Source organism: Tachypleus tridentatus, chromosome 11 (assembly GCF_004210375.1).
Source record: "Tachypleus tridentatus isolate NWPU-2018 chromosome 11, ASM421037v1, whole genome shotgun sequence".
In the NCBI taxonomy this organism is placed as follows: Eukaryota; Metazoa; Arthropoda; class Merostomata; order Xiphosura; family Limulidae; genus Tachypleus; species Tachypleus tridentatus.
This window is the reverse complement of record NC_134835.1, coordinates 41,048,376-41,336,733: the sequence shown is the minus strand read 5'-3', so window position 1 is coordinate 41,336,733 and position 288,358 is coordinate 41,048,376. Positions and strand designations below refer to the sequence as shown.

Below are 288,358 nucleotides of genomic sequence, written 5' to 3'. Positions count from 1 at the left end.
ACTGCTAAATTAGGGACGGCTAGCACAGATAGCCCTCGAGTAGCTTTGTGCGAAATTTCAAAACAAGCTTTCTCGAGGACTATCTGTGCTAGCCGTCCCTAATTTAGCAGTGTAAGACTAGAGGGAAGGCAGCTAGTCATCACCACCCACCGCCAACTCTTGGGCTACTCTTTACCAACGAATAGTGGGATTGACCGTCACATTATAACGCTCCCACGGCTGGGAGGGCGAGCATGTTTAGCGCGAACCTGCGACCCTCGGATTACGAGTCGCACGCCTTACGCGCTTGGTCATGCCAGGCCTCAACAATAAAAACAATTCGACCTAGGTTGAATAAGGCCTTTCGTTTTCCAAAGATTCGTGGAAGAAACTCCACACTTAAGTGGTATAAAACATATCCTTGGCTTGAATATTCCGAATCTACTGGTAACCTTTACTGTTTTATCAGGGCCCGGCATGGCCTAGCGCGTAAGGCGTGCGACTCGTAATTCGAGGGTCGCGGGTTCGCGCCCGCGTCGCGCTAAACATGCTCGCCCTCCCAGCCGTGGGGGCGTATAATGTGACGGTCAATCCCACTATTCGTTGGTAAAGAGTAGCCCAAGAGTTGGCGGTGGGTGGTGATGACTAGCTGCCTTCCCTCTAGTCTTACACCGCTAAATTAGGGACGGCTAGCACAGATAGCCCTCGAGTAGCTTTGTGCGAAATTTCCAAACAAACAAATAAACAAATACTGTTTTATCTGTTGCCATTTTACTACAGACGACACATATGAAGCTCGGAAGGGCTCGATATATGAAAAAAAGCACACGAGTGGATTTCAAAAAAAAAAAAAAAAAAAAAAGGCTTCTCAAACACAAGCAGTCTACTGCACATTTGAACAATGCATGTAAATATAATACTTGTTTGTAATCAAAGTTTTCTGAAAACAGTAGCGTACTACATTAATTAAGCTTACCAGCTGATTGTGAAAAGAAAATAGGGAATACATCAAAATACTTGTAGATACATTAAAACTTACAGCTGCACAAAACATAGTTTGGAGAGGACATCGTGAAGGAGACACAGCTGAAAATAAAGAAGAGTTTAGAAGATATTAAACTTCTGAGAGACGTATTCTCAGATATTGAATGAGCAACCGTGTGAAGGGCCTAAAATGTCAAATATACTCACCATAGTGTACAAGATACCATTTTGGATATCTTCGGTGGGATAATTTTGGACGAAATAAAAAATATTTTCAAAAAACTTTGAAGATTAGCACTTTGCAAGATTAATCAATGAAACTAAAAACCTATTCAAAAAAGAGCAGATGAGTTTGGTACTTTAATGACTCGGAAGTCCCTGAAGAATTTCTTGATGAACTCGACACGGAATCGTTAGCAGGAGTTAAAAAACAACAGACATGATCTCACAAACCAAAATGGTCATGAATGTAAAGATATCCCCGTAAGGAGCGGCAAGTACTTTGGAGTTCAACATAAAGTAAGACAAATCATGCCCCCTCTCCCTCTGGCTTACTTTCTCTCAATGCTTCAGACTTGCTAAAATTTCTTAAGTAGTGCTTATGTTCACACACAATGGTTTGCTCTTTACAGAAGAAACGGCACGCACCCAAATGAAAATTGTATAGAATTTAAAACAATGTCGGAAACACGATGAACTTGCCAGGTGCGTGCTGTAAATGCAATTGTAGCAAAGTATGGGTGTTTTATTAAATTTCTGTGATATATTGACAATAATTATTTCGAGACCGTCTATTAAACGCTCAATACATTTTAGCGCAACTTGATTAGACATTCATATACTGTATCCTGTTTCTGAATTACATCTTACCTGAAGCAACAGGATATTCAGATATGATGCAAAATTCTAGGTTAGACTGCTTGAAAGCAGCAGTTATCATTGAGAGCCTTCTAACAGAGTTGTAAACCTACAGATGTGACAAGAAAGTTACACATTATTTTCAACGTTCTTGTGACATCGCTACCAGAAATGACCCAAAATATTGCCGTTGGCACTAGTTACAAAGCACCACGCCCTTATACATGGGGGATTTTGTAATTCGAACTACAGTCAGGAAACAGGACGCCCTAAGGGACTCATCTTATATGAAACGAGACATCTTGTTTCCAACCACTGAAAGTTTTATTGGGAAACTGAACAAATGGCTCATTAGGGAAATTTCCAAATGTCCCGCTCTCTGTCGGCAATTGTCTCGAAATCTGAAAAAAAATTCGATTTTGAGACCATTAAATCTCTTGCAGCCCATTATTGGCTTAAGTTTTAAGACGTGCAAATGGAAATGGGTTCCTCGCTGGGGTAGCGGTAAGTCTACGGATTTTAAATGCTAAAATCAGGGGTTCGATTACCCTTGGTGGACGCAGCAAATAGCCTAATATATCTTTGCTGTAAAAAACACAAACACAAAAGCAATATTTGGAGCAGTCAAGGGGTTTGCAGAATATTTCAAACCAGTAACTGTGGTTTCTACTGACCTTTATAAGGTTATAAAGACAATAATAACTCTTCCAGTTGAAACAGCCGGTTGTGAAAGGAGATTTCATAAGCTAAAACTGATCAAATCACCTTATAGCCAATATGACAGATGAGAGTCTAACAGTAATTAGCGGGCCTGGCATGGCCAAGCGCGTAAGGCACTAGACTCAAAATCCGAGGGTCGCGGTTCGAATTCCCGTCACACAAAACATGCTCGCCCTCCCAGCCGTAGGGGCGTATAATGTGACGGTCAATCCCACTATTCGTTGGTAAAAGAGTAACCCAACAGTTGGCGGTGGGTGGTGATGACTAGCTGCCTTCCCTCTAGTCTTACACTGCTAAATTAGGGACGGCTAGCACAGATAGCCCTCGAGTAGCTTTGTGCGAAATTCCAAAAAACAAACAAACAGTAATTAGCGTGAACAAAGAACATGCTATTTCCATTTATCTTGATGATATCGTTGGCAGATTTGTTACTAAGTTTCCAAATACAAGGTTGGTTTAAAGTCGGATAAGAGGGTCGCTCAGATTGATGTCTTGGTAAGTTTACACTTGACCATTATTCATCAAGTCACTTTTAGAGAGACTTTTAACCCCCCCCCCTCCCCAATAAGGATATGTTAGAATTGTTAAAAACCTTCTGATCCTTTCCAAGGTCTGTGAGTACTTTGGGGCTTCAACACTCAATACAATTCTTTTTTTTTAAACCCAACATTGGCTCAATGTAATTTAGCACACCAAAATTTAAGGGTGAATGACGAGTCCCTTTAATATTACACGTAGGCATAAAATGCCTATAAATAACAGCAGATTCGATCAAGAAATAAGTAGCGTATTGTGTAATAGATAACTTGAAAGTTACCTTAAGTGTGAAGCAACGAAATCATAAAGTGAATACTTACGCATATGAAATGAAGGTCCTTTTTACTGGGCTATGTTTAGCTTTACAGCTTTCTTTTTTTCAGAATTACTCCCTGCAAAACTAAAACATGGATATCGAAGTCAATTTTCTAGTAGAAATTAATTAAAGAAAGCGCGTCTAAATTCAAGAGGTAAACTTGCTTTCTTTGTCCAATTGATGATGTCAACTCGTGACCTATGCTGGACAAGTGTTACATTTGGTCAACGTCATAATTGGTTATCAAAGGCTGTTAGAATACTAGTCCTTTTAATGTGGATGCTTTATATAAATGGGATGTCTTCTCTGGCTGAAGAGACATCACATGATTCAGAGAACAAAGAAAGGAAGTTACTAGAACAAGACAATCTTAATAACTTTCGGACCATGTGTTGCCGCCATTACATCACGAAAGTCAAACAATGAATAAATGTAAAAAGAATATCTATATTACCAAAACATATAGAAAACATCATATGTTATTTGCATAGCACACAAGTAACGTAATATATCACAGTGAGCCTTACATAATATAACCTGTGAGATCACTATCATTTGTGGGCTGTACCAATCGAGTGTTATTTTATCAGAGATACAAGTGCTAGAAGAAAGGCATATAATTGTTATGTATTTAATTAACCGTTTCTTAAAATGGAGATTCATCTGTTTCCTTTCATGGGTATGTAAGTATTGACGATTTTGCATTGAAAATTACAATAAATCGAAAGTTGTGAATACGTTAGCAACTTACCGGTAGCTAAAGTGTTGCTACAAATTAATAACTGCAGGAATGTTGAAGGCCTAACTAGTTAGTTCAGAAACTGCAGAACTGGTGATATTAAAAAATACTACTTTGTTAACATGTTAATCTTCGAAATATTTACAATAATAAACAGTAATGTTACCACTAATGTCATATTTAGAAGTAACAAATATATTTGAAAGTAATAAGAACTTAAAAGCATCCTATTCCTTACAAAGTTTTCATTACAAGATAAAACTTTATTTATTAAAGATCTAAGAAGTGAATAATTGTTATTCCTTGAAAGAACGTGACTACAATAAAATATTCACGCTACTACAACGAATATTTCACTGGATCAAGTTATCAGGTATGTAGTTTATATTAAATTCAATACTGTTTGTCATCTAAATTATCATGGCCTGGCATGGCCATGTGATTAAGGTAATCGGTTCGTAATCCCCGTCATACCAAACATGCTCGACCTTTCAGCCGTAAGGACGTGACAATGTTATGGTCAATGCCACTATTTGTTGGTAAAAGAGTAGCCCAAGAGTTGGCGGTGAGTGGTGATGGCTATCTGCCTGTCTTACACTGTTAATTTAGAGATGGCTAATGCAGTTAGCCCTTCGTGTAACTTTGCGCGAAATTCAAAACAAATCAAATCTAAATTATCATAAAACTTAACATATCATCCTTTTCCACGTATTTGTAACAATTTTTTTTTCCCATGTGTCAGTGTTAGGCAACTCACCATGGTTAAAATGGCAATGATGCATGTATTAATTTCTCTCAACATCTCATAGTGAAATAACGGAAAAACATTATACAACAAATGGAATAATAAATCAGTACAAATATATTAAGTAATACATTGTTTCATGCTTTTTATGTAATGTCAATTAAATTGTAAAAAAAAAAAAACTAATTTAATTCGTCCGTCCAAATGCAGGCTTCACTATACTTCAAGAATGATATTATATAATCAATATTTATATCATTTCCTCTTCCTTTGAAAAGTCTGAAATCAAGGTTTCTGTATAATTAAAATTGAATTTCAGACTGAAGTGGGATATTGTGTTTGATTTTAGTGAAACTGTAATGTTTACTGGGGAAATTTGGCTCATTGACCAATTTAAATGTAATGTGTACTGTGGACACTTGACTGATTTACCACTTTAAATGTAATGTTTACTAGAGAAATTTAACTGACTGACCACTTTGAATGTAAGATTCATCACTGCCAAACTTTTAAATTTTAACTGCTATTGAAATAAAAAATACTACTTGATTTCCAGTCCTCTGCTTGTAGACGAGAGTTCCATTTAAGTGTTTTGATCTTGGATCAAAATGTTCGTTTCAATAATTTTCTGTGAAGCAAACTTCATATGTAATTACAGGTAACCAACATTTGGATATATACCAATTCTAAGATGTGTTTTTTTTTTTTTTTTGTTTCTGCTGAGGAACTATGCTTTAATATAAACAGTTTAGAAGGTGATACTCAAAAATACCATTTTAATTTTCCAGTAACTCGTCCCTCTACAAAATGACTGCCACGAAAGAATACTTAACTAATGAGAAAATATTTGAGAAAAATTAGTGAGAACATATCCAACATAGAGGAACGCACCAAAAATATGAAATGAACAAGGTTTAGACGAATGTATATAGGATACTTTGAGAAGTAGGGGTTGTGAAGTAACATGGTAGACGGTGTTCACGACAGGTGAAATAATTGTCTATGCTTGCAATTTTTTTACGTCACATATTTGGATTACCTCATCCTCATCTTGTTTGTAATACTTCTTAAAATGTGAACCAGGTTTTCTGACAGGAGTGTTTTACAGCTGAAGGAGATTATGTGTGCTATCTGCGCTAACAGTCCCTAATTTAGCAGTGTAAAAGACTAGAAGGAAGGTAGCTAGTCATCACCACCAACCACCGACTTTTGGACCACTCTTTTACCAACGAATAGTAGAATTGACCGTTACATTATAACGCCCCCACAGCTGAGAGGGCGAGCATATTTGGTTTGACTGGGATTCGAACCTGTGACCCTCACATTACTAGTCGAGCGATCTGATGACCTGGTTTTAAGATATAACTGCTGAAGTATATTTTTTATATCGTAATTAAAAAATACTTTAAAAAGTTAATGTTGTGCGAAGTAGTCCGTGAAAGTTTGGGTTTAGAACTAGCTGGTTCTTAATTGGGAACCACTGTTTTATACTATGTACAAAACGAACTGTAGATTCAATTGCAAGGCTGACATGTTTCCGAATGTTTGAATGAATACTCATTAGCATGTACTGTAAAGTGTGTGTTCGTGTTTTCTTATTGCAAAACCAGATCGGGCTATCTGCTGAGCCCACCGAGGGGAATCGAACCCCTGATTTAAGCGTCATAAATCCGAAGACATACCGCTGTACTAGGGGGGCAACTGTAAAGTGACATAATAGAAACGACACGTTCGTAATAAAGGTGAAACAATTTTAAAGCTTTATTAATAGCTGTTAAGGGGTGTAGAATAAAAGAAGTTGTAATTGTCTCGCAAAAGAAAACGTAAAATAAATGTTTATGTTATAAATATAGAACATTGTTCTTATCTGTGATAATAACCTCATTCAAAGGCATTTGCAAAACCATTTATACATTTAGGTGACCTAAATACATCGCTGTTCATCGACAAGAACTTCAAGTTATATTAAAATATTTTGCCCTGATTGTTTTGATCTTTGTGTATCATTAACATTACTTAAACTTTCATTGCTATTGAGTGTAAAGTGTATGTATCCCAGGTTTGAGAATATAGCAAGATTTTATAAACCTAAGTATCGATAACATATTTTGTTTTAAATAGAAATAATTTCATTGTATGTTTTGTGTTTGTTTGTTAAACTTCACACAAGCTACTGCGATAATCGTCTCTGATTCAGAAGTGATAAGTTAGAGAAAAGAAAACTAGTCAATACCGCCCAACGTCAACTCTTGAAATATATTACCTTAAAAAGTGGAATTCATCGTAACATTATAACGCCTCCGCAACTGAAAGGGTATGTTCAACGATAGGATTCCAAACTGCGACTCGCGTATTGCGAGTTGAAAGCTCTAACCACCAGGTCATGCCAGACTCGAAAATTATATGTTGTACAAATTAAAACTCAAGGCACACTCACCTTTAACAGCTATACCAGCTGTGACTGACACAGGAATCGACTCATGGATGACCAGTTCATTGTTTTATATAAATCTAGTTCAGTTAGAATTAACTACGTTACAGTTATACATATAGAACCAAGTGGTTCTATTAAACTTGGTTTAGTCAGTGGAATGATGTAATTATTATTCGTCCATCTGAAACAACTTTTATCTGCTTATGTTTTTTGTTTTGTTTGTAATAAAGCGCAAAGCCACACAATGGATTTTTGTGCTGCCTAATATGGATATCGAAACCCAGTTTCTAGTATCTTAAGTTCGTAGACATATCTCTATGCCATAGGGGGCTATACGCCAGTGAAACAGAATAAAATTTACTAGTAAGTTATCTTTAAAAAAAAAAAAGGTTCCTAATATCCTACTTTCTACTAGGATGTGTATGAAGTTTTTAAAATAATGCCTGACTATTTAAGTTGTCTCCTATCTGCTGAACATTTTGAATCCGTTTGGAGTGCAAGGGAGCAGTTGATCCCCTGAAATTGCTGTGACAAACAGACTAAAAAGTCTATAACTTCTGAATAATGAAGTCACTTATGAACTATAGTTATTTAACAGTTATAAGAATTATGTACATGTGCGTGCGCTATAATAATAATAATTTTAAAGATACTTATAACTTCACCATGTTATTTCTGAATGTTGCCCACCCCTGTAAAGTTGCTGAGTATGTATATTGTTTGTGCATTGAAACTATGAAAATTGGCACTCAAATGTGTCCCCCGCTGGGACAGCTGTAAGTCTAAGAATTTATAACACTAAAACCATGGGTTCTATTCTCCTCGGTGGACACAGCAGATAGCCTGATGTGGCTTTGTTATAAGAAAAACATACACACACTCAAATGCCAATTTAACTTTCTAGGCTTGAAGAAAATTATTTGATAGTAGCACAGTAATTCTATAAATATATATAATAATATATGTTGCCGTATGAGTACTATTTAGGGAATTAGCCCATTACTGCTGTTGGTAAGAAGGCTTGCCAAAACACTAGTAGTCAGGGTATTAATTTCTTACCGATTAATGGAAGTATCGGCACGTCTTTTGTAGAATAAAACGCGTAGTTTGGCATGAGTTACTTTAAACCTAATGCAAATATCGAACTACAGAGGCGCAAAATAAACAAACAACCCAAGTTGGTTTTTGTAAGCTATATTATATGAGAACGTTTAAAATTTCTACACGTTTTTTTAAATATATGAATCACCAATATGAAACTCATTCAGAACAGAATAACAAGAGATTTTTTAAACTGCTCTACTGTTTTTATACATATTTGAAATGTTATCAGTATGTAACAACTTATGACGTTAAGTGCAGCAACGTTGAAAATATATTTATTTACACAGTCATTTTATGCTTTACTAATTTGCTATTAAATAAATAATGTAACTTAGTTACATTTTAGTTGCTTCTAACTTTTTTCTTCTTCTCTCTAACTGATAGTTACTATTTTACTTAAATCTATTTTGTTTAGTCGCTGGCATTGGTATCGGATTTTTAATTAATTGCTATCGGAATTCTGTATTGTAGGGTAAAAAGTACAGGACTTTGCTATTTTCCATGAAGTGCTGTCTGAAAACAAGCAGGGCCCGGCATGGCCAAGTGTGTTAAGGCGTTCGACTTGTAATCCGAGGGTCGCAGGTTCGAATTACAGTCGCACCAAAAAATGCTCACCCTTTCGGCCGTGGGGGCGTTATAATGGGACGGTCAATCCCACTATTCGTTGGTAAAAGAGTAGCCCAAGAGTTGGCGGTGGGTGGTGATGACTAGCTGCCTTCCCTCTAGTTTTACCCTGATAAATTAGGGACGGCCAGCGCAGATAGCCCTCCTTTGTGCGAAATTTAAAAAACAAAATAAGTAATAAATATTATATATCAAGTAAAACTAATATAGTATTCGTCAACTGTTGACTGGAATATTTTTGAAGGATTCCAATAAAAGACCAAAGAAGTTGTCTTTTTCAGTTTTAGAATAAAGAAACATTGTTTTTAAATATTTAAAAATAGAGTAAAGTTGACCCGGCATGACCAGGTGGGTTAAGGCGTTTGACTCGTAATCTGAGAGTTGCAGGTTCTAATCCCCGTCGCACCAAACATGCTCGCCCTTTCAGCTGTGGGAGCGTTATAATGTTTCGGTCAATCCCACTCTTCATTGGTAAAAGAGTAGCCCAAGAGTTGTCCGTCCTTCTCTCTAGTCTTACACTCTTAAATTAGAGATTGCTAACGCAGGTAGCCTTCGTGTAGCTTTGCACGAACTTGAACACAGACAATCAAAGATATTTGTAAAGGATTATATATATTGAGAAACTGAATATTCGAAGAGTGTGGAGTCTATATTTTTTGCTAAAAGCAGTGTTTACACTATTGACAACATCCCAGTCTTTACCGAATCCTGTACTGATATGGGCTACTAGAAGGAAATATTTGGCAGAGACTGTGATGATGTTGAATGAAAGAGAGGTTTTGTAATTTCACGTGCAAGACATCTATAGCGAGAGACATATCTGTTGTAGTTTCCGTGATAATGTTTCGCTGCCTAACAACAGTAATAATATAATTCAAAGGTGAACGTATCCTTTTTGACTATATCTAGTGAAGTATAAGTACATAAAAGGTGCTAAGAAACATAATAAATAAAGAAATTGTTTGTGTGATTTTAAATTTCGCACAAACTTACACTAGTGCTGTCTGCGCTAGCCGTCCATAATTCAACAGATAAGATTAGAGGGAAGTCAGCTAGTCATCTTGGGTTAGTCTTTTACCAACAAATAATGGGATTAACCGAAACCCACGGCTGAAAGGGTGAGCATATTTGGTTGTGATGGGGGAAATTGAACCCGCGACCCTCGGTTAGGAGTCGAGTGTCTTAACCACTTGGCTATGACGTGATATTTATTTTTGATAGGAGTTGTTTTGAAGGTAGACCAAGATATAGTTCATGTTCAAAGTAAAACCTGTCTAAGCATAACCGTTTTTCTAGAGTTAAAGTTAACAATGAACTCTCTCACTCGTTCCCCTTATTAGCGGGAGTCCCCCAAGGCTCCGTGCTCAGCCCTTTGCTATACATTCTCTTTGTAAATGACATTCCTTTCCCTGCCATTACTCACACTCATGATTCACAATACGCCGATGACAGCTGTCTGGAGTACGTTTACAAACCCGGTTACAGTCGCTTATCGTGTACAGACTACCATCAACGCCATCACGCAATGGTGCGACAAATGGCGGGTAGCACTGAATCTTCACAAATCTCAAACCATTTTATTTTATAGATGCTTTAAAAAGAAAAAGAAAAGAACGCCCAAGGTACAAATTAAAATTCATGATACTGTGATTCTCCTCTCAAAATCTGTTAAATGTCTAGGTGTACATTTTAATTCTGAACTTACCTGGTCAACCCATATTAACATAATTGCATCACGTATCAGTCAACGTATCTCCTTCCTTCGAAGGATCAGCGGTATAAACAAAGGATGTACCCCTCAAACTATAATGTTCATATGCAAAGTATACATTAGACCCCTGGTCGAGTATGGCTGCATGCTACTCTGTAATATGCCCGACTCTCTCTTTAAAAAATTACAAGCATTACAATACACGGCTATCAGGAGTGCCTTTCGTTTACCACACTACACTCCCCATTGTTACTTTGATAAGATATACGACATACCACCTATTAAAACACGTTTACTTCAACTAGTCATTAAATTTTATAAAAAAAGCAGTAAGCCGTAACTCGCTTCCAGCCTAATTTACTGATTTATCAGCTACCCCTCCTTTTGGCAAACGCACATTTTACCTTTAATACACTCAACTCTATTTGCTAATGTCTTTTATCTCAATTTAGTTATGATTATCTTGCCTAATTATTTTTTCATTTACAGCTCAGTGCCTAATTTATTTATTTATTTATTTTGTTTACAGCTCAGTGCCTAATTATCTTTTTTTTGTTTACAGCTCAGACACTAACCAGATATATTTTTCGAAATCTGGTTAGTGAAAGTGGGTTTTTCTCGGGGTACTCCAGTTTTCTTCCCACAGCTAAATTACCGGGTATTAGGATTTACAGATCCCTACCCTCGTGTTGTGTGTTTTTTTTTATAGAGTCAATATTTAACCTCTCGCGAAATACCAATGGACCTTTGCCACCAGTTGACTGCATAATTTCGTTAACTTTAAATTTTGTAGGTACAACTATTAATCATTAGTCCAGCTAAATCTAACTTCGCGTATAGGGCGAAAAGAAGGTCTCTTCTAAGCGCCCTCGATTGCTTTAAGAAAGAGATGCAAAGTGTTAAATCGGAATATCTGCCACGAATTTTATTTATTTTACCTGTCTAAGCCGAAAAGTGCATCAGGCAGAAACCTGTATAACTCGGAAATATCAAACTTTTTCAGCATAATCTTAAGATTTCTCTTATAAAAGGCCCTCTATATAACAGAACTTGCGTAACGCGGATGGAAAACTTTCTTTCACCTACCTCATCTATTAACAAGTAGGATTTAATATTAATTTCTTATTTAATTAATAACATATTTAAATATTAATTAACTATTGTTTAAGTAATACTTTGTTTAAATATTAATAAATTCTGGGACATTTTGTTACAGTAAATATTGGTTAAATATATTCTGTTCTTTTTCTGTTGTCATTATTCCGGAGGTCGCTATTCGAAAGAACGATTGACTGTACTTTTGGTCGCACTTATTGGTGGAAAACTAGAGAAATCATGGGTAATAGGTAAAAGTGAAAATCCGCGCTGTTTCAAAAATTTAAGGAAGAATGAACTTCCTGTGGTATGAAAGGCGAATAATAAAGCATGGATGACAAGTGCTACATTAGAGAAATTTTTGAAAAAATTAAACAAAGAAAAGATAGTGAGGAAATAGAAATTCCTATTTCATCGCAAGTGTTAAGTTATATTAACACTATTAAATTGTATGCAAAAATGAAGGGGGAAAATGAACTTCACAAAAAGGCTGTAGAATTGGCATTCTCTTTTAACTGCATGAGAAAGCCCCTTAAAAAAACAAAACAGTTGAAGTCGGACACTTTCTTCAAATAAATTTGATTAAGATTTTGTGTAGTTATGTATATTTTGAATGTCTATTTTTGTTCTAATATAGCATAAACAGTATAATAACTTTATTCACAAACGTCTTACTTCCCTTGAGTCAAACAAGTATAACTTTCCACTCAAACATTATATACAATTAAGAAAATGCACATTCCTTGTCTAAGACAGAAATTTTACTCGGTCTCGCGCGATTCCGCCTTAGACAGGTTTTACTGTATATATTAATAAAGTTTCTTTATTACTGATAGATTGTATTTGTTATAGAAGCGACAATCTATTGTCTAATTAGCCATATTTCGCAATTTCCGTAGAATTTTATGAATTAATTTCTTAGGAAGAAAAACTCCATGGTTATTGCTTCCCGGTGAGATAGTTTACAAATTTAGAACTTTAAAATTTGTGGTTCTATTTTCCTGAAGGACGCAAATGATAGCCTAATATGGCTTCGTTTTAAGGTATAGTCGTTATTTTTATTAACAATAGCCAGTGTAGGTAGTTTACATATACTGTTTTTGTGATGTAACACAATAAAACAGAACAAATGAAGTGAGAAGCATCATATTCATTGTCATTTCTGTTTCGAATTGTTTCAAAATCTTGCTCTCTATTGAAGGAAATTTTCATGGAAAAATTGACGTAAAATGATATCATTGAACGCATGAAACCTGTTTGTTGTAGTGGAACACAGTAGGTCATACCCAGTCCATAAATATCTCAATCTTCTTTATTCTTACACCTTACAACCGAAACCTGTTTGTTGTAGTGGAACACAGTAGGTCATACCCAGTCCATAAATATCTCAACCTTCTTTATTCTTACACCTTACAACCGAAACCTGTTTGTTGTAGTGGAACACAGTAGGTCATACCCAGCCCATAAATATATCCACCTTTTTTATTCTTACACCTTACAACCGAAACCTGTTTGTTGTAGTGGAACACAGTAGGTCATGCCCAGTCCATAAATATCTCAACCTTCTTTATTTTTACGCCTGTTATTTCACCCAAACCTGGCCCGACATGACCAGTTGGTTAGGGCGTTGGACTAGCAATATGAAGGTCGCAGGTTCGAATTTCCCTCACCAAACGTGTTCACTCTTTCAGCTGTGGGAACGCTATAATGTCACGATCATTCCTACTAAAGTGCCAAGGTGTAGCCCGAGATATTAATGACGATGGAATTCTGTCAGTTAATGAGATTCTTCTTGTCTTCATATATGTTCTTTAAATGGGTTGAATACGGTATGGTGGATGCAAACTTCTGTGGTTAGCACCTCGTTATCGCTAAAATAATGAGTTGCTTTTCACAATCTCGAAGTTAAACGTGTCGACTTAGGGCCCTACAGACAAACTGAAATGAAGGAATCACACAGTGGTCAAAGAGGGTAAGGGATGCACGAGCAACTTATTGATGCTACGTTTTTGTTTGCAACTCAAATTGACAACACAGATTGACCATCTCTTATTAATTGATTTGTCAACAAATTTTGATTGATAATCGAATTGTTAGAATAAACATCTCTATTTTCAGCACTTCAGTTAACATTTTTTTATTTCGGAACACAGTATTACAATTCTTGATTAGAAGATAAACATTACCATATGTGATTAAAATACTTGATACTACAGGGAAAAGCATTTTTGTTAAGATAAAGCATGAAAATCAATGGCGTGTGTACAGTTACTTTGGAAGAAGACTACATTTATCGACTTTTCACGGTTGATTTGCGATAAATGTAAAATAAAAGCAAAAAAAAAACACTCAAGGTCATATTGCGAAACATTTTCAGATTAAAATTCTCAAACTCCAGTAAATAAAGAGCCAATTAATGATAGCTAGACCAATGGTATTGCTGCAAGTGGCAATAAAGACAGGGTGACTGGACGTCACGGTTTTTGGAATGTTGCCTTAATACATACTTTTGGGACGCCTAGATGTTCTGGTTTTGCCAGTATTTCCTTTTGTTTGACGGGCTCGGCATAACCAGGTAGTTAAGGCGCTCGACTCGTAATCCGAAGGTCGCGGGTTCGAATCCCTGTTGCACCAAACATGCTTGTCCTTTCAGTCGTGGGGGCGTTATAATGGTACGGTCAATCCTACTATATGTTGGTTGATTGGTTCGGCGTTTTATGGTGCCAAACATTCGATAAAAAGTAAAAAGGAATAAGAGTAAAATAAATTAAAAATTTAAGTAGCGTTCAATCCATTTTTTATGCCTAATCTACAGCAGTAAGAGAGAAAGTAAAATAATACAAGTTTTAAAGGACTTTTTGTAGCATAATTTTAATTATTATAACTCGCCAGGATGATTAACGGGTAAGTTCAAACATCAGCGTTAGACAACTGAAATTGGTCTTTCCAGTCCTGGTGTTGAGTTATTTAAAGTTACGGCCATTTTCTAGTTTCATATCGAATTAGTTGTACTTTACTTCCTAAAAAGGAATCATATTAAAAAAGGTTTAATTTATAAATTAAACTCTTAAATAGCGTTAAAAAGGTCAAAGGCCTTTAAGAAACTGAAAACATTTGTAAGGTGGACAATGTCGCCATCGCCACTGACACTGTCCAACGTTATGAATAAACCTTGGAACGAAAGATGTTTAAAATGGTGCCGTTGTTGAGAGTCATAACGATGGCAAGACAGTAAAATGTGGCTTATATTGATTTGAGTGTTACACAGACAACGCATTGGTGCATCAGTTCCAGATAAAAGAAAACGATGAGTTAAAAAACTGACCAATGCGTAGTCTAGTTGGGACAACTTCCTCTTTCCGATCCTTTGGGAAACAAGAAGGCGAAAGTCCAATATAGGGCTTTATTTGGAAAAGCTTGTTTTCACGTTGCTCATTCTAAGTCAATTGCCAACTGGCATGGAGCCGAGCCCGAACCAGGCCTATGTATGGAACAGACACAGCAGTGATAGTGCCAGAGCAGACTGATTTAGCTGCAGTGTCGGCGAGCTCCTTACCACGAATACCAATGTGGCTTAGTATTCAGAAGAACTGGATAGAAGTAGATGTTAAAGAGAAATGGGCCAAGTGGTTTTCAGCACGAACAGGGTGAAAACTAACGTGAAGCGATTCCTAAACCAGTAGAGAACTAAGCGAGTCAGTATAAATAGTGCATTTGAGTACTGCTTAGTTTCTATGTGATCCATGGCGAGAGAAATGGCGTACAGTTCAGCAGTGAACACAGAAACTGTAAAGGAAATTCTGTGCGCAACCACAGAGCACAACAAACCATGGCAGAGCCCACACAGTCATCTGATTTTGAACCATCTATATAAATGGAAATGGAAGGATGGTCCGAAAGATATTCAACAAATAACAAACAGTATTTCCAATTGGGAGTGTCTGCTTTACTCAGATAACTTAAAGAAAGGTCACGTTTGGGTATTGTAATAGGCCATAATGGGATACGCTGACCAGTGGATACAGCAATGTTATCCAAAGACAAACCCAATTCATCCAACTGCTCCTGGATACGAAGGCCAAAAAAAGTAATGGCAGATCATCTGTTCTGAAAAAGCATGGAGGAGGGAAAACACAACCTCAGGTGGGATACTTCGGAAAGGAATGAAGTTTCGAAGAATATAGTAAAGACAGTTGCAAACGGTGAAGGTGCAAAGGAGGTTCATTAGACTTTGAGACTTTGTTTATCAGCTCTGAGCTGGAGAAGTGCAGAAAGCCCCGGTGCAGAGCCAACGTCGCTAATGATGAATGGGGTCCAACATTTTCAAGGCCGAGGTCCTGACAAAACCATAGACTAGTGACCCATAGTCTAGTTTCAATCATAAAAAAGGGCGATATATCTTCAGTATAGAACAACGATCCGCTCCCCAAGTGGTGGAAAAGAGGAAAAGGAGGATGTTCAGTGCTCTTGTATATTTGACACATAGCTGCTTGATGTGTGGCATAAAGGTCAGTTTAAGGACAAAGATAAGCCCCAAGAACTTTGTCTCAGGAACCAGGGGTAGCACAATTTCACCGACACGGAGTTCAAAATCGGGACGAATACTCCGTTGGCGGCAAAAATGCATGCAAACGATTTTAGAGAGAGAAGTTAAAGCCGTTTGTTGTGGACCACTTCAGTAAACGATTTAGGGCTGTCTGTAGCTACTACTCAATATATCTCATGTTAGACGACTGACATGAGATGTGATAGTCATCGACATAGAGTCTTTTGCAACAGTAAGAGGGTGTTGTTCAGTGATGACATTAATTTTATACTGAAAAGTGTGACACTCAAAACACAGCCCTGAAGGACTTCAAGTTCCTGTAGAAAAGAACTGAAAAGAGTTAAACCCACATGAACTTAGAATCTGCTGTCCATTAAACAATTTTTAATAAAAATGGGCAAATGGCCATATATCCCATATATGTGGAGGTCTCGCAAAATGCGATACCTCCATGTTGTATCACAAGCCTTCTCAATGTCAAAGAATATTGATGCAAGATGTTGTCATTTGAGAAAGACTTCTATTCGTTGGTAAAAGAGTAGCCCAAGAGTTGGCGGTGGGTGGTGATGACTAGCTGCCTTCCCTCTCGTCTTACTCTACTAAATTAGGGACGGCTAGCACAAAGCTACTCGAGGGCTATCAACGTGGTAAGTTTGTTTGTTTGTCACGTCATACAACTAAACTTAAATAATCACTTTCAACACTCTTGCTATTATTTTTTTGTAAATCATTAAATATTAACTCACCAAATAAATTGAATAATAACTCTTAAACTAAACAGTTTTGTATATCCAAAAAATATTAATTACTAATTTAAAATCATTCTTTCCTCAACTTGTGTGTCTACAGTGAAGTTATAATTTATAAAGCTTCTGTAATAAATAATCATTTTCTTTGAAACAAACATGGATTTTTAAAGCGATAAAACAGGTAATTTTTAAATACTTTATACTTTTTTATTTTCTATTTACATAGATTATATTTTAATTTTTTTTATCGATGTGACGTTTGTGAAAATTCGGGACAAGAAAACATAAATCGAGTTCCACTGTCTATTATTAGTGAAGAAAATCGTCCGATCATAGAAGTTCTTCTATTGTTTTCTTGCATCTTGCTTTCTAATTCGGTTAAACACTAGTCAAAAAATTCTTGTGGATCTAAATATGTTTCAGGAGCTTACTTTTCTCAATTTTTCTATCTACTCTAGTCCTCGGAACTCTCTGATTCTGATGATTTCCTTTCGTGAAACAAATCTCGCAGTTCTTTGAAGTAAGGTGGTCTCATTGATTTATATTTCTTAAATTTGTTGTAACGTCTACAATGTGAAGATACCTTCTTTCTTTCAGTTAACAGAGTTTCTGATATATATGAGATTATTGGTTGATATTTATGAGGCTGTGTTGGTATAAAATATTTTGTATGTGATCCTTCAAGACTCGTGATAATGTTTGTTATTTTATTTGAGGCATGACTATTTTGAATGTCCTTCCTATTGGTAAAACATTCGCCTTTGTTTCTTTCTAAAAATAACAAGAATCAGGATAGGTTGATGTTAATTACATTACATAGAAATTACCTCTTGGAAATTAATACAATGAAACTACCGATAACTGGGCTATATAAATTTAGTGGATATCAATTAAAATACGTTTTCGAACATAACTTTTATTGAAATATCCAAATTTTGAGCAAACTTATTGACTCTATAAATTGATTTCTAATAAGTAAAAAGGGAAGGGAATGTTTATCTTATGCATATCGAAATATTTACAACTTTACTTCGGGGAAAAACTCTGTAGAAAATATAATATTTCTCTAGTACTAAACAGAACAAAATGTAAACAATTACTAACAAGCGTTATTAGAAATTTGAGAATTTCAAAACTAATCAAACTAAAAAAGAAATTGAAATAAAAAAACGATGGTACTAACAACTATACTTTTGAGAATGATAAATTGCGTGATGTATATTTTAATTTAGTTGCTGCAATTATCGAGAATTTCACTCCACGTTGTTTTTGTTGGGTTTTTTTTTATGAGAAAACTTCAAAACGGACTATCTGTGTCTGCTCACCAAGAGCATTAATACCAGACTTTTAGAGTTATAAGTGTTCGGTCGAATTACTGAGCTCCACCAGATGTCCTTAATCTATGGGTCCTTTGTATTTAAAATTCGAATATCTTAATATTTGTTTGGAAGCAGTTTAACATCGAGATGGCGCTGCGAAATTCATCAATATCGATTTGAACTAAAGCGCAAGAAGAATACAAACACGATAATAATGATGCTTCATAAAAAGTAAAATAAAATACATTTTTAACTCTATGTGGTGCGTAAATGAGTCCAGTGTTTTTAATTAGAAAGTTTCTAGCTAGCATAAATATAAACTTGTTAGATAATTTCTGCTGTTTAAAATTTTGGCATGACGAAAGGGGTGTTTGAACATCAGATAAGATACATCAAAGTTCTACAGTTATCCAAGCAAAGAAAATTTGGCTGATGCCGGTTTGTTAAACAGCAAAAGAAAATAAGCAAATATAAATGTCGCGGCATGGCCAGGTGGTTAAGGTGCTCGGCTCGTAATCCGAAGGTCGTGGGTTCGAATCCCCGTCACACCGAACATGCTCGCCTTTTCATCCGTGGGAGCATTATAATGTGACGGTCAATCCCACTATTCGTTTGCAAAAGAATAGCTCAGGAGTTGGCGGTGGGTGGTGATGACTAGCTGCCTTCCCTCTAGTTTTACACTACTAAATTGGCAATTGTAGTATATGAAGGATGGAGGTCTTCACATTATACATCATACGTATATATGTCTCTCTACTACTAAATGGAATGAGTACAACCCAACTTTACGAGGTAATGACTCATAAACAGAGTCATGCAGTATAAATCTATAGAATAAACATTTATTAAAGGTTTGGAGACGGCTTGAATGGTAATGAAGAAAATATTATTATATACAAGTACTAGTCCCCTGGACGGAATTTACGTAACTTCATAATTAATGAGAAGTTATCTAACGACATGAAGAATTGTCTCCTTTATATGTGACCAGATCAATGAAAACCATGAGATAAAATAATGATACCTTTCCCCGTAGCGGGCTTAGAACCATAATTTGAAACAGCTTCTATCCAAGTGGAACGGTTTTAAAATGGTCATATTAGAAGCATCTTTCATATATCTTCCCAAATGTTAATACAGTAGAAAATATGTAATTTTTACAATTTTGTTGTTCATACATTTCACTCTATACTTTGAGTACATAGATTAACAAGAATATCAGGTTATACTTTTGTTGCTAAGCGACATGGCATAAAGTCGTTGTTGTACACCTATACCAAGTTAAGATTCATCCGTAACTGTGTCAGTAACTGTGAAAACACATGACTCATAAACAGGGTCAATAGAGTACAACAATTTCGAAAATGTTTTGAGATGGCTGCAATGATAAGGAAGAAACCTGTATAATATGTATATATCTACACACAACGTCTCTAGAAGCTAGTTATCAAGTATCCATTTAAACCGACTACAATTTCCTTCTAAAAATCGATACCATTAAATTGAAACGTTTCTTATGAGGTGGAAGATTAGAGTGTAAAGTTTATAGCCTTAATACATTATATTTATAACGGTGTCTAAACTTCACGCAGAACATCAACATAAAATGTATAGAAAGTAAGTAAACATATGTGACTGAAGGTATATTACATTCTTGTTATGTTCGTCTATTTGTGCTCTACCCACCACGACTATCGATAGCCGGTTTCTAGCGTTGTAAGTCCCAGACACTCGGTATGAAATGTGATGACATTTCCTGTTATCACAATACTTACTTCAGGAAGATGAAAATTCTGAACTTTTTTGGCCCTCTTCTCTTTTACACTTTTACATTTTCTCTTCTCGTCTCTATTAACAGACTGATCTTCATCTTTTTGTGGTACAAGTGAATATTTAATTTTTTTTCTGTCATCTTTATTTGTATGGTTTTCTGTGTTCACTGATTTTACTGTTTTACATCCACAACAATTGCACTTCCAAATAATGACACTACAAAAGAAAAGCGCTAATAAATAACATAGATGATTTAATTTGACTCTTAGTTATACATCAGTGTTATGTCAATTAAAAATGCAATACAATTATAATCTAGAAATAATAATATTTAACAACGACAACCACAGGGACGTTCTCTCCCAGTGGAACGTCAGTAAGTATATGAACATATAACATTAAAATAGGCGGGTTCAGTTCCCCACGGTGGACATGGCAAGTTGACCCCTGTTGCATCTCTTTAAAATAAAGTTAACAAATGTAAACAGGAATAAAATGTTATAGCTTAAGAGGGATAATTGAATAATTATTATACTCGCTGATAACTTTCAATTTTAAGACCATATTTAAATAAACTGGAAATCATTAATTAGTTAAAGATCTTTTTAGAATGAAAATGCCTTTTATATTTATCTCAAGTACTCGAAATTGTAATAGTTTAGGTTACCCATATTTTACACGTTTCAATTTCAAGTATTTCTACTGACACGCACAGTACCTTATTGTATTTACATATAAAAAACAGGTTGAACAATAACATACTTACAAGGAATGTTTTTCATCAGAAGAACTTGTAATATTGTAAAGAGTGATCCACAATTTAAGCTTTAAGTGAATCTCCACACTTAAAATACACTTTATTGTAAACTAATGATGCTAATTTCCCCTTATATATTTCTTTTTAATGCAAGCGTTTGTAACCTTTTGATTATTTATCATTCTAGTTAAAAGAAAGTAACTGATATTTTTTTTATTTCTCAGCCCATTTAAATTCATTATTAAGTATATACACACATGGTTCAACTATTAATAACATAGAAATTATATGAAGATCTATTCAACAAAACATAAAAAAATACTGTTTTGTTCTTGACTTAAAGAAATTAACAAAAGTGGTATTCCTACTGCAGCAGTTACCAATGGAATCGTATGTTCTAACATGGATGGTGCTGAAATGGAAAAATACAAGTTAAAAAGAAAGTTAGTCAAGTGCAATTTGTTTTTGTTATATGATAGTATTGGAGGAGGCTACGTTTCATTTGGTATACTTACAGTGAAAATAACAAGATAACCACAGCGTCCTGAGTTACTGGAATCGAAGAAGTTCCACTCTTTATTCAAACACGTATAAGTTTAATGCACATGGATAAAACAGTACAGGTAAAGAAGTGTAAAGTATCACTTTAGATTTACTTTCATCCTTGATAATCCAAGTAAAGATGTTTACTTATCATATCTTATGACAACCAAATACACTGACTGTGTTTTCGTATCAAATCAGGATGATCATTTGATGCATCACGTGACTGATCACCATTACAGCAGATATATATATTTGTAACAAGACAAAAGGCAAAAGTAACGAGTTCTCAGACTTCCAAGGATGTATGATTGTCGACACTGACTTACTAGCAATTTGTAAACTGAATACTGTTTATATGTTTCACTATTCAAAGAAATCTGTTATTTGTGTCTATATGAACTACAAACGAAAGAGAATATATTGGAAAACTATCGGTAACAATTCAAAAGTAAAGTGCATGGACAGCCTTTTTGTAAAACTCTGCTCTAGTCAACCAGTTTTTCTAAAATAGTCAAGGTTTAAATAATACAACAATACTAGGAGGAGGAAAATACTTATGGCATGCAGTTACTGGTCCAAAAACTTACTTCAGACAAAAGAAAAGCTCAAACTGTGAACAGTCAATTAGTGGGAATGATAGACGTGGTTTAGTGAATCATGTTTTACCTTAGTTACTATGAGTGGTGAAATGGTAAGATATTTATTATTTAGAATAGAAAATAATGTCCACAATGTACTGGAATATTATAAGAGATCGGGTCTTCACACATTACTACATTTTTTTACCTTCATGAATAAGGGATTGAAGAAATTTAATGGGAAGAAAGAACAACACGCGTCAACACAAACATCGTCACTCACAGTAATATTTTTCCATCACTACATTTTGTCACCAACCTTTCCACACATATTGCCTCACGTTAAAGGTACGTTTTACGTAATCTTATATGTAGCATAACTGACTTTTCCTTGGAGAAGGAGCGTATGTTTCTTCCTCCGTTCCTGGTTGACTTGGATCTAAGAAAAAAGCTTGAAATGTAAACAATGTTAACTTTAGCAATTAAAAATAAAATAATGGATGAAGTATATAATAACTAACTTACTGCTTAGTTTGTTCAAAACAGTTTTTCCTTTTTCGATTTATTTAAAAATTAGAATTCATAAATACTGATCACACATATATAAACTATTTGAAGGAAAGCACAACTTACAACACAGGTTATGTCTCAGTATGAGTCCTTCAGGACATTGGTAGTTTTCACTAGGTTGTACGCATGCTAAAATAAAGTATAAGATGGTTCGTAGTTCAAGTATTGTTGACAAGAAATAATATTTTGCACTGTTTGTTTGGAATTTAGCATAACACTACATCATGGGCTATCTATGCTCTACCCATCACGGATATCGAAACTCGGTTTCTAGCATTGGAAGCACGCAGACATTTTGCTGGGCCACTAGGGGAATTTTTTGACCTGATATGACACTTTAGGCTCATAACAAATTATTAACTACTTTTCTTCGTGAAAGCTCATACATTGGAAATCCTGTAAGGTATAAACAAAATCTAACAAATATAGTTGATGGCTTATCTTGCTCTTTATCTATTATATCGTAAGGCACAGGAGGTTTCAACTCAATGTATTTTCATAATTAATAATAAATAAGGATTTACAATGCTAAAGTTAAGGGTTCGATTTCCCCTCGGTTGGTACAGCGGATATCCCTTTGTAGCTTTGCAATATGAAAAACGCAAATTTTGGTAATCAAAAGCCCGGCATGGCCAGATGTGTTAAGGCATTCGACTCGTAATCTGAGGGTCTCAGGTTCTAATCCCCATCACACCAAACATGCTCGCCCTTTCAGCCGTGGGGGCATCATAACGTGACGGTCAATCCCACTATTCGTTGGTAAAAGAGTAGCCCAAGAGTTGGCGGTGGGTGGTGATGACTAGCTGCCTTCCCTCTAGTCTTACACTGCTAACTTAGGGACGGCTAGCGCAGATAGCCCTCGTGTAGTTTTGCGCGGAATTCAAAAACAAACAAACAAACAATCGTAATTAAAAATATATGTGACATGACTGGACGGAAAATAAAGTGAAGCGTGAGAAAGAACATAAACCAAAAATATTAAAATTATTTACGAAATCACGTGTTTTTTGTGCTTTACGGAATAGGCCTGGCATGGCCAAGCGCGTAAGGCGTGCGACTCGTAATCCGAGGGTCGCGGGTTCGCGCCCGCGTCGCGCTAAACATGCTCGCCCTCCCAGCCGTGGGGGTGTATAATGTGACGGTCAATCTCACTATTCGTTGGTAAAAGAGTAGCCCAAGAGTTGGCGGTGGGTGGTGATGACTAGCTGCCTTCCCTCTAGTCTTACACTGCTAAATTAGGGACGGCTAGCACAGATAGCCCTCGAGTAGCTTTGTGCGAAATTCCAAAACAAAGCTTTACGGAATAGCGAGTAAACAACACGCAGTGCTGTATTTATTCTAGAAATTTGTCTTTTTCATTAATATGTGACGTGTTTAATATAAATTTACAACAAATGAAGATGTCTACCCAGATGAGAATTAAAGATATGCTCAGTAACAGATTAATATATTGGATGATAAAAACAAAGAGATTCAATAATAAACATATTAAAACTTTACAGAACATACATGACCAGTCATAGAATATCTGGGAACTAAATATGTACACGAGATTTACATTCATTGTCAGTGACATCCGTCAATGTATTTATGGCATTTGTACTTGTGATTATAAATGTCACATATATGTTTGTAATTGATACATTTTTTGTTGACTTCGCTCTCTTGAACTTCGAGTAATCCAGTTATATGTCTTATCACAGCTGTAAATGAGAGTGACTGATTTTGTCACGTAATTCTTGGAATTGTTATTTCTTCATGAAGTTATTTGCTTTCTTTTTAATATTTTTTCTGTTGACTAAATCACTGGACCTTTCTACAGGCTTTAAAAGAATTTCAAAGTAATTGTTAATCAGATTGTTTACTTCTGTTATAATTATTTTGGTGAACTTTGTATTTGGTCATTCTAATTGACCTGCCTGAAACATCAGTCTAGTCTAGTTATCTGAATGGTAAATGGTGAACAAGTTTTTGTATTTGTCTAGTTCATCCCATAGTTCTGATGCTCATGAACTGTCATGGTTAGTAACCTGTATGGTCACTTCAGTCTGATTGTTAAATGAGAACTTTTTTTTTTATTAACTACTAGATACTAGTTACTCATTACTTTTTATCCTGTGTTTTGACTAATAATCTGCTTCCATATTCTTGGAAATCTCAAAGAACTATTTATTTAGTGGTCGTGGCTGAAAATCAGTCATTAGTCTTTTTGATACAGAGACTGGTTTATATATACAGTAGTTTTAATATTCAGTGACCATCATGGAGGTCTGTTTTCTCTTTTTTTAACTCAAGGGAGTTTCAAGTATGTATTATGTGAATTTTGTTGCATATTGCTTTTTCTTTGTATTAGAGGATGTGTGTCTCAGGTTAATAGGCTGGCTTTTATTGGTCACTAGCCATTGTTAGGGAAGGTTGTATAAAGTTTTACTTGCACAGGTCTCATGCTTTTCTAGGTACAAGGAAGCACTGTGCTGCATAACTGCTCATTGTTATTTGTGAATCTTTTCCACTTTTAGAAAGAAATTAAGGATGTTTATTGGATAGCATTGTTAAATTCTATAACAGTATGACATCATTCTTAGTCCTAGAATTAATGACCTTTGTGCATCTCTTAAAAAATTTCAAAACAACTTTGTAATTTTTTTTATTAATATCACCTATATTTTAATTCATATTTCTATTTCACATATATTAGTATTGTTTCCTATATATTAATATCACCTATATTTTATTCATTTTTCTTTTTCCCATATATTAGTATTGTTTCCTATATACTAATATCACCTATATTTTTATTCATTTTTCTATTTTCCATACATTAGTATTGTTTCCTATATATTTCTTTACATTATCATTTTCTGTAATTCCCATTACTTTTATTTTTTTATTTTTCTATTCTGTGAAAACTGTTTTAACATTTTTTACACTGTTGTCACTGCCATCTTTCATGTAATGCACACATTTTTTATGTAAATCTAAACATGACAGGAATGTCTTCTGTTATTATTGACATAAATGACATCAACATCTGTACTTGTAATGTGCCCTACTAATCATTGCTCTTTATTATCCCAAAAAAGAATAGTCAATCTGGTTAAAATATTTTATGTCACCTTTATTGGGTTATATGTTGTACTGATAAAGATTTGAGCACTCATTCAGTTTCACATGTACATAAACAGTCAAAGGATTGTTAGGCTAGTTTGGCCTGCTTGATATGAATAGTGTATTTTGTTCAGTTTAAATTCTTGCTCTTGCTCAGTATGTTAGTTATTGCTATTTCTTTTCCAAAAGTTTAGTTATGCATTTGAAAGCCATACTGTGTAACATTGAATAGATTCAAAATAGTTATTGGTATCTGAATAGACCTATTCGCTTAAAAGTTCCACCAGTCTATAGAAATACAGAGATAAAAGTTACAGTTTTGTAAATCACTTTTTGAGTATATGTATAAAGATTGGCTCTGCTTACTGTTAATAGGAAGATTTTGAATTTTTCATGAAACATTAAGAACAAGTTATGAAGTACTTTATAAAAATGATAAACGTAGCATGAGATAGACTTGAAAATTGAAATAACTTTATTTTAACTAAACATTTTAGTAAACTGAAAACATTGAAGATATACATGTTGCATTCGTTAGAAATAAGAAGCTTTATGGCTGTCAGGTATTTACAGTGTTAAAGAGTATAATGTGTGTGGTAGAAGGAACACTCTAAATGTCCCTCTGGTGTTAATATATATAATAAACAATTTGTGTCATGCTTCTTTTTTTTAATAGTAATGGTCTACAATTTATATCATTGTTTAGTAACAAAACTCCCAATTAATATTGTTAGGTCAACTATGGTATTTATGTTGAATGCTTAATATACATATTGGTTTGTTTTTTATTCTTGTTAACTTTGGTGATACAACAAAACAATTTAATTCAGAAATTATTTAGATTTAGAATTGATATTTTGTCTTTATTGAGCTTAGAGTAAGTTATTGCACAGTACATTTTTAAGCTTAATTATAAAACAAATAATACCCTAGGCTCACTTATTGCACCACGATAAGTTAAATAGCATTTTATTTATATTTTTTTCAGTTGTTTATTAACATTGAGGTATAGACAAAAGTAAGATAAAAGTTATCAAGGGTTTCAATGGAGTAGTGTTTCAACTAAGCCTTTGTTATATTAATGTTTTACTCCCAATGCTTATATTTAGGCCATTAAATACACCTTCTGTTACTAATATTAAGACCAGATGATAGCTAGTTGTGTCTAAGTGTGAATGTGTAGTATTTAAAGTACGTAATTCCGTCTAGTCTTACACTGTTAAATTAGGGATAGCTAGCTGCCTTCCATCTAGTTTTACACTTCTAAATTAGGGATGGCTAGTGCAGATAGGGCATGTAGCATTGCATGAAATTCAAAAACAAACATAATTAAAGATGTATTAACTGTGGAAACTCTACTAAGTAAAATAGTTACATATATCACATCTTCCAATTATTTTAGTTTAGTCACAGAGTCCATCAGTTTCACTAAAACTGATTTCTTATTATTACTTTCTGACTTATAGTGTACAATTCCTTCTTCTTGTAATTTTTGTTAGTTAATATATGTATAGCAGTTTACTTTATTTTGGTGCACTGGAATTTCTCTTGCAGAATTTTTGTAGTTATATTTTCTAATAGCTTCTTGATCTTTTCATGACATGGGACTGGGCAACCTACTTTCATGACTATGGACAAGAAAATAGCAAATATTTAAGGGTAAACCCACAAGTGCTGTAGTTCTGCTTGAAAAGTAAGTGGAACATAAAAGTAATCAAAGTTAATTTTAAAAAAAGGTTAAGGAAAACTATTGTATTTGTGTGCAAGAAAGTATCAATTAATTGTGCAAATATGTGGTAAGCACTGTTAAATATATGAATAAACAAACATTCTGAATTTAAGTGGTTTTCTACTAAATGAAACTAATTATGGCTAAATTAACTAACACATTCATGATTATTAACTTCAAAATGTAAAATAGAAGTTTAATTATAAACATTATACCATAAAATGTCACTATTATACTGCTTTATTATAAATTGTTAAAGTCTTTCCAATAATGATTACGCATGTTTTGATTTTTAAGAAAGGAAAAAGAAAACGTATAGCCACCTGAAAAGTTGTATGTTTAGTTACCTAGTTATATGTTGTCCTTAAGATACCTGATACTATTGATGAAAGTTGTATGTTCAGTTACCTAGTTATGTGTTGCCCTTAAGATACCTGATACTATTGATGAAAGTTGTATGTTCAGTTACCTAGTTATGTGTTGCCCTTAAGATACCTGATACTATTGATGAAAGTTGTATGTTTAGTTACCTAGTTATGTGTTGCCCTTAAGATACCTGATACTATTGATGAAAGTTGTATGTTTAGTTACCTAGTCATATGTTGTCCTTAAGATATCTGATACTATTGATGAAAGTTGTATGTTTAGTTACCTAGTCATATGTTGCCCTTAAGATATCTGATACTATTGATGAAAGTTGTATGTTTAGTTACCTAGTCATATGTTGCCCTTAAGATACCTGATACTATTGATGAAAGTTGTATGTTTAGTTACCTAGTCATATGTTGCCCTTAAGATACCTGATACTATTGATGAAAGTTGTATGTTTAGTTACCTAGTCATATGTTGTCCTTAAGATACCTGATACTATTGATGAAAGTTGTATGTTTAGTTACCTAGTCATATGTTGCCCTTAAGATACCTGATACTATTGATGAAAGTTGTATGTTTAGTTACCTAGTCATATGTTGCCCTTAAGATATCTGATACTATTGATGAAAGTTGTATGTTTAGTTACCTAGTCATATGTTGCCCTTAAGATATCTGATACTATTGATGAAAGTTGTATGTTTAGTTACCTAGTCATATGTTGCCCTTAAGATACCTGATACTATTGATGAAAGTTGTATGTTTAGTTACCTAGTCATATGTTGCCCTTAAGATACCTGATACTATTGATGAAAGTTGTATGTTTAGTTACCTAGTCATATGTTGTCCTTAAGATACCTGATACTATTGATGAAAGTTGTATGTTTAGTTACCTAGTCATATGTTGCCCTTAAGATACCTGATACTATTGATGAAAGTTGTATGTTTAGTTACCTAGTCATATGTTGCCCTTAAGATATCTGATACTATTGATGAAAGTTGTATGTTTAGTTACCTAGTTATATGTTGTCCTTAAGATACCTGATACTATTGATGAAAGTTGTATGTTCAGTTACCTAGTTATGTGTTGTCCTTAAGATACCTGATACTATTGATGAAAGTTGTATGTTTAGTTACCTAGTCATATGTTGCCCTTAAGATACCTGATACTATTGATGAAAGTTGTATGTTTAGTTATCTAGTTATATGTTGTCCTTAAGATACCTGATACTATTGATGTCTTACTCCAAGACATGTCCTGCAAGATGTCAAGTTTCATTTTTTCAATTAAAAGTTAAGTCTTATTTAGTTTCTCAACTAGCCTTTGACAGGTGTAAATACAAATTTAGAAAGAATGAAGGTAAGATGATAAATAGTTGTAGAATGTGAATGAAGTAATGTTTTATTTTTTCTTTCTTTAATGTTAGTTTATTTTTAGTATTGGTTAAATTGTTTGATATAAAAATATATATTTGTTTATGAAGATTATTTTGCATTGTTATCTTAAGGTATGTGTTTAGAACAAAACTAAACCTTCTAAGCTAGCTGAATCTTGTGTTTGGGATTATAGCAAAAAATTTGCTTGCATTGAGGGTACCATGACAGATGAATCAATACCTTCTAATCATAATAAGTATGGTGATATGTTAGATGTACATAATATTCATTACTCGTTTAATTTTTATTTGAACTATATAGGTATTTTGTTTTGATCAGAAGTTGGAAAAAGTTGTAGATTTTATTACCAAAAAGTTTCTCTCCATAGATGTTTTTTATCATTGTAATATATTAGACATAACCTGAGAATTCTCTGTATTAATACCATAATTATTAATGAATCAGTTTTAACTGTCTAGAGTTTAATAATAGTTGAATGTCTGTTTTGTAGTCAGTTAATCATACATGCATACAATTTGCACATATTCACAAGATGATAGGTTCCAATGCTTCAAATTAAATAAACATTCTTAGATTCTCATCTCCACGTGTAATGTGAGAGTAATAAAACATTGAATACAAAGTAGATAAATATTATCAATATATTATTTTTCTAAGATAGATAGAAATAAAATCTTAAATTTATGGTATAATGTTTATAATTAAACTTCTATTTTACATTTTGAAGTTAATAATCATGAATGTGTTAGTTAATTTAGCCATAATTAGTTTCATTTAGTAGAAAACCACTTAAATTCAGAATGTTTGTTTATTCATATATTTAACAGTGCTTACCACATATTTGCACAATTAATTGATACTTTCTTGCACACAAATACAATAGTTTTCCTTAACCTTTTTTTATGATAACTAGGTGTCTAGGCTTTTTATAATGAAAGAACACCTCATATCTGTTAAAGCATGTCTTGTTAGTTGGCATAACTAAGAATATAGGTACTTGTAGGAATATCGTGAAGTATATATTTTGTATAGGTTGATCTGTAAGTAATTTTGAAAATTTTATATTTAAGGTTGTTCCATGTGTAAGCTTCTTTATAATAGAAGTTATATATGGTTTTAACTATCAGCTTTGAGTTGTACTTATGAGATAAAATTCATGTTTTTTGTTTGTGTGTTGAAATATCCTTAAGTCATTCAATCAAAGTAATTTTTTAGAAATATGTAAAGCATATAAGTGTTTGAGTCATAGTAATTATATGTTTAAAAGTTACACTGTGCACAAAAGAAGCTTCTCTACCACAATAAAAATACAACTGTTCATGAGTAGTTTGTTGATCCTGATTCTAAAAATTGTTGAATATTACTGATCACCTCTAGTTTTTGAGCTATGTTAGGTTTATTCTAAATATTCTTATATATTGTGAAATTAACACTCTCTGATAACTTTATTTATTTATTGAAAATTGCATTTAAGAATGTTCAAAAACAGCATGTAATTATATACTGAAAATACACTTAAGCTATATTTAAAACTTTCATCATGGTATTATTTTTTTATTTCTTTTTACAAAATTCCTGACTGACTTATTGCATCTTTTATGTATGTTGTTAGTTTCATGCTATAAGAATCAAGAGTAATCTTCCATCATCACAGTATTCCACTGTCTTTCTTGATATTACTGTTCTATTATAGACATAACTTAAGGGAAGTGCTCACCAAGATTATTGCTCACTACACCTAGATCATTTGATAAGAAGCTTAATTAAAAGTGTGAGAAGTGTAACTGTAGTGACATCTTGGACCCAGTTTTCCTCTTGCTCTCAGGGATATCATTAATCATCACAACATAGTTTTCATCTCTGTAAATTCCTAAGAAAATTTTAACAACCAGTTTGAGTGATTTCCTAGCAGTAAGTTCTTTCTGACTGAGTAGTGTTTCAAAATCACCATTCATCAGCACTTCCCAAATCTGTGGCCCAACAAAGATACCACCTTTTAGTTTTTACTTCACTAACTTTTTGAAACTTATAAGACAGATGGAGTGATGGAAGAAACATATCTTGATGATTCACTGAAAGTTGGAACTCAACTTTCTGTTTTCCTGGAACGTAATTCTCTCACTGGCCATTCCGTTTTTTTTAAATGAATTTTATGATATCGGCTATCCCAGACAGACAAAAAAGCTACAGTGTTTGGTATACTCACTCTATAGACTTAGCAGTAGTGGATATTTGATTGCTTCAGGTATAAGCTGCATGTTCTACTATGTTCACAGCATTAATAACAGGAACCAATGGCTTAGTGTTCCCATTATGTAAAAGCACAGTTTTCACACTAACTTTAGATGTATTGGTAAAATGTTTTCTTTCTTGAGAGTATATTCAGTACTTGATTCTTCAATTAGTGCATCAACATTTGTACAGAAACACAAAGTATCTTGCATGCTGTAGTGAGAAGCAAGACTTTTATGATAAATTCCATTGCCGTAAATGAAAGTTCCCCATGCTGTTTCAGTATAAAACAAGTCACAGATCTGATCATTTAGCTCATCTTGTGTGATCAGATGAGGCAGTTTATGCTGAGATGCCACAGGGGTAAAATTACTAAATGAAGGAAATAAAGATGATTCATTGTCTTTTTTGCAGTATAATTTCTAGTTCCCACTTTGCTGCTGGATGTGACACAAGAAAATCATCCCCATAAGATACTGGTTTCATCACAGATGCAATCTCTGGATATTTAGTGTATTGTTTAGTTTTGTCTGAATATCCAGAAATATTAATGCAAAAATAACAGTTAGTTGGATGATCTTTGGGCTCACACTGTATCATTGAACTTGTCAATGACACAATTGCTCTTCTTTTATTTAACCACTGTGTGAAGCCAGATTTGGAAACTGTACAACACAAATGTAGCATAAACTGTTTAGGTGATTTTTGGACTTTACTTGAAGTGAAAGCAGCCAGTACATCAAATAATTATCTAAAAAGTATAAAATAATTATGTTTACAGAACTAGTTTAAAATATTTTAAAAACAAAATTTTGATTTTATTTGATTATATCACAGGTATGATGTGAGGAAGATGGACTTTGTTTTGAGTGTGCACAGAGCCAGACAAAGTAACCAACTGAGTGAGTGAGTGAAAAGCAGTTGAGAGAGAGGTGTATCACTCTGCCCATTTTAAGCTCAGTTGAGGGACTCCTCAAATGTTCCTGGGCAGAAAAGGTGAACATGGGAATGAAGCAAAATTGGTGCAAGTCATTATAATTGATCAAGAACAAGTAGCACATATGAACAATATATATGGAGTTTTACACCAATACAATACAGTTACTGTTTGAAGTTATCAAAAATGTATTCACAGTATGAAATATTTATAGCAGTTTTGTGGTACTTAGCCTATATCAGTCCTCTTCATAAAAGGTATATTAATTAATTAATGGATAAGTCTCATTATTCATGTAGTAATTAATTAATGAATAAGTATTATTACTCATGTGGTAAATATCTAATGAACAAGTCTCGTTACTATATATAGTAATTAAGTAATAAGTCTCTACTAAATGTAATAATTAATTAATTAATAAGTATTATTACTTATGTGGTAAATACCTAATGAACAAGTCTCATTACTACATATAGTAATTAAGTAATGAGCAAGTCTCATTACTACATGTAGTAATTAATTGATTAATAAGTCTTCTTACTGCATGCAATAATTAATTACTCAATAATTCTTGTTACTACACGACAGCTAACATACATGTAACTCATTATCAGATTTTGTGAAATCGAATGGGAAAAAACAAAAGTATCTAAAAATGATTTAAAAAAATCCAAGAGCGTTGTTATTCAGCACTTCTTTTGAATAGATAAACAAATGCAGTTATGAAAAAATAACTTAACAGGAATACAATAGCAGATTTAAGGTTGTGTGGGTCCTACATCCCATGTAATTTTACATAGAATAAAATTATCAGTGGGTCCCCATCAATATCATAGGTCCTGAGGTTGAGCCCCCTTTAGATCCTACTTAAATAAGCCACTGCAGGAACATAATCATAAGAGAAGCATTGCAACACATTACAACAGGAACAACATATTGTGTTCAAGAACATACAAGAAATATAAAATTAGTTACAAGGACAATATTTAAACTAGAACTAAAGACAAATTACGTTTCCGTTGTAATCGCAGTTATATTTACCTGATGTTTTATTTCTAGGATTTGAACAGGTGAAACAACTAGCACTTAATCATTATAATTAGAGAAGCTTGCAAACCAACTTCGTAGAAAAGTTATTGTAGTAATTTGTCGCTGGTGAATGAAGGAGACAGAAATAAGTATTAAGACAGCAAAATTATTACAAAAAGAATATAAGGAATAATTAATGCCCGTACTTGTTACTGGTAAAGTTAAAAAAATGAAACTGATAGAAATTAAATAAACGAAAAAAAATGATTTTGATAGCAGTGACATCTATAATAGTAACAAATCGTGTCTGCTAGTTTGTGTGTCTCTGTATGTGTGACCGCCATAGCTCCAAGAGAAAAGAACCTAGAAACTTAAAAATTTTCACCCATACTAAGTGGACCCTGAGAGTATGCAACTTAATATTATTCTTTATCCTTGTGTGTGCGCACATGCGATTTTTTAATGAGGCAAGATAGCGAAAAACCACACAGAAAAGAAATGGTTTCTTATTTCACAATTTCTAAGATATACAAAAACCAGTGTGTTTTAGTAATCCAACAACAGCTTTCACGTCATGTTATTTAGCAATAAAAGTATATAGGGTAAACTTTTATTCTAAAATGAGTTTAGAATACACACACTATCACCCTTATAGCCCGAAAAAAGCCGGGTACTTTTGATAGTTGATATATAACTGAAATAGGCGAAACTTCACAACGTGGCCTGAATCTTGCATAAATAGGAATAAATGTGTCTGAAAGTGTAAAACTATCAGATATATGTTCAAACCATAGCTGACCAATCACATATAAGAATCGACAAAGTAATCTCGCACGCAGGATGAACTTGAGTGCATTGGAACTATCTCATAAGACAGCAGATATATCTTTGTTCAACTTATGTTCTAGAAGGTAACATTTAGGCTTAATGCTAAATTAGCTCGTTTGTTAATCTGTATTTATGATGTTATGTACTGTAACTCAATATACACCACTTGAAACGAGCTATACCTTTTTAGCACATACAGAAAAGCGTATAGTCTGCGACCTAACCTGCAAAGCTAAATGACCATCTTGTGTTACAGAAACTATAGCAAAGAAAATATATATATATATATATATACTGATTACAAAATCAAATCACAAGAGAATGAAACTCCAAGCTAGTGATCCAACTGTATTAAAATATCATAATAACTCAGAGTCTGTTTCTTAATAAACATAACGATTTAATTTGTACACTGAACATTCGACGAGTTAGAAGAGTTTCATTCTAGAAACAAATAGAAATCTCGAAAAACGAAGCACCAGAGGGAACCAAGATACTCAGCTTCTATCCCTTCATTTAATTCAATTATTTCGAACTTTAAGCGAGCAATCTCCAAGATTGCTTGACTTGAAAATTCGTCGTAAGTTAAAATGTGTGAACAGTTTATGTGAAACAGATCACAGAATGTGGCAGTAAGTACGAGGGCTGTTCAAAAAATACGCGGACTGTTTGAATTGCGCGGCTCCAGTTGGTTCCAGGGGAATCCGCTTGGTGTCGCTAGGTTCGCACAGATCAGCTGATTACGACGCCATTTCCCGATTGCAGATATCTTCATTTGTGTATTAGCTACGCGGTTTTAAGTGAAGTGCGAGTTTTTTCGTTGACCTGAAGGAGCAACGACTTGCTGTGAAATTTTGTGTCAAACTTGGAAAATCTGCGACTGAAACTTTTGTTATGCTTAACACGGCTTACGGTGATGTTGCTATGAAGCGTACGGCATGTTTCAAGTGGCATGAACGTTTTAAGGATGGTCGACAGTCCATTGAAGATGATGAGCATCCTGGACGTCCTTCAACGTCAACTGACAAAATCAACATCCTGGTGCAAGCAAATCGACGTCTGACTGTCAGGGAGCTTGCTGAAGAGTGTGGGATATCAGTTGGATCTTGTTACGAGATTTTGACCGAAAAATTGAAGATGCACCACGTTGCTGCGAAATTCAGCCCTCAGAACTCGTGAGTTTTTGGCCAAACACTCGATCACTGTTCTTCCCCCCCTACTCACCTGACCTTGCTCTTTGTGATTTTTTCTTGTTCCCCAAACTCAAAAGACCCTTGAAAAGAAGAAGATTTGAGACGATTCCCGAGATTAAGGCAAATGCGACGAAGGAGCTGGAGGACATTACAAAAGAAGCGTACCAGAACTGTTTCAACAAGTGGAAACACCGTTGGGATGAGTGTGTGCGTTGGGGAGGAGAGTACTTTGAAGGGGTCCCAGACCTGTAACTTCTAAATAAAGTACATTTTGTTTTATGACGTCAGTCCGCGTATTTTTTGAACAGACCTCATATTCCTTTGCAGCGTTAGTACTAAATATCTTTGAAATGATCCATACATCTTTAAAACAAAGAGAGTTCTGAAAAGAGTGATGATGACATTCTTTAATGGCACAGCATGGCCAGATGGTTAAGGCACTCGACTCGTAATCCGAGGGTCGCGGGTTCGAATCCCCGTCATACCAAACATGCTCGCCCTTTCAACCGTGGTGGCGTTATAACGTGACAGTCAATCCCACTATTCGTTGGTAAAAGAGTGGCCCAAGAGTTCGCGGTGGGTAATGATGACTAGTGGCCTCCCCTTCAGTCTTACACTGCTAAATTAGGGACGGCTAGCGCAGATAACCCTTGTGTAGCTTTGCGCGAAATTAAAAACAAAACAAAAAAATTAACTGAAATGTTGCTAAAACATGTCGAGTCGGTATTGAATCAGGTTGAGCAGTTGTTTCTAAACTATCAAACATATTGTTCAGTTGTTGTGGTTTGAGTTTCAATAACTACGTCCAATGGCTTTACGATACAAGTCAGTAACATTCGTTATATCCAATCAGGTTTCAAGTTGAATAGACAAACGGCCTAGAAATAGTTTTTTTTTTTTTTTTGCATTTCACTTATTCTCCTTCTGGAACAGCAGTAAGTCTACGAATTTACAATGTTAAAATCAGGGGCTCAATTCTCCTTGGTGGACATAGCAGATAATCCAATGTGGCTTTGCTATATGAAAAACGCGCACAGGTTTCATTTATATGATTATAAGGACTGAATCCAAACGACGTAAACTATAATATATATTTTTTATTCTTTCACATTTGGTTCGCGGCTATGAAATACCAGTACGGCTATGAAATACCAGTACGGCTATGAAATACCAGCATCTTTGACCAAAAACGCAGATCAAAAGAGAATTGACAGGAGAAAACTTTATTTTTCTCAAGAATTTCAGGGCAAATAAATTCAATCATTCTCTGGTGTGCACGTGATATTTAACTGTGAAAACATTTATTGTCGTTTGTTTTACGTGTTCTGTGTACTTTAAATAACTAAACAAATCCACAGACCAAATAACATTTCTGCCCAAGAGAGAGAACTTGTGTTGTAGATCTACGAATGTGAAAACTAGAAACTAAAAACAAAAACGAAGGCCTTTTTCTTTGTGTTTAATTGTCTTGAAATGTTCAGTTTTTACGGTGGTAATTAAATGCATTTTGTTATTATTATTTTTCTGAATCAGCAGCTAGATATATAGATCAATTTAGAACCTGATCACCACCATAAATAAATGAAAACATAAACAAGTGACGTCCAGGTAAATTGCTTGAATTTAATGGCCACTAACACTAATTTATGAATATTTATATTACTAGGTCTTGAACTGTTAAAACTTTGTTAGACTGTCGAGATCGAGAAGACATTTCTGTGAGACAATATGCAAACTACATGTAACAAACATGTCTATAGGTGGTTTACATTATTCGAATGGGTACATGCTTAAAAAATTTAAAGGCTTAGTGAAATATCAGTTTATATATGTAAAAACAGCTGGTATGGATAGAGAAAGCACTATGTAGAGGAGCGAACAACATTTCGACCTCCTCTACAAAGTGCTTTCTCTACCCATACCAGCCGTTTTTACATATATAATTTTCTCTACAAGTTGGATTTCTCGTCATTACGGAAATATCAGTTTGTCTTACAGCAAAATCACAGTAAGCTACTTGCTGTGTCAACCATGGAAAACTGAGCCTCGTATTTTAATGTTGTATATCTATAAACTTACCGCTGTTCCACTGGGGAATTGTAGTAAAAGAGTCTCCAATATGTAAGCTGCATGCTAAACATAATTCATGTACACCACACACTAATGTGGTCCCATTTATTTATTCGTCTTCGTCGAACCAGATGGTACGATCTAAAGGTAGATAAAGGTATATATTATTTGCAACTTCTACCTTGACAATGTTTACTTTTTTATGAATTTTAAGTAGCTAGTAAAATATGATGTGGTAATATCTATAAATATACATTATTTATACACCGACAATAAATAATCATTGTTACTTCTGAATAACCTGCAGTACGCAACTTGTAAAACGGTAATAGAAAAAATATACTCTTGGAACCTTTAGAAAGCTGTAAAATTTACCTTTGGAACTTCGAAATGTTGTATTATATATCCTTGGATCTTGATTCTGAAAATCTGGTAAAATTTAACCTTGGAACATTTAAAATGTGGTATAAGTACACTGTGTAAACTTCTAACTAGCACTAGAATACACTGTTCTAAGTTCAAACTAGCAGCAGGATATATATGTATAGAGAGAGAAAGAAATAAAACATGATAAACAAGGTGCGTGACAAGCGCAAATATAATATCAAAATATACATATATATGTGTGTGTTCATAAAGGTATATATAGAGATATACAGAAAGACAAAGATAAAACAGTTTTAATTTTTAGTATTATCAACATATTTGCACATTTAAAAAAAAAAGAATGGATTATATGTAAAAGATGCGACTTTGAAGTTACAGTTCCCAACAAATCATGTAGCACAGGGATAAAAGAATTCCAACGAGATATAACAGAGAAGAAGGTGAAAAATACAACTTTCTGAAAGTTGTAAAAATATTAGCGAAATGTCCTTTACAAACCTACAACTCACTACTCTCCTTGCACTTGGGAGATGAATAAATACTACCATCGCGAGTCGAGCGCCCTAATCATCTGGCCAAGCCGGGGCCTCTATCAAACGTCACATATGATTGGCTTAAATAAGACGTTTCGGTAAAACATGTTTACATTAGTAATTTTAAATTATATAGAAAAAGAAACTGTTGTTGAGCACAGCTTATTGGTTTAGTGTTCTTAAGCACAAAGCCACACAACGAGTTTTTCTACTCTGCTTATCAAAGGTATCGAGCCCAGATTTTTTAAAAATGACATAATTACTAACACTTTTCCAGGAACTGATATGATTATTTCATGTTGGGTTTATTACTATCCATTAAGGAAGAAATCAATGATAAAGAAGAATGTTATATAATACTTCCCTTCCTTCTTTTTTGTTATTAAATTCCTAGTGATCTGATTAGATGCTAATTGCATACCCTGCTTTGTGGAAGGTGATAACTGATTCATTTAACTAATTAAGTACTTTTGTCTTTAAATCCAAACAAAAAGTATTGTTTTTCTCGAGCAAAAACCTTAAAACAAAACAGTCCATGTAAATCGTAGAACAGTTTTCAGTTAACATACAAAATAACCTTATGGTAATCGAGTCAGCCAATTCTAGCTATGCAAGTCAAAAGTACATATATATAAAAAGGTGAATATGTGCCGTATTTTAGTGTATTTCTTATCTTCGTTCTTGAACAAAAATCATGATCTGGGTGATAAATGCTGACATAAACACACAGATAATGGATCACCTTTACAGTAAGATATATGTGTTAATGTTAATAAAACAAAACGGTGTCCTGTTAGATTGTGTGTTTTCAAAACATAATGATCGGTATGTCTTTGTATGGAATAGCCTGAATATCATTTTCATTCATTAGTTGCTTTAGATATGTGACTTTTCAATGGATATGTCAAAGAAGCAACATACATACCCATGAAGTGTATCACATTTCTAGATGGAAGTCCTTTATACTGTTTACTATTTGTTGCCTTGAATTACATGTATGAATTTTGCCAGTAACCTTTGTATTTAAGTATTCTCACTTGTTACAAGACTCTGCAATTTGCTTACTGCGCCTGGAGTACAATTTGTTGCAAGTCTCTTTCTGGATGGGTCCTGGTACCCTATATTCATCTATATTTCTTTGTTTTCCAGTTCCATTTCATACAAGGAATATCTCGATTTTGATCATTCTAAATTCCAATCCAAACACATTCTTATGGTCTGCGCGTATGAATATTTTGTGTCGAAAAGGCTGTTACATACCTTTCGCAAAAACGATCAATTTTCAGTGGCGTCAAACTATCTACGAAACTTCAAGCACTGTCAAAATACACTTCAAGTACATGTCGCTCCTTGTCAAAATACACTTCAAGTACATGTCGCTTCTTCATGCTTTATATTAACTTTAGTTGTCACGTGACTTGTTGGTTTGTATACTGAAACTAGTTGCAAGTCTAGTTTTAGTGGCAAAAGTTTCCCTTTACTGTAAGCATCACTGTCTCAATACATATATAGCAAAATAAAAACTAAAATAAAATAAAATTGTTGTTGCGTCTTTGTTTGATTTATCAAGTGGAATTTGTTTATATTTAAATTATAATATGCATTTTTGTTTTTCTTATATCTAGCACTTTCAAGTCAATGGCATTGATTCTACAGGGTGTTCGGAAAGTCACTGTGCACGTATATATTTATTAATAGACAAAACTGTACAGTGACTTTCCGAACACCCTGTATTATTTGTTCGTATTTTTCAGAATTTTCGTTTAAAGCCACACAAAGACTGTCTTCACAGAGTCATTGTTAATTTTAAACTGCCAGTTTACACCCAATTTAAAGGTATAAAGTAGAAAAACTTTGTTCGTTTTTCAATTAACTCACGTCTTTAATTCTTTAAAATTATGACACCTTAGAAAGCGTTTCAAAACTCTTTGTAGAACCAAACCCAACCTTTCATCTTACTAAGTTATAAAACCCAAGCTTCGATTGCTTTTGTTTTTTTAATTTTGCGCAAAGCTACACGAGGGCTATCTGCGCTAGCTGTTCCTAATTTAGCAGTGTAAGACTAGAGGGAAGGCAGCTAGTTATCACCACCCACCGCCAATTCTTGGGCTACTCTTTTACCAACGAATAGTGGGATTGACCGTCACATTATAATGCCCTCACGGCTTAAAGGGCGAGCATGTTTAGTGTGACAGAGATTCGAAGTCGCGACCCTCGGATTACGAGTCAAGTGCCATAACCGCCTGGCCATACCAGGTCCCCACGCTTCAAACCAGTGAGATTGTTTCTCCAGCATTCGTATTAAGTGTTTTAACCAATAAGTTGAAGTAACTATGAATTGGTATACCAACATTAAGTTTTAGTTTACAAGTGTCTCCTAACACTTCACTGAACTCTATAATAAAGACAAACGAATATCTTCAATTTTCTCTCTCTCTCCAAAAACATATAAATGAATAAGTTAAATATTAACAACTTATTACCTTTATAAGGCGGAATGCCACATACTGTCGATGAATTTATTAGATTTTAAACAGTAAAATGAATAGTTTTTGCCCTTGTAGTTTGTAATGATAATAGAATTTTAAAATAATTTTGGACGTTCTTATTGAAAAATTATCTTTCACTACAAAAAGTGATCGTTAATTTGAGAACTGATTTGACGTTTAAAATTCAGAATAACTTATTTCGTCGCCAAGTTTTAAATCTATTATAACATAATTCAGCATAAGTTTCCTGTTGAAATGGTACTTTTGTTTTTCAAAAGTAACTATAAGCCAGTATGTTTGTATTAAAGTTAACCAAGACGAATCTGGTCCAGTTTAGCTTCCTTTCGTTGTTTTATTCATATGTGTTTAGCTATAAATAAATAAAAAGTATTTTTATCATCTGTGAAATAAAGAATATGCCTCCAAGTCCAAGTTTAAACAGTTTCCTTGCCTATTCAGGTCTTTGAACGCTGACCTATTAAAACTACTTTTTAGTAATTCATTTTGCTGTCACATATCTAACTTTACCGAGTATGGTTTTGAAGGCATAGCTTCAGGTGTTATGAATTTTCTTGCTTCGTATCATACAGTGCCTTATTTGTGTTGGAAAGAGCGGGTTCCACTTTTGGCTTCGTGTAACGAATGACGTCATATAGAGAAGCTTCGCGTCTTTCTGACGACAGTATAGCATAATTGTCATTAAAATATATTTACAATATAAAGAAATATTAAACATTTACAACTGCATCCGTTTATAACAGTTATAAATGAAAATAAATACTTTATGTGAATTACGAAACTTTGTAAATCTACCGTTACATCAAAACTTCAAACAAAAAATCCAATATCTCGCAACAGGTTTGATAAAAGTTTAAAAACCCTAGACGATGCCTCATTTCCTAATTACTTTTACTGTTAAAAATGCTCTATTTAAGGCTAAGATTGGTTTATGAAACTGTGCTGTACATGTTCACAGTTAACTGAGAACGATGTTCTGAAGAAAAAAAAAAAAAAAGTAAATCGAGCGTCGACCTTGTCATAAATATCGTTTGATGACCAATCGGTTACCCTAGTCCTACTTTGAAGAATAATCCTCTTCACATGCAGAAGTAAAGTGGGATAAGTTACTATTTGCGATGTTTCAACTAGTTTCATTGACCGTTAGATGTCGATGGCCTTGTTTCTTCAGAGAAAAGAAACTTTCCACACTTTTAAATACCTTAGTGAATAAATATTTAGACAACTCCTACATCGATATAATAAGAAGTAAGAATTACGCTGCAGAGTCAACTTAGACGTACATGGATTTATATATATATATATATATATATGTTTACAGGGAACTTGAAACGTTCTATGATAAAACTAGTTACATGCAGCTGTAACCAGCTGAATTTGGGGACTAATGATTTGCTTAAAATTTTATATACATCTAAGTCACTGACCTGTGTTTAATATTACTGAATATCTTACTGTTATCATATACAAAACTTTATAATATTTTATCAACACCAGCATTTTACAAATTAAAAGTCCTAGTTTGTACGCCAATCATTTTAAATACGCTCCTGAAACTTGGGTTTACTCAACTTTCAACGGTAAGCATGAGGACTTATAATGTTAAAAATCATGGTCCAGTCCATACAGTTGCACACAACAGATAGCCCATTGTATAGGTTTGTGCTTCACAACAAATAAAGCAAAGTGACAGATTTTCGGCATGTCAGACCTTAAAATCCATTACAAGTAAAGGAACTATCTTTTCACGAGAGAAAAAAATAAAATGGTAAAGAATTGAATTGATGTTCTTAAGATGTTCTTAACATGTAACTTGTAAGTGTATGCTTTAAAAAACAAACTATACTGAAGATTTTGTTTTTGTCTTTGAATTTCGCGCAAAGCTATTCGAGGGCTATCTGCGCTAGCCGTCCCTAATTTAGCAGTGTAAGACTAGAGGGAAGGCAGCTAGTCATCACCACCCACCGCCAACTCTTGGGCTACTCTTTTACCAACGAATACTGGGATTGACCGTCACATTATAACGCCCCCACGGCGAAAGTGCGAGCATGTTTGGTACTGAAGACTTTGAAAACGATGTTGAAATCCGGTCACATTATCAATAATTCTTTAATAAAAGTATGTGATACGTGTTGGCACAGTCATTCAATCATTTTTTTAAACACGTCTACTCAAAAGAAACACACTCATTAAACAAATATCCATCTTTAAACTGCTGTTATCCATAAACAACCGATGGACCTAGCAAGGCCAAGTGGTTAAGTCGCTCATATCGTAATCTGAGGGTCGCGGGTTCAAATCCCCGTCACATCAAACATGATCGCCCTTTCAACCGTGGGGGCGTTATAATGGTTCGATCAATCTCACTATTCGTTGGTAAAAGAGTAGCCCAAGTGTTGGCGTTGGGTAATGATGACTAGCTACCTTCCCTCTAGTCTCACACTGCTAAATTAGGGACGGCTAGCACAGACAGCCCTTGTGTAGCTATGTGCGAAATTTTAAAAAATCAAACAACAAACAACCAATACCGATAAGGAGAAACAAATTCTAAAACAAATGGAAAACACTTGTATTGATTAAAAGTTGCTCGATTCATTTGATAAATACAATTATAAAAGTTAAGCTCTTAAGAAGCCACCAAATATAATTACTTTTATTCTCCCCAAAACCAACAGGATACAAATAACCTGAAGATCGAACATGCTAAGTTAAAGTTATTGTTTTTTTTGAGGGGCGTTCTGGTAAAATTATATCCTGGAAGTACAAAAAATGCCATCCGTCATGTTCATGTAATAGCACATCCGTCAGCCCAAAGAATACGTTCACACACCATCACACCACAGAAATCAGTCTGCCCTAAAGTAACAAAACAAGATCTAGTAGTTATAACCACATCATTGGAGGATCAAACAGACATCTCAATAAGTTTCACCAGATTCAAGGACTACAGATAAATAATCTATGAAACAGTTTTACTTGAGAGTTGTGTGTCAATACTTTCAGCGAATAGTTCGAGTTTTGATCCATATGATGAGCACCACGAGGCTTATTCACATTAATTTAATTATTCATGTTTTTCATTCCCCACAGTAAAAAACTCCACCTCGCAAAGTGAATATACAATGAACAGGTATAACAGAGAATGAATGCTTGAATCACAGTAGAACAGACGTTACTTGTCTTGTCCTTTGACGAGGTAAATTACTTGCAAGTGTACTGACACATTTACTCAAAAAACTCACAAGAAAAGATTCACAGCTATCTGCTATAACAATGAAAACCCGTTCAAATACATTTTTGACATGGTAGACAAACAGGAAATGCCTTAATAAGATCGACATGAAATATTCATGGAGGTGAGAGGAAGTGTTTTGTTAAAATAACTTTCTATACAAATACCCTAATTCGCTCACATTTATATATAATGACTGTGAAATATCGTGCATTATCGAAGTTACACTTTGTTAACCACGTTTATCAGAATGTGTTTTCACTCAACTGTTGCATAAGATAGGTTATTTTTATTCACAAGGTTGTTATCGTGCAATTGGAGGTTGGATTTGTTTGCTCGTTTCTGTAAAGTTAAAAACAGAGTTACACAATGGGCTATCTGTGCTCAACCCACCACTGGTATCGAAACCCGGTTTCTAGTGTTTTAAGTTCGCAGATATACCGCTGTATCACTAGTGGAGGGGGCTGAAGGTAAAGGTATTATGAGATTATTACTGGATTAAAAACATCGTACAAGTAATGTTTATTTTTTTCCTGTAAATAATCAAAGTTATATTACCTCAGGACACACACAGTCAAAACAACGCCATATATGAGTAGAAGATAACAATGTATCAAACGATATTACGTAAGTAGAACTATATCATAAATTTCTGCATACCGCAGTACATTTTTTTTTTTTTTTGAAGATGGCTGCGCGTATAAGAGTGACATAGGGATATTCAACTTCTCTAAACAAACTGTTTCTCACAGAGAACTATTCTCAAGAAAAGAAAAATATTATACAATATTTGTGGAGAAAGAACAACAAAGGATGAATGTGTGTGTCATTGACATACAAAAGACCTACGTGCCTGTTATGTTTGTAATGATGTAAATTTTTAGTGGATTTTTTTTTTACTTTAACAATTAATTTAATGGTAGCGTAACTCCTCTGTAAAGTTTATGTTGTCTTCTAGTAGTCGAGTAGCAAAGTAACTAATATTCAGCATGTTAAAAAGAAAAATATTTTCATAATGTGGCCTGATTCTATATATGTTTTGCACGGTTATATAACTTATTAGAAAGTTTCCTTCTAGCAGCGAATGTATGCTCTAGAAAATGCTGATTTGTTCACTGAAGCACGTGATGTACCACAGTCAACGAAATTTCTTCATTTGAAGAAACACAAGCATGAAATGTGAATACCGTCAAGAGCGAGAGCTGAAACAAACGTCATAAACTGAAGAATTATGATCCTGGTTCAACGACTTTAACCTAATCTTTAAATGCCACCAGTTTTAGGAGCTAAGTGGCCTACAAAACTATGTGGGACATGATGTCAGCTTATAACAACCCCGACCTTCAAATATATTTCTTTCTTCTGGCAATGTAAAAAACAAAAAAAAAACACTACCAAAAACAAAATAAAAACGGATCAATAATTAAGAGTGTTGTGTTTGTATTTAACACTAAAATCTGAAGTATTTTTGTATGTTTCAATGAATGTGTAGAAGTGAAACATCAGATATAAATATGATATACTAGTGATTTAGCAAACTAGCAGTGAGATGTTTGGATCAATGTTAGTTATCTTGTATAATCAGTTACTTGATTTGATTTGCCATGAAAGTGTACAAGTTAACTTTTACTTTAATGTTCCCGCTACGAGAGAGATATTTCCGTTCGAACATTATTACAAGTAGTGCACTGAGGGTAGTCAATGTTAAGGAAGAAATGAACTCATTTGTTATCGCTACATGGACTGAGCTTGGTCTTGTTTACTAGTATTACGAGAACAAAATCCCCGTCGCGCCAAACATGCTCGCCCTTTCATCCGTGGGAGCGTTATAATGTGACGGTCAATCCCACTATTCGTTGGTAAAAGAGTAACCCAAGAGTTGGCGGTGGGTGATGATGACTAGCTGCCTTCCCTCTAGTCTTACACTGCTAAATTAGGGACGGCTAACACAGATAGCCATCGAGTAGCTTTGTGCCAAATTAAAAAAAAAAAAAAACGAAAAGAAAGAAAAAGCTCAACGATAGAACACGTTATGATAGGAGTGGGTTCCAAGTGGGCGCTCGGAAAATCATAAATATATCTGTTTCTTTATTCATTCAGTATATCTATATTTAATACATCCTTGTGAACGCTCATGACAGACTCACAGATACACGTGCATACTTGTTTTCGACTACTTCTCTAATTCCAAAGTTTTTCTTCTGTTATTTGTTAGGACTAAACACCACTCGAGACAAAAAATATCCAAGAAATTCCATATATATATTTATATATTTCTTTTCCTTTTATTTTATCGGATATATAATCTAATTACTATATATTTTTTAATTTTAACCATCTCTGTTATCTCAATTTATAAACACTAGATTTTATATTCAACTTTTTTTTTTATTGGTCTCAAGAATGGAATGTTTATTTAGCGATGAAATTATGTCGGTACTCACTGGAACTGAGTACCGATACTAGTACCGAGCCTTGTTTGAACTACTTTTTCGGATGCACGTGCGTGCTCTTGTTTCATCAGAAAACATTTACTAACACGTTAGGCCCAGCATGGACAGGTGGTTAAGACACTCAACTCCTAATCCGAGAGGCGCGGGTTCGAATCCCCATCGCACCAAACAACCTTGCCCGTCGGGGCGTTATAATTTGACGATTAATCCCACTATTCGTTGGTAAAAGGGTAGCCCGAGAGTCGGCTAATTGTAATACTATAGCCTTCCCTATAGTATTACACTGCTAAATTAGGGATGGCTAGTGCAGATAGCTCTCGTGTAGCACGAAATTAAAAAAAACAATTAACACTTTAACGTTTTTTCAGCTTATACGTAAATTCTTTTAGAAAAACAGTTCCACTTCACCCAGTTGAGTACCTCTACTTTTTCTGAGAAATTTCACTCCTGAATATTTCTAATAATTACTTCAAGTGTTGATTAACTTTTCTTTAATTAAAGGTTGCACTATTCCAACGATATTTTTTTCATTAATCATTTTAATTTTCACAATCAAATTGTGATATGGATAATTTCAAGCAACTCTAACTTCGTCGAGTCTCCAACAAATGAATTACATTGTTAAATTATTCAAATTACAGAAGCTTCAAACTGTAGATTTTAGAAAGTTCAGTATATTTCTGATTTTTTTTTTTTTTTTATTGAGCCGCTGGAGACAAACACGCGCGTGAAGTTACGAAGAAAAAACTATTATAGAATATTCTCTAACCCGAGAAAGGTAAAGTGAGGCGAATTAAAAAATAGTACTTTTAGAGATCCAGTGATTTATTTGTGTTTGCCATTAGTTATCCAGTGAACAATATTTGTGTTTGTCATGATTCAGTATGACTGATTTTCATTTTTATTCTGTACTGCAAATAGAAACCACTGCCTTGCCGTGATTCTGCCATAAATTATACTTTAATGTTGTACTTTGTTTGTTTACTAGAGGGAGCCGCTGGTTATAATGATGATCGAATAATCGACTGAATTCGCGAAATATCCAGATGAATAAATGGGAAAATTAGCTAGTTAGTAAGATAATGAATAAATACTGATTAATCAGTTTAGCCCAATAAAATATTTAGATCAATGTGATTGATTGTGTGTAGCTAGTTATTTGGTTAATTAGCCGTGAAATTACACAAGTAAGGTTATTTTTATGTTATTCTTTGTATCGTTAATGAGATACTTTTGTTTGAAAATGATTTGTAAATTTAGATCTACAAGTTATAACACTGTGAAAGGTTGTAAAAATGTTAATAAAGAAATAAACCTAAACCTTTTTTTTTTACATTAGTTGAGTGGACTTTATTTGTCACCAAATAATTTAAAATAACAAAGTTACAACACTTACATCAGAAGTAGGATTATTTTGAGGAAAATAACGTAGAACTTTAAATATAATTGAAGGTGAAGCTAATCGTTTAAAAATGAAGAAGAATGAGAAAATTAAAAGAATATTAAGAACAAAATTAGAAGAATGTGAGAGTGATTTAAGAGAGGAGTTAAAAGAAAGAGACAGTATTTTAGAAAGAATAAAATTCCAAAATAAATGTGATAGTTAGTTTTTTTGAATTTCGTACAAAGCTACTCGAGGGCTATCTGTCCCTAATTTATTAGTGTAGGACTAGAAGGAAGCTAGTCATCACCATTTACCGCCAACTCTTGGGCTATTCTTTTACCAACGAAGAGTGGGATGGACCGTCACATTATGACGCCCCCATGCCTGAAAGGGCGAACATGTTTGGTGCGACCGGGATTCGAACTCGCGACCCCCAGATTACGAGTTGAACGCCTTAACCCACCTGGCCATGCTAGGCCAAATGTGATAGCAGCCAAAAATCAATGAAGCAATTAAAGGTTTCCATAGAAACTATAACAATGAGACTGAAGACGTGTGTAAAAATATAAATGAAATACAAAAGTACGTCAACGAAATATGGAACAACTGTGATGACAAAATTGAAGAAGTGGAAAAGAATATCAGTGAGGTCAACGTGAAGCATAAAAAATATTTAATAAACCTGGAAAGATTATAACAGTAAGAACAGTGAAGTAACAAAGGAACATTGGTGACACAATAACACTTTGAAAAACGAAATGATAAATGCAAAGCTTAAACCAGCCACTTATCTTTCTGCATTTTCTCAAGAGTTCCAAACTAAGACATCATTTGCTATTAATTACGGAGGAAAATAATATATTTGATCTCAAACTGTTACCATTACTGTTTTGCCATCTGTGACTGCAAGACATTTCTGTGACTACTCCACCCATGAAACTACCAATTCTAGATCTGAGCAGTTCAACAACATTAGCCAGTTGAGAAACTAGTGGACTGTGATGGCAGGTTACCGAAGAAGACATGCCAGGTTCAGCTCAAAATAATTTCCAAAGTGAACAGGTGCGACAGTGATCAACAAGCTATTAATTTTGCTGCCTAATTAATGTACCAGATTTAATAACATTTTATGAGCTCCCGGTTAAGATCCATAACAACTATCAAGCATTGATAGCTGTTTTATCCAACAATTTGGAATGGCGTACCAGAAGAAGGTAATCCAGAACAAAGTTCTGAAACAGAGTTTGAATAAACGAACAGACCTTAGCCAAAATTTGGAAAAGCTTACCCAATTATTTTACCTTAACTATTCATCAAATTATAGATTTTTGGCATGTAATCAATTTGTATATATTATGATAGTTGGAATATGAGAATGTACACATTTAAATGAAGACTTTGCGTTTGATGATAAAACTATAGTTCTTTACAGTAAGTCACCAATAAATAACTAGAGACACCATCTTGAAGTTACTGGATTGTCAGATTGAGTAGTACTGAAATATCAACTTCTGCTAATAACAGTCTAGAAGAACTAAAAATCTGTACATAAAAGTTTGTAAGGGATAAGAAAGCAGGTTTTCTGTTGATTGTTTGTAGTTGTTCACAAAACAACACAAAGGGATATCTCTCTTCTGCCCACTACAAATATCGAAACCCCTGTTTCTAGCTTCGTAAGTCTACAGACTGACTGCCGTGCCACTGGAGGACAAAAAACAACAACAACTGTACCTAAGTTAGAACGTAACAAATCCATTCCAATAAATATAAACATCATTAGATTGGATGAGTACTGACCTCAAAAAGAAGGAATTTCAAGTACTGTAGGACACTGTTAAAACACAAAGGGAACAATGCCCTAAGGATGAATTTTTGAGTCCACCCAGATCGAAGAAACAGTAAAGCAGCTAACTAGACAATGAGAAATATGAATTAGCTTTTGAGTCATGCAATTCATTTTGGTTGGCAAGTGCAGTCAAATGTGCAGATGTAAAAATATGTACTAATTTAATTACGTGAGCTATCTATCACACATGTATGATATGCCATATTCAGTCACGTTAAATTTTTAAATATTCCTTAGGAAAGACGAAATGTGTTATCTACGGCGATGTGTTGAGCACCACAGTCCCTTATAAGTATTATCATAGGTGTTACCATGTGTGATAATCATCAAATAACCAACTTGGCAACTCCAGACAAAAACTTCAACAGAAACTGGGCTAGTTGAGCCTAGGACTTTTCTTGAAACTATATATATAAAGAATGGAGCTGCAAGTGGTTTAACTTAATATTCTGTCCAGAAATATCTCCTTCAGTGACAGGGGAGCTACTATACCACGGTTCACAAAGGAGAAAACCACCAAAACGGTTTGATGAATGGGTAGTTTAATATAGTGTGATATTTATGTATTAGGATTTCTCAAGATATTTTAAAATCCAGGCAGCCTTATTTTTAATGATATAATTTATTTGCTATAAGTAGCTGTTGGGTGTAATGATCGAGAGAGTTTGCGAAACATCTGAAATGAGAATAAATTATAAATATGAAAAATCATTTAGCTAGTGGACCAATGAACAACTATTAGAAGGTCAATTTAGTTCAGCGAAGTATCTGGAACAGTGTTAGTGATCTCGTATATTCAGTTAATCAATTGAATAGCTGTGATATTGCAAAGGTATGTTTAGTTTTTACGTTAATTCTAGTACCGTTGGTGAGGTATTTCTGTTTGAAGGTTGTTTGTAAACTTAGGCCCACAGATGTACCAGTGTGCAAGTTTGTATAAATGAACTGACTGACATATTTTCGTTATGTGGACTGAGCTTGGAATTGTTTTCGATGAATAATCTAAAAAATTCACCCCAAAAACATGGAATTCCAAAAACATGGTAAAGATGTTTGAGACTATAATAAGTTAAAAAAAACTTTAGGTCACTTTGAGCTTTTAAAATACAAGCAAATATACAAAAACAAACATTCAAATATAATCTAGCGAACTGGAAAAGAAAGGTGAAAAATATTTTGAACATATTTTTAAAATGAAAATATAGTTCATTCTCAAACCCATAAACTCTAAAGGTAACAATTTTATTAAATTACTATCATTGTTACTAATCTCGCGATACTTTAAAGTTGCAATACGATAAATTCATGTTTTAGAATAGGCAACACTGGTAAGAGGTGTCGGAACCGGGGGGGTGGCCTATTAGTACCTCACTTTTCCATATTTGACTTATATAACAATTATAAATTATGTTATAAAATTAATTTTCTGGGGGGCAGACCCCTTTAGATTGACCTATCTTTGGCAGCACGAGAGCTTCTAAAAGCAGCTCCTTATACTTTCAATCTGTCATTGTAAAATCTGCACGTTCAGCTAAGCACTCCCATTTTGAATTCTTTCTACAACACTAGTGGTTTTTACTATATATTTGTATTTACCTTCATTCAAAGCGGAATAAATCTCTTTCTAGTTTAATTTAAACCTAAAAAACGAAAAATCAACTTATCACAGGCTTACGTGGTACCACAGAAAATATGGTCTACAGGGACTGGTGATGATGGCAGAGGTACCATGCAAGTACTCTGGGAAATGTTCACAAAAATCATGTGCTTGAGAGCAAATTGGTTGTCCCGATTTCGAGAATCCACAAGGTGCTGCGTCTGAGCATGCGTACAACTGGACCGTATATATCAGGGACATAATAGGAGAGACAAGAATATTGGTTTACCCGTTGTTATAAATGAACATCAAGCATTGAGTGTTTTCATACTTTAAATCTACACAGATTAGAAATGAATTGTTTTACCTAAAATCCGGCACAAATGGGGAAGAAAAGGTGTTGCTGTGGGCAACAGTACAATCTATAGGCTTGAGCCCATTCAAGACAGCATACTAGTGTTAAGAATCAGTAATAAAATTTATTTGTTGACAAAACATTTATTATTTATTATACATGTGAATTTACATGCTTATAAACATTTGCTACTATTATTCAACTGCAACACGTATAAGTAATTCACCATTAAATATTTTTAATGATAGAGACATGATTGATAGTCATCGAAGGCCCTTTCCATTAAGTCCTCTCCACTACTCTCCAGTGGCACTGATGGCTTATAACGCTAGAAACTGGGTTTAGATAATACCCGTGGTAGGGACAGCACAAATAGCCTATTGTACAACTTTGTGCTTGAGAGCAAACAAAGAAACATGTTAATTTTATAATGAGTGATGTTACATTCATGGTGGTTGTCTTATTGATTTTGAAATTTTAATTTTGCTGAACCTTTAATATTAATTTCTTACCTTCTGAATTTAGACTAATTTAGATAGAGCTGGAGTGATATTTGAAGAATGTATGTTAGGAGTACAGATACTAATTACAGGTGGAAATAATTCATGTTTGTGTGCCCATTATAGCTTCCATAACAACCATTCAATTCCCTCACTTTCTATGGTTGTCCCCCTTACTTGTTTATCTTTCAGATATTTATCATACTTTCTTCTAGACTAAAGTTTGTTCATATCTCCTGAGAAGTAACCAAACATCTTTTGGTTGTGCCGCTCATGCAGTGTGGTTTTATGTAAAAACAAAAGCACACACAGACAGTACATTTGGTATAAACTGTTTGTTTGTTGTTATGCACAAAGTTACACGGTGAGTTATTTGTGCTGTGCCAACCATGTGTATTAAAACCCAATTTTTAGCGACATAAGCCCATTGTTATTGCTGAGCCACTGTTAGACGATTTGGTCCGAACATTGAACTATTATCACAAATGGATATTTTTTTTTACCTAAAAGATTATTTAGAGAAAGCACTACAAATTAAGCTTAAGAACTGTAAATAGTTTATACAGGCACAGCCCGGTGTGGCTTTGCTATAAGAAAAACACATATCGGTATAGCCAATATAAATATCAGGGACAATATGTTGTTTCTAGTCATGGTAGTCTTCTTGTTTTTGCAAACACCCGTTTTCTCTCAGAATCAAGATCCTAAGATGAGTAACAGGTGTGAGCATGTTTGCGCGTGATACAATATGGAACTATGAAAAAAATAATTAATAGGTAAAAATTCCAGGTTTCTTTCACTGCTTTTCTTAGATCCTGTGATATCACTTTACTCGTCACACCAGTTCCTGCCGCTTTCATATTACTGTATAATAGGCCTATAGGTTAATACTTTTTACGTGAAGATATAAAAACTTACCTGACTGCTTTGGTTATTATCTTCCTCTACAATAAACGTTAATCAAGTGCATCCATAAGTTCATGAAATTCTAGATTTTTTTGTTTAAAATAATTGAGGAAATTTTTTTCTGTTTTTTTACGAACTTACATCGCTGAAATCTGAGATTAGGATCCGTCTCAATGGAAAAAGCAGATAGCTTAATATGACTTTGCTCTAAAACAAACAAATAGATACTAAGTGGAAGGACTATATATTGTTGTAACATTGTTCGTTCTTTGATATATATTTTTAAATATCTGATGAACCTAAATCAACGTAAAGCTCACGTAATGATAATAAATTACTTTATTTACTTCTTCAATGTTGCAGCAAATGTGAACACTTGAACACAAACGTAAACTGTAGACTAACGTAAACATTTCAGTAACTAGTACCTGTCAAATCAACATACCGCGATAATTAACACACTGATTCATTCTCTATCTAGTTTAAAATAATTATCCCACCTATTAGTATTATATTCTTGGATATTTTTCATCTTGGTCTGGCATGGGTTCGAATCCCTGTCACCAAACATACTCGCTCTTCATGTCTTGTTTCAGTCTATTCCACTATTCATTAGTAAAAAGAGTAGCCCGAGATTTGGCGGTGGGTAGAGATGACTAGCTGCCTTTCCTCTAGTCGTACACCAATAAATTAGGGACGGCTAGCGCAAATAACCCTTGTGTAACTTTGCGTGAAATTCAAAAACTAACAAATAAAGAAATCATTCAACTTACGCCCAAACTGGCTTGAGAAAATTACACAAGTTTTCCTGATCTTAACGTCACGCGTCCTCTAGCTAACTTCTAAATAAAACAATTACATTATAAATATAATGGCTTGGCCTAAAATACCTAAGCGTACTTGTAAGTTTCAAATTGTGGAAACCCATCTTACTTGAAACATTGTTTTTCGACACCAGCTATCAACGTAAATTTTCTTTTCCAATACCATCATTTTTAGATCCCTTAATGTGTTGTCAGAAAAACACACATTTTCTTTTTTGTTACGGAATATCAGTAAAATCAATGCAGGTGTTTTCTCAACGGTTTCTATTATTTCAAAGTTCAGAGGAAGCAAAATTAGTAAAATGAGGTACTGCACTTGAATTGTCTCTAAAAAACAACAACGTAGAATTCTGTTTCACATTTAATAGATGACAAACGTTATAATAATAACTAGTCTCATGCATGAAGGTTGTGCATTTAAAATTTTTAAGAATATAGTTTATTCGACGAATTTAGTGTCATTAGAGTTATTTCTTATCAAAATTTTCATTTATTTGTTTTGTCAATGTTTCTTGTATCTTTAACAAATTTACTATTATATATTTACTTTAATATTGATGTTTGTTTTAGTTAAATATATATTTATGAATGCATCTAACTTATACTCTTAAACGTGTATTGCAAAATTTTCTCCTATTCCCTAAATTTGTAGAAGATTCTTGAGTGTAAGAACCAACAATATATGTTTTTCCTAAAGCATTAGCATATCGTTGGGCCAACTGGAATTTCTAGAACATCGCCTTAACGTTTATGAGCCGACGCGCTGAGATAAACTAATATATCGTTGGTTTGCTACAGTTGGTACACTATAAAACTCGGAAGCTATAATTGTAATTGATGTTCATTAATCGGGAAATTGCAGATATTTGAACATTCATAGATTTAAAACGTTACAAAACATTCGACTTCGGTGAATTCACATTGGGCATCAATATTTTTAAGAAGACATTACATAACTTCCGCAGCGAAAAGTCAGCTTGTAAACGGTGTGAGAGCAGCGAAGAATATAGAACTAGCTAGCTACCTCTTAAATTAAGATTTAGCTTAGTTTCAGGATATTTTAAATCGTAATATATAATATAATAAATCTGAGACTCGTTCGCGATAAATTATAATACGTAACACTTCGTATAGTTTTTTACACTTCCCTTTTTCTGATTCTGCAAATAGTCAGGTCAACTTGAATGCTTTTTTTTCGAACACTGTAGATATTGTAAGTATAAAACTGGTTCTTAAGCGTTTGTGTAAAACTTAGAGGTTTAATATTTTAATAAAATAGACGTCCCTCTGGTGGGTCAACAGTAAGTTTACAGAATTACAATGCTAAAATCCGGGCCTCGATTCTACGCGGTGGACACAGCACATGGCCAGATTCGTCTTTCTCTGAATTATTAACAAGACAAAATATGCATAGTAGTTTGTAATGCTCCGTCAAGACGTTTTATATTCTATGTAAGAGATGATTTTATAATAATTTTATTCTTGAACTTCCTAAACATGAATCTTTTTTTGAAAGGTAATAAAACTCAAGGATATTGTTACTTGTTTTATATTAAAGCTTTATTCCTACGTCCGGCATGAGCAAGCGTGTTAAGGCGTTCGACTCGTAATCCGAGAATCGCGGATTCGAATCCTGGTCTCACCAAACATGCTCGCCCTCCCAGCCGTGGAGGCGTTATAATTTACGGTCAATCCCACTATTCGTTGATAAAAGAGTAGCCCAAGAGTTGGCGGTAGGTGGTGATGACAAGCTGCTTTTCCTCCAGTATTACACTGCTAAATTAGGGACGGCTAGCGCAGATAGCCCTCGTGTAGCTTTGCGCCAAAATAAAAAAAAAAAGCTTTACTCTCGAGGACCTTCTGTATCATATTTGGCTTCTGCATAGTAAAAAATCTATTTGTAGCTTCAATTCTATGTTTGTTGTGTCCGAGTGAAAAGCCTCGTCGTTGCAGTGTATATGGCAAATGGAGTTTGGTTGAAATATTTTACACTCTTATAATTCTTGAAAGTAATCCTAAGAGGCTCAATAATGAATGTAGTATAACATGTCTATTACTTATATCTTACGGAAAGTTTGATTAATGGTAAAAACACTATTTATGATCCACGATTTACCAATCTTGGGAACTATGTTCTGAACTTCGAGGAATCATTTATTTGGTCTTTCAAATGTAGATCACTGCATAAACGCAACACACAACGTTTATGGACATTATTTCATTGGAAATTAATATCACAAAAGTGTAGAAGTATTTATTCTTCATTGTTGCTATCTCAGTTTGTGCTTTTTTTCTTTCTGTAAGATACCTACAGTAATTTTTTTTAAAAAAGCACAATATTAGCTATAAATACTATTTTAAGAGGATTTCTTTAACATACATTATTTACTGGTATGCACTTACGGAATTTTATAATATATTGTTTTCCCACATATATATGAATTATTTCTGTATGTTACTGCTTATATTTTATCTTCTCTCTTTGTGCTTGATCGCACAGTGGTGTGTGTATAAACAAACTTATGACGCTAGAAACAGGGCTTCGATACTCATAGTAGGTATCGAATAAAAATAGCTCCTCATGTAGCTGTGCTTTTAACTACAAAGAAACATTTTATCTAAATTTGTGAATCAGAGAGAGCTCATTTGAAAGATGTTTAGAATAAGAAAACGTTTTAATTCTAACTGAATTTTACTTATCTTTTAATATAATTGATTTTTTATTTCAATATATTGTTATATACAGTTATAATAATATTAATATCTACAGTTATGTGAAAAAGTTAGAACACCCTATGAAAGCCTGTGTATTTTTATAACATTTTTGGATATATAGATATTTAATCTCAATTTTGACAATACTGAGAGATTATAGAAATATAACTAAACAATTAAAACTGACGAAAAGACTTTTCAAGATCTTCTGTAAATGTAATTGTACAAAAATGCATATTCTAACTGACGAACCCGAGACCCTCAGATTACAAGTTGAACACCTTAACCCACCTGGTCATGCCGGGCCAGTTTCAATTAAAATAATAATTTTTAATTAGAAAAGTATCATTTGAGGTCGATACACGTCCATTCTACTAAAGTTCATATTTATTAAAATGCAGTTGTTACATTTTAACATCAGTACAGTTGTTTTTGTTCAATACCGTGCCTCCCCCCCCCAGTGGCACAGCAGTATCGCCATAGACTTATAACGATAGAAACCTGGTTTCGATGCCCGTAGTAGGCAAAGCACAGATACCCCATTGTGCAACCATGTGTTTAGTTACAAAGTAGCCTGGCATGGCTAGGTGGTTAAGTCGCTCGTCTCGTAATCTGAGGGTCGCGGATTCATATCCCCGTCACACCAAACATTCTCGCCCTTTGAACCGTGAGGGCGTTCTAATGTTACAGTTAATCCAACTATTCGTTGATAAAAGAGTATCTCAAGTGTTGGCGGTGGGTGGTGATGAGTAGCTAGCTACTTTCCCTCTAGTCTTACACTGCTAAATTAGGGACGGCTAGCGTGGATAGCCCTCGTGTAGTTTTGCGCAAAATTCAAAACAAACTAAAGCTAAACAAATAAAAATACAATACCTTACTTGCTTCAGCTGTTTTGTAAAAACAAGAACACTTCGAAATAAGTTTACCTGACTTAACTCGAAGATATCGAAAGTTTTGTTTCGATTAGTTTTACTAAACCCACTTCAGGTAATATGTATTTCTTTGATTTATCACAACTAACCAGACATCTGCCCTGCTATACACAACAGATAATATTCGAATCATTAAAACAGTCTATAACCTCTAAAATTTCATACATTACTTAAGTTTACACGAGATTGTTAGTTCTATACATTTAAAGCGAATGCAACAATGATATTCGATTTCTAACTGGGTTATCTAATCTCTGCATATATATATACTTCAAATACATACGATAAGTTTAAATGGTCAGCAAACTATACGTTTGACATCAAATGAAGAGGAAGACTTAAGCATGTAATTATTTGTTTTTTTTTACATATGTGGTTAATTATTTATCCTATATTGTTTAGCGAAAACAATATTTAAGTGATTGTAATGTGTTTTTGTATTACATAATGAAAATTCGCATTTTCGTGATTTTTTTTTTATTTCACGCTAGACTACACGAGGACTATCTGCGCTAGCCGTCCCTAACTTAGCAGTGTAAGACTAGAGTGGAAGGTAGCTAGCTAGTCATCATCACCCAACGTCAACACTTGGGCTACCCTTTTATCAACGAATAGTGGGATTAACTGTAACATTATAACGCTCTCACGACTGAAAGGGCGAGCATGTTTGGTATGACGGGGATTCGAACCCGCGACCCTCAGATTACGAGTCGATCGCTCTGACCACCTAGACATGCTGAGCCCATTTGTCGTGAAGAGCGGGGAGGAGGGGGGAGAGAAACATAAAGCCAGTATGTTTTTCTATTTATGATGCTAAGACAGACCGGTTTTGAGGCATTCCACCCCTAATGAATAAAGCAGAGACGAATGCAAAACAAAGAATAAAACAGATCTCTTATTACGATGAACATTTGTGGCCCCCATACAAAAAAAAAAAAAAAGACTCGTTATACTTACAAAAGTAAGTTTCAGTATAATATTTGATAGTCATGCAACAAGCGTTTTACCTATACTTATGCTGATGGTTATTTGTGTAACAACAACATTTAAAGTTTTCTATACTCAGTTTTAAATCTTCGTCAGTACAATACATTTTTATCGTTGATTCTTTAAAATATCTTTTAATACCATTGAAAACGTTTGATTTTTCTCAATACATTGTTGGCTTGAAAAGGAAGCTATTTTCTTATCAAAGCTGGAAACAGGGCTTTAAATAGACAGCAAAGACAATGCTCATGAAGAGAGTGCAACTTAACCACTTTATTCAGTGTCGAATTCAAGGAGTGTAGGGAAGGGGAAATTCCTCTGTGTGAAAGAATCCCCACCAGAAACGTTAAAACTATTTTTTTCTTTTTTTTCACAAATAGATTTTAACAACGGAATGAAAGGCGTGACGCACAAGTTAGAATTTACTACATAATTTCATCGAACACCTGGACTCTACTACGATTACACAAAAGGAATAACAAAAGTTTTGTAGACTTCTTGAAGAAAGACATGTTTGACCTTGACAGTTAGCCATTGTGTATCGTGGGAAGGAGGCGCTTATATCAAATAATTCATAATGAAAGTTAGATTGTTTCAGCTAAAACAAAGACTTATTACCGAACATTCTTCAAATTTATTAAAGTGTGTAGACACTATTTAGACGTGTGGACGTTTTTAAAAAAATGGTTTTTGCTTCTTGTGCTCGTGTGGAAAAAACATTCGTATGGTAGTATTGTTATGTTATTTGGTTGTTTTATACGTCAAACTTTATGACTTCTGTGGTTAAGTACGTTTCAAAAATCAATTCCACAGTGTGTTTTGTTTGTTTAGAATTAAGCACAAAGTTACTCAATGGGCTATCTGTGCTCTTCCCACCACGGGTATCGAAACAGGGTTTTTAGCAATACGAGTCTATAGACATACCGCGGGTGTCTACAGTTCGTTATACAGAAACCTGGACTACAAGTAGTGAGTGGTGACGAGTCTCTGGCGAAAAATGAAGTTAAGCAGTTGTGGATTGAAACTAATGACGTTGGTTCGTCAGTCCCTCATAAGCAATTTCGTCGTAGTAAACAGCTAAATAAGTCGGGGAAAGAGATATTAACAGCTTCTTTTTTGATATATTCCTTGTAGGGCATTATGTAAGTACTGCTGAGAAGTTTGGAAAAGTGGTTTTCATGCACTACGTAAAACAGGTGGTATTTTCGAAAGAACACCATTTACCAACTTGCTAAAAGCAACAATAAATGCCGTGAAGCTAGATAAACGTTCTAAATCACAAAAACATGCTCACGGTTAACCACTGGATAAGTTTCGCGAAGAGGATCTTAACCGATTGATTCATGCTTTCCTTTTTGAACGGTCGACTCAGGAACGTTGTTAAGACAGGAAAGCAGTGGTTGCGTTTGTGATTAAAGTCTACTTCTTAGCAAAGGAAGAAATCCTACATACTGCAAAATATTAAGATTTGGAAAATCAGATCAACTGTTCGATGTTTGCAAGAAGAGCTACAGGTTGTGATCTGCAGAAGTTCTAGGTGATTATGATGCTTCGAAATTCAACAACAAACATTATTTTATATTGGCTGACGAATCGTCAGATACCAGCAATGTGAGCTAATTGTCAGTTTCTATTCGCTATATTTTTGAGCATTACTGACGTAGCAAGCTCCGATTCCGAAACCATTATGAGCTGGATTAACAGAGAGCTGATGAAAGGGAACCTGGATTACAATAAAAGAACTTGAACTTTCGATGATGTCGCAAATTTCTCAGGAGGACTAAATGGTGTACTTACGCAACATTCAGAAAAAACTGGAAAGAAAACATGTAATGTACCTTATACATTTTGCCTTAACCAGCTCTAGAAATATAATAAGTGTCATTAAAGACATGTATTCACTATACTACAAGTCAGCAAAGCGTGAATACGTGTTGCATGAGGTTCAGAGGTCATTAGAAGTATCTGAAATAGAAATTCTAGAATCAATCGAAATGCGCTGGTTCAATAATTAGAAATCTGTTTATATCGTCGTAACTTGCTACTGCTCAATTGTGATGGTCTGTGACAAGCTACACACACACAGATGGTGCGGATTCAGCACCTTGTTAAAAATTGAGAATTCTACTTTTATTGTTACAATAGGAATTTTGAACTAAGTTTAAGAAAACCTGAACTTGTTAAGACTTCCTCGGTTTGTGGCATCAACGATAAAACATTTGAGAAACATGAAGACTCAGTGCGACCATTTAAATAAAGAAAACTATCGTTATAGCTGATCTTAAAAATAAGGCTTCCGGTATACGACCGAGTCCTGAAAATGAGGCAGAAAAGCAAACCTTTAAGAACATTGGCAGATTTGTTAACACTATCATTGAAATGATAAAGTGGTCTCTTTCACCAATATATCTACTTCCTTCCAAACTGTCCAGTCAACATATGATAATGTGAAGAGAGAATGCAGCTTATTTGATGTACATCATTTGATATACATACTGCTCGTGCAGTATGGACTAATTTGAATTCCTTCAAGTTTGTTTGTTTTGAATTTCGCGCAAAACTACTCAAGCGCTATTTGCGATAGCCGGCCCTAATTTAGCAGGTAAGACTAGAGGGAAGGCAGCTAGTTATCCCCACTCACCGCCAACTCTTAGGCTACTATTTTACTAATAGTAGGATTGACCGTAATGTTATAATGCACCCACGGCCGAAAGGGCCAGCATGTTTGGTACGACGGGGATTCGAACCCGCGACCCTCGGATTACAAGTCGAGTGCCTTAACCACCTGGCCATGCCGGCCTCGTTCAAGTTCGTTGCGAGGAAGCGTGAAGATAAAGATAATATTGTTAAGCGTTATTTGGGGAAAGTAAACATCAGTTAGGATAATGTTAAAAATTAACTGAATACCTGATTGTTGTATCGGTTTCGACTGCTGAAGTTTAGTGTTTTACAGTGGCAGGAACCGTTTTTTAAATAAGCTGAGTAACCGGATGTGACAAGACACGCTTCAAGGCTGTATGAAGATTAGAATCGAGGGGCCTAATATATTTTCAGACACCTTATTCTCAAGGGTTATCGACTTATATGAACGGGGAAAAAAATGAAGACGCATTCGTTATGACCGAAAACCCCACATTGAACCGTCTGAACGTATTTTTCCTTTTTTTTGCAAATTTATGAAAAAACATATTTAAATATCATAGCCAATAATAATAAACTATATCATTGTAAGTTTGTGGACTGAAACAGTTTAATTAAAGTAGAGTATTTGTTTCTTTGAAGAATTTCAATTTTAATACATCCTCTTAGTTTCAACCGTCTTCCCCTAATATAAAGATCTAAATTCAACAGTTAGGATCCAAAACAAACTTCTGCTTTAAAAACAAAAAAGGCTTAAACGTGCGAAGATTCTTTCGCTTCAAGTGAACTTACTTGGAAATTGCGTTACCAATATTCTCTTATTTATCTTGAGAGAAACAGGGAAACGTATGAATATATAAAGTAACTATTATACTTTAACAATATAAAAACATTAGAAAATGTTAATAGTAATTTGAAACGCAATATTTGTTTTCGTACTTACCGGGTTTATTATTTATTTGCTGTTAAGTACAAAACAGCACAACGTTCTATCTGTGCTGTACTCATCTTTATATTCAATCTCAAATTTTATCTTTACAGGCCCTACAATTTATCTCTGAGCCACTGACTGGCAATTGCACAAATTTGCGATAATCTTACTCAACTGCAATGTTGCTCGTTTCCAAAAACTAGGCTGACGTGTTTCTTTCGCTTCTATTTTGTTGCAAGAAAGCATAGTTTCCACAAAAGTAGGTCTACATGAAAAACAAAATCAAACAAACTTTTGTAAATGGGTCGAAAAAACCGTTGTCAAAAAATAACAGGTAGGACAATGCACTAACACAGGAAGCTCGAGGAAACGTTAATACTTTTATGAGCTAAGTGGTTGTACAATTCCACGAAACTGACTATAGCTGGACTGACGTATTAGTGTTGAAATACTGCAGCAATTGTTTATTCACAATAAACTAGGTTCAGATCCAGATTCAAATATAGCTATGAAAGGAAAATATTCGAGCACCTACACGAGAAGTGAGAAAGTACACGAGTAACAACAAACTGTTTTTCTGCTACTTAAAAAAAAAGCAACTGTTTTCGAGTAATTTAGGATGCTGATTCTAAAAATTATTACGAAAATTACCAATGATTTCTAGTTTTCAAATTAAGATAGATTTATTCAAAATATATTTATGTATCATAAGAACAACTGTTTTTTTAATAATTTTATTAATGTTTTGAAAATTGCATTTAAGAATATATAATCTGCATACGTTAATAAGTTTTTCATGTTCTCAGCATGAACAACAGGAATTGATAATTTAGTGTTCCCTTTATGCCAAAGTACAGTTGTCAGACTAACTTTGGATGAGTCGATAAGATGTCTCCATTCTTGAGGATGGTGTTCAGTATCTAATTCTTCCATTAGTGCAACAACATTTGTATAAAAACACAAAGTATCTTACATGCTTTAGTGAAAAGCTTTGATGGCGACTTTTTTCCTGAACTCATACATTACATTGTTGTAAACGGGAGCCAAGAAGTTTTTCATGTTATTCTGATGGATACAAGTCACAAATCGTATCATTTAGCTACTCTTGTGTGATCAGATGAAGCAGTTTATGTTGAGGTACCACAGCAATAGAATTACTAGATGAAGAGGATGAAGTTGATTCATTGTCTCCTTCACATGATAAATCTTCTGTTTTCCAGTTCACTGGTGAATGTGGAACTGGAAGACTATCCCTCTTTCTCAGTATTGAGAAACATTAGTCACACAAAAATAATAGTTAGTTGGATGATATTTGGGATCACAACATATTAAGGAAAAGCAAGCAGCATACTTACTTTCTTCGTATTTAGCAACCGTGTCAAGCCAGATGTCCAACATGCACAACACATATCTGAAGATCAATGTTTTTTGGTTTTTTTGCTCTTCAATTTTACACTCAAAATAATGTTTGTAAGCCATCTTTACCTTATGTGTGATGTTTTTATTCATGAAACTAATATTTTCTCCCAAATATAGCAAAAACGTCTTTGGAGATTTTTGCTCTTTTAGGGTTTACTTGAACTGAAGGTAGCCAGCATTTCAAACGATTTTCTAGAAAATATAAAATAATTTGTATTTACAGAACTAGACTTAAAAACATTACAAAATTTTATTATATTATAGAAATGATGCGAGAAAGAAGATAGGAGTTTATTTTAACTGTGCACGAAGCGAGGCGAAGTGACCAACTGAGTTAGAGAGGTCCTGTTATGCTCAGTCGAGGAACATCTTGAATGTTCTAGAAAACTGAGCACGTGTGTTTTTCGTGGTTCTTGAGTAGAGTAGGTGAGAATTGGAATGAAACAAAAATGGTGCAATTCTCTACAATGATATTGAAAAAAGCATATATGAACAAAATATTTGGAATTTTTTACCAATACAATATAATCAGTGCCTGAACTTATGAAAAAAACGCATGCCTTTTGAACATTAAACTTTCCATGTAAACTTAATTTTTCAGCATAAATATACTGTAGTGAGCCGATTGCATGGGGACACAGCATGATTAGGTCACTAGGGCGCTCGACTCGTAATCTGAAAGTCACAGGTTCAAATACCCGTCACAACTAACATGCTCACCCTTTTAGCTGTGGAAGGGTTATAATGTGATGGTCTATCCCACTGTTCATTGGTAAAAGAGTGGCTCAAGAGTTGGCGGTAGGTGGTAATGACTAGCTACCTTCCCTCTAGTCTTATATAGGTAAATCATGGACGGCGTGAGCCTTGTCGCGAAATTAAAAAAACAAACAAAACTATTGCATAATATTTTACATAATGCGAATATAATATTGAAATTTTACAACAAGTCAAAATCTAAAAGCGATGGATAATTTTTAAACACATTTTTAAAGTAAGCACCATCAAATTACCCTGAACTATTTGGGTTTAATTCAGTAACAAACTGAGTGATTCAGTTATAAGCAGAGCTAGCAGCAGGGAAGTGCTGGGGTTGGCCGTGCATCCCCAAATTTCCCTTTAGCTCACCGATATTTATTCACCCTAGCAGTTTCAAAGTCATATTATGAATTTTTAAAAAAATCTCGTGATTTTTAAATTGCTAAAAAAGTTAAAAACCATTTCCACTCTCACTTCAAAGGAGAGGCGATTGACCCAGATCTGGTACTGAATACAACATATTGTGTAAGGTTGTGGACAGCGAAATCCTTCAACAGTTTTCACGTGATAGAGAGAGGTTTCGATTCCACCTATATTGAAATGAGAATAACCAGTCACTTGCTTAGTGCTGGTCTCCCTGGCTAAATGCAAGATGAAGACAATTACACTTAATCATTATATTATAAAATACCGTCTGAGTTGGTCTAGTGTGGATGAGAGAAAGAAGTTTAATCAAAAGAAGGCATCCAGTTAGAGCAACAGTTTGGCATGTTTATTCAAACAAGTATACATGTATACTGTGTTTGTGTTTAACATCTTAATAAACGTTAAGCATTCTGTGTCCAGTTTCAATGGACATGTATTCAGTTACGGATAAATTTATTATTACACCCTAATGAATATACTGAAAAACATCCTGTTATCTAAAAGACCTATTCAATATAGCTCTAGAATTGATTCAGTTTCACCTGGATATATCATATAATGGATACGTAAGGGGAAAGTTTTGTGCTGTAGGTGCAGGATATCATTACTGCAAAATTTTCTATATCTGCTAAAGTGTATACTGATCTTTACTTGAACTCTTTTTTAGTACATTTTAAAATTTCTCGGTTCAAGAAAGTTACATTTTATACCACTAGAAAAACTCATGAACAAAATATGTGGGTTAGCTTCGAGAAAAATCGTTTCCGAGAGAATTCTCTACTAATCAGAGTTATTTACAGTAGTTGAGATTACAGATACGGAAAAACAAAGTGAGTTGGTTATGAGGCAGTGGTGAGACTCTATGAGCTAGGAGGTGTAGTTTCAATGTGAAAGTGACCCACAGATACACTTCGAGTCAAGCAGAGCTATCAAGTGAGCTGCTTGGTACATTTTGTTATTTTTTCACACTTACCAATCGTTAGCGTGTTGGGGCCCTAACAGCTCCTATGACACTGTGCCTTCGACATGTTTAGGCTGACGAGTCTAAAAAGAAAGTATCTGTCCACTTCCACAGTTCTCCCTGAGAGGGATCAAACAGATGACTCTGCTAAGTACACGACAATTAAAGGTTTGAATCAGTTCCTGCCTGGAATGACTGGAATATTTCAGATTAGATTTACGGTGCATGGTTCTGAGTTTAGGTGGAGCATGAGGAGCAACTATGCAGCTTTGAGATGGTAGTTAGTGAGTTGTGCTGGAGATCTGAAGAGGTGGAAAAAGTAATTCATTAGATTGAATTCATGGCTCAGAAGAGGGCAGTCACTGAATGTTTGACTATCTACACAGATGACCTGTTCTTATTGCATGGTAAAGCTTATTTTGCAAAATTCTATACAGATCACAAGGATATCCTTGTTTACATGTTCATGGAAGTGCCATCCTGTAAGAAAGTGCAGTCTTATTGAGTAGCTTCTGCCATAACATGATTATAAATGGAAATTTTAAGCTAGTTGTAGGAAAGAAAGAAGCAATTCTAGTGTATTTACTTAAAATAGATCATCTCACACATCCACTTATAGATTTAAACCTGCCCAAGGTTAATAATCCACCTGTATGTCCTAGTGTTGCAATGCAACCATAATAGTATACAAGGAATGGGCAGAAATATTTTGATACTCTCATGGAATATATTCCACAAAGTATGCCTCTGCAATAACATCATTTTTTAGGAGAGGAGAAAAGCATATGCTTTGCTGTAGAAAATTGGGTCATTTTTGTGTGAAATGTCTCTAACTTTCCAAGTAGCAAAGAAGATAAGGCTATTGGTTTTGACCAACAGGATCAGGAAAGGAAAAAATATTTCCAGAGAAACAACAACGTTGGTCAATTAACTAGTCCACTTGAAAGCGACCATACAGTATATTTGATATAAATGAAGATTTTTCATTTCGTATCACACATTATGTTTAGTTTCATTCTTTTTTTGCTTAAAGGTGTATATATCTAGCATTTTTTGAGAAAATTAGTTAACCTTAGAACACCACAATATGCTTAATTGGCCTGTAAACTGGTCTAATTTGATTATTTTCCAGCAATAAACCTATTTTATTCGAGAAGCAAGAGTGTTGGGTAACAGATTTTATCTTTTTCATTTTCAAACGGCCCGGCATGGCTAGGTGGTTAAGGCACTCGATTCGTAATCTAAGGGTCGCGGGCTCGAATTTTTGTCACACCAAACTTGCTTGCCCTTTTGCCATGGAGGCGTTGTAATGAGACGCTCAATCCCACTCTTTGTTGGTAAAATAGTAGCCCAAGAGTTGTTTGGGTGATGATGACTAGCTGTCTTCCCTCTAGTCTTACACTGCTAAGTTAGGGACGGCTAGCGCAGATAGCCCTCGTGTAGCTTTGCGCGAAATTCAAAACAAACAAAAAACATTTTCAAACACGCTTGGAAAATAACAAACTTTGAAGTTATATTACAAGGTAGAGGAATAAACATTTTAACGCACCAAGTAATGTACAAACCAGAAAGCAATTGCAATAGCTCAAGCTAAAATACGTCAAAATAATATTATAAAGAGTATAAAACAAGCTTTCAGCACCGCATTTAATCAAAACAAAGTGAATCCACACTGAATATTGTAAGAAACTTATCTTTTAAGTATGTATATACATAGTTATGTAAATGTCTGTATTGGTCTAAGGATTCTTTCACAGTAGGTGTCTGTGACTTGTTGGCGATAAATTAGACAATAAATGAGCAGTACGTGCTCCACTTGTTTTATAGTAATATATTCAAAACAAAATAAATGTATATAGAGAAGACTTTACGCCATGTATATTATAATTGTAAATTAAATACTATACAGTTTTCTTCTTATTATCCAAACTCTATTTAGGCTAATTCAATTGCTTTAGAATTCAGGACAAGCCAAACTATCTTTCACTATTTTTATCTTAAATACTACCAGTATATAATTCACTTATTCCTTTTCTTCTGTCTGTCTTTTTATCAAAACAGTGTTGATGTAAAGTTAATTTACACTACCTCGCGAGTTACCGCTGTTGTATTCTTAGCTTCCGGCACTCGTTTTGTTTTCTGTATAAAAGCCTACTTTCAATATACGCCTGCTTTTTGTATATAGGTATACTTCCATGTAATCGTTTCCATTTTGTCAGAGTTCACAGAGGCAGGTTTAGTTGCCTTACAATACCCTTTGACGAGACAAATTATTATTTAAAAGTATCAGAAAACTGTTAAACTCACTTTAACATATCAACCATTAACGGTTAAATCTACATTTTCTACGTTTCCTATGACCGAAACTCTCTTTCATTCGGCTTTAGTTTTCAACTTTCTTCCTTCTCTGATCTCTCATTTGATCGCAGATATTTATATCTCATTCATTCGTTCTAGAAATCTTTGTAGCCTCTACATCAATAACTTACAAATACAACTTCCAATAATAATCTGCTTTTAACTCTTTTTATTATGAAGAAACAACAAACAAGTAAACAATCATAAAATATTAGCTCAAAAACAAATTATTTAATACTACCTGTACTAAACAAAATTTTATGTCTGACAAAAATAAATTAAAATACAAAGTGAGAAATGAAACATAGGCCCTTTATTTAAAATAACATTAAATAAAAGAAACCAATAAATGTATTTATATACCAAAATATAGCCAGTTATAACACTGAAACATGTAATAAACCAATACACAAAACAAAACTTTAAAAAATATTTATACATACACAAAAGCAGCCACAAGTATGTCTATATGCACAATAAGCCACCTGCCTCTTCGAAAAACCAACAATAAACTGCAATAATAATGAACATAGCCAAGAAGAGAAGAAAAACGATACAATTAGTAGATGCATTTACACTAATTTAACTTGTAAAATACCTAAACACTAGAAACAGGAAACAAAATGATAAGTAACTTGATATAAGTACGTATATACGCAAGTAAGGGGATTTTAAAATCGCTTGTTGTTACTGCAGCTATGACAGCAGATTATTAATGCTGTAGTCAACTTCTAGGAAGCTCTAGTCATGGTGCATGTAACCTATTGAGCTCTGCACTAAAATGGCTTGGATACAGCATACCATTTCTACTAGCTATGGAAAAGAATCCTTATGCTTCAAGATATAATCTTTCTCCCGTTTATAAAATCCCCAGGCCTTCATTCAACAAGCTGTTTGTTACTGGTAGTAACATTTTAAGTAAGGGGATTTTAAAATCGCTTGCTGTTACTGCAGCTATGACAGCAGATTATTAATGCTGTAGTCAACTTCTAGGAAGCTCTAGTCATGGTGCATGTAACCTATTGAGCTCTGCACTAAAATAGCTTGGATACAGCATACCATTTCTACTAGCTATGGAAAAGAATTCTTATGCTTCAAGATATAATCTTTCTCCCGTTTATAAAATCCCCAGGCCTTCATTCAACAAGCTGTTTGTTACTGGTAGTAACATTTTAATGGCGTTACATTACTAAACATAAGGGGTTGTTTTTTCAGTCAGGAACATGGTAGATAGTTCTAATTTACCTGGTTATGGTGACTTCTTGGCCAGTATGGATGTTCCCACATTAACATCTGACACTATGGAAACATTCTCAGTTACTAACTGGGCCATCACCACTGACTTATAGATCTCCATGGGGCAAAACCATTTGGCACTTCATTTAGGTGAGCAATGCAATAATATAAGAAAGTTCTCTTTGGCTTCAGAACATAGTGTTCTCATTGCAGTGTCTTGCACATTTGGTGATGATGACACTTTTTTCACCTGTAAGTAACTAATAAGACACATTAACATTTGAGGATGAATGACTGAAGATTAAGCCGACTTGCGAAGGTATGGCATAGTTTCCAGAAAGATGGGGCATCTGGTATGCTTGGCTCACTTGAAGAAAAAGTGATGATGAACCACAAACCACCACAAATCCTTCCCTAATTGGCTATGCGGATGTTATCCTGTTTTTAATGGCTTGGAGATTTAGTTCCATGTCTTCACTTAATATATGTCAGCCAATACAATGGAACTAATTATTTTAAAAGGAGTTGCATTGTCGATGCTAATTTTGAATGAAAAAATCCAGATTTTTGATTTTGAATTAATGTGTGTTTTCTTTTAGTTGTATAATGAACACATTTATCTGATTCTCAGTTATCATTTATTACTATTATTTTTAAAGAATAAGGATTTATTGCTAGTGCTGGTCATAGCAAGCAGTAACAGGGTAGTGAGATCTATCATTCTACTGATAGGTATGGTAAAGGGTTATTTTTGTATTAATTTGACATTCCACTTTGTTATTTTGAACAATGTAGACAAAGAGAGTTGGCATTTTTTATCTGCGATGATTTTCATTCAGTGTGGAACTTTTATTGTTCACAAGATTTAGTTTATGTTCTTATTTATTGTTTTTCGGTATTTTGACATATATTTGCGTTCCTAAAGGGTAATTTGATATGTAGCAGTTTCTTTGTTAAAGGGTATTTCCCTTGTTTGGGGTTTGTGATGTCAATCAGCCCTCCATAATAGGGTTGGTAAGCTATATAACCACTACTCTGTAATGTTAATACTGTTTTTGTTTTTCACAGTATTGTAAACATTGTTGTGTATGTAGTTTTTACAGGAATTAGGATGCGTTATACTTATTCTTTGATGGCACTCAGTTAAATTTTTTTTTTTTTATAGTTTCATATTTAGGGATTGCTAGTGATAAAAGGGGAGATGTGGTACATGACAGAACCACGTGTTAATATGTAAAGTTTTCGAAAATTCTTTTCTATTTCAGCTCAGATTGAACGTGAAAATACATTTTAACTTCCCTTCTAGCTAGGTTTGTCTAAAAATGTATTTGCAATTAACCAAACTTCTAATAGGAAAGATAATTCATGATGTTTAGAAACAGAAAGCTGTTTTAGCTGCTGGTCAATTAATTTTCCAGCCAAGTGTCCAAACCTAAACGGACTGACATCATTTGCAGAAAACTAACGTTCTTAGCCTGGCTTAAGTTTGTATTTTTATAATATCAAAACCAGGTTGGTTCTTCCCTGTGAGACAGAAATGTAGCGGATGTTGCTCAGAATTTTGCTCAAAATTTTGTAAAATTTTACATTTTACAGAACTTAAGATATTTTAAAGATACTTTTGCAACATTTGTAACTATGTACTTTATGTGTAGCTTTTGTTTCAGCCTTGTCTTACCTGAACATAGTTTTGTTTATACATGTGTATACGTGGATTTTGTAATTTACCTCTCGGAGATGGGCGACACATACAGGACTTGCGCAAGAGAAATCTCTCTAAGGTTTCACTTACATTCTTGCTCTTGTCAGCCTAATCACTGATGACAAATATATATTTTTTCATTGTTTAGTTTTTGTGATTGTGTTTTTGCAGCATAAATAATCATTTTTGTACTTTTGCGTCTATTGTTGTCGAGCCTTTTTTCCAGACAATTCTAGTTGTAGGTCAGGGAAACTAATACATTCCATGACTCAGTATTCTCCAAACTTCAAGTTCGTAGATCTAACTGACTTCTCTGTGGCATTTCTCATGCAAAGATTTTCCCACACAGAAGTCAGAACATTCACGATTTCAGCTGCAAAATTCTCTCAGGGTACTCTGGTTGTATTACATGGAGACAAATTTCTTTAAAAGCTGACGGGTGTACGATCTACAGGAGGGTGAATTTAATGCAAGGACTGAAAGGTATGCAGGAAGGGTGGTAAAGAAATTCATTGACTACAGCTGAGGACTCAGGACAGAGAGTGAGACTTAGCTAGAGTACCTAAAATGTGTTATGAAACTCCTCCTGAGGTTAAGCCCATGCAGCATGGAAAAATTATTCAACGGAGAATTATCAAGTGGCTCGAAATTAAAGGTGTTTGAGACTGAATTGAGAATATCTACAGGACACCAAGATATTCACTAACCAGAGACACAAAATTTCAGCTCTAGTAAAGAATGCCTACAGGAGACAGGCATGAGATTGTATCAATGAACAAGTTCTACCATCATAAGATGTTTTCCCTTCAAGTAAAAATGTGAGAATTGGTGGATGACAACCACGATTATTGATAAAGTGGTAGAAAACCTCTACATGCCTATAGGAGGCTCATTGTTGTTCCAGAAGTCGGGCTAGAAAAAGCCATCACTGTGAGATGATTCACTAACAGAAGAGACTGCTATTGCTGACTTATGAGAAAGATGAAAAGAAGCTCTCGCGAGCGACCTGTGGGACAGCAGAGAGCCATTCCGGGCTGGAAAACAAACCATTCGCGGCCGGTACAGTTTTCGTAGAAACCTGGAAGTTTGCAAAGCAGGCGAACAAGGTGCATCCAGTGTCTTGTCAGTCAACAACTCTAGAAGTCAAAGACAATGCTTGTCAGAACATAAACCTCTTGGAACCTGCCTACTAAACGACTGTGTTATCAAACCAAATTGCCCCAAAACGCACGCAAATCCATGATGGAGACAAGGCAGCTCCTTTCCCCAAGAGGTGAGAGAGAAGTCGATGAAGGATTGGGCAACACCCTAAACTATTCCAGACAGATCACTGTGTGTAATGATGGTATTTGGCGACATGCAGCGCAATCGCTGATATCAAATCTACATTACTCAGAGTGTGATTCACTAAAGTGGTCAATGAAGAGAGGAATCCTGAATAACGACCTTCTGATTGCTTAGTTGAAGTAACGTAGAAAGGTCGTGGTTACAGTTCCGTCACCTACAAAAGTACGCTCAGCTCATTGAAACCATAGCTATAAGAGTCACGGTGTGGGTGTATTTTCTTATATCAAAGCCATATCAGACTATTTGCTGTATACAACGAGGGGAATTGAACTTCTGATCATAGCACCGTAAATTCGAAGACTTACTACTGCCTTACTGGAGGACAAAAGACGTTTATATTATGATAGTCCAGGGGTCAGGGTTGCACGTTTTTGACTAACTAACTGGTTTCCTGTTAGTCAGTTCAGAATTAGGGATAAATGTTTAAAGATAGTATTTGTGTATTCTTGCGCATAAATAATCAAAACATCAGCATTTTAACAGGCTAAACATAATTTTATATAACTTTATTTTCATTCATTTGCATTAATACATTGTGATAATAATTAAATATTTATAGTGTAACGTTTATGTACAGGGTGTTCGGAAAGTCACTGTGCACTTATATATTTATTAACAGACATGTTTTAATATAAAATACAGGAGGTAAATATGAATGACAATTATAAACAATCTTGAAAGTGACCCCCTTTGGCATCAATACATGCTTGGATCATTTTTATTTTGTTTCTAAACACCGCTATCAGTTGCTGGCTTGAAATAGACTGAATGAATGCTGTTATCGCTGCTTTCAAGTCATCCAGCGTGCACGGACGATCTCGATACACTGCAGAATTTGTTGCTCCCCACGGATAAAAGTCTGGTGAATTATGATCTGATGAGCGTGGGGATCACACATCTTTGGAAATAATGCGGTCTCCAAAACATTTCTTTAATAACCGCATAGATCTGTGAGATGTGTGGGCAGTAGCACCATCCTGTTGAAACCATGAGTAATTGATTTCATCACTTGTCATCTGACCGATGAAAGTGTGAAGAATCTCCGAACAATAGCGCTTGCTGTTTATTGTGTTCATAAAGAAAATAGGGCCAACAATTCGACGTCTGGAAATCTCAACCCACACAGCAACCTTGAAATCATGTAGGGGTGTTTCGTGCAAACTGTGAGGACTATCGGATGACCACAATCTTGAATTTTGTGAATTAACGTAACCCGAGAGACGGAACCATGCTTCGTCGGTGAAAAAGGTCACATCCAACACATTAGCTGTATTCTATTCGATAAATCGGTTAAACCATCTGCAATAGCGTATTCGTTTTTCATTATCAGTTGCTTCCAGTTCTTGTACCACCATTATTTTGTATGGGAAGAGTTTTAATTTCTTTCTGACGGCCTTATGAGCAGTTCCAAGACCAATATCATGCTGCTGAGCTAACTTTCGAAATGCTTTTCAGAAATATCCAACAGTTTCTCCTCCGATAGCTTTGCTGGCCTTCCACAGTGTTTGGCATCATCCGCTGATCCTGTTTCCCGAAACTTATCAACAAGGTTACGAACTGCATTGTGATGTGGAACAGGTGTATCTGGGAATTTTTCAGCAACTCGCTGTCGCACCACATCTGTGTATCTACCACCTTCTCGGAATACGTGTTCGACGAGCCAGACACGTTCTTCAGTTGTTAAAACCACATTGGGATCAAAATCTGAAATATAATAAAATATGATTACAAAACTGCACAGTGACTTTCCGAACACTCTGTAGAATCAATAATGTATTAGAGTGATAAATTACATAACTGATAAATTTACAACTTGATAGCAAAAAAAAAAAAAAGATTACTTCGTGCTTTAGAATCTAAATAACTCATAAATTAAGACGAACATTTTCGCGCAATAGTAAGGGAAGCAAGAAGATAATAAAATATTTAAAAAGCTTAAATATATTTAAGCTGTCGTCTCTCTTATCGCCCGGCATGGCCAGGTGGTTAAGGCATTCGACTCGTAATTTGAGGGTCGCGGGTTCGAATGCCTGTCGCACCAAACATGTTCACCCTTTCAGCCGTGGGGGCATTATAACGTGACGTTCCATCCCATTAATTCATTGTTAAAAGAGTAGCCCAAGAGTTGGCGGTGAGTGGTGATGACTAGTTGTCACTTCCCTCTAGTCTTACACTGCTAAATTAGGGATGGCTAGCGCAGATTGCCTTCGTGTACCTTTGAACGAAATTCAAATCAATGAAAGGTAGGAGGTTCTCAGTTACCTTTATTTAGAAAAGTGAAGCTCTGAAACTGGCTAATGCCTCACTGGTAATAAGAAAGAAAAGAGCATCTTTATAAAACACTGCTCAGAATGCCTAACAGTGATTCAGCCATAAGGTTGTTTGGTTTGTTCTTTAATTTCGCACAAAGCTACACAAGGGCTATGTGTGTTAGTCGTCTCTAATTTAGCAGTGAAAGGCAGCTAGTCATCACCACCCACCGCCACCTCTTGGGCTTCTCTTTTACCAACGAATAGTGGAATTTACCGTCACATTATTATACCCTCCACGACTGGAAAGGCAAGCATGTTTAGTGGGACGGGTATATGAATCCGCGACCGTCAGATTGCGAGTCGAGCTCCCTAACCACCTCGCCATGCTCAGGGTTAAACTTCCATGTTTATATTACCTACAGATTGCGAGTCGACCTCCCTAACCACCTCGCCATGCTCAGCGTTAAACTTTCATGCTTATATTACCTATAGATTGCGAGTCGAGCTCCCTAGCCACCTAGTCATGCTCAGCGTTAAACTTCCGTGCTTATATTACCTATAGATTTCGAGTCAAGCTCCCTAACCATCTAGCCATGCTCAGCGTTAAACTTCCGTGCTTATATTACCTATAGATTTCGAGTCAAGCTCCCTAACCATCTAGCCATGCTCAGGGTTAAACCTCCGTGGTTATATTACCTACAGATTGCAAGTCGAGCTCCCTAGCCACCTAGTCATGCTCAGGGTTAAACCTCCGTGGTTATATTCTCTCAGCGGACACACCATAGTTATCTCTACTGAAATAAATAAGTGCTACAGAACGTTACATAGTTGAAACAATCTCTGATACATCATGGCGAGGGCCCGGCATGGCCAAGCGTGTTGAGGCGTGCGACTCGTAATCTGAGGGTCGTGGGTTCGCATCCCCGTCGCGTCAAACATGCTCGCCCTCCCAGCCGTGGGGGCGTTATAATGTGACGGTCAATCCCACTATTCGTTGGTAAAAGAGTAGCCCAAGAGCTGGCGGTGGGTGGTGATGACTAGCTGCCTTCCCTCTAGTCTTACACTACTAAATTAGGGACGGTTAGCACAAATAGCCCTCGAGTAGCTTTGTGCGAAATTCAAAACAAACCAACCAAACAAACATCATGACGACAAATGTGAGATAAGTTGTCAAGGTTTACTCTAAAAGACGTACGTTTATTTGTTTTTAATTTTCACTAATAAACTACACAAAGACTACCTGAGTTTAACAATTCCATATTTTGAAGTTTTAACTCCATGACTAGAAGGAAGGCAACTGGTCAACAAGATCCTGTGCTAACTTTTGGATTAGTCTTATAAAACTAAACAAATATGATTTAACCGTTACATTCACAGCGCATCCATGACCCTAGAGTGTGGAGCACGTTTCTGTGACAACAGGACGCAAATCCTCGAAATTATATTCTGGGAAAGCTTATTGCTACGCGTTGCGTTACCCAGTTCTACGTATATTTAGAGGAGAGTAAATGTTTACAAGCAATGCTTTTTTCGATTTCATTAACTAGAAGAAAAAAAAAAGACTCAGTTAAATGGTACTCTGAAAAATATGTACAAAATGAGAAAGAAATCACGAGTGTAACATAAAATATCACTGCTCTAAGGTTAAGAAAATTCCCAATTTTCACGAAAAGCATCATAGTGATTGTCTCTATGATTTCACACTTCCGTAGCTCATGAAAGGGCTCATAAAAAATACAGAAATAAAATTATGAAACTTCTGTTAGTGTGGCACAATTGTAATACTCTAACATTTTTTCGTTGAAAAACATTTATAACTTAAAAATACAGACAATCTACAGTCTAATGTACTTATCCTGGTAGTTTCTATGTTCAGATTTCTACGTATTTTATATTGCAGGTGAAAGACTAATTATAATTGTAACTGCCATACAACCTCTTACAGCATTTTGTAAGCTAGACAATAAGGGTAAGTATATATCCTCATTTAATTTAATTTTAATTTATATATACTACAAAGGCTTTAGATTAAAAAAAAACAATAACAAATTAAGCTGCTTATAAAATCTCAAATATTTGATAAATGTATCACGTTTTTAGAATACACTTTTAAAATTTTTAACATCATGTGGACCGTGTGATGAAATGACTATATAACACCGTAGATCTACTTTATAGTGACATAAAAGTATTAAATAACTTAGAACACTGTGAACAAAACTTTCGAACGCTTAGAATTATCTTTATTATCTCTTAATGACAGTGAAGTGCACAGAAGGGTGACTAAGTAGGCTCATGCCTCTGCCTTATGTTTGTATATCCCAAAAGATCCATTTTTGTCATAAAAATGTTTTGAATCACTAAAAGCATATTTGATTACCTCACGTGTACCAGAGCCAACCAATAGTCCCCACAGTTCCCCCCTGCTAAAAGTCCCATTCCCATAATAGTATGTCTTGCGATGCCTCTCTCCTTTTTAAATAAGCCCCGTGTCTTTTAATATTATCTGTCCGTTAGTTCTCGGTGGTAAACTCTATAAGTTCCTCTTAGATATTTTTACTCGTCCACTGTTTATTTGGATAGAGCGATCATGATCAATAGCAACTAACCTTTTATATTTCTTTTTTATCTCTTTCTTTGTATAGAGAACAAGAAATGGATAATTTCGATCATACAGCCTGGTACATTAAACGTTTATCATAATTCATATTGATAGGTAGTCAGGGGAGAACAGGAGGTACTAGTTCAAATGTAATATGTTTAAAACGTACATTGCAATGTTCAATCGCTAATATTAATATTCATTAAAAATCCTTTTAGCTTTGAAACATGGAAAGTTTATTGCAATCAGCTAACGATAATCTTTTAAAATTCATTAATGTTTCTTTTTTACTGAAATTTTACTTGAAAATTTGTTCAGTTTTATGTTACGATATTTTGTTATTTTCAGAATAAAGTAAAACGTTTGCAATCGCTTTAACATATTTAAGATAAATGTTATTTTACAACTGAATTTGTATAACTTATAAGTATCTATTAAAGAGTAATTGCAATGAAAGTTAGTACCAGTTTCATTTCTTGAAGAGCAAGTTTTCTTTATACATCAACGTATCTCTCTCTTAACTTTTTTTTCTTTTCCTCTGGTTATTCCACGTAGTAGTTGTTTGCAACTATGCAATAAACTTGTTTTATATGTGTGATATCACCACCAATATAAAGTTGAGAAAGCTGAGACTACGTCCTGGTTTTGTATACGCATGCGCTTTGCTTGCACAAAGGATCTGACTTCACAACCGGAAATCAGGAAAATGAGTCGCTCCTTGTAGTTCTTTCCTATAACCAAAACCAGAACGTACATAGAGAGAGTTGTGTGTATTGATAAGTGTTGCAACGTACAGTTAAAATGGAATGTGCTTTCGTGCATTGTGTCTTTTAAACTTACTATAGCGTTTGCTGAAGACAAGTATTAAAAAAAATACTGAACAAAGATTATATCTAAACTGTCCATCTGATCCCTTGTTGTGTACGTGCGTGAATGTTCCACGTAAGAACTGGGGAACGGACCTTTTCTTCAGCTAGTACAGGAAAAAAGTCAAACACTTCGTCCTGCTTTAGAAGTTCAGTTTTCTGAGGTGAGACATAGGTATTCGTTAAGTATTAACTAAAACCTAAAAGAATAATTACACACGAGAAATACTTTTCACTTAAGGTATACCTGTCTATTATCTATTCCAACTTACAACGATATTCACTTCGAATAGAGTTGTTGAAAGTTGAGCCTATAATAATGTATTTCCTTCCAGTTCGACTTGAACCGATAATGAGGCTCTTAGTTTTTTTTATTTTATGTGTAACTGTTTGAAACTCAAAACTGTGACGAATTATAACAAAGTAATATCACAGATGCGAATTTGCTGTGCATTATTCTGTATTTATTTTATCCAAATTTTATTGGAAAGATGTGTGAGCAACTTCAAGTTAAAGCAACTTAGATTAAGTAATAAACTTGTAAAACGCGTATAAGAAAATAATAACCGATGCTTTAATTTTTAATGTAAGGCCGTAAATCGTTTCACCAATTTTGGGTTCCAAATATGTGCATAAAGTATCGCCGTAACCATAAACTAAAGTAACATTGTTGGTTGTAAGTGTATGACAACCATATTTTTACCTCTTTTGCAATGTATCAGATGTTGCAGGAAACTTAAAGGGTTAAATATGCGGATAAACGAGATTCTTATGAGTAAGCATACATATGTGCTTATTTTATTCTGAGCTTCATTATAACGTGACGTACCACATTGATAATTAAGTTTAATGTAGACTAAATTCCCCTCCATCAAATTTTAATTTGCATTTTGGCTTTTAGAGAGATTTTCTTAAACTAAACAATTGCGTATTATTACAAAATATTGCATGTATAGCATCGTTAATTAATGACTTTCTCACGTCACTATTATTATTAATAATGGTAATATTATTGTTTGTAGCTCTGACTGATAATTCAAACTGTCGCATATTTTCTTTAGATGTCTTCTGCTAAACCCCTACTTCACCAAATTTCAAGACAATCCATTAAAATTTACCCGAGATACAACATTTCCAATTTTTTTTCTCTTTGCACCAAAGTGCGGAATATTTGACAGAATATATTTTTTTTTAATTTTGTTACAATGGTAGGCCTTTACAACCTTCAATTAACATTCTCGTTTGGTATAAATAAAAGCCACGTGTGCAAAGTTATTTTACAAAAACCGCTCAGATTTGACGAAAAGTTTTTGCGCATGCCTACGTAAAAAGCCATGTAAGCAATCAGTCTAACATTATTACTACAGTATCACCTAAGACTGAAAGCGGATCATTTTTACTTTTTGCTCATTCGGATTACATTTTGTTAATGTAGAACAGCTAAACAATAGGGTGAAAGTATGTGCAGATACACGAGTATTGGTTAGGCCAAGCAAACTAGGTTAACAGTTTCTAGCTCATTTTTTTTCAAAAGAAGCGTACGGGTGAACGATTATTATTCATTGCCAACATCTAAGAGTAAGTTTACTAAATTTTATGAAGTTATTCGAATTAAAGAGCGTTTAACGTCACGCGATATTACCTTAAGTATTAACATAAACAATGACGCTTGATACCGCTGTATCGTTTGCATGGGGTGATGACAAGAAACAATTAATCTAAACTCCGCAGAGTTTGTATAACGGAAGCTATTAACACTGTTTTAGAGAGGAAAACTGCCACAAAATGTTTCAAAAATCTGGTTGGTTCTGTAAATTAACTGTCTGTTCCGAATAATAGGGCTATGATTATAAAGCTAATTTTGGTTACTGACAAGTTCACTGTCTTACCTATTGTGGTTTTTGTGCTGCACTGTTTTCGAACCTAAGGTGTTTTTGATAAGATATTCTATCAAAGAAATTGGTTAATAATAACAGGAATGGCATAATACAGGATCGTGAATGAGGATATGTTCAGTTGTAAATCATTATTTGAGACACATGATCTGTCATTGGTTCACAGATTACGCCATCGCGTTATCGAGTTCAAAATTCAAGTTCATTCAAAACATTTTCAATGAGATTAAGAATCATTGACTGAACTGCAATGGAACTCGTTAAGCTTGCATTATCAAGTGACTCATCAGAACACATCACATGCTTCCAGTCATTTATTGTTCGCTGTGAGTGACATTACATTATAAACGATCGACACTCTGGCATGTGCATTTCCACAAGGTTATTGTTTTTTTAATGTGTCGAACAACAGCTAAAAGTTAAAATTTCACATCCATATGGAAAATAGTTGCAAATTAATTAGCTGCCAAACATACGCTAATACGCAGCCAAATATTCTATGATATGTATCTTTTACATATTTGAGGGAGGGTTAGTAAAGAAAATAAATTAACCATAGAATTGTCCTTTATGATTTCATTCTCTTAATAGTATAGAATAAGTATTGCTCGGGATGTAGGGTAATATCTTATCCTCTAAGTTCACTGACTTTGTGCAGCACATTTTATATATAATCACCAATAAATAGATAACTTGTACTGGCCAGGTGGGTTAAGGCATTCGACTCGTAATCTGAGGGTCGCGGGTTCGAATCCCCGTCGCACCATACATGCTTGCCCTTTCAGCCGTGGGGGTGTTATAATGTGACGGTCAATCCCACTATTCGTTGATAAAAGAGTAGCCCAAGAGTTCGCGGTGGGTGGTGATAACTAGGTGCTTTCCCTCTAATCTTACACTGCTAAATTACGGACGGCTAGCGTAGATAGCCCTCGTGTAGCTTTGCGCAAAATTCGAAATCAGACCAATAACTTGTACAATTTGCATTGTCAGTCAGTTGGCGTTTCGGAACTAGCTTTAACAAGAATATAAGAACCATTTTAAAGAAAGCGGGATCTAGGTTTACAGCTCGGTTATTTCCTTTTTTATATTTACTTTTTTATACTTTTAAATTCAGAATCTTGTTTGTTCGTCTTCAAGAATCTTAAAGTTAACTTGAAAATAAAACAAAATAAAAGTTTCTCTTTTTGGTATAGCATTATTCGAGTAAACTGGTCACATTATCTAAAGCAGAAAACATTTTGAGTATATTTGGAATACTTCGGTTTTGTACTTCATGAAGTGCATAATGTTTACATTATCTCTGGTTCTTTAAAAGCTGATCAAAAAATTACTTTCCATAACAACTCTTTGTTGATGGCGCTCCCTTTGAAAAGAGTCGTAGACTTCCTTTCTTTAACTCATGGTCTTATATAATAACTAAAGTATGAATACATAATACTTGATGGAGTATTATAGATGATGGTTTATGAATTTTTCTTGCTGAGTTTGATGTTGATAGGCTTCAGATTCTATGCTGAGTTCAGACGTGTTGGTTAGAACAGTGTGGGTTGTAACAAAACAAGTGATAAGGAAACCATGACATCTTGCGAAATGAATCAGTCTGCTGCTGATCGGTGAAACAGGGAATATAAAGTAAACTTCTATGTTTTTACCACAGTCACTCGACGTTTAACTGAGTCATCAGGATCACACTTTGTTTCTGAAGTATTTATTTAAAACTTCGAACTATATGTAGTATCCACGTACTCCCGATCTATTGCATGCTTTTATACGTGATCTGAAGTCATAATTTTGACCTTATCCACTAAAGTACAACTCGACACTCCAGTCAAGTTTTCCATACATTTTTTTCTGTTATATGGTTTTCTAAAGCAATTAAAAAACTTGTCTCTGGCTCAAGAACTTTCCTCCTGCCATTGTATCACTTTTCGCAATTTTCAAAATCAAGTAACAAGTAGTGTTATCCATAAACATTTCACTCATCAGACGAGATCATATGCTTTCAGTCGTTTAATCAGAGGAGATCATATGCTTGCTATCATTTAATCAGACCAAACCATATGCTTTGTCTTTATTGTCCACGAAACTGGTAACATTGTAAAGTCTCAGAAAGTTATTTTTGTATTAAAAATGGAAAACCACTTAGGCACAATAGTAAAGACAGAGAAACACAAGCTATCTCATTGTTATAACCATTACACAAATAAACTGTCAGAGTATTGCAAACGTTATGAAAATATCACTCGAGACTATAAAAGTTGGCTAAAACATAAGCAAGTACCATTGGATTATCACACAGTTTCGTATATTTAGGCTACTTCATAAATACCTATACAATGCTTTTCAAAATGTCAAGAATGTGGTTATCAACGCTGATTCCTTGCAAAACCCAGGAAGAAAATCAGCATCTTCAAATAAAATTTACATTCGGAAAGGTGTTAAAATTTGTTTACTTAGAACTTCGCATCAACCCACTAGAATTAGTTACATGCGTTTCAAAAGTATACTAAAATAGAAAATTTGAAGTTTTGTTTAGAAATCAGGCGTTTGTTCAGATAGATACTTTAAAAAATTGTTTTTTTACGTAATTTGAAAAATACGTTGTATTAATGATTGTTTGATGTTTGATACGGTTACTTTATTTTAGTTTCTTTTTTTAACACTAGTGTTCAGTGGCTTGAGTAGGCCTGTTCTTAGCCTAGATACAGTTACTTGATGGCTCTACAAGGTTGTTAATTAATACAATTATGTATCCATGTGTGAAACTTAATCTACGTATTTAGAGCTTATCTTTAACCTCATTCATACATTAATTACGTTATAAATAAACTTTAACTCATAAAGTAATGTGCTAACGTATAAACATCTTTTACTCTTGAACGATGTACTTTGGAAATATAAGTATACAGTATGATTGGTAGCTTTAGTGAACTTTAAAAAGTCAGCGGTTATTTCAGTTGCGAACTCGCTCATCGCGAAAGGAAACATGGACCCATCTTTTATTGTTAGTCGCTTTTAAAAGGAAACGCTGTGACATAAAAATTGGTTTGTCAAACGACCCTGCGTTCTTTCACGAAACATTTACTCACTCGAATCGCCCATGGAAAAGAATTAATTGGACAGACTTATTTTATACTTGTCTGAAGAAATGGGCTTCGCATTGTTAACAGAACCCTTTCTTAGACGTCAGTTTGGGGTATTTTATTTATTGTAATATCGTTATATATAAATCTAATCAAAAACACCCTAGGTTTGAGAAAATGGTGCCGTCAAAAAGGGATTGAGTACCATGTAAAGGTTTGTTTTTGAATTTCGCACAAAGCTACTCGAGGGCTATCTGTGCTAGCCGTCCCTAATTTAGCAGTGAAAGACTAGAGGGAAGGCAGCTAGTCATCACCACCCACCACCAACTCTTGGGCTACTCTTTTACCAACGAATAATGGGTTTGACCATCACATTATAACGCCCACACGGCTGAAAGGGCGAGCATGTTTGGTGTGACGGGGATTCGAACCCGCGATCCTCAGATTACGAGTCGAACGCCTTAATCCACTTGGCCATGCCGGGCCGTCCATATAAAGGAATGAAATCAAAACTGGGGGCTAAACTTGTAACTAAATTTACAGCATTAATAAGAATTTTACTGCAAATAATCGTTCTTTAGTTAGTTAGGACCGGTATTTGTTTTGTTCATTATCACGCTCCAAGTTGAACAAAAATTTCGGCGTGGTTAAGTAATGAATGAATATTTCCTGAAAATTTCTCATTAATGCTGTTAGGTGTAGTTACAAGTTTGGCCGCCAGTTTTGATTTTATGTCTTTAAGATGCACACTCAATCCTGTTCTGGCCTCACCTTTTTTCACAACTAAAGTGTTTATTTATTAGGTATCATAACTTTTTGTCAATATATGCCAACAAACCACAGTAAGTAAGAAAGTGACACTTAACAGTAAGGTCCGGAACTACCAAGTGGTTCGGTCGCTCGACTCATAATTTGAGGGTCGCGAATTCGAATTTCTGTCCCAACCAAATATACTCGTCCTTTCAACCGTGGGGGCGTTATTTCGTTCAGTCAATCCCACTATTCATTGGTAAAATACTAGTTCAAGAGCTTGCGGTGGGCGGTGATGACTAGCTGCCTTCCCTCTAATCTTACACTGCTAGATTAAGGATGGATAGCATAGATATCTCTCGTGTAGCTTTGTGCAAAATTCAAAACAAACAAACAAAAAAACATTCGACAGTAACCAACATTAGCTTTAGGATTGCAACCTTATTATTCGGAACAAATGTGTACTTTACAACCCCAACCAGATTTTTTAATTATGTGGTGGTAGTTTTTCTCTCCAAAAGGGGTTAAGAGCTTACTTTATACCAACGTCGTGGAGTTAGGTTAATAATTTTACGTCATCACCACATGCAATTGATACAGCCGTATCAAGCATTATTATTTACGCTAATTGCTTAAGGTAATAAGTATCACGTGATGCTAAAAGCTCTTTTGTTCGAATAAATTCACTAAATTTACGCTGAAATGTTGGCAATGAATAATAACCGTCCACCCGTGTGATTCTTTGTAAAATTTGAACTAGAAACCGTTAATTTAGTTTGTTTCATCCTAATACTTCTGTATCTTTATAGGAAAACCCATGGTAACTAAATTAACAGTTTCATGTCATCACCTGCATGCACTCGGCACTACAGTATCAAACACCGTTATTTACGCTAATATCACGTGACGCCAAACACTTTAATTCAGATAATTTCGTAAAATTTTGCAAATCTGTCTTTAAACATTAGCAGTGAATAAATAACCTTTCATCTGTATGATTCTTTTGAGAACTTGAGCTAGAAACTGCTAATGTAGTTTGCTTGGCCTTACCAATATTCCTCTATCTGCACGTGCTTTCACTTTAGTGTTATTATTCTAAATCAGCCGTATTAATTAGAATGACAAAAAACTGAAAACAGTCCACTTTTACTTTTAGATGAAGCTTTAGTAAAACTTAAATTCCGACAGCTCGTGACTTTTTTGCGTAGGCGTGCGCAAAAAAGTTTCGTTAAATTTGAATTCTGTGTGTTCAATAACTTTGCATATTTACACCAAGTAAGACACCTGATTGTGGGTTATAACCATTTATTAGTGCATGAAATTTGAAAGAAAAATTCCATACAAGTTATATATATATATATTTTAATTAAATAAATATTGGAAATTTTATATTTCATGTTTTAATGTCATAGTTTGAATTACCACAGTCGAAGCGACAGAAAATGGAAATTTGTAACTGTCATTTCTATTAACAACACACATTCTGCAAGTTGTTTTGCCCGCATGACATACTACTCGTCTTTTGTTGTGTAAACCTGAACACAAGTAGTGATTAATAGGAGAAATCTCTATTGTTACTTCTAAAAATTTTAGAAGTTATTCATCTTCTGAGTTCCCTGAAACAAAGTTTTTTTGGGCTTATCTCTGACCGTAAGCTGACCTTTATGGCAGTCGGGTCAAATGTATAAGAGCACTGAACATCCTCCGTGTTCTCTCTTCCACCATTTTGGGAGCGGAACGATGTTCTATGCTAAAGATATATTGTGCTCTTATTCGATCGAAATTAGACTATGGGCCATTGGTCTATGGCTCTGCCAGGACCTCGGCCTTAAAGATCCTGGACCCCATTCATCATTAAGGACTTCGACTCTGCACTGGAGCTTTCTACACTTTCCCAGTTCAGCTCTTATACATAGTCTCATGAACCTTCTTTGCACCTCCGCCATTTGAAACTGTCTTTACTATATATTTCGAATCTTCGTTCCTTACCAAAGCATCCCACCTGGGGTTGTGTTTTCCTTCCTCGGAACAGACAATCTGCCATTGCTCCTTTTGGCCTTTGTATCCAGGCGCAGTTGGATAAATTGGGTTTGTCTTTGAATACCATTGCTATATCCAAGGTCAGCCCATCCTACCAAGGCTTCTTACAGTCTCCAAATGTTACCTATCTTTAAGTCATCTGAGAAAAGCAGACACTCCCAATTGGAAATAGTGTGCTATTCGCTGAACACCTTTCGAATCATCCTTCCATTTCTATTTACCATCTGTATGGTTGTGGTTCGGTGGTTGCGCGCAGAATTCCCTGTACAGCTTCTGTCTTCACTGTTGAACTGTACGCCATTTCTCTCGCCATGGATCAAATAGAAGCTAAGTAGTACTGAAGCTGAACTATTTATACTGACTCGCTTAGTTCTCTACTGGCCCTGGAATCACTTCACGTTAGTTTTCGCCCTGTTCTCGCCGATATTCAAAACCGACTGGCCCATTTCTCTTTAACATCAATTTTTATTCAGTGTTTCTGGATACCAGGCCACGTGGGTATTCGCGGGAACGGGATCGCCGACACCGCAGCTAAATCTATCTGCTCTGACACTATTACTGCTGTGCCTGTTACATACATCGACTATGGTCCTGTATTCAGGGCTCGGCTCTGTGCTAGCTAGCAGTCGACTTGGAGTGAGCAAGGTAAAAACAAGCTTTTCCAAATAAAACCCTCTATTGAAATTTGGTCGTCTTGCTACCTTAAGGATCAGAAAAAGGAAGTTGTTCTAACTAGACTACGCGTTGGTCACAGTTTTTTAACTCATCGTTTTCTTTTATCTGGGACTGATGCACCAGTGTGTTGTCTGTGTAACACTCAGATCACAATAAGCCACATTTCACTGTCTTGTCGTTGTAACCACTCTCAACAACAGCACCATTTTAAATATATTTTGTCCCAAGGTTTATCTGTAACGTTAGGCAGTGTTTTGGCGATGGTGACACTGTCCACCTTAGAAATATTTTTTAGTTTTTTAAAGGCAACCAATCTTTTAATGCCATTTAAGTTTTTAATTTATGCATTAGATATTTTTAATGTGATTCCTTTTAAGAAATCAAAGTCCATGTAGTTCAATTTCAAATTAGAAAATGGCCGTAACGTCAAATAATTCGAAACCAGAACTGGAAAGGACAACTTCAGGTGGCTAACGCTACTGTTTGAACTACCCGTTAATCATTCTGGCGAGTTATAATAATTAAAATTTTGCTACAAGTTTTTTAAAACTTGTATTGCTTTACTTTCTGAAAACGGCAATAACGTCAAATAATTCGAAACCAGGACTGGAAAGGCCAACTTCAGGTGACTAACGCTGTTTTTTTTTTTAACTTACTCGTTAGTCATCCTGGCAAGTAATGATAATGACAATTATTCTACAGAAAGTCCTTTACAACTTGTATTACTGTAGTTTTTTTCTTTATCTGCATACTAGATGTAAAAATTGGATTTAATGATATTTAGGTTTTAATTCAAAAGTTAAACTTTGTTTTGTTTTACCTTAATTTACTTTTATGAATTTTAATAAATTTACTTCAATTTTAACTTTTTACCTGATATTTGGCGCAGATAGCCTAGTTGCTTTGCCCCATAAAGCACTAAACCAAATCAATCATATTCTGAGGTTACATTTTCATTAAAATAAATTACAAGTAATCCTTTTATGAATACGCTTGACTCTAGAGTTTTCCTTACACATGATTGGTATGTACTTCATGTATTGTGTACTGTACATATTTTGTGCGTCTCAAGTTTCTAAATACATTCACTTTATTTACGACGTTTGTTGCGCTTTTCTGACTTTTTGTGAAATTTTACGTAAGTTGTAATTATTTTAGTCATGTTCCTGTAGGACCACTCGACTTTCCTAAATTTCATTAATGCTGGAGCTGATTGGTTCTATTCTATAGATTCACAATCCATTAGTTCTGCATTTCATACAGTCATTTCAAGGCTTTATATAGCCTGAACTTGTGGCTTAGTATTTCCAAAGTATTTTCGAGTACACAGAAATAATTGTTTGTAAAATAGATTTATCCATAAAAACAATACAAGTTTCAGTTTCTCTTCAATAATTCAGTTTTCGTACATTATTTTGGTTATTTTTGTAATGTCTGAAACAGTGTGATAGTTTGCGTTTTTATGTGTTTGTTGTTTTTTGTTGGTTTTCTTTTGCTGTTTGAAAAGTTATCCATTTACCCTCGAAAGCAACTTATTGAAGCTTTACCGTAATTTTCGTGTAACTAAATTTCAGTTTCTATCAAGATCAGTGTGCGTCTTTCAAAGTTGTTGCAGGAAAATATATCTAACCTGAGCGTGATAAGAAAGTAAATTTTTAAATACCAAAGCTACTTCAGAAATATGTAGAGCTATTAGTTTGTAGGACTAAGAAACATAGACCAATTAAACGTGTGAATATTAATCATAGCACAAGGGAGCTGTTGGAACATCAAAAGGGATTCTTGCCGAATGTTAGCACAGAAAATATTGTAATTGTGTTTATATACTTCAAAATATAATTAATTAAAAAACTTCCATATTTGCTTTAATTTCCTATTTTTGGTTACAAATGTGTTTTTGAATTACAATATCAGCTAGCGCTGATATAACTTAAATATTGTATCTTTAATAACGAAGTTAAGACCGGTTTGTACGATCAAAAGTAAACCTGTCAACTGCTGTGTTTCTACAAAGATCGCGTTTTCTCCATTTGTAAAAGCTTTGAATTAAAACAAGTTAATCATTTCTAAAATGTATGTTAAATAAAAAATTTAGACATTGTAACAAAAGTGACATACGAAATATCAAACCTTTAACATGATTAAAAAAAAATGTTTACTGGTATATTTAAACGAAATTCTATTTCGATATACTGATGTATTACTATATAAAATAATGTGGACTTTGTAGTAGTAAATTTAACTTTTAAAGAAAGCATTCTTTTGACATAGGTATTCGAAACTCGATTTTAGATTCAGCCTTTTTAATTAAGAGTAGTTTGTTGTACTATTAGAGTAACGAAACATATCACGTGATGGAACATATTTGAACTTGGTTGTGTGTGTGTGTGTTCGTGAAAGGACGATTGGAAGCACCAAATCTAATTCGTTAACCGTGACAACTGAATTCCCACAGACTTTCGATGATTGTTATACACAAAACCCTATTCTCTATACAAACGAGTTTTTCTCAACCGTTTTAAAATTGATTCACATGCCTGATTTGCGTTTCTGCCTCTCATTCATTATCTAGAATAGCTTCCTTTCTTGGTAGATGTAGCTATCTGCGTTTCGAAGAATTTTAACGACAAATGTCCGAGTAAACATAACTGTTATTGTTAAATTTCGTCATTTATTTATTGCGTACGTGACACGACTATACAGTGTTCTGTAATTAGTAAACACTTTTGTTAACTTATTAACATATTGTTAACCAGGACGAACGTATACCAAAAATCCCAAGTTAGTGTATACTGTTGACATGTTTTTGTTGCTCTGGTAACATTATATTAGTTTTGATTTGTTTTTCATGTTCTTGAGTGTTATTCTCTGTAACCTTCCGCTATAGCCGGTATTTTACCGTTTACGACACCACTACTAAGTTGAGTTCATTTATAAACGAGTTCAGGAATATCTCGGCTCTTTGTAACTACAGCTGAAACATCTAAACCATTTACACCGATGAATGACAGTGTTTGCTTGCGTTGGTTCTGGACGTTAGTGAATACTGATTTTTTTGTATGAGAGGTAAACAAACAACAGCAAGGTTAACGAAGAAACCATTTTATTGTGTCAGTGATAAGAGATGCAGTTTCTTCAGTTCAAGGTCTTGTGAAAACTGCACAATAAACATCGATACAGCTGGTAATACTGATGGATATTATGGCTAGTAAATGACATTTTGCTTTTTTTACCGAAGTGATAAAGTAGATACAGCTGATGGTTTATCTAATAACATTCTAAGGTGTTTTTTTTTTTGCGTTATGAAATGCTTTTGAAATACTAGAGGATGAACACAAACTTGTATAATGGATGAAAATTGGCTTCATAAACGTACATGGACAGTGCAAATAATTCATATATTTATACGTATATGAAAGTGAAATAGGATTCTGAATTTGAAAATAAAGCATATAATTATTTATCCAGGTTATAATTTCTGCTTGAAAAACATTCTACGTCATCAGTAGGTATTTGACCTTATTTAAACTTGGGTTATTCAGTTGTTGCGTAATAGTCTTCATATGATTTTTTTTCGTATGCGTACAGTAAACAGATCCCAAGTTGTTCCATATTGTAAATAAGATATTAAATACAAATAAATATGTTATATATTCACAAAACTATCATCAGTATTAGACTTAAATACATACACTTCAATATATGCGTATTAATTTGTGGTCTAATTCTTTTCCGACATTTATCATTTTTTTCTAATGTTTGTAGGGACTTCTCGCAGATTGACTGAAATTATATATCTATATTCTTATACCTTTCTAAAATTTTAAGGATCTAATTTATGTATTACTGCTACATATAATTTGGACATTAGTGATCCAATATAAAAGCGGATTATAGTTATATTGTCAGAAGATTATTGTCTCACTTTCTAACGGGTAATTGGCCAGGTGGTTAGGGCACTCTACTCGCAATTGGCGGATCGCGGGTTCGAATCCACGTTCTATCAAACATACTCGCCCTTTCAGCCATGGAACAGTTATAACCTGATGGCCAATCCCATTATTCGTTGATAAAAGAATAGCCCAAGAGTTGGCGGTAGATGTTAGTGACTAGCAGCCTTCCCTCTAGTCTTTTACTGCTAAAGTAGGGATGGCTAGCACAGATAGCTTTCGTGTAGCTTTGCGTAAAATTCAAAACAAACCAAAAATTTAGCTTTATTTCGATTTTTATTTTTTATTTTTGTGCGTGTGATTACTAGGTCGGTCAGAAGACTGAACTAGTGCAAAGAGATCACGTGACCTGTCAAATTGGCCGAACCTGTGTTAAAAAAGTGACAAGTGAAGCGAACTAAACTGGGCTCGAATTGATTGACATTTGGAAATCCCTTGAGTCAGGGGCCTGCGAGCTTTGTATCCACTTAAGGGCTAGTCTGATGCTAGCAATACGAAATGTAGGGAACGCATATGCCATTTTCGATTTTATTACACTTTAAGGTCTCTACTAGCCTATCTTCAAATTGAAATTCTCTAAAGCAGGATTAGAGTAAATTAATCTAAGAGACCTTGGGCGTATTCAAATAAATCATTCGAAATGGTTTGACCAAAACTGTAATTAGTTCTCAAATCGGGGAAGAGATGACAGAGCTATTCTTCGAGACGTTATGTCGCCGCTAAAACTGACGAGATCCCATCGGAAGCTGTATAACGTTTCATTGTTTGTTCTATTTTAATCGTATACTGTCGTTATTTCGCTAGAGTTTTAAAATATCGTGTATCGCTCATTGCACGTGTTGTATTTAAAAACCCAAAGAATACATGAGAATAAAGTTTTGGAGCTCATTGCTAAGCTTCGCATTAGACATGGTTAATGGCTACTTATCTTCACGTAAATTTAACAACATAAAACATTTTTATAAAACTATTTTGTAAGATACCTTGCCTGTTGAACCGTTGTTTCTGTAGCTAGTTCTAACAGAAAGATAATAGTAATTACGTGTCTTTACTCTGCCACGCCTGCTTTCAATTGCAGTTTATTGTTGTGCCTACGGGTTTAGCAACAGAGAGGTTAAATTTTCCTACTTTCATAACCCCGTACGGTTTAATTCTTAATGACTTAAATTATGCTAAGTTTTTGTGGCATTTTTTTGTTGTATACCCTAACATATTTTTTGCGATGTATTTTGTTAAGTAAAATTTTAGATATAATGAAAACTAATTACTTAATTAATTCATTGTTGCCGTAAAAAATGCTATTTATACTTCATGAGCTTAGAACTGAATTTTTAATAGCACACAAACCGGATAAATTTTCCCCCTCTTGGTGATTCAACAACATATCTGAGGGCTTACAAATGTAAAAATTAAAGTTCGATACCCGTGGTTGACACAGTACAAACGCATCATTGTGTATCCTAGGGCGTAATAAAATACAAAGTAGGTAAACTTTATACTGCCATATTCTTTCAAGAGTTATAAAAGTGGTTGTCACAAAAGTTTAAAACAAACGTGTATTAGTTGTTATAAGTCTAATACTTGTTTGTTAACCAATGATTTTATTATTGTAAACTATCTAGTGGCTTAAGTAAAAGTATACATGTAATCCAATTACTTGCAGAGTTTGAATTTTGTGACATACGTGATTTAATACAAAGTAGACAGTAAGACTAATCCGTCGCTAAAAATATATTTTTGCTTGTTTGGGAATTTCACGCTAAGTTACTCGAGCTGTTAGATCTTCCTAATTTAGAAATGATATACCAGAGAAAAGCTAGTTAATCGATACCACCCACCGCCGACTCTTGGGTTACTATTTTAACAAGGAGTAGTAGGATTGAGTGTACCATTATAACGTTTTTACGGCTAAAAGGACAACCATATTCGGGGACGGGGGTTCGAACTTCCGACCCACAAATAGCAAGTCGAGCACCTTAATAATCAAGCTATACCAGGCTTACCTGCTGAATATATATAATATATACACTGACGTTCGATTTCTTAAAGTTTTAAAGAACTATTAAATCCAGACAGTCATGTAATAAATCACTTAAGTGTTTGCTCCAACCAATCACTTAAGTGTTTGCTCCAACCAAGGTGTTAGTACTTTTAGAAGTCTTTACAAAAAACAAACAAACACGTTCAACATCTTTAATAATGTCACCTGTGATATAAATAAAATATCTTTTGAACATAAATTTGTTGTCCCAAATACTTTTGTCTTTAATATATTGAACACTTGAGACTTATATTTTAAATAATAAAGGCGTTTGTTATTTTAATTTTATAATAAAATTTCATAAGTTATGCCGTTGTTTTTAATTATATGACTAATTATTTATTTTCCATTTATATCACAACATCAAATACACTGTTGTAATCTACTGTATCAATTCAGATATTTATCATGTATGCTATGTGGCTTTAAAACCTGGATAACAAATTAACCGACTTATCTGTTACGGAAGGAACACGATTGTGCATCTATATATTTGATAGAATGGCCTGGTTTTATGCAGGAAAGCGTAACAGGGTTTTTCATGGTGAATATCCTAGCTCCTAATACACTGAGGGTTAAGTGTATGTGTGTGAACTTTATATATGTTGTTTCACATTGACAGAATTTGCTTATGAAGTTCTCATAAATTGTATATTATATTTAAAATATTACTATGGCGATATTGTTGTTTTCATTGTCATTACACGTTGGTTGAATGAAATGAAAACTTTGGATTTAAACAATAATGTAAAGTTCTAATCAAGGAAAAACATTTTTTATATAGTTTTGAATTGCTGTAGTCTTCTCCAGCAGTTAGCATTTTGTGTTGATGACTGAATTATTTTGAACGTTTCTTGCTGTACAGCAAGCAGTTGCTTTATGAAAGTATATCTGTAACTCAAGACAGGACCTATGCCCGTATTTGTTAAAATTGTTATTATTATTTGTGTTTTCAACCTGAACAACGCTTTACGAGTTGGACGAAACAAAGATCTGATACACCTGGGGTTCAGACACACACACAATTGTGACTATGACTATTACGCTGTTCACTCACACACACAATTACGGCAGGTGTTTAGGTATAAGATTAATATTTCTTGTGAAGCATTAATCCCCTGGGGTTCAGACACAGCCGTCCCTCATTTTTAACTGAAAATAAATAAGAGGATTGACTGTCACTTTTATGACGCGGCCATAGCTGAAAATACGGAGCGTGTTCAGTGGCTTCACGACTCGAGCCTTGAATATTCTAACCTGCGGTTCCGTATGCTAACTAGTAGGCCAAATGAACCCCCCCTCCAAAGTTAAACAAATACTCTTAACAAGAAAAATTGGCTGTTAGTTTACGAAACGGCATGATTTCAAACGATTTAAACATGATCTGATCAAGCTTGGTGATTGTTTTAAGTAATGCTCCTTAAGTCTTTAATTAATGACTACGTATAAACTTGAATAGATCTCAGGTTTAAAACAGTTTAATGAAATCATTTTAGAATTCATCCTTTTACTTTAAGATAACTATATTAGAAATTGTTTATGAAGAAACCAGTGGACTTCAAAGAGAGAACTTCTATATCTTGAAATTAAGAACATTATATCCTCATGGATTAAACTGGAATTTTAATAACCCTACCGCTTTGAATTTAAGTAATGATTATTGTATTGTTATTTATTGTTTATAGATAACTTTTCATAAAAAATAAGAAAATAAAGGGTAAAAAAATTATTAAAATGGATTAATTCTTTTAGAATTTTGTTGCAGTTTACATAATGTTTATTCTAGTGTTAGTGAACGTAAATTATTTTTCAAAGACATTCATGAACTTAAACTTCCAAAAATAAGAGAATTAATTAATATAATCAAAATATTTGATTTTCTAAATGATCGTGCAAATAACTTACTTTTAGACGTTATAAAATAGCGATTAAATGTTAATGATTTACAAAAGAGAAACTCCAAATTAAACCTTCATATTTGGTAATTAATTTTAAACATAAAGTATTCAATGACTTCCAGATTTCTAAAGTTATTCTTCAGTCTATATAAAATAATATTTTTCCTTGTAAAAACTTAAAACCTACTGTTAGTTATAAATGTGAAATTCCAATCAGTCCACTTTTATACAATTGTAAAAGTTTTTAACTAATTTAAATGAGAATGAAGTTAATAATTTACCCTGTTAATGTGAAATAAATACACATGATATTGATTATTGATACTTTTCATAAATATATTATTACTGGTAACTTGGAAATTATAACAGATAAAATGTAATAAGCAAAATATTCTAAAATATACTGAAAACAATATTGATGAATATGTTTGGAAACTTAACTATATTACATCTTATCCACTCTTTTTTGGAACTGAAGTTTTATGTATTTCAAAAAATAAGATTTACATTATCCATATAAAATTAAAGAAGTACCATATGCCTTTATCATTTCATCAGTTAAAAAATAAAATTCAAGAATTAAAAGTAAGATAAGTTATAGTTCCCATTGATAAAGCTAACTGTAACCTTGGCTTCACTTCTAAAAAGTTTTATGCATTAATTATGATAAAAGAAATCAAGGCTAGACAAAACATCAAATTTGTTGACCAGTCTAAAGTTACAGTAATTAATAATTCCATTAAACTTATAAAAAAAACAACAACATTATTCTAAACCAAATTCTTTTGTAGATTTACCTTTTCTGTGTGCTATTCCTAAACTCCACGAATTTCCTATTAAATTTAGGTTCATTTAACAACAAGCCTTTTTATTAAATAAATACTTAATATTTCATTTGATAAAATTAAAAATGTGTTAAAAATAGGGAATGCCTGCTTTGGATAATACAAAATAATCGACCCATTTAGAATATCTAAGAAACTGTGAACAAGTAGAGCATTCAAATGTATAATTTTACAATGCTCTATACCACCAATTCCATTAAAAGATTTAATTTCTGTTATGAATTTAGTAATATAACAGTTCTGTTATCCTTTCATTTCACTGAAAGAAAGAAACTTTAACTCCAAAAACATAAAAGATATATAAGCTTCTACATTTATAATAATTTTCTTTCAATAACCAAGTATTTAAACAAGTATTAGGAGTTCCAATGGGAACTTTATTTTTATGAGAATAAGTTTATTGAAAATTACACAAACCAGGACATCTTTGCATTAAGTTACAGATGTATAGATGATTTAATTAGCATCAATAATCATGATATAAATAATGTTGTTATACTATTTATCTGGTAGAATTAGAAATTCAAAAAAATTCCATTTTTAATGAATAGGCACGTTATTTAGATCTAGAATTTAAAATAATTGATAATGATATCAATATAAACAATTTTGATAAAAGAAAATACTTTTCCAATATATGGCCTACCTTCTGTTAATAGTAATGTACCATACTCTTCTGTTGTAAGTATTGTCATTTCACAATTACTCAGATTTTGTAAATTGTTTAATAAATTACACTATTTTGTTATTAGTGTTAAAATACTGATGCAAAAATCAATATTTAATGGATTTAACAAAGGAGCTCTAAAAATTATTAAATATCCTGTGATAAATATAAAAATATATTAAATATAAGGAAGTAAAATTTAAGAAAACTCTACTTAAAGATTCTGATGAGTATTTTTAGTTATTAAGAGGGTCATTTAAACAATTTGGCACTACTTTTATGAGGATGAACACTTTATCGCATATAAAGGCTTATGTAGAGTCTGAAAGTTGGTAGCTACAGTGAACTTCATATGTGGTGGTTTGGAGTTATACTAGTTACTTTAGATAACTGGTTGTGATTTTCTGTACTAGTATAATTTGTCTACTGTGCTACTAATTAGTGCTTTTACCACCATAATGGGAGCCCGAATGCCAACTTCAGGAGTTAAGTTTATCTTACTTACCCCCAATGATAGTACCTTGTTTTGTAGTGTTTTTTTTTTTTTTTCTTTACTTTGGAGAGCAACCACTTTCGCACAACTCCTTGCAGACGGTGAAGGGTGATTTAATGTGGGACTTTGTGGACTTGAGCACCCACACCTCGATCTCCTAAATTTTATTTCTTTTGAATATTTTATGAATATTATTTATCTTCATGTAAGACTGGTGAACAGGTCCCCCACTGGTACAGCGGTAAGTCTACAGATTTACAACACTAAAATCAGGGGTTCGATTTCCCTCGGTGGACACAACAAATAGCCCAATGTAGCTTTGCTATACGAAAACACACTGGCGAACGGAGGTTAACACTGATATACGGTGTATCCCCACCTCAGTGAGGGTTCTAAGAAATGTTGGCATATGCTACCATATTCATTTTCCAGCCTGAAAAATTTTTTTTGCCAACTTTCCATAACTTCTGTGAGGCGTGATAAATGTGTTACCAATTTTCCACAATCACTATTCAGTCTGAAAAATTTGGCACGTATTACCAAATACATTGTTCAGCCCGATAAATCTTGTATCTCAAGGTTAAATATATTGATTAGAAAATGTCACCTTTAGGAAATATTTTGTCTACAACTTGTCATCAATTCTCTAAAGATTAATGTCATATGAAGATTTTTTTTCCTACATCTCGTTTCTTTGTTTTAGTTTCAGTGAATTTTTTATTTGAGGAGGAATGCTGGTGATTCAAAGGAAGACATTTCTAAATCTCTGTAATTTATTTTTTTTACTCTCATAGGAATAACCAAGGAGAAATATACCTTTAAAAATCTCGAAGTAAAACTTCCTCTATCGTATTTTATTATTCATACAAATTTGAAGAAGGAATGTATCATTGTTATTGTAAGCGTATAATTTTAACTATTTGTTTTAAAGCATATTCTTTCTCCTTAAAAACTCGTATAAGAATTCACAGTCAGATTTCTAATTAATTTAGAGACTTTATTGTCAGCTAAGTACTTTTGATATGGTTGTTTGTATTTCATGTAATTCAGGAGTTAAAGTTTAACATACGTTTAATACTTAAGTTTATGTATTGCCATGTGTATATTTGAGCAAGTTATTTGTTTGGTGTACCTGTATTTTATTCTTTACATTCGTTGGCTGTTCTACCGCCGGAAGGTAAACAAACAGGTTTTTTCCCTCTTAACGAGCAACGAAGAGGAAAACTGGGTTTGCCTTGACCAGGTCAACAGCGTGAGCCCGGTGGGTGTTAAATCCTAGAGGCAGTGAAACTTACCATCACTGGTGTTTTACTGATTTTCAAGTTTTGTTTGGTTTTTGTTTTGTTTCACACTTTTCACACTCAAGAGGATTGTTATTTAATTTTAATTAATTAAAGCAACATTAATTTGTTACTTTTAGTATATTAGTTTATAAGCTGAAATAATTTCAACTTGGTCTTAAGTTTACTGAAACTTCAATTGTTAAAATTCATTGTTAGGATGCTCACAATCCTGTTGTCGAACATGTTCGATAACCGTGGGAGTGTTATAATGTAAAGGTTTTGATTTTATTAGCTGCCTTCCCTCTAGCCCATCATTATTATGTCAGGGACAGCTAATACAAATAGTCACCGAATAGATTTACACAAAATTCAATCAAATAAACTAGGATGTTCACTTTAAAAGATCACGTTTTCAATTGTAGTATTGATTTGAGCTAACATTAAAGGTACGATTTTATCTCAAGGTTTTTAACAGTCTATCCCTCTGGTCTTATTTCAAAATAGACTATCATTTCTCACACTGAATGTAAAGATAGAGTTCGTGCGTTTCTTTCGACAAGCCTTTATTCAACAGTGATAATAATCTCTTCACATAAAAACAACCAAGGGAAGATACAGTAATTATATAAAAATCATATCACTACAACTGATTTTGCTTATTGTGAAGCCAGTTTTACATGTCGAAAACGCAAGATATGTACAGTTTCTTTTAAGCGTGCTTTACTAATGGTTTTATCCCACGTGTTTTAACTTTCGTGATAATAGATACTTTAAGAACAAATATAATCGAACTGTTCAATAACATCAACGTTTAATCACAGATTCATTATAAGTTAGTAATTATTCGTGACCTGCTAGAAATGCTAGCATCTCAGAAGTTTTTGCGGAAGGAGGGGAAGATTCTATATTAGATATATTATAAAGTTACGATTTACGTTGCTTAAAATGTATTTTCGAAGAATGAAAGTTGTTTTAAAACTTGATTGCTAATATGGGGGTAAATAACTCCTAAATTGCAGCATTTTTCTGCCATTCAAATCCTGTAAAGGAGGGATTTCCCAGGACCAAATCAGGCATACTGTTGTGTTATATGTGTGTGACACTACATCATCCACATGATTATGACGTCAAACTAGGTAGGATACGAATAGGAAAGCCGGGAAGACGTCTGTGAAAAATAAGTAAAAAATTTGCGCAAATCAAATCTATGCTTGACATTTATTACGAAAAAGTCTTTGTTAAAACAAACTGAACATACCAATTATTTGTTGGGAAGAGAACAACCTTTCCTCAGAAGAAGAAGGACAGGTGTGTATATAAACACATTGTGATGGTATATTTTAATATTTTATCCAAAGACACCAATATGTAGTGAATTTAGGAGCAATATGAAGAATGGTCCTGGAAAAGAAAGTTCGTGTTTTGTTATTTTTGTTTATTGAGAGATTTATAAGGACAGTTTTGGTTTCCAGTGGTTTCCTGGTATATTTGACAGGCTTTTGCGCTAATTCTTGTATAACTCAGGATTATGAAATTCTTTTGAACTACTTTCTGGCTGGCAAAACTTAAACAAAACCACCCTCGATTGTTATTCAAATACGATTTAACCTACAATAATGTAGAACAATCTACAACTGTTTTCGTACCACGAAGTTAGGTTATTGATAACCAGCAGAGTACCGGCGTTGCTAGGATGGAAATGTCTCTAAATATCCTGAGTTGTTTGATTAAATATAGCATATTAGTTGTTATTTATTGCAAACAACAACAATAAAAAAGACTCCTTTACCCAACAAAATATTGTGAGTAGAATCAATAAAAATAACATTGTGCGAAAAGATTTGATAAAGCTTTTTTAATCAAAGCAGAACCGGGTACATTGATCCTGCTTCTTGTATGTGTTATGTATGATATTTCAAGTTTACACAACAAAATTATCTTCCTATTAGTGTCCTGATTTCTATTGTGCAGTGAAGTGTTCTTTACAGCGTATTATGGCTTATCTTTCCATTTAGTGAAGAATTAACGTCTTCTTTTCTCGTTGCAACACAACGTAAATGAAAATTTGCCGAAACCAAACGTTATTGTAAAGTTATTGTATAGCTGATTCTTGCGAGTACACACAAGCAAAGTAACACATGTGGCTAGGGCCAGCCTATTTAGTTGGAGGAGTGTGCGCGCATGTTTGAAAGAAAGTACCCGCCTTTTGTCCAGTTAAGGAAACTTGCAGAGTAGACATGTATGTATGAAAGAAAAAGAGGGGGGAAGCATAAATGAAGACTCCACGAAGTTATAAATAGTTTTAACACATAATGGATCATGAATAGAATGATCAGGAGAAGTCGTCATGCAGTGAAGAAACGTAAATAGCACAACTGATCGTCCCGTTTGCCAAAAATTGTCATATTGGTCACTTTGACCTCAATTTCCGGTATCTCAGAAGAAATAAACCCACAGAGATAGGGGTATGGTTATTCGTGCTCGTATGTATATACGGAAATGTGTTGTTCATGCATTACAGTGATTCTTCGCAATCAAATTGGCTATTTGTTTCTGATACAGTTTCGATGCATTTATTTATGTGACTTATTATATGTATCGTTTTAGCATTATATAGGATGGTCATAAAAGTAATTGTATTTGGAGAAACTGCTTTGTGGAATAAATCTTCGCTACAGCCACATCGAGTAACATAAGTTTTATTCGGGAAAGTTTGGACATGCTTCAAGATATTCAAAACTATATATTATGACGTATATCTTTATCTCGTACCTTAACCAAATTAACCCTAATTTTATGTATGGCGTTTTATTGTTTTTTAATTCATTTTAACAACGTAAGTTTGGTGATATTGTGCGCTGGATATTGTGAAGAACAAGGAATATCTTTCAGGATAAAGGATGCTTGTAGTGCTGTTCCCAGCGGCCCCATGTGATAGCGATAAATTTGCGGACTTACAGCGCTATAATCTAGGGTTAAATTCCATACAGTGGGCACAGCAAATAACCCAATGTAGCTTTGATCTAGAATAAAAACGGAGTGAATACGAATAGTTTACTAATTAAGTAAAATGAAAATCACGTTAATGTTTTTGTACTAAGGGATAAAAACGCACATTTGGAGCAAGGGTTTAATGTTACAAGATTTATAAGCTTAGTTTCAAAAAATCAGCCACGAATCATTATCATGAAATTACATGCGTTACGTTTTAAATAAAAAAACAAACAAAAATAAACCTACAAACAATATTTAGATTTCGGATGAGTTGATGCATTTTTATTGGATGCGTGTTTTTATCCGGTTTCGACATCCCGTCGTGCAAGCTTGGTACCAGAGTAAATATTTTAATTCGTCCAAAGACTAGATTTCGTGCCTAGTACAATCCGTAACCATGGAACTTTTCAGATGTATGTTTTATATTAAGCATGATATACAACTTAATTAAGTCATGTGGTATAAAATTATTGTGCCATGCATGCCACTACATCTTAGCTTGCAAGTACTGGTACAAACAATTAAAGAACGGTTGTTATGTAATAACATTATTCTGTCTGTTTATTATTATGCAAATAACGATAATCTGAAATGCATATTACTGTTCTTTTAATCTTTTTCTCGTAAACTAGTTTCGATATAGATGACTTATGTTCATTACCGTTCATTACATTTCCCTTCAACATGAGTCATCAGGAACAGCAAGGACAGCCTGGAAAAACTGCTAGATACTTAAGAAAACAACAAAAACATTGATAAGTTCTCGGGCTATTCTTGACTATTTCCCTAGAAAGAGAAACTGAATAATTAATTGAGGGGATATGTATGATTGTGTGATGCGGTGCAGAGTTTTTTAAGCGATATTGACCAGTTTAGTACAGCGAAGACGAACATTATCAATCTTTAGATTAGACAGCACAAAAAATTAATAGGGTGTGATTAGTATACTGAATACAAGGGCGGTCCCAGCTTTTTGCATAGGGTTCATCCACAGCAGTCGGAAGGAGGATTAGGCACTCGACCAGGCCCTCATTATGGTCCAGGAACAGCGCACCCCGTGAAGTAAAGACATGTAGATATAAGCACTTGAAACATACTTTCTGCAATTTCTTTTTTTTTTTTTTTTTGAGGAACGTACAGGAAATGCTTATAGATAAAGGTTAAGACTTTTATCAGTTGGCGTACTGAACCATGACTATTGTTAAACTTCACTAAATTATATCTTACACTGAATCACATCTATTAATCTAAGCAGTGCAAGTTGTATAAGATATACTTCCACAGGGTCCCCTAAATTGTTCTTTTTCAAAGAGCAAATAAAACCAAAATTAAGAGTAACAAATATTTTTATTTCTTGCTTCTGTAGTTCATATGTAATGCTGTGTTGTCCATAATTATTTATTGTGACTTGTGACATGCAGACGTTTCACTGACATCACGACATTACAAATTGCAACGTTAATCGTTTCTTTATATGATGTAATTTTAGCGACTGACAGACAAGGCACTACTGTATACTAGTGCGAGTGGTTAAAACAAGTGTACCCTACAGGGAGCCTTCAGTCCGTCCCCTTTCAGGGGAAATTATTTTTGTAGATTTTAAATAATGTACATCACATTTTTATTGGATAACTGGAAATGATGAATTTCTTCTGTAATTGCAATATGCATTTGATTTTTTTTTTTTTTTCCAGTTTACGACTCTTATTGGATACAGTAATGAAAAGACTTGGCTTTATAACACAAGTTTCTGAGCAAACGGTATACGTTACCCAAACCATGTACACCTATTTAAGTACGTGGAAAAACTTTAAAAATCTATACATTACCGTATAGGATACTCCATATGTAATAGCCTTGTTGTTTCGAGTTAAAACCCCGTTGTACAGAATAATATGCAAATTGCATGCAATTTTATTGAAATATTGTTTAAATTTCCTATATATGAAGGTTACTGCTAAAGATTTGGGTTTGTTTGTACATTTTCATGATAAAACAGTGGGGAAAAAACTGTTTTTACTTCAGTATAAAGTGTTCCTTGTTGTACAAATAAATTCCTAAAACTTGGATCCATTGTACAGCTACCAACATTTATGGAGAGAATAGCTTGTCAACAACTACGAGTTAATAAAGGAGTCACACGTTTTCTTTCTACGATACCTTACAGCTCTTTTATCTGTGTATTCAGTTTATAAGTTCAGGTATGTTCGTTGGAATTGATACATGAAAAACGTTATCATGCTTTGTACTTCTACTCACCAGGTGTTTTAGGCCTCAATTTGAGCAGCTTGGATGGTATGGTTGATATTAAAAGGAACGTACAAATCCCCCTTGGAGCGTCCTTGGTAAAGTATTAATCAATTATTGTGAAAGTTGGTACGTGTCTCTAGCCCACTGTTGCTTATTTCTTTTCCTAACACCTTGACATGTTTTGTTTCTGTGAGAAAATAAAGTCTGATCTGGTTCCAGATCCTCTAAACTAATATACACTTATCTGAATGCGACGGAAAGTGTTATTCACCTGGAATAAGAATATTGCTCCACGTGCCACTGGTTCTCAGAATGTGTTTTTGGTTCACTTTTATTGGCTTGATATGGGCGAAATGCGCCTAATTGGATGTTTAGTGCAGAAGCTGCCCTTGAAAAGGTTTGCATACAACCATTTGTATACAAACATAGCGTGTAGTTGAAGCTACAAACCTTCGCTTCAGTATCTGAATAAGGATCCAATAACATTGGCGAGCTAGAGTCAGTATCGGTTTGTTCGTATTTCCGAGCAGCTGTACCGTTAACTTTAAAGCGGTTTTATATTCTACAAACGATACCGTTGATACACATGGTTTTAAACAGTCTGGCGTTACTGGTTGTCATTTCACCTGACCCAAGGTTCCACACAAGAGTCAATATCTTTCATGAAGTCTAGCTAAGGTTCATGAACAACTTGGAACACTTTAATTTCCAAAATTTACTCTAATTTGCATAAAATCTGGCGGAATATAATATTGTTTAAGAATAATTTTTTGTACCTATAATATCGCATATTATGATTCTCTTCATTGTTCTGTAGTGTGTTTGCGTACAGTTTTACAAGTACAACATCGTTAATTTACATATGCACGTAAACTAGCAACAGTCAATAAAAGTGTGTTGCAATATTAAACACTAAGGAATTAACCCTCCATTTTAACTTTGTTACGTAAGACTTGTTTAAAAACAATTTCAGTCTGTTCAAGTAGTGACAGTAGTAATTGTTAATGTTTGTTTTCAGTTTTAGTTTTGTTTACGTCGTTTAGCCTCGTATTCTATTATATGCTGAAATATTTCCCGCCCAAAAAAGCCGTAATATTGATCACGACCTGCTAGTCATGATATGATACGTATGATACGTGGTCGAATTATATTGTTTAATTTACAAGAATTTACGAAATTCTAAGGAAAGTTTCAAGTTCACTGCAAAAGACCTTTAGATATTCCACGAATCTCCTTTTTTGTTAAAAACAAACAAAGAAGCAGCATCTTCAATTTGACAACTATTAAATTGACGAAACAAAAGATGATGCAAGTCATAACGGGGAATCCCTCAGTTACATGAAGCCACTTTATTTGTAGTTTATTTTTATCATTTCATAATTTTTTAATGTACCTCGGTAAAACAGCGAAGTGACGCCACTGTAATTCCCGCGTCTTTTCAGTTTTATTTATCGTACAACAGTTATTTTGCTTTGCGATCCACGGGTATAAAAACATGACTTTTAGCATTCAGACTTACCATCGAAAGGCATAGTGGAAGAGAATCGATAGGGTAATATTAGACTTTCACTTACATGTAATTTCTTCCATTACATATAATTTATCTCGGACGAGTCTCCGATTTATTATGTTATGTGTTAAGATTTCAAATAACCGGAAATTTAAACTTTAAGTTTAAATGAATGCCGATATGTGTTACATTTATGATATTTGCGAACAAAACTGATACAAACATTTTTTTTTCTTTCTTAACACAAATATATTTTAATATAAAAATAACAATACAATTTACAATAAATGTTATTATAAATAACAATTTGCATACAAAAGTTTCACAAACTTACAAACAATACTGGGTTTTCTACCTGGTCTGAAACTGAATATTTTATCGACGCTACACGACGAACAAATCAATTTTGTATTGATATACAGATTCAATTTACTTGACGAGAAGCTAGCTAGTTATATTACTGGATGCGTCACGCGGATTACAAACTAACTTCTCGCCCATTAAGATATCTAATGTCCTCTTAAAAATACTAACGCCCGAAATTAGTTCTCTAAAGTTGAACGGTTTCTAATGTTCAAAATCGATACACATTCCTGGTCAAATATCTGTAGCTTTTCGATTAATAAGCGTTTATCACAGTTATATTTTCCGAGGAATATATTATAGTATACTAACTGTGGCAAACTAATAATATAAAATATGTCCCTCCGCGTTGTACAGGTTACGTTTAGCAAGCTTCAAGGCGAGATTCTCCTAAATTCATTCGGCACCAATATTTGGAGACACTGGTGCTTTATTGAAATATATATTATTAATTCTTACATTCGAGAATGTTTTACAGATGTAGAGAACAGGCGGGACTTTCAGTGATGTCGAGAAAACCCACTTGTAGAGAAATATATATGCAAAAATGGCTTGTTTGGGTTGAGAAAATATTTTTTCTCAAACGCACCAAACACGTTCGCCCTTTCAGCCGTGGGGACATTATAATTTACAGCCAATCCCACTATTCGTTGGTAAAAGAGTAGCCCAAGAGTTGGCGGTGTTAGGTGATTACCAGCTGTCTTCCCTCTAGTCTTACACTGCTAAATTAGAGACGGCTAGCGCAGATAGTCCTCAAGTAGCTTTGCGCGAAATTCAAAACAAACCAAACCTTCTTGAAGAGAGGTGGGCAAAATATGGCCCTCTGGCTAGACCCGGTCAGTGTAACATTTCTATCCTGCCCACCATAACTCTTGACAGTTGTGGAAACACCATAATGGGGTCTTTAAATAATCGATGTTGAGGTCCTTTAATTAATGCAGTAGAAATTTGTGGAATGCTCCCCCCCATCAAAGTTATTGCCCGTCCAGAGGTTAGTAGTTCAAAATTAAGGATGGCAACATATATCCTTAATCATAAATGAATATAATATGTTGACAATATTGGCCTACAGGTTATTATAAATTATTAAAAATGTTAGCCTCTGGTTATAATAAATTGTTGACAATATTGATGTACTGGTTATTATAAATTATTAAAAATATTGATTAACTATTATCATAAATTGTTGAGAACACTTGTCCACAGACTATTATAAACTGTTGAAAATATTGACTCTCTGGTTCTTATAATTTTCCAAATAATTACGTGAATGCGAAGCTCCGTCACTCGAAAAAAAATACTTTCTAAGTATCAACTTTCAAAGTATATTGGATATAGAAACAAATAAGTGCTATATTTAACATTGTTTACAACATACATATCACTAATAGTTGCCAAACAATCTTTACAACTCGCGCATTTAGAATTATAAAAGAAAATAGTTAATTACAAAAGAACTATCTGTTAGATCACTGTATTTGAAGAAGTTATTGTTTTCAGCTTGACAGCCGTACGATATTGTTTTGATCATTTTTCTCTATCACACTTACATTAACTTAGTGATCCGTTTCTGAAGTGCAAGCTGTTATCCATTTTGAATTATTTTTGTGGTTGAAATAGTAATTCGAAAACCAAGTGCTAAACAAATGTTTAGTTTCACTACTCTTTAGAGAGCAGTTGATTTTCAGTCATATTCGAGCCACTAAATGGACAAATATCGAAAGAGCGAAGTTGCAGATAGTTTAAAGAACTTATCATAAAGTACTTTAGTTTCTGCTGTTAATCGAAAGATAATATGACATACCTATTTAGAATTTTACGTCAAAGCTATCTCTAGAGTTAGAGACATCGACGATTCAATAGTGACAATTAATGCTATTTAACTACATAAGCCTGCCTGCGATCGTTTTGATTTCTTGACATTTTTACATGATCTATAGTAATTCCTGTACGCTGAATCCGAAAATGATATCCATGTTTTTCTCTAGCACATACAGATTTTTCATAAAACGTCCTACATATTTTTACATGAGTGAATCATGTTCATTGAAATTGTGCCACATTTTGTTACGCTTAGAATGTTGACAAGCACTGGATATAGATTTCTTCAAATCAGTCACAACGTGAGAATCTTATCGATCGTTCTAGAATCCACAAGAAACACACCGCTGGTATATAAGCGGGTTAAATGGCCGCATGACGTTTCATTTCTACATAGTATTTATTTGTGTGTGCACTTTCATAATATTTTTTTCTCTTCAGTATTATTTATTCGTTGCTATGACAACAATAGGTTGTGTAAATGACTAAAACATATTCTGCTTGTGATAAATTTGTTGTAAGTTTTTCTTTCCGATTTGTTAAAAATCTTTGACGGATTTACTATCATATATCTATTTTAAGATGTTTAAGTTAAATATATATATTTAGAACTGTACATAACTTGTAGTGTTAAATCTGTACTGCAAAATTATCACCTACTCTCTAAAATTATAGAAGATTCTTGAGTGCAAGAATCAACAATATTTGTGAGTACATAAACACTAGTGTATCGTCTACATTGTTGAGCAGGCTGCAATTTCTAGAAACTACTTATAAATGTAACCAATGCGACGCGCCAAGAGACAGTATGTTATTGGTTTGCTACAATTAGTATGCTATAAATCTCGGAAGCTATAACTGTGGTTAACGTTTATTAATCGGGAACTTTGGATATTTTACCAGCAACGTCTCTCAATTTCGAATATTACAAACCATTGAACTTCAGCGAATTCACAACTGACATTAGCATTTTACGAAAACATAACTTCGATGGAGAACTTTGAACCCACTAGCTCTCTGTTAAATGAATTGTATCTACACCAACTCAAGATCAATTTCCCATCATGAACCCTCAATAAAATACTGTTCCAAGTCAAATAGAAGACTCAATATTATTTGTAAATTTTAAAAATATTGTACATAAATCAGTATTTGTAATCATCGCCATCGTAAACTGTATTATTGTTTGTATATTAAAATATATTTATATTATGAAAGAGAAACTCTGTATATCAATCTCGACCAAATATGATAAATTGGACACATCGACATTCATTTAACCTCTAAAGTTAAAGTATCATTTGACCCAGTTTCATACCATATAAAATTATGATGCGTAACACGCGATAAAAAAAATAAAATATTAATCTCGAAATCTGCACAGCTGAATAAGGAAAATTCGTTATTAAAACTAAAACGACTTTTATAAAGTTTAAATTCGCAGACCTCTGTTATAAGCCCTACGCCCGACAAATGTTGCTATATGTGATAACGTATTTTAAACCATTGTGTTGAAATAAACAGTAGCGACCAAAGTGTGAGGATGTCTTCATTTGAAAACACGTTGAAGGTTTCACAGTGCAACGTTAATATACCGAAGACGAGGTATTGTGATGGAACACTATGAAATGTAAAAACACGTTTGAAAATGTTTTGCGTAGCTGAAAATCCATGTTGCTCTGATGCATGTACCTCCGCTGTAAAGTAGTTCCCATAGCAAACGAGCTAAGTTCAAGCTGTATGAAGGCAGTTTTTGAACTTTCCATTAGTACACTATACACTACTGTATTGATCATTGTCAGTTTAGATACAGATGTGGCAAGAATTTGTCACAAATTCTGTCCGTGAAAGCATGGCCGCCTTGCATACAGTAACTGTACCATACTGATTTTTAACTTGTAACATCAATACTTTATTCTAAAAATCTACAAGTCTACGTGAATTAAGGGAAAACACATAAAATTTAATGGGTATATTTTAACAATCCTTCAGAAGTAGGCATGAAAGTTGTTTTTTCTTTCGAAATCGGGATACTTTTGTAACGACTACATTAGGAAATTTACAATACTTGTAATTTGAAAATATTTGTTAGAAACGCTAATTTTCCAGTTTTTGTTTGTTTGAAATTAAGCACAAAGAAACACAGTGGGCCATCTGTGCTCTGCCCACCACGGGTATCGAAACTCTGTTTCTAGCGGTGCGAGTCCGTAAACATACCGCTGTGTCACTGAGGGGCATTTATTTCAGTTTTCTACTAGGCGTAACGAAACACAGAATACGACTGAAAACGTTAGCTATGTGATCAGTGATGTCGAGAAAACCCACTTTTAGAGAAGAATATATACGTAAAAACGGCTCGTTTGGGTTGAGAAAATATTTTACGTAGAGGAGCGAACAACGATGTAAATACAGTATATTACTCAACATAGCTGATATAGTATCTGTTAATGAATATCTTTCGAAAGAAATGACAGAATTATTGTAGCTATCAACTGTACTACTTGTATGTCATAGTCCCAGTCTCTCTCTTTTAACCATCTATAGACACGACTGACATTTATAGGTACCTTCGCTTACAACTCGTTGAAACAGGAAGATATTACCGAATCTGGAGTGTTTTTCCCTTTCTTGTAATAATGACATCGTCTTCCTCGTAGTCCTATCCGTACTCCAAATTCTATTAAAGATCCTTATGTTGTTTGCTACATTATCATAAATGCACTTATGCTATGCTACGTTTCACAATACATTTCATGCTGTAGTTCCATTTATGAAGCACATACTGATTGCAGACTTTGGAAAATTGGTTTTGTATGAAAACTGAAATTAGATTGTATACTATGGTTCCATTTAAGTGACACATACTGATCCCAGATATGAATCCAATTGAATTTATATGAAAAGTTCCATAACATTTTATGCTGTAGTACGCACTTTTCCCAGATTTGTGCAAAATTTATTTTGTGAAAAATGACGTGGTTATCTGTATTTTATTTATTTTGTTCCGCCTGGTGACCATTACATCTCATAAGATCAATCTATCATTTTTGTAAACATCGTGTGCAAATAACTTTGAGAATGTTTTATGCTTTTGTATTTCATATCCTGTTATTTTATTTGTATTTACAGGCGCAGAGCATTTATTTTATTGCAAAATAGTTCCAACAAAAGTTTTTTTTTTTTCCTGTCTTTTAAATTGTACGTTAAACCACAATTATTCTTGTGATATCAAGTTGTACTCCTACCTAGATCTTGTTGGTTTCAAGGATTGGTTTGTTTTGTTTTGAATTTCGCGCAAAGCTACACGTGGACTATCTGTGCTAGTCGTCCCACATGTAGCAGTGTAATACTAGAGGAAAAGCAGCTAGTCATCACCACCCACCGCCAACTCTTGGGCTACTCTTTTAACAATGAATCAATGGGATGGATTATCACGTTATAACACCCCCACGGCTGAAAGGGTAAACATGTTTGGTGTGACGGGGACTCGAACCCGAGTTTCAAGGAAATCTACAATTTTCACTAGTCTAAAAGGCCTGGCATGGCCAGATGGTTAAGACGCTCGACTCGTAATCTGAGGGTCACAGGTTTGAATCCCCGTCGCACAAAACTGTCAATAATTATAGTAATAAAGAAATCCTTTATTAACGTTAATACGATTTTCTTGGAGGACATAATTTAAAAGCTTCTTTGGAAAATCTCACTAAGAAACCAACATAAAAAAACCAGTTCGCCCTCTGTCCCAAACGATACCTTTAAACGTTTTTCATTGTGGCTTAGTGATAAGTCCAAGGGAAGGCCCGGCATGGCCAGGTGATTAAGGCATTTGACTCGTAATCCGAGAGTCGTGCATTCGAATCACCGTCGCACCAAACATGCTCGCCCTTTCAGCAGTGAGGGCGTTATAGTGCGACGGTCAATTCAACTATTCGTTGGTAAAAAAAGTAGCCCAAGAGTTGGCGGTGGGTGGTGGTGACTAGCTGCCTTCCCTCTAATCTTACACATCTAAATTAGGGACGGCTAGCGCAGATAGCCCTCGTGTAGCTTTGCGTGAAATTCAAACCAAACCAAGTCTAAAGTCGTATAATGCTAAATCAGCTTTCGTCCTTACCATGTCATATTTCATAATAATAATTTAGTTGCTTAAATTACTTTTTTTTCAACCGCCACAAAAAAAAAAAACTATTAACATTAAATTATGTATTTTATAATTTTTTTCTTAACAGTTATTGTTTCCCATCAGATTAGGGAACTAAAAGTAAACAAATCTATGCATATTTACATTTGACTTTTTCATACCATTTTCTAAAACTTTGTATTTACACCTTTTCGTTCTAACTGTTGTCACAACTGGTAACTACATTATTTGTTTACATCTTTTTGTTGTTGATGTTGAAAACAACTGGAAACTACATTATTTGAAATGTTGATGACTTTATCATATATTTTGTTTCAAAAATTATAACCTATTTTCTGTTGTTTTTTTCATATTTCTGTGAGCTCTTTACTTCCTATCAAAATAAAAACTTTGATTTTTGTGATGGAATCATCGTTTTTTTCAATAAATAAAGTTTTTCGCACACCATTATCCGTTGTTTTCCCTTAGTCTTGCAGGTGTCACTATATTAAAAATTACGTTGTCTATTCACGGTAGCTTCTGTGAAATGATGTCCATTTTTATTTCGCTAGAATACAGAATGTCCTGACCTTCTTGTCCAGCGTAATTATTGTTGCTAAAACTATCATCATAAAACTTCTAAAGCTAAAAAGAAGAAGAAATGAACAGGAATAAACAGTTTATACAAACTTTAACCACTAATTAATAAATTTCGCATTTTTCGATACGTCAGTACACGTTTTATTGTTTGTTTTTAATTTCGCGCAAAGCTACTCTAGGGCTAATTGAGCAGTGTAAGACTAGAGGGAAGGCAGCTAGTCATCACTACCCACCGCCAACTCTTGGGCTACTCTTTTACCAATGAATAGTGGAATTGGCCGTCACATTATAATGCCCCCACTGCTGAAAGGGCGAGCATGTTTGGTGCGATGGGGATTCGAACCAGCGACCCTTATATTACGAGTTGAGAGCCTTAACCCACCTGGCCAGGCCGGGCCTGCACTAAATTGTACATTTAGTGTATACAAATTCACAGAAACATGTAAGATCCCACTGCATCAACATGTGTATCGTTTATAGGCACAGCTGCATAACGAATCATTAGCATCGGAATCAAAGCGTATATTTTAATGTTATAAGTTCCAGTTTACCGCAGGTCTGATGTTGATAATTGAAATGTCAAAACTTGAGTACGGGATTGTCTTAAATTAAAATTGCCTATATGTTTATGTTCTCACGAATTTACTGTCTTCTGAAAGAGAAAAAAAAAATCATATTTTTATTTAATTGCTATTAGTGGCTTTTGTAGGCATAAAAAGCGCTATTGTGTTTGCTAAATGCTTAGGCCTCAAATTTAACCCTGCTACTTGAGCTAATCGCGTGTTGCTAAAACTGTTCTTGTTTTGTTCTGTCGTCGGTTTTTTTCTTATGGCTTGTGTTAGACGGTATTTTTTTCTTTCATCGTAAATAGGCTTTCACAGAAAAACAGTTTTATAAGCTTTTAACTTAAAACTTGGTTATGGATGTAGCCTAGTTGATAACATTTCGGATTGTGAATCAGAACGTCCATGGTCCCGTTACCAAAAAATCACGCCATTGGTCTGTTATAAGAGAGACGACCAATCCCATTATAGGATTAGAGTAGCCTAAGAGCTGTCAGTAAGTCCTTCACTCTTGTCTGTTAGTTTAAATGTGTCTAGTATTGAGGGTTAAATAAATTGTAAGTACTACCGATGAAGTATTTTGCAAGCGTCACTTCTAATATTTTCACTCTGGCATCTCACCTTTTTTTGAACACTCACTAAACTTGTGTGTGTGTGTGTGTGTGTGTGTGTGTGTGTGTGTGTGTGTGAGAGAGAGAGAGAGAGAGTGATTTTACGGTTTTAATGAAGGAATATTTTATCTTCTTGCATTATTTTATAGGGCAAATAAATGCAACTTTGCTTGTTACACTTAGTAAGTGTCCTTAAAAGTTTGGGTTAAAGTTTATAGTTTTAATTAATAGACTGATCGTTAGCATATAATGCCAAAATTCTTTATTTTTAATTACAGCCTAAAAAACACAAACTTTATTTCCAAATTAGAGACATCTAGCGTAGATATCCCAAACAAACAAGCAAGGTAAATGAGAAAATTGTCTTATTTGTATATTCAGTTAGAAATTAAAAATGTCTTTTGTAGCATTGAGGAGAATTAACATGTTTCCTTTCGATTTAGTTTATTTTAGTGAAAAGCTACACAACAAACTTTCTGCGCTTTGTCCACCAGGAGAAATCAAATCCCTGATTTTTACCGTTGCAAGTCCATAAACTTACCACTTAACCAGTGGAGGACAAAATGGCCACTTGAGTGAATTCTAGATGAAATTTTCAATTTTATCATAGTTTTGAATCAATGCGTTTATAGTTTTGTGTTAAAAACTTTTCCCAAAGTTTGGGAATACCTTACATGTCTGTAAACACAATTACAAACTGAAAGCTCCGAAAGTTTGCCTTCAGTATTTATGTACACACTTAAATTTTGTTTGAGAAAGTTCTACTAACACTTAATCTTTTTGAAAACTTTCAAGATCCATACTTAGGGAATACTAACTTTAGGATACAGGAATTGCTTATCACCACAGTGGCCTGTTTGTTTTTCGTCTGTTAATATTTTATCTCCCTTTCCTTTTTTGGATTTTGTTATTAGTAGGCTTTACCTAGCATAAAGTAATTTTGAATGTAAGACGTTGTAAGATTGAAACCCCATATCTTTTTCTAATGTTTATATTGTATCTCGTTAGTTATTGTTTTATCTCATTCGTGAGGCTTAGAAATAAGGATAAATCTGACAGACGGTGTATTCTAACCACTGTGTGTCCGAATTCTGTGTGTGTGTGTGTATACTACTTCTAATGACCGTTACAACAATTTTAATTTCACTTCTTTTATTTTTCTGTCCTTTACGCTTGGCATTTATATTTCTTCACAGTTTAAAATGATAGTTAGATTTTCAAGAGAAACGTACTTCCAAAATGTTCTAGTTCTCCTGAGTACATTTTCTCAAATATGATAAGAAGGCTTCATTAATTAGTATGCTATGAACTTGCAGTGTAAATTAAAAAAAAATGTTTTGAAAAAAGTTTGTTTAATCCCAAAAACTTTACTAGAATGGAAATAAATATTTTACAAGTCATGAAGTTTATGATTAATCGTATTGAAGAATCATCAAACGAAGAATCTGCTACACCTAAAACAGTTAATAAAAAAAGAATAGTTTTCCGAGCTGAATTAAAATTGAGTATGCTTAACATGAAAACAACGAGATATCTAATTATCTTACAGAAACTGTGTTTTAATTCTGTTTTTACTTTCATACTGAGTAGCTGTATTATGTTTTAAATATCTGGTACACTTAAGAAAACGTTTTCTTTGTGTGAAATTAGAATTAACGTAATAAAGAAGTTTGAGCAATAAATATTGACGATAGGCCTGTTTACTAACCTGTAAACTATAACTGAAACCTTAAAATATTTTATGAGGAAATTCGTTGAGGACTAATATTCTATATTTTATATTATGGAAATAAAGTGTCTGTAGGTTAAATACCAAGATGTTCGTATTTGTTTTAATCATACACAAGTTTACAAATATATGACTGGGACCGTGCGACTTGCGCTATAAATGGAATTTTGTTATAAACTGATATTCACGAGACGTAACTTATAATAAAAGATTAAGCTGGATATGTATAGGTCAATAATTTAAAACTCAGTTTTGGTGTATAGTATCTTAGTGTATTTTGAAGTTTTGGTAAAAATGTTTCATTGTGTGTGCTACTGAAGTTTGAGATTTTACTTACTTGTACTAAAGATAGTACATTACTGTATGGTGAGAAGTAAGTCTCATATTAAAAAAAACACAACAGAACATTGATTTTACACCTGTGTTAGTTTTGAAGCATTTTAACGGGAGATATTTAAGATAATAATTAGACATTAGCATACAATGAAATTATCACATATTTCATATACTTAAGTAGATATTAAAGGTAGAAAAGATAATATTTTGATTCGTTAGGATTGCCTCCACATAATCTAAACGTAAGGAACTCATTAAGATCTGTCCAACGTAAACTTACAATAACAACAAATGCTGCAAGGACCGTATTAGTATGTGTGTGTGTGTGTGTGTGGACAGTATTGTACATATTACACTTATCTTTGTCGATACGTGTCCAAGAAACTTTGGTTCTCAAAGATTTTTGAAAAATGGTGTTTTATTCTATAATAGCGATTAAGCACATTTATTATGTAACAAAATGATTTACTATGGAGTGTTAACGAATGTTAAAATTAAAGTTAGTGAAACATGTTAAAATCCTACGGACAGTAAGATTGTTGTTAAAATAACAGCTTTGACATAATTAAATCTAGGCATTGATGATGTAATCACACGTGAGAGTAGAATGCCCCCTTACAAAACTCTTGTAACATAAAACTATAACGTGCAAAATGAAATATTTTGCCAAGTTTTGGATATCGTAAAGGTGAACAAATGAAACAATAAATTTCAAGTACTGCATCATATTTAAAATAGCTTCATTTTTCAGGATGATTTACATATAAATGGTCAAGAAATATAAATAAATATGGAACTAATGAATTAGTTTTACGTACACTGTGTAAAATGCCACACTGAGACATGGTGATATACTTCTTTGAACTATGACATGTGTCCGGTTCTCAGGGCGGCCTAGCAACGCCTCCTCTCTGATGACATCTCTACTCTTTCTCACCTAAGATTGACACACGTGTAGCGCTCTGGTGGTAATACAGACTGTATCCGGAATAACTACTTTTACACACTGTAGTAGTCCAGGAAGTCAGGTGTATTTTTGCTCTGATTTAAATACAAAATAGTCTTGTCCTTTATGTTTTAGTGGCTTCAAAATAACCACTAACTTTTGTATCATTACATAAAAGTAAAGCTACGTGTAATAGTTTTATCATTTGCAGTTAAAATAAACATACTGTTTAGTTTCATTATGTTGTATTAAGGACAGTTTGGTTATTTCCACAAGTATCGTGTTGAGAACATAAACAAAGAGCACTCCAAGGTCAGAACATGTGTGCTTTTTGTATGTTTGCTTACTTTAAAATGTAAAGATAATTTTAATTTGATCGTTGAATAGGCACAAGCGGCTTTAGACATGTGCAAACTAGGGAACAACTTTAGGTACACAAGTATTAAGGAGTGGGGCACTCAGGTGACCCACCTTAGTTCATACCTGCATCCTCAAATCCCTGATTTTTAATTTTATCCTTGTACGTACTTGAAGAGAGAGAAATGTGGGTGAATTATTTAGATATACGACAAAACAAGTACTAGTAGGGCATGAGCATTGTAAAATTGTGGTCGCAAGGTTGATGTGAAATTCCCGCCCAAAATCTCCTAGGGCTAAAATTGAGTAAAAAAAAAACTCAGAATTTTGTAAACTTATTGATACCCTCGAAATAAATTATCAAAGCTAATACTTCGAATGTTGACGGATAAGAAAGTTACTTTTTTCAATCTATACATATATTGTAAAATAATGGATTAACAGTTTATTAGTATTATTTTAATATATTCATACACCTTCCGATATATAAGCCCGGCATGACCAGGTGGGCTAAAGCGTTCGACTCGTAATCTGAAGGTCTCTGGTTAGAATCCCGTCGCACCAAACATTCTCGCCCTTTCAGCCGTGGGGGCGTTATAATGTGACTGTCAATCCCACTATTCGTTGGTAAAAAAGTAGCCCAAGAGTTGACGGTGGGTGGTGATGACTAGCTGCCTTCCCTCTAGTCTTACACTGCTAAATTAGGTACGGATAAGCTCAGATAGCCCTCGTGTAGCTTTGTGCGAAATTAAAAACAAAAAAAAAAACACTATCGGATAATTTAAGAAGAAAGGGGAAAAAGATTATATTAATACAAGCGTTCCACATCTTTGCTTAGAATTTCTTCGTGTGTTTTAATCTATTATCTAAAACAGTATTCTGTTTAGATATACATAGTAATAAAAATGATTGTGTATATGTTGAGTCACATTGTCTTGCTGTATTATTCAAAACCTCAGTTACGGTCTTACTGAAATAAGAGATGAAAAACGAGGATAGGTCTTATAAAGAAACTGGGTTCTAGGTCAACCATTCACGTGTTTGGAGTTATACTTGGTAGGGTAGGGGTCCAACCGTCAGAAGTTCGTGCGTAAGGAGCCGTTCAGGTTATCGAATAGAATGGTCAGTCAAGAGTAGATGTATACAACAGTTAAGACAGTTTCTGTAACATGCTTTTAACATCTAGCCGTGAATTCTTGTGTCGGAAACCATTATCCGATACAAAAGATAAAGGATAAGTGTGTTTTCTAACCACAATTTCGTGACAAGTATGGTATTCACTATAGGTTAACTTTATGTAGTTTAGTAAACATAAAAACAAAACATCAATTAAAGGTTTGAAGATGGCTTGGTAATAGAGAAATCTTTATTATTATGTTATCATTCAAACTTTAATTTCTGAAAAGTGGGTTTCTCGTCATCAAATTTGAAAACGCTAATTAATTTTTTTTTACACTCGGCCCGACATGGCCAGGTGGGTTAAGGCGTTCGAATCGTAATCCGAGGGTCGCGGGTTCGAGTCCCCGTCACACCAAACATGTTCGCCTTTTCAGCCGTGGGGGCGTTATAATGTGACGGTCAATCCCACTATTCGTTGTTAAAAGAATAGCCCAAGAGTTGGCGGGGGGTGGTGAGGACTAGCTGCCTTCCCTCTATAAACTGCTAAATTAAGGACGGCTAGCACAGATAACCCTTGTGTAGCTTTGCGTGAAATTAAAAAAACAAACAAACTTTCGCACTCTTAAACAGAAGATTGAATTTCTATAGCATGCGTCCAGGTGGCACCAAATACTTCTTTAACAGTTATGATTTTAGCGCATAGGTACACGATGAACCCACTACACTGTATCCACCACGGGAAATTGAACTCTGAAATTTAATGTTGTATGTTCGTTGGCCTTCCAAGGGACACGTAAACTAAGACAGCACTCTGAAACAAACATATCCTTGTGCGATTTAGATTTCGCAAATCCACTTCTTCCATTTATTACATTACACGAGCTCCCAGTAGCACAGCAATATTTCTGTGGACTCACAACGCTAGAATTCGGGTTTCGATACTCGTGGTGGGAAGAGCACAGATAGCTCATTGTGTTGCTTTGTGCTTAAATTTAATTATTACATTATAGATAAAGTTAGAATAATGGGATGACTAGCATTTACTGAAAGACTGTTTGCTAGAAGGACAGAAATACCTTAACTTATGAAATACTTATTATAATATTGAATGTAGAGTAAACGAAGCGAGTGGTATAAACCTCAAACGTGTTTAAAACTATAATATACTTGTGCCAAGGCACATACTAGACTTGATGCGTTTGTGTTCCTGTCTCTGAGCCAAAGAACTTTTATATATCATAAATATGTAACTATAATGGCAGTTTAATTTACTGACCGCTTGACAATTATTTAAACTGGTTTCTGAAGTATATTTCTAGGCTAAACACCCATACTGATTGTCGTTTGATCGAGTTTTGTTTATCTGATTTACTAGTGTATTGTTTCTAATACTAAGAATTAACCTGCATTTCAGGGAACTGCTGTTAGAAGCGAAGAATTTCAGCCCCCAAACTAGGGGGCTTTGCTATAGACCCAAGTACACCAGGTGCCAACAGCTCAGTTAACTTGGATCGGCGTCATGGGACAACTGCGTTTACTTCTTCAGAAACACTTTGTACTCCAAACCCGTCAACCGGTACGTTCATACGTATTTTAATATATGAGCATGTTTGTCCCAGTTATTGTTAGTCAAAACTTTCTTACCTTGTTTTTTAGTTACTTACTGAAATAGGTTGCATGCTCAGATTATTATACAATTGAAGTCCACATCCGCTAGGTGTCAGTTCAATGTTTATCAAATTTTATCACCTGACACATTTAATGATTTGTTGTCTTAATTATTTTTAAAAATAATTCATTAAATCTAGTAGATAACAAACTTTCTATATTTTAATTTGTAATTTCAAAATAATTGGATGTTTTTGATTTATGTAAATTGAATCATAATACCCGTCTAGTTTACAACGTTCAGACCAAAACTACTTGCGTCGTATGCTGTTTGTTTAAAGTTTGGTGACATCATGGTCCACTAGTTTATCCAGGTTCTTGTTTGCAGCCTCATTTTATAATTTGTATGATTATAAAGAAGGCCTGTATATCTTGCGTTTCACGTACATACACACACATGTTTAAAAAACCAGTAAAAGTCAGTAAATTTAGAGACGGCTTGAATGGGTAACAAAAATTTATTGCTAGCTTAACATAGTAACAAATGTACAACGTTTCAACGGGATTTTGTCATATTTTTAGTGAAATTGTCTTATAAAAGTGTCTCTAAACTTTATCATTAGTCTCAAAGTTAGTAAACGTTATATTTTCTGTAGTATCATTGACAGGAATCTATTCTTGATGTATTCGTACAAATAATCTGATTAGAACTTTGTTTGTTGGATTAAGTTATTCACGGATTCATTAACTATTTTATTTTCTGCATTTTTTATTGTGTTGTTGTTATAGTATTTTTATTCATGTATAGATAAGATATAAACCTGAATTTTGGTATTATAAGACCACGGATTTAGGCCCGGCATGGCCAGGTGGTTAAGGCACTCGAGTTGTAATCCGAGAGGCGCGGGTTCGAATCCCCGTCACACCAAACATGCTTACCTTTTCAGCCGTGGGGGCGTTATACTGTTATGATCAATCCCACTATTCGTGGGAAAAGAGTAGCCCAAGAGCTGGCGGTGGGTGATGATGACTAGCTGCCTTCAATCTAGTCTTACACTGCTAAATTAGGGACGGCTAGCGTAGATAGCCCTCGTGTAGCTTTGCGCGAACTTCAATCCAAACCACGGATTTGCCGCTGTGAACTTTGTTATTGTCATGAGTTCATATTTTACTGTTAGTCATGTTTACGTAATGTGTCAAAAGTTAATCATTTGTATTAATTCACATAATGCTTATTTATGGACAGTGAATATTTTTTGAATATGTGATCATGTTTTATTTAATGTTTATTGATACAAAGATGTATGATTAGTCTCCTTGTGCTCCTCACTCTAGTCACCTTGCAGAGTTAAACTATTTTGTACAAAATCAGATATGATTCGTTAATCTGATTACTAATTGCAAGAGTTACATAAGCCTTTGAAATCCTGGAAAGTCATGAACAATGATATTTATTACTCCTGAAATAAAAGAACAGTTCTTCTTAGGCTATGGTCCTTAAAATTTCATGAACTTTCACGTGAACTAATTGGTTTTGTTAAAAACGTAATAAATAATTTGATTACCGGCAACGAGGTTGCCAATATGTTGGGTCAATCATTGTGAATCTCGTGCCTCCCGAAACCCAAGAGGCTAAGACTGTTATAATTTTCTGTATATAACAATAATAATTGAATTAAAAGCACCAAAAACTTAATGTTGTCTCTTATAAAACTTATATTTTAGCTTACTTAGCCCTACGTGAATTATCTAGGCATATTTCGCTATCGTTGTATTAGTCAAGTGTCGATTATGTAAGTGTTCCGTTAGAGATGTTAATTAATCTTAATCGTCATAAGGTGTAACTAAAATAAATTACTCATCAGGCTGGTCTGTTTAACTGGTTTTAATATGATTAAATGAAAGATTCTGGGGGAGAGTCAGTATTCAAAAGAACGTTCAATTATAAGTTACGTCACAAGAAACTGTCAGCAACGTCTTATTTACTTTCTAGGGTTTATATATATATATATATATATATAATATAGAGGAACAAGTTACTGAATTGTGACATATTTCCCATTAGGCTAGTGGTCTAAGTATGATAAATAAAACCCAAGTTTAACAACATTCATGATCGCAGTTTTTTGGGTTTTTTTTTTGAAGGAGGACGAGTTACAAAACAACCCCATATGTCTTTTGGCACCAAAAAAACAACAACCAAGGTGACACATTCATTTAGCTAAGTAAACATAAAATGGGTTTCTTTAAAAGTCACGAATGACTTGTGAGAACTAATCTTAAATCTAATCAATGAACCCAAGAATTACGAAAGTTTTGTGTTTGTAAAGAATCTTATTTCTGTAGAAGAGAGCAAAAATAAAAAGTGAATTACGACGATAAGCGATCGGTGTAAGTGACCATTTTGGATATTATATAATTTTCTACTTCGTTGATGTTCAGTGGAGTTGCACAATATTTAAATATCCATCAGCGTGTTTTAATGTAACATCGTGTTTTTATTGAAATAAAAACCTTTATCCCCGACAGAAGTAAGTAAAAACTTTTAATAAAAAAATCTAGTAAGCTCATAGTTTTACAAGCTGAATGGTCAAAGCGCTATACAGCAGTATATGTAGTTTTTATTTATTTATTTTTGCTTTCAGTTTTTAGGAAGAAAAAAATGTATGCGCAAGGGGGCGTTGCTACCTTCCATTGCGCTAGTACTAATAGCAGTGACTCATTCTGAGCCATGTTCTTGTGCAAGTAAAAGGAACAGTACAACCGACCTTAATGTTCTAGTCACGGTATATATAATATTGCTTTACATATCACTTCCAAGTCGTAAAATGAAAAAAATAAAAATGAAAAAACTACCTTGAAGACTGAGAAAAACAAAAAACGATAAGATTACATTCAACGTGGCTCTATTGCATCATTGTTCACGAAAATTTGATAGTAAAATCTATCTCATGAAGTCAAAGAAAATGTATAATTCAAAATTTTTGTGTTTGAAAAGAATGATGTTTCTTATTTATTGACGTGGCGATGGTTGTTAAGTGAAATCCGTAATAAATCTGTTTGTTCACTGAAGTAAAAATATTTTATTTTTATGGTAATTTTTTAATAAAAATAATCAAATAGCGAGTGTTAATATTCGTTTCGCTTATGATGGTAACGATACAAAAAAATGAAGCCTATATGTATAATACCAACTGTGTGTTTAAAGATGTTGTAAATTGATATCTGATTTATACCAAACAAATTGTCAATAGCTTAAACGTTTCGGTCTTTTGTTACTGGCCCATCTTTAGTTTCTTTCTCTCCATTATCCTGATAATGTGCTACTTGTCTTACAGTTCGTTCTGCAGAAATTTTGAGGCGAAAATAGTTGTTTAATGTATTCGTCTTATCAGGCTATTACCAGAATGAAATAGCAGTATTAATAATAAAGCATATTAAGTGTTTTATATATGTATATATAGTGCAGGAATATTTACAAATGGTGAAAAATCTGGTCAGACGTACAGGAACTGAAAAGAAACAAATTAAATAATAATTCTGACAAACGTGATGTTTGAAAGCACTTTTACAGAGTACTGTGTGTGATTATATTTTATTAATAAAATAGGCCTGAGAAGTTATGTGGCGTTATCGCTTTTCTGAAATTTTGTCGTACTAATGGAAACAGAATACATACACTGTAAAATAATCGCCTGTGGAATATGTGTGTATAATTCGAAGATTGCCCAATTTTAGAGAAACACTGCAGTTGTCTAGTTGATGATTGTTCATCACAGCGGAAGTGTGAATAGTTTCTCAATCAACTAACAGAACCACACACAACATTATTGCATTTGAAGAAAGGGGTGATTAAAAACTGTTTAAAAGCATTGGTGAAATGAAGTGGACTCCATGTCTTCATGATTCTCAAAAAACATACCTATATGATTAATTATTAGAAAGGAAAAGAAATCAAAACAGGACATGCATTTATAGAAGGCTATATAATTGTCGTAAGTTTCATGAAAGTTGTTACACTGAAAAGCACGCACTTATTGTTGGGTGAACGTTCCAAAATACTCATTTCATCATCATTGATGTTTGAATAAGAGGCTGATAGCATAAATATAAGTTACTACAAATGCAATTTCTTTAGTAGCTCTAATCTTCTTAAATTGCACTTCAAAATCTTAAGAATCCCAATTTTCTCCAAAAATTCGTAATTGTTTAAAGAATTCAAGTCGCTTCGCTTCCCTAATCAGCTGTAGCTGTTTACTGATTATAATGTATTTAGAGATTCGGTGTCTACGGGTAGAATTATTTTGTATTATTCAAAAAATCTTGTATACAATCCTGTATATTGTGGTACAATAAAGATACTAAATCGACCGCAAATATTTGACGAATCTCTGTTAGTGATATATCATGTGATATTTGGTAAATATACATATATATATAACATATTTTCACTCGATTATCTTTTTCATTTTGTAGGTAATATTGGCTTTGCAGTTGCTTTGGCCTGTGGCTATCTTTCTGATTGTTCTGGCAATTCGACATGCTGTTCCTCCTGTTGATCAAACTACGTGTAAGTATACCATTATATTTTAATCAAACCCAACACAACTACATTGGTTATTTACATTTTAGAGTTATAGTTGAAACTGTCATCACTATGTGCGTGATTATTTGTAAATATTAGCTTCTGTTAAAGTTATATTATTTTATATTATTGTTATCACGCTTTTATTTTTACAATAATCAGTTTTAGTTATACTTAATTATACTAAAATTGTATCATACTAGGAGTACAATAACTACGTTTTCTGAGCTAGTGGTGGTTTTTATTTGTATTAATTATTTTTGTATAATAGTGTGCAACTATACACTCCTACTCTTTGTTTACAAAACACTGTTGCTATTGGTTATTACTTACTATTATTGTTACAGAAATGTAGTAACTCTATAGTTATGACGAAAAATGCTGAGTCCCTTTTTATATGTATAGTGTGCATTGTTCATGTGAATTTCTATTAAATCTGCTGCTACAATATAAATGATAAACATAAGTCGACAAATGCCAATTTTGAGTAAAACCTGTTTATTGGCTACTCGCTGAATAGCTGAATGTGCTCTGTACATTTTATATGCATACAATTCTTATTTCCAAAATCGGGGGGGTAGTAGTTGCTTAAAAGTAGTAGGTGGTTAAAGCACTCGACTCGTAATTCGAGGGTCCCGGGTTCGAATCCCTGTCACACCACACATGCTTGCCCTTTCAACCGTGGGGGCGTTATAATGGTACGGTCAATCCCACTATTTGTTGGTAAAAGAGTAGTCCAAGAGTTGGCGGTGGGTGGTGATGGCTAGCTGCTAGTCTTAAACTACTAAATTAGGGACAGTTAGCGCAGATAGCCCTTATGCGAAACTCAAAAATAAACAAACAAAAAATTTTGTGTATTTAGTACCACTTTATCACCCCCTGCTAGTACAGCGGTAAGTCTACGAATTTACAACGCCAAAATCATGGGTTCGATTCCCCTCGGTGGGCTCAGCAGAGGGCCCGATGTGGCTTTGCTATAAAAAAAAAAAACACCACTTTATCACTGGATAAACGAGCGTCGTGACTAACCGTCATAAGGCAGAGGACACCATGTGCTTAGTACATAACTTGCTGTAATCGGATTTTAATATTAATTGTAGTTATTGTTTTTATGAGAACTATTTCTTTTGTTAAATACATCGATAAGATATTCTGTTTAATTATTCAAATAATCACTAAAAGTTCTCAAATCCCGTTAGGTCAAATTCAAAAGTACCAGTCAGAGTTCAGATCACGATTACTTAACTGTTTTAATTTATTATTATATAAACTCTTCAACAGTAGGTAAGAGCAGTAGTCTAATGTTACTACAGAAATATCGATTTGTGTGATATTCTAGGTAGCCTAAGGTATATATTGTTCAAGAACGAAAGGTCCTCCTGTAGTTTCACAGACTTCCAACGTCAAAGCCGGGGTTCGATTCCCCGTATTGGACAAAGCTCAAATTCCCAATTCCTTGGCTTTGAGTTAAAATCAAAACAAACAAGAATATATAATTGAGTTTTTTTTTCATCAAAAAAGAAGGTAAACAAGTTTTATATATGAAGTAGTTGATGATAAACAAACCAACAATGAGAGAGAGAGTTTTGCTTTATCAATAGAATGTAAATAACAAATTATGTAAGGTGGTTCCGCTCAAGAGTAACCTGTCTTTGTGAAACCACCTCTTCAATTCGTGACAAAAATTTAACCTGCTTTCGTTTTCAATATTATAATAGATCTAAGAAAAACATTTTAAAACAAGGTATCACCCATGTTAACAGGTACTAACTTGGGATTGCCTTTCAAAGATACAATAATCAGGCAGAAGTCAGTGCCCCACCCAGTAACATTTGCGTTTCATTTAGGCTGTCACTTGACGAGATGAAAGTTCATTATTGTAATGAAAAGCTTGCTTAGGGTGAAGTGCACGACTCCTCAAATATGAGGCCTATTTCTACAGACTATGTAGAACAAGAAGGGTCGGGTATTGTATATTAATTTAGAACAGGTGTTTACGGTACAGTAATCTTAATTTATGCAAACAAGAAGCACAAATGCTGTGCTTCAACACATCACTAATAGTTTTGTTACTAACAAGTGTTACGTTTTATTATTTATCTCGGACGACTCTCCGATGTATTTTGTTACGTACGTTAGGTATTACGACTTCAAGTAGCCGGAAAATTTAATTTGAATTTAAAAGTTAATTGAATGCTGATATGTATCAAATTTATTATGTTTGCCACAATAATGGTTTATATACAATAATTTTACAAACTTACGTAGAATACTAGGTCTTCTCTCTGGTCTGGAACTGAATCTTTTATCGACGGTTGACGGAGAGCGAACTAATTCTATGTTGATACACCGGTACACTAGCTAGCTCTATTCTTGGCTGACCTAATGTAGTTTTCAAGCTCACTTTTCACCGAGAAACATATCTGATGTCTTCGAAGAAATACTACCGTTCAAAGTTAATTCCTTGAAGTTGAACGGTATATAATGTACCAATTCTGTAAACGCATCTGGTCAGATAACTGTATGTAGTTTTCCGATTAATAAGCGTTTATCACAATTATAGCTTTCTAATTTTATAGTATACTGAGAGTAAGGACCGAACAATATTATTCGGCCTCCCCTGATAATGCTTATTATGCTTTGCCAATTAAAACAATCTGTAATAATAAATATGACCATTTATCGGTGGGTCATTCCATGATTTCGACAACATTCTCAAAGTGTTAAAAGTATTTGTCAATACTAATGTCTTTATCACTCAAAAACCATGAATGTTCCTGTTATTATAAAAGTACGAAAATTATTTATGTTGTAATAACAGTACGTTAGACGTATTAACTAATTTTTAGTTATGATGCGATGGCTGCCTTCAGACGAATTTCCCAAAAATTCGGCTGGAAATCTTTTGTATTTTACGCACACACATATTGTTGATTCTTACGATCGAGAATCTTTTGCAAGTTTATAGAACAGGCGGGACTCTTTTACCAACGAATAGTGGGATTGATCGTCATATTATAATGCCCCCACGGTTGAAAGGGTAGGCATGTTTGGTGTGACGGAGATGCGGACCCGCAAACCCCAGATTACGAGTTTCACGCCTTAATTCACTTGGCCATGCCGGGCCCCAAGCAAGGTGTACCTATTACCTGTGTGTATGTTACAGTGCCGTATGATCATATTTGTTGTGAAACAATGCATTATTTCGCCTTGCAGTCTGTGCTTTTACGTTAACTTCATAAACTATCCGTCTGATTGTATCTCAAGACGGCTAGTATGAGCATTAAAACTTTTATTCGAATAAAATGGCTGCCTTCAGACGAATTTCCCAAAAATTCGGCTGGAAATCTTTTGTGTTTTACGCACACACATATTGTTGATTCTTACGATCGAGAATTTTATTCGAATAAAAGTTTTAATATCTATACCAACCATCTTGAGATACATTTTTACTTCAAGTAGGTTCTCGTCATCACGAATTACCCGTCTGATTCATTCCAGTTTAGTTAACACCATCTGTTGTTTTATGGTTTAGTATGAATATGTGGTAATACCACGATAAGACACTCATTATTCACTGAATAAGTGTCGATGTGTTTGTGAATTGTTCATAAGGAAAAGTAAATACAGTTATCTTGTTTAAAGAATATATGGAAATTGTTCATCACTAAATCTTGATTGATAATGTCATAGTAATTAAAACTAAAAGCTGAGTTCCACATTTACAGTTTAGTAATGTAATTTAAGGTACGTAAAGTTTGCTGTTCAAGTTAATATAAGGAACACTTACACCCCTACATTTATATATCTTACGTTGTTATTGTTCAGTTAAACGACACATTTCACATATTGTTGTAAGCCACGTACATTTACAGCTTTTACTAACTGCGAAGTTCCTTTAAAGAAGTTTTTAGGTTTTCAGAATTTTAGAAATACAGAAGTATTTTCGCCTTCAGGCCAGGTGGCTAAGGCACTCGACTCGTAATCTGATGGTCGCGGGTTCGAATCCCCGAGAAACTAAACATGATCGCCCTTTCAGTCGTGGGAGCGTTATAATGTGCGATTAATTCCACTATTCGTTGGTGAAAGAGTAGCCGAAGAGTTGGTGGTGGGTGGTGATGACTAGCTGCCTTCCCTCTAGTCTTACACTGCTAAATTAGGGACGGATAGCGCAGATAGCCCTCGAGTAGCTTTGCGCGAAATTCAAAACAAACCAAAGCAATTTTCACCTTTTACATATATAATTTTAATAATGATCGTATGAGAAGAACCACATTTCTTGTGTATTACATAAACGGACGTTGCCTTCCGCTGCCGTTGTGTAATATTTTTACAAGTTCATAAAATATGTATGTATTTTTCAGTGATGTAAACTAGTCATGCGTTACTATACGTTTAAGCACCTTGTTACAAAAATCTGTGTTAGTTGTTCCTCAAACATGTAGTTCAACTTAGCAGTGTGTTCAGTTAGAGTAAAAACAAAGTGATGGTGTAATGACTAAACATGATGATTGTGATACTAGTTTATTTCCGTAATAAGTTGTGATAAACATTTGTTTCAAGAAATGAGCTTAACATATTTCAGTTGTCGTTTTGCAACTAAATAATATTACCCATTTTGTCATGTAATTTAAATGTATATGAATTTGTGCATACAATTTTATTTTATGAAATTATAAAAGTACGAACGAAAATTACTTGTGTTGTTATAACAGTACGTTAAAGGTATTAAAATTTGTCAAGAGATCTTAATTGTGCCTATAAAACCGAGTTAACTGACATGCCATTTAATAGGTACAAAATAACCCCCTCCATATCTTGAACGCATTTTGGGGACCCCCTTAACAATGTACAATAGAAGAGCCTTAGTATTCCCAAAAAAACTTTAGAGGGTAAAAAATAGGACAGTGTTAAAAAAAAAAAAAAGAGGGAAAACACAACAGCACGCACAACGTTCGCTCTGCTTGATGGATGTCAAGGAAAGCCGGGGGAAAAGTCGTGCCGCTACTGAATATATATATGTCCATCTCTCCCATTTTAATCATCGTGATGTATAGGTACGTGAAGAATTATTTTGAGATATCTCTGAATTCCATATCTATGAAAGAACTTTAATAAAAGTGCTATAACCGGTTGAAGCACTGCATTAAATGAACAACTTAACATCACTTCTGTAAATTTATAAGAAAAAGAAGTATATAAAACTAATAAAAACTGTTATTACAGTAAAATGTATTCATTCTCAGTGTTTAGAGCTCTTTATTTGTAACCTAAATAAATTTTCTGCAGGTTCGTTCCTTTGAACAAGATACATTTTGATTGGTAAATCAAATCATTCGATAACATTCTCTTTATTCAACGTTGTAAAGTTTCTACGTGCTTAGTTACTTTTTGTGAGGTAATAAAATACATAGAAAAGATATATAACAGTACTGTTTATCTCATCAACAGGTTACTACAATGCTCGTGCCTTACCCAGTGCTGGTCCCCTTCCGTTTCTTCAGTCACTTATTTGTAATGTTGACAATGACTGCCTTAATCACTCGTCGTATGAAGAAATTCCAAGTTACCCACAAGCGAGGTAAAAACATTTAATTTAGAAACATGAAAAAAAACCGCACAGATTGTTCAATAATTAGCATATTTAATTGTGTTTGATCAGACTTCAACCTACGAGAGTTGTAGAATAAAAATAAAGAATATTTATTGTTGTTTCTCCTAAATGCACAGTGTGCCCTAAATGTTAAGAACATGTTAAACCATTCTCACATTATAAACTTAAGTCAAAGTGGAATGGTAATGATGGAAAAGTAGTCTTACTTTGGAAAGACTTTGTCAACACCCAAATAAGATTTTGCGAGTTTCTCTTCGTTTTTCTAAGTGGGAGATTGTATGTTAAAAGAATGCCAAGTGTTATACATGAACTTGGTCTAGCGGATTTTCTTTTGTTCGAAGTTACCAACAAATCATGACAATTTCTACATGGTTGACAGACGATTTGGTTTTTAAATAAATACTGATTTCTTATTTATTTCAAACCAAATAAACACACACACGTGCGTTCGCTTAGATTTTGAAAATCATTTTACCGATTAATTTGTTTGATTATTGTCAGAGGAGTCGGAAGCAAATTATTTACATTGGTGTGGAACAGGAAAACACAATAAAATATCTTTCATTTGACATGAAGAAAAGACCAGAAAATTAACTTTTAAACTTTTTATTATTTAGGGGATAGACACCAGTACTACTGAACATAAAATTTAGTACTCTGGACCTGAAATGACTTGGTGTTTAGGGCACTTGAATAGCAATCTGCAGATTGCAATTTCGAATTCCGTCACCGAATATGCTCGCCTTCTTATCCATGGGAGTGTTGTAAAGCTACGGCCAATCCCACTGTATGTCAGTTAAAAATAGTCTAAGAGTTGGTTGCAGTTAAGTGTTGACTAACTGCCTTCCCTCTAGTTTATCAATTTAGAATTAGGACATGTAGCACAGATAGTCCTAGAGCAGCTACAAACGGAACTCAACAAACAAACAATCCTACTTCACTGCTGATAGTCTATTATATTTCTAAAATAAACGTTTCACTGTGCATGTTTGCTGTCTTTTTACCGCTTGTAATATGAGAAGTGATAGACACGTCTAAAATAAACTTTAATGTGATACAAAATTACAATCACCTGAAGGCTAATTGTTACACACCAGTTAAAATGCATCAAACTAAGGAAAATATTTTCGACATATACTTTTACATATAAGTATTAAACGTATGTTTGAGTTTATACAGTTTCGGCCCATAAAATTCATAGGCGCCTATGAAATATTTGGCATGCGTTGAGTTCACATATCAACCACATTAGCAACAACCAGCTACAACATCATCTCGTGGGTTAGAACTATTGTAATAGTGACAATAATTGACCGCTAACTGATATTAGCAGGACATATCACTGTTCAGAAATAAACTTTGGCAAAAAACTTTACATGTCAGTGTTATTCGCAGGGTAAATGGTTCATCTGTTACTGTGCCCACGAAAGTCAAATTTCATTCAGCGCTGTATTTCTTTTAGGCTTTTCATGCGATGCACAAAATTTGATATTCAAAATTGAATGTAAACAGCTATGTTATAATAGAACTCGCGGTATTTCATTACTGAACCAGGTAGAAAAATCGTACTTTGAACTCGAAGGACGTATATCACAAGGCAAAAAAGTTGCACAATGTAATGGTATTGGCAAATAGAAGTGATGCATTATGGAATAGACATATCCATGAACCAGTGATTGAGAATCATCCCGACTACTATTAGGAAAGTTACTTTTCGCCTTTTATATTTCAAAAAGTAAGGCTAGCAACTAAGGTTTCCATTAATCGACTTTATCCTTTTGGAATGAAAAATAATTAACGTAAGGAAATTTAAACGTAATCCTTATCTCATGATAAAAAGATGTTTCAAAATTAGTTCTTTCAATATGAAGTTGTTTTTTAAAGCAATTAGTGGCCTTCAAGAAAATTAGACTTTGTGACAAACCACATGTGAAGAGAAATATTTAAATTCAATCCTAGATATTACAAAACAAAAACAAACAAACAAACGGGTTTTGAAAGCAGGTTTCATTGAAAAATGTCTTTTTGCAATAAATAATGAATTTCCAGTCGTGTTTTAAAACCACGCCTACTATTATCCTCGAATGACAAAACCAGAACAGAGTCAGTCTTTTTTTTTCTTTGCAATACATTGACTTAAATCGTAACCATTAGACAATGAAATGTAACATACAATGGGACAAATCGTTATATTTTGTAAAGGTATTCAAATTAAATGTGTAATTAAGCTTCAGTGCAATATTCAGAGGTTTTTCGGTAGATGTAAAATGTGATTACCATCATGAAATGATTGACGTCAAAAGTTACGTGTAAGTAACGCAGTCAGATCCTAGTACTAGTTATAACTTATTATTAAAGCCGGAGACCAATATTACGTGAAAACAAGTACTCGTACATTTGCTGGTAAGAAATGTTAAATACAGTAAAATCATATAAGCTGTGATGTGATGCTGTTGATTATCTTTTCTTTGTTTTTAAGTGAAATGTGTCACGTGACCTATATGTGAGTCAGGAATAAGGCTATATTATCTCACTAGGTTGTTTACAAATGGGTTATAATTAATAAGACGTGACTCATAATTTCGCCCAACTTTTAGGGAGCTTACAGTGAGAGTAAGAGTCGAGAGACTAACGCATATAACACAACATATTTATCATATACATTAATGAAGGTCACTCCTCGAGGTGAGGCCCGGCATGGCCAGGTGGTTAAGGTACTCGACTCGTAATCCGAGGGTCGCGGATTGGAATCCCCGTCACATCAAACATTCTCGCCCTTTCAGCCGTGGGGGCGTTATAATATGACGGTCAATCCCACTATTCGTTGGTAAAAAAGTTGGCGGTGGGTGGTAATGACTAGCTGCCTTCCCTCTAGTCTTACCCAGCAAAATTAGAGACAGTTAGCGCAGATAGCCCTCGTGTAGCTTTGTGCAAAATTCCAAACAAACTTTTCGAGGTATCTCTTGACCTAACATCGTGAGATAATGTCTTTGACTTTCTTGCACAAAGTATATAGCATTGAGGCTATATTATCTATGGGCGGACCAGGTGTTACGTCAAAAAAAATGACAAAGAACAAAAGAGTTAATATAATAGCAACGTAACGAATTTTTGAATACTTTTTATGTGAAGCTGTACATACCAGAATAACTTGTATAAAAAAATGCTATAAGGTAGAAAACGCATGGTACTCTTATATACAGCTATTTTAAGATACAATTCTTAAAATAGTCTCGTATTTCCTTCGATAGCAAGCATATTTTCCATCTATGATGGAAATAATTCAGTATTTTATTTTTGCTCTGTCAAGCGAATACCACAACCACTTCTAACAGGTTTCTGATTGTAATTCTTCACTATAGATTTTACTACATCAAAACTGTCAGTCTGTACAAAAACCTTTTAGCTTGTAACTCACGTAGAGTAACCGACGTAATACAGCGCTTGTCGAAAGGCCTTGAACCTGATCTTAGACATAAAGGCTTGGATTTTTTATCGCCCGACACCAGGGCAATAAGTTTTAGCGTTATACGTCGCCTTTTGAACAAGTAGTTTTTCTTTCTTCGCGTCTTTCGTTGTATTATTATAAAAACATTCAAGTTATTGAAAATTATGAACTACAAAATTCTAGCACATACACATGAACCTTCGAAAATACGTACCACTAAACCTCAAACACAAACAATATACAGATATCTCTACTTCTCAAACCTCTGTTGTCACACATATTCAGATTAAGACAAAAATATTATTACATTGGTTTTTACAGTTGGAGTCCAGCTCTGTTTGTGTGTCTCTCTCTATCAATAATATACCGTATTTTTCGGTGTATAAGACGCACCCTTATTTTGAAAGCTATCTTCAGGGAAAATGTTTGTTCAACATTATCATAATCTTTTGTTATTCTTAAGAGTACTTCAAAAGTAGTAGAGGCATAAATGTTTTGACCTTCGGTGTGTAGGACGCAGGGGGGTTTTGAGACTCCTTTTCTTGGGAAAAAAAAAGTTCATCTTATACACCAAAATATACGGTATATGATTTCTTTTAAAATATCGTATGTAGAGCATTATTTTTTATACCTCATGAAAACTTAAATTTTAAAACTATGAAATAACAACTTTCCAGTGGGTTTGTATTTACTTTATTTATTTTACAAATTAAATTCATAATTCATGTTCTGCTCTTTTGAATGAGAATGTTGTGAGACCGGGAGGGGAACAAGTGTATATTTTAAAAACTAGTAGATTGTTTTAGTGTTATACTATTCGGAAATTTTTTTCACGGTATTGATTGTTACAATTGAAACTCTATAAAAGGACTCATTGTCACAAAGTGGGCTTTCTTCTCTTTAAGTTATGCATTTGTCAAAAATTAAGAAAAAGGCGTTTTGGTGGAATTCTTGTTACGAACAGGTACTTACGGTGATTGAAACTGTTTTTAATAATATTAAGTAGACCTGTTTTTCAAAATTTGTTGTCATACCTGTTTATTCCAGCAGGACTGCTGTCTAGACATCTATGGTTTATAATTATTAACGTTTCTGGCAATAATCCATACACACAGGCGTAAGTTTTCCTCAAATTTCGTCACGCTGACTATTGTCTCTTTGGGTATGATCGTAATTGAGCTTCAGTTTTATTGTTACTTTGTTGAATAAGTAATGGCTGCACAGGTTTTAGTTTAACAGTACAATTCTTGTTTCCAGTCCTGATAAAATCATTCGCATGTTAATAAAATCTTAATTTCAGGAACTGCAAGCAAAATTTCATAAAACAATTGCATGTTTTCTAAGGTGCTTTTTTGCTCGGTCTGTACAGCTGTCATCTACGAGATTAATAGTAAGTTCGTAGACTTGTAACATTAATATCTGGAGTTCAATTACCCAAGGGGCTTGCAAAAGAACCAAGGGCACGTTAATGCAGAAGTAACATGAATAGTGAATATTTTAAAGAAATCTAATAAATGATAGTTATTGACATAGTTGAAAAGCATAAAAGCTTTAACTTGATTTCATCATAGATGTTATAAAATATAGTAGTTACACAATCTTTTCTTTTTTAAATACTAGAAATAGTAGCAGTGATTTCAATGTTACACATTTAACATATGACATGAGTACATTGATATCTGCCATACAATATTCTGCTTGATGGGATTGAGCAAAGAAAGAGCAAGTACATGCCATATAGTAGTGGTTTGTTTCTTTACAAAATAAATTTTGCAAATATTAAAGAATGTAACTTAATATACCTGAAATAAACAGTATATAATGCATACTTTGAAGTTGTAGGTTTCGAAGTACTATGAAATAAATTAAAAACTATGAATAAAATAAACATCATAATATTCTGGAGGTAAATTTTATGATACCTGAACTGATTTCATAATTAAGTGAAAAGTTGGAGATCATAGGCCAATGATATTTAAAATCTTGTTTTATTGTTGCTTTAAATATTTAAGTATTATTCTTAATCAATGTTTAATTATAAAATACAGATTTTCTAACAGTTAAAAACTTGTCTTTTAAGACAAGTAATAGACTTCAGCTTCAACATATTGTGTCTTTTAGGGTTGGTGAACTGGTAGAAGAAGTAGGACCCCTTTTGACAAATGAAAATATAACCAATCTGGTTAAAGAGTTACCAAAAGGGGTTGGTCTGATGAAAGCAGTGGTAGACACTGTCAACCAACCACAAGTGCAAGAAATCTTGAGTATGTATTTTAGATAAGCCTGTTGTCATTTTATACAGAGGTGGTGAAAAGTAATTGTTCAGTCATTACTTATTTTTTAACAGCATTTAGTAACTCCTGCATTTTGTATTTGAAAATAATGGAACTAAAAGTTGGTATTGTGTATATCTGTAGACTATAATTAAATAAAAATATAAAAAAAAAGCCTATTGTTGTAAATAATAACTGAAGTGAGTTTTGTTGTACATATAGATAATGGTGTACAAGTTCAAAGTTTGCTCAAGAATCCTCAAAGAATGAAAGAAGTTCTAGTGAAAGAACTGAAATTGTTGTCTCCAGAAGCAGCTGATGGTCTTCTTGCTTCATACATCAATATACCAAAGGTAAGATAAGTGTGAAGTAAATGATTATTGATCATTCCTGTACATCATATGAACTGTTAGGTTTTAATCTTCAATTAAATAATGTAACAAGTGACCAATAAGGGATTATGTGATCCTATAAATCTTTGCACACTTATTCTTGATAAAAGTGGAAAAAAAAATCTGTCTCGTTTAAAGTGTTGACCTTCTCTTCTTGCCAATGACAGCTCATTCTTTAAGCCAGTTATTCCGCACAAAGAAGTCAGAGGTGTTTTAGTCATGTAGATAATCATGTCAACTTCAATATAACCTCCCTGTTCGTATTCTTTTGTTTCTTAAGTGAAAATAAGTGAAGAGTTGTTAACCCATCCCTGGAATATAACCTACCCCTGAAATCATCCTAGTTCCCATTTTCATGACCCACTCAGTAAGTCAATATCAATATAATATTTCATAAGTGAAGCATGACTAATTATTTGTATAGAATGATGAGCTATGTATAGAATTGTAATGAGTAGGAATATACTCTGAAATTCTATTAGTTTTTCTATTAGCAACAGATCCCTACTTTGATGACATGAGTGACTTTGCCATCAGTATGATAATTAAAATCTTTTTTTTAGTTGTTTTCCCATCAAAATGATAATCAAATGCTTTACTTTGCATGTATTATTATTATTATTATCATTTGCCATATTCGATACTGCAACATTCTTAATACAACTAGAAATATCTGAGAGTTTGATGTCATTAACAACTTGTACTGATATGATAATTATACAGCCTATCAGTAACAAATAAAGGAAAGAAAAACTCTGAGGACTGTTCTCTTAAGACACTAAACTACTAAAAGTGTCCAGTTTGAATGGATTTCATCATTAAATATGGTAGTATTTTATAGTAAGGAACATGATAAAATGAAGTGGTGGCTGTAAAAAAACTGACACTTTAAAAAAACTTTTAAAATGTCTGATTTTACCAATGACTATTTCACAGTACTGGTTAAGCAAAACTAAAGCTTATTGCTTATATAATAAGATTTGAGGGTAATTTGGTAGAGATCCTGATGGGTAATAAAATCTAATCAAGAATATGCATGCCCCATGCTTGGTATTGCTAGTATACAAAAATATATCTAATGAAATGGAAACAAACAGGTATAATAAAAATATTTAAATTTTATAAAGACAATTATGGATTAATGCATGTGTAACTTAGCTAGCTATAATAATATAAAAAAGTTTTAATGCTAAAGGAAGTTTGGAAACAGTCAAAACTACAAAAACTGAGTTTCTTAAAATAAAATAAACCATTATTTCTGATTTGGCAAATCAGTGTAATTATGTTAGTTTGGGCCAAAGTTGGGATAAAGTTATTTAAATCCTAAGTGACTCAGTTTTTGTAGTTTTTAATTTCTTGTTTTAATGCTTTTTATAGCATTAACACTTTCTTCTGGAGCTAGCTAGGTTACATAAATATGTCCCTACTTGTCTTTATAAAATTAAAAAACCTTTTTATTATACTTGTTAATAATAATGTTATGCTTCCTCCCATCCAACCATTTTATGATCCAGTGAACTATTCTTCACCCTGCAACTAATCTTTTCAATGATAACTAATCAAAACTCTTTGAAAATCTTAGTACATAAAGTATGGTTGTGGATATTTTAAGAAACTATTGATAATCATCTGTAGGTTGGCTGACCTGAACTTATCTTGTAACAAAGTCATTGACACTGTCCTTGACTTCATCTGTAGCTTCTGCTAATTCAGTTGGTTAGCTGTATTTTTATAACTGAGTTGGTCCATGCATTCCCAAATTGCTGGAACCCATTGAAAATTGCAACAAGGATTTAACAAAGAGGAATTTTGCATTACTAATTTGTTATATTTGTCCAACTAAGAGAGAAGCCTCCATATAGGAGAAATAACATTAGCCAACTTCCAATTCTCTGTCACCTGCCCACAAAAAACAATAGCAAGCAGCTTGCATATCCAATCCTTAACCTCCTTCAAAACCCTTGGGAAAATATTATTTGCCCCAGAAGCCTTATTGTTCTTTAAACTTCTCAATTTTTATTTGAATATTAACATATTAACTCACTGTTGTTGAAGCTTTAAGTAGTATTGGTGTGGAATAAATGTGGTTGTGTGTTTGAACAGAATACATAGATTATCTACTTACCTCATGTTTTTGTAAAAACTATATGAATGATAACTGTTAGCTATTTAACAAGATATTTTTGGATATTTACAGAATTAACTTTTATGATAAAATATATAAGAATTAAGAGAAAAATAAATCTATTTTTTATTATTATCTAGTTTATTAAAATTGTTTTAAGTGACTATGGTTGCTTGTTAGAGATATGTTACAGCTGAATTTTTAAAAGAAGTTTCATTGTTCATGCCAGTTCATTATTGTTCATTAATATGGTATTTATGAGAAAGATAATTTTCTTGTGTTATAATATGAGGAATTTTTAAAGAAGTTTAATAGTTTCTTTAATATGGTGAATATGCTTTAAAATCAACATGGTCAAGTACTTATTAGGTAATTTGTTTCAGGTTCTACACTTACTGGGTTCAGCTAACACAATTACAGACATTATTTGCTCTACAGATCAGCTTGGTCAGTACCTTCAAGTTGATAAGTTGTCAAGTTTGATGCAAATTTCTCAAGTTCTGTGTAACATAAAGGGAGAGAATGCAACGGCTCTTTTACAGAAATTTCAGAGTGAATTAGATGGTAGTCATATGGTTGCAATCGTGAGTTGTTTTTTTTCTTCTGATATGTGTATTTTATACATATTTGTATTTTTTATGTACATGTTATATGTCTGTATCAACAGCCAAGGTGTAGGTTTTATAATTTTTCTGTCACCTATACATTTGTATCCACACACAAGTAACCTTGCATACTCTTGTTGCAGGACACTAAAGAATGTGTGTAAGAAAAATTTGTATGAACAGCTGTGTATGTGTATGTAAACCCCTATGTTTATAAGCCACTAAAAAAACTTTGGTAGAAAAGAACACTCAGTAATAAATTTTATCTTATGTGAACATCTACATTAGAAAATTTTCATTCTCAATAATTTTTGAAATTGTAAACTGAAAACAAACACCTATTAACTGTAAGTCAAATTGATTATAACAAGTCTTTGACTTACATTGTCTTATTATGATAATTCAATCAAAATTATGAGCAGTAATGTGCAGAAGGCATTACAAGGCCAGGAGCTCATTGACAAATAAAAGTACACTTTTTAAGCATTGTGAGGTAAAATTTTTTTGGGGTAGGAATGGAGGGAGTAAGAGGAGACTGTGGGTTACCTCTGGTACATATGTTGTAAAGTAGGAAACAGATCTTCTTTTATTTATATCCAATTGATCCAATAAATTACTTTAAAATTTAAAACTAAACAGGTAATCCTTGTATTTTAACATTTAACAACCTATCACAATTATATTTTTTACTCCAAAGACATACAAAACTGTGTGCTAAATTTTTAATTTTTTTTTCTTTCCCAATAACTCACATTGAGCAAGATGTGGAATGCCTAATGTTATTTATTCAATATTTTAAGATACATTAAAATACAGTATTGAGTGATAAGTTATAACCTACAGCATATTATTTATTGTATTGTGTTGTTGTGTACTAGAGCTGAGATCACAATTTAAGTAGCAATATTATTGGATATTTTAGATTTCACAAGAAAGCTTATTCATATTAGCTGTTTGTTTCCTCATAAATAGCTTTCTCGATTGATGAATGAAGTTGGACGTCCAGATGTTGGGGAGATCTTAAATGGCATTTCAAAGATGATGAACGCAATTACTAATCTTCGTAGTTTACCAATAAGCAACTCAGGATTTTCTCAGTTTTTTTCATTTGCTTCCTCATGTCAAAGTTATCATTGATTCTATACAGAATGATAGTGTGGATGTGAATCTGTAAGTTTTGTTTAAAATGTTGCAGTTTTGTAAAAATATGATGATCTTTCTTTATCATAATTTAAAACAAAATATAAAAGCAGATGATAATATAAATAACTTACTAAAGATTTAATTTTGGGAAGTAAGTTAGGCATTACTTTTGTTACAATTATATCAGATATGTTTATTGTTTCTATTGAAATGAATGAAAATATTTCAGAAAAAGTTTAACATTTTGTTATTAGAGAAATTAACTAAAATGCATTATTCTGATGTATTTTTGTGGGAGCCAAATTCTTTACAGTAAGTGTCTGTATCTTGTTGATGATAAACTTCAACAATAAATGAATGACACATAATCCACTTGTTTTAAAATAATATATTCAAAACAAGTCAAATGTATGTAGAAAAATTCATTACATTGTTGTTTACTAGAGTTGTATCTAGAGCTTTAAACAGTTTTCTTTTTCATTGAAAGCCCATAGAGGATGGTTCAGTTACTTTAGAACCCAATTGACAAGACACATAATTTTCCTCTATTATTGTTATTACAATAGAAGCTGTGAAACTCAATTTATAACTGATACATTGTCTAACTTTATTTTCACTAACTAACTTACTTTCATTTATTGCCTGTACGTATATGTACACATACATATTACTCAACTGTGGTGTAGAAATTTATAGAGACTATGAGATGTTATGATGTAACAATACTCACTTAAAGCAATGAGAAAAATTCAGAAGATTCAAGTAATGTAACATCAACTCACAATAATTGAACTACACAATAAATGGTTCATCAACAGTTATGTTAGCAAATTTGCAATAAACTATCACTTCTAAAAATATTAAATTTAACACGTGTGCTTTATAACTATCTAGTATACCTAACATAATAGTGTTTGAATTAGTATTGTATTTATAATTCAGAATATATAATGTAGTTGTATAATAATTAGTGCCATTAATTTGTTGATTTCAGATTTTTAAAGATTGCAGAAGACTTAGAACCTATTTTTGGGGAGCATGGAAAAAACTTTACAATTATTGTGGAGTATTTAAACTCACTTCTGACATGGGTTGACAGAGAACTTGAACATCTACCTGGTAGAATGTCTTTATTATGTATTACATGAAATGTATTTGTTTCAATCTCTAGTGTAACAAGAGTTTTTTAGTGATACAGATTAAGTAAAGTTCTTAATATAAAATTCATTAATATCACCAGCAGATTCTTTGATTTGTAATAAAGTTTTATTTATCATCTTTTTAGTTATGTGTTTGTAGGTTGTAAAGGAGACCAGGGCCAATACTGAAGTGGTATGACCATTTTTGAGCAAAACCTATAGTTTTCCCATTTCAAGGTTAAGGAAGTATGAATGATAACCTTGTACAGTTTTATTAAAAATGTGTTCATATGATCTTTAATAATCTTTGTCATCAAAAAATGATCCAACCATTGCTGGACTGCTAACAACAGTGTTGGAGACACAGTTTGGTACTTAATTGTTCATTGTGCCAAATACTCATTGTTGTATATGTATATATACTCTGTGTAATTGTGTGATAAAGAAAACTTGTGTAACAGTTCATGGAATTTATCAGCACATTTGAAATGAAAAATGTATTTGGAGTTTTTAAAGTTTTCTTATTAAAGATTGTGTTTAATTTTGATCTTAAGAACCTTATATTTTAAAGGAATAATAATTTTGAGTTTCATATGTATGAAGACTGTTGTATTGGGCAGTTTCATCTGTAAGAAATATTTTCCAGCTCGTGAGAAGACATTTCAAGACATATTGACTGACAAGGATTCTATTTATGACACTCTGGCAGAAATATTTCCTCAAACTATTGTTACAGTATTGATGAGGACTGCACTTAATCCTCAAGAGGTAGGTAAATGTGGAATTGTGTTAACACTGATGTAACATTCAAGGTATTTTATATAATGTTTTGATTAAATCTTTCATTTTATCAGAATTTTATTAGTATATGCATTTATGAAATTCTGTGGGCCTTTTCATTTAGATTTTGAAAACTCGGACTTTTTGATTAATTCAGACCCTAAATTTAAAAAAAAATCACTTATTCTGCTATTATCTACAGCCACTGTGACCCTATATTTTGCTCCTAAATAAAGTACCTGCAGAAAGGTTTGCACAACAACTGCTAAACTGTGTTTTTGGGTTCAATCAAGGTATTTGCCTTCTTCACGAGAGGCTATCCCTGTTTCAATGAGAGCAGTATTGATCTGTAAGACAGAAAGCAAATATTTAGAACTAAAAATAAAACATAGTGATGGTATCTTGAACTAACTATAAAGTGTTTGTTAATATATCATATCTGACATAGTTTGTATATTATCGACATATCAATATTTGTGGTGTCCATTGTGGATTGTAGTGTACATGTAGGAACTCCTGAAAAACTTTTATAAACTCTTAATTGTAAGGTCATTGTGTAACTGGATCAAATGAATTATATTTTTTAATTTGAATACATAAGTGATTTTGGGGCCATGAGAAAGTGACATTTGGAGGTTATATGGCACTCATCTTGGATTCTGTTTCTATCTAGAAATTCTTAAACATTTATTGGTCCCACTCTTTAAAGGTGCTTGCACTTCTGTGTCCAATAAGTACTAAAACCTTGTCTTATTTACCAAGTTTGAGCATTCAAGACATCTTGCTTATGAGATAGTGACATTTTTAGGTTTTTGTTTTTTAATAAATAATAGCAGAAAAATTTGGAACTGATTTTTTTATTTTGTAATTTAGGGTGTAAATTATTTTAAAAATCTAAGTTTTGAAAACCTTTATGAAAAATTCATAACACTTTACATAATTTTGTGTTGGATATCTTTTTCTTAGCCATAAGTTATAAGTATCTGTAGGATTTTTAGATATCTTTTAAAGCTTTATTTGTTAACATTACTAAGATTTGCCATTTTTTTATACTTGAGATTTAGAGGTATTGGAATTAAGACATTTTATTTCAATGTTAAAAAATATTAATGATTCTATTATAAAAGTCTCATTTAAATATTTTCTTTAAGTTCTTTAGAAATACATATTATTGATTATTTGCTGTTTTTATGAAGTGTTTGAATGTTTTATTTTCACAGTCTAAAAAATTTCAAGAACTTGGAACCCCTCAAGATGTATACAATGCTGTCTGCATTAGTCCTGGCATTGCTTCAATGATAATGATCCAGGATAAAGATTCTGACATGGTCAAACAGTGGCAGAAGATTCAGACTAGGATTTGTAGGTTTACAACTGAAGAAGATATTTTGAGAATAGCAAAACTATTTTCTGTAAAGGAAGAACATTTTGATAAGGTAAAAAAAATATAATTTTTTTTGTAATATCACATATTTGTTTGTTGTATCTTAATTAAATGTTCCAGTTTTAGGTTTGTTTGACTATTTTTGTTACATTTATCAAATTTAATTGTTTGGATTGATATTTAAAGGTTTAATATCAAGAACCTTTTTATTAGTGGGAATTATATGAAAGAAATATGGTTTTGGCAAAATAAAAGTTTATTAATAAAATCTCAAAAGAGTTAGATTGTGAAAATAAAGTTAAAATGTTTTTGTCTTATTCAATACTTATAGTTCTAAGAACAGATGATTAATTAATTATATTTATCAATATTTTTTTTTAGGAAAAAGTGACCCTTGCAAACTTAATAAACAACACAGCTTCAATTATTTCTAAAGTGAAGTCACTGACTTCGTTGTTTTCTTCATGGGCACCTAAATATGCTTCTATCATGAAGGAAATTGGTGGTTTATTAGGATCATTTGACACTAAGGAAAATACAAATTTTGATTTGTAAGTATCATTTATTATGGTAAGTTTTATGGCTGCATGCAGTCATAATAACATTCTTTACAAGATGTTTTTTATGTTAGTTGTAGTGAGTTGTACCTTTTCACAGTTAACATTTAAAATAATTTATTGTCAAAGCAAAGTTTGTATATAATTCAAAATGATTATTCATGAAATTTCATGGAAATCTTAATTGTGATTAAAATGTGAAATTTTAAAACGTGGAAATATAAATTAAATTTAAAGATAAAAGGTTTCACATAACCATATAAAACATGTAGTATATTAATAGACATATTATATTTGCATTTAAAGTTTGAGCTGTTAGTTAAATAATTTTGTTTTATTTATTGCAGTGAAAGACTTGCTGAAAGTATTGAAAAGCTAACTGACATTCTGAAAGATACCGAATATTGGCCTCAACTGGAATCTCCAGCAGCAGTTGTTTACAAAGTTTTAAATACTTCATTGGATCTGTTAAAATCTGGTAAGTTTTCTTATGGTGTTATATAGAACACTATCAGATCTGAATGTTTCTTGTACATTTTGAGATACCATTAGGAATACTATTATTATTATTATTATTATTATTATTACTATTTTTATTATCTCTAGCAGTTGTATTATTGAGAACATGTATTATTTAAAGTTTATTATTTTATTAAGTCTTGTTGTAAGTGAGGTAATAAATTTTTTTATTTTCATGCCATGGTAACAAACTCAAGAGTTTTTATACATCAGATCAGTGCTTTACTTAATTAAAACAGAGGGTTAATCCACTGTAGTGTGAGGAATTACATTATCATTATTTTTTATTTCAGATACAAGCTTCTGTTGGCAAATAATTATATTATTGCACATTTATTACTCTACACATACATATATCTCTTAATAATAATAAGTTTTCTACTTATTTTGTGAAATCATCTTATCTAAGCTTAAACTACAGTGTATAATGTAACCCAAAAGTCACATACATTGTAAAAGGTAATTATTGTTGATTTTTCACTTTCAGCAAAGTATTATTTAAATAACTGTAAACATGTGACATTTCACATGTGTTGAGCTGAAGTAAATATTTAACTGTAAAGTTAAGAAAAAAATTAGGAGTTAGTAGTTTTTGTTACTGTCACTTCTGTACAGGCATGATAATTCATCACAGACTCACTGGTTTCCAATTTTATACACCACTTCAGTTCATTTGAGAATGTAAAAGTACATTCAGGAAATGCTTGAAAAAATGTTGATTTGAGTAATAACTGGCTAGTAAAAAACATTAGATTTGGAGCCTAGTAATGCCAAGAATGCACCAAAGAGAGTCTAAAGTTCTTTTGCTTCTGAAGCACATCAAATGCCCCCAAACTCTGGCCTAATGGTTTTTCACTTTTGGCCTTTGGATTTGACAAATGTTTAGAAATTCGGCTTTTCAGTCTTATTTATATGTATGTTTAAATTTCTTAATAACTTAAATAAATACTAAATTTGTTTAGTCTCATGTATTCTTTCTATGGCAAGTTTTATAAGGTTTTGCATATCTCAGGATTGGTATCTTACTTGAGATTTCTTGCAACCAGGTGAGTGTTCTACCAACTAAATGAAAGGTTTAACCTTCCAGTCATTTTTAGTAGGATACATTTTTTTTTAAACTCAGGCTACAATAGCAGTAATATTAGTAATGTGTAATGCTTAAATTCATTTGTTTTTGTGTGTACTTTTGTGGTATTGTAACATTGACAGTAGGATTGCTACTGTTGCTAGTGAAAATGTTGAAAACTACTTTGATAAGACCATAGTTTTGATGAAGTTTTTATCTTTATTTTTTATCATTAGAAATTAAAATAATTAGAATTTTGTTTCTTGTACTAAAACATCAGTTATTAATTTCTAAGTTATCACTTTTGCTAGAATAATTAAACAAGTCATGAAGAACTAGTTGAAAATGTTTGTTTTTAAGTTAACTTTTTTTGTAATTTGTAATTTTTTAGAACTTCTTTATGGATTTAAAGAAAGAAATCTATTCTGGCCACATGTACTTGAAATGTTTTTGTTGACCACTGCTAAGGAAGGAAAGGTCAGTACTAAGACTTCAAAAAAATCTACTGTTTATTAACACCAGATTTATTTCTAGGCTGAGCAGATGGGGTTTACTATCCTGATATGAAATGTAGAATTAATTATTTATGATCATCCTCATTTTACTTCCAACTTAGTGTTATATAATGAAACTGATATACTGAATTTGAATGAATGTAAATATCAATGCAGTAACTGAATATAAATAGAAAGTGTAAATTTTCTTCTTATTCTGTAATCTTGTCTTTCAAAATTGGCTTATAGGTGTGGTCACATTATGTTATTGTAGTAAAAGTTTGACTAATAGATGTATTCTCATAATATTATTGATATACAAGTTTGGTTAATAGGTATGGTGACATTATATTGTTGATGTACAAATTGTATTAATAGGTATTGTCACATTGTATTATTGATTACAAGTTTAGCTAATCTGATTTAAGCTTATTTCTTTCTCTGCCTTGATTTACCTCATGGTAAGTAAAATTTGCTAAGTAGGCAAGTATAATCCAAAGGAGATTGGATGATTCTTAATGATTTGGTACAGTTATTTTTAATATTGGGATTTTTTTTGTTTTTCCCCATCACTTTTAAAGATGTAGCTGTTGGTATAGGTGAAAAATTGGTGCTCTCTTATGTTTATTTTTCCAGCTTGAAAAGTTGCTTGTTCCATCCAATTGGCCTGAGTTGGTGTGTAAGAAAACAATGTTTGAATCTACATTTGTAGTTCCTGAAGATGTTGATGCTAGTAACGTGCAGATGTATTCTTGTCAGTTATTAAGAAGCTATCATGATTTGGTAAGTTATTTCTCTTTAACTTAATCTTTAAAATAATATTGTCTGTTATAGCTGTTTGTAATACTCTTGTTGATTGTGAAGGTTAAATACATAATATTATTTAATCTTATACACATCATAACCATCATCTTAGTAAATTTTACTTTTGTATTTTTTCTTCACACTAAAATGTATTCCTTCAAAGGATTTAATTCGTTTATTTAATGAAAGTTACAATTTTACATTTGTTGCTATAAAATTCTGATTAATAGTTCTTGTCAATTTCTCCTTAAGCTACTACAGAACTACCAGAATATTACAATGGATCCTGCAAAGAATATGGATTGGGGCGTACTTGTGAGGAAAATTGGAAAAATTGCACATACATTCTACAAAAAAGAAGTTAATATGCATTATGACTGGGAAAGACTTGATAAAGCTTATGTTTACTTCCTAAGAACATTTTGGACAAGAAAAACATTGAATGAACGGTATTATAAGTTGGTTTGTTTATTCCTGAAAATATGTGTTCATGCTACAAAAAACCTCAATGTATGTACGTATGTTGTCATACTGTAATTACAATATAACTTGTTTTATTTCGTTAAGTTTAAAAGTTAATCTGGTGTTTTAGAAGAAAGTAAGCATAGTACTGTGGAACAGAAGTTGATAATGTTTCTTATAATTTCAGTAATATCTACAATAAATGTTTTAATTCTGCTTTGGAAAATAATAAAGTAAAAACAGTGAGAAGAAAATAAAGTATGAGTAAGTTTATTTATTTATTTACTTTTTTTTCCTGAAAACTATATAGAATAAAACTTGTTACAAGCACACTCCAGACCATCATGGAATACTATGAAAAGAAAGATTTTTTAGTTCAAGAATGACATGTTAGCAATTGTGTTCTCTGCAGATCAGATTATTCAGTTGCTTAGCCAACAGCTCCAGAAAATCATAGGTAATTCACTTTCTTCTTTCTTTTACTTTTTAAGTAGAGAAAGTTAAACAATTTGAAACCTTTTATAAAAATGTATTAGTCCAAGTTTTATTACATTTAGAATAAATGTTGCATTATTAAAATACAAAAATGATAAAATCATTTTGAATTAATTTTTTGTTGAAATTCATGCAAAAGTTTTTGTATGAAAACATGTTTAATGATTCCTTTGAAACATTTTACTTGAAGTTCCTATCCTGATGACTCCTGTCTGTATTTTGTAAATGCATTTCAAAGATAAATAGATTTATAAGTTGTCTATCATGAATAATGCAATAAAGTTATATTATTATAACTTTCTCTTTTCTTGTTTTTTTCAACAGAATCAAATTCAATACAAGTTCATTATCTGACTTTGGACTTGCATTCATTGACCAACTTGTTCCAACAGATTGTTGCCAATCTTCCAGAGATTATTGAAACTGGATTTCATATTCTTTACAATGATCTGGAAAAGGTTTATAAGTTTATCATATTGTAAATATTTAACAAAGATCTCTTTCCATGCATATAACTACAGAGTTTTAAAGTTTTATGTGTGGAAATCATTGCTATATACTAGGACAAACTAGGTATTCAACTCACATGATGATTTAGAAGAAAAAAATTAATATGTATAGGATACATTTTTTTTAATCTGCATTTGTAAATGTCATCTATTTAAGTGAAATCTTGTTTTTTCATTGGCTAGTTGAAGTGTCCTTTTCTAATTATTTTATTGAATTTGTTATTTGTATGTATGTGTAACTTTATATATGCATGTTGCTACAATGGTGAAAATATTTTTATTATAAATCTGATACTTGACCATTCATTAAAATTACAAACTAATCTGGTGATTAGGAATGTAAGATAAAAGAAATGTGTGTGTGTGTGTGTATATTAACAGCATTTTCTTCTATTAATTAAATTATTTTCAGATAATGAAACGTATGGTTCAACATAATGGTAACATCACTGGAAGTCCTTGTGATGGTTTTAGTTTCTCTGATCTACTAGATATTTCGCCAACATCAGAAGTTAGAACACTGGAACAAACTATTTGTCGAGATAAAGCATTTCTGATTCAAGAGATCCTGAGCCAACCCACTGTAGGACTTATTATGGGAACAGTGAGTTTACAAGTTTCAGTATTTATAGAAACTGGAGTTAGTATGAAATAATACACCTATACCTTTTAAGTCTGAATTTCAAATGTGATATAGTAAGCTTTGTAGAATTTTTTATTACATATATTATTGATATGTTTGAAGAATATATTCCGTTTAGGATTAAACAAGCTAATTGCTGAGTTTACCTTAATCAAGAAATCAAGCATGATGATATATTGCTACTTAAATCACTCTTTTAAATATATTAGTTGCATTTCTATTATTAGCAATAAATTTCACAAACATTTACAATTTTGAATCAGAGTGAGTGAAAATTATATAAAACATTTTATAAAATTTCATTATTAAATTAATTTGGTGTTTTTTTTTTTTATAAGCATAGTCATAGAATAAAATTTACTGAATACTGAATGATAAATTACTATATTGCCTTCATGATAAAAAGATGTATGTTAAAAATTACAAAATTAACTAATTAGATAATATTTTCACTAATATTGTACATGAAACTAACATAAACACTAACTGATTGCTTCATAGACTATCAATGACTCTTTGTTTCTTAAAAAAGCCTTAGGAAGCCCCACATTAAATGCTAACTTTACTAACTTTGATGTGTTTTATATAGCTTTTTGGCTTGTTTGTTTTATAGCAAAGCTGCATTGGGCTATCTACTTGCACACTGTGGGGAATCAAACCCCAAATATAGCATTTTAACTCCATAAGTTCACAGCTGTATTACTGTGGGTCTGTTTTTATATCAGGACATTTATGACACAAATGCATTAATAAAATTGGTGGATCCTTGGAAAATTTCTGATATTATAATGATTTACTAATTTACTAAGCCTAGTTTACTCATGAGAATCTGGTTTTAAACCAAAGCCACATTCGGCTATCTGCTGTGTCTTCTACATGGAATTGAACCCTGGTATTTATTGTTGTAAGCCTCAATTATTACTAATCTTGAAAATGGGGGTCATTATTCTAATTGTAGCTGTGGTTTTCTTTAGTTGCAGGGGCTTATTATAACATACATAAAAATGTGTGTACATTTGTATATATGTAGTTGAATTATATAGACTTTTGTATTAAGTTCATCTAATAATTTACATTTATTTTAAGTTGACTGTCACCATATAAGGTTGTTGATACATATTGTTATAGAAATCTGAAATATTGAATTTGAATTGTAATATTATATAAGAAATAAGATTAACTATATCAATGATTGCATTTAGTATTAATAATATTCACAAATTTTTTTGCAAAAAATAGAAAAAATGATTTCTAAATTATTCTATTCGTGTTATTTATTTTGTGCCTTAATATATTTTTGGTGTGTCAAAAATATATTTTCTCCACAGTTATTCAAACATAATGCATAGTGTATCTGTTATGGTAATATTTTTTGCAATTCTATCGATTTTCTTTAAAAAGTTGGTTTTGTGTAGTTTTGTTATTTGCTGTTATTTGTTATTTCACTTTCAGTGATTTTTATGTGATGTTTTATAATACTACTACTTTGCATTTTAAATCTAGGAAACTAGTAGCAGTATTTCAGTATAATATATTTCCAAGATGGATAATATAAGGTGATAAAATTGTATTATTACTTTGAAGACAACTAATGCTTGTTGCAAGAATATAATGTCAAAAATTGCACTGTTAATTAATAGTATTGTGATTAATTTTTTGCAGGTAAGGAATACTCATCATGGTGAAAAAGTCAACCTTAACTGGAATGATGTAGGAGACCATTTATCTCATCTATTAGATAATCTTTACAGTGTGAGTCTCTTTGAAGGAAAAATTTTCCCTGAAATTCCACAGTTTTCCCAAGAGAAAATTCACAGTGCTGTTCACCATGGACTAGATTTATGGACCTCAAATAATAATTTGGGAAGAGCAAGGTAGAATGTCGAATAAATGCAATTGGAAGGTTTTTTTTAAACTGATATAATGAGCTTTACAGGTTTCAAGAATACTGTTATAATAATATACTTACTGGTTTATTGCTTTACTTGTCATGAAACAGTATTAACTCGTACTATAATTTAACTTCTTTCATAGCTGATATCATGTGTGGAAATGTTTAATAGCTACGCATGTTATCTTTAAATACTGGAGTTTCGTATGCTAGCTTGATAACATACCAAACAATAACCTTGTGGTTACATTTATTGTTTTTCCAAACAGTATAATACATACTGGTAATGAATATACCAATGCCATCAAACTTACTTTTCAGTAAGTAATACGCACTACATGTAGATTATATAGCAGTTGAATGCTATCTAGCTTTTAATTTTCAGTAGACAGTATATCTTATGGTTGTGATAATCCATAGATAAATCTTGTACACAGTTACCTTCTCTCAGCAATAATTGGAGAGTTGTGGAAGGACAAGTTTAGTGACTTGTTGCTTTTGAAATGAAAGACACAATAAAAACATATTGGTTGGGTTCAAAATTTTTTTCAGATACTTTTGAAATTTGTGAAAAAAACTCATATCCAACTGATACACTATAATATGATTTTATCTATGTCATATTGTTATTCTTCTATCATGTAATTATATATATTTTTTTTACCTGCTTATAAATTATTTTACTTTTCCTATATTTAGGCAGACACTGAAACTAATTGATGCAGCAAGCCTTTTGATTAACAATGCATTTGAAAATAATGTTCCATTATCAAGGATAAACATTTCATCGCCATTAACTAGTTTAGAATTATTTGCTATTGGAAAGTTTTTGTCTTGGATGGTGTCTGAGGGGACTAAAACAGTTGCAGAAATTATTGATTTGCCCAAAGGTAATATAGTTAGCATTCATTCTTAGTGAGAGCAGAAATTATATGTTTGAAAATGAGTGTTTCCCTATCCAAAGTTAATAAAATGATAGAAAGCTAGAAATGTGTTAAAAATTTAGAGAAATGGAAGGAAAATAACTTTAAAAATATTTACTAGTACAAAAAATAAAATTTTTAAAATAGCATATTTAAACAGTATTAGTCTTCAAGAAATCTATTGTAATTTGAAATTTAAATTAACTTACCAGCCTGAGAATATTGTTTTTTATTGATGAATGTGTAAGTAAAAATCAAAGAACGTTTTAATATTGCTTATTTTAAGTTAATAGGTATGATACAAAATATAACTTCTCTTTAAATGAAAGTGAAAAAAAAAGCTTCTTCAATCAGTTTGTGTACTGATTTAATACTGGTTCCTATGAACAAAATAAAGTATTGAGTAAAGTTTCTCATTGGTAAGTTTTCTTAAATCAGAACAAAATTGTTTCTTGACTACCTGAGTAATGTACTTTTAAAATTTTAATATAATCTTAAATCTGTGCTTCTATGTCTTTCCCTTTCTTTTTTTTAATGCTTTGTTGTAAAACTGTTTACAATTATTTATATGTGGAAAACATTACCTCTGAGCACTGCAAACACAGTTTAAAAATATCATATAGAAACCATAATGATGTGAAATGATGAGCATGTGTTGGTAATAATCTTTTAGAAAAAGAACTGCTAATAAGCAAATAGAAAATATTTTGTAAGGGTATTAGATCTTTATTGGTTGTAGAATTAGATTTAATAGTTTAATATATTTGTTGCAGATTTTGGAAAGAATGGTGATCAATTAAAAACATCCAGTTTAGTATTGCAGTCCATTAGCCTAATGGGTCAAATCCCTATTATTCTTCAGGATTTAGTTCTATGGATCACTACACCAACCTCAATATCTGCTGTAAGTTTGATTCTTTAATGTAAATGTTTTGTGGTATATATATATATATATATATATATATATATGTGTGTGTGTGTGTGTGTGTGTGTTTCATTTTATATTACTGAATTTTAAAATGTTATTTTGTCAACTTAGGCATTTTAATTATGCTAAATTTCCATTCACAGTTTTACATGTAAAGATATGTATGAATTGGTTTATAGCTATAAGTATTAACTGATGGATTTTCTATATAAACTTAAAACTGATTTCACTTCTAACCCTACTAATCAGTAAATGAAGAAACACTCAGATAGTTATATCTATATTAACTCCAAACTGGCTTAGCATGGCCAGGTGGTCAGGACACTTGACTTGTAGTCTGAGGGTTGCAGGTTTAAATCTCCATCACTCCAAACATGCTCTCCCTTTCAACCTTGGGAGCATTATAATGTTAGGGCCAATAAAAGAGTAGCCCAACAGTTGGCATTGGGTAGTAGTGTTGACTAGCTGCCTTTCCTTTAGCCTTACATTACTAGATTAGGGATGGCTAGTGCAAATAACCCTCATGTAGCTTTGTGTGAAATTAAAAACAAACTAACAATCTCCAAACTTCACATACTTTACAGTAAAATATCAAGAAAATAAAGTTTAAAGTGTATCATTGTTTTCAGATTTTAAAACTGCCTTTCTTTACTACTTATAAAAATATCTTAACCTGAACAAACATTTCAAATTTATACTGAACCACTATAAGAGAGACCTAAGCTATAAACAACTGATTAAATTGTAACTGTTTCTGGCTTACTTTTGCAACTATGTATTTAAGTGATATATTTCTCTACAACATATTGAATTTTAGTAAAGACATTTATCAAAGTTTATTGTGTTATTAGGTCACATCTTTAGTCCAAGAAAATAAGCTAGACTTCATTTGCCAAGATTCTGCTATATTAAACAGATTATTTACAACTGACCAAAATGGATACAATGCACTTTCAAGTCTTGTCAGATTCATGTGTACACTAAACAGTAATATGGAAGCTGTATCTACAAATGAAAGTGCTCAAGATTGGGGAATAAAGGGATTTATAGATAATGTGGTAAGTAAATGGTTTATGTAATCTTGTTTCATCATCACATTAATGGATCATATACTAAAAGTTTAGAAATAAAACTTTTATCAGTTAGTCAAATATATACTGATTTTTTTACTGCAATACCAAAATTTTAGAAATTATACAACTGTATATATATTAATTTGTTTTATAATTTTTATCATATTTTAGCTTAGACTGAACATGGCCCATTAGTTAGTGTATCAGACTAAGGTTATGAAGACCCACTGTCCCATTATCACAAAATAAGAATAATGCTGGGTACTTTGAGACTGGATGCTTTACTAGGGTGGCAAACAAACCCCACTATTTGGTCAAACAAAAATTTACAGTGAGTGCTGTTGACTAGCTGCCTTCACTCTATTTATCATTTAAATTTGAGACAGCTAGCACAGGATAGTTTGAGTATCTTTGGGGAATATTCTAAAACAAACGTATTTTAGCAAATTTTCATCATATTCCTTTTTTAACAATATAAACAAATTATATAAGACAAACAAAAGAATTGATTTAATTTTATTAAAAATAAATGAATTTTTTAAAATATTTATAAATAAATATTTGAAATGTAATTGATTTAAATGAGATCCTAGCTTGCAATTTGGAGCTTGTAATACATATATTACTTATCCATAGTCTGTATATTTCATGTTAAAAAAAATGTACATTCTTCTAAAGTTTTAACTTGGAACAGTAAATGTGGTTGAGAGTCTTTTGTCATTTCAGTCTTAGCTGTTGCTCTCTTTAACAAGAACCAGTCAATAAAACTCCTATTTTTTTAACTTATCAACCTTTTTTGGTCTAATTACAGTTTATTTTAAATGAATTTGTACATTGATACAGTAGTCTTCCACTTAGATCAGGGGTTCCCAACCTTTTGGCACTCGCAACTTGAAAATGTAATTGATGAAATAAAATTAATGTTATCCCAAGCTACTTCTAACAAGGTTATGCGACTCCCCTGCCCAGGCTTTGTGACTCCCCTGCCAAGGCTTCATGGACCCCTGGGGGGTCGCGACCCACTGGTTGGGAACCCCTGACTTAGATGATCAGTCAGCATTTAATTCACTCTCTTGTATAAAATGTTGATTTTTGTATTAATTGACTGTTGGTCACTAAGATGCAAGCAGAGACAGTTTATAAAAAGTAATAAAAACATAAAGAACTGTCAGCAGAACAGAGAATTTACATAAAAGCTTTACATGATGCTGATTAGACTCTTCAACAAATTTCTGCATACTTGAAATGCTACCCAAACACTGTTAAGTACACCCTAGATTGTCAGACCTAGATGGGTAAATTTGAAAGTATGAAAGGAAATATCAGTGATATTGGTAATAATTATAATTATTCATGCAACCTTCAGGACAGAAGGAAAACTTTCACTGATCTCAAACATTAAATAAATGACTGTGTATAAATGACAGACAAGCATCTAGATCTATAGTTTCAAGAAGATTAAATCAGAGAGGAATATTTGGTTACGTAGCTGTTTAAAATCCTTTTAATTAAATTTCCAAATATTGTAAAAAAAAAAAGATGGAAATTTGCTAAAAAACTGCAAAAACCAGACTGTTGATAATTGGAAAAGTGTGTTATGGATGGATGAGTCCAAGTTTGAAATAGTTGGTTCAAAGCATAAAAGCATAAGTTATACTTCTAGCAAAAAAAAGTTAAGTTAATTACCTCAATGAATAACACCTAAAACGAAGCATAGGAGAGCCAGTGTGATGGTTTGGTGGCATTTTTCTGCTGAGCAACAAAATATATTTGCAAAATATATGGAATAATGGACTAGTACAAGTATCATCAAATACCAACCTGTTTTGGTGTACCTAGTGGTTTGCATATTATTGGTAAAGGATTATTCTACCAAGAAGATAATGATCCCAAACACTTGTACAACTTGTGCAGAAGTTATTTAGCTAAGAAAGAAGCTACTGGAGTTATTCAAATGATGTAATGGTTTTTGCAGAGTACCGATCTCAACCCAGTTGAGCATATCTGGTATTTGATTGATCTAAAACTTGACAAATCAAATGTTACTTCCAAAAAAACTTTAGGGGAGTGCATTAGACACATTTAAAGTAAAATCCCAATGGACAATTTGATTAAATATGTTGCAGCAATGCTTAAGAGATTGTCTGCAATAATTAAAGCAAAAGAGAGAGACATAAAATATTAACTGTTTGTTGAACTCAAACACTTACATTGAGTTTGTTATACTAAATATGAAATTTAATAACATTTTGATGTTTCACATGTGATATTCCTTCCATTGTTTTTGACAGTAGCCTAAAATTTAAATTTTCACATTGTCCAAATACTTTTTCACAATACTGTATGACAAAGTTTTAATATTATTTGTATCAAAGACATCATTTTCAAATTTAAATTTTAGATAAAGTTAATAAACAATAGAACAAACAAACACTTACAGATTACATTGCTCAACAACTCAACACTCAGTGTTAATGCCATTCATTAAGTACTCATGCTTATTGAAAAGCAAATGTTATTTACATCCATGCCACAACACAAGTAAAATCACAATTTTATGTTTTCCTTTAGACAGCATAGTTTAATTTAAAAAAAAAGCATTACAGTTACACTTGTTGGATAATTTTGAAACTTATTTCTTCTAGAATGATTATTTTGTGTGGTACTTTACATATTGTTTTACATGTAGGATTATGATTTTCAAACTTTTTATACTGGCATTATAATCACAATAATTTGAATCCTAGTGTCAAGTCCTTTAAATTATGCTAACTTTAGATGATTTAAACAGAACATATTGAAAAGTAAAAAAAATGTTTTGAGCTTTATACAACATCAGTCTCAAATGAATAAAGTGTGAACCTAAAACTTAATATATTTTTCACATATCATACTTTATAAAATACAGAACACTTAGCCATAAGTATAACAAATTTTGAGACCATGGTTATTATTGTGTATTTCACTGTAATGAAACTAAAAAGTGAGATTCATTCAATTCAACCTACCAAACTCTTTTGGGTCTTGGAGTAATTTAAATGATGCAATGGTCTTCACAGAGTCCTGATCTCAACTCAAGTAAGCAGATCTGGGATTTGATAGATCAAAAACTTGACAAATCTGAATTACTTCCAAGGAGACTTTATGGGAGTGTATTAGAGACATTTAGAATAAAATCCCAATGGACATTTTGATTAAATATGTTGCAACAATGCCTGAAAGACTGTCTACAATAATTAAAGTAAAAGAGAAACACTCAATATATTAACTGGTATATTGTTGTAATTAAATTTTGATATTTCTCATGTGATTTACCTTCTGTTGTTCTTTTAAAGTAACCTGAAATTTAATTTTTAACTTTGTCCTAACAATTTTGCACAGTATACTATACAAATATAGCTAATGTTAACTTAAAGATAATAAACACTCAATAACAGAAATAATTGGTGGTGGTGAAGTTAGTTTGTGAAACCTTCCAGTAACATACCCCTTGTTCCAGACTATTAACTCACCAAGTTTGGTTGAGATTGGCCCAGCAACCTAAAACTAGTTAGATAAGGGACAGACACACAGGTTTTTGTGCATTATGTTTATAGTTTAACAATATATCAATACATTTGTCTTTACTATAACATTAGGTCTGCAATTTTCCATTATTGCAAAAACCAGTCACCTATTTGCTAAATTTGTTCATAAAACACCATAATATTAAAATATTAAATATTTTGCATGAAATTATTATCAACTGATTGTCTTTCTTTCTTTAGAATGCAACTTGGCATACTACTTTGTTGAAGGATTTGAATCCTCAGATGGTAGACATATTTGACAACATTCAGCTGTTATCAGGAAGAATAAAAATGTTAGATAAATGGGTCAAGACACTTCTAGGAACTCTGAGTAATCACACAGTATGGACAGACATGAAAATTAAAATAACCAACCATATGACCACTGTAGTATCTCATAGGTGAGATTTGTTAAACCAGACAAAAATGGTTTATTACTGTTTGGTTCTGTATGTTATAAGTGCAAGTTTTGTTTATTAATGTGTTAAAAATAAGTAGTGTATCTTTATACTTATAATCAGAACATTTCACTACATATGTAATTGGTTGCATAGGCTTTGAATTGAAGTTGGTTTAATGAGCAAAATTGAGTTTTGTTCTTTACTTCTCTGTTTGAAATTTAATTATTCTTGTGTATTAGTTTGAGTCACAACTGAAGAACTTGACTAAGTGTTAATTAACATGTGTATTTAGCAATGTACATATGTGTGGTATCATATGTATCAGGTCATTCCATAAGTTATCTCAGAAAATTTAATACAGAAAATGCATCATCATTTCTGTCTTTGCAGAAGGTTTTAATGACTAAAATATATAATAGGACATGTATAAAAATGTTCATACAAATAAAAGAAATCAATCTAACTCCAATTTTTCAGATCATTAATCAAATAAACCCTTATGGAGATAGATGTATCTGAGGAGCACATTAGGCATATTAATGCTTTATGAGTTAAAAAAAAAATAGTGTAGCAGAAACTACATGAAACATTCAAAGTGTTTATAGTGCGGAGTCTCTCAATGAAAGAAAATGTTGAAGGTGGTTTCAGAAATTCTGATCAGGTGACTGCAGGTTAAGTGATGCACCAAGTTCAGATCATCCTGTTAAAAGTTTAACGATGACTTGCTGCTGACTGCACTTGATGAAGATTGTGCTGTAACAGTTGAACTAGCACAGAAGCTTAATTCAACCCATTCAAGAGTTCACCATCATTTGCAACAGCTTGGAAAGGTGTCAAAACTTGGAAAATGGGTCCCCCATAATTTGATTGAAGCCAACCTCAGAGCTGGAGCAGACATTTGCACTTCTCTGCACTTTCATGAATGTAAATGGGTAGGTTAGTGATTCAAGATGAAAAATGGATATATTATAAAAATGTTAAGTGCCACAGACAATGGTTTAGTGCAGGTAAACTGGCTAAAGCACAGCCCAAAATGGACCTCCACCATAGGAAAGTCTTGTTAAGCATTTGGTGGGATATTGTTGGTGTGATTCACTTTGAGTTGCTGCCACTGAATGCAACAATTACATCAGACTTCTGTTATCAAGAGTTAGAGTGCTTGAATGTTGCACTGAAAGAAAAGAGGCCTGCTTTGATCAATTGTAAAGGATAATACACAGCTCCATACAGCAAGGATCACATCTGCAAAGATTGAAGAGCTAGACTGGGAAAAACTTCCACATCCTCCTTATTCTCCAGACCTTGCCCCATCTGATTATCATCCATTCCAAAGTTTGCAGAAACTATCTTGATGGAAAAGAGCTTGGAACACATGAAGATGTCAAAACTACCCTCTCTAGATTCTTTTCCTCCAACCCCCAAGAATTTTGTAGAAGTGTCATTCAGAAGCTTTTGAATTGTTGGCAGGAAGTAATTAATAATAATGGAACATACATTATTGATTAAATAACATTAAAAGCATTTGAAATTCTTTTCCTTTTTCTGAATCTAAAATTGCACATTAAGGGATGATGTGATATGTAGGAATGTTACATGGAATCATTTGTGTTTCAGAACAAATTGACACAAATTAATTAATTAACTAATTATACAAATAGTATAATTTGGAGATTTATAGAAAGCTATTGCTATGGTATTCAGATATCACATATCTCACTTTTGTATGTTACATTTAGTAAACACAGATTAAATTTTTCTAGAGTTTCAGTTAAGAAAATGTTAAATATTGCACATGCTGTTTTGATCCTAGGTGTTTGTTCTTTGTGGTATGTGTTGGCCATGGATGTTACCTGTTGTTTTGTAGAATGGTCTTATTACATATAACACACCTTGATTGTGAGTTTATTTTATTATTGTCACATAGAACAAAGATACTTCTGCATTCTTACATTTCAATTTTGTAATTGATTAATTACAGATTATTGAACTGTAAGAGTGGATTTGGCACTCTTCAGTGATGAGTTCTCCAACTCTGAAGGCCAGAATGTGATAAAAGCCTGTTTGTTTCTAAATTTATTAATAATGACATTCACCCACTGACTGTTTATATTTTGATTTATACTTATGCACTAAAAACAGTTTCATATTTGTTGTGAGATATAATTCTGCATCCATTAAATTACAGTATAATTTATTTAATTATTTTGATAATAGTTCCTGTCATCTTGCATAACTGGCTTTTGTTTCAGTGAGCTCTCCTACAGTTAAGTTGCCTGACTTCATATCAAATCTTGTTTCTTTCATTCAGTTGGTGATAAAGTACTAGGCTCACAAGGTAGTTGTGTGCTGTATTTGTTCAAACTTGTTAAAAGCAACGTTTGTTCAAGCTTGTTAAAAGCAAGGTTTCTATTTGCTTAAAATTATAATCCACTGTGTTTAGGCTTGTTGTTGCTCTGTTGGAATCTTAATATAGTTTACACAACTCTATGGCAAGGGCCAATGCTAACATTAACTTCACTAATGATAATAAGCAGTGATATTCTGTTGTTATATTTTGCACAAATAAATTGTGAGTGTTCATGCTAATCATTAATTTCATTAATGTTAAGAAAGTGTACTTTGCTATCACTATATAGACTTTGTTTTTTCATCAGAAATGAACATACGATCTAACATTTATTTCTCTTGTTACGTTACTGAAACTTAGTTTTAAATAAATTCCTGTTATGGAAGATGTTGGCATACTGTTTAATGAAGACAATCTTATTAACAATATTTGTTTAAGAAACTTACCTTTGTATTATAGCAAGTTTAATAATTCTGTAGGTAACCTTTTCTTACATCAGCAAGGCTATAATATTTTTGACTTTTTTAACATTTTCTTATAGCTTTACTTATGTACTTCCTCTTTTTGTACCTGGTTTTGACAAAATTGTGGCATCATCTAATCCAAATGTTGGGGATGACCTTGGTGTAGCAGCTTATGTTTTCAGTAAATTTAAAAATATGACATACAGTATTAAAGGTAAGATCCCAACAAGCCATTGTATTTTAGATAGTTTAATAAAGTTCAACTTTATTAGCTTTTATTTCAAAGATAGAATGTCACCACATTGTTGATTAATGATGGTAGCTTCAAACTAAATCAAAATTATCTTGTTTCCCATTTCAGTATTATTCTATGATCATAGATTTTGTTCAAATAGAATACTAACACAAGTAGTTCATTAATGGTTTGATAATTGGTGTTCTTTAAACCAAATGCATTATTCAGTATATTATACTCTGAACATCTTAAAGTTTATAACTCAAATATGAAAAGACATATGCTTTTAAGAACTTTAAAATTTTGAACACAACTAAGGAAGTTGAGAAAGGTACAGTGAGACTCTTCACAGAAATATTACAAAGTAGAACAAAAAAATTAAATGAAGTATCTAATTATGTTCTTTGGTTAAGCCACCTTATGATGATTAACTTGTTATTCATTCACATGTCATGTGATTATTTTGGATTTATTAATAGGTCCAGCAATTTCTTTGAAAGCCTTTCTTCAAGATATGCCTGAGTTAGTACCCCTAGGAGAATGGGCAGATGAGCATTTAGTTAATCTTGTGGAAGCACTGTTGTATACTGCAGAAATAAATAATTTAAAGGTTTGTTTGTAAAAAAAGAATTTGAAATTGTGACCTTTAAGATTTTTAAATATTCAATAAATGACATAAAGTACATATCATTTTCCTATAATTGATAAGAATTGTATATTCCTTTTGGTAGTGTAATTGCTTTGAATAAATGAATAGAAAAATACTGGAATAACTTTACATATATGCAAGATCTACTGTGAATGCTAAGAATCAAATAAAATCTATTATCAGTACTGTCATTGAGACATGTTTATGAATTTAAATTTTTTTTTCAGTTTTCAAGATTGTTGCAGTCACAAAATATATGGGAAACTTGGTGTTCCAAACCTTTGCTTGAACTTTTGGAGGGACCAAATGAGAAAGAACTTGAAGAAGCTCGTACAGGCCTATGTTCCATTGACTGGACAAAAATATTATCAAAGTGGAAGGTAGCTATTTTTTGACAGTCATTTCTGAATGACTTTGCATTCTCAGTTAAAAAGAAAGGGGTAGTTATGCGGTATTCTGATGTTACATATTCCATTCATTTACAAATCTTTAATATAATGACAAAATTTATTACATTTTTGAGAGTTTCAGTTCAGAGCCTGGTAAACAAGGTCTAGACCATTAACTATTTCATCCTTAAGTAATACTCTTACTGGAATGAATTACACAGGTTGCAAATTTAAACTTTATGAAAGTTGTTTTTGTTTTAATGACAAATTTTTCATAATTCAGCTATGCAGATTTCAAAAATAATATTCATTTTTTTCCTATCACTTAAGGATATTTAGAAACTGGGAAGAAAATTCTTACTTAGGTCAAATAATGTTTTTATTTACCACAATAAAATTTTTTTATTATGTTTGTCACGTTTGGGTTCTAGGACAATTGGTGAAACATCCACGTTGGCCTAGCAACCTATAACCAGTGGTTGTCAACATTTTAAGCATAACAAAATGTGACGTGATTTCAATGAAAATGATTCACATATGTAAAAGTATGTATGATATTTTGCAAAAACTGTATATATGATGGAGAAAATGGACATCATTTATGGATTCAGCATGTAGGAATTACTGTAAAACGTGTAAAATTTTCAAGACAATAAAATAATCAAAACTCTGTGCTATTTAAGGATGTTACTTACCTGTTCTTTCATAGAATAGTTGTATTATGTCCATTATCATCCTGGGTGTGAGGTTAATTTAGGACTGTCACACAGAACAGAGATATTTTAATTCTTGCACTCCAAATTTATGACAGAGTTACTTCAGACATAATGTGAATTAACAGAATATTTTCACTACATTTCAGAGATTAATTTTAAAGTGAATAAATCAAGATGTGCTTTAAAATCTGGTTAACACTTTATTTGTTCAAACTAACAATTGCATTTGAATCGTGTTTGGATTTAATTGAATGTACATGGATTTGATCTATTTCACAAACCTCATACTGGAAAAAGAATATAAACTATCGTTCTAAATTTATGACGTGTATCTACACCAGATGTGGCAAGCATTTAGTAAGATATTTAAGTCTGTGGTATGCAAAGAAGAAAAGATCTATTAAAAATGTTTGTAGTTGAGATATGTGTATGAACTGAAAACATCATTTTTGCATTTCTGAAATCCATATCTACATTGTTTTTTTTCAGCATTCCTTTATATTGTATTTGCTTCCTAACTCTCCTCTACCACATACTATTGATGAACCAGTAGTGCAGAGTAAAATGAATGGTTTAAAGTGTGCATAACACAGCTTTTTACAGAGTCCATTCAACATAGTATTATATATGTGATGATAGTTATCAACACTTTAAATCTCACCTATGGAGATAAGGCTAACTACTCACCTAATGGTTCTGCCATAGTTTTGTTTAAGATTACAGCTTATTTATTCCTATGTTTTAATGCAGAGTTTATTTTCAGTAAATACATTTTGTGTTAAATCATTATTCTTAATAATTTTTGTGTAATTTGTTCAACATCAGTAAAGTAATTTCTACCATTTATCATGATCATCTTTTGTTTCTGATGACACACTGCTTTAGTCAATAAAATATTCATTTTTCTCTGTCTTTGCATCAAGTATTGTCTTATCATTTCACCAAGTGATAGATCAGTACACTTATTCTTTGACATAATACACAAAACTTTTTTAGTTGTGTAATCAAATGAATGTGTGTTTCTGTTTCTGAGTTCTAGAATACCACAGATTAAAAGTTTGTTTACAATTCATAGTTTATTGTCTTTGAGTCAATACATTAAAATTTCTTTTCTCTATGGTTGTAAAAGGAATTTAGTGATTTTACTCTTTTTAACTACAACATTTTTTAGGCTGAAGCAGTAAATTATACTGGAAATCCTCATGTTTCACTGCAGTTGTTTGCCTTAAACCTAGGAGGGTTTTTGGACCGAATCAAAACCATGACAGCTGACTCATCACATATTTGGCATCCACAGACAGGCCCATTAGGGGCTCAAGTCTGGTTGAAAATGATGGAGAGGCTTGTAGCTAAGATAAATCAGACGAGGTTAATACATTATTACATAAAGCATTATTTGATTAACAAGATTGTTTTTTGTTGTGATGTTTTAAATTTGTTTTAGTAAGAATAAATGCAATGAAATAGTATATCTTAGATAACATTGTAAAGGAAGAGCAGATGTAAAGAGTGGGTTTGACTGTTTTATTAATTACTCTGAGATTATTATAAGTTGCTAGTAAATCCTTTTATATATTAATGTAAATACGTTTTTTATCCAACTCTGTAAGAAAAATGGTTGTTTACTGTGATGTTTTATAATTAAAATTTTACATACTAACAAGTAATCAGAAATCAAGCTGTTATTTTGTATGGCTCTAGATTTGCAGAAGCCAGTGATGCTAATGAAAAAATTAACCTTATATTATACCAAAGTCTGCAAAGGTTTTATAAAGCATCAGAAAATAACAGTTGGATCATCAATGTAATCAATGATGTTTTCCAAATGACAGCCTGCGGTTTGAAACATGTTGAAGGTAATTGATAACAAATTCATTTTTGTTTCTAAAATATTTTATATCATAATAGTTGTACATTCTACAGCTCATAACAGTAATTATATTTTCTTAATAAATTTGTTTTATTGTTTCATTGCAAATACCATAGTAATTTTTTGTAATGCAGTTTCATCTATTTAAAACTTTCACCAAAAACATTATCTGAGTTTCTTTTTTTGATGCAGAAACCAGCAGCTTTTGTATAAATAAATATTTGTAAAGTTTAGTTATATATAAGTTACAAGTTGCAGAAAACATAAATTAATTTAGTGTTTTAAGTTTGTATTAATAATTAACTTATTCATTTTATATACTTAAAATATTTTTTAAGTAGAATTCTCTGTGGCATCTATAGTTAAGAGCAAAAATACTTTTATTAATAGTCATGGATGTTTTTAGAAAGAGATACATTTCAATTTCAGCAACTAGAAACTGGAAGAGTTTGTATAGTTTTTATGAAGAAAAACCTGATGTATTGGCTATTCTTGATCTTCTGAACAGAAGTGTTGATGTCTTTGACATAATCTTGCAGACAATTGTAGAACCAGTCAAGGTAAATTTTAATAGAGTATGTTACTCAGTACTTAAGATGTAGAATAGATTAAGAAGTTAAGTATTGAAATAAATTGCATAGCATTTATTTTAAAATGTTTGAATCAAGTTCTTAAATACAAGTGCAACTTTGATTTGACTTCAGTAATTTCTAGTATTGTTCAAGGAAAATATGATGACCACTTTAAAAGTGAAATAAAACTGTAAATGCTTTCTAATCTGATATTTCATGAAGGGGATTATTTCAGTTTATTACTGTATTAATCTCTTATGCCTATGATTTGTAGACCTTATATACTTTTTATTTCAGTTTACAGCCATTAGTGATGACTTTTTGGAGCCTTTTATGGGGAAGACACGTTTTTGTGCATTAAACACTAGTAATTGGCAACAGTACTTTGAAACAGCAAGAACTCCAGAAGCAGATCAAGTATTTGAAATAGTCCAGAGGGTTGTGTGCCAAGTAAATTTTACAGCTGCACTTTTAGAACTAAACCTGGTATCAAAGTGTTTTCCATATAAGGTAATAAGAATATTAGTTGTGTTTTTTCCACTGTTTAATACATAAACTATTTTGGAATCGAGTACAATAATACCCATTTGACTGTAAATATTATAGGAATGAAATTATAATTTTAAATTTACTTATTTCGGTTCTTTCTTTGCTAATTATTTTGATTTGCATTGTTTTAAACTGTTGCATTTTTGCCTCTCCATCATTAATATTGTTCAGTCATAGCTATTTTGTTTTTATGTGCTACATTTTTATGCTAAGCCTGATTTTCAATTGTATATCACCTTGGTTAAGATAACATGGTAAAACATTGAGATAAATATATGTATAAAAGGTTTTTTTAACAACTCATATTTTATATGAATCCTGCAGTCATATTACACTTTAAAAATCATACATAGTTTTGAAGTATTTTAATGTCTGGAATGTGAATTTCTTTTATTTTTTAAATCACAGGACATTGTAATATGTATTATTTTTCATAATTATACATTAATAATATGTCTCCAAATAGGAAGATCAATTGACAGAGATTGTTTCCAGTCTTGACAATACTGTGTTGAATGCAAGTCTGTTTGAAAACACTGTTAGAGATTTGATTAATGCAGTTTCCGAGTTTTTTAACACAAGTAGAGAATATGAAGATAATTGGTCAACTGCAGCTTGGCTAGATCCTATGCAGTGGGAGTCTGTCTTCTCTAACTTCACTAACACAATTCAAGAGGACCTACCTGGATTTTTGACTACAAGGTTTGCCTTTGGTTTCTGATATCATTTCAAATAAGGGTTTAGTCATTTGCAGAGTGTTTGTAAGTTGTGTATTTATATAAAGGTTTAGTGTGTATATTTATATTAAATTGCAAGTTTAGTTTTATTGTACAGAAGATATATGACAGATATAATTACCTTTTAATGTTTATTTTTCAAAACCATGGATAACACTGCTTGTCAGTAAGTGTAGAATCTGTGTTACTTGTAGTAATTTGTTTTTTTTATTTCGTATTTGAACCCACATTTTTTTTAAATGTATAATGTAGGTTAACAAAGTTGATAGCACTGGAAGGAAGAACCTTAGAAACAGTTACAAAACCACAGCCAGAATATCAGGTGCTTTATAATGTGATAGAATACATCTACCAAAAACTTTCAAGTGTGAATAAAGGTAAAGACTTTGTCTTGAAGCTATTTACAAACAATATATTTATGTTCATACAGAGCTTTCTTTTATTTTTTGTAATTAATTGCAATTAATTAATTAACTTTCTCAGGCAGTCAAGAGCCTAACATGTTTATTGTACTTGATTCTGCCATATATTCCTGAAGTGCATTTGAAGCTAGTTATCAATTAACAATAGGGATGTCAGATATCCAGAAACCAAATAATGTTTAATGCTACTTTTGATATGTCAATATATGTACACACATTTTCTAGCAGTATAGTAATACACATGTAACAGTTGCATAGTTTTGTACAAAGTAGCAGTTAGTGAAATAAGGGCACACATCATGTTGTACTCCAGAATATCATTCTATATGTATATTTATAGATGTGTATATTGCACAAAACAGTATTATGTACATATAATCATTATTTATCATAATAGCATTTGCAGAAAATGTGCTCTCTGAAAACGTTATGCAAGGAACAAGTGAAAAACTATCTTCATTGATAATCAGTAGTAATATAATTTCATAAATAATAAAAACAACAACTAACTTTATCAATTTCACTCTAACTCAACCAAAAGTGCCAGCAAGTCACTGAGATGCTGTTTTGCCATTATGTTGTAAGGCTTCTCTTGACAAGCTTCAAAGTAGAGGAGTATGTGCAAGAAACAAGATGTGATTAACAGAGTTAGAATCAACCAATAAAGAAAGTGAGTCTTTCTATTACTTTTTTTCATTACAGCAGAACAATCACTAGGCACTGACATACAGCCTATACTCTGATTCTATTTGAAAGTTTTCCAAGTACATTTGGTGCTCTTGAAAAATTAGAATAGAAAAACCATGACTGATATCCTACAAAATGGCAAAAATTCTTGCATGTTCTGGGCCCAAGCTTCAAATTATTTAAGCACCTAACAACACATTTGGATTATGATCCAATCTAAGTTTTGTCAGTTCAAATCTAGGTGTTCTTTTCTGTGCCAGGATTTAATCATGGAAATTATCTATAGTGTTCCACATTACCTTGTGCCTGTGAGGCTGTTATGTAATTATCACAAAGAACAAAGATGTTTCCAGATATTCGTAATCTAATTTTCTGATTGGTCAGCAACAGAAAAAATTTGGAATGTAAAAAGTTTTGGTGTATACAACCAAAACATTATCTGATTTGAAGTATTCAAAATGTGATTATAACATCTTTTAGCTGTCTTTTCTTTGGCATTACAGTTGCTCATTGCATGTATATATTTTACATTTGGTCTATCCATGACTTGTTTTTAGTTCATTGAAAGTAAAACTTGTATTTTCTTTTATTTTTGTATAATTTAATTAATTAATTTTAATTTAAACTTCAAAATTATTAATGTAACAAACATTGTCACTTGCTCATCAGCATGTATTCCGATTTCATTTTACTTATCCCTTGCTTCAACTACTAAAGTATTTATTTTTATTAATTTCACATTGTGTCATCTTTCTTTCTATCCACTTCCAACAAATTAACGCAGATGTCTTTCCTGCATTCATGAATATCTTGTTATTGTGTGGTTGGTTTGTTCTTGGAACACAAGAATGATTCATATTCATTAGTGAGTTACAGAAAAACTACTTGAACACATGATGAAGATAATTATATGTCTTTATTCACTAATTCATGTCATATTTTTCTAATTTTACAGTAGTTGGTTTCATGCATCCAGAAGATCTTTTTCCTGAAATGCCAGAAGTGCAGACTTTTCTAAGACATTTGCTTCCTATACTTCCAGAAGCTTTAGAAACATTTGTTTGGATGTCATTTGCTCAAGCTAAGGTATATTTGTTTTTTAAAATTATTTGAATAAATTGTACTAGCATACAGAGAATAAAGTAACTGCTTTAAATTGTAAAACATATTTGACAAGGATTTAAAAGTGAACAATACAAATGAATGTGAATATTAATGTGATATTATGATAGCTTACAACACTGAATTTTTTTACTATTAATATTTCAAAGAAGAGCTTTAGTACATAAGAGAAATAACTAGTACATGTGAAGTATTTGATTATTTTTCTGAATTTAAATTATGATTTTATTCTTTAAGTGTGAATAAAATTGTTGATGCTTTTAAGATTACTTAAAAATAGTGATAAATTTAAAAATATTTTTAGTATATATAAAAAATAGTTTAAGCTTCATTATCTTTGAAATAGAAATTCTAGGTTTTAAACAGTTGAACAGATAATTTGAAGTACACATTGACCTTTTGTAGAAATGAATTGTTTAATCAAAAATTGTTATTAGTAAATGGGAATATGTGTGGATGTGAAAAGTTTGAAAGATTACTTATTAACCCCTCAGTATGGATTCCTGTATGTGGTGAGGGGACCTCCCAGGGAAGGTTCTGTTCTTTCAGTTTACCTCCTCTGGGATCTAAACATCCACCCACGTATTTTCCATGCGTGGTGACCCATGAAGTGGAGGAGCGGATCCTATTGGTTGAGGGGTCCAACCCTGACGTACCACTTTGGTCTTGAATTCCTGTAGACGGACAGCCTTGGGGTGGCTCGCCTTGGGCCAATCGGCTGGTCCACTGGTTATGGTCAAACAAGTACCAGTGTTGGATTTCTCAACTGGTTTTGTGGACATTGTATCTGATGCCTCATTTTCTTATTCTACATTCTAATTCAGACAAAACTATAGGGCAAATATCTCCCTTTGTCATTCAGAAGGGACTGGAGGGACTTACTGGGTCTCCAAAATCAGTAAAGAAGCTTTGATCTGGTGACATATTGGTGGAAACATCCACATCTCAACACAGTGAACTCCTCTTGCATTCAAAGGCAATTGGGGATATACCTATTGAGGTTACACCTCATGCTGCTTTGAATTCATCATGAGGAGTTATTGTTGAGAGGGATTTGAAGGACATCCCAAGTCAGAGATTCTTGCTGGTTTCTTTACTCAAGTAGTTTCTGCAGTGAGGTGTATCTCCACTCGCAAAGATGGAATTACGATGCCGACCAATATCCTTGTTCTGACATTTACATCATCACGTCCACCTACCACCATCAAGGCGGGTTATCATAATTGCAGGGTATGGCTATACATTCCAAACCCTCTCCAAAGTTTCCAGTGTCAGTGGTTTGGTCACTCAAAGATGTTATGTTGTGGTTGCTTGATGTGTGCTCGTTGAGGTGGCAAGGACCACCATGCCTATGAGTTTGAAACGGACCTTCATTGCCTCAACTGCAATGGCTTTTACCAATCCTACTTATGTTGTTGCCCTAAATGGCTGGAAGAAAAGAGGTGCAGAGTTTGAAAACGATTCATAACACCACTTATCCTGAGGTTTGAAAGTTGCTGTCCACCACATCATCTCAGATGTATGCTGCTGCACTTCATTCCACAACCACAGTGGGATGGGAGTGCAGACAGATCTCTCTGCACCTCCAAAAGAATTGTTCTTAAAATAAATAAGTCTTTTAACCTCCATGGTTAAAAAAGTCGATGAATTGACTTCAACACCCATCTCTGTCCCTTACATACATTCCAACAAATCCCAAGATCCACTTCCTTTGGTTCCTGGCACATGCATTTCCTTGGATACATCTTCTTCTCCCACCCCCAGATGCAAAACGATCATTTGTTCACATCCTCATTCACTGGAATTTTCTTCCAACAGCAAAAACCTGCCCAATCGACACAGGACAGGATCTGTGGAGGTCGATAGACCTCCCTCGAATAAGGACAGTAAGGAAAAAAGACATAGTCATAAACAGAAGAGTTCATCACTCAATTCGCCTAAACATAAATAAAAATGGCCACCTTGATGCAATGGAACTGTCGAGGCTTATGTTCTAATCTGGATGACATTAAAACACTGATTGCTTCCTACCATCCTGTATGTCTTTCCTTACAGGAAACATTTCTGAAACCTGCTGATACAGTCACCTATCGGTGGTTTCTTTGTACAAAAGTGACAGGCTGTGTGATGGATGAGTGCATGGAGGGGTGGCATTGTTGGTTGATCAGCATGGGCCTACCCTGTCTTTGCCACTCGACACACCTTTGGAGGCCGAAGTCATTACTGAACAACACACTCACTGTTGCAAACTGGCTCTATGTTGACAGCTTTCACATCTCATGTCAGTCATTGAACATGAGGTATATCGAGCAGCAACTACAGACTGCTCTCAGTCGTTTACTGAAGTGGACCACAGTGAACAACTTTAACTTCTCTCTCTTTAAAACCATTTGCATGCACTTTTGCTGCCAAAGGGGTATTTATCCTGATTCTGAACTCTGTATCAGTGAAGTTGTGCTGCCTGTGGTCCCTGAGACAAAGTTAGTGGGGCTTATCTTTGACCATAAGCTGACCTTTATACCATACATCAAGCAGCTGTGGGTCAGATGTACAAGAGCATGGAACATCCTCCATATCCAGTCTTCCACTACTTGGGGAGAGAATTGATGTTCTATGCTAAAGGTAAATCGTGCTCTTATTCGATTGAAACTCGACTATGGATCACTAGTCTATGGCTCTGACAGGACTGCAGCCTCAAAGATGCTGGACTCCATTCATTATCAAGGACTTCAGCTCTGCAGTGGGGCTTTCTGCACTTTCCCAGTTCACAGCTTATACATAGAGTCTCATGAACCTTCTTTGCACTTTGCTGTTTACAACTGTCTTTACTATATGCTTCAAAACTTTGTTCTTTACCAAAGCATCCCACCTGGGGTTGTATTTTTCTTACTTTGTGGGCCATATTTTTTCAGAACAGATGGTCTGCTATTGCTCCTTTCGGCCTTTGTATCCAGGTGCAGTTGGATGAATTAAGTTTGTCCTTAGATAGCCATGCCTTTTTACAGTCCCCAAATGTTACCTATCTTTAAGTCATCTGAGAAAGGCAGACACTCCCAATTGGAAATACTGTCTGCTGTTCGCTGAACATCTTTCAAACCATCCTTCTATTCCTATTTATACAGATGGTTTGAAATCAGGTGACTGTGTGGGCTCTGCCATGGTTTGTTGTGGTTCGGTGATTGCACACAGAATCCCCTCTACAGCTTCTGTGTTCACTGCTGAACTGTACGCCATTTCTCTTGCCCTGGATCACATAGAAGTTAAGCAGGACTGAAGCTGAACTATTTATACTGACTCGCTTAGTTCTCTACTGGCGCTGGAATCACTTCATGTTAGTTCACATCCTGTTCTTGCCAGTATTCAAAACCAACTGTCCCATTTCTCCTTAACATCTACTTCTAACCAGTTTTTCTGGATACCAGGCCACATTAGTATTTGTGGGAAGGAGTTCACTGACTCCCCAGCTAAATCTATCTGCTCTGGCACTATCATTGCTGTGCCTGTTTCGTATGTGGACTGTGGTCCTGTATTCAAGGCTCTCCTCTGTACCACCTGGCAGTCAACTTGGAGTGAGCAATGTGAAAACAAGCTTTTCCAAATAAAACCCCATATTGGACTTTGGCCGTCTTGCTTCCATAAGGATTAGAAAGAGGAAATTGTTCTAACTAGACTACGCAATGGTCAGTTTTTTAACTCATCGTTTTTTTTATCTGGAACTGATGCATCAGTGTGTAGTCTGTGTAACATTCAGGTCACAATAAGCCACATTTTACTTTCTTGCTGTCATTATGACTCTCAACGATGGCATCATTTTCAACATGTTCTATTCCAAGTTTTGTCCATAATGTTAGACAGTGTTAATGGTGATGGTGACACTGTCCACCTTGGTAATGGTTTTAGTTTTTTAAAGGCCATTATTTTTTTAATGCCATTTAGGTTTTTTAATTTATACTTTAGACCTTTTTAATGTTATTCCCTTCACAGTCCATCTAGTTTGATTTGTAATTAGAAAATGGTTGTAACATTAAATAACTAGAAACCAGGACTGGAAAGGCCAACTTCATGTGACTAACACTGCTGTTTGAACTACCCATTAGTCATCCTGGCAAGTTATTATTAAAATTTTGCTACAAGTCTTTTAAAACTTTTATTAATTTACTTTTTTAAAATGGCCATAATGTCAAATAACTCAGAACTAGGACTGGGAAGGCCAACTTCAGGTGACTGACGGTGGTTCTTTTACTTATATATTAGTCTTCCTGGTGAGTTATGATAATTACAGTTATGCTACAGAAAGTCTTTTATAAGTTGTGTTACTGTAGTTTATCTCTTAATGTTGTAGACTAGATGTAAACATTGGTTTCATGCTATTCATGTGTTTTTTAAATTTTGTTTTACCTTAATTTCCTTTTATGAGTTTTACTAAATTTAATTTTAACTTTTTACTGGATGTTTGGCACAGATAGTCTAGCTGGTTTATGCCATAAAACACTAAATCAACCAACCAACTTACATAGTGAATTGGACTGTTAAAGTTTCTGCTGAAATGCTAGGCTTTAATAAGTTTGCAGAAAATTATTTAATTTTTATTTTTTGAAAATATTGAGATATTGATAAAAATTAAGTTGTGGTTTCACCAGTTTAATTTATTTGTAATTGATAAGTTACTTACTGTTTTATTCAAATAACTGAAACTGCACTGGATATATATATTTTGACATGGAACTTGCATTTATGAAAACTTTGCCAAGTTTTAACAAAATAATTTTTGGTGTTTTGTGTGTTTCAACTGCTTAATATCACATTCAATCTGAGAGTCTTTATGTGTTTTCCTTCTTTTCTACATACCATTTTATATGTAAAGTACTGTTATAGTTGTAGGTGTCAAATTGTATATTTATGCAATGGATATATAATGTGAAAGTTTATTAAGCGAATAAGATATTTGTTTTTACTTATTTTTGGTTTGCATATAACTTTGCAGGTAAGACCACTGGTGCATTCAAGTAACTTGAGTAATGTCCAAGAGATACTTTGTGAAGGGTCCATCCAGGAATACATTTATAATCCTCAACTTTCACAAGATGGGTGGCTAAGACTGCAATCTCTTCTTTGTGATTTGAACTACACAAGTGTAATGGAGGAACTAAAAGATCAGTTTTATCCTAGAGGACAGGTAGGATGCATATGATTTTCTAGTATTTTTCATAAAATGTGAGAAAAGGATTGAAATTAGTCATGAAAAATTGAACTTTTTTATATACCTTTTAAGTTTTATTTAGAATTGAAATGGCATTTTAATAATTAGTGTGGTGTTGAAAATGGTGAGTATATTTCCTTTTGATAATATTGCAGTGACTTGTAACTAATTGAAGGAGATGAGGTACAGCATGGAGATTTGAAGCAAGAAATTTAGACACTTTATTTACTGAAGATTTGCTGATTGCACAGTTACTAGGGACTAAAACATTGTGATAAATTTAACTGAAAAGTAAAAGCAGCTGAATTTGAATTAAAATTAACTTCTGATCAACACATACTTTGTTCATAGAGTGAAGTTAAAAATCAACTCAGTGATCAGGTTATCTTGCATTTCTGTTTATAAAGACTAGAATTTATCATTTAATCTGTTGGGTGTTCTTAATATAAATGATATTTTTAGGCTGTAATTTCAGGGTCAAGTAAAGTTAACTTGCATGGTCAGCAGATATAACTAGTAAAACATTAATGTTAGTCTTGATTTCAATTGGATTGAAATAGGTTTGCTGTTTTCAGAGTTTAAAATAAATGCCATTTTAAAGATCCAAGACTGCATATACAAAGCACCATAAATTATGAAAATAGTTTTGGCTTTTTCAAACAGAGTAATTTCTTATATTGAAAGCTGCAATATCTTTCTGGGTTCCATTGTTTTGATTCATACTTAGTGTCTGAAAAGCTTATTTTTATCTATATAATTTTATTCAAATTTCTTTATTTATGTCTGTAATTAAACACAGTTTAGCTCCTTTATATACCTGACAGTTAACTTCAATACCTCATAGTATTCTTTCTAAGATAGAAATTGGCAGTTTTTCTATTATTTCATAATAGTGCTTCATTTTAATTTCAACTTCATACCCTGCCTTATTTCTTTTACTCCACCACTACAAACCACAATGCCTGCCCTTATAAATATGAAGTCCCTCAATCTATAGTTTTTGCAAATTATATTGTGTGACATGTTTATCCTTGAATTAGCACATGCATTTAAGACCAAAAATGCTGCCAACTCTACCTTTATAAAGAAAATATTGTAATATATTGTAACCAAACATTAATTAATAAAATATCAAGTATAGTTGTGATTTTTCTCCAAAATGTGCCTTTAACCAAGCTTATGCTTTTCTTTATATGTCTAGCACTTAACACAACAGTGCTCAATTTAATGGCTATAAAGTCTTATAAAAACATGATGGAAATAAATATTTATATTTCAGTAAGTTTATATTATTTTAATTCACTAAATTAAAATTCCTCAACGGTAAATGATTATTCATTGGTTAATATTTTCTCTTCTTTCTTCTCTTTCAGAATGTTACAGAAGACTGGGATGAGTTTGCTACTATATTGTCTAAGTTAGCAATTGAAGTGCAGAAGCTGTTAAATAATCCAAAAGTATTAATGGATCCACGGACTCGCTGGATGGATCCCAATGTATGGTTGGGCATTTACTATAATATGTCAAAGACATCTGCTAGCCCTGCAGTTAAAACATACACTGCTGTTAGTGCCATCACCACAATTGTTTTTGCAGATATTTTGTATGATCATAGAATATGCTTGAAACAATTAAATACTACACCAACTGAAGATTTCTTATGTGACCTGAGGAAAGAGCAAGTCATCACAGATATTGTCACTTCGGGACAGAGATTTATATCTCTAGTATCTGAGGCTGCATCTGGTAGGCCTGATATCTGGCCAGAACTCATCAATAATTTATTAGATATGATGCAGGTGAAGGCACTTCTTAAGCTATACCCTGGAATAAAAAAACACACTTTTGAAACTGTGCATCATAAAGTTATTGAAATATTAGGAGATGTTCAACATTCTGGTGATTGGGAAGGTACACTGAAATTGTAAGTAGATGAATATTACTAGTACATTTTAGTAATATTAATGTTAAACCTCATTATATGTAGAAATAATCTGGAAACAGCTGATTATATAAGTTTTGAATATTAAATCTAATGAATAGCTTAAGAAGTTGTTTTTTCAAAACATGCAAAAAAGTTTAAACAATTTAAAATAAATATTTTTTTTTTAAATGATATTTTATGTTGTAAACTTCCAAGATCTTGTATATAATAATGAGTTTACCAAATTCTGGTGTGAAAATTTTTTGTTCAATGAGTGCTATAAATTTTATTTTAGTGACACAAATTTATGACAAAAATGAATATAAACCCAAAAGCTTTCACTATAAAATTAAATGCAAAATCAATCTATTTAACCAGAATTAGATGTTATTTCCTGAATAGTTTAAGAATTTTAGTGAATTTCTAAACCTTGTAAGTATGGGCTCATTTATTTATTCCCCACAGAATTCCATTCATTTTTGACTTCTTACAAGATGAAAATCACCCTGATTCTCATGTTGCACAGCAGTTTCTTCAGTTGTTATTCACAAGATTAGAACATTTAAAAATGAATGGTAGATACAGAGTATATTTATATTGCATATTAAGTATTATTGACTATTGTTTATGTATGTTGAACGTAAATGTTAACTATAAATTTCTTTATTTTGATAAAACTATTGTTTATTTGTTTCAACGTAACATAATACAGTTAATCCTGTAACATGTTTACTTAATTGTTAGTTTTTTTGAAAGATACGTCATATAAGATTAACTGTATTTCTATAGTTTTAGTTTAGTTTCATTGACATGCTTCATTTACTAGTATATTAACTCTGAAAAAGCAAAACTACCATATCAAATATTTTCAATAATTCTCCATTCCACATTTCTTTTTATTAGTTTTCTGTGTAGCAACAAGTTAATTTAAAATGTTAAACAATTGATTAATAATTTAAAACTCTTTATCAGGAACCACAAGGTTTTCTGTTAGAGATGTTTTCCCAGATTCCCCAGAAATCCAGAAAGTTCTAAAGACAATGGTCTTTTTTCTTCCTGAAATTATAACAACATATGTGGGATCATATTTTTCTGCTTATGAGGTTTGTGTCTTCCTTATGTCATAATGTCATTATGTCATCTTTATTTTTTTATATTTGTATGTTTTTGACTTCATTATAAAACTCTTAAGACTATTCATCAGATTTTAATTGCATCTAACATTTATGCAAACCCTTTGTCTGTTTACTATTACCTTTTATGCAAAACTTTATACTTTTTGTGGTTACAATGAATGGAAATTCAATAGAAATATATGGTTTATTTGCTTTCTTTTAAGTAAATTTGGAGAATACACAGATTTTTAACAAAATTCCAACTTTATGAATTCATACTTGTAAAATACAATTGGTTTTGATATATTTACTGTTGTGTAATTTTTTGTGCCCCTTAATATTATTAATAGTGCCATTTGAAATTACATCACACATAGTACTTTTCCTGTCCTGGATTAATAATAATATTAGCAATCATAGCTTTACTGTTTGTCATATTTCATGTTCAGTATACACTTTTTTTTTTTTTAGTGCACATGAAGACACCAATAGCTGTGATTACATTTGTACACAGTTACATCACTTGCTTTTGTTTTTGATATATAGTTGTTACCTGCATTGTTATTTTACAGGTATTTATAAGCACACAACTGTTTAAAACAGTACAATAATTGTATAGGATTAATCTTGCTAAATATTAACTTATGATATTCCTTTTGTTTTAACAACCAAAATATTGGAAGCTTTTTTTTTTTTTTGAAGTTAAGAACACACAATTGATTAATAAGAGAAAATATTGTAATTGATTCTAAATATTTTCTTTCACTTATACCTGATTGATTATATTTCCTGTGTAAAGGAGTCACTTCCTGAAACATTGAAAACTCACAACTTCAGTGTGACTACCATCTGGACTCATATATGTAGCCCTCCAGTTCCAAATACACTCTTTCCTTTTGCTAAATCACTTGAAGGATGGGATAATTTTACCTCTAATTTATGTGCCATAGACTATGACAAATTTAAAAAAGAAATAGAGAAAGTAGCCAATGTCAAGAACTTCACACAGCGGGTAAGTCAAACAAAAATTATTGTAAAATAGTACACGTATTGAAATTAAAGAAATACATTATTTGTTTAACACATGACGTAAAGTTCCAAATATTCCAAACTTTTTGGAAGGCATTTGAGAAAAGGGATAAACAAAGATTTCTACAGAAAGTAGAGTTTTAGTTAATATACAGAGGCAGCTGTAGTCAAAACATCAAAGATGTGTAAATAAAGAAAACATGATAAATGTTTTAACTAATTGATGTTGTTAAGACTTTATTAAAGTCCCATACTGTTATGTGTTTTCTAGATTTAGAGAATTGGTAAATCTAAACTATCTGTTAAATAGACACATTACTTAAAAAAATCAGTCATCTATCATTTTGATTTAACCTGATGATTCTATGTTACTTTTATACGTGTAATCCGAATTATATTTTGTATGTGACAATAATATCATAAGAAATAAGTTGTGTAACAAACATACAGTTCAAGAAACATTCATTTTATGATTTTTGACATGTTAAGAGATTAAAACAATCCATTTATGTTGTGAAATTGATTTGATTTCCATGCAGTGAACAACTTTTAACTGTTTAAAACAAGAAAGAAATAGAAAAATATTCTGTAAATATGTTTTAATATTTTTGTGATGTAGGTTAACAATACAGAAGCAGTGGAATGGTCAGAATTAGGCAGTACCATTATCCAGCTTGTTGATGTTATCAGATGGTTAGTTGATAACCCATACCATTTTGAAGAAACTCCTGGATGGCTTACAGACTCTTACTGGACAAATCAACTGAAGAAGATTCAACAGATGTTTTATCATGATTATACTATGAATGCCTATTTGTATTTGCATTACTTATCTCCACTCTGCAGAACCAATCTTGAAGAGCTCCATAACTGGCCTATTGCTAATCCTGTTGCAGTGAAGTCTTTCTTGTGTAAAATGAGCAGTAAACATTATGCTGTAAATATTGGAAATATGGTTAAAGAGATGGTGGCTTTGTCAAAAGATGTGGTACCTTTCACTCATTGGAAAGAGTTGTATTATCTTTTTCTTAATGCCACAGGAATAAAAGACCTATTTGGAGCTGTACTTGGCACTCAGAAGCTTAGAAATATTGAATTATTTGAAAGAGCTCTCTTGCAGCTTTTAGAAGATCATACTGATTCTGAAAGTTGGAAGGAAAAACAAGCATGGCAAAGGTAAGACAATCAACCAGTCTTAAAGTCTTCTCCAATTCTGAGGAATTACAACTATTGTTTTCTATTTGTTTTTGTATTCCTTGCTGCCTATACCAACTTTACTAATTAAAACTTCACATCTTTAGTCCATTTTCTGCCTGCTTCTGGCTCCTCTTTCTTTGAATTTCTTATCTTCTTTCAGGCCCAAGAAGTGCATCTAGTTTCCTGTATATATATATTGAGCAGTTCTGTTTGTATCTGTAAATGTTTCAATACTTTTTATTTTTTCAAGTATAATTGATATTAATTATTTATTTATAAAACCATTTTTTCAAATGCATATCCAGGTTATCAGTACATGAAGAATGAAATATATTTACAACTGTTAATGTATTTACAATAGAAAAGATCTAAAAACATCTAGTATTACAAAGTGGTGAATATTACAAAAATAACTAAGTCATAAACTTATAAACAGTAACCATCTTTTCAAAGAATGTTATGTCAATATTTTGACATGATTCTATAGATAATTCTGATAACAAGATATCCCCCTAGTTGGGTTCTAGTTAACCAAAATTCCCTGTTTCTGTATGTACGAAAATTTGTCAGGATGCATTAGATTTGATCCCAACCCTTGGGTAAGGAATGTGCACTGAAAAATGCCCCATATGCCAGACAAGCTCAAGTACTTTGTTTAAGACTTTGTACCATAACAAACTAAACAGCATATAATTTATACACAACTGTCAACAATCAATGACAGGTTTCAGCAATGACAATAAAATACATGAAAATAAAGCCACTTGAACATATCACATGATTAACCTTTTCTCCTTGGGTGGGTCAAAGTATGCATGTCATGACATTTAAGAATTACATTCAAAATTTAATGAAATTACTTTATTATCAATGTGCATGAATAAACTCAGAATCAGAACAGAGATAATAAATCAGAGTTTAGTGTTATTTAAAGTTAAAGTTTTTAATTTTATAAGGAAATATTTAAATAAAATTCTCTATTTTCCCTAGTATGAGAAATGTGACATTTGTTACCAGTATCGTCCCTCTTTTCTAATTTTTTACTACTTTACTGAGGAGTATTAAATTTAATGTAATTTACTTATCATAATGTTTCCATCATTCAGGAAAAGCATAATTTACATCACCTTCAATTAGTTAGAGCAATAAAATAGACAATCTCTTGCCATACGTGCTAATAGTTCTGTCTGACATTTAAGAGTATATCATTTAAAAATTCATTATTTCCTTATTTGTTATGGTGTTTATGAGGTTTGTCAATTCAACCAACCTCATGAAGACTTATGGTGAAGAAAATAACATATAAAATATGATGTTTTCCTTTAAAAAAATTGATATTTATATTGGATGTTTCTTGGGTTATGCAAATGATATTTGAAAAGTTTCAGATGAAGAAAATAATCTTAATCTTATCATGACAATTATTTCACACTCGTAAAAAGAAACAACATGCAGTATAAAGTTTTCTACTGAACATTAACTTGCACTTCTTCAATTGCAGAAGGTAAATATGTAGTATACTTTGTAAATCTAATTTTTATTGGCAGTTTTCTTTTAAGCTAATTAAATTCTACTTATGAGACCCTTGAGAATCTCTCTATGACTCTTAAGAATAACAACGAAAAACAAGAACCATTTATGATGGGACCCTGCTTACAATATTTGACAGATATTATCTTTACAGTGTAAATGTCTTTTTATTAAATAACTTATCACATTTTAAGCATATTTCTTAAAATCCTTCTCTTTTGTGTGTATCCAGTACACCCCCAATAACAAGTGCTCAAACTGTGTATTTGATCACTGTATTCCTACCTCCATGTGTTAATAATGATTCTATTCACTGTACTCCTTTATAACCCTGTGTTAGTAATACCATGTACTCTAACCATGGATTTGTTTTTATTATGTTAATAAACCATGCATCTTAGCAACATCATATGCTCCAACAATGAAATTTTATCTTTTTTTATCATGTTATATGGTTTTATTGTGTATTAGATCATTACTGTCATGTTAGCATAAATTTTAATTTTCTTTTGTATCTTTATAATAGCCTTTTCAGGGCATTGGATTATTTTTTAATGGATGTTTGGAATAAGCCTGATCTTAGAGCACTAGAGGTCATGATATCTACAGTCGGTCATCTTACGGAGGAATTAGTAAAGTTAAACGTAACTGGTCAGAGTTTTGATTTGGCATCCATAGTCTCGGAGACCACAAAGATAAATCTTCTCCTTGAGCTTATCTATAAAACACCTTCAACTGTGTTACAATCATTATGGACTTTATTAAAAAATCCCCAAAATGTAAGTATGCATGCACATACGTTGCTAAATTGCTTAATGTCTCATATATAAATTAGAAACCATCTATATGCTAATGTACTAATATCAAAATACTAATAAAATAATTGAGTTCTTGCAGTTGTTTTTTTTTTAATGTGAATTTGAGGTCAGTATTTGTTATAAAAGAACAAAGTTAAAAGTACATATACAAACCTTAAGAAATACTAGTTTTAAAAATTTCAGTTGAATTTAGATAACTATACTTTTTCTCAAAGTTTTGTGTTATTGTATTTTTCATAATGTGGTTTTAGTAACTATTTTCACTCTTATTATCTTTAGGTCCAATTGATTACATACTTGTCAGCTGAAGAGTGGAGAGAGATTTTGTGTGATGAAAACAAATTTCAAAGAACGTTTTCTGTGAGTAAAGAGATTGCTATTAAAACAACTCGCTTAGCATGCAATAATAGTATTGAAGACCTATGGACAGAAATTGTAGAGAAGTTTGGTATTGAAGAACTTGAAACTGAGGTGAGTGAATACAAAGATGCTTGAGTAATTTGTAATGAAAGTATTGAAGAAGTACAGTGAGAATTTCCTAACAAATATTTTGTAAAGGAAAAGTTAATGTGACTGATATGAAGCCTACTTGAGCACACACAAAAAAAAAAGTATGAAAAGGAAAATGTCAATAAATCTCCAATTAACTTTTTATTTCATTTTATGTGTACAAGCATTCATTTCTCTTTGCTTTCTTGTGATTGATACTTACACTGTAAGTTGGTCATCTTCCTAGGGTTAAGTAGGTATGTAATTCTTGTGAAAGTTCATTATGAGCTGTTTGATGAAATAATTTTAAATTCATCTTAAATGATTCTAAGGTTATGTAGTTTTAGAAAAATAAGATATTTTTTCATTTTGATTTTTTTCTACTATTTACAATAAAGCATTCATTATTTAATGTAGTTATTTACACTGTGGCTCTGAATGGTTCACAAAGAATGTAATTTTCATTTTAAGTATAAAAATACTGTTTATTATCTTACAGTTTTCAGATTTCATTTGCCTAATCTCTGGAACCTCCTAAGTGAATATTAAATGTTTTTTTTTAAAGTAAATGTTTGTATTTTAATTTTTATTTTCTCTCTTATATTAGTAATTCTAGATATTATCATCAATGTACAGAGCAAGGAAATGTTTAATTTTAAGAAATGGAAATGCATACTTTTAAATTTTCATGGAATACTTTTGAATCTTGTTTTTCTTGTGTGTGATTTCATGTCTTTATATTTTCACTTAAAAATTCAAAGAGTCACTTAGCAATAAAACTTTGAGTTTGCAAGTGGGTGCAACTGACCTTAAACTTAACAATATTAGAATAGTTTCACACAGGGAGAAATTCTTGGAAATATCCCCTTCACTAATGAGAGAGAGCTAAAAATGTGCTTTGGCCATCTGTGTTAACAGTCTACATTAGCTTCTCACTGTTTATTGTCTAAGCACTCTTAAAACTTCAGATTTTTAACCATGAATGGATCATATGACAACAAAATCTGAAGTTTTAATTGCTGTTTTAAATGTTTCTTTTTAAAATAATTTGATAAAACTTAAGTAATATAAAGGGTTAAGTAGCTTGTATATGGATAAGCAAAAGTATTTCATTTGTAAACTATTAATTTTAAAGTTGGAAACAAATAAACAATATTATATTTTTATTAAATAAGAAACAAATTTTATTCACTGAATATATTGTTAATGAGATTTGTTATATTGGTTATAAAGTTTTTTCCAGGATTGGTGATATTACTTCAATTTCTAAGTTTGTAGATTTAGTAGTGTAAAAATAGTCTATTAATCTCTAATATCATTGATATTTTTTCATTATGAAGTTGAAAAAGATCCTTGAGAGTGAACACCCCTCAACAGGAAAGTTTTACTTCACCAATCTGTATCAGCATTTAATCACTGTTATAGACACTTTCAAAAACCAGATTAAATTAGATGAACCTACATATCGTGGTGAAAAACTGCTGGAGAAGTTTGATCCAGAGACATGGCAGAAAGCTTTAAAAAACATCTCATCACTTCAACAGATGAAGGCAAAGCAACAGATAGACTTGGCATTAAACCAGTAAGGGATTTGGGTATTTGTCAATAATATAATGCCTACAATATTTTCTGTAACATAGTGGTTAAAAATTATGTTTCAACTGACTGGAAATACTGTGATTTTTATTTGAAGTATTTCATAAAGTTGTTTTAATGTAATTATCAAATTGATTAATGATTTGATTCTTTTTAGTAAAAGCATTAAAATAAACTGTTACCAAAGGAATAACTTTATAAACTTCTGCACTTGATTATGTGTTGAATCCTTTCTTCAGTTCTTATACTTACTTGTTAAAGCTTAGTAATGTTATTTATCTGTAAATGTTTATAGAAAAAGAAAAAAGAGAAATTTCAGTTTTTCAGATGAATAGAAAATAACATAAATTTATTTCTCTTTTAAAAATTATTCTTGACTTTTTTTTTTCAAGACAATTTGATTTAGTTTAACTATGTTTTTAATTTTATTATTATATATATTTTGCTCATCAGTTTAACAGCTGTTTTGGAAAACTTCCAAGATGTTTTCAAAAGAACAGAGGATGGCAGAAAAGCTTTGCATTACATCTCTTTTATAAACCAATATACTTTACCATCTATTATCAAAAACCTGGAGAACATGGAAAGTGAGTTATACAGAAAATTTTATGGCTTGATATTTCAAATTACAATTTTTATTAACGTTTGTCAAAATGTATAAAGAATGCACTAATTTTTATATATCATTTTTTTTACAAGCTATTTAACAAACAATAGCTATTAATAACTCCAACTAATCATAACATGCTTCAGTGAAAAATATTTTCCAATACAGTACCTACTTCTGTCACAAAATTAGCTAGTTTGTTCAGTGCTGCCTTCTATACTCAAACTTTTTATTTATACCTGGCATAAGCTTTCTACTTCCCCTTGTGGGAATTACTATATAATAATATGCATTTTATGCAAGTCATCATGCATAGACTCTTAATTAATCAATAGTAGCATGATATGCTTGTGTGATACATGTGACTTACTTTTTGTGTGCTTAGTGCTTCCAGTGTGACATATAATTTTCTTTTCACATGAAGTGGTTACTTTTTTACTTTATTTTAATTCATTCCAACAATTCATATATTAATATTTATCAGTTCATTCTTGTTGCAATATTTCTGCACTTGAATTTCTTTTGCAATGAATTCTTTGGTGGTTATACCAGTGACCAGCAATTTTTGCCAGGCATCGGGTGCATGTGACCTGATAGTGGGTCTAGCTTTTATATGTTTGGAGATCAAACATTCCTTTGTCTCAACATACTGCCCAGGCTCTAGAGTTGGCTGAACCTGTAAACAATTACAGAATTACCTTGAAGAAAATGTAGCTGGCATTTGAACTGGTTCACCATCCTGCTAAGGGTTTTTATTTCAAAATTTTAATTGTCCCCAAGAAAACCAAGTGTGGTTAATTGGTAATTAATTCATCTCGTTTCAACTGCTTCATTCACCATGGAGTGTTTTCTCACCCTGAGAGTGTCATTTCCCCAGGGTTGTAGATGACAAAATGGATGTCTCCAACACTTACCTACACATTATAACACATTGCTCTTGCTCTTCCCAATGGTTTATCCATCTAGGATTGGTTTGCCAAATTTGAACTCTCCATTTCAGACTTGCCTCAGCAACTTATGTATTTTGTCAAATAGTCTGGACTTTAGTACAAACATTAACAGAAGAAAAAATTGTAACTATATCACAAGTTTTCCTTTATTATTATGTATTTCAGACTCTCCAATGAAGGGTTTTGTAGACCAATAGCTTCTAGAATTAACTGGTTACCACTGTAATAGGAAATTAAGTATTATTCAAATATTGTATTTAAAAGAGAAATAACAGTTGTAAAAAAAGTGTCCATTTAACATAAAATTCCAACAGTTTTATCAACCAAAAGAACCTTAGCAGGAAATACTAGCTTATGCAGTCAACCATCCAGCTTAATCATAACATTATTTTATAACTATTGACTCAAGCACATACTCAGTGAATGAAACCAATAGTAATGATTAAGTGAAAGTACTGAAGTTTTCAGTAAGGTTTACAGTAAAATGAGATTTTGAGGTCTGCCACATGTGAACTATATACTTAGTGATTTGCAACATAACTATGAGTGTAAGTCTATGTAATTAACTACCACAGATTATAGGATGAAAGTATTAATTTTTTGATTGCAAAAATTCATGCATTTCATTTCTATTGTTATTTATATGGCTGTTAGTTAATGATGTGTAATGTATGTTCACATTGGGAAAACAAATTCGATGTTATGGGATTTCGAGAACTGCAGATTTAGTTATATCAATTCTTTTTTTTTTCTAAACAAAATTATACAAGTTTCTAACATTTCAAACTTTTTTGTTTCTGCAATATTCAGCTGTTTATTGTAGCATACTTAGAAAATTTTTCAATGAATTTAACAATAATTTTTCCTTATGATATGCTATTATACAATTCATTTTAACTAGAATTAAAAAGTTATAATTACATGTTGAAATATTAATATTACATTCTTATTTGTTTGTTTTTTAGTTCAAGAGTTTGTTTTGATTACATCATTTATTTGTAAGTAGTCTATATAAAGATAATTATCCTTTAGTATCACTTTCTCACAGGGATTGTACCAGCCAAATAAGACTGTAGTTTATGTATCTTTTTCTATATCACTATAACTTATATATGGCTTTTCTTTGAAAATAAAATATTGCTTTTTTCTTTCTATCAGAAAAGATAAGTCTTGGAAACCTTTTTAAAAATGCAACACATCTTCGTCACACCCTAGAAACTATTCATGCTATTCGTCCTGAAATAGTTGAAGCCTTTTTCAACTTAGCAGTTCAACCCCAGAAGGTATGTTTTACTTATATATATCACGAAAATACTTATTTACATTTGTTCTTATTATTTTATAATACTTATAACATCATTTGAAATGAAATGTTTAATTTGTAGCTTGGTTGTGTTCTTTATAATATAGTTAATATACACTATGAAATGGAATATCATAGCTTGGTGAATTGCAGAAGTATCATTTTGAAATTATTCTTGTTATGAATAAGATGCTTATAGCTTTCTAAAAAAAATCGACAAAAACATAAACTATTATTAAAGTTGTTTCCAGTATGTCCATTAATCTTATGTTTTTTTCATAATAGGTAAATAGTTTTGTAGAAATGTTGCAGCTTGGAACCTCAGAATTTTTCTGTTCTAATGAATTTTTGGTGTGGATGACATCAGCTGTGAAAACAAACACTAGTCTGAAAGAGATTCAAAATTCCTTGTGTTCTTTGAATAAGGATGCTACACTGAAAGAGCTGAAGAGCCAGTTGGGGTTGGATTTGTTTGGAACTGAGGTATTTGTAATTATTTTACACCAATGATATAATTTTCTCTTTTGACTGTTTTTAAAGGAACTGGTTGTAATCACTTAATTCATGTACATTTTAGAGACTTTCATTTGTTTTTTCAATTATGGTATATTTATGAAGGACTATTGCTAATTTATTATCCTATGTTAATTGTTATATACTTTTAGTGTGTAACTGTATTTTCTGTATAAACTGTTACACACGAAAATTCATATGATGCATGTTTTTGGTGTTTTTTTTTTTATATTTGTGTCTAGCTGACATTAGTTGCTTTACTATAAAGGATAAAGGCTTGGAATTTTGTCCCAGAGTTTAATTAGTCTATAAAATTTTGCAGGACTCACTACCTTCTACTAATGGCTCAGAGCCCAGAGTTGATTGGAAAGATTTGGTTAGAAAACTAGAAGATCTTGCAGAAACAGCACTTGATCTGGCAAGAAAACCACCATCCATTGATAATGATATTAAAACATTCTATAACTTAACCACCTGGGAAAATATAGATATGAAATTTTTAGAACAACAGTCACATACCCTCATCAACAAGTAAGTCATTATGGAGATATGTTCATCTGAACTTTGTAATGGCAATTGATTTTACTGATCTATCTTAAAAGAAAGGGATCAACAAATTATTGGAAGTTTAGTTTGTGTGTAGTGTGTGAAACACTTTGACTTAAATATTCTTACATTCATTCAAACAAGTGTAGTGGTATGTTATCTGAATTCCTCTATTGGGCTTTTTGTGTATTTTAAATAATAAAGTTAAACAAGAACATTTAAGGCAGCTTAGGCTATGAAAAGAGTTTAAACATGTATTTTCATGGTACAGTGTATTACATTGGCTGTGGATTACTTTAGAAACTGATAAATAAAACTTTTTTTTTTTTTATAGTGTGAGTCTGTCTGTTATGAATTTACTCCACATTATTGACAGAGCTGCATATGGACAACATTTACATATTTCCACTGGCCTATTTTTTCAAGGGATTGCTCTTAATTATTTTTGGAAACAAGGTTAGTTCATATTAAAATGCAGCTGTGGGGTTTGTATTGTGCAGTCTGGATTTGTTATTAAATATTTTTAACTAAATGAAAGCTTTTGTTAAAGAAAAAAAAAAAAAAAAAACCAAGATAATGTGAAAGAAGTACCTTAGATATTTCTTTATTTGCACCCAGTTAAGGCAACAAATAAATACACCCTTTGATTATTTAGTGATTTGTATTTGTGGATTTTATTATGTCATTATGAAGTAATAACTTGAGTAGGAAAGCAAAAATATATTTCTTGGAAAACAAAATATGCCTAACTCTAGATTTGAATTAAGTGCTCTATAACATGATTAATATAATACAAAAACTAAAAAGACAGTTTCATAAGTATGTTTCTGTGATTTTAAAAACAAAAGTTTAAATATTTTATATGTTGAAGTTGTAGATAAACAGTCTTTAAACAGACAGATATTAAAATGTATTAGAACACTCTCCAATAATATTTTAACACAATTCAGTGCAAAGTAGATTTTATATATAACAACATAAAAATATACAAAAACTTGTATCTTTATTGCTTGTAGTTAAGATCAGTCTTTAAGATTATTGTTAATTCTTTTTTCCTAAAACTATTTGTTTCCCAATTTGCATAGTTTCTTCATTCAAGTTATTGTAAGTAGAGTAGTAGGCCATATATATATAATACAAATTATTTTAAATATGTGGGTTTTATGTAGTATAATCATTTTATGTATTGCAGTGTCTGATGTTGGAATGTATGAACTTTTAACAAATAAAACCCTTCTGAAAGAAAGAGTACAGGAGTTGATGAACCGTGAAAATTTATTTTCTTATTATAAATACCAGTTTGTGGAGCACATTGTAAGTTACATATAGAATTTTGTCAGATATTTATATTTATACCCTCATAGGTTCTTACTAATTAAGAAAAGTAATTTTCCGATCTCATTCTATAATGGTTATCAAATAATGTAGTTGTATGTATCACTATATTTTGGAAAAAACTGTTTTGACATAAAAATATGTACTATATTTCATTAAATAAAAATAACCAAATGGGCAGTTTATAAGGTGATTAATAAGTAAATATTTATTCCTTATTTGGTGAAGAGATAATCACTTTTCAGAAAATAAAGTCTGGAGATGATTTGGATGGATAGTGAAAGAAACTGTTACAAATGTACAACATTTAGACAACCTTGTATCGTTATCATGATGATGACATAAATTTGGTCAAAACGTTGCACATTTATAATGGTTTTTGTCACTACCCATCCAAACTACGTCAAAACGTTATTAAATTCTTATTTAATGAAACATTTAGATATAATGTGTTATATTTGAAAAGATTCCTAAATTTTGAATGGTCTATGAGATCTAACATAGATTTAATGTAACTGTTTTATTTGGCTGTTGCTAGGACGCCCAACGTACCTGTTTTTCAAACTGTTAAGTATGTGTCTTGACTGTGATAGTGGGTGTTACATGTCATTTCTTGTATGTATTTGGACTCCACAAAAAAAACTATACTAATATTAGAAAAGAAAACCTTTATAAGAAAAATTTATTACAGTGTATTAAAAATAACTCAGTACTGCTTATCATATTTAACATGCTTAAAACTGGAAACATATTTTAACCATGTCAACATGAGAATGAAACAAAACAATGTTAACACTTCATAACAATATTTTTTTATTCATTTTCCTTATCTTTGCCTGTTTTTTGCTTATTAAAATTACATAATCAATAACACCTGTTTTATCAATACTAGATCTTTATGCTTGTAATTATATTAAATCTTTCATTTTAAATTGGTAAATGAGTTTTGAAGTGTTGTTTAAAAATATTAAAAAAATAACCTATGTGATAAGAAAGAAGTTGTTTATTTAATAACATTCTGAAAGTATAATAACATAAAAAAAATTAGAACTTGTTAGTATAATAGTAAGGACTATTAAAAGTAAAATAATTTTTAAAAAAAATTTATTAAATTTTCTTTTCTAGGTTGAGTATTTTAATCGTTATCCTGACCACTTAAACAAATCATGCCAGCATGTGAAAAACTCCAAGTTTAACAGTTTCGACAAATATTTTTTTAAAAATATGTACAAGATTTGTGACAGTCCCCCAGAAATGTTGGAAAAAAATCTTCTTGCTATTCTGAGAAAAAAAGATATGTGGCATATTTTTGAAAATGGTTTCTGGAATTACGTTTTAGGAGTAAGTTCACCTTTAACCTTTAATGTATGTTGTTTTGTCAGAGTTAATGAAATGTAATTTTGAAATATGTGCTTTGTAAATTACCTTTCAGTACTGTAGTGGTGGCCTGATACAGGTAAAGAGCTCTTGGATAAAAATAATAAAATCAACTCACAATTTTGAGATTGCATTTAATCTATCAACCATTCACTCTGAACACCAGTTTCCTATGTCACTCAGAAGGGTGCTCTGATAATGCCTTTGAAGTTTGATAGATATTAATCGAAAAACATAGGAAGTACATAGAAGCCCCCAGAAAGTGGCACAGAAGAATAATGAAGAAAAAATAAAATGTTGAGAACATATATTATAAGAACAAAGTGTAAAAGTAGCTCAAATGGTAGGCTAAACTATTACTGTAGTAATGCTAAAAGTATATATATAAAGTTAAATGGATGACTTTAGAGCACTGGTTGGAAAAGAGGATTTTGAGGTAATGGGGATTACTGAAACCCAGTGGTAGTCTTAGTCATTCTGGAACTTTGGTAGAATTCAGTAAATGGGGGGTCCCATAATGATAAGAAAACTCAGAAGTAGACCGAAAGGCATAGCATTAGGAACACTTCCATTAATGTTGAGGCTATAAAGATTTCTTTAAGGCCTAAGTGATGGATGTATAGATAGCTGCAATCTGATGAGTGGAAATGGAGTAAGAGTAAAATTTATAAGAAAGAGAAGTTCAGTGAGAGAAAAGTTAGAAAACTTAAAGTTAACCATTGTAAGAGTGAAAGACATAGCAGTTGATATGTTAGAGTGAAATTAGCAGTTTCGAACAGATGAGGAGAACAATTTATCTTGTCAATGGATGTTCTTTGCTAAGTGAACTTCGCAATGTGGACTTTGACAAAAGACAGATAATTATTGGAAGTTCAGGATACAACTGTGGTAACTCAAGTGATAGCATAAGTGAATTGTACATGAATACTATTGCAATAGAAATAAAGATGTTTCAGTTTGTCATTGTTATATATTACAAACAGGCATGTTCCTTGTAGAAAAAAAAAGGTAATTACAAGTAAAAACCCAAATTGGCCTGCAAAGAATATAATGGATGAAATTAAAGAAAACATTATAAATATTAGAAGTTTGAATTGACTGTGATGATGGGAAATTTAGAGTATTATAGAAGATAAAGAGAACTGGTCAAATGAAGAATTAAGAAACCAAAAACATTGTGGAAAAATGGTTGACTTAAAATGTAAGAATTATTAGTAAGAATTTCTTTAAATACATTAAGTATAAGCAAAGTGTTGAGATGAGAGAAGGGCCTTTAAAGGATGCTATAGGAATGCTAATGTATGATGGCTGAGTTTATTAAGTTCTATTTCTTCCATTGAATATTTAAGTAATATTTCTAACTCTGTACATTTGCTAGATGGAAACAAGATTAAATAGGGTGATTGCATTAATTCTGAGCCTGGGAAGTTTAAAGAAAGATAAAGCTTCTGTACCAAATAATATTCACATGAGAGTTTTAGAAGAGGTTAAATGATTTAAAATATAAGTCACTTGTTACCATTTGGCGCCAGAAGATTGAAGTTGGCTAATCTTACTCCTCTTTTTCAAGGGAAGTGATAAAAAAAAAAAAAAAGTGTCACATTTATTATAGGCCTGTTACTCTTAGATAAGTGGTAGGAAATGTTTTTAAAGTTCTGATAAATGATTTTGCAATGTAATTTAATGAAGTTTAAAATTTTTTTGGATACTTAGCTTTGTTTCATGTGGTAAATTCGTGCATTATTAACCCTTTGACACTCTTTGAATAGATTTATATTTAGGTAAATGAAAGTACAAGTGTGAATGTGGTACCTGGATTTTCAGAAAGCATTTGGTAAAGTGCTAAGTAAAAAGCTTGTTAAAAGAAAAGTTGTATTTTCTGTAGGTATGCGAGACAGATTGGCTCACTAGTTACAAAACTGGCTGAATGGAAGAATGTAGAAGGTTGTCGTAAATGGAACTCAGTCAAGCTTGATTTATATCACAATTACAGTACTTCAGGATTAATGTTAAGAGCTGTGTTCTTTTTAATTCACAGAAATGACATATATGAAGGAATAGTCAATAAATTATTTTAATTTACTTATGACATTGAAGTTTTTGGTGTTGTTGGCTGTGAGAAGAATGCTACAGCTGTAAAATAGGATTTAGATTATTTAGTGAGTTGAGTGAGTAAATTGCCAATGAATTTTAATTATAATAAATGCAAAATAATGCATGTGGGATATCACAGTTTGAATCATAAGTATAATGTTGATTGAAATAACCTTAAGAGTGTCATGAAAGAAAAGTATCTTATTTCTAGTCCTATGGTCTCTTAAGACATCTGAAGAATGTATTTGTATCTCAGAATGGCTGGTATGGATATTAACACTTTTACTGATTAGGAGAGAACAACGTTTTGACATTCCTAGGTCATCTTCAGGTTAACCTTCAGGGCTTCTTGTCATGAAGAATGTACTGTTTCAAGAAGTAGGGCAAATAAGGAATACTAAATCTTAATTACTGGTATAGGTGACTATTGTTATTATATAAGTCATCAATTGAATCACATATGGAGTTCTGTTTTCATTCTTCAGCTTCTTACCATTGTTGGAAAGGTTTCAGAAAAAGACTACTTTGATGGTACCTGGGATGAAAAGGTTGTTGTACAAGGATAGGTTAAGATCTCTACAGTTTTCTATTGAAGAAATAAGAACTAGAGGGGATCTGATTGAGGTGTTTAAGGTTGTAAAGGGAAGTGAGAGTGTTGATATATCATCCTTTTTTGTATTTAGTGGTGAGAATGGTAAGACTGAGACACAAATATAAATTTTGCTTGGGTAGGAATCATCTTTCCCTTAGATAGCTTTATTTTTCTCGCATGGTGGTAGCCTTTGAAGGAATAGTATAGTGGATGAGATATCCTATGTGGACAGACAGGCCCACTGTTATCCTTAAGTTGTTTGTGTGTAACTTAAGTATTTTGTTTACCATTAGATACTGATACAGTAATTTAATTTTATAGAAATGTAAAGTCATTGCTCGGTCCAGGAAACAAAATTGTTTTGTGGCTATGATTACACAATATTACTCACATGTTTGAAAATTCCTAGTGAACAATAATATAAACAAACCTTTGTTTTAATATATGAAATGTCCTTATTATAATATGTACTTCATGCTTTTGTTTTATTGATTAGGGTTCTGACTTTGGCTTTGAAATGAGACATATGTTTACTTTTGAATATGGAAAAGTTTCAGCCCAGATAATTTCATCAGTAATTGAATGGATTAGAGATGCTCCACCATCTTTTCTACATTTTAAATGGAATTACTGGAAACCGGTGTTGCAAACTCTTTTGCCAGTTATTTTGCGTGTAAGGTAAATATTAAAATCTAACAGTTATTTAAATTGTAATAATTTAATACATAATTTTTAGTTAGATACTATTGTGGTATTTATATTCACTGATGTCCAATAGAAATATAATAAGATCTGGAATAATAAGTTTCATGAAATTCTTTGTATACAATAAAATAAAGAAAGTAACAATCATGGGTAAATTGATAAAATCTAAAGCCTTTACTCACCTTTATAGTGTGTTGAGATGTTATTTTCACTGTCTAGCATCCATATCTTACTGAAGTTCTCAGGCTGTCAGAGCTGTAGAAGGAGAGAGATACACTGCTGACCAAAATCTTAAGGCCAATGAACATAAAAAAAAAATATGCATTTTGCATTGTTCGACTCAACCACATATTTGAGTAGAGCCTTGAAAGGTGAAAATAAGAAGGAAAATAAAAATAATTTTTTTTTTTTAGAATTTAATAGGGAAAATGTGAACACTATGAAATTAGCCTAAATACTAGCTGGTCAAAAGTTTAAGACCGTAACAAAAAGAAGTCCTAAACATGGTAGGAAATGCCCAACAAGAGGTCTCAGGAGTGAGTTGCACGGTTGTTATTGCAAACAACTGCAAACATATGCTTTGGCATAGTCGATATAAGCAGTTTCACTATGCCCAATCTCACCAGCGATGGCACATTGAAAGAGACCTTGTTTTTGCAGCTTGACAATTCTGCTATGTTCAAACTCTGTCAACATTTTAGCCTTTGCCAGGTTTTTACCCAACGTAATGCAAGAGATATCTGTGGGAGATGTTGACAACACTAATGCTTGAACACAAATGACTAAATTTCGTTTTGTGTTTACCGATTAGCGCTTTGTTTCAGTATGATCTTAAACTTTTGACCAGCTAGTACTTAGGCTAATTTCATAGTGTTCACATTTTTCCTATTAAATGCTAAAAAAGTTTATTTTTATTTTCTTTCTTCTTATTTTCATCTTTTGAAGCTTTACTCAAATAAGTGGTTGAGTTTAACAATGCAAAATGCATATTTTTTCTTTATGTCCATTGGCCTTAAGGTTTTGTTCAGCAATGTATCTGTTCAAAAGGAGTACTTGAACAAATATTCTAATACATCACACTGTTAAGTCAGAATGAAAGTTTGTAATGTTCCAGATATTTCAAGTAATTGTAGCAACATATCGTACCAGTGTCTTGCTATCCCATTAGCTTGTAATTGTAAGGTAATATCAGACTGCCCTTTTAGTTAATAAATATTTCAATCATCCTGTTATTTGTGCTATACTATCACTGAGAAATTTTAACATGAAGACATGTTATTGTATGTTGGATATACAAAACTGTTTAATGATAGTAATTATTTATTTCATTTACTGATCTAATATTTAGTGATTATTTAGTTTTTTAACACGAGTGTTAAAAATTGATTATTTTTAAAAGTGTTAGTCATAACAAATTTTGTTTTGTAACCCAGTAAGAGTCGTGCACTGTGTGTAGTTTAACTGTTGTAAATTTATGTCGCGCTACTTGAACCTTTTGTGTTTTTCTTATTGTCTTAAGTAAATACTGTTGCATCATAAAGTTGTGTATTTTGCAGAAAGTTCTAGGCCTTAGTTGGTAATGTATACAAACATATACAGGCAACCAAATGAGCACAATTGAAGTTCAGTCAAAAAAAGTTAGTTGGTGAAAGAAAACCTGAAGTTAGTCAGCATATGAGTGACTAGTCTTAAATCATGATTTCTGTAATCTGATTCACCACTGTATTGTAACAACAGAGACTGGAAAAATAATTTGTCTTGCCAGTTAGGTTCTCAAGTAATTGAACCAACTTGTGTGGACTTTGGAAAAAGAAAAAAAAGGGGGGACAATTGTTTAAAATTCTTTATACAATTGTGATAACCCCTAGGATAATATAAGTGAACTTATTGTAGATTGTACAGTAAGAAACAGAGAAGAAAAAAATAATTTGTCTTGACTGGATTCTAAATTAATATTGCCATGTGGACTTTTGACAGAAAAATGTAATAATTTAGGGGTTTAGTTACAAATGTGATATCCTATTGTGTAAGGAATTTTTGCACGTATACTTGATTTGTTTTGAACATATTGTGTGCTATCCATTTGTTGTTCTAATTTATCACCAATAAGTCATGGACACCTATTGTAAAAGAATCTCAGCCTGCATACATTAAACTCTAACACTGTAGAATTTAGTAATCAACCAACTGTATTAATTGCAGGCCAACAGATGTAAGTATTATGGATAATCATCAAAACAATTATACTACTCTTCTACTGGCCATTCCCCGCTTGTACAGTGGTAAGTCTACAGATTTACAACGCTAAAATCAGGGGTTTGTTTCCCTTTGGTGAACTCGGCAGATACTCCGATGTGGCTTTGCTATAAGAAAAACACACACATGCACACTGCTACTGGCATTTTTTCTTCTGCCCTGTAATCTTTCTGTTTATTATTAGTCAGAGGTGCAATTGGGGGTGGAGACAAGTGGGCATGATGTACCTGTATGTTTTTTGTTTAGCTGGAATGCCATTCCACCACTATATCAAACAAATCTCACTTTACACAAATATGCAAAAAGATTTCACATTCTGGAACTTCTTTATTCAGCACTACATCACTGCTATTAGCTGAATTGAAATTTTACAGTAAAGTGCTCTCATCTTCAAGAGTTACTTTGCTCGTGTACTTCTGATCTTCAGAGAAACTATTTTCACCTTCCAAACTATCAGTGTCAAGCTCAAACTTGGCATCAATTTCAGAATCTGATGATAACAACAAATTGTCACTAGCTAAAATTTTTCACAAAATTGATACAGCTGTATGCTTGCTCTGTCTGTTTGATGCCATTATTTCAGTGATAAAAAACTGTTATTATTCTACCAGTACATAGCCATCTAACCAAAACATCTGGTAAACAACACAGAAATAATTGCTCACACAATATAAAACTGCTGCCCATTTCATAAATGGTCAAACATCAGAATGAGTTAACTTGTCTTCTTCAGGAGAATGCAACATGCAGAGACTGATTAACTATACTAAATTTGACAGTATTTGGTTAAGATAATTCCCCATTGAGTGAGAGTTTAAAATTGTTGATTGATTAAACAAACATAATAGAAGTAGTATTAAATAAAGCAAAATAGAACAGAGTAACACTAACAGTTTAGTTACATACAGACTTTCAATTATAACAAAGTTATTATCAGTCACATATCTTTTTTTAACAATGCTGTTGATTAATTAACCTTATGCCTTGTATAAAAAAAATTAGCTAAATTAATAAATAAAATATAATACAAAATAACAATAATTAAACAGTAAAACAGTACAAAATAACAGTAATTCTTCTGTTAAAAAATAAATAGAGACCTTGTCCTGTCTTCTACACAAGACATCCAGTACATTTGATTTTGATAATGCAGCTTCTTAATATAACTTCCCTGCAGTTTACCATAATAATCTGATCCAAAGCATGAAAGAACCTGTTGTGTATAATGTTTGGTGGTGTATAAGTTTTTAATTTTTTTAAGATAACTGTTATTTAAATAATTGGTATTATACAAATTAAAATATTGAATTTTCTGTGTGATTAACATTTATTTAATATGTGGTTACTATTCAAACATTTGCAGATAGATTCTGTTAACAACAGAAAAACAAAAGTACTTTAATAGTGCCTGATAAACCTTCAAGTGTTTAGAACTGTCTTTGATTTCCTGGTCATTGGAAAAAAAACAAAAATCTTTTGAATGTTTAACTTTCAAACCCTTCTCTCATGATTACATACCAGCAATAGCATAGTGTCAGTCAGTACTATGAGAGAGAACTGTTTTAGTAAGTACAACCTGTTATCTAGATAAAAACCAATACGTTTTCATGGATCTGTTCTCCCCTTCCAAAAGAAGGTCTATCATAGATCTTAGTACTCACTTCAGGTCTGAATTAGTCACTACTATCTATTTATTCTTCTGCCACATTGTTCACCTTAATGTGACCATCTCATACTGTATCACTATAGAAACAGTCTGTTAGAGACATAAGATCCATGTGGTACTTCATAGTTTTACCTGACAGCCCCTCCATAAATTTATCTCTCATAGTTCTTGCATACTTTGTGTATTCTCATCTAAACCACAGCTTCCAAATCTTTGCTGTAAGTTTAATGTGGGGTTGGAAAGTGACAGTATGTTATCATAGTTTACAAATTTCATAACAGTTAGAAGATTAAATGGAACAAAAGTGTGTTTAAGATAATCTGAAAGAGAACTTGTTCTAGGTCAAGGTGTAACTTGGGAAATTTCCTTATGTTGACTATTAACAGGATTGAGTGGGATATAGAAATAAATGTCTACTCCAAATGAAAACTTGAGCTAGAACCCTGATACATTACACTGTTAAATTCAGTTTCCATTCTATATTGCACAATCTTAGATCATCAACTCACTAAAGAACTGAGTATTTAAAAATGTGATTTTAAGAATAGTTATGTTAATGATAATTCTTTTTTGTATGTATTCAAGTGAAATAAATCCCAGCTAACTAACTTATTCACATCTCTTTATCACCTCTCAATCTGAGTATGACTTTTATCCAAGAGGAGCAGTGGTGATGGCAAAAAAAAATATGGTCAATTAAGTATAAGTGTTTACAAAGTGACCTTTGTGGCATGTAACGTTTGTCTAAGACAAAGGGTTAAACATCAGTATAAGCTTATGACCTTCCACATAGGGCTTACAATATGCCAGTGCACTAAATGCAGAACATCTACACAAAACTGTTGTAATATTTACCAGATTAAGCCAGAATAAATATATATATATTCTTAATGTGAATTAATAAAACGTAGTAACTTTTCAACTGTGTCAGGGTAATGAGTTAGTTTGTAGTTTTATTTTCTTTACCCATTAAAACAAAATGTTAAACTCTAAGAATATATGTTAACAAAAATGATAAAATATTTGTAGTTAATGTGCTTTTCTTACCTATTATTAATTTTAGAAAGACTTAATAAATTATTGGTACATTGTTTTATGGATGGCTCCATGAAGATATATGAAAAAGGTTAACCAATGCACAGTTTTCAAGATAATATTATCCTAATGAGTCCTATTAAACCCTTAATTCACCACCTTTTAAACAATTAATTACTTTTATTTAATCAATTTTACTTCTAAAAGTAAATTGTTAGTCATTTGTTCACAACTGATATTTAATTTATTTATAATTTAACAGTTTTTGCAAGCCAGTGTTGCATATACATTTGTGTTATATATATCTTCACAATATGCCAAACTTTTGAAGAGGTACTGTAGTATCTGTGCTAACTTATTTATAGCCAAGTTATATATCATATCTAACATTTTAATATCTGAGTTAATTAAATGATGTCTCATTCTGTGTTTTAGTGAAGCCAATTTATGTAAAGATTATCAAATAGATGGCATTGAACTGAAAATTGTTAAGGTACTAACTCCACTACTGAAGAAAATTCCAGGTGAGACTTATCTCTGTTTTAGTTCATTATTATATTTTTACTGTTATGTACATTCCTAGAGCAAAAATCGAATATTCTGTTCATAATAACATTTAACAAATAATTTAAGAGTTAAAAGTTAAATGATTTCATATATAAAATATTAACTGTCACTTGCAATAAATTTGTTGATTTTGTTATTTTAGTGTGTTAAAAAAACGTATAATGATACAAATTTTCAATTATTTAGTGTTGTCACTATTTAATCACTCATTAACAAGGATTTATATTTATCGTCTTATATCTAGACCTTCAAACTCTGATGTGTACATTTCCTAATTATAATGTTACCAGTTTGTATACATGGTTCTCTCAACAAATAGACTTTAAAGATCTGATACAAGAGGTGAGTTATATAAAGCTTTACAACTTAGTATCTGTAGAATGTTAAATGTGTAGATAATAGTTATACAAAAAAATTATTGTGAAAATGGTAAATAAAATCCAATCTGTTACTCCAGAAAACGTAGTTTTATTTAATTTTCCACTTCACCATTACAGCTTCACTGGGGCCTAAAAATAACACACACACACACTAACTATGTGATTTAGACTTATACAAAAGATTTAAAAATAATTTGAATAAGCATAATTTGAGAATATATAACATTAATGTTTGAAAGTCATGTTGATATATATTGCACAGTTGAAAGTACATGCAAACAGTCAAAATTATAAAATATGCTATTATACTGCTTAAATATGAATAGTAATAATTACAATTTCCAGGGTTATTTTACTTTTACTCACTTTTTGCTTCTCTGGTCACAGCTATTTGTGTATCTCTCACTTAGACCTTCTACGAATCTTCACAGTCTCAACATTGGTGAATCACAAACATAAAGAAATTAATAATACTATTTACACTAAACAGCCTTTTATATGTGACAATAAGCCTCACTTCAAGAGAAATATTTATAATATTTTTTTGCTATACACAAAGACTTTTTATCATATACTAAGTCTTCTCATATAGCCTACACCAACATTCACAATGTCTCTGTATGTTTCTCCTAGCAGAGTTTCTCCAATAGGGCTTCACCTTGACAGGATTTCATATCTTCATTTTGATCCTTTGCTTCTTGAGATCTGTCTTTTCTGATATATCTGTGTATTGGGGCAGTAGATCATGCTTCTCTTTCTTTCAGACACTACCCCAAAGTGTCTGCAGTGAAGTGTCTTTCTTCTGCACTTCTTTCAGCTTCTGTGAACCTATGTTTGATGTGCCACTTTTCAAAACCTTAAGAGGCTTAATACCTTGCTTGCTCTTTTTCCTTTTAGCTTTTCTGATGACTGCAATTGCTTCAGCAGTTTTCTTTTTTGTCAGGTTCCTCCAAATTCTTACTATGTGGTATATTTCTAGTCACCAAGTCATATATTAGGTTTCTTCATACACATGCTTTCAAGATCTAGAACAGAATATGGAGTATCCATTTTTGTTTTGCCTATGGTTCTCCCTGCTGCACTATGGTACTTAGTGTATTGTAGGACCTTCACTTTGTTGTTTTCATCGTGTCCTTCACTTACTGGCATGTTTTGATTTGGTATCACTTTTGGTCTGTTTGATAACTTAAGCTGATTATTAGTCACACATTTGATCAATCATGGAACTGGTATTTCCTCCTTGTGATGAATCTGAAGTGTTTGTTTGATCCTGTTTCTTTTGGCAGTAGCATCCATGGTGCCAGTCACTCGTTTCTTATTTTTACAAACACTCTCTTTGTAAATTGCTCCAGCTTCTTTATATTGAGATTTCTGCTGCTTTTTGCTGGCTATGGGCTTGTTCTACTTTGCAATGTGTCTTATTTTATGATAGGCATAGCATCTCTTCTTCGTTTTGTCTGTTAACCTCTTGACTCTTGCTTCTGGTAGCCCATTGCTGTTTTCAAATTTAACTGGATATTATTGGTCTTACCAGTTATACACCCTACTAGGTATTCCATATACTGTTTTGCCAGCTTGATCATCTCCTCCACATCCATTCTTTTTTAAGAACAGTGATATGTCATTTGTATACATGATCATGAATTGTTCTTGTAATAGTAGATCTGTTAATCCCAGAAAACTATTTTCATGCTTGTCTATATCAGTCCATCTGGCAAATTATTTCCAATAATCATCTGCTTTTCATACTTCAAACATTTGTCCTTTTTTTTTTTTTTTAAAGTCTACATAGGTGGGTTCATTTAGTCTGAAACACTCTTTAATGAGACAAATTATTCTCTTTCTATATTTCAAACATAATTGCATTTCAAAATATCAACCATTAGGCCATTCACGGGTTAACTTTATGTTTATTACTTTCACTTTCTTTCTGCCCGTCTTATGTCTATTTATATATCTATCACTTAGGCCTTCTAGGTGTCTCTATCTAGATCAGTGGATTGCAAACGCAACATTTGATAGCCTCAACATCAATGAATCACAAACACAAAACAATTAATACTACTACTTACACCAAATAGTTTTTTATATCTAAAAGTTCAATATTTTTTTCATTACTGTTATTGATAATAATTGTATTTCTAAGATGCAATATGGGTTTTTGTGCATGAATTATTTAATTTAATGTATTTTAATGAAAGAGATTAATTACAATAATAAGTTCATTATTTCAAAAGCACCTTTCTGTATTTTTTAACTATGAAATCTGAGTTTCAAAGTTGTAATAAAACATTTACAAATTTTAATCACAACTTGGCATTTCTTTCTTACAGGTTTTGTTAAGATAGTTAGGATGAGAAAAATTTATTCTTTGGGGAATATTTAAAATTGAGCTGTCAGACATATTAATTTTATTTAAAAAATTTTTTTTGATAAATGGAATTGTGATATGAATTAAATAAAAAGAAGTGAAACGTTGTGTGAACCAAAGTTTGTCCAACATTTTTGTGGAAACTTCTTACATAAATTAGACTTCAGATAATGTAAAAATAGTGAAAGTGATTGAAAAGTTGAAAATATGAATTTGTGTGCAATTATTAACAAGTTTACTTGACAGATTAGATTATTAGCTATTTAATATTTAGCATAACATGTTTACAATGTTCAGTTTTTGTGATTGAATCAAAAGTGTTTCAACAAAAACAACTGTCAAATTTAAAGCAAAAAATGTAAACCAGTTTGAAATCTCATGAAAATTCAAGTAGGATGAAAATAGAAATGATGTAACATTTTGATAAATATAATTTTATTTTGATATTTGTACATTACCAAAAGAAGTTAGCTATATTTTTTACTTTATAAAAAAATTCTGCTTCAACATTTTATTTTTTCAGGTTAAGGGAATTAAGACAAATAATTACGAGGGACAACAACAATGTGTGTCTTCCTTTGGTGTCTTTGTTGAATTTATCGAACTAATAGAAAAGTTTGTGAGTGATGCTACAACATATCCATCAAAGGATCAAATTAGAAACTGTGCAGCTGATATTGGCTCTTCCAAACTCTTAAAGAGTTTATCAAAGTATGTACATGTAAAATTATTGTTAATCATTACTAAAGTCTTTCCAAATAGTTTCTGGAAGACAAAAACATCAGTTTTGTGAATTTCATTTATAAAATAAATCATAATTATTCTAATATAGGATATTATGATAGCAGTCAGATATATTTATTGTTTTCTTTTATTTACTGCCATTTTCTTTATTCATACCAATGAACACAACTCAGATGTTACTTTTTCGTATAACGTATAATGATACAAGAGATTTATTTGCAGTTATAAAATAATACAAAAATGCATTGTTAGTTTATATTATGTATAATGATACAAGCCATTTATTATCAGTTATATAATAATACAAAAAATGTATTGTTAGCTTACAAGGGATTTATTATTAGTTATAAAATAATAAAACAAATGTATTGTTACTTTATATTATGTATAATGATACAAGTCATTTATTATTAGCTATTAAATAATACAAAAAATGTATTGTTAATTTACATATAATGATACAAGAATTATTTTAATTACAAGTAAGAAACCAACTGAGGAAAAGAGAGATAAAGTGTCATAAATAATATACTAATCATTAAAAATATATAATACAGTATAACATTTATCCACAGTATGGAGGCTCATAGAATAGCTCCATTTTTTTTTTTTTTCAAGTGTAAACTTTTTATGTGAAAGTTCTGTTCTCTTTGAGACCAATTTGAGATCTAATTATAGTTTTGGATTCAGAATTGATACCTTTAACCATGCCAAAGGTGTCACAAATTAATTTACTTTAATCCTGCCTAATAAAATTTCAATTTGAGGGTAAGCTGGTAAAAATTTTAATGATTAATAAAATTGAATAAGGTGTGCACACCTGCCCCATACTGGGTATTACTGGAGCACAAAATAGCTACTAAAAAGAAAAAAGTCTCATAGATTAATTTACCCTAATCTTGCCTAAAAGAATTTAAAGTGCAGCAGCAACTGAGAATTCCCTTTCGTTTTTACAACAAAAACTATGTATAATATAGTTTTTTCTTGTGAAATTCAAATATACTACATTTTTTTATGGCAAAGTATATTATTAATGTTTGAATATACTTTACATTTTATTTTGAAAACATTTCAGTTGGATTAAATGACAAAAGGCTATAAACAAAATTTTTAATAAAAAATGTATATCAAATATATTTGACCATAAAATCTGATTGACAGTTATAATAGAGCTTGTTTGTCCAGGATAAAGTTGTTTTAAAGGTAAATTATGGTCAAGCTGCTAAAAATTTGAAATAAAGTCATTTCTTATGTGAATGAATCTAAAGAAGTTTATTATCCAAGCCAACAATCAGTTATAAGTAGTTAATTCCATACATAACATTGTATAAACCCATTTACTTTATATTTTATAAGTTAGATGTAGAAATTAACATTAAATATTTCTTATTAGGTATGGAGACTTTTTGTCAAGTTTGTCTGTGTTAATGACTGAAATTATGTCCCAAAACAATTCAGTCATCAGTACCAGTCAGTTTTTGGAAATCTTGGATACTTTTAAGGAGTTCTTGAAATTTCAACTTCCAGGTAAAAAATATTTTCACACTCAGATGTCAGTATAAAAGTAGAGGAGTAGCTTTATTTTCATATTTGACTTTCAAAAGTGTTGGTATTTTTTTGTAAGAATATTTTATCAAATCTCAGAGAGATAAGGATTAGTATAAGTATTAAGGACAACAATGTACTTGTTGGTCCATCTAGGCCAGGGGTTCCCAATCGGTGGGTCGCGAAGCCTTGGCAGGGGAGTCGCGTAGCCTTGTTAGAAGTAGCTTGGGATAACATTAATTTTATTTCATCAATTACATTTTCATGCTCTTACATTTTTTTTGTTTCGGTGCAAAGCAAAACGTGTGCTACCTTAGTTCAATGTCATTAGGTGATATTATGGGTGTATGTATGCGTGCCTGTGAGTGAATGTGCCTGTGTGAATGTGTATGTGTCTGCAACTGTATGTATGTGTGTACTAGTGAGTAGCGAGTATGTGAGTGCACGCGCATGTATGTATGGTTGTGTGTCTGTTTAGCTGTGATTAAGTGTGTGTGTGCTCGCTGTCGACACGTGAGTCACATGTCTGTTTGTGATTGGTGGATGATGAATTGCGCGACTGGCCATGCTCCCTTCCCTCCCAATACTTACCCCATCATTACTGTACCTGCACCCCCCACAAGTAGTCAGTGTAAGATCTACAGTTGCCAAAGGGTTCATTATTCAACATTTTTATTTTATTTTAACAAGGAGATAAGTAAGCAATAGAGGTGAGTTGTGTCCATGGCTAAACGGTGCAGATACTTAGAATACTACCTCAACATTGGCTTCACCACTGTGCTTGCCAACGACGGCATCGAGAAACCACAGTGTGTTTTGAAACATCCAGAACACGCAAAGAAGGGTTTGGATTTCTTCAAACAGCATGAACGGTGTCTTAAAAGCCAAAGAATCGATAGAAGTGGGTCGTTTCAGCAGCAGAGTGCAGCCGTAGTGGAAGCTTCATATGAGATTGCATTCAAAATTGCTAAACAAAAAAAGCCTCACACGATTGGAGAAACACTTTTAAACCTTGCATGATGAAAACAGTAAATCTTATTCTTGGAGAAGCCAGTGCAAAGAAGATGCAGCAAGTATCCCTGTCAAATAATACTATACAGAGGCGCATTTCTAAAATGTCTATGGATGTGAAGGAACAGGTTGTGACTGAAATCAAGGGTTTCCCTTTGTTCTCCTTTCAGCTCGACAAGTCAACAGATGTAAGTTCATGTCCTCAGTTGCTTGTCTTCGTGAGATACATTAATTCAGGTGACATCAAAGACGAATTCTTATTCTGCAGTGCACTTGAAACCACAACAAAAGTTGATGATGACATGGAAAAAGTTTCAACTTTTTTTCAAGACGAAGATCTTCAATGGGAAAACGTGTGTGGGGTTTGTATGGATGGGGCACCGGCTTTGCTGGGATCGAAATCAGGATTCCAGTTGAGAGTGAAGAAGCTAGCACCTCAAGCAAAGGGCATCCACTGCATGATTCACCGATATGCTCTTGCCAGTAAGACTCTCCCTGCCTCTCTGCAGGAAGTACTTGAACCTGTAATCAAAATTGTAAATTATGTGAAGACTCAAGCACTCAACACTCACCTATTCAAAGAACGATGCAAAGACATGAATGCTGACCACAAAGTCCTTCTCTTCTACACAGCAGTATGTTGGTTGTCGAAAGGAAACGTTATTAATCGTGTCTTTGAAATGAAAGATGAAATAAAGCTATTCCTGGAGACTCAAGAAAGGAAAGATCTTGTAGCTCACTTCGGAAGATGAAGCATGGAATAAAAGGGTTTCGTACCTAGCCGACATTTTTGACCAGCTGAACAAGCTCAATTTGAAGCTTCAAGGAAGGGAAACACATGTTCTCCTTTTTCAAGATAGTCTTCGGGCCTTTGTTTCCAAACTGCAGAACTGGTGTCGGAAAACCAATCTTGGAAACATCGCTATGTTTGAAAAACTTTGTGGAGTGACGGATGAGTCTCAGATCCAACTGGATCAGTTCCTCAAGGATGAGATTACCGAAGATCTTCAGTCTATAGAAAAGGAAGTCGAGTGTTACTTCCCTGAGCTATCACAGGAACAGGAGGCCCTGGTAAGGAACCCATTTTGTACTAAACTTGATGTATCCAGCATCCCAGATGATATCCAAGATGAATTTCTGGATCTAAGGAACAACTCTTCAGCTTGTGATCTCTTCAAGGTGAAATCCGTGACTCAGTTCTGGTGCGCTATATATCAGTCATACTCCAAAGTCAGCATGATAGCTTTACGTGTCTTTGTTCCATTTGCTTCTACCTACTTGTGTGAGGCAGGATTTTTCACTCTTGTCAATATAAAAACAAAGAATAGGAACAGATTTGATGTTGGAGATGACATGAGACTGGCTCTAACAAATGCTCGGCCACGAATTTCAAAGCTTGCTGCTGAAATGCAACATCAGGCATCTCACTAGCTGGGTTGGATAGCTGTTCAAACCTATGTTAATATATTATTTTAAGAAATATATGTTCTTTTTGTGAATTCAGGTTGGACCAATGTGATTTAATTTGCTAATAAATAATTACAGAATTTTTAAATTTTTTTTTAGATGTTTCTTTCCCTCTCCTTCACAGAAAATAAAATAAAAAATAAGCTGGTAATAGTAAGCCCTAAGTAGGGGGTCACATGGGTTTCAAACTTTTAGGTAAGGGGTCGCGAGTGCAAAAGGTTGGGAACCCCTGATCTAGGCCATCCCACCCACTGAACTAAACTTAAAAAAACCTTAGTACCAACCCTCATCATTCACGTATTTATCAAGCTTAGTGCCTCTATGACAGTTCAAAATAGCCCATTCCAAAGGCCAGCTTTCCTGTTAGAAAAATAACATTGTATTAGCTGAAGATGATTTCTACCCTGCAATATTTATATTTATGCCCCTTAGTCCTACCATTTTTACTATAAAGTATGAAGTAAGAGAATGTAGCAGTTCATTTAACAATCTTAAACATATCATTCAGATTCCCACTAACTCTTCTTTTTTTTTTTTTTTTTTCAAAAGAAAACAATACCAGTGATTTTAATCTGTCCTCATATGACAATTTTTCCTTTCCAGGTGTCATCTTAATACCCCCCCCTCTAAACTCTGTTTTGTAAATTGATGTCCTTCCTATGATAAGAAACCCAAGAATGAGCTCAGTACTTCGAACAAACCCTAAGAAAGAACCTATACAGTGACATTATAGCCTCTTTAGACTTGTGCTTAGTATTTTTCTACATAAACTTCTATATGTTCTCACACTAGCAACAACACACTGCTTGGATGGCTTAAGAAACTGTCTAACCATAACACCAAGACCATTTTCTCCGGTAACACTGTTACCATTGTTCCCATAAAAATTGCACTTAGTTCAAATTATTATGTCTCATTAACATGACCTTTTTTACCATTTATTATAATTAAAATCTATTTAGCATTTATTCTATTGTAGGGTTTCTAAGTAATTTTCATCACTCTTTGTGCTCATTCTAACTTACAAGCTGTAAATGCTTAACAACTACACTACACTCAACCGTTGTAATGTTGGAATTAATACTTAAAAACAAACCTATTGGCAACATTGTTAAGCATAATGATTAAGAATTAAATAGTCTTTACTATTTTATATCAACTTTATTCTGACACCAAAAGTAATTAAGTTTAAAATATAGAATTAACAAATAACATTACACTGCAGTTTACCATTGTTTAATCAAGGTGGCATCCTTTATTCTCCATTTATTGGTGTTAGATTCCTTGTTTAAAATTAGTGTTTTGTGTGTATATGTTGTGGGTTGTTGATTTTTTTTCAGTTGAAATGATGGTAACATAAGAGCATTTTTATTATGTTTGATTAACCTGGTTTCTAATTTTTTTCCAGTTTCTTCAATGTAAAATACTGGACAGTTATTGCATTTTGTTCCATATAATATATGTATATTCTTTAAACTACTTGTACCTGAGAATGACATAATCTTGTCAAAACTTCATACATTTATAATAGTTCTTGTCATTATCCAATCAAACCATTTCTAAACTTTTAATTTTGATGATTTGGAACTAAGTTGTTTTAATAAATAAAAGTCCAATTAATTTCTTTGAAGTTCTTAAATTTGCCATGTGAAAATATTTCATTGTATGTTAAAACAAACGCATTTAATTTTTATACAGTATTTACAGAAGTTTCCACCTTTGTCAAGAATCTTCCTGAACTTCAGAAAGTTTTTGCTGCTGAACTTGGTAACAGAAGCTCAGAAATAGCATTGGCATTCAGCAAGTCTTTGATTAACTGGAGTCTGGTAATACAGGACTTGAAGTGTTGCATTAAATTAATTTTTCTATAAAAATTTTTTATTCTTTTATTTTTTAAGCTAAAACTGTAATGAAAAATTTAACATACAATATGTTTTTATTTTTCTGTAATGTTAGAGACATTAATGTAATTTCTAGAGATTTTTTAATGTAACATTTAACATGACACTATATTTATTATCCATATTTAATTTTAATAATTGATGGAACATTTAAAAACTCTTGGATTTGAAGTTTCATTACAATGATGATGATTGTATTCAGAGTTAATATATCTGGTTTGTTTTGTTAATTTTAGCACAAGGACAATCATTAACACTTACAAGCTGTCATATGATTGAAATAATACAAACTTTCTTATAAAGTGAGATGATATATGTGTAATAAATTATGATAACCATTAGTTATTTCATGTGTGTGTGTGTGTGTGTGTGTATATATATATATACAAGCATATTTTGTAGTATTACAGATTTTTTTCAATTTTTCATTTCAGCTTGCAAAATACAACTTTTCTTTGCCAACTATCAATAAATTTGTTTGTACAAGAGAAAATCTAACTGGTATTCTGGTGACTTACTCTGAATCAAACATTTCTTCTCAAGACATAAGAAAAGCTTTGTGTGAGAAGGGAGCTCTAAAATCTTTTTTGGAAGTTTTAGACATTCCACAAATTCTCAAAAAGGTTAGTTTATCTACCATTTTGCTACATAAATTTACCGTGCATTTTCTACCTTTTTGTGTCAATATACTATTATTCTAAACTCATCAATTATTCTGTGTACGTGTAGTTTTCATGTAATACATGGTTAAGAATGTCATGAAGTTGATGTAATTCTAGATACTTTTTTTTTCCTTTATAATTTTCTGGAGATTACACCTGCACTTCACTTTGGAAGTTTGGCTGTAATGTTGTACATTATGCAAGAATGTAGACAGATGCATCTTTCAGTGATAGTTCAGGATGAATGTTGAGGTTATAACTTCTCTTGTGTTTCATTGTTAGTTACTAGCAGTGACATAGGCAGCATCCAGATCTTGAGAATATTGTACTATATAATTTAGTATAAAATGCTATGATCTGTTAGTTAGCTTCCTCTCAAGTTCTAAATTTAATAAATGAAGTTGAAAGTTCTTTCCTTGTATATAATAATACTATCTTATAATTTACCTGTAACTTATATTTATTAATTTAAACATTTTACTGTGAGAGCTTCTACTTTTTGTTTACTTTAAGGTTCACCCATAATTTTTTTCTGTAATATGTTATGTGTTATTATGATGCTCAATTTCACTGTGCAGTATCTATGATTTCAAAATTTTTCTTGTATGAAATATGAGATTTACATCATAATTTTCTTTGTTTCCTACAGTTGCCAGAAATTCAAAGTAGACAATCTCTTGATGCTGATTGGCTTGAAAGATTCACCATTAACTCTCAAGCCATATTGAAGCACCTTTTGGATATTGCAGTAGTTGGTGGTAAAGCTGTTTCAGATTTAACTTCAGGGTTGACTTTTGATCTTTTGTCCTCTGTTGTGAGTTTAATCAGAGAGAACACAGTAGAACAGCTGTTCAGCAGGTTAGACTGATTTTAGGTTTGCTTTTTGTTTTAATGGATTATCAAAACACCTATTTTAAATCTTTGTTATAATTTTTATTTTTTTATTTGGCACAACAATATTCAATATTGGGAGTTTTGTCTCAATTTGATTTTTTAAAACTTGTATTACTGAGAATCTAGTTTCTTTGTTGTTACACATTTAAGTTTATTGAACATTACTTTACAATTATCTTTATATTGTAAAAATTTTGAGATGAAAGGCTTATATTTTGTGTAATTATGTTTATAAGATTAAAATAATGAGCCTAGACTATTTAAAACCAAACATTTTATAATCCTTTATACTAAAAACAACTGGGCATAAAGTATTGAATTATCAAATCTGTTGTTGAAAGAAAAATACGTTGTTTTGTAAATTATAAAGTATTTCACCAGGTAATGTTTTTCCTCAGCCTTGCACTTTTGGTGAATGATCTTGAACCTATTTTAGAAGGCAGCCCAATTTTGGATGATCTTAGAACTATACTAGAGGGTCTTCAGGGTCTGAAGTCCTTGCAGCAACAAAACTTATTTGGAATTCAGTGTAAGAAACTATTTTCTCCATCATTTTGTGTATAAATTTGGTGGTAGGTTTTCTTTTGGATGAGTTGGTAATTATTTCCAACATCGATTGTTACTCTTATTCCTTATTTGAGGTTTTTGTAACCTCTGATTTTTTTAAAGTAAGTTAGGTTTATTTGATGATGTCCTTATAGCATGTTGTACTATTTTAAATATACATTTTATTCTAAGTCATTCAGTACATTTAATGAAAAAGAACTGAAAGATTGAAGTTTTTTTAATATTATGTTTATAATGAATTTAATTTTACTTCTGTTTGTTCTATAAGTATTTTTCTACTTGTTTCATGTTGTGACACTTAAATATGTAAATTGATATTTGTCAGATATAAGAGACTGTTTAGTGTAGGTAGTATTATTTATTAATATTTGTGTTTGTAATTCACTGATGTTGAGGCTATGGAGATTTCTGGAATGTTTAGTGATAGGTGTACAAATAGCTGCAAACAGATGAACAGAAACAGAGTAAAAGTAAAGTAATATGAAAGAGAAGTCCAGTTACAGAGAAGATAGAGATAACCATCATGGGAGTGAATGACCAAACAGTTTATATATTAGAGTGAAATTAAGAGTTTGAAGGGGATAAGGAGAATAATTTTTCTTATCAAAGGGCTTTATAAAGTAATTAAACCCACCTGTATGGACTTCGACAAAAGGCATATGATTATTGGAAGTATTTAAAGTAAATTATTATCAGAAACTTAGAATGCAACTTCAGTAACTCTCATGACAGCGTAAGAGAATTATACATTGATACTATTGTGATAAAAACAGAGAAGATAAATGTATAGTGTTTAAGATGCATCTATGATTTTTACAGAGTAAAGAATTTTTGTATGTACATTTAACTTGTTTTGAATATATATATTATTTTGAAAACAAGTTGAGTGTGTGCTGTTCATTTATTGAATTTATTACTAACGATTCAAAAATTCCTACTGCAGAATAATCCTTAGCCTAACACACCCATTATATTGAAATTGTTATCTCTTTTGTCTTGCAAAGAGGCATTAAGCATTCTTCTTTTGTTTTATTAGTTTAACTTCATTTACTTGTTTTCAAAAATAGACTTTCAAATGTCAACTATATCTATTGGTGATTTTGAAACCAGACTCACTGTTTGAGAGTAAAATTTTAGTTTTAAAGTAGTAATTATTCTTTTGGAACTTGCAAAACAAGCTTTTCTTTTCTACATTATGTAGATAGCTGAATAATTTCAAAATTGATGAGGTTTTATCTTTTGTACACTTCAGTGTCTATTAACATTACATTTTCATTGTTAGATAAAATTTCAAACCTATTCAAAAACCCAGAGAAAGTGAAAGAATTTTTGACAACAAATTTGGGAGTTAGCAACAATGTTAGTAGTGAGCTGATGAATGGAACACTGGACCTGAGTTTGGTAAGTTTCTGTAGTTACCGTCTTTGTTACTGCCTTTCCTAGATGCTATGTTTAATGGAATTTTTTTTATTCTGTAAATTTACATTTTTGTATATAGGGGATGGACAAAAAGTATTCTTCTCCTTGGAAATGTTGTTAATTTGTTATTTTTTTTATTAGATAACAGAAAAATTTGTAAAACTCTATGTTTTTAGAATGCAGTCAGTGAGCTCTATTTGAATATGATCTCAGATCCTAATTTTTAACACTAGCTTTTGTAAATATCTGAACTTGTCAGGAGGATTTTAGTTACATTTTCTTATATAAAATGTTCTGTACCTGCTCTTAGATCTTCTTATTACAATAAGCCTGCGAAATGATAAACAAGTTTCTTTGTGATTTTGGAGGTGTTAGAAGGTATTTTAGAAATAAGAGAATTGTTACAGATTGGCCAGGTCAGTCACCTAATATCAATCCAATTGAAGATTTATGAGCTGAGTTAAACCGACTAACAAAAGATCACAAGCTAAAGAAAGATGAACTTTCTGAAGTACTCAAAAAAGGATGAAAGTCAATCACTCAGAAATATCTACACAAACTCATTGAAATCAGGCCCTGTCAATGTGAAGCAGTACTGAAATCCAAGAGAATGTCGACTAAATATTAACTTGTGAAACTGGTTTGTGTTATTTGGTGTTTCATTTTTTACATTTGATTATTATAGAGAAACTTATTTGATCATTTTATAGGCTAAATGAAAGAACATCTAAGAAACTACAACAGGAGCACAACACTTTTTATGAGAAAATGTAACTAAAATCAGTTTAGGTATTTATGAAAGCCAGTGTTAAAATTAAGAAGAAAGATCATATTTGAATAGGTTTCTCTGTTGAGGACTTTCTCAAATCTTATAGTTTTAGGTATCTTTCTGTTATCTAATAAAGAATACAATAAAAACACATTTTCAAGGAGGGACACTTTTTTGTTTGTCCACCCTCTATAGATTTAGGATCTTTATCCTTTTGACAAATACCTCTATACAGATAAAATGCTTACAATCTGTAAAAATGATTATAATTACTTAGAAAAGTGTGGCTTTTGGTTGTAACATGAGATTATCCACATATCAGGGATTTAAAAATATACTGATCATAACTTCTGTGTGAACACTTCTAAGCTTTTTTTTTCTTATCAAGGCTCTTTATTTCTAATTATGAACATTGAAAAAGGACTTTCAAGGGTCAAGTTGATCAAATATCTTTTTGTAATTCTTATGTGAAATAAAAATATTTTATTTTTCTAGTTAATCAATGTTATAAATATTATATAATTTTTTTTTTCCAGATACTCTCTTCTACTAAAAGTGCAGACCTGTCAATATTTAATGTTTTATGTGATCCAAACAAGTTAGGGAAAGTATTAAAAGTTCAAGATACGGGTGTGACATTAGCAGCTATCTCTAACTCTTTGTGCAGAGCTTCTGCTGATAAAGCACTTCAGGCTAGTTCTACTCTTGTACGGGAGCTGGCGTTAATGAAGCTGGTGAAGAATGTATGTTGACCGTAAAGGTTTTTATCTTAAATCAGTGAAAATCAATACTTGTTCATTAAAACAAATAGAGTTAAAAAGCTAAGTTTATTATTTCTGTAGTATGATGTTTTAATTTTAATCACTTCAGTCTTTTTTATTGTTTCTTTAAATTGTAATTCATAAAAATTAAAAAGAGAACTTGTCATAAGAAAATTTAAATTGGCAACCAAGGGTGCCACAAATTAAAAGATTTGTGATGCCTAATTCATGTCAAAGTCATACAGATTAGTATTTATGAAGCTAACATTTTTAAATGCTAAAACTTATTAAAATGAGTAAGAGATTGATAATTGTACTTTACATTTAAGTTTATTTCATGTGGTACAAAAAATGCAAAATCAATTTAATATTTGTTGTAAATAACAAAGCATCATAAGATTTAAGTATATTACAACTATTTTTGTATATAAGAATGACACTACTTTAAGCTGGATTGTTAAAAACAAAGTAAGCTATTATTAGGTTTCTTTTCAGTTAATTTATCTGGTGTAATGCCTGTCTGTGAGATGCATTTATTTAAATTTCCTTTTAAACGACTGATCACATAATATTTGCATAACTTGCATGTATTTAAAACTGAGTGAATTTAAATTGTCTCAAACTGGTTTGACTTAACAACATTTCAGTATAAGAGCTGCGTTTTCAATTCTTTCATAATTATAGTGATAAAAGATAGAAGATATTTGAGTTTTGTATTTCATCTTCCTTGCTACATAAAGTATTTTATGCAGTACACATTAATAAAGTTGATGTTTTTATTCTGATAGATTTGAATTCAACTACAGCTGTAAAGTAAAATATAAAATGAATATTTTTATAACTTAGTATTATACAGTATGTTAGTAAAATTCTTCCTTATTTTTATCTAAAAGCTGCTGTACTCAGACATTTTTTATGTGATTTTTTTATATGTTACCTGATCATTGAATATATTAAATGCTTTATATGTTGTTTCCAGTTTGGAGATTTGGGAATGAATGGAATTTTAGCCAAAGCAAGAGTCACAATGCAAGAAGCTAAAGTTGCTATGTCCACTTTAAACCAAGCACCTAAATTAATGCCACAGATTACTGAACATCTCACTCGGCTGACATCTGTGATTGATGAACAAGTGAACGAAAACCTAATGAAGATGAACATTAGTGAAGAAGGTGTGAGATTGCTAGGAAGTAAGTGTGTAGATAATATCTTTTTATAGTTTTACCCTTAACCAAAATGACTTTGTAAGAAAATAATTTTGTATGTGGGTGGACATCCTAGTATAAGTTACCTTTTGTAAGCCTGGCAATAGGTGTGTTTGCTTTTTAAAATTCATTAATTAGATGTTGATTCACGTTTAGTATGTGTACCAAAGTATATTACAGAATATAATAAAAAATTGTTTTTATGTTTGTACTATTTCTATTTGTTCTGTTGTGTTTAGCCATGTGTCATATTTCTCAAAGTAAGATTTTCTCTGATAGCTCCAGAGATGTTGAATACTGCTGGTAAAATCTTGTGTGGCAACCCTCTCCGTGTCCTGCAGGATGAGTTTCATTTGTTTCATGTAGCAAAGAGAGAACCACAGCTTAATGTTCAAGAAGTTAAAGAACTACCAAGTAAGCATGTTTTTTATTAATTTCTCAATTAAATTTTTCTACATATGGAAAAAAATCTGTTATAAAGAAGAATATTAAAATAATAAATGAAGTCAAAAATACATTAGAGTGTATTTTCATGTTTCATTTTCTTGCCAAATATTATGTCTATTAACTTAGCTGATTAGTTTATCAGATACTCAAATAAATGTTTAGGGCATTTAAAAATTAATTTCAGGGAAAATCATCCCATATCTGTTGTAATTGATTCTTTTTCCCACTAACAGGCCAGTTTTGTAAAGAAGGTTATGAACAGGTCATGAGAATGACAGGAGGTCCAATTGTATGGGGCTTCCTTAAACCTATCCTTAGAGGTAAAATCTTGTATGCCCCCAAAAATGCTCAGACATATGCTATTATGAAAAAGGTAAGATAATTTTGGTTTAATATTTGTTTGTTTTTCTGTAGCACAAATTTTGATGTTTACAGTACATCCTGTGTGCTTATTTAAAATTTAAAATAACTCTCAAAGCAAACATTTTGCTCATTTGAAAATAAAACACCTTCACTCAGGAAATTTAGAAACTTTCTCAAATCATAATAAATAAATAAATGTGCACATCATTACCTTTCACCTAATGTTATCTAATAGCAACAGTACCTTAAGAATATAAATGAGTTGTGCCTTTGTATGGTAAATATAATTATTCACCTGTAAAGTGCGCAACAGATACTTTTCTAAGACTTGGTTATAGGCTGGCAATGGTGTACTTTTTGCTACCTCTTTTTTGCCCCAGTTTATACTTCACTAAATATTTTATAAATACAAAACACGAAACCTATTGTGAAGGCATATTCATTGGCTACTTGTGCATGCACAGCAATGGCTACATCAGCTTCAGTTAACAAGATATGTTTTGGGGTAGTAACTTGTTTAATAAACAGCAGGAAGGCACAGTAGAACATAATACACTTCATTGATTTATTTAACAAGGTTCTTATATTTATTTCATCAACTGCTTTGAAAGAAATATCAAAAAACTGTCATCTCCAAAATATAGTGAATTACCTTTTAATTTGTAAATTACTATTGTTATACTTCTCCCCCACATGTAAATTATAGGTGACTACAACATAAGTTGCTTTAATATTTTTTACAAATTCTAAACTCTTCTGATATTATATTACATGGTAATTGAAAGATATATCTGCACACAACTACCAGATCTTTGTAAAAATGAGAGGTTTATGAGTTTAGTATGTTGAAAAAACATGACATGGTGTTGAAGTTTGAAGAGCATATAGTGATTTATTCCAGGCTGATAACGTGCTTATGCACAAAGAAATGCTGTCTTTTTCACACATCTGATTATGAGATTTGCAGACTATTAGCTTTGAGGTAACTCCCACCTAAATTCACATGTTTGATGAGAACTGTGCAGATGCATGATGATGACATCATCTAGTAACTAAAGCTCTTCATTTCAATAGTTCCCCAGTTGTATCTAACATTAATTGTTCTGGAGGCATTCATTCCAAGGTCTTTTGTTTTTAGGGTGCTGGGCCATCTCTTTTGGGCTCGCTTATGTTATCCTGTTGCCTGTTATTTGCTGGGTGTTAAGAACTTGGCAGCATACCAGACTGCATTCTATTAATGAAGTGGTCTCTACATTCCCAGGTCATTTGCTACATTTTCTCTTGGTTAAGCATGTCTCTTACATATGCTTTTGCCACCTTTTGCAACTCCAGACTTCCTCTCTGGTCCATTACTTCTCATCTTTACATTCTAAGCCTTATCTCACCTCTTTTTTTTTTTATATGCCTATTCTCCACTCTTCATCCTTGCCTTGATATAAAACTTTCCTTCTCAGGTCCTACTGTTGGCACCTCATTGGGCAAGGTTTCCTCTGTTTTTTTCTTGTAGCATCCAGCCTTCCCTATCTTCCTGTTTGCAGTATTCCCTCTCTCTTACTTCAAATTCATATGCATTTTTTTCATTGAGGAATATTATCTCTATTTTTATGTGATTTTTTTTCATTCCATCACTCATTTGGTTAGACCAGGGGTTCCCAACCTTTTGGCACTCGCAACTTGAAAATGTAATTGATGAAATAAAATTAATGTTATCCCAAGCTACTTCTAACAAGGTTACGTGACTCCCCTGCCAAGGCTTCACGACCCTCTGGGGGGTTGGGAACCCCTGGGCTAGACTGTCCAATTATGTGGCATTCTTGTTATATTTCTGTCCTTCCACTATGTCTCTGTATCAGTGATAATGGTTCGTCTTTCTTCTTGGCTGTGCTATTGGAAATCATCTTTTTTGTTTTTTACTTGCCTGTTAGTCTTCATTACTGCGTATCAGGCAGGCTTGCTTTTACATTTTACCCTTCCTGTTATTTCTTCACATGTCCTCTTCACTCTGTCATACTCCTTCCTTCCTTCTTCAACCTTATTACCTGAATTCCATGCCTTACTGGCACCTTACTATTGTTTGGCATACTGTCACATATGCCCCATTTGAGCTGTTGGCATTTTGCTCTTTGACATATTTTTTCTTTCTGGCATTTTGCACCTTTTTCCATCACACTTCTATATTCCTCTCCCAAGATCAGTCTTTTCTTTCTCAGACTTCTGCCACTTGGGAGGATAACTGTACTCTTTTTTTATATTTTCCTTTTTTTATCCTTTACTTCAAGGGTCATTTAGACCCAGTTTGACTCCTGTGTCTTTTTCAAAGTATCTAACATCAGCTGTTCTTACCCTCGGACTCCTCTTCAAGTGACCACTCTCCTTCTATCCTAATTGGATGGGTCCACCAACTCTTGTGGTTGGTATATTCTTCCCTGGATGCTCACAGGCTATTTCACATTTCTTTACATCTGATTCATCACCTTTTACATTCTCTTGATTCCCTTTTTTTCCATCCCTTAAATGGGCATGTGGATGAATCTCCATATGTTTGTCACTATATATTTCACCATCTGGTTGTTTCATCTCTTACAGAATTTTGGTTTTTAGTGGTCATCATTTTTCAAACAACCTAACATCTCTGTTTGTTTGTTTGTTTTTGAATTTCGCACAAAGCTACTTGAGGGCTATCTGTGCTAGCCGTCCCTAATTTAGCAGTGTAAGACTAGAGGGAAGGTAGCTAGTCATCACCACCCACCGCCAACTCTTGGGCTACTCTTTTACCAACGAATAGTGGGATTGACTGTCACTTATAACACCCCCACGGCTGAAAGGGCAAGCATGTTTGGTGTGACGGGGATGCGAACCTGCGACCCTCAAATTACGAGTCGCATGCCTTAACACGCTTGGCCATGCCGGGCCCCTAACATCTCTAAAATAAATAAGTACAATTCTCATTCATTTCTCTTCCTTTCTGTTTAGCTGGATCCTTCCAGAGTATGCTTACTTCCCAAAATCTACATTGAATCAGGATAACAGAATGTTTTCAGCTCATTCTCCATGACTCCACCAGTTCTCCCTTGTGAGATGGGGTGTTCTGCAAGATTATTTCAGGCATTTTTTGGTATACAAATTTATTGGAATATTTAGTTCCAAACATACCAGGCTTTTGGACTGTTATGTAAGAAATTGGCATCAAGAAATGAAAATCTGCTCTCCTCAAAGAGTAGAATCATTGTTTTGAAAGTGCCAAAAGCTACATTCATACACATTTGATCAGTCAAAACGAGAGCATTAGAATGTTTTATGTCACAGTCAAACAGTTAACATCCTATTTATATTTAGTATAATTTTCTTTGTTCATATATTTGAGGCACAATTAAAAATTCAAGTATTTACAATGTCACAAAATATTTATATATGTCATGTGATCTGACTTGTTTTTCCCTAAAATGTTATTCACCAGTTCCATTATTCCAAATTTACTTACACTCACCATATTGATGGAAGTGCTTGTATTATTCAGCTATATTTAGTTATGTAAACACAGTAGAAATTGTTATTATACTGTGTACCAATGGTTATTTTTCTTAGTTAAATTCAAGCTTTGAGTCAATTGCTGGATTTATGGACACTCTTCATGGATGGGGTGAGGGATCGAATGGACTGAATTATCTATTACAGCAACGGGATGTCTTGGACAAAATGAAAGTAGGTATTGATTAATGTGATGGATGCAGCTGATATCTTATATATATTTACCTTCAAATCCATTGGTATTGAAGCTTTACATAAATTGCTCCTTATTTTTGAGTACTTTTAACTGAAATATTAATTGTTTTATAAAAACTATGGAGATATACATTAAGGAACTTATGAAGGAGATGGATACAAGTAATATGGATATATATTTTGAAGAAAAGTATGTGCAAGATATTGTACCTTTTCCTTTCTGCCTCCTTGTTCAATAAATGTGTAATAACATTATGATATAAATCATCCTACCAGGATTTGTTAGCATCAGATGCGATTCGCCCAATAATTAGTGAGTTGGCTGGAGAAGGTGTGCGAGATCTGATCCAAAAGTTTGACATCAGTGCTGTTGGAAAACAACTGAATAACATCAGTGGGATCTTGGAAATGGTTCAACTAGTGGGTAACATTTCTCAATGCTTCCAGTTAGATCGTTTTCATGGTTATGAAAATGAACAGGACCTTGAGAAAGCTGCAGTAGAGTTGAACAAGAACAGAGAGTTTATAGCAGGTCAGTTGCTGTAGGAATACAATTTTGTCATGCTTTTTACTTAAATGTAGTGTATCTGTTTTTTCATGTATAATCCTGTTGAAATTATGTGCCAGTACAACTGTAGATGTAACTTTCTATAAAATAATTCAGTCACAGAAGTTATCTGTTGTTTGCTTTGGCTATTTGTATTTTGTCATAGATTACCTACCTTACGTATGAAGGACATCTCTACAGTTGTCATCTACAGAATAGGTTCTTTCAGATTATTGTAGTTCTCTTTATGATTTTTTTCAGCTATGGGGTGCATGCAAATCACGAGAACAAATTTGGCACTTTCAGAAAGATTAGTTTCTACTTTGATTATACCTGCTGTAAAAAGTGTCATACTATCATATACATTTATACTTTCACTGTTATATTTTAATTTCCATTTTTCTCTCAAGATTCTTTTATTTCACTTTTTTATCCTCAAGGCATGTGAAGTAATTTTACAAAATAAAATAAATACTATTTAGTTCTGCTTATGAAACATACATACTTCTTCTCTTTGCAGTTTTCCTCATACTACTATTTTATCCAATCAAATATTCCAACTTTCATTATGGGGGTAATTAACTTATTTGACTTGTTTGCTAAACCATGTAGCATGCACGTTTAAATACAGGATATTCATAAAGTCCTTGTGTAAGTTTTATCTATTATAACTTTTATTTACACATGATAGAAACAAACTGTAAATGGTCAGTGAGAACATGATCCATAATGTTTTATTACAAAACAGTTCTGTCCAATGATTTATGTACACTTCATTCAAATGATTCCTGGTCAGCTACTGCAGCTTCCTCAATGATTTTCCACTGTCTGGAGACTGGTTGTCGTTCACTGGATTTATTTATTTCAACTTTTCCATCCAGTTGTTAATTGAATTCCTGTGTGGTGCATTTTTCTTGTAATGAATAGTGAATTTTCTTCTCATTGCTATTACAGGGTTCAGCTCAACTGGCCATAGTACACAATTTACCATTTCTCTTAATATCACTATTTTTTATCAGCTATGGATCACCATTTATAGTTTGTTTCTATCACGTGTGCAACAAAAGCTATAATAATTCAAAGTTGCACAAGGACTTTACCTGCATAGATATTTTTACATTTTTAGTTTACGCCCAACATTAATTATATGCATTAAATATTAAACATTTAGTATATTGTTTTTAACCATTTCATTTTTGTTGCTATTCATTAGCTGTGGTGTTCATGAATGTTGGTGAAAAGAATAATTTGCGGGAAAAACGATCCATAGAAGAAACTGGTCACTTGCCCTCCCACATTGAGTACAAAATTAGAATGGATATCGATAATGTTCCAACAACAAGAAAAATAAAGGACAGGTATACTTATATTGTAGTTTTTTCGATATTTTTATAATTAAATAAAACCTTTGTAATAACTGTGACTTGGTAATAAATACACAACTGTACCTTGTAGGTAAATAATCAGTTACTTCAACACATATTTGATGATAATTATCTGAATTGTAATTTCGTTTGTTTCAGATTTTGGAGTCCTGGTCCAAAAGACAACTTCATGGAGAATATGCGGTATTTCCGTGGTTTTGTACAAATGCAGGAACTCCTAGACAAAACGATATTATCAATTCAATCTGAAGGAAATAACACTGAATTTCTCACAAGTTATCTTCAGCAATTTCCATATCCCTGCTATAAAAAAGATGGGTAAGTACACTTTAATTTACTGTAGATTAATTACTTTCCTCTGAAGGAATAGTAATTAAAATTATTCTTAATTATATTACTTCCTCTAAGATTGTTTTTCTCAAAGGTGAAAAATAAGTGTTTTTTTTTCCAACTGCTATCGTTTTTCTTACCAGAAAGATTGGTGAATGAAATGTTACTTCCAGTAGTGTTCTCTCTCTATTTTTTAATGCATATAGGTAGATGTGAGTGTATGTATGTATATTTTAGAGAATAAAAACCACTACAGAAACAACAAAATTTTTTAAACATATGGTAAAGTATAGATCTGTCTTGAATAATAAAGGTGTAGTCCTAAAGCTATTGTTGGACTTTTTTGTCAGTACACATCAACAAACCACAGCATGTAAAAAAGTGATACTCAATAGTAACCAACATTAGTTTTAGAATCACAACTTTTTTGTTCAGGATGGATCTATACTCTGCAGAAACAACCAGATTCTTTAAATATATGGTAGTGGTTTTCCTTTCTAAAATATTGTTACCTATATAGTAACCTCATGGAATCTGTATTAACAGTTTCTTGTCATTATGTGCATGTATTTGGTACAGCCATACAAAACACTTCTTAATTAGAAGAATTTCATAATATTTAGCATATATGTATTTAAAAGTTGGTAATGAAAAATGAATAACTGTTCACCCATATTATTCTTTTGAAAATTTGTGGTAGAAACTGCTAATCTAGTTTCCTTAGCCTAACTAATACTTGTGTTATCTGTAAATATTTTCACCCTATAGGTTTGCTTCTCTATATCAGCTGTCATTAATCCAAATGACCAAAACTAAAAATGGTTCACTTTTACTCTTAGGTGAAGCTGTAGTAAATAGTTTAGAACAATAACTCATGAATTTTTATGTAGGCATGTGTAAAAAATTTTGTGGATTTTATTTTGACCATATTTGACATCTAATTTTATGTTGTAAAGATCTATCAGTATGCCAAATTTGAAAAAGTCCATAAAAGTTATATGTTTTTCTATCAAATAAAATTTCTATACATTTGGTGTAGAAAACAGAAAGATCTTCAATCAAAATTGAAGGTTTTATATCTTAAATATTTCTTAATGGATTGCCTTGAAGTTTGATATATGAAGTAAGGATCCAGTAGAGAACATCCACTGAAAATAGTTGTAGTTTGGATTACCAGTCTGAGGTACAGAAAGTGGAAACTATTACTCTTGTTAATAACACAGATTATGTTCTGCAGGTGTTTTGGCCACATGATCAAATATCACGTGTCTTTCCATACTATACTAGCAATGCAAAGCTGTTTCTATTGTAAAAGTATAATAATAATAAAAATAAAAACCAGCAAAACTAGCTATATTAAACATTCTGATCACTAATGTTAATAGAATTAACAATAAAGACATAAATGACATTTCTTAAAGTTTTAAAATACAAAATTTGTATAAAATATTTTTACACACCCAGTGATGAAACAATGCATTATATTTTTTTATAAGTAAGAATATAAGAAAAGTAAGTTTAGTTAACTATACTTGTTAATAGGTTGATTTTTAAATTTTGCTTTGAGTGGGTAATTTGCTCTGATCACAAGTTACTATTGATGATTAATGTCTCTCAGTGGCTCACTGGTAACTTGGAGAGCTTATAAGGCTAAACTTCAACTGGTAGACCACAAAAGTTTCCTTGTGTAGTTTTGTGCTTAATAACAAACAAGCAAATAATAACTGATGAAGGATTTGAGCACATTTTTGCTGTTTTAGTATTGAACCTACCAAAGTAGAAAATTACCTATGTAAACCTTGAAATAAAGGGTTATACAGGGTGTTATACACTGCAGTTTTGTCTGTTAATAAATATATAAGTGCACAGTGACTTTCTGAACACCCTGTATTTAAATGTCATTGAAAATACATTGTTTGTTCTATAAGAATTTGCATATGACCAAATCTATTAGTAGTATGGATTTCATTTTTGGCACAATTTTATTTAAATTTAACCTTATGCACATTTGTTATTTAAGATTTTTCAGTTGTGGCTGAAAATACAAATGCAGTTAAATATACATTGAGTTTTGGCATGTCATCATATAAATTTCAAGAAAAATTATTACAATCAAATGAATAGAAATTAATGATAAAATATTGGATATCTTGATCTATTTACTTTGTGAATTTTAGAGATGTTTTCCCAAAATTAAAGAAATCTTTACTGGAGTTGACATATAATAATATTACTTGATATCAGTTATTAGATTTACCTGAGGAAGCTGTAGGAAACAATATAATCATCAAGAAAGTGTACCAAATCACATATTCTTCTACAGTTCCTAATAATGATGTCAAATGAAGTTGAAAACTTACCTATAACTTCATTATCTGAAAACTTTTGGAAAGTTTTCAATGACAGATTATAATTGGACTCCAGTGAAATAATTGGATATGTTATAAACGATAAAAAAGCAACATTGTGCAACATAACTATAATAGAAGATTGAGGGCAAAATAGACTTTGCTTACAATAAACTCATACAGAGTAGATATTTTTTGTTGTAAGTTGACATGTAATTTCAAAATAATTGCATGGTTTTTGTATTCATATTTTAATCTCAAATACAGTAAAGATTAAGATTTAATTTGTGGTGAAACAAGCATACTTTAGTAATTAATAAAAATAAATGGTTTGGGAACTTTTTCAATAGTGCTAGTTTTTATTTTATATTCTGATCTATGATTCAATAAAACTATAAAACAACCTGTATAGATCTTCAATGAAGTAGCAGTGAAAATACAGCTGTGATGTTTTAAGACAACATACCAAATATTTTAGACTTCATGCTGCCATCTTTTTAGAATAAAGCCACTAATTAGCATGTTGTTTTTGTGCTGCATAATTTATTTCTGAATCAAAGTATGAATAAAAATTGAAGCACTTATGTGTAGATAGTTTTATCAAATCATTTACATATAGTGACTTAAGCATGGAAATTTGTATTTGTTTATTGTGTTATATATTGTTGTTTCTTCATTCGACAATGAGTAACTTTATATAGGTAATTCAAGTTAATTTACAGAAACACATAAATCATGTTTTGATTTCTAGATTTGGCTACTTTTTGAAAAGCATGCTTCCTCCAGTAATGATCATAGCATGGGTATTTTTAGTTGCTTTTCTTATTCGTGAACGTGTTTTGGAGCAAGAACTTCATTTAGAACAGGTAATTATCAGCTTCCTGATCATGAAATAAAACACTACAGACTTTTAAATATTTATTGATAATGATATACACTGCTGGCCAAAATCTTAAGGCCAATGAACATAAAGAAAAAATATGTATTTTGCATTGTTAGACTCAACCACTTATTTGAGTAGAGCTTTGAAAGATGAAAATAAGAAAAGGGAAAATAAAAATAAAAAACTTTTTAGCATTTAATAGGGAAAATGTGAACAGTATGAAATTAGTCTAAATACTAGCTGGTCAAAAGTTGAAGACTATACTGAAACGAAACGTTAATTGGTAAACACGTAACGAAATTTAGTCATTTGTGTTCAAGCATTAGTGTTGTTAATATCTCCTGTGTTACATTGGGTAAAAACATGGCAAAGGCTAAAAGTTGACAGAGTTTGAATGTACCATAGTTGTTGAGCTGCAAAAGCAAGGTCTCCTTCAACGTGCCATCGCTGGTGAGATTGAATGTAGTAAAACTGCTGTTGCAAATTTCTTAAAAGTCTCTGAGGGATACAGAATAAAAGTTTCAAGTGGTCGGCCCAAGAAAATTTCACTGGCGTTGAGCAGGAGGATTTGACGGGTTATCCAGCAAGACACCAGCCAATCGTTGAACCAGATTAAGGCCCTTACAGATGCAGAATGCAGCTCAAGAACAATAAGATGGCATCTATGAGAAAAAGCTTTAAAAATTGTAGACATTTTCTAAGGCCATGCCTCCTTCCACACCACAAAACAGCTCATTTAAACTTTGCTGAGAAGCACCAAACATGGGACGTAGAAAAGTGGATGAAGGTTTTGTTCTCTGATGAGAAAAAATTTAACCCAGATGGTTCAGATGGCTTCCAATATTACTGGCATGATAAAGATATCCCACTGGAGACATTGTCTACATGACACAGTGGAGGAGGTTCCATCATGATCTGGGGTGCTTTCTCCTTTGATGGAACAATGGAGCTTCAGGTTATACAGGGATGTCAATCAGCAGCTGGCTACACTGGCATGTTGGAGAGAGCATCTTTATTGACTGAAGGCCCTCGCTTGTCTGGAAATGACTGGATCTTTCAGCAGAACAACGCTGCAATCCACAATGCTTGCAGGACAAAGGATTGTTTCATGGCAAATAATGTGATTCTTTTGGACCATCCAGCGTGTTTGCCCAAACTGAACCCCATTAAAATGTTTGGGGTGGATGGCAAGGGAAGTCTATAGAAATGGACGTCAATTCCAAACAATGCATGATCTTCATGAAGCCATCTTCACCACTTGGAATAACATTCCAGCCAGCCTTCTGCAAACACTTATATCGACCATGCCAAAGTAAATGTTTACAATTATTTGCAATGACGGCTGTGTAACTCACTACTGAGACCTTTTGTTGAACATTTTCTACCTTGTTTAGGACTTCTTTTTGGTATGGTCTTAAACTTTTGACCAGCTAATATTTAAGCTAATTTCGTAGTATTCACATTTTCTCTATTAAATGCTAAAAATGTTTTCTATTTTTATTTTCCCTTTTCTTATTTTCATCTTTTGAAGCTCTACTCAAATAAGTGTTTGAGTCTAGCAAAGCAAAATGCATATTTTTTCTTTATATTCATTGGCCTTAAGATTTTGGCCAGCAGTGTATTTTGGAGCAGAGAAGTATGTATTAAAAACAACTTTATAACAAGAAAAGAAATTAAGGATTTTTTTTTTCAAACTAACATTTACAAGATGCTAGTTAGAGATGTAAATGTAAAGTAGGTTTCTGTGTAATTTCAGTCTTATATGATTTTAAGTTTGCACAAAAAATAAACTTGCATTTTGTACCCAAATTTATGGTGGCTTTATTTGATAATGGGGTATCATAGTAGAAAAATTATACTGATAAAATGTAAAACAAAATCATTAGAAATTTACTACTTATTTTATTTTAATTATTGGCTGTTGAGGAATAATTCTTTGCAGTGTTATTAATCATTACTAGTGCAACGTTTATTGCCGTATTACTGGTCCTAATTTCATAATGTGATAAATCATTGGCAAAATAATTTCTCCATTCTACTTTTCACTGTTCATAACAATTTTGCTTTCCTGTACAGTATTTTCCTGACAATGGGTCAAAGATATTTTCCAACTAATTTGGAAACAATTAGGGTAACAGTGCTTTTTATCTCAGAAACCATTAAAAGTTTGTACTCACTTTGATGTTTCCCTTTAACTGCATGAAGATCTGTGTTAGTGAAAGCTAATGGAATACCACAATAAAAAATACTTTGATTTCCTTTTTATAAGTGTCAGTATTTTTTATACCATACTCAAAACCACATTTTGGATGCTAGCCCACCAAAGCACAAACTCACCTGCATCTTTCAAGTACAAATTATAGATTCTGTTGTCTAAGACAATCTTTCTACTTGATATGACACCTTGGAAGCTGTTAAAATACAGTTGGAAATTAATGATCCTGGGATTTCTATATCACTCATATTTTGTTATGTGTCTTTAATCCATTCTTTAAATCCATAAAATACTTATTAAAATATATACATGTACAGCAAAAAGTGATGAAGATCAAAGCTGTATTTTTTCTCTTTTATTTGTCACTTGTGCAAGCAATGTTAATAGTACCATAATGCTGATTTTCAATCTAAAAGTTGGTTTATGCTCAGAAAGCACATGTTATAATAAATATCCTTATTCTTGATTGGGTAAAAAATATGTAAAGTTTAGTAAACATTGATTCACTTGCTCTCATTAACTGGCTGTTAAAGTTATCAATAACATGTTTTATAATTTTTGTTATAATGTAAATTATTAATTTGTGAAAATAAATTCACTGTTAATAAAGCATTTGTAAAAGAAAACATAAGTTACAGCAATGAGTTGAATGTTTAAAATGAACAAGTGAATTGTCCTTTCCTTTAAAGAACTGTTCTTCTTTAGATTTTGTATGTGATGGGACTTAAGCCATTGGTTAGTTGGATGGCATGGTTTCTATCAGGACTTGTTGTCCTCACCAGTGTTGTCATCTGTGTTGTTGCTATCCTTAAACTTGGAGGTATTCTGCCCTATTCTGACTGGTTGGTGGTCTTTATCTTTTTAATGGATTATGCACTTGCTCTTCTTATGTTCTCGTAAGTACCTCTTTATTCTAGTTTTTCAGCAGTAGTATTTTGTATATTTTGCTTCTTTATCTACCATGTTATTTGTTTCATGCATATGACACTTAAAATGTAGTCTTTTGTAAACTTTTGTGGTAGATAAATTCATAAAAATTAACAGATCACATTGCTTTGAAACTACTTGAGGGAATAGAATACTGTAGTAAGACACAAGAATAAAATGTAAGCTCAAGTAGATTTTACATAAAGGAGAAATGGTTAAAATAGATCAAAATCTATTAATTATTGCATAATGTTTTATACTGAACAGTTTGTGATAAATTGTACAATAAAGTTTAAACCAGCAAATTACTTGAGTGTTGCTTAATTTTTTTTCATACTTATTGGACCATGTGAAAGTGAATTCTCATATTTAAAAAGCATGTAATGGCTCCTATTTGTAAACTAATGTTTAGTTTTCTTTTACAGCTACATGATGAGTGTTTTCTTCAAAATTGCAACCATTGCAGCATTAACTGGTATCATCGCTTATTTGTTATCTTTTCTTCCATTTGTGCTTATTGTAACATTAGAAGCCCAGATTGAGCTTTGGAAAAAATTGTTGAATGTAAGTTTTCTGCATCTTAAAATTAGTTTTTGTTAAATTTAGTTAAAAAAAAAAATTGTTGTTAAATAAATGATCCAGTTCTGGACACTGTGAGCCCTACAGATTCCCCATTTGCTAACTCTGTATTCCAGATGTAGAAAGTATGAATTATAGGAAACTATACTATTAAATTAATCATACAATCTCAACCTCTCCATAGAAAGTTGTAACTGATATCTATTTCTCTTGAAAATATAGTATCATTAGGAAGGCCAACTCCTGCATATTTACATACTTTATTAAACTTACCATTCTATAAAAACTTGGAAATTCTTAAAAACTATACAGTGTTTTATTAAAGTGATTAAATTATATTAACACATCATTGCAACTTGGAAAAGGTAATATCATAAGGCTTTTAGACATGATTTGAGAATAATGATAGTTATTATTCTTTACTTATTCCTCCACCTCATAATTTATCATGTTAAGTCCTTGAACACAAACCACCTCTCTTTAATTTGAGTGACACTAAAATTTGATTACTTATTCTTCAAGGTTTATAAATATATTCACTTGTCTTTGATTTAACATTAAAAATTCGTTAAAATTTCTAACATTGAAGCACTCATTTTAGCAGAGATGTAATTCACTAAAATTAGATGTGTCAGTGATCACAACTGACTTGTAAAACTTTGGTTACACTTTTGAGAAATCAAACTGAAAAATATCTGTAAGAGTTTGATTTGCATGAGGCTCTGTGGCAGTTGTACACTTAGCACATGCCCAAAGCTGAACTTATCGAATAATAATGTGCTTACATGTATTCAAGTAGTTTTAAGGATGTGTATCATAATGTGATGAAATTTGTTTGTTTCCTAAATTTTATTAAAAATATATTTTTGATACTCAAAACCTTGAGATTGTATGCCATTTGAGAGAATGAAAATAATTCTCGTGTGAGTATATAATATTTAAAAGCAGCCCATAAAACAAAATAAAGCTCACAATTATATTTAATGAAACCTTTCCTCTTAGGTATATTTTGGATCAATCAGATTAAAGTTTTATGTTCTTTTTTTTTTTAACACTGAGGAACCTTTTTTTACACTTTTTTCATATAAATGTATTTGTTTATTTAGAGATATCTTTAGTTTTATTTATAAATTTTAGTTTTACAAAATTTATAAATAGAGCTAAATGTATTAAGTATATTTTTATGTATTTAATACACATTCATGTAATTTTTCCACTTCCAAGCAAACTTGTTAATTGAAGATTTCATACTGTAAATGAGAATCGTTTCTTAAAATAGTTGTAGCTTACTTGTATTATGTTTTAGGTAAACGTAAGGTTGACTGAAAGTTTATTTTCAAAACTGATTTATTAGAAGGTTACATCTTTGATATTTTAATGTTATACATACATGCCCTTTTATGGATATAAGGTAATTAATGATAATATTCTAAAAAAAAAATAATTCAGCCTATCAGTTTATGAGAAATGTTTGTTTTTCAAATTACTTCTGAAAAATGTTTATTTCTACATTTATCAGACATTGCTAAATTTATGACACTTGTTTCTTTAAAACTATTAGTGCTTGCTGATGTCCACTTCTTTCTGCTATGGATGTCTGTATTTCACAAGGTTTGAGAAACAGGGTGTTGGAATCCAGTGGGATAATATCTGGGAAAGCCCAATACCAGGAGATTCCATGAACTTTGCTTTAGCATGTATTATGATGTTAGTTGACAGTTTATTGTATTTTTTGGTGGCCTGGTATGTTTCTACTGTGTGGCATGGTAAGTTTTATGTTTTTATACTTATGTTGGATAAAATGTAAACCAAGACATAAGTTTACTGCCAATATAATATATTTATGCTAAGGATATATTTCTTATTTGGCTAATTTATTTTGATGAAAACTTCCTAATATTATAATGTGTAGATATAGCACTTCCAGTTGTGGTAATTTTGTTTTTTAAAAACAACTTTAATATAAAAGAAAAAAAAAGAAAAGTTCTTTCTGTTTTAATCATTGATGAGGTACATCTTGCATCAAAGAAATGTGTGGTTTTAAACTGTTTAAACAAATATTCCATAGTTATCTCTTGTGAAGGAGAAATGGATGAAATATTTGACATAATATTATTTCAACTTGAAAAAAAAATGTTCTTGGTGTATCTCATTGTCAGTAATAAAAACTGTACTCTTTATTTAATTTATCTTTTTACTTCTGGCTATAGTAGGTAACAGAGCCCGCAGACAACCATGGTATTTCTTTTTAACTCCACGGTATTGGGGATGTTGTCGTCTTCGACAAGTATATGTTGTACCTCCAACTGTTCCACTTGGTATGAACACAGGAGCCTATTTAAGTAAGTGTCATTAAATTATTTTTATCCAATTTGTTGTGAGATGCTGTTATTTCTTTTATGTTTAGTAAATATATGTCAAAGCAAATTTATAGATACTACATGCATATTACTTAAAATCTGTTCTCTCTGTTACTGCCCTTTGTGTATGCAGTGAGCTGCATTTAATAATCTCTATATTTATCTTGCTTATTTGTACAATTCAAGAAGGAAAGAATTTGGATGGTTATGAAATGGCTACTGGAACAACTGGTCAAGTGGGAATATCACTTCACAATCTGCATGTAGTTTACAATGCTGGGCGATCTTTTCAACATACAGCAGTAGCAGAACTGACCCTTGAACTTTATGAAGGTCACATCACAACTCTGCTGGGGCAGAATGGTGCTGGAAAAACAACCACCATGTAAGTGTTTTTCAATTAGTTTAAACAGTTGTAATTCATTTAAGTTACTTTTATGTATTTGTATATAAAGTGTGTAAATGTTTTAAAACATTGAAACATTTGATTTGAAATGGTGGAAACTGGTGTGTAATTAAAATGAGTATGAGATTATATTTACTTTAATTAATGTAAAGTGTTTCATTTGTGTGAAGGATTCTTAGTGGTTTATGAACATTATGTTCATGAAATATTTATTTATTTAAGATGCACATTATTATTAAGGAATATCACTGTGCCATTTCTGTAATTTTTTTGTTGTTTAATTAAACTGATTTCTTTTATGCCTTTGGTCAGTAAATGAGATAGCTGGAGAATTAATCTGAAGTTAAATAAGAGAAAGATAATTTATTACATCTGTAAGTTAAATTGTAATTTTTGTTGGACTTGTATGATAATTTTTATCCATGAAAAAAGTTGATATTTTAAGGTCAAACAGCAAATCACATTTAACCAGTTTGTCCTGTTATCTTTGTCGCTTTGTTCATCTTTTAAACTGAATTATGACACAAGTGAGTCATTAACGCAGAATTAAAGGGAAGAGAAACATAGTTTCATATTTCTTTCTTCATACACTGATAATATGCGATATCTTAAAAAAATTATTAATGAGCTTTATTTTTTTATTTTTAAAGTAAATCACATTCGTGTAAGTAGTTCTTTTACCATGTAAAAATCAGTAAGAAATTAGCAAATGTAATCATACAGTCAGTGTTTTCCACAGTTACTAAAACATAAAGGGAAATCGTATATCCTTAATTTTTATATTTTAAGTTCCATATGTTTAACATTTTAAGACAACTTATTGTTTCTATTAAATAAGTTAACTTTCACATTTTTTATTTTATTTTATCAATTTGTTCAATTTCAGGATTTGAAATAAATTAACTTAAATAAACAGTTACTAATGTATTTAGGTTTAAATGTTTCACAAATTTAACATAAAACCAAAATTTTACCCTATTTACACATACTTGGACAACCTTCAAATAAAACAAGGTGTTGAAATTTTATTTTATTTTTTATGAAAAACGTTTTTTAGCATTTTAGGAGCTTCCAGTTTCTTAAATAAAGATATTTTCTAGTTTCAATGGCCCACTTGATTAAACTTTATGTAACCATTATATCAATTTAAGGCTGAATGGAATAGTAGATCAGGGTTCAGTTGCTGCTTCAGTGCTGAATTAAAGAATGAAAGTACAAGTGTAAAGAATCTTAGTTTGCTCCCACTTTTAGTCATGTTGTATAACACTTGTGTTTTTGTTCAGTAATGTACTCACTGGTCAACAGCAACCAACATCAGGAGCAGCATTTGTATATGGGAAAATGATACCAGATGAATTCTCAGGAGTTCAAAAACTACTTGGATACTGTCCACAATACAATATTTTGTTTGCAAGGTAATTGAAGCTATAGCTAGCAAAATCTTAATAGACTGTTGTCATTGGGTCAATAAATACAAGAATTTAGGCAGTCAGTCTAAATTCTTTGTCAAGACTATTGTTAATTAAAATTAACTTGTTACTTTTCAAATGTAGCTAGAAATGATTAATATTAATATTTTTAACAATACTTTAGAAACATAAATCTATAAACAATCTACAATGTATATTATTTCCTATCAAAAACATTTGCTAATATGTGAAATATTTAACTAGCATCTGCTAACTCACTTAAATTAATGTTTTGTTGATAAATATTTGCCTTGTGTTCACAAAAATCAGTGTATACAATTAAATAAAAATCATCGATATTAAGTTTGTAATTTTGAATGTAAGTTTTAAAAGCTGATTGTATAAATCTTAAACCTATTTAAATGTACAGTGGAACCCCTCTAAAGCAACCACCTTCGGGACTGAGACAAACTGACCTGATTAGAGGGGTTCCACTGTACATAATTAGGGATTATATAAACAAAAAAAGGGACTGTGGTTGAATGACCGCTTTCAAGGGGTGGCCACTTAAAGGGGTTTCACTGTACTTGTTTAAAGGCTAGTCTGTTTGGCCTACATTGATTTATTTAGTTTTTTAATTATTCATATTTTTGGTATACAAACACTTCTTATGTTTCTAAGTAGTGACTTATTTATTTGTATTATACATATTATTCCAAACCTTTTATTATAAGTGCCTTGCTTTGTAATTTTATGTTTTCAAATATATGGCTCATGTTTCTGCCTCTTTCAATTAAAATATATATATACTAAATTTAACTGGGTACAACATAATACCTAGAACTGTATCAAGTTTCTAATACATATCTTTCCAAAAAATATAAATTTGTATTACTAAAAAATATTCTACATATGTTTAGGCTTACTGTAAAGGAACACCTACTGTTCTTTGCTAAACTGAAAGGAATCCTTGATGGGAAGAAGTTAGAACAAGATATTGATGAGTATGTTTGACATTCTAGTTTTGGAGTTCTGTATTTCTTTTAATACATAAATACATGAATTATGATAATCTGATTTTGAACTTATTAATTATTTTAGACATGAAGATTAAGTCTGTGTTGTATCTTTATAATACTTTTAATAAGTATGTGTTTCATCTGTGCAAGAAAATTGTAAAAATGTGATATTTCATGTTATAGAACAGTATATATAAATATTAAGTAATCACCATTTTTTTTTAAATAATTATTTATCGGTCTCCATGTAAGAAAATTCTAACAATTAAAAACAAGTGTAAATAAAAACACCCACTAAGTCTGTAGTTGTATATGAAGATTGAAATGACTTTGGGTAGATTTGTCAAAAATATATATATTTAAAAATATGAAATTAAACAAACTTGAATTGATCCAAAAAATAATTATAAAGTTAAATATATTCATATGGTAAACAATAAATATGACAAATAAAGTAAAATATTTTTACTCTGAGTTAAGAATTACCAAATTTAAGAATATTTTTTTGCTTTTCTTCTCTATATTTTATGTTTGTTTGAAAGATTAATTCTATTTCTCTATTGCTTTTTTAATCCTTTTGATTTCTTGTGTTTAGTAGAATTTTGCCATTACATATTTTTTCTGTATTAGTCTCAGGACTTTTAAGTGAAAAAATTCTATAATTTTTCATAAATAGAAAGTTTCACAGAAACACAAATATTAGTATCTTTTCAGGTACCAAAATAGTAAGATTAATTTTTTTCTACAAATTATTGTGGATAAAAACTCAAACAATTTTCAGTATTGCCTCTACTTTTCAGGATGCTGCACAGTACAGGTCTTTGGAGTCTTCAAAACACGCAAGCTAGATTTTTGTCAGGAGGAATGCAGAGACGACTCTGTGTTGCTTTGGCTTTTGTTGGTGGATCTAAGTTGATTATTCTGGATGAACCAACAAGTAGTGTGGATCCTGTTGCTAGGAGAAATATTTGGGATTTAATTGTTAAATACAGACATGGTAAATATTGGAAGTGTTAGTTTAAAACTGAAAAACAAAATCCTTGAATGTTTACATTGTAAAAGTGAATTATTAAGTTTTGCAATATGTGTCAAAAAAGTCTAACCATATTATTATAATTATATAACTGTATTATTTGAACCATCAGTAAGCTACTGTCAAATGACATATATTTTAATAAATAGCTGAGACTTGTGGCCATGAGATTATTGTTGATTTACAAATAAAAGATTTATTTTGAAAGCTCAAAATAAAAGAACATTGGTAGGGTAAATTTATTATCTAAAGCTAGAAAAGTATTATATTTATAGCATAAGTTTCTGCATTTAGTTTTAGTCATCAATTCAATATATTTATACAGAGAACTAAAATTAAAATATATTGAAAATTGCTTCATTTCTAAATGTTTGAGCAATCTAGCCTCATGAACTACTGAACTTGAAGAGCCAAAAGATCTCAGGCTTCAGTTTATTTGTTTTATAAGACCAGAATGGCAGGAACTGTTATTTACCTCCTAAATTGTCCATATTTTGAGAAACTTTATATTTTTTATGAATTAATTTTTTTGTGGGATAGCATCTTTTAGTATTTCATTACTCTAAATATTATTTATGCAATATTAATGTGGAAAAGAAATTGCATTTTTTATAAGGTCTGAGTCATTCAATAGATAGTAACCTTTCAATATTAAGATTATTTGTATAATATTAACTGTAAGATTTTCATGTAATTCTAGGACGAACAATTTTGCTTACCACTCATCACATGGATGAAGCAGATATACTAAGCGATCGTGTTGCAATGATTCACAGAGTAAGTTGTGAAACATGCTATGCATTGATAGAACCACAGAAACTTGAGTGGATAGAAATCAATTCTATCATTCTAATAAAAATTAATTTGATTTGAGCTTTTTTAAAATCAGTTTGTATGGACAATTACGAAAATTAGTACAAAGAAATTTGTTTATTTTAGAGAGTTAGTAAGTTATATTTCTGTAACTCGGTCATTTTGGCCATTAGCAAGAACTTTCATAAAAATTACAAACATTAATGAAACTCTATACTGTATACACGTCAGTACACTTAATGAGAATGTCTCCTTTCAAATGATAAAATTTCACAATTTCAATGTATATTAGTGAGTTTTGGTATTGCTATTTCACAGAAAATTAGTGTGCATGTACATACATACACGTGTGTTTATACATACATGTGTACATATATACGTATATTTATACCAACTCTATGTTTAGGAATAAGTGTTTTGTTTGTTATTTGTAGGGTAAACTTCTTTGTTATGGCTCACCCTTGTTGTTGAAGAGTCAGTTTGGTTGTGGTTATCAGTTGACACTGTCTCATCATGGATCTGACACAGATCACGATAGTGATTCTGGGAGAGCTTCAACCAATGGATCTGATGGTAATGTCATACTTTAAAGGATGGTAGAGTATAAAGAGTATCACTTCTCACTCTTTTGTTGCATTGTTACAATACAGTGTGTGAAATGTTTACATTAAAAATTATCACTATATGTTCTCTATGGTTAAACTCATAATCACACAGTCTAGATCTGTCTAACTAACTATATTTAACTATATTTTTAATGTGTATTTATATCTTGACAGAGGAGTAGAATGTTCTACATACTACTAGATATTATGATGCATTAATACTCAATTAAAGCAATGAGAAAAACTCAGAAGGTTCTAGTGACATGATCTAATAATATGAGATTCGCCAGTTCACAGAATTTTAACTACACAACTTATGATGGATAAATAGTTATGTAAACAAACTTGAGATAAACTAAAAATAACTAATATTAACAGTCATGTACACCTAAAACTGGGCTTTAATCATGAAGATGAAGACAAGTGTTTTTTTGTTTGTTTTTTACTGAAGTTGAATTGTGGAATGAACAATTAAAGTCTGAATCAAATACAAATGTTTGAACACACAGATATACTTCTAATCAGAGAAGAAAATAATTCTTCTCTGATTTTAGTCAATCATATGCAAGATTGCAAAATAACTGGTCTGTACTCCCACACACACAAAAAAAGGCTAAGATAGCAGTTACCTTGCATCAATTTCTGTTCAGAAAGTACCATAGGAATATGGAGATAATCAAAGATTGGTATCATATCAAGTAATTCTTCAACCTAATGGTACAAATTTTTATTGGTTAAAGCTGAACAGTTACATACAACTATACTCAGGAAATGTTCCATAAAGTTTGAATACAATAGGAACAAATTTATAAAAGTACCAGTAGTTATGATAGTAATTGTTACCAAATGAGCATTTCTGAAACTTTTTCAGCCAGAGATGTTTCTTTCTTGGAAGTGTAGCTATGGTTTTATTGTTTATTCTTCTGATAATGTTTTTGTTAGATAATCACCATTTTAAATTTCTTTTTTAAATATTACTTCCATTTTTTAAATTTTTATTCAAGTAAAATAAATTAAAATGTCATTGTAGAATATATATGGTATGATTTAGCTCTCTATATTAATGTGTTTCATACTTTAATTGTTTTTTAAGGTTTAAATTTCGACTGTACTAAACATGATTATTGTTGTGTTAATAAAGCCCTCTAGTCATAGGTGCTTCTTCCTGTAACAACAATAGTTCATGGAAATTATCTACTGTTTCATGGGATGGTTGTATTTTATCCCTTATACTGTATGTGGATCTGTTTTATGTTTATCATGTGGAGAGAGATGTATATTTTTATAATCCACTATTCTTTTTGGTCAGCCACAGAGACAAGGGGAATAGTCAAAGCATTTTTAGCATATTTAAAAAATTATTTCTGTTTTGAAAGAACCAACTATATCTATGAAAGTTTCATTTGTTTTTTAGATCTTTCTAGCTTGCTTTTCATGGTATAAAAACTATAAAAACTTTCTACTTCCAAATAGTTCATTTTTGTGTACTTTTAGTTAAATGCAGGTTATTTATCTTAATTTTTACTTTCACAACCACCAATGCAAATGTATTCTATAATTAGACCAATCAGCTACTTTGTGATTCTTCTGTTTCCTGTTGTAGATGAAACATTTATTTTTTGCTCAACTTTCATAGAATATCTCTGTTGTTCCATCTTCAGTAAATCACTGTGTCTGTTTTTCTGCATGCTAGTTCATCATATGAGGGCTGTTTAAAAAAAATATGCAGACTGTTTGAATTGCACAGCTCCAGTTGGTTCCAGGGGAATCCGCTTGGTGTCGCTAGGTTTGCACAGATCAGCTGATTATGATGCCATTTCCCGATTGCAGATATCTTCATTTGTGTATTAGCTACGCGGTTTTAAGTGAAGTGCGATTTTTTTTGTTTGGCAGATTTCAGAATGAATGACCTGAAGGAGCAACGACTTGCTGTGAAATTTTGTGTTAAACTTGGAAAATCTGCAACTGAAACTTTTGCTATGCTTAACACAGCTTACGGTGATGTTGCTATGAAGTGTACGGCATGTTTCAAGTGGCATGAACATTTTAAGGATGGTCGACAGTCCATTGAAGATGATGAGCATCCTGGACGTCCTTCCATGTCAACTGACGACCCACATGTCGACAAAATCAACACCCTGGTGCAGGCAAATTGACGTCTGACTGTCAGGGAGTTTGCTGAAGAGTGTGGGATATCAGTTGGATCTTGTTACGAGATTTTGACCGAAAAATTGAAGATGCACCGCGTTGCTGCGAAATTCAGCCCTCAGAACTCATGAGTTTTTGGCCAAACACTCGATCACTGTTCTTCCCCACCCCCCCTACTCACCTGACCTTGCTCCTTGCGATTTTTTCTTGTTCCCCAAACTCAAAAGACCCTTGAAAGGAAGAAGATTTGAGACGATTCCAAAGATTAAGGCAAATGCGACGAAGAAGCTGGAAGACATTACAAAAGAAGCGTACCAGGACTGTTTCAACAAGTGGAAACACCGTTGGGATAAGTGTGTGCATTGGGGAGGAGAGTACTTTGAAGGGATTTCAGGTCTGTAACTTCTAAATAAAGTACATTTTGTTTTATGACATCAGTCCGCGTATTTTTTTAACAGACCTCGTATATACAGTTATTGCCAAGATCATGCGAATATACACAAGGTGAATCCATGGAATATCACACAAGCTCAAACAGATGAATAAACGTTAGTGTAATGTCTCAGCCACTGTTTCAATGAAATGGATAGATACATTATATAGTATTGATGCTTTAATGTCTGTTCCTTAGAATGAATAGACACAATGCTGACTTTCCACATCTTAAATGTTTGACATGTACAATATGAAATACCCACATCTCAGTCTGTTTCTATACAGTAGATAGATACAGTGTAAAGTACTCGCATCTTAATATCCTTTTCAAAAATAGGTAGATATATTGTGTGATAATCGTAGTTTAACTTCTGATGTAAAGTAACCGTACTTAATCCTTTTTTGGATGCAGTAACCATATTTAAACCAAGCAGGTGATAACAATATTTTACATTTTGTGCATCAGTAATATTAATATTTTTTGCAGATGGTAGTTGTGACATGAGTGGAGTGATGGTTCTCATCAAGTCATTTGTTCCCACTGCTCAATTACAAGAAGATCATGGCAGTGAAATGATCATAAGCCTTCCACAACGTTCATTGGATGGCACACCGTATAATCTGTCTGGGCTGTTTACTCACCTTGAAGAAAACTTAAACAAGCTTGGGTTTGGAAGTTATGGCTTATCGAGCACAACTTTTGAGGAAGTGAGCACTAGTTACCTTTTGAAATAATTTAAGGTTTTCATTTTTATCATTTTTTCCAGATGAATTATGTTAGTTTCAGTTTACACTACTTAAATTTTTTATAATTGTTTTTATACTAATGTAATGAATAGAAACCTAGTTTATATGTTTATGATATTGTAAATCATTACATTTATTTGCCATACTCATTATGTTATACTGTCTTATTTAAAGAATGCAAAACTGAAACCAAAAGTAGGTAATTACCATTCAGAAAGAAAGGAAAACGTTTTGTAAAAGTACTGGGGTAACATTTAATACACTTATCTCCCATCAGTCTTTAAAATAAAAAACAAATTATATATACATTTATTTTTTGCTATAGATGAAGAAAATGTGAAAGTAATTAAGTTTCTGAGTCTTTTGAAATTACTATATTTATGATGAAGTATTTTCTCACTGAAATAGAGACAATTTTTGATATTTTTAAAAGGTATTTCTAACACTCTGCACTTTGGAAGATTCAGGAATTCCATTCTTGAAAGCACAGGAACAGATGTCAATAAAAAGTGGCTTACTAGTTCATACGTTGAGTAACACCGAAAATTCATCTAGTTGTTCTGAAGAAGATGGTAAGTGAAGTTGGATATGCTTGGTGTATTCAGTTTGCTACACTTATAACCTTATCCATTATTATTTTGTTACAACTGAGATAATTATGTAATAAATGCTATTTGCTTAATTATATATAAACTCGTGAGTTTTGTCTCATTTACTTTTCCAAAAATGTATTGAAAAGCAATAACTTCACATGAGTAAAATGTGATCTAAAATGTAATAGCTGTGCTTTTAATTATTGTCAAGTTAATAACTACTGGTAGTTAGGTTTAGTTTGGACCTGTTCACTATTATTGTTTCAAATATAATGACTTGTCAGAAAAACATATTTGGCAAATGGCATTTTAAAAGGTTATTTGATTTGTCATATAGTTTGCTCTTTTAATGTAAATTTTATGTTAAATGTGTTTATTCCAAGCATTTTATACAAAACCATACATACCTATACATTTTATTTCTTACATTGATTTAAATATTGATTTAATCTTTGTGTTTCAGTTTAATATTGTTTTTTGTTGAGAGCATTTCATTGGTTGCTATTGGCAAATGCAAATGTTCTGCAAAGGAATATAGCACTGCTATTGTTACAACATCTGGTAAAAGTACAGATAAATTTATCAAGATATCAATTTGTTTTAGCACCTTTAGTGGAACTTAATGTTAACTCTGATCCATGGGCTACCAAATCTCTGAACCTGGGCAGCAAATGTCTACTAACAGGACCCCATCTAAAACTTCAGCAGTTTACTGCACTATTGATAAAACGTTGTTATCACACCTACCGAGATTGGAAGACCCTTATGTGTGCTATTGTTCTGCCTTGCTTGTTCATCGCCATTGCCATGGGATTTGCCACAATCAAACCAGTAAGAACTGCTGAACCAGCACTTCTACTGACACATTCCATGTATGGACCTAATGCTGCATCTTTCATTAGGTAAAATCTTGAGAATTATTTATTTGGATTTAAGCATTTTGAGTTGAAATATAACATATAACCACATTAAAACTAATAGCTTAAGTGTGTGTATATTGTACTAAAAGTATATTTATGGAAAAAATTCCATAAATTAGTGTATAGGTCAGTTATTCATGAAATTTTATTTTAATCATCTTGATTGTCTGTGATGATTTTTGTAAAATATTCTCTTATATGCTGTCTTTTTTTTTTCCAGACTTTTATGCATTCTTCCAATTTTCTTGTCATTCACTAACTTCTTTAAAACATATTTTTCACCTTTTAAAATAGGTATATATCATGATTTTGTGTAAATTTGTAGCCTGAAGAAAGGTGAAGAAAATATTGCCAATGCTGTTATCTCACAACTCCTGTCCCCACCAGGTATAGGAACAATGTGCATGAAGCCTCCACCCAAAGGGTATGTGATATATTTTAAAGTAATTTTCTTTATGATATTCACTAATATTTAAATAGATATTTGCCATAGCTCATAGAATGTAGTATGACTGTATATGCTGTTTGAAATGTAAAATAAAAGAAATTTCCTAAGGTTGTATGTAATCTGTTAGTTATTATAAATAATTATTAGTACTATATATTGTTTTCAGAAACTGCTAAATATTTTTCTCATAAATGTACTATCTTTGCAGAATGTCTTTCCATTGCAAGACCACCAATTCCACAGTATTGAAGATGTTAAAAGAACATTCATACAAGAAAAGATATACAGGAAGCAAAAATCACTGTTCATGCAGTAAGGAGAAATACTGTGAAGTCCAAGATTCTTTTACTGACAAGGCTCAACCACTGTATGATACCAGAACAGAAGATATAATTTACAACCTTACTGATGTGGACATCAGTGAATACCTTCTTAACACCTATCCATCCTTTATTGAACAGCGGTAACTATTAAGACTGTTAAATAAGTTGCTGCTAGTAAACATTTGAAGTTTTGTTGTAAAGTTAGCTGTCATACACACATTAAATTTATGAGTGAAGTTCTACATATTTGATGCAAAAGTGTGGAAAATACAAAACACCAATTAAATGCCTGTACACAAGGTATTACATGTCAAACCATTTTTTTATCTATAATTGAAAAAGTTACAAAATAACCTCAAATGTAGTATTTCTTTTTGTTTACATTCTGTGTGTAATCATCTGTTGAGGGGATAAATATTTTTTTATTTGTTACGAAATCTTACTTAGTGATTTTGTATTTTACCTATTAGTAATGTATATTTATATTGATTAATTATGGAAAAATCTACTTATTACATTAAACGTCATTATTATAGTAACAAGCAGTTGATTTGTTTCACAATAAATGACAATATTTGATAATAAGTCCACTGAAGGAACTTTATGCTAAATATAACAATATGATTGTTGCCTCTTTGGAAAAATAATTTGGTTATAGACTGCTAAATAGAATTAGTATATTAAATTCTTACTAGCCAAAAATACATATTCATAACTTGCTGAATGCAGTCATTTGATTGTACTAAACTGAATAAAACTATTTAAATATAGCCTACTGAATAAAGCTTACTTAGATATAGTATACCAAGTAAAAACTATTTACTTATACCTTACTGAATAAAACTATTCTCATATATATAGCCTGCTGATTAAAACTATTTGCACATAGCTTTTAATTAAAAGTATTTGCTTGTAGCCATTAATTATAAATATTTGTTTAAAATGCATCAAATAAATCTGGTTTGTTTATGGTCTGCTGAGTAAAATTAACTAATTATAAGAGTAGAATACATTGATTTTTAATTTATTCTATGAAAAATGTTTTTAAAGTGAAAACTGTTGTTTCTAACAGTAACCAAATAAATTGTACAAAAGTTTTAATCACTGTCACCTGTAATACAATGTGAAATACATGATAGAAAAAACTCTACTTGATTTTCCAAGTGGAAAATTTAAACAGTAATGAATTCTTTATCTTTAGAAACATTTGAAATGTTGTTTTTAGATATGGTGGCTGGAGTGCTGAGAGGTTAGGAGGGAACGCGATGATGAAGGTATGGTTTGAAAACTCTGGATATCATGCCGTACCAGCATACTTGAATGCTCTTAGTAATGCTGTCTTGAGGTATAACATGAAAGTTCAGGGTAAAGACTCAAAAGAGTTTGGTAGGTTGAACTGAATGAATCTCACTTTTTAGTTTCATTACAGTGAAATACACAATAATTACCATGGTGTCAAAATTTGTTACACTTACTAGCTAAGTGTTCTGTATTTTATAAAGTATGATATGTGAAAAATATATAAAGTTTTAGTTTCACACTTGATTTGTTTGAGACTGATGTTGTATAAAGCTCAAAATAATTTTTTTTTACTTTTCAATACTTTCTTGTTTAAATCATCTAAAGTTAGCATAATTTAAAGGACTTGACACTAGGATTCAAATTATTGTGATTATAATGTCAATTTTTAAGTGAAAAAAGTTTGAAAATCATATATGTAAAACAATATGTTAAATACCACGCACAATAATCATTCTAGGAGATTAAATAAGTTTGAAAATTATCTAACAAATGTAACTGTAATGCTTTTTTTTTAAATTAAACTATGCTGTCTAAAGGAAAACATAAAATTGTGATTTTACTTGTGTTGTGGCATGGATGTAAATAACATTTGCTTTTCAATAAGCATGAGTACTTAATGAATGGCATTAACATTGAGTGTTGAGTTGTTGAGCAATGTAATCTGTAAGTGTTTGTTTGTTCTACTGTTTATTAACTTTATCTAAAACTTAAATTTGAAAATGATGTCTTTGATACAAATAATATTAAAACTTTGTCATACAGTATTGTGAAAAAGTATTTGGACAATGTGAAAATTTAAATTTTAGGCTACTGTCAAAAACAATGGAAGGAATATCACATGTGAAACATCAAAATGTTATTAAACTTCATATTTAGTATAACAAACTCAATGTAAGTGTTTGAGTTCAGCAAACAGTTAATATTTTATGTCTCTCTCTTTTGCTTTAATTATTTCAGACAATCTCTTAAGCATTGCTGCAACATATTTAATCAAATTGTCCATTGGGATTTTACTTTAAATGTGTCTAATGCACTCCCCTAAAGTTTCTTTGGAAGTAACTTTTGATTTGTCAAGTTTTTGATCTATCAAATCCCAAATCTGCACAACTTGGTTGATATAAGGACTCTGTGAAGACCATTTCATCATCTGAATTACTCCATTAGCTTCTTTCTTAGCTAAATAACTTCTGCACAAGCTGTACAAGTGTTTGGGGTCATTATCTTCTTGGTAGTGTAATCCTTTACCAATAATATGCAAACCACTGGGTACACTATAACAGATTAGTATCTGATGGTACTTACATTGGTCCATTATTCCATATATTTTGCAAATATTTATTGTTGCTCAGCAGAAAAATGCTACCAAACCATCACACTGGCTCTTTTATGCTTCATCTTAGATGCTATGTATTGAGGTTAGTATCTTTCACCTTTTTTATTGCTAGAAGCATAACCTATGCTTTGAACCAAATATTTCAAACTTGAACACACCATCCATTTTCCAATTATCAGCAGTTCACTCTTGTACTCTTTAGCACATTTAAGTCTCTTAACAATATTTGGAGATCAAATTAAATGTTTGTTATTGCTACACGACCAAATATTCAAGTCTTGTTTAGTCTTTTTGATATTATAAATATGGACTCTTTTTTGTTGTTTGGTATATGGTCATTTATCTCATGCTTCAGATCAGTGGTAGTCTTCCTTCTATTCTAAAAGCTGCATAAACAAAGATACTTAACATCAGTATCACTGAGTTTAGGTGTTCTGTATCTTCCTTTCCTATTTTCTGATTTACCTGTCTCAGTCTCATGATCTGGGGTGTACTTGACAGTGTTTGTGGAGCATTTCAAGTCTGCATTAATTTGTTGGAGAGTCCAACCAGCATTACATAAAGCTTTTATGAAAACTTTCTCTGTACTGGCAGTTCTTTACATGTTTTGGGTCATGGTATAACAACCAAACTTAATACATAGTGTTAAGCACTATTTTTTATTAAGGTTTATTTGTGGAGTGTTATTAAATTGATTTAATCTAACATATACCTTTACCATATGATAGCTTCTTTCTATATAGTTAAGACACTCCATGGGGTACCATGACAGTTATTTCAGACCCTAAATTTGATTAGTATGTTCGTTCACACAGAACCTTTATGATATGCCTCTGGTACAAGTGTATGGGAATTCTAAAGAATGATAAATATTCTCACCCTGTATCATTCAGTTGTCAACAGACAAGTAAATCATTACTGTAATGTTGAAATCTATGTTCTCTAATGGCATGGAAGAATTAGCCTCATAAAATGGAAAGAATGACAAATATTCTCTTGCCTTAACACTTGCACAGTACTGTATATTCTTTCAAAATATCATGAACACTTGTTAGTGTTTAGTAGGTGAATAATGCAATTTTTTTAGTTTTACATTTTTATTATATTACTTTTTAGTTTTAGAAATGAATGAAATGGTAGTTCTTAGCTATAGAGCATTGTGATCATCAATAAAATGACCAAATAAGTGTTTGTAATACAAATGTGGTATAAATGTGTTTATATATTTTACTTAATGGTATATATTACATTGTGTTTTTATGTAGGTATAACAGTCTACAATCATCCTTTGCACTTGACATCTGCACAGCTTAGTCGAGAAACACTGTAAGAATAATTCTTACATACCTAAAGTAAAAAAAGTATTTTTGAAGAACACAATTTATCAATATATCCATGTATGTCACATATGTGAATATTTATTTAATAGATTTGTTTGAAGGCTACAGAAAAGCAAAAAAGAAAAATCAGATATTTTTCAATCTTGCATATATCTTTGAAAATTAAACTGTCTTTATAAAGATTCTGTACAATATATGTTATCCACGTTACTTAAAATGTCTTGTTGAACATACAACATAAACAGTTCTCCCACTACTCAGTTTGTTGTGTTGCAAGTAAATGATAAATCCTGCATCAAACACTAATAAACTTGCAGGTTCTGATGTTTCTTGTTTGATATCCCACATAAAGTGATAGTAACTAACAATGCTAGCATAATATATATTGTAGCATTACTGAAAATATTCAATTAGCAAGACCTTTAATTATTATTAAGATAACTTTAATACCGACTTTTAAACAATGAATAATAGTACAAAATGAAAACAGTCCTGTTTTTTTTTTTTTGTTGTTAAAGCCATTAAGAAATAATCTAGTGTTTCTTGTACCATTGAAGTTATGTATTTGTTTGAATTAAACACGAATTTGTAACAAATATTACAAATGTTATGTTATAGGCTCCAGCGTGTAGCAGAGATTGGGATTGCCCTGGTTTTTCTACTTGGCTTTGCTTTTATTCCCTCAAGTTTTGTGGTTTACTTGGTGCGAGAGAGAACCCAGGAAGAAAAGAGATTACAGTTTGTTGGTGGTGTTGGACCAACCCTCTACTGGCTTTCCTCCCTAATTTGGGATATGTTTTTGGTTGTTATAGCTGTTTGTTTGGCAGCAATTATAATAGTTGGATTTTCCTTGCCTGTTTATGTCACTAAGCTCAACATGCCAGCTGTTTTACTTCTGCTATTGTTGTTTGGGTAAATATAGAAATACATTAGGTTTCCCTCTACCTCAAAATCTTAGATTTTACTCTAGAGAAACTATAAGGATGTTTAGAACTAGGTACAACAGATATGGTATTTTTATTAATCATAAAGTGTTAACAATTTTGAAGGCACAGCACCAATTGAAAATTATTTAACATACCCAAATAAAGTGTATAAATGAAAAAGGTTTGCTATAAGACAGAGAATAAAAATAATTTAAACATTTCCCTGAACTTCTGTATTTTTTATGTTGTTATTTCATGTTTAATATACTAATTAATAAATATCAAGGTTCAAAATATTGATATTTTTAATATTAAGCAGAATATTTTTGTCATGATTAAGTAATTAATAGTCAGAATGTATCAAGCTTCTATGATTATCAGTTTTTTATTTGGTTTACTGGTTTGAAACCTGAATTTGCAGGTGGGCAATGACTCCATTAATGTACCTTTTGGAGAAACTATTCAAAGAACCTAGCATTGCCTTCATGGTCCTTTACTGTATCAACATCTTTATAGGCATCAACATCATGGTTTCCAACTTACTACTAACCATCTTTGAAGTGGATGATGTGAGTAACAACAGATTTATGAATCATTTGCTGTGTTTATTCAAGATTTTTACGTGTATGGTCTAGTTTAAAGACCAGTAAAAAATATTCATTGATCATTTCTGTTCGTGTAGCTTAACTTAGTATACCAATAACACTATTAATTCTTCCTAAATGTCAAAAACTGTGAAGCAATCACAAATAGTTTTAACTGATGTGCTGGCATAGAACCTGTGATGATGAGCCTTTACACTCAAGTTTCAGTATTATAATCATCCCTCAAATCATCCATTTCAAAAACTAAAGCAAGAGCAGTTCACTATGAATTCCAACAGTGAAATTCCAATAACATAAGTTACTGTTTAACTTCTTCCTATAGAAATAAAATTTAAACTTTGTTCCTTTACTTTAAGTTACAAATCAGTTTTATATCAAGCTTTCTTCTCCTGAGGTATACTGAGCTTATGTTCAAAATGTTTAGCATTTATGTATAGGTTTTGAAATTGATTTGAATTTATTACAGGTGTCAGATGATGTGATGGAAACTTTAAGGTACATAGCTTTACTGTTTCCTCAGTATGCACTCATTGGTGGACTAGTTGATCTTGCCAAAAATCACATCCAAGCAGAAATATTTGCTATGTTTGGCCAAGATACTTACATCTCCCCATTCAGTATGGAGCTTTTGGGGTACCACTACATTATCCTAGCATTTGAAGGCTTGGTCTTTTTTATTCTGAATCTTCTGCTGGAGTTACGTTTCTTTAATTGCATGAAAAGGTGAGAAGTTGTACAAAAAAATGGAAGATAAAACAATAGCTAAACAAAACATAAAAGGGGGAAGGAAAAATTATTGATGTTAAAAGGGTAATTATAAATGTGTTCTGTAAGGTAAAAAAAAAAGTGTCCAATTACAAGTAACCTAATATTGGAAAACATAAATAAAAGAATTTTGCAGACAATAAGTGCTTGTATCTCCAAGTAGGGTTTAGTTTCTTAACAACAATAGCAGTCAATGGTATTTCATTTGTTAAGATAACTAACACACATTGTATTACAGTCTCTTCAGATTTCAACATTCCAAACCCAGAGATCCTCCTCTTACTGAAGATAATGATGTAGCTGAAGAAAGAAAGAGAGTTATGAGTGAAGCTAGTAAACATGACATACTAAAACTTGTTTCACTTTCCAAGGTAGATATTTACATTATGTACAGTACTTTCAATATATGTTTAAGACTTCTGAACACAGTTCTATGATAATATGACACAATCAAGTTTAGTACTACCTTTGGTCTTTTCCAATAATTTTTTCTTGAAGTATAACAAGTTATGGCTAAGTAAATTAGTTTTGTAGAGTTACACATCTATTAATGATTGCACTTTATAATTTTGTCTGAGATCGAATTGTTGTGCTCATTTAGCATTTTATGCTGGTATGAAAGTTATTCTTACAAATAGTGTATTAAATTTCAAGACCACTCAATCCAATTACTTAGTTATTGCAGCAATCTGGTACCATATATATTGTATATACTTTCCTATAGTATGTACTCCTCCAATAAGTTAGTAAATTTGTAGACTTACACACCAAAATCCGAGGTTTGATTCCCTATGGCATATCACTTCACTTGATCTTCTACATAGTAGATCTGTGATTCTTTTGCTATTATGTTGGTTAAACACTGTGTCTTCTGCATCTTCTGAAACTTGAAATATAAAATATAATGTCTACAACTTGTTTAAAAATCTATGCTTTGAATAGTGTTTGTTTTTTAGTGTTTGTTTTTTTCATAAAGAACTTTAAGTGTTGGAAAATGACACTTGTATTTTTCTTAGTTACTGTAGTATTTGTCAAGCATCACAATGAAGTATACTTCTGTCATTGAGTTAATAGTGACAACTATTAACATGTTTTTTTCTGAATCTTATTTCGGGAGTAGTATATGGGAGTATACAAAAACAAAAAAGGACTTGTTTATTTAAACACTGCCATAAGTCATAATCTGAAAATTTAAATGACTTTTGCAATTTGAAATTTGAATGAAATATATTACCTATTACACAAATCACCTATATGTATTTCATTCTGTACACTGAGCTATTGATTAATGCTTGCTTATATTAGTTATATATCAAGTTTTACTGTATCTTTGCAGGAGTTTAAAAGCATTGCAGGAAGAAATGTAGCTGTGGACAATGTCAGTCTAGCCATACCTAAAGGAGAGGTAGGATTGAATGATCAACGATTTCAGCATGATCTTTCAGTTTTCTTTGTTGCATAGTTTTGTAGCAAATAATGGTTACTGTTATTAATGTTTGAAAAAACTTATTTAATGATAAATGTAGGTTTTAGAGCTTAAATAGAAATATTATGTAACATTATTCTGCCCAATGTCTTTTTATTTGCTTAGGAAAGTTTTATAATAATTACAGGAATCTGTTATGCTATATTTAATATTTTTTTCTTCCCGTGTGCTTTATTTTTTCATTTAGCATTTTGTTTAAATAATTAGTTTATATAAAGTGTTGAACTATCTTTGGTGTAATGAAAGTGTACAAAATTAAATACTGAATTTTTATTTCTTGTTAATTTCCAGTGTTTTGGTTTGTTGGGTGTTAATGGTGCAGGAAAAACAACGCTTTTCCGAATCTTGACAGGACAACTCAAAGCTACTTCAGGAAATGTATACATCAAGAACAAAATGTACATTTGATTTTATAATTGTTATTAGAATCTTGGTACAAAGGAGGTACTATACAAATTTAAAATCTGTTTACTTCTAAACAGTTTAATTTCCTCTTTCCTTATAAATGTCTGTGTAGCAGTAAAAATATTTTAATTTATTAGGAGTCTTATATTCTTTCAGTAATAAGTTATATTTGGTTTCTTTAGCATTTTATTAAAACAAAGAAAGAAACTGTTTCTCTAATTAACTTTTCTCACATTTATAATGAATGTTAAATTTTACTTGTATATGAATACAGTGTAAGAGACATAAAATACAGCAGACTGAGTAATACATGACTATTGAAGTAAAATACATATGTTATTAATTACAGTTATTACCTTGAATGTACATACTACAAAATTTTAAGAATTTTATTTTAGAGTTATTTTTGTTTGAATTCTTTAAATGTATTTTTTTATATTTTTTATTGGACATGTAAGTTTTATGTAGTTATAAAAAATTCTAAATAAAAGCTTGTTTTCTTTTCATTCAAAACTTTTTAAATGTAGTAAAATTATTATTCCAATGTCATTTAGGGTGAAAGATGTTGTGTCAACTAGCAACACTTTGTTAGGTTATTGTCCTCAAGCTGATGCAGTAGATGACTTATTGACACCTGAACAGCATCTTGTTATCTACTCTAAACTACGAGGAATTCCACCAAAGGAAGTTGGAAGGGTGAGGATTAAGCATTTTTTTACTATTAAAACAGTTAGCCAACTTATCAATATTCTTTGTTTAGCTAGAAATATCTTTTAAATAAAATTGTTAGTGATCTACTTGTGTGAGAAATTTTATAAAGAACTGTTTTTCAAACATAGTATTTGCTGTATAAATGATTTAGATTACCATCAGTATTTCTAATTTATTTTGATTATTTTTCATAGTTAAATTTATTTTTTTCTATTTTCTTTTGTTTATTTTAAATTTCAGACTAATATTATGACAACTGTTACAGTTTGTAAAATTATTTGATCTTGTGGATTTTCTGTATCCATTGAAAAGTTACTTTTTGTTTATAATTTATAGCAAGTATTGTGGTCATTTGACTATGCTGTATACCTTATTTTCATTTATTCTAGTCTTCTTAATTATTTTTTAGCTTAAGAGTATGAAATCTCTTCCTATTATGCCATTTATCAGTATTATACTGCAGTTTCTTTTCACTAATCTTGTCTTAAGATTTAAATTCTTGAACTTGAAAATTTAAAATGTTTTATTTTATTTTAAACCTGAAATTTTGTTTATACAATAAACTGTACTTCCAACTTTAGATTTGTTATCATTTCTTAAAATGTTTTTTGTAGTGAAAGAAGTGGCTGGTTCATAAATATTATGTTTAGACCTTTTATAAAGAAGGATAATAATTTAGTTTTAAATTTGCTTCAGTAAATAGAATTACCATTGTTACATTTCTAGCGACTGTCTGTTTCCATTGATCTTTTGAAAATGATGGTTCTAATTCTTTTAAACTTTTGCTTGCCTGTCTAAAACTTTAATATGCATCTGTTTACAACTCAGATAATCTTGAAAGCTTTCAAAATTTCTGCAATTTCTCATTAGAATGCTCCATTATCAAAATTTTGAATATCTAAACAAATATACTTATTTTCAATGCCCAAGTCTGTGTATGTATGTTATTTAGTGTTAAATAGATGAGTTTTCTATCAAGTAGCTTGTATTAATAAAGAAATTAAAATAGGCATGTTATTGTCAGTGTAGTAAAAATTCATAACTTAGCTGTAAGATTTTTTTTAATTGTTCATAATCCATTGCAGGTTGTTCAGAAGGCCCTCATAAAATTTCATCTTAAGTTGTATGCAAATCGTAAAGTGGGAAATCTTAGTCGTGGGACTAAGCGTAAACTCTGTTCTGCAATTTCTATGCTGGGAAATCCCAAGCTTATACTCCTGGTAAGATCAGGATAAATTATTTCATTTTATAGTGAAACATAAATGAAGATTTTAGTTAGTGTGCAAATAATATATATTGGAAACGATAGACACTTGTTAATTTAAAAGTTTACTGTTACTCAATCAAGACTTTGTTTAATATAAGAACCAATGTGTTACAACTGTACACAGCTCAAGACTGGTTAGTATATAAGGATATACATTACAACTACGTACATCTCATGACTCTGATTGTACTACATTAGTACAACATACTAAAATAATGGTTAGTATTACTAGTACATAAATCAAAACTGGTGTTATGAGATTTTTAACAATAATTTTCTTAAATGAATGTATGGTGCTTAAATTTAAATTACTACTCTTTATAATGTCATTAGTGCTGGCTAGTAGCAGAATCTTAATAGGTCAATAAGCATTTTCGACACAACTCTCAAAACGTATTTACTAAAAAAAGTATTGTATCAATTAATACACATGTATAGAAAGTATAAAAGTATACGAACAAGTTTTCATTGTACTAAAGCTTTTGCTAAATAGACAAAAAGGTTCTCATATTTTTTATAATAACTTTTGTCTTATCTTTATTTTGTTTAGTGTAGACTTTAGTTTAGTGTAGTTATCAAACCAAGTCCACACTTTAGATATACAAGTTTTGAGACACCTTTTAACTTGGTTAATATTCTTCCCACTCGTGAGAAAGCACAAAATGCTTGAAATAAAATCTTATCTGTTTAGTTGGTTTGTAACTAATTACCTGTTATTTTAATTATTTTTAGAAGATTATATTCACAAACCTAAAAATTAATTCCAAGTTTCATCATTAGTTAATACTAATGGCAATACATTTAATAGAAAGAATGAAAGAAAATATATTTTATCAAAAAAAAAAAAAACGTAAATTAAGGTCACTGACTTCTATGCCAAATTAATTATATGCAAAAAACAGGGTGGATATACATTCTTGAAATTTCAAATAAAACAGAATGTACTTGAAAATATTATTATAGCAAAATATATTGACACATCTAATTTTAATCCATTTTGCAGAATTGAGTGAAATAAATAAAATCTTTTTTTTTCTTTTTACATTTATATGTTGGACAAATAAACAAGAATATTATAAAATAATTAATTGGAATCCACTTTAAAGTGCTGAAAACATTCTAAGACTGCATAAAAATGTCCTTGAAAAGTGCTTGAAATTGATCTGAGCAATTCAGTATGAACCATGATAAACTAATACATAAAATTATCAAAACAGTGGATTTCAATCCATGCCTTGTGAATGTTTGATGGACAATATACTTAAGTCAACAATATCAGGTCATAGTTTAGTTGCTGAGTGATACAGGGAAACAGAGCAGGAATATTTCCAAGAGACAACTGGCTTTTTTGTATATTAGATGAATTTATATCTGTGGATTTCATTTGATTTTAATGCTAATATGAAATTGGGGTCAGAAATGAAAATCAATCAAATGTGTTAAAATCATGAATTTTTTATTTAACATTTAGTTACTTTTTGCTTCTGAGATTTAAATAACATTTTTCATTGTGTAGATTTAATTAATTACAATTTGGTCTTCATTTGTATAGGTTGAATTTTATTTTAGTTTAAAATAACTTTTGTTTGTCGTTTTATTTATAGGATGAACCAACAAGTGGCATGGATCCCATGACTAAACGACTGGTATGGAATAATGTACAACTGGCTGTCAAGGATCAGAGATCTGTGCTTTTTACATCACATAGGTTGGTGTTTACGTTTTGGTAAAATATTAATCATTCTTGTGATTGATCAGGACTTATAAAATGTAGTGATTTAGGAAACAAAAGAAGCTTCTATAGAAGATATGATCAAGAATTGTGTCTTTTTTTCATTGAATTAAAACAAGTTTGTCAATTTCTAAGTGAAAATATAAAATTGTGTGGTTTTTGTTGTTCAGTACAGGATTATGTAATATGTTAGAGTATTTTTTGTATTGTTTCTACAACTGATGTTATTAAACTGATGCATTTAAAGAGAGGGAAAATATATAAAAAACTGTGACTGAAAATAACAAAAAAATGTCACAGGAAACGTTTTCAGTTGTGAATGAATGAAATTTTATAAGTTTCATTTCAACTCTTTTTATAGGTGTTTTAGAGAAACACTTGATTCTAAACTAAACCTAATCCATAGAAACGTTTAAATAAATTATGAAAATCTTTTCAAACCTCTGCTTGCTCTGTTTTTACACAGTATGGAAGAATGTGACATTCTCTGCTCAAGGTTGTCCATTATGGTGAATGGAAAATTGAAATGTCTTGGTAGTCCACATTATCTCAAATACAAGTAAGTTTTATCTTATAATCCTGTTTATAGTTTCTTACCTATTTAATAATATTTATGATCTGTAATGATTTGTAATGCAAACGAGGAGAAAAATCGTTTTTTAGATGCTTTAATGTTTTGTAAATCACGTTGCTAAAGCAAGTTTACTTGGTGAATGTCTCTTTCATACATGTGTTTCTGGTATGTATAGTTTGTTAACTGATAAAAGAATACATAATAATATCAATATAGATGTAATTTAGTTGATGTTAGTAGTGGTAATTATTATAATCTGTAATAATAACTATATTTTAACAAATTCAGACTTGGAACTGGCTACACCATCACCATACGAATGGCTGAGAACAAAGCAGATTGGGGTCCTGTCATCAATTTTATCCATACCTTTTTCCCAACAAGCGTGTTGCGGGTGAATGTCATTCCTGATATTAAATAAACAATATTGAGTTTGTTTTTGTATAGAATGATAATACTGCTAGGAAAACTAACTAAAATATATTGTTTAATAAAAGTATATTGAAAGTAAATTAGAGTTCTGACACTTATTTTCTGACAAAATATGGCATAAGTATGACCTAATGTAGCTACTCTTATCTTGTGGAATCAGTCATTTCAGTTTGATAGGTTCTGCTATTTAGTATATGATTTTTTAAATAATTTTTCAGGCACACCATTGTAATATGATTGAATTCAGTCTACCAACCAAGAATGTTCCACTTTCTGTAATTTTTGGGTGCCTAGAAGAGAATGGAGAAGAACTGGGAATCAGAGATTTTTCTGTCAGTCAGACTACACTAGATCAAGTAAGTTAATCAATAACGAATAGGTTTTCTTTATTAAAGTTTAAGTTTAATGCTTCCATTGTTCTGCCTCTAATATCCATTCTCTCTATTGAAATATCTTATTAAATAAAATAGATAATGGAAGGGGAAGACAATGCATTCATTTGTGAGTGTTCATTTTTGTAGTAGTAGTTTTTAGTTACTTATATTTATTTGTTCTGATTTTCAGTATATTTTCTTTTTCAGAAAACAAAAACAAAAAATTGTACTACATTTTTAACTTTTATCAAAGGTCTCTCCCTCCCACATACACACACACTAAGTAAATCAAATTCATCATATGTCTATATTAGATAGATACAGTTGTTCTTATCTAATTTACATTTTTAAATTCCCCGAACCAAAAAAAAGTATATGAAATTGATAAGTATGAACGTAAGTATTGTTTGCAAGTCATAATATTGGCTGGGGGTGTTATTGAACTGTGTAAAACAAAACATAAATAAATATCAACTCAAATTGGTTTACACAGAACTAATAATATTAGGTTGTCCAGAAATAAATGTTGGAATTCTCATGATGACATTTAGAAGCTGAATACTGAGTAACTTATCGTTGGTTGGTTGGTTTAATCCAACATTTGTCGCTTACAAGGTGTCTTAGTTGTTTGCTGTTTCAACTTTATTCATAGTAAGTTTTGCAACCTCCAAGGCAGCATGAACAAGAAGGATTTTCGTCTGATTTTTCTCTACAACTTCAAACTTGGATGAAAAGCTACTGAAACCACACGGAACATCAACCAGACATTTGGCCATAGATTTGTTACTAAACGTACAGTTCAGCATTGGTTTCAAAGGTTTCAACATGGAGATGAAAGTCTTGAAGACCACGAAAGTTGTGAAAGGAAGCCATCCTTAAATGAAAACACATTAAGGGAAACAGTTAAGATAGACCCTTACACAACAGTACGTGAGCTTGCAGAAAAGATAGGCACAAGCAAGTCAAACATTGCTGACCACCTGAGTGAGATTTGAAAGACGAAAAAGTTTGATAAGTGGATTCCACATGAGGTGACTAAAGATCAACAAAATCTGCATCATGAGACCTGTCAAGGATGACACTCCAAAAATTAAACAAATTGGGAATTGAGGTTCTGCCTCAACCACCTTATTCCTCAGATCTTTCCCCTACAGTTTTTAATTTTTCAAGCACTTTGACAACGTTTTAACAATAAACCCTTTCAAAACCAGACATCTGCAGAAGAAGCTTTCAAGGAGCTCATTGACCATAGAAACTCTGATTTCTACAGCAGGGGCATAAACGGCATTGTTACACATTGGCAAAGGTGTGTTAAAGCAAATGGTGCTTACTTTGATCAAAGCATGTTTTACAACACTAGTTTATACTTTCACAAACTTCACACTTCAAAAACGACATTTATTTCTGGACAACCTAATAAAATATCAGATAAAATGTTTCGATGCATTTATGAATTGTCAAGTCATAAGCAATGAATAATCTCAAATCAGCATAAAATTGATATCATCAGACTTAGTAACAAGAACCAGTGAAGTTGTCTATTATTGTTTGAATAAATAAATAATAAAAATAAGAAGGATGAAAAGAGGACATTTATTTTCCAAGATTTCCTGCTTCAGTTATTTACAAAATTAGTTACCCTACTTATCTATACACCACTGTAATTTTAAATAACATTAAAATGGAAGCAATTGAAAGATCTTTCACAATATTGCAATAATATGATTGATAATTAGAAGAAAAAAAAGTCTGAATATTTTTGTAAAAGTGATATATTTAAACTTTGGAAATTATATCTGTGAAACACCTTACTGGAATCCTGAACTGCAGAACAGACAGTTGGGCTGTTGTATCACAAAACTTTATATTTCTAAGTTTAGAAATGAAGTTTTTAGAAAGGGGATGTTAGGTTTGATTTTATGTTTTTTTAAGTTTGAAATTTTTAAAAATTCCAACAAAACTATTTTTTTTTTACTTAGAAATAACTTCTCATTTGAAATATTTCCAGGTGTTTGTCACTTTTGCACGACAGCAAACTGATGGCATTGAAGATGAATTATATGATTCAGAATCTTGTGGAGTTATGGAAACACCAGTGGCTGCATATAATCCTACGTTGTATGGAGTACCAAAGGATGATACTAGTAATAACATTAGACTATCATCTTTCACAAACTCTTCATACGTGCCTGAAGACAAGCCAGAGTTGCAAACAAATAATGTAGTAAAGAATTCATCACAGTTTCCGTTTAGTATGTACGAAGATGGCCAGGATTATCAATCTACAAAGTTTTAATTCAACTGTAAGAAGTTGTTCAAAGTTGTGATCCAAATATTTAGTTTCGTTTCTTATTGAACCATGTATAACAGACTCATCTTTACACTGAAAAGTTTTTTTTAATGATAACTCAATGAAAATGATTAATATAATGAAAAAACGTTGTGGTCAATAATATAACATTCAGCAATGATTATGCTACAAATTGTAAAATTATGCATACTTTATCTAAAGATAGAACAATGAAACTTGAGAAAGATATGAAATACGTTAACGCAATTCCACCGTCAACATCAGTTTAACACTCATTTTTTTCATGAAGTAAGGACAGGCAATTTTAGACTTTTAGAAGTATTTTGATAGACTATTAAACTGTTTGGCCAACAACAAGAATTCTTACAAAATAAGTCATTACTAAGTCAAAAGTTAAAAATGTGGAAATAGTAACCTAAACCTGACTTTATTAAGCCTAGAGATTCACACTGGCTCTGTAGTCAACTACTAATTATGCAGTCGGTCGTCTACAAATCCTGGAAGAAAATTGCCACGGACCCGTAATTACATTGAATCCAAGCTCTGTAAACAAGTTATTGGTAACCTAAGTTCTGCGTTTATTATATCGTTATGATGATCCGTCATGTACTTGATCTTTTGTATTACATAAAAGACAACTCCACTTTGTTTTACTATTTTCTAATGTAGATAAAAAGTAGATTTAATGTTGTATTAATTCCTTTGCTCACGTGCTTCACGTTAGGTACTTACATATTCCAAGGTTATTTATAACCAGTGTTGAAAATAGTTGAACATGAAAATAAAGAAATATTTCTATTATTATTATTATTTTAAAGCAAAAAAAGTAGAAAGCTCCATTACCATGCACGGTTTAAATTCAGTGCCTTTAACAAAATAAAACACCAACAATTTTTTTCTCAAATGATTGAATTCTAGATCTATTTTTGTGATTTATTTTTTAAAAAACATACAACTTTGAGACTCTGCAAACATTCTTGTTTGTATTTTTAAAAATGTGGTGATACCTTTAAAAGTGCTGTAGGTTTTATTGATGTTTGAATAATGCTGTATGTTTAAGAAATTCTAAATGTTGATATTTTTTTCAGCTACAGAAAACAGATATATAGTGTAATGTTATTTCTAACTGAAAATCTGATGTAATCAATTTTGTAAAGTACCTTCAATGGAACTGAAAAAAGAACATCTTGATGAATTAAATTCATCGTCGTCTGTAAATGAGGTTTGTAACACTATTCTAAAGTCTGCTTCTTAAGTACGAAAAGTTTTTAAACGCTTATAGTAATAAAAACATTACTCAACGTTTTTTATTTGTCTTGGATATATCTATGAACACTAGAGTGAAAACATATTTTATGTAATTATCAATAACTTAAATACACGTTAGTGTTTCCAATAAATACAAAAGCAACATATGCAATATTAAAACAATAGAATGAAGTACATTATTCATAATTATTTTAATTTAGATCCATAAATCATAAGTGTCACATAAACCATATGGGAAAAAAAAATAAAAATAAATTATAATGATAGCGTTAATATTTAAGTTTGTTACAAATTCCTTGTAAAACGCATTTAAAACTCGAAAATAAAGAGAGGTTAAAACAATTATTCAGAACTAAATAATAAGAACAGTGGAAACCAGAAAACCAAATCTAGGGTCCTTTTCCACAGGGCCCAGCATGGCCAGGTAGTTATGGTGCTCGATTCGTAATATGAGGATTTCTGGTTCCAATCCCTCTTAAAACAAACATGATCGCCCTTTCAGTTCTGTGTGCGTTATAATTTTTCAGTCAATCCCACTATTCGTTGGTACGAGAGTTGGCAGTGGGTAGTGATGCCTTCCCTCTACTTTTTCACTGCTAAATTAAGGACGGCTAGCCCTCGTGTAGCTTTGCACGAAATTCAAAACAACCAATTCTACGGGAGAAAATACAATTTGTTAACACTGATTAATTAAATTTGGGTTAAAAGCTTTGGTGGGTATATGCTTCGTTAAATAATGAAATGTTTACAAGTGAAATATTTAAACTTTTTATAGTATTTTTCGTGCAAATAAAATTTTTTAACAGAATTATAAACATTCCTTGACATGATTAATCTTTCAATTAAGTTTAAAAGAGCCATTGTTGATGTGTGAACTAAACAGCATCTAATCTTTAGGAAGATTTCATACAAGTTTGAGTCTGATTATAAGTAAACGCTTATTAAAATTACACACCACATCGTATAGGTTCTATTGACAGAACATTTTTATATTTAATTAATCATTATCACTTGAAAAAATCCAACTAACTTTAGTTACTTGTGTATAGACACTGAACTGACAGCTTTCGGGTACTGTGTTGATTAGACCTATTCTGTATTTTAAGAATCAGATTGATGTATATGTAGTAGTTTGTTTGTTTGTTTTTGAATTTCGCACAAAGCTACTCGAAGGCTATCTGTGCTAGCTGTCATTAAATTAAGAAGTGTAAGATTAGAGGGAAGGCAGTTAGTCATCACCATCCACCGCCAACTCTTGGGCTACTCTTTTATCAACGAATAGTGGGATTGATCGTCACATTATATCACCCCCACGGCTGGAAGGGCGAGCATGTTTGGCGCGACGGGGATGCAAACCCTCGACCCTCAGATTACGAGTCGCACGCCTTAACACACTTGGCCATGCCGGGCCATGTAGTAGTAACCACGCTAGTTAGCGGTAACTGCTATCGCTAGGCAACAGCTAGCATGGAGCACGGTAATGTATTGGTCAAATACAAGCTCTATAAGGAAATATACTGGGCCAAGACATTAAGAAGGCTCAGGAGAAATTTTCACAGGCAATATTATATTTATTTAAATATGAATGTAGAAATATCACGTAAACAAAAATATTGTTTCAACACGCAATAAATTGTAGTCAATTGTGAACCTGTTCTACTAACTGAACTTCTGAATAACAGTAATTGAGATGGTTAAGAATTTTCGATCCCGATCTTGAATATGCGAGACCAAATTCTTCAAACTTTTGGTTATAATGATGTTTTCGTTATACTTGATCAGAAGTTTAAAGTTTGCATGACCATTTAATGGAAGATCGTCTTATGTTTAGAGGTGACTTTCAAGATTTTTTAGAAGTATCCATTGTTCAGATCTGATAACAACCAACAGTGATCCGATGGAGGGGGATTTATTCTTATCTGTAATCTGAATCTTGCTGATGTTAGCCTAAAGTCAAGTCATCTAAGTGACAAGCTAAAACTATCAGGAGTCCACTCAAATAATGAGCCAGATGTAGTATGTGTGGGAACCTATGAACGAAGACTGCTAGTAGCCCAACCCGCGACACGTAATCCATCAGTTGCCGCTGTTGTTGTATTTTGCCCAGAGGGTGGACAAGTGAGGGAAAATTGGATACTCAGAGACTAGGAGATAGTGTAATGACATTTGTGCTCACCTGTTGTGGACTATAGAAATACATTCCAAGCAAACATGCCAAAAAAAAGTCCTGGGAACCACTCAATGAATGGCACCCACCACAGTGACAGATACTGGAACTTTCATTTAAGCTATGTTACTCGTACATTCCAAACAACGAACACGCCTAGAACTCTCAGTACTTCAGTCTCAATACACTATATAAAAGAACAAGCTGGAGCTACATAAGCCCAAGTGCTTTAACTGTTCCACAGAAAACTTGCCAAGATCATCTGGAACCTGAAGAGTCTGTTGTCGAGGGTAAAGAAAAAACACGCCACTCTAGAAAAGTACTATGAAGTTTTGAAGCTATCATTTTACTCAAAAGATTTTCTTGTAAAATATAGTAACTACTTTTTATCAAAGCTAAAATCATCTCGTGGTGGACAAAGTGGCTTCACGCTTTAAACTCAAAGTCGTATGGTTTCATCTTTAAGTATGGTCCGCATCATACTCATGTGTTCTTAAACAAGATACTTTACCACACAGTCTACCGAGCTGTATGATAGGTACCAGCAGTTCATTGGAGTTAACCTACTGTGCCAACATCCTGAACCAATTATGACAATTAAGCCGGCGTTTAGCAATATGTTTTCTGTGCTATCTCAGTATGGGAGGAAAATGACTTTCGAATATCATCTCATCTGTGTAAAATGTTTAAAAACATATTGCTAAAATTATATTATAGCACTAAAAACACTTTGCTGTGAGTTATATATGAAGATTTAAAGTACTTTATTTTTCTCTCTCTTTTTGTTTAGAATTTAAAATTTTTGTTTTAATGTTTACACACATTGATGCACATGTATAGATACAGAATGCAGGTATCCAGCTTTAAACTGCGTTAACCTTATTTTTGTGTAGCACACATGCCAAGGATCATTTCTCTTTTAACTATTTCTAGATGTTCTCACGGATGGTGTCACTGGAGAATTATGTTGAGATTGTGCTAACAAATTTTTAGACTTCTCAGTCACGTAAAGAGTGTGTGACAAACTTACTCTGGGAGAACTAGTCCTCTCTGGTTAGAGTGTCAGACTGTGAATATAAAGTTCCATGGTTGGTATCTCGTTACCGACAAAAAATTATCTTCCGCTTTGACGCTGTGGAAACGTTAAATTAGTAACGGTCAAATCCAACTAACCGATTAGAGTATAATACGGTGTTTACTAGCTGTCTTCTCTCTATAGTTTGTCACTTCGAAATTAGAGATATTTGACGCAGTTAGTTCTCAAATAGTTTTGGGCGAAATTCAACATACAACAATTTTCAGAACGGTCGTTTCACTGAGTGTTAACAAAGGGGTTAATAAAAATATAATATGGATTTCCAATTTTACTGCTTACATTTTCGAACTCTTGGTTAAGCAACATATTATCTTCTGTGATAATATTCTGATATATTATATTCTGTGAATCATTCAGCTTTCTGCATTTTCGATATCTTGGAATTTATTAATATTTGTGTGTTTTATAAATTTTCAATAAATATTCCAATATGTGGCTTATTAGATTCTGTGGTTTGTATGACAACTTAAAACTATTTCGTTTCCATCTATAAATATAATTATTAAAGCTTTAGTCCCGTGGTAACACTATTTTCTCAACTTGTTAGATAAGAAAATTTCACATGAAACCTTCATAACATTTAAAAACTGAAGTCCTTTACATTAATTATCTATTAATATTATGTAAAGTAATAGCACTTTCTCAAAGTGTATATTGGGCAGATCTTCCTTTTTACTGAATAAAACGGTTTTATTTGCAGAGTACAAATAATAATGGCGAAGTTATCGTGATGGCGTATATAATAAAAACACAGATTAGTCAAATTTAATAAAAGAAGCGCAAAATACGGATTAAGATAAAAATCACATTTAAAGACTAAGTACTCCTGGAAAGTGGCTTAACGTGATTATGTAGTAGAAGTGTTATTAATAGCACTGGAAGCTTAATATAATTATATATACATACATACTGATTTTATTAGAACAATAACAACTAAAGACGTGTAATTATATTATCCAAACTCTTAAATTGCTGCATATTTTATTTCAGATATTTATATATCATCTAACATCACGTGGTATTTTTGGATTATGTAATAAATGAAACGTTCCTTCTTTAGCTTCCTGGGGAATTTTGGTTTCAAAAAAGTTTCACTCGAAAGGCACATTGGTGTCAAAAGAACTTTAACAAAAAGCATGATAACTTCATATACCACATTAGCAAAACGGTTTTTCAAAGAGAACAGTTATCATTTGGGTTAAACAAAGCTCATTCTTTGTGTGATCCGGACTAGTTCGACCTCTTTTATTACTCAAATCTTTGAAAAAATTATACGTTAAGAAAATTTGAGCCACATTTTATTTTGTTTAATACAGTCATCGACTCATTCATGAATGAACTACAGAAATAATAATAACAAAAGTTCCAGATTGACAACATAACAAGCACAGTGTGTTAATTAAGCTCTACATCTTTCTTAATATATGAATGGATAATCAAGTGTAAGAGCCCGGCGTGGCCAGGTGGTTAGGGTGCTCAATTCTTAAACTAAGGATCGCGGGTTCGAATCCGGGTCACACCAAACATGCCCGCCCTTTCAGCCGTGGAGGCATTTTAATGTTACGATCGATCCCATAATTCGTTGGTAAAAGAGTAGTCCAAGAGTTGACGGGTGGGTGATGATGACTAGCTGCCTTCTCTCTAGTCTTACACTGCTTTGACCCCATGGTGGTTTATTTAATCAGAATATTTACAAAACAACAAAAAGAAAAACGAGAACGTCCACAGCAGATTTTAGCGGGGGTGTGGACTGAGCTACAGGTGCAGGTAAATTGTTTTGGGCAAGCTTGGCGTGGGTCGATAATGGTCGAAGGGTCGTTCGGGTCATCAGTCGGGTTATTTCGGGGGTTCGGGCCACGACAGCTTGGTTCGGGAACCGAGTTTATGTTAGACAACTGAGACATTTTTTTCTCAAACAATATGTTCGAAAACCGAATTGTTCGAGAAGGGAGTCGTTCGTTGCTCTACAAAACCAACCAAGGTAAGCTATTTAAAAATACGCTGTCAACTTTCCTTCAATGTTCCGCAGCATTTTCAGCAATATTTACGAGTTACTTACATAAGTTGTTTTATGATATGCAATGTTTGTAGTAAACATAAAAATTAGTCATCTAATGTTTACTTTACTGGACTGGGCTGCATATCGAAGGTTTAAGGTTGAATGCCGCGTTACGCAGGTGAACAAACTCTGCTCTTTCCACTATGGGCGTTTTATAAAATTTAGTTAATCGTGCTATTCGTACGTTTGTTTGTTTTTTAATTTCGCGCAAAGCTACATGAGGGCTATCTGCGCTAGGCTAGCCATCCCCAATTTTGCAGTGTAAGACTAGAGGGATGGCAGCTACTTATCACATCACCACCCACGAATAGTGGGATTGACCGTCACGTTATAATGCCCCCACTTCTGAATAGGCGAGCATATTTGATGCGACGGGAATTCAAACTCGCAACCCTAAGATTACGAGTCGAGCGCCTTAACCACCTGGCCATGCTGGGCCTCTATTCGTATGACTGCTACTGAATGGTCAGCAGCGTTAGGTTAACGATAGTTCTACCGATCCATGTCTTGACCGTTTAGCCCTATAGTTGGATAAGGTGCCTTTCAAGTTGGAAATATCGAACATTACTTTACTAGAAACTTATGTGTTTATATTAACATATTTTTTATATAATTCTAAATGAGAATTTAAAATATATTTAAAAACAAAATTAACTTTGTTACGACATTCATCTTTATTAAACGTACAACCGTGGGTGGGATTTAGAACCAAAGCGCGTGTATGTGTGTTGGGGGAGATTAACGAGTTTGGCTTAATTATTGAAAATATCATTTGTATGCTATATCCTGGAGAAAAAATGAAAGGGAATTTTGCCTTCAACCTCACTAATCCCGCCTTTACTTGTAACAGTTATATAAATACTTATTGAACTTGAAAATATCTTAAACAAACTTGTTACGGAAAAAATCTATATTTTGGTCCATCAAACTTAAAATGTTTTGTAATTTATCCCTCAGTTTCTTGCTGTAATTTAATGGAACAGATAACCTAGTAAATATGAATGTTTTATTTGTCTTAGGCGCAAATCTACACAATGGTCTCTTGTGCTGTGGCCACCGCGGTTATCGAACCTCGATTTTTAATGTTATAAGCTCTCAAACTTACTATTGAGCCATCAAGAGCAACTTGATGGAAGTATGTTTAATATTTTAACTTGTTAACCCCTTTGAGTAAAATTTAACTGTTAAATCTGACACAACAGCAATATGCATCTGCCATCTTTAATATATAAATTTTACAGTAACCTGTACTGATAAACATTGTATAAAAATGTAAACCCCAGAGAACAAACCTTCAGGAATAAATAGCTTTGTAGTTAAATTTCTTGTTTGTCTTCTAATATTTTTCATAAAATTGTAGATACAACCCATTACATCTCTTGGGAAGTTAGCGGTAAATTTTCGGACTTACAAACCTAAAACCCAGTGTTTAATTTCTTATAATGAACAAAGCGTTTATAGTTCATTGTGCAGATGTGTGTTAGAAAAACATCCAACCTTACTAACAATTCATTAATCATGAATGTCTTAAATTAGTTATGTAAAAGTTTCTTATTTAAAACATCCGAAAATGGGATCACAGACGCACGTCTTAACCCTTTATTTTAAACACTTTTTAAGTGAGGGTTAATTTTCTGTTTATGAGTAACACGCCTTTATGTTGACACATATTTACTTTGCAGGTTGATGTTCTGTGTCATTGACCTTACTGGTTTGAAGACAGCGATCGGTAGTTGGAAGAGGTGGTCTCTGCTGATCAGTGTCTTGATTCGTACAAGTTAATGTGTTAAGTCAGATCTAAATGAGTTTATGTTACGTTAGTATTGCATAACGTTTCTGGTTGAGTTAGATAATGTAAACATTCCTTAAGGAAGATAATGTTGCAACGTTTGTTACCATCCAAGTAACAACTGATACAGAAGCACAGTTATGTTTTTTCTCGTGTTGATAAATGTTAATTATTTAACAATTCTAATTAATTCGACCACGTATAAATGTGCAGAATATATGAAAAAAAAACAAACTATAATGACAATACCTATTACTGGATTGTGAATAAATCTTTTAATAATAGGTCTATATTTGTGAATGCTGTGTGTGCCATGTGTGTTTGTAGCTAAGCACAAAGCTACAAAATGGATTATCTGTGATGTACTCACGATGAAAAATTATACAGTGTGTTTCTGGAAGGTTACATGTAAGGACCTTGCATGTGCTTTCTCCAAGTAACCATGACCTGACTGAGAGCTAAACCACATTCCACTATATTATAATTGCAGGAGCAAAGGACCAACGAATTTTAGAAAACACTTCTTTATCCCAAACTATAACATAGGGAATATTTTGTAATAGTTGAAGTTACAAGAACTAAGTAGCATAACCTAGAGATATCTCTTCTATAGACAAGTGGTTAGCATGCTCGACTCGCAATCTGAGGGTGGCGGGTTCGAATTCCTGTCTCTCCCCTACCACCACCCCCCATGGTTTTCTCGCCCTTTTAGCAGAGGGGTTGTTATAAAGTGATAGTCAATCTTACTATTCGTTGGTAGAAAGAGAAGTACAAGAATAGGCGGTGGGTGGTGGTGACCAGCTGCCTTAGCTCTAGTTTTTCACTGTTAAATTAGGGACGGCTAGGGGAGATATCTCTCGTGTAACTTTACGTAAAATTCAAAAGCAAACAAACTAGTAATATCCCAGCAGATGTTGTAAGCACATTTCTTTGTATAAAATGAAACATTCTACGTTTTTAGAGCGTTATCTAAAAGAAGTGACGAGGGATAATCAATATTTTTATTTAGAATTTAAGATATCATACTTAAAATGTTTTATGTTCAGAAGATGTTTTATTTTTATAATGAATTTGTCGCTTTTCATTACTATATCATTGTTCACACTTTGTTCTATACTGGAATATTTTATATCTTTTTCTAAAGTTGAAACAAAAGAAATAAAATAATGTTTCAGAAAAGAATAACGTGAAGTTACTTGTAAAAATGGATGGCCAACCTGAAGCACTGATCTGAAACGACTTATATTATATTTCGTTGTTTTTCTTCCTCTAAAAGTAAAATCATAGAATGCAAATAAACATTTTTCTTACCAACTGAATCATAGGCAACATCCTGAAACCAAACAAATAAGAAGTAACTTTTTTGAAATTTTAATCGATACCACGAAGTAGAAGTTATGCCAATTTAAGTTTTTTTTAGCTTATCACTAAAATTTACATTTCACTCGAAAGCGACAATCCAGTTTAACACGAAAATATATAAGGAATGTCATTATAAAGTCGATAAATATCTTTCCAATTTTGTTTTAAATTTGTTTTGGTCGTTCATGTTTTAAACGCCTGTTGGAAATAAACAGAAAATAGAATTGCAGCTTAAAAAAAACAAAAACTGTGAACAGTTATATATAGTTCTCAACTGAAGATACTTCAAAAATCAATCTAAATAATCTTCCGAAAAGCAAAAACTTGTAGTGACGTGAAATGAAAGTGCGTATGTGTTTCTCTTATAGAAAAGCCATATCAGGCTATCTGCTGAGTCTACTGATGGGAATCAAACCCGTGATTTTAGCGTTGTAACTCTGTATACTTGCTGCTGTACCGTCGGGGAACTGAAATAGAAGTGTTATACATCATAACTCAGGCTGCTATCACAATATTCAGAAACCATTTTTGGAGAGAATACTTTAAAATACTTAATGATGGATTTGCAAAACTGTCCTGAAACGAATACTCTTTGGTTTCTTTTGAATTTCGCGTAAAGCTACATGAGGGCTATCTGCGCTAGCCGTCCCTAATTTTGCAGTGTAAGACTAGAGGGAAAGCAACAAGTCATACCCACCCGCCGCCAACTCTTGGGCTACTCTTTTACCAACGAATAGTAGGATTGACTGTACGTTATAACGACCCCACGGCTGAAAGGGCGAGGATGTTTGGTGTGACGGGGATTCGCACCCGCGACCCTCAGATTACGAGTCGAGTGCCTTAACCACCTGCCTTTTTTTTTAAGAAAGAAAGATATAAAATAATTGAATTATTCGCCAAGTTTAATGAGAAAAACTATAACTAAGTTTTGAATTAGACCTGGTATTGAGCACTATTTAAAGTCAACAAAACGCATTATTTTAAGTCTTCACTGTATTTTTTCGTGTTGTTTGTAATATTAAATGGAAACCTGTCATATGTTTGAGTCACTGTATTGTTTTTTTTTTTGTCTAATTTTCATAATATCAAATTAAAATAAATGTGTGCATTTAACGTTGTTGACTGTAGGTTGTGTGCAGTCGCCTAAGAGACCAGAGAACAGGTTCAGATTGAATTAGACTATCTCCATATAAGCTGTGATGAGCCCAATCACCCCGGCAACAACTGGTTTTCTTTTTTTCTTTTCTCACACAAACTAAAGGTGCTTACGTGAGAAAAGTTCTAAGGACCCAGCTTTAACAACGAACTGAGAATATGTTGGAAATAAGAGATTAGTAAAAAGCCCATGGTTGTCAAGCGAGCAGAAACATGTTTCGTCTTTTTTTTTTCGTAACAACTACATCATTGTACAAAATCGTTTATCGATATTCGTGTCTAGCCTTCTCAGGGCTGAAAATATTAAGAGTACAGCAGTTAAAGAATGTCAAATTAATAATTGAAAGAAAGTCGCCTTTAGCCAATCTGCATTACTATCAACATGCACTTAGTTACTATCCATCAATATGCAGAGCAGATTCTTCATTATATAATTTAATTATTTGAACTAATAAACCACTAGTTGACGATAACTACTGACAATTCTTGAGCTAGTGTTAACTGGCTGAACAATGAGAATTTATTCTCATTTTTAATCCATTGGCTGCTGTTACTTGTTGTAACTTATTTCGGACGAACCTCGAGAATTTATTCTCATTTTTAATCCATTGGCTGCTGTTACTTGTTGTAACTTATTTTGGACGAACCTCGGATTTATTATGTTACGTACGTCACATATTACTATTTCAAGTAACCGGAAATTTTAATTTTAATTTAGAAGTTAATGAAATGCTAATATGTATTAAACTTATAATATTTGCCAACAAGATTGATACACATAAATTTCTTTTTTAACACAAATATATATTAATATACAAGCTACAGTACAATTTATAATAACGGTTACTGCAAATAGTTATTACAAATAATGATTTGTATACAATAGTTTTACAAACTTACAGACAGTACTGAGTATTATATCTGGTCTGGAACTGAATTTTTTATCGACGTTCACTGAGAGCAAATTAATTCTTTCTTGATAGACCTGTACATTTCTTTTGACGGCCAGCTTGCTTGAAGCAAGCGAAAGTTTTCTCCGACGACAATAATTGATGCCCTCGTGGAAGTATTAAAGATTGTTTTAAACTTCGCGCAAAGCTACTCAAGAGCTATCTGCGCTAGCCATCCCTAATTTAGTAGTGTAAGACTAGAAAAAAAGTACCTAGTCATCACCACCCACCGCCAACTCTTGGGTTACTCTTTTACCAACGAATAGTAGGATTGACGGTAACATTAAAACGCCCCCACGGCTAAAAAGGCGAGCATGTTTGGTGCAACGGGGATTCGAACCTGCTACCCTCAGATTACGAGTCGAACGCCTTAACCCACCTGGCCATGCTGGGCCTGTGGAAATACTACCCTCAAAAGTTAATTCACTTAAGTTAAACGGTTTGTAATGTTCAAAATCTATAAACATTCCTAGTCAAGTTCTGTAGTTTTCTGATTAATAGACGTTAATGACAGTTATAGCTTCCAAGGCCTATGGCACACTGACTGTAGCTGATCAATAATAATAATTGTCTCTTGATACGTTGATTTATATATACTCTTCAAAAAAAGAAACGCAAAAGGCAAAATTTGAGACTTATTTTTAAGAAGTTTATTCCGGGTAGTTCTGTATGACATGTGTGAAACTTTGCACATTCACTGCTGAACATCCAAAGTCTGCAAAGGCGAAGTCCACGCTCACTAGTTGAAGTTTAACGTCACTCAACGTCAATAACGAGTGTGCCCCCCCGTGAGCATCAATAACTGCTTGGCATCTCCTGCCCATGGAAGCGATCAGATGACGAATTACATCCTGTGGAATGGCTGTCCACTCAGCCTGCAAAGCTGCTGCAAGCTGAGGTAGAGTCTGCGGTTGAGGTTGTCGCCGTCGCAGACGTCGGTCCAACTCGTCCCAAAGATGTTCGATGGGCTTTAAATCTGGTGATCTGGAGGGTCAGGGAAGAACGTTGATGTTGTGGTGTCTCAAGAATACAATGGTAAGTCGGGCTATGTGAGGACGGGCGTTGTCATGTTGAAAAATGTCGTTGACGTTCACCATGATGGGTTGCACATGGGGCCTAAGAATCTCGTCGACGGTTGCGTACGGTCTGATCGAAAATCCTACGCAGCCCTGGTATGGTTGAGGCAGTAGACGTCACAGTGGTGGTCCTATCCCGAAGGTGACGTAACCGGATGTAGCGATCTTGTGCGGGCGTGGTCACACGAGGTCTGCCAGATCGTGGACGGTCACAAGTTGATCCATGTTGTTGGTGACGATTCCATAGCCTTGTGATGGTGCTTGGGTGGACATTCACAGCTATTGCAACATCTGATCGAGATTCGACTGCTTCCAAGCGACAAATGGCGTTGTTGCGTTGTGCTTCAGTCAGTCTTGGCGTAACTGTATTGCGTGTCGGTGGCTTAACACTGAGCTATGGAAACCGAGAACCCGTCACTTTTATAGGGATTTTGCACATGTTGCACTTGCAGAACATGCAGATCTCTCAAACAAATTTATTGGACACGAATGCGTTTTGGCGAAAAATCCGATGTTTTCCTCCGTTTTCAAAGTGCACAACTTTTATTGTCATTTTGGTCTGACAATCAGTGCCTTAACACGTGTAACATCACATACTCTGAGCTTGTAACGTTATTACATGTATTTCTCTTTAAAATAACAAAAATATCCCTTTTGCGTTTCTTTTTTTTGAAGAGTATAGTTTGAAGCGAGATTCTAGAATGTTCAACCATGTTCGAAAACACGCTTATGTTTTCGTGAAACAAACATTGTCGATTCTTACTCTCAATGATCTTCTACAAATTTGGAGGACAGGTGGGACTTGCGCAATACACATCCAACATTATACGTCACATGCATAAAAACCGCTATGCACAAACAAACGTAGGTATTAAAATAAACGTATAACGTAAATCCGTTAAACTGCTGATTTGCTATAAAGGGTACGGTCCGTTTCCGACAGTTGATTGTGAGTGTGTTTGTATATGTTCTACGACTGGTACGTTTAATACTTAGAGCAGCCACAGTCAATGAGTTAAAACTTATCTGTTATTACAATGTAAGGAGAAGGATTTCGTGACGAGACGTGAACTCTTGGATTTACATTCTGTGCACCCTACCCACTAGGCCACACTTGGGCTAGTTGTTTTCGAGATAAAATACTACATTTCGTCTGGTGGTTATTATTATGATTGTATTTTTGAAAGGATCTCTTTTGGTTACGATTATAAATATAATTTGTTATCCTTGTACTGTACCTTTAAAACTTATTATGTTGAAACACATTTTTGATATTGTATTAGGAAACTAAATCTTATACAGTACACATTTCAATTGTAGATTAGAAACAAATAACAAAATACAAAATCACTTAAAATCTGATTTTTCTTCGATGTGTTTGAATTTTACAGCACCTGTAAGCTGTGTTATAGTTTACAGTACTTGTAAGTTGTGTTATAATTTACAGTAGTTGTAACCGATATTATAGTTTACAGTGCTTGTAAACTGTGTTATAGTTTACAGTAGTTGTAACCGGTGTTATAATTTTAGTGCTTTATTTTCAGAATCCGCTGTATAAGTTATATTTTAGAACATTTTAACAATTTAACTAAACAACACATATAAACAAACCAACCTGCTTAACGTCTTCTAATCTCTAAAACATATTAACACATTTGAAACAACTTGAATTCACTTATTATTAATACGACATCATAACTTCACAAAAGTCAAAAATAGGTCGCTGAACCAACAGAAGAGCTTTGAGAAAAAGTGACTACAATTAAAGTGACAGTAGATACCAACAGAGAACACTTTCTCGACATACACAGTTTGATTAGATAGACCTGCGAATTTAAGCTTCATAAAGACTATTTTGGTTCTAATAACAAATTTTCTATAATTCAGCTACGTACATTTCAAAACAAATATTTTTTTTTCTACCACGTAAGAATTTTTCTTTTACAAACCTGGGAGAAAAAATCTTACTAAGATCAAATTATTATCTTGTTAATTATTATCACAATGAATATTTTTATTATTATGTTTGTTAAGGAAAATACAAACCAACTAAAGAAAATGTTATAACACTGATGTCAAACAAATATTCATTCCCATTCATCCTGATTTTTATGTAAAATCTACTTTTTTTATTTTCCAAACAAATGTATTGTAGTCTTTCTTTTATGTATTGCATCTGGAACATCTCGTTTCAATGACCAGCAGTAATCAGTCATCATGCCGAAGTTCCATCTTTCCTGATACCTTCTCTTCTTTTTCGTGATGTCCTGATGAAACTTTCCCCTTGTTCTTCGCTGATGGCTTCGAGATTTTCAGGAAAGTAGTCAATACACGAGTGTAAGAAACGAACTTCCAAACTCGTATTACAACCCAGCTCATGAACTTGTTATTAATGTTATTGACAGTGTTTACGTAATCCGGGTCCTTGTTATTTCCTAAAAAATTGTCAATAACATCTTTAAAGACAATCTATGATTCTTTTACAACTTTCCTTATAGTACTTTCGAAATCTCTACTTTAAGTTTCGTTTCTGAAAGACCTGGGAATTACCTACGTAAATAGTTGAAACAGTCGACTTCTTTGTCTTAGGTTTTTACCAACTACTTGATAAAGTCCAGTTTTATATTAAGTAAAGGTAATAGGACTTTCTTTGTGCCAACTAAATTTCCATGTTGAATATTTATAGGTTCTGATATCAAGCTGACTCTGTGTAGTCATTATTTCTTTATCTAGTGCTGATTTCGTGCTCTGTTGTCCCATTCAAACAAAAAACATGGGCATTTTGTATAATCCTGTTGTTGACCCAACAACGTTCAAAGAACTTTTAAGTCTCCGCAAATTAGCCAACCACTTTCTTTGTATTTGACCCTATTAAAAAGGCATTCGAGATTGTTGTACATTTCTTTCAAGTGAACCGAATGAGCAATAAAACCAGATGTATATATGTTACCACTGTGAAGGAAAAAAACCTTTTAACCTTCATTTGGAGAAACCAATGAACAATCGCCTCTCACTTGGTTCATAGACTGCAGCTCTTAGCGTTGGTATTAATTCTGTGAACCTTATTGCAAAAAGTATTGTATAAACTCTTTCTCACGATTTACTTACTATTCAGATCATGTCTCTGGATAAAGCAAGTTTATAGCCCGAAGTCTTGACCCCAACAGTTCTAAAACATGTTTTGGAAAGCTCATTTATTTCACCAAATCATTACGTTCACTTTGTATAAATAATTGTGGTTTATCTGAAGATGTCCCAAGAAAATCAAAACGTTGTTCTATACTTTATTTTAATTAAAGTTTTAATACCCATACAAGCTGTCTTTAAAATACATGTTTATTTCAAGCGGGTTTCATGAGAGAAACAGTTTATGTCCTCACTCCTAATGAGCTTTTAATTTCAATCAGTGTGAGAAAGAAAAACTTTACCATTTAAATTCAAAGAAAGATTTAAAAGCACCTCTCTACTAATTAATATCTTGCCACATACCGACGCAAATGATTTTTTCAGTATATTTTAATAAACAAAAATTATTGACTACACGTGTTCTTGTCTTTACAAAAATTAGATAATCGACAACTTCACAAAATGATGATTTTAAGATTCGGATTTAGTCCTTTCTATTTCACACAATGCTAACAGAATTTAATACGATTTATACTAAGCGGGGTTATTTTTATGAAGAGTTATGGTTTAATTACAATTCTACTCACTGATAAGACAACAAATGATAAGACATGAGGCAACTACTTCTACCATTTCATGAAATGGATTTACAACGCTAAAATCAGGGGTTCGATTCCCCTCGGTGGGCTGAGCAGATAGCCCGATGTGACTTTGCTATAAGAAAAACACACACTTAAGTTCGTAATATAATGTATGTACATAATACAGTATCTGTACCTGATGTCTTAAATTGGTAAAGTGATTCATGAGTATAATACATTATTTGTGTATCTGATGTTTTATGTTGGTAATACATGCATATAATACAATGTATGCTTATCTGATGTCTTAACTTGGTAGAATGTTTTTGCAATGCTGATTGTGTGCCTATCAAAGGTGTTGATATTTAGATAATACATACACACTGTGTGTATGTAATATTTAATACTGGTACATCATTGTCTGAAGCTAATTCACAGAACTCCATTCACTTAATATAATTCAAGGTCCATTAAAAAACAAAAAAGTTGCAGCGTGTAGTTCATGAGCCCCATATGAGGATGACGTCACGGTTTGTAGCAGGCACGACTGGTAGTGACGCTAGTCACGAATGGGAGGCCCGTAGAACGAATTTTATGAACTTGAGAAGTCGTGTCAGGTGACTTGTTCAAGAAATCACAGTGATCTACAACGGAAAGTTTCACGTGGACAGTAAGAAAATTATCAGCGTGGTTTATTTTAACAGGAGTTGCAGTTGTGAGTAGAAGTTATCTTATCGTGATAACCGTTTAAAATAGCATACAATGATAATGACTATTACTAGTTATCAATGATGCTAACAAACGGTGGTTATAGTTACTTAAAGTTGCAGGAACTGGCCGTGTTTTCCTGTTGGACCATTTAAACTACTCACATACTGAGTCGATTGAACTGAAAGTAACTGGTACTGTTAAATACAAAAGGAAATTTATCTAGGTAGCAAGTTAATAGGAAAGTTTTTGCTTTCGTTTCCTTTAGTTTTGCCTGAATATTACCAAGTTGGTATTGGAAAGAATATTTTCAGTTACTTGTTTTGGAAATATTGAGACAGAGAGTGAGAAATGTGACATTTTTATATATGGTTTATGCTTTAAAGACGTTCAAGGTCCTTTGAAAACATTGGTTTCTGTGTTGTCTTTTGTGTTTTGTTCTCTTCAGAGCAGAAGATAATTACGTATTTCCATTATGAGTTTGTGGTAGTTGTCATCGGAAGTTTAGAAATGCTTGGACTAGAGACTTGGTAAGTGTGACTAAAACCAGCTAGTTGCTCTAGTAGCTGAGGTCCTGCTAACATCAAGTTTTCAATGGGTGCTTCTGTGGGGAAAGGAGTCTCTATTTTGGACAGCCTTCCCCCGAATCAGTCTCTTCACGTGGTGATGCTTGGTTTGGATTCGGCGGGAAAAACAACAGCTCTGTACCGGCTTAAGTTTGATCAGTACTTGAATACAGTTCCAACAATAGGTTTCAACTGTGAAAAAATCAAAGGGACAACCGGGAAAGCTAAAGGAACAAGTTTCATGATCTGGGACGTTGGCGGACAGGACAAATTAAGGCCTCTGTGGCGATCATATACACGATGTACAGATGGTATTGTTTTCGTTCTGGATAGTGTTGATGTGGAGAGAATGGAAGAAGCAAGAATGGAACTTTTAAGGACTGCTAGGTGTCCAGAAAACTCGGGAGTGCCTATCTTGGTACTGGCTAATAAGCAGGACCTTCCTGGAGCAAAAACTCCGCAGGATATCGAAAAGCAACTTGCTTTGAAAGATCTAGGATCAACTCATTTGTGGTACGTTCAGCCCGCGTGTGCGATAATTGGAGAAGGACTGGATCAAGCGCTTGAGGTTTTGCACGACATGATAATTAAGCGTCGTAGAATAATCAAACAATCAAAAAGGAAAAGATAAGAGTGGTATGAAAGTGTAAGAAAAACAGCTGTAAATTTAAATTTATTTAATGAAAGAAATTCTAGACATTTGGTGCAATTGACCATCACGTCAAAAGTTATGCTTCGAGTGGGACAAGTAATGACATAACTGGAATAATTACTGAAACTGAAATACATAGTGCTCATGTTAGTGATGCAATATTTTACAGTTTACTTCCAGTGCCTGAAAACGTTACAGTTGCATTCAGTGTTTCAACGTGTTTCAGTTTACTCTTAACATTTTAACATTATATTTAACTATCACATCATGAACGTAGTACAGTTTAGCTGTCGATTTTATCACACTTGTGAAAAAGCTCACCGAAAACATTCTAGAAATGAACAAAGTATGTATTTTTTGTATTAATGGTTCGTATTTGTTTAATGATTGTAACAACGTTTATTTTATATGAAGTGTTTTGTAGATAAACAAATTACTATATTTTTGGTACGTAGAAATAAAAAGGCCAGTCTTTTTCTACCACACTGCTATATGAGAACAAAAAACGAAATAAATTATAATATGTACTCAATGATTTTAATTTTTTTCTACTTATGCAATAGGAAAGTCAGAAGTGCAAGCTCATATGAATTTTTAATGATTTGTATATAGTTCTGTGTTTCAGATATAATTACTAGATGCGACGATAATTAAATAATTTTAGATGCTTCAGATTGTTATTGGTGTGATTATTTAAAATGCCTAGGACTAACACACTACATTCCTATTGAAATTGTGGTTCACTTACCTCGTCTAGCTTTTCATACATTTTTAACTGTGGTTCACTTACCTACTCTAGCTTTTCATACATTTTAAACTGTGGTTTACTTACCTACTCTAGCTTTTCATACATTTTATTTCTTCGATCAATGAGTTCATTAGAATAAAATAAAAAAGGACTAAAGATGATCCAATAACAATATGATCAGTTTTTGATTTAAATAAAAATAATGAATGTTTTTATTAAATCTCACCTAATTCTGATCTGTAAATAAATTGGATTAAATTAATAATAATTACAATACACATATTTGATCTATTTCCCACTCGGTTTTCATAAATACTGATGATGTAGAATTTTGTTTTTATTTCGCACAAAGCTACACGAGGGATATCTGCGCTAGTCGTCCCTAATTTAACAGTTTAAGACTAGAGGGAAGTCAATTAGTCATCACCACCCATCACCAAATATTGGGCTACTCTTTTACCAACGAATAATGGGGTTGATCGTCTCATTACAACGCCTCCACGGCTGAAAATGGGAGCATGTATGGTGTGACGGAGGTTCGAACCCGCGACCCTCGGATTACAAGCTGGGGCGTCGAGAAGCGGGTCGGGCCCCGGGGACAGTTATGTTACCGGGCCCCTTTTTGAAGTCTTCATAATTTCATGGTACATTCATGGGTGTATGAAAAATGTTTCTAGTGGGTGGAAGCCAAATGTGTTGAGAATTTACAATTTTTTGGATAAAAAGGTATTTTTTAAGGCAAAGCAGTTTCCAGCAGTTTATTATGAAAATGAGAATACATTATTTTCTATCCTATATTTCCCCGGGCCTCGGGACTGAATCCCCTCACCCCCACCCTCACGTCAGGCCTGACTGCGAGTCGAACGCTTTAAATACCTGGCCATGCTGGGCCCAGTGATGTAAAAAGTGCCAATCGAATACTGTCCACATAAGCCATGGTAATGGGAGAAAGTACCATTTAGCACTAGATATGGCAGATACTGTGTTATTGGCACATACATATTTTTACCTATTTTGGTTTTACACTTAAGAACTTAGAATTCATGTTAAAAAAAAAAATTGATCAAAGCACTTTTATTGAAATACAGTTAGCGCGTAATATTTATGATGAAAGTCTCGTTTTATGTAACAACTGAGAAACACAGAAAGGTAGGTAAATCTGGTTCCTATGTGCAACTTAAGTACATTTCTGATTGACGATATATATATATATATATACATTAGAAGATATATTCTGGCAAACGTCTGTCACGCTGTGTCATTTAACATCATAGACCACGCCATAGGTTACTTACTAACTGTGGGAAAATATTACAAGTTGGATATAGGATCTGCGCAAACTAGAACGTGCAAGTGAATGAGCCATGTTGTATACATATGACGACTGAAGTTGGTATTGGCTAGACCTATATAATTGCTATGAAGTTAGATGTAAGTCTGAAGAAAAGCAACGGTTCCTGACCAGCTCGGGTTGTCTTTCAATCCTCAAAATCCTTTTGAAGCTTTAAAGATTTTTAAGCCCAAATTCTTGGCACAAATTTGGCTTGATTTGAGGTAAGGGATATAAGTTAGGGCTGAGATATCAACCAGCTTTAAATTCAGCCCCTAAACAGTACTTTAAGTCGTTAGAAAATTATTGGAGGGAGCGGCCGCCTTTCTCAGTTATGCAGGACTAAGAGATTCTACAAGAACACCCTTTGGTTATGAGACATGTTAATCCGATATAAGAAAAACAGGTGTGTTGAACGGGTTTTTGCTTGACAGATCGCGTCACATAGGAAATGAAACTCCCTCTCAACACGAGCTCTGTCTATTTTACCAACCAAGTGACCTCTTTGTATTCGTTCAAAGTCTTTATAGAATTGATGCTACTAACTTTTAACATAGTGTGTATGTCTCCATGAAATTTGGCTGTCATTTAGTAAACAACATAAATTATTTCACATACAAAATCGTGAAGTCTTTTTAATAAACTAAAAAAATTGTCTTTGAATATGTTCAGTATTAACTTGAATAGTCCGTGTGCAAAGTGGTTTTTATGTTAAGATAAATAATACTTCATCTCAGAATTGACTGTCTAAATCTTTGTAATCTCTAAGTCCTCCTAAATAAATTTCAAATGTTTTTAGTAAAACTTTATAGTTTATCTACCTTAACTCTATAACAAGGTTGGTCAATTTGACCGTTCCCTCGTAACCACCAAAAACAAAATCTAAATAAATCTAAATTGCAGTTCTTCTTTCTATAATGACTTTAAACAGTAATATGAAAGTACATTCGTTTATCCTGAATACCTTTAAAGTCGTAACAATAAAAAACTATTTATAAATACATTTTATTATTTTATTGCCCCGTTGAACCGTGTAACTACTTTTCGCGTCATTATAAATCGTAACTCATGGGAAAAGTAGAATTCACGTCGCTCTATCGAATTACTTTAACCAAATGTTCGCGTGGGTGCCTCATGAAACATTTTTATTATGTTATTTATTTTACCTAATCTAACCTAAAGGGAACCCTACTTTTACACTGTTATTAATTTTATAATAATAAATAAGGTTTGGTTTGATTTGAATTTCGCGCAAAGCTTCTCGAGGGCTATTTGCGCTAGTCGTTCCTAATTTAGCAGTGTAAGACTAAAGGGAAGGCAGCTAGCTAGTCATCACCACCAACCGCCAACTCTTGGGCTACTCTTTTACCAACGAATAGTAGGACTGGCCGTCACATTATAATGCCTCCACGACTGAAAGAGCGATCGGTGTGACGGGGATTCGAACCCGCGACCCTCAGATTACGACTCGAGTGCCTTAACTACCTGGGCATGCTGGGCCAATAAATAAGCATGAAAAACGATAAAGTACTTACCCAAAATCTTTTTGTTTTTTCTTGCTGTCGATTATCGATAACACTTAACCCTACTTTTTTTATAGTAATACCCTAAATTATTGTATTCAGTTAAATAATGCATCAAAGAAGATAGACTAATAATATGCGAAAAAGTAGACAATTTTCCCTAACCTTCAAATTTTCTGGCTTTCCAAGTATGGGACAAGAGCCCGTCATAAATTTATCTATAACCAATCTTACCTTTCCCGTGGGAACGAAGCCTGTTCTACAAGTGAAATTGACGATTAAGTGTTAGAAGCCAACGTAATACATGTATAATATTTTCATTTGATAGATGACAACCTTGGCTTTCAATTGGTTATAGGTAGTATATAATTTAACGTAGGAGAGAACTATTAACTGTTTTGTATTATAATTTATTTTGGACGATTCTCCGATTTATTGTTACGTATGTTAACGTTTTACTACTTTAAATAACTAGAAATTTGAATTTAGAAGTTAATCAAATATTAATATGTATCAAATTTATTGTATTTGCTAACAAGATTGATACACACATATTTTTTAACACAAAGATATTTTAATATACAAACATAAAAACAATACAGTGTATAATAGCAGTTATTACTAATAGTTATCACAAATGATGGTTTATATACAAACTTACAAACTATACTGAGTCTTCTGTTTGGTTTGGAACTGAATATTTTATCGTGATCTAGGTCCACTACGAGCAAATTAATTCTGAGTTGATATTGTTTATTAGTTGCTGTTTCTTGATTAGCCTCACACCGCTTACAAGTTGACTTCTTACCGGGGAAGATATTTAATATCCTTGCAGAAATTCTAACGTCCGAAGTAATTCACTGAAATTAAAAGGTTTGTAATGTTTATCAACATTCTTGGTCCAATTCTGTAGTTTTCTGATTAATAGGCGTTAATCACAATTACAGCTTCCTAGGCCTATAGCGTACTGTCTGTAACTATCCAATAATAATAATAATAATATTTGTCTCTCGGCGCTTTGGTGTTTGTATAGTAATATATACCAATCACGTATACACTTTTCAATAATGATTTAACGTATTTTCGTAAACATATATTGTTGATTCTCGCTTTCAATAATTCCCTACAAATTTCGAGAACAGGCATGACTTGTGTAATATACAGTCAAGAATGTACGTCGCTTGCGGAAAAACAAACTATACAGAAATAAGCATAGGCACTAAAATAAACGCACAAAACCGTTAAATAACAGATATTGAAAGAGAAGATTTTACAGGTGAGATCTGATTTTTATTTGATACTTCTATAACCTAACGGAATTGGAGGTTATAACAATTATGGTTTGTTTGAGGAATGGCGATTTTATAAGAAGTAATTTACGTTTAATTTTATAGTTATTGGAGAAGTGATGGATAAAATAGAGAAGAGATGATAGCTAGAGAAAATGTGTAATTATGCAAGGGGGAAATTCGGGATTTTTTGAAAGTATTGCCTTATAGGATTAATAACTTAAACTTATATACTATTAAAATATCGACTATTTAGTTAAAATTTTATGATATATTAATTGATATAACTTAAACAAAAAGTAGTTTAATAAAAATTTTGATGTAAGACGCTAAAATCTCGTGTCATGCGCAGTAAAGGATAACTGTGGCGATAGGGTTAACGAAAAATATATCTCAGCGAAGTCCAAAACAATTTTCTCGAAAGTACTTATCTACTGGCCACGAAGCAGGATGAAGAGACCCTAAAAGATATTTAACCAAAATAACTACCACAGATTAATTAGATGGAGAGGGCATGGTTATTGAGAAATAAGTATAACATACAGTAGTTTTAATAGAATTAATTTATAATAAAACCTAAATACTTGCCAATAATACTAATAATAAATGACCAAGGGATGTGACAGAGAAGAAATATGCTGAGAGAGACGAAGTAATATGCTGCCAGTAAGAAACAAAACCTGGTTCTAAATAGCTGATTAATTAATTATGGTAATAAAAAGAAGTGTTATATGTTCGAATTGGTATGAGATAATACCTGATTGAAATAATAACAACCTTTATGGAACTAAGGAAAAACGAAGTGCTAGTATATAACACGACTGTAACAAAGTCTTCACTCTTAAAAAAGTGATGTGGGAAGGGATCTACAACGAGAATATAAATTATTGAAATTGGTACCTTAATTGACCTGGACAACATTTTTCACAAAACTGTAATCCTGTGGGTCTAAGAGATACGTGTGCAATTTTTCTGAAATTAATAATTTGATGTCTGTTTGATAGAGCTTGGACAGACAACGAACTGCAGATTTCTGATTCTGACCTAGTCAATAAACGTAGTTGGCAGTTGAAAAATACTTAATCCTTCTGTCATTTTGTGATTATTAATTAAATTGTTAAAATATTTTAAAATTTCATATTTAATCGGGGATTTTTAGGAGTATGTACATCATTTTCAAACTCATAATTGCATCGTTTCAGTGAAGCGTAATAATTCTTGTTTTACACACGAAGTCTTGTTAACTTCAATAAAATGTTCTTTCCTGGAGCTTATTCATTTCAATAAAGGGCCGTTTCAAAAAGCGTAATTTTACCTGAAGATTTACAAAAGGTTGAATTAATGTTTATAAAATGTACATACCGATTAAACTTTATGTTCTATACTCTCATTACAGTATAGTTTTATTGTATCGATCTATATTAATTTCATTACGAAACTTTCCAATCTAAATGATGCAAGCGTACTTGCGTTAAGGATTAAGTAACACTGTTTGGTCTTGATGTGTATTTCTTTACTAACAACGTAAAGTACGTTATGGGTTTCAGTAGTATGTGACTGTAATTGTATCATAACAATGAATTATATATTATTATCCAGGGGGCTAAAAGAATATTTATCTATATGTGAATTTCTTTTTCTTTCTTCCACACCATTTTTACTCTTCTAAAATCGACGTTTTAGCGATTAATATTATTATGTTCTTTCATACGTAATACTAGCGTGGAGTAGAAACCTATGATGACTTTTTCTTTTTTTTTTTCTTTTTTTGGAATTTCGCACAAAGCTATTCGAGGGCTATCTGTGCTAGCCGTCCCTAATTTAGCAGTGTAAGACTAGAGGGAAGGCAGCTAGTCATCACCACCCACCGCCAACTCTTGGGCTACTCTTTTACCAACGAAAATTGGGATTGACCGTCACATTATAACGCCCTCACAGCTGGGAGGGCGAGCATTTTTGGCGCGACTCGGGCGCGAACCCGCGACCCTCAGATTACGAAGCGCCCGCCTTAACGCGCTAGGCCATGCCAGGCCCAACCTATGATGAAAGATGGAGGAACCATTTTCGTTCACTGGCAAGTTTCGTTTATGGCTGTCAAATTTCCACATGACCAACCAGAGATCATTTGTAAGATATTTTCATTCACTGAAACCTGTGCTTGCTACGGCTGAACTACCCAAAACAAAAATGTGAGAAAAGTCAGCGCTGAAGAATTCCACAGTTGTGAAATTTTATTGTTTAGCATTTAATGCAATTTAAAGTGACCTTGCCTCTGTTCTGAGTTAGTTATGTATGAAAGAAGCCTGCTTTATCTCGGCTTCTGCACAGTTTCTTTTTTAATGTAATGATACGGGTAAAAATTCTTCAAACACTAACTTGATAAAATTTAGGAACTTACAAAATTACATTATTCAGATATTTGTATACGAATAAATGTGTGAATAATTCTCAGTGACATCTAAACATAATTCCTTTACACATTCCTATTGGTATCTACGTATTAACTTGTGCAAAAGTAAACCATACAGAGATCAGGAAGAAATCTTACCAAGTAATGAAAATAGCTGATTTAATAGACTGTTGCTGAAACATAAATAACAATAATGCATTTTTTCACTACTTGTATATCATCGCTGTTAGCAAGTATGCACTATTCTTAGAGCAAATTGAGTACAGATTACTGATTAAAACTATACTTAAAAGTATGTGTTGTTAGAGCACACCGAGTACAGATTTCTAACTAAAGAATACGTGTCGTTAGAACATATGTCAAACTACCGAAATATATTTTGTAATGTGCAACTTACAAAGTTGTTTTCTTCGACAGATGAAAATCGTAATATTTCTGAATGTAAATAACTATCCAAAGCTAATGACTAATGTTAGTTTATTATAACAAAAAACAAGCCTAAACAAAGATAAAAAAATTAAAAACGCTGCACCAGGGATTATAATAGTTTAGATAAAAGGTTGGGAACCTTCATACTAATATACTTCGTTTACTGGGCTACTAATTTAGTGCCTTTTTACCATAATGGGGCTGGAATGTTAACTTCAAGAGGTAAATTTATTTAACTTACCCCCAAATGGTAGTACGTTATTCTTATTTTTATTTATTTTTTCTTCTTTGTTTTGGAGAGTAGTCACTTTCCCACAGATATCTGCAGGCAGTGAAGGGTGATATAGATGTGGGACGTTGTGGTGCAGTCCTACATCTCACTATCCTATTTATCATTTCTATTTCTGTTATTTTAATTTATTTAGTTTAGTCCTTTAATTTATACTATTTCTTTATCTGAGACTGGCGAATGGAGGCTAAGACTGATAGACGGTGTATCCCCATCGTAATGTGGGTCCTACTTCTTCGGTCACCTCCAAAACCTAGGGTACATTCTATATCCCACAGTATAGCCTGTATTTTATCTATGCTTTGGCTTGTTTTTATCTGTAGCAAACTATGGGTGTGTGTGTAAATATGTATAGAAACAGGAAAGTTTTATACAAAACAACAACAACAAAAAAGTTCACATTTTCGTTGTTAATTCAGAGTTTTTTCACAGTCACTAAATTGTACATAAAGGATTATACTTTATTTTTTCATACTATAACATCAATTTGAAAAATTTGTACAATATTATGTTTCCCTCCATGGTATTGTATAAGCTATCAACATACAGGGTGTCCCATAATGCAAATAGTACAAAAGTTATTTAACTTTCTTTTTAGTATACAAACTTACAAGCCTTCAGAATAGATTTTGTTTTGAGTTAATTCAATTACTAAACTTCTTTATGTCTTCCATCATTAGCTACAATCAGTCCAACGCTTTGTTCAAATTCTGACGGTAGATTTTCCAAAACAGCTGTAAGGATGTATAAGACAGCATCACGGGCTCAAACTTTCAGTTACTTTAGATATCTTCGTTGTTATGATAGACTTGGAATTTCAAAAAGTTCCAAAGGTAAAAGTTCAAAGGTGTGAATATGGGGGAACTCTTTAGGCGTTGTCATTCTGCTTAGAAACAGGGTCAATTCTAAAATCTGCAATAAAACATATTATAATTAGCAATGGAAAAATCATGTAAGTAAGAACGTAATAACTAAATATTTTGTCTTAAATTTTGTTATCTCAAATAATAATAAAAAAGTTATCCAACTTTCATTTTGTGGATACCCTGTATTTCTTAATCATGACACATCGAGAAAACTGTTAAAATCAAATTATTTATCACGAGCTATTCTTAAATGCGTTAATAGTTAAGATAACATTAAATAAAGATAACTAAAACTTGCATGTGTATATTAGCTTAAGAAATTTTTGCAAACTTGTCATTAGAGGTAACCAGTACGCTTATAAGATGTTGGAAAGTATCATCAAGTGGAGAACCTTGTATAACCTGTCATTAAAGAAAACCATGTAGTAACTTTGTCGTAAAATCTTTTGATATATCACAAAGCTGAACAAAGACTCTTTGGGAATCTAATAGAAACCTGTGGTTAGATAGCATCAAGCAGTGCGTACGCAAATATGGAGAACCTTGTATAAACCTGTTATAAAAGAGAACCGGTTAAGAAGCTGTATACGGTGGAACATATGTTGACATTGTTCTATTAAAATGTCATAAATGTAGTTTTATAAAACCTACAGAAACATGATGTAGTCTGTAGTGGATCATTGATTTAACGTTTGACCCATCTTCTAAACCAATCATCGATATTGAAAATAAGATGAGATGTAGTTTATGTTGTAAACGTGACGCTCACTTTCTTTAGAAATCAGTAAACTCAAAAACAAACAAAGTAAAGATATAATACTAGCGTTATAAACGTGTAGTTTACCACACAAAGAAAACATCAAATCTGAGAAAAACTCAGGATATGACACTGACGTTATAAACGTGTAGCTTACCATACAAAGAATACATCAAATCTGAGAAAAACTCAGGATATGACACTGACGTTATAAACGTGTAGCTGACCAACTGAAGAAAACATCAAATCTGAAAAATAAAAACCTCTGGCTATGATTCTAGCGTGAACTGACCATTTGAAAAAAACATCAAATCTGAGAAGCTGAAATGATACTTTACATTGTAAACGGCAAAACAAGCTTTCTCACCATTCAAATATATTGTGCCCATCATAATAAAGATATGACATTATTTTGCAATTAGAAATTCGAAGAAAACATTACAAAAGTATATTTATAGCAGGGGCGTAGATCCTGGGGGGATGGGGGATACATCCCCCCTTCATTCTAGGTGGGGGTATGGTGCATACAATCATCTCCCCCTACAGTTTGGTCCGTTGTATTGTTTTATTGCATCACAGGCCTACAAATTGTGTGTTTGTTCTTGTGATTCTCGTGTTCTTACTAATCGAATTACATAATTAGGCCTAGATGTAGGCTTTTTCAGTAGCCGAAATGTACATCTTTAATATAGGCGTGCTTCTAAGCTTTTCGGTCTAAGCGATAGTTCGTATCAGTCAGTAGGCCTAAGTATACATGCAAATATCATGGCAACAAGATTACTCTGTGAATGCATGTTTACAACCTTTCAGGTTCACGTAATCAGAGATTACCAATTTGCAAATTGAACAGTCCACATAAGTGGTTGCAAAAATCATACCCCCCATCGGGTGTAAAAACCTACGCCACTGATTTATAGCGTAGTTGATATCGTTGGTATTAGCACGATTTTGCTTCAAATTATTTGACATAAAAAACTGGCAAATATAACAATTTTATATAATTTTGTAATTGTATAATAATTTCGTCTAACTTGCAAACGATATTCTATGTTTTACCACAAAGAAATCTTCGTTCTTGAAGTTAAGAGTAGAGTTTTCCACTGAATGTTTGTGTTTAATTTTCGAAACTACCCTGAGAGAGATCATAGTGAACATTAAGCAACAACAGTTAAAGTAATATTTAATTAATGCTCGTATTAGCTCATATGGGAATACTTGTAACTACAAGTACGTGTGTGGTGTTCTTTGGCAATGTTGTTTGTTTTAAGACAAAGCTATGCTTTTCTCACCACGGTGATCGAACTCCAAATGTTTGCGTGATAAGCCCTGAAGCTTACCACTTTAACAGGTAGCACCTACTCATGTGGGTTTTCTTGGTAAATTTGTGACTTGTACGTAAAATTCTGATGAACTGAAACGCTTATGCCTCGCTTACAGACGAGCATCGTAACATTAGAAAGTAACACACTTTGGTAGAAAACAGCAAGCTACAAGGTTACTTGCTTGTTTTGAAGTGTCTTCTCCGTCAAAGCATCTAAAGCTTGCATAGCTGTTCAAATATTTTAACAAGGTTAAAACGGCAAGGCCAAAAGGTCCGGTTACTGCCACCAAAGTGAACACTCATAAGGAAAAGAATGACCATGAGAAAAATGGAAGTATAGTACTGGTACTTACTTGCAGAGGCGTACACTTGTCTTTAATCCAATCACATGCTCAGCTTAGCTCCTGAACTATGGATGAAGTATGCACATGTTCATAACGACATATTTAAGTTTCTTTGTTCTGTACTTGACATTGTTTGATTTTCGTCGACGTACGTATGACATTGGAGTTATTAATAGTTTAATCACGAGAACTTACGCAATGAAAAGTGGACATTTTAAAATAAAGTTGGGCGAAAGAGTGCAATCGTTGAAAATGAATACAAAAAGTAATTACATGATATTCAGTATGAAATGTTTAAGTGTGTTGTAGGCTTCCAGACCAGTGCTTGTATTTGAATTTTGTTGGTTTTTTTGCGGATTTTGCTTTTAACTGTTGCCGGTGGTTTTAAAACATTTCAGTCAGTAAAGGTTTTTAAAATAATTGTTTCTAAATGCGCCTTTTGTCACTATTATATAACTTACTTTAAGAAAAAAAAAACTTTATTATTTATGTATTTATTTTCTTGGGAAATGTTTATCAAGAGGTTTGTTGGTAATTTCAAATCCTAAATCACCAGCAATTTTGTTTTAGATTATGCAAGTTCAGAAGAAAAAAAATGAAATTATTGGATACCAATACAAATCATTTATAACAAAGATAAAACTACTTACCAGTATAAATCAGTTATAAGCACATAATTATTTTCTCAAAAGTCACGTTATAACTGATTTGTACTGGTAAGTTGTTTTATCTTTCTTGTAGCTGATTTGTATTGGTACCCAATACTTTTAATTTTGTTATAACTGATTTATACTGGTAAGTAGTTTTATCTTTTTTATAACTGATTTGTATTGGTATCCAATAATTTCATTTTTTTTCTTCTGAACTTGCATAATCTAAAACAAAATTGCTGGTGATTTAGGATTTGAAATTACATTTCTTGATAAACATTTCCCAAGAAAATAAATACATAAATAATAAAGTGTTTTTTTTTTTCTTAAAGTAAGTTATATAATAGTAACAAAAGGCGCATTTAGAAACAACTATTTTAAAAACGTTTGCTGACTGAAATGTTCTAAAACCACCGGTAACAGTTAAAAGCAAAAACCGCAAAAAACCAACAGGTTTCTAAATCCCTTAATAGATGTCACTTTCATTAACTCAGTCTAAAATATTTTTTCCTAATTTTCTAAAATTCGAAAATCTGGCTGAGATACACTGTTGACATTGAACGAGAATAGTTTCAGTATAAACTGGACTGACTTAGTACAGTTTTAAATCATAGTTTGTCTGAGAAGGTAATGTAAAAAGAGTTTCTTACTCGTTCTAATATGTACTTTACTGATTTTTAGAAGAACACCTTTGACGACCTAACAAATCCCAGAAAATTCAGGTATGTATGTTTCGGAATATTTCTATAATTCGGTTTCATTATTTCACTTATCTATGAATTTATCAAGATCAAACGGCCGTCAAGTTTAAAGATCGACGACCGAGCCAACTTGCCGACCGACTCGTGTGTTGACTGTGAGCGACCTGGCAAGTGCATGTAGTAATCAACAACAGAAACAAAATTCTTGTTTTGGTGCCTGTCAGGCTAACATCCTGATGAATATTCCCTTGAGTCATACACTAGCTTAACCAAATATATCTTCCCACCCCATTCGCCCGCGACCTATCTAAGACGGAAAACGCAGGTTGTTTGCGAACTTGGAAGGATTTGCCCCTAGGGGTGGTGAGTGGTATGTGAATTTGTTACTTCTAAGCCACGTGATAGGTTTCACCCAAACGCCATTCGGATTGCGAAAGAAATATTCAAGGATAAACATTTAGGTCAAGAATAGAGATTGCGCTTATGTAATTCATTGCGTTTATATAATTCCCGGAAGATCAAGTTTCGTAATCCGTGACTTTGTTACAAACTCTTTACAAACAAACAAATTCCACTGAGTCTATTGTGCTTCATTAGGAGGTTTTGATCAACTAGCTCGACGTAAAACATGTAAAGTGAGTAACGAAATTTACTACAGATAAAATTGAGAATTCGACATTTTTCAACCTCAACAATAGGTTTGAGATTCTAAGGAACTGCAACAGTTTGTTGAGTGGTAAGAGGACCGCGTTTCGTCTTCTGTACTGACGCCTTGTATAGAAGCCGAAACGTCGTCGTCTGTTCACTCAATAGGCAATTCCTTAAAGTTCCCAAACCTACTCTAATTGCTCCCCGCTGAAACAGCGGTAAGTCTAAGGATTTACAACGCTAAAATCAGGGGTTCAATTCCCCTCGGTAGACTCAGCAGATAGCCTGATGTGGTTTTGCTATACGAAAAACAAACAAACTTATTGTATCTACTCTGCCTAATGTTTCACTGAAACAACATCTTCAAGAGTTATTTAAGGGAGTTTTGCCATAGTCAGCTCCGAAACAATTGTGACGTTTCCCAGAGTTATG

At 32.5% G+C, this 288,358-nt stretch overlaps 4 protein-coding genes and 2 long non-coding RNA genes across 10 annotated transcripts; 3 read left to right on the top strand and 3 right to left on the bottom strand.

The window, feature by feature from the left end:
* Positions 1 to 30,731: 30,731 nt before the first annotated feature.
* On the bottom strand, positions 30,732 to 33,763 carry LOC143232013 (uncharacterized). The gene is made up of 2 exons (XR_013017333.1): positions 33,499 to 33,763; positions 30,732 to 32,271 (listed from the first exon to the last, which is right to left on the bottom strand). It is a non-coding gene; the product is annotated as an uncharacterized LOC143232013 (long non-coding RNA).
* Positions 33,764 to 72,925: 39,162 nt separating this feature from the next.
* On the bottom strand, positions 72,926 to 77,986 carry LOC143232012 (uncharacterized). 3 transcript variants are annotated; one of them, XR_013017332.1, is made up of 2 exons: positions 77,830 to 77,986; positions 72,926 to 74,215 (listed from the first exon to the last, which is right to left on the bottom strand). XR_013017332.1 is itself a non-coding variant. In XM_076466980.1 (2 exons), exons 1-2 carry the CDS (start codon positions 76,041 to 76,043, stop codon positions 73,944 to 73,946), a joined length of 312 nt encoding a protein of 103 aa, XP_076323095.1. In that variant the 5' UTR covers positions 76,044 to 76,193; the 3' UTR covers positions 72,975 to 73,943. The 3 variants fall into 3 exon arrangements, 2 of the variants coding, with proteins under 2 accessions (XP_076323095.1, XP_076323096.1); XM_076466980.1 differs by lacking the exon at positions 77,830 to 77,986 and adding an exon at positions 76,004 to 76,193 and having other exon boundaries at positions 72,975 to 74,215; XM_076466981.1 differs by lacking the exon at positions 77,830 to 77,986 and adding an exon at positions 76,133 to 76,163 and having other exon boundaries at positions 72,975 to 74,215.
* On the top strand, positions 76,537 to 140,760 carry LOC143232011 (ATP-binding cassette sub-family A member 7-like). Of its 2 annotated transcripts, none has more exons than XM_076466978.1 (10): positions 76,537 to 76,732; positions 118,582 to 118,743; positions 123,252 to 123,345; positions 128,812 to 128,941; positions 134,544 to 134,686; positions 134,918 to 135,048; positions 137,596 to 137,796; positions 138,790 to 138,987; positions 139,955 to 140,079; positions 140,746 to 140,760. In XM_076466978.1, the coding sequence occupies exons 2-8, from the start codon at positions 118,687 to 118,689 to the stop codon at positions 138,952 to 138,954; spliced, it is 921 nt and encodes a 306-aa protein (XP_076323093.1). In that variant the 5' UTR covers positions 76,537 to 76,732; positions 118,582 to 118,686; the 3' UTR covers positions 138,955 to 138,987; positions 139,955 to 140,079; positions 140,746 to 140,760. The 2 variants fall into 2 exon arrangements, with proteins under 2 accessions (XP_076323093.1, XP_076323092.1); XM_076466977.1 differs by lacking the exon at positions 76,537 to 76,732 and adding an exon at positions 78,054 to 78,395.
* Positions 140,761 to 146,014: 5,254 nt separating this feature from the next.
* LOC143232010 (uncharacterized) lies at positions 146,015 to 257,370 on the top strand. Of its 2 annotated transcripts, none has more exons than XM_076466976.1 (84): positions 146,015 to 146,152; positions 146,476 to 146,622; positions 146,985 to 147,118; positions 147,582 to 147,773; positions 149,475 to 149,686; positions 150,403 to 150,593; positions 151,400 to 151,530; positions 152,406 to 152,612; positions 156,395 to 156,597; positions 159,486 to 159,622; positions 160,123 to 160,253; positions 160,520 to 160,672; positions 162,569 to 162,765; positions 163,099 to 163,253; positions 163,697 to 163,827; positions 164,137 to 164,349; positions 164,855 to 165,090; positions 165,378 to 165,502; positions 167,190 to 167,320; positions 172,341 to 172,532; positions 173,930 to 174,480; positions 174,946 to 175,055; positions 175,453 to 175,583; positions 176,395 to 176,607; positions 177,244 to 177,800; positions 179,878 to 180,130; positions 180,449 to 180,640; positions 181,999 to 182,240; positions 182,708 to 182,841; positions 184,970 to 185,094; positions 185,400 to 185,597; positions 185,950 to 186,158; positions 186,508 to 186,629; positions 187,366 to 187,487; positions 188,634 to 188,849; positions 192,068 to 192,249; positions 197,669 to 197,757; positions 198,045 to 198,142; positions 201,075 to 201,262; positions 202,689 to 202,822; positions 207,017 to 207,144; positions 207,654 to 207,842; positions 208,531 to 208,739; positions 209,174 to 209,304; positions 210,625 to 210,743; positions 212,067 to 212,273; positions 213,271 to 213,481; positions 213,776 to 213,910; positions 214,177 to 214,316; positions 217,892 to 218,008; positions 218,306 to 218,561; positions 219,790 to 219,934; positions 220,100 to 220,279; positions 223,391 to 223,505; positions 226,443 to 226,633; positions 227,090 to 227,228; positions 228,805 to 229,009; positions 229,454 to 229,585; positions 229,793 to 229,988; positions 231,293 to 231,424; positions 232,339 to 232,422; positions 233,238 to 233,434; positions 234,171 to 234,247; positions 234,718 to 234,856; positions 237,959 to 238,179; positions 238,652 to 238,790; positions 239,416 to 239,713; positions 240,057 to 240,155; positions 240,388 to 240,642; positions 241,728 to 241,888; positions 244,403 to 244,463; positions 245,096 to 245,389; positions 245,825 to 245,972; positions 246,475 to 246,731; positions 247,012 to 247,144; positions 248,110 to 248,178; positions 248,551 to 248,657; positions 249,219 to 249,360; positions 250,461 to 250,595; positions 252,247 to 252,350; positions 252,841 to 252,933; positions 253,237 to 253,342; positions 253,599 to 253,736; positions 255,763 to 257,370. In XM_076466976.1, the coding sequence occupies exons 2-84, from the start codon at positions 146,553 to 146,555 to the stop codon at positions 256,048 to 256,050; spliced, it is 14,229 nt and encodes a 4,742-aa protein (XP_076323091.1). In that variant the 5' UTR covers positions 146,015 to 146,152; positions 146,476 to 146,552; the 3' UTR covers positions 256,051 to 257,370. The 2 variants fall into 2 exon arrangements, with proteins under 2 accessions (XP_076323091.1, XP_076323090.1); XM_076466975.1 differs by having other exon boundaries at positions 229,790 to 229,988.
* A 15,908-nt stretch (positions 257,371 to 273,278) lies between these two features.
* Positions 273,279 to 275,293, top strand: LOC143232007 (ADP-ribosylation factor-like protein 4A). The gene has a single exon (XM_076466971.1). The coding sequence runs from the start codon at positions 273,998 to 274,000 to the stop codon at positions 274,598 to 274,600; it is 603 nt and encodes a 200-aa protein (XP_076323086.1). The 5' UTR covers positions 273,279 to 273,997; the 3' UTR covers positions 274,601 to 275,293.
* A 7,635-nt stretch (positions 275,294 to 282,928) lies between these two features.
* Positions 282,929 to 286,299, bottom strand: LOC143231474 (uncharacterized). The gene is made up of 2 exons (XR_013016937.1): positions 285,766 to 286,299; positions 282,929 to 283,551 (listed from the first exon to the last, which is right to left on the bottom strand). It is a non-coding gene; the product is annotated as an uncharacterized LOC143231474 (long non-coding RNA).
* Positions 286,300 to 288,358: the final 2,059 nt, after the last annotated feature.

Excerpts from the sequence above, each read along its gene's own strand:
- LOC143232010 (XM_076466975.1), top strand. The coding sequence starts at position 146,553 with ATGTTAGCAATTGTGTTCTCTGCAGATCAGATTATTCAGTTGCTTAGC. Across the intron at positions 201,263-202,688 it reads CTCTTAAAGAGTTTATCAAA|GTATGGAGACTTTTTGTCAA; the intron begins GTATGTACATGT and ends ATTTCTTATTAG. Across the intron at positions 208,740-209,173 it reads GTAGAACAGCTGTTCAGCAG|CCTTGCACTTTTGGTGAATG; the intron begins GTTAGACTGATT and ends GTTTTTCCTCAG.
- LOC143232012 (XM_076466980.1), bottom strand. The coding sequence starts at position 76,043 with ATGGAGTTAAAACTTCAAAATATGGAATTGTTAAACTCAG. Across the intron at positions 74,216-76,003 it reads TATGGAATTGTTAAACTCAG|ATTTTGATCCCAATGTGGTT; the intron begins GTAGTCTTTGTG and ends ATTATATTTCAG.
- LOC143232007 (XM_076466971.1), top strand. The coding sequence starts at position 273,998 with ATGGGTGCTTCTGTGGGGAAAGGAGTCTCTATTTTGGACAGCCTTCCC.
- LOC143232011 (XM_076466978.1), top strand. The coding sequence starts at position 118,687 with ATGGGACAACTGCGTTTACTTCTTCAGAAACACTTTGTACTCCAAACC. Across the intron at positions 118,744-123,251 it reads TACTCCAAACCCGTCAACCG|GTAATATTGGCTTTGCAGTT; the intron begins GTACGTTCATAC and ends TTCATTTTGTAG. Across the intron at positions 123,346-128,811 it reads TCCTGTTGATCAAACTACGT|GTTACTACAATGCTCGTGCC; the intron begins GTAAGTATACCA and ends TCTCATCAACAG.